Genomic DNA, 288358 nt, shown 5'->3' with positions numbered 1-288358 from the left:
CTTTTTTCAAAGAGGGCCAGATTGGATGAAGTGAACATGGTGGAGGGCCGAACATTTTTCCGAACATTCTTTGAACCATTACAATTAAATGCAAATAAATTATTTTATGCCAAGTTAATTGCAAACGACATACTTTTCATTTCATAACATTAAGATCAACTGACAGCTGAGTTTTCACAATGTATTGAAAATAAATTTAAAAAAAACTTACCTGCACTAATGTGAAGGGTGAAAAAGGTAGCTGGAGCTGAAGTCTCTGCTCGGCAGCCGGGAGGGGAAGAGAAACACACTTCACACTGGAAGCCCGGCCCTGACGTCACCGCCCTCTGTCTCTCCCAGCGCGGCGCAGTCACGCATGCGCACTGCTCTCAAGCAGAAGACTGTCTGCCACAGAAGGGAGGGCCGTGCGACAGCCGCATTTACACAGACCAGGGAGAACGTGCCACAGTCAGGCATGCGCACTGCCCTCTGCTCTCAAGCAGAAGACTGTCTGCCATAGAAGGGAGGGCCGTGGGAGGGCCACATTACACAGAGCAGGGAGGGCAGTTGGAGGGCCGCATTAAACCGACCCCCGGGCCGTAAACTTTGGACATGCCTGCTCTAAGGAGAGGGATGAAAAAAAAGTTTTCAAGGGTTACTCATTCTTTAACTCGTCAATGGGCAGTCCAGTTCAGTCCATGATCCATGAAAAGTGACAGGCCAATAGTAATTATGCAGGTCTGAGAGACCTATCCCTCCTTTCTGTTTGGGGAGGGTTAGTTGGCCATATCCAATTCTAGGCCACTTAGGGATCCATAAGAAGGTCATACAAAGTCATCTATCGGAGCTAAAGCATGTGGGAGGTAACTTTATCGGGATTTCCTGAAGAAGATAAAGGGGTATAATTTTTATCTTTAGAATGGCTGCTCAGCTAAACCAAGAGAAAATGTTTTTTTCCATCAATGGAGATCTTCCATCAAGGTGTGCAAGACAGGTAGGAAATTTTTTGAGTAAAGATCGGAGAGACAAGTGTTAGATAGAGTTAGATACCTAGGTAGGTGATAGCATCTGATTGCCAGATGAAGAGGAAGCTCTTTTGACATTGCATGACAACAGAAGTAGGCAAGGTAATGTTAAGGGCGTGTGATTTAAAAAAGTTAATTTTAAAATTGGAGAGGTGTTGGAAAGTTCACAGTCTTTCAGTAAATAAGGGAGCACAATATGGGGTTCTGTGAGGAATGCCGCTAGTTTGTATGGTCGATCTGCTACCGTTAGGCCTTTGATGCCACTATACACTTGGAGGTGGCGCAGGAAGTGTTCTAGTGTTATTACGAATAGCAAGGGTGATAGGGGACATCCTTGTCCCGTCCATTGTGAATGGAGAAGATGTTTGATAGATGGCCATTGACCTGTACTCGGGCTGTTGGAATAGCATATAGGGGCATAATGAAATTATATACGCGGTTTGGAATGCCTATTGAGTGTAAGACTGTTGTCATGTAGTTCCAGGCCAACCTATAAAAGGCCTTCTCCACATCTAAGGATAGGAAGAATCCTTGCTGCTTCAAGGTAAGGAACCAATTATGAAATTTGAGGGCTTTAATGGTGTTATCTCAGGCTTCTCTTCCATTTGATAAATCTCACCTGATCTTTGGCAATAAGAGTATGTAGCACTGGCAAACAGTTGGCCAGAAATTTTGCGAATATATTTCTGTCAACATTTAATAAGGAGATATCGATTTATTACAGACGCCAGATCTTTCTCAGGTTTCGGTATAACTGAAATGTGAGCTTCTAGGCCATACTTTGAAAGGGTAGTAGCAGTGACAGAATTGAATGCATGGAGGAAAGGACCTGCCAAATTATCTAAAAACGTCTCATAGTAAGCCACCGTGAAACCATCTGGCCACAGGCTTTTGCCTGTTTTGAGCTGTTTGGCAGCTAGTTTGAATTCTTCTAACCTGAACAGCCCATCTATCTTACGCAGAGTAGTTTAGTAACAGGTTTAGGGCAGTATACTTTTTATCTACAGTAACACTATTTATTTTTAAACTAACACTGGTTAAAATAAGAAAAGTTTTTTTTTAAGTTTTGTTAATTTCTTTGTCTAAGGATTGTGGGAAAAAATGATTTATGCAAGACAATATCACAAAAAAGAAAACCTTGTTTGTCCTTAAAAATACATGTACTACTTTGTTGTCCTAAAGTCTAAGTTTGCTTAAAAAAATAAAAAATCAGCCCACAGGATAATACATACCTTCAGTATGTTGTGTCCCTTGTGCTGCTTTGTCCTAGTTTAGCCCCCTCCATCACATTAAAGGTAAGTAATATCCCTTCTGCTGATTTATGTATTTATTTATTTATTTTTAAGTATACTTAGGCTTTAAGTAGTGACAATGTTACTGCAGAATAAACAGGTCCATAGCAGAAATTTAAAAACTGCTCTGGTGCATTGGAGGTGTACAGGTGTCACAGGGGAAGTGTTTAACCAATTCAATACCGTGCAATTTTACACCTTCCTGCCCAGGCCAGTTTTCAGGTCTCAGCGCTCTCACACTTTGAATGACAATTGCGCGGTCATACAACATTGTACCCAAACTAAAATTTTATCATTTTCTTCACACAACTAGAGATTTCTTTTGGTGGTATTTAATCACCACTGGGGTTTTTATTTTTTGCTAAATTAACAAAAAAAGACCAAAAATTTTGAAAAAAACACACGTTTTTCTTTGTTTCTGTTATAAAAGTTTGAAAATAAATAATTGTTCTTCATAAATTTAGGCCGAGATGTATTCTGCTACATGTCTTTGGTGAAAATAACCCAAATTAGGATGTAATTTTTAGTTTGTAGGAAAGTTATAGAGTTCAAAAACTATGGTATAGATCTGAATATTGATCAATCCTGAAGTACTGACGGCCAATCTAATTTCTTGAGGTCCAAGAATGTCAGAATAGTACAGATATCCCCCAAATGACCCCTTTTTGCAAAGTAAACAGTCCGACGTACTTCATAAGAGGCATGGCGAGTTTTTTGAAGTTGTATTTTTTTTGTCATAATTTTTCGGAAAATGAAAAAATTAAAAAAATTAGTTTCACTATTTTTTTTTTACATATTGTCGCCAGTGCAGTACAGCATCATCATATAACTGGCATGGCAGTGATCAGGGACACTGACTGGTGACAGTATGAAAAAAAAAAAAAAGTTTTTTATTTTTTTTATTATTTTTTATTTTTTATTAAATGTTTTTTCTTTTTTTAAGATTTGTTTTCATATTTCACTATGACCAAAGTAGTACAATGTTACCATAGTAATATTGTACTACTTTGGGGAAGTGATCAGTATTTTTTTTTTTTTTTTTACACAATTTGCTTATAGCAAAGAATTACTTTGCTATAAGCAAGCATTTACCTGAATGACATCGATTAATTCAGGGTTTTTTTTTTTTGTGCTTAGTTGTGATTTGGCCACAGCTAATCACCTGACATGTGCATGTGATTAGCTGTGACCATTCACAGCTAGACACTAGTATACAATGGATGGCATTAATGAAGCCATCCATTGTATACAACTGTCATTACTAGAGATGAGCAAAGTATTCAAAAATTCGATTCGGCTGATTCGGCGAATTCGAGGAATAAATTCGATTCGATGCGAATATATTCGCTGCGAATTTAACTTATAAAAAGGGTTTCTAGGCTTCAGAGAGCCTTTATATTAGTGCAGAACACTGTACCTTTAATTTAAATGCCCTTGGAGTCTGCTGGGGAAGAGAAATAATACTGTCAGTCAGTATGACATGCAGATGAGTGCCGTCGATCTTAGAATCACCGCACACTTCACTCATTTGGGCAGTCACGGGGCCAAAACCAGAGTGTGGAGCCACAGTGTGGCGGTGGAGGAAGCAGCAATGGGAGGCCATACAGCACCCTATGACAAAAATGGAACCCACCAGCAGTGTGAGGAGACCTGAAAGTGGCACATGGCAGAGTGTGGCGATGGAGACAGCAGCAATGGGAGGCCGTACAGGGACCCATGAGACACTCTGGACCTGGCAGTAGCATGAGGAGGCGGTACAGGGGCCCATGGCAGATTACGGGCCTGGCAGCAGCAATGGGAGGCCCGTAATCTGCCAGCACCCTATGACAAAATGGAACCCACCAGCAGTGTGAGGAGACCTGAAAGTGGCACATGGCAGAGTGTGGCGATGGAGACAGCAGCAATGGGAGGCCGTACAGGGACCCATGACACACTCTGGACCTGGCAGCAGCATGAGGAGGCGGTACGGGGGCCCATGGCAGATTACGGGCCTGGCAGCTGCAATGGGAGGCCCGTAATCTGCCAGCACCCTATGACAAAATGGAACCCACCAACAGTGTAAGGAGACCTGAAAGTGGCACATGGCAGAGTCTGGCGATGAAGTCAGCAGCAATGGGAGGCCGTACAGGGACCCATGACACACTCTGGACCTGGCAGCAGCAAGAGGAGGCGGTACAGGGGCCCATGGCAGAGTGGCGAAGCGTAAGCAGCTTAAATTGAAGGCCATACAGAGGCCTATGTTAAAAATAATAACATGTTTGGGGCATGATTCATGGCGGATTTAGTCAGTTGTGTCAGGAACTGGTGGTTTGAAATCCAGACTAATCCACGCCTGATTCATTTTCACAAACGTGAGTCTCTCCACACTTTGGGTGGACAGTCGTGTCCTCCGCGGAGTTACAATACCTCCTGCCGCACTAAACACGCGCTCCGATGCCACGCTACTGGCCGGGCATGACAGCCTTTCAAGGGCAAATTCAGCTAGTTGGGGCCAAAGGTCAAGTTTCGTTGCCCAGTAGTCAAGGGGATTGTCTACCTCGGTTGGCAGGGTGCTGTCCAAGTAGGCCCGAGCCTGTTGTTTGAGGTCCTGCTCCAGGTCCACCTGATGCTGCTGCTGCTGCGGCTGGTTAGTAGTTTCCTCACTGCGCTGGTGAAGAAAGCTACTCATCATCGACTGCAGACTGAGGCAGCCGCTGCTGGTGGAGCTGCCACTGCTCCTACCACCCCACCCCTCCCCTGCTGCCATGGCAGCGGAACGCGAGTGCACAGGGCCCACAGTGTCTGAGGATGGACGTTGGCGCAGAAAGGCAGAGACCAACTGACTACATAGGTGGTTTTTATAGTACGTTATTTTGGCCTCCCTCTCAGCAGGTGTGAAAAAGGCCACCATTTTTGAACGGTAGCGAGGGTCCAACAAGGTGGACAGCCAAAAGTCATCCCTCTGTCTGATGGTTATTATTCGGCTGTCGCTACGCAAGCAACCGAGCATGCTATGGGCCATTTGTGCCAAGGAATGCGAGGGACTCCCTGCCTCCATCTCCACAGCATACTGCCACGGTGCGTCTGGGTCCTCTGTCTCCTCCTCCTCCTCTACCAGATGCTCCTGCTCCTCCACTCCTGTCCGCTGAGTGGAAAAACCACCCATTTCACTCAATAATTCCTGAGCACCAATGTCCTCCTCTACCTCCTCCTCTTCTTCCTGTCCTGCCCCCACAGGGGTCATGTGGCGTTGAGATCTGTGCGCCACATCTACCGCACCCTGACCAGCCATTGTTAACAGCATTTGTTCCAGGACGTGCAACAGAGGAATGACGTCGTTCATCCCATAGTCCTGCCGACTCACGAATAGCGTGGCCTCCTCAAAGGGCCTGAGCAAGCGGCAGGTGTCACGCATGAGCTGCCAATGGATGACATCTAAGTTACACAGGGGAGTACCTTTATCCGATTGTAACATCAGGAAATCGGTGATGGCCTTTCGCTGTTCGTAAAGGCGGTTAACATACTGTATGTAGGGTTGAATTCCACCTTGTTGCAACGTCACAGCATGAGGAGTCGGTACGGGGGCCCATGGCAGATTACGGGCCTGGCAGCAGCAATGGGAGGCCCGTAATCTGCCAGCACCCTATGACAAAATGGAACACACCAGCAGTGTGAGGAGACCTGAAAGTGGCACATGGCAGAGTGTGGCGATGGAGACAGCAGCAATGGGAGGCCATACAGGGACCCATGAGAGACTCTGGACCTGGCAGCAGCATGAGGAGGCGGTACAGGGGCCCATGGCAGATTACGGGCCTGGCAGCAGCAATGGGAGGCCTGTAATCTGCCAGCACCCTATGACAAAATGGAACACACCAGCAGTGTGAGGAGACCTGAAAGTGGCACATGGCAGAGTGTGGCGATGGAGACAGCAGCAATGGGAGGCCGTACAGGGACCCATGAGAGACTCTGGACCTGGCAGCAGCATGAGGAGGCGGTACGGGGGCCCATGGCAGATTACGGGCCTGGCAGCAGCAATGGGAGGCCCGTAATCTGCCAGCACCCTATGACAAAATGGAACACACCAGCAGTGTGAGGAGACCTGAAAGTGGCACATGGCAGAGTGTGGCGATGGAGACAGCAGCAATGGGAGACCGTACAGGGACCCATGAGACACTCTGGACCTGGCAGCAGCATGAGGAGGCGGTACAGGGGCCCATGGCAGATTACGGGCCTGGCAGCAGCAATGGGAGGCCCGTAATCTGTCAGGACCCTATGACAAAATGGAACCCACCAGCAGTGTGAGGAGACCTGAAAGTGGCACATGGCAGAGTGTGGCGATGGAGACAGCAGCAATGGGAGGCCGTACAGGGACCCATTAGACACTCTGTACCTGGCAGCAGCATGAGGAGGCGGTACAGGGGCCCATGGCAGATTACAGGCCTGGCAGCAGCAATGGGAGGCCCGTAATCTGCCAGCATGCTATGACAAAATGGAACACACCAGCAGTGTGAGGAGACCTGAAAGTGGCACATGGCAGAGTGTGGCGATGGAGACAGCAGCAATGGGAGGCCGTAAAGGGACCCATTAGACACTCTGGACCTGGCAGCAGCATGAGGAGGCGGTACAGGGGCCCATGGCAGATTACAGGCCTGGCAGCAGCAATGGGAGGCCCGTAATCTGCCAGCACCCTATGACAAAATGGAACACACCAGCAGTGTGAGGAGACCTGAAAGTGGCACATGGCAGAGTGTGGCGATGGAGACAGCAGCAATGGGAGGCCGTACAGGGACCCATTAGACACTCTGGACCTGGCAGCAGCATGAGGAGGCGGTACAGGGGCCCATGGCAGATTACGGGCCTGGCAGCAGCAATGGGAGGCCCGTAATCTGCCAGCACCCTATGACAAAATGGAACACACCAGCAGTGTGAGGAGACCTGAAAGTGGCACATGGCAGAGTGTGGCGATGGAGACAGCAGCAATGGGAGGCCGTACAGGGACCCATTAGACACTCTGTACCTGGCAGCAGCATGAGGAGGCGGTACAGGGGCCCATGGCAGATTACAGGCCTGGCAGCAGCAATGGGAGGCCCGTAATCTGTCAGCACCCTATGACAAAATGGAACACACCAGCAGTGTGAGGAGACCTGAAAGTGGCACATGGCAGAGTGTGGCGATGGAGACAGCAGCAATGGGAGGCCGTACAGGGACCCATGAGAGACTCTGGACCTGGCAGCAGCATGAGGAGGCGGTACAGGGGCCCATGGCAGATTACAGGCCTGGCAGCAGCAATGGGAGGCCCGTAATCTGCCAGCACCCTATGACAAAATGGAACACACCAGCAGTGTGAGGAGACCTGAAAGTGGCACATGGCAGAGTGTGGCGATGGAGACAGCAGCAATGGGAGGCCGTACAGGGAGCCTTGAGACACTGTGGACCTGGCAGCAGCATGAGGAGGCGGTACAGGGGCCCATGGCAGATTACAGGCCTGGCAGCAGCAATGGGAGGCCCGTAATCTGCCAGCACCCTATGACAAAATGGAACAAACCAGCAGTGTGAGGAGACCTAAAAGTGGCACATGGCAGAGTGTGGCGATGGAGACAGCAGCAATGGGAGGCCGTACAGGGACCCATGAGAGATTCTGGACCTGGCAGCAGCATGAAGAGGCGGTACAGGGGCCCATGGCAGATTACAGGCCTGGCAGCAGCAATGGGAGGCCCGTAATCTGCCAGCACCCTATGACAAAATGGAACACACCAGCAGTGTGAGGAGACCTGAAAGTGGCACATGGCAGAGTGTGGCGATGGAGACAGCAGCAATGGGAGGCCGTACAGGGACCCTTGAGACACTGTGGACCTGGCAGCAGCATGAGGAGGCGGTACAGGGGCCCATGGCAGATTACAGGCCTGGCAGCAGCAATGGGAGGCCCGTAATCTGCCAGCACCCTATGACAAAATGGAACACACCAGCAGTGTGAGGAGACCTGAAAGTGGCACATGGCAGAGTGTGGCGATGGAGACAGCAGCAATGGGAGGCCGTACAGGGACCCTTGAGACACTGTGGACCTGGCAGCAGCATGAGGAGGCGGTACAGGGGCCCATGGCAGATTACAGGCCTGGCAGCAGCAATGGGAGGCCCGTAATCTGCCAGCACCCTATGACAAAATGGAACACACCAGCAGTGTGAGGAGACCTGAAAGTGGCACATGGCAGAGTGTGGCGATGGAGACAGCAGCAATGGGAGGCCGTACAGGGACCCATTAGACACTCTGTACCTGGCAGCAGCATGAGGAGGCGGTACAGGGTCCCATGGCAGATTACAGGCCTGGCAGCAGCAATGGGAGGCCCGTAATCTGCCAGCACCCTATGACAAAATGGAACACACCAGCAGTGTGAGGAGACCTGAAAGTGGCACATGGCAGAGTGTGGCGATGGAGACAGCAGCAATGGGAGGCCGTACAGGGACCCATTAGACACTCTGGACCTGGCAGCAGCATGAGGAGGCGGTACAGGGGCCCATGGCAGATTGCAGGCCTGGCAGCAGCAATGGGAGGCCCGTAATCTGCCAGCACCCTATGACAAAATGGAACACACCAGCAGTGTGAGGAGACCTGAAAGTGGCACATGGCAGAGTGTGGCGATGGAGACAGCAGCAATGGGAGGCCGTACAGGGACCCATGAGAGACTCTGGACCGTGCAGCAGCATGAGGAGGCGATACGGGGGCCCATGGCAGATTACAGGCCTGGCAGCAGCAATGGGAGGCCCGTAATCTGCCAGCACCCTATGACAAAATGGAACACACCAGCAGTGTGAGGAGACCTGAAAGTGGCACATGGCAGAGTGTGGCGATGGAGACAGCAGCAATGGGAGGCCGTACAGGGACCCTTGAGACACTGTGGACCTGGCAGCAGCATGAGGAGGCGGTACAGGGGCCCATGGCAGATTACAGGCCTGGCAGCAGCAATGGGAGGCCCGTAATCTGCCAGCACCCTATGACAAAATGGAACACACCAGCAGTGTGAGGAGACCTGAAAGTGGCACATGGCAGAGTGTGGCGATGGAGACAGCAGCAATGGGAGGCCGTACAGGGACCCTTGAGACACTGTGGACCTGGCAGCAGCATGAGGAGGCGGTACAGGGGCCCATGGCAGATTACAGGCCTGGCAGCAGCAATGGGAGGCCCGTAATCTGCCAGCACCCTATGACAAAATGGAACACACCAGCAGTGTGAGGAGACCTGAAAGTGGCACATGGCAGAGTGTGGCGATGGAGACAGCAGCAATGGGAGGCCGTACAGGGACCCATTAGACACTCTGTACCTGGCAGCAGCATGAGGAGGAGGTACAGGGTCCCATGGCAGATTACAGGCCTAGCAGCAGCAATGGGAGGCCCGTAATCTGCCAGCACCCTATGACAAAATGGAACACACCAGCAGTGTGAGGAGACCTGAAAGTGGCACATGGCAGAGTGTGGCGATGGAGACAGCAGCAATGGGAGGCCGTACAGGGACCCATGAGAGACTCTGGACCTGGCAGCAGCATGAGGAGGTGGTACAGGGGCCCATGGCAGATTACAGGCCTGGCAGCAGCAATGGGAGGCCCGTAATCTGCCAGCACCCTATGACAAAATGGAACACACCAGCAGTGTGAGGAGACCTGAAAGTGGCACATGGCAGAGTGTGGCGATGGAGACAGCAGCAATGGGAGGCCGTACAGGGACCCATGAGAGACTCTGGACCTGGCAGCAGCATGAGGAGGCGATACGGGGGCCCATGGCAGATTACGGGCCTGGCAGCAGCAATGGGAGGCCCGTAATCTGCCAGCACCCTATGACAAAATGGAACACACCAGCAGTGTGAGGAGACCTGAAAGTGGCACATGGCAGAGTGTGGCTGTCAGGGATCACGGCGCCGGAATCCTGCATCACGGCGCCGTCCCCCCGCGCATGCGCACTAGCGGCGAGCCGCGGCTGACAGGACGCCGCGCATGCGCAGTAGAGAGTCGAGGGCGCGCCTCAGGCGTCCAATGACAGCCGGGGGCGCGTCCCAGCCAGCCAATGACAGTGCAGGGCGCACTATTTAAAGATGCCCTGCACTGTCACCCATTGCCGCAAGGTCTTATGTGATCCTGGATACCTGCTCCTGTTCTGTGACCCTGTTTTCGACCCTGACTACGCTGCCTGCCCCTGTGTTTGACCCGGCTTGTCCTGACTACTCTGCCTGCTCCTGCGTTTTGACTCGGATATCCTGACTGTTCTACGGACTGATTTACCTGGCTGACCCTGCATGTGACCTGACTACTCCTTGCCCGCTGATTTGGTACCCCGCTTACCCCCCACGGAACCACTATCCGTGCCACCCTGCTGGGGCCGTCATCCGCCTCATATCTGGCTCTCCCGGTACCTACACGCATCCCCGGAGGCCTTCCCAGCCGCTGGTGGGCCCGCCCAGAGGTCGTGACCTGGCCCGGGACTGTTTCAAGTCCATCCCCACCATCAGGGGCCCTGGTGAAGGCACAGCCCGGGCTTAGACCCCACGCTCTGGGTTGGTCTATCAGTTGGCAGCCGGAAGGCTCCGCCTGGCGGATCATAACAGTACCTTGCGGCCATGACAGAGCCAGGAGGTGGACCGGCGTCCCTAGAGGATATTTGCCAGCACCTGGCAACTTTGACCCAGGCCTTCCAGAACTTCCACAGTCGCTGCGCCCGACTGGAAGACCGCATGGAGACATTAGCCCCCCAGACTCCCCCTGCTCAGAGTCCCCCATCTGGGGAACCTCCCGCTACCCCGACATCCGGAGCGGTTGCCACACCCTTAGCTCCTGAGCCCCGCGTTCCCCTGCCGGAACGGTTCCGTGGTGACCGGAGCCGCTTCCGAGCCTTCCGGAATGCTTGCACACTATATTTTGACTTGCAGCCCCGCACATTCTCCTCCGAGACCGTCAGGGTGGGGTTTATAGTCTCTCTCCTTCAGGATGAGCCCCAGGATTGGGCTCACCGTCTGATGGAGAGGCGTGACCCCCAGCTTGACTCCGTGACCAAGTTCTTTCAGGCCATGGCAGTATTGTATGACGACCCTCAGCGGGCTGCCTCCGCAGAGGCTACCCTATACTCTCTGCGGCAAGGCCGCCGGGCAGCCGAAGAATACGCGTCCGACTTTAGGCGATGCATGGGAGACACCAGATGGAACGATGCGGCCTTATGTCACCAGTTCCGCATCGGGCTGCCTGAGTCTCTCAAGGACGAACTAGCATGAGTAGGCCTACCAGACTCCCTGGAAAGACTGATTGAGTTGGCCATCCAGATTGACCGTAGGTTAAGGGAACGTCGGCTGGAAAGGAGCAGCCAGGGTCAAAGGGTGGCATGGATCCCACCGAGAGACACAGCTCCAACCCCAGGGAACCATCCCCGAGGCACGGAATCGGGGGACAACCCGGAACCCATGCAGCTGGGACTGGCCCGTTCCCACTTGTCGGTCGAGGAACGTCAAAGGAGACGATCGCTGAACCTATGCCTGTACTGCGGGGAAGCTGGTCACCAGGTGCGCTCCTGTCCTGCAAAGATGAGTAAGTCCGCTTCCTTTTCTTTTACCTTACCCGCAGGAAGGGATGATCAGTCCAATTACCTGGCCATACCTGTGTCTTTGCAGCTCCCGGGAAGAACACTATCGGTGACCGCAATCGTTGACTCTGGAGCTTGTAGTTGCTTTGTCGACCTGACTTTTGCCCACCGGCAAAAAATACCACTGCAGACCAAAGAAAGGGGGTTCAACATCTTCTTGGCAGACGGCTCCAGTATAAAATCAGGGGTGGTGGACCAGGAGACACCACCCATTTTTACCACAATAGCAGACCATCACCAGGAGTTCCTCCGTTTGGATTCCATCGCATCACCCCTATTTCCAGTCATTCTGGGGCTCCCTTGGCTGCGGGCCCATAACCCCCAGGTTGACTGGGAAAGGGGGACGATTCAATTTAGGTCACCCTACTGTTTGAATCACTGCCAGGTCACGGGATCCGTGGGTCCCCGGTTCCTCCTGTGCTTGGACGGTGATGCCAATCTATCCCAGACTATTCCCCCATCCTACCATGACTTCTTGGACGTTTTCAGTAAGCGAGGGGCTGACGTTCTTCCCCCACACCGTTCTTACGATTGTCCTATAGACCTCCTACCCGGATCTGAGATCTCGTTCGGCCGGATCTTTCCCTTGTCAGAAACGGAATCGGGTGTACTGAGGGAATATATTGACGAGAACCTGCGGAAGGGGTTTATTCGTCCTTCCACATCCCCAGCCGGGGCCGGGCTGTTCTTCGTAGAGAAGAAGGACAAATCGTTACGGCCCTGCATAGACTACCGTGATCTAAACAAGATAACGGTAAAGAACCGTTATCCCTTACCGTTAGTCCCCGAGCTCCTCCAGAGATTAAAATCGGCAATGATATTCACTAAACTAGACCTGCGGGGGGCCTATAACCTTGTCCGTATCAGGGAGGGGGATGAGTGGAAGACGGCCTTCCGTACGAGATTCGGTCACTACGAATATCTAGTGATGCCATTCGGGCTCTGTAATGCACCGGCAACCTTCCAGCATTTCATCAACGATGTTTTTCGTGATTTCCTCGATGTCTTTGTAGTAGTTTATTTGGATGACATCCTAATTTTCTCCCCTTCACTGGAGGTTCATCAAGGTCACGTAGTACGGGTATTAGAACGGTTGCGTCAACACGGGCTATACGCCAAGGCAGAAAAGTGCTGTTTCGAACAGCGCAAAATCACGTTCTTGGGACTGGTTCTCTCTTCTGCGGGGGTCGCGATGGATCCCCAGAAAGTCACGGCGATCTTAGATTGGCCAATACCCGCAGACAAAAAGGGGGTACGGCGTTTCATCGGCTTTTCCAATTTTTATAGAAAGTTTGTTAGGAACTTCTCCGGTCTGGTCTCCCCGATCACGCAACTGACGAAACAAGGGGTCCGTTTTAAGTGGACTTCCGAAGCCCAGACGGCATTCGAGAAGCTCAAAAAATTATTCACGTCTGCGCCCATCCTCTGCCATCCGGATACTTCCCTCCCATATGTCTTGGAAGTGGATGCCTCTGAGAACGCGGTAGGAGCGGTTCTGTCCCAAAGAAATGGAACCAAGGAACTACTGCACCCCGTGGCGTTCTTCTCCAGGAAGTTGACGCCGGCTGAACGTAACTATGACATTGGAGATCGGGAGCTCCTGGCCATCAAATCCGCTCTAGAAGAATGGAGGTACTTACTGGAAGGAGCCACACACCCAATCCTAGTCTTCACAGATCACAAGAACCTGGAATATTTAAGAACAGCGAAACGACTGAGACCTCGCCAGGCAAGATGGGCTCTTTTCTTCTCGCGATTCACTCTCCATATTACGTACCGACCCGGTACTAAGAACACAAAACCAGACGCTCTGTCCCGCATGTTTGAGGACCCCGATGACACAGTGGCACCTGACACCATCTTACCTTCCGGAAGTTTCCTTGCTCTACAAACAGAACTTCGTTCCAGACTCCTCGACGCTTCTACAGGACTACCAGTTCCGTCGGGGTCACCCCTCCTGAACCACGGCGGGCTGTTTTGGAAGGAAGACCGGATCATGGTCCCAGAAGAGGTGCAAACCCTGGTCCTAGGGCACTGCCACGACCATCGAATGGCAGGTCACTTCGGGGTTGCGAAAACTCTGGAACTACTACGGCGCTCGTTCTGGTGGCCGAACATGAATAAGGACTGCGAGCGTTACGTCCAGACCTGCTCCACCTGTCAAAGGAACAAGCCCTCCAGGAGCCGGGCATGGGGATTGTTACGTCCATTACCAATACCCAAGCGGGCCTGGCAAATGATTGCCATGGACTTTGTGGTCGAACTCCCACCATCCCAAGGCTACACAGCAATAATGGTGGTCGTGGACCGCTTCTCAAAGATGGCACATTTTATACCCCTGGAGAAAACCCCATCGGCACCTGAAACGGCACGGATCTTCATTAAGGAAGTAGTCAGGCTTCATGGGGTCCCCGAAGATATAGTGTCAGATCGGGGAGTCCAATTCACCTCCAGGTTCTGGAACTCCTTGTGTAAAGCACTAGGAATCAAGCTGTCGCTTTCATCCGCCTACCACCCACAGACCAACGGCCAAACCGAGAGGACCAACCAAACGCTGGAACAATACCTGCGATGTTACACGTCCTACCTTCAGGATGACTGGTTGACGTTGTTGCCGTCCGCAGAATTCGCGTACAACAACTCGAGTCACTCTGCAACGGGGCAATCCCCGTTCTTCGCCAATTACGGGTATCATCCCACATTTCTCCCTGACCTGATGCCTGAAAACCCGGTACCGGCATCTCAGGACGTCTTAAACTTCTTCTCTGTCAATAACAAGACAATTCAGGAAGCCATCGCCAAAGCCCAAGGGGACAGTAAGAGGGCGTTCGACAGGAAAAGAAGAGGAGAATTACTGCTTCAACCAGGGGATCGGGTATGGCTGTCAACGACCAACTTGAAGATGCTGCATCCTTCGAGGAAGCTGGGACCCAAGTACATTGGCCCATTTCCGGTAAAGCGTGTAGTCAACAAGGTGGCCTACGAGCTTGAGCTTCCGCAGACCTTCAGGGTACATCCTGTGTTCCATGTGTCTCTCCTGAAGCCATCCAGACCGGATCCTTTCCTGGACCGTGAGTCCAGACCTCCCGAGGCAATCTCCGTAGATGACCAGGAGGAATACAAAGTGGAGACTATCCTCAGTTGCCGACGGAGGGGGAACCAGACCCAGTTCCTGATAAAATGGAAGGGTTATGGCCCTGAGGAGAACTCATGGGAACCCGCCCAGAACATTCACGCTCCCCGGCTCATCCGGGAATTTTTTCGTGGACACCCGCGGTGGAGAGATCAGTGGGGCTCCCGGAGGGTGCCCATTGGGGGGGGGCAGTGTCAGGGATCACGGCGCCGGAATCCTGCATCACGGCGCCGTCCCCCCGCGCATGCGCACTGGCGGCGAGCCGCGGCTGACAGGACGCCGCGCATGCGCAGTAGAGAGTCGAGGGAGCGCCTCAGGCGTCCAATGACAGCCGGGGGCGCGTCCCAGCCAGCCAATGACAGTGCAGGGCGCACTATTTAAAGATGCCCTGCACTGTCACCCATTGCCGCAAGGTCTTATGTGATCCTGGATACCTGCTCCTGTTCTGTGACCCTGTTTTCGACCCTGACTACGCTGCCTGCCCCTGTGTTTGACCCGGCTTGTCCTGACTACTCTGCCTGCTCCTGCGTTTTGACTCGGATATCCTGACTATTCTACGGACTGATTTACCTGGCTGACCCTGCATGTGACCTGACTACTCCTTGCCCGCTGATTTGGTACCCCGCTTACCCCCCACGGAACCACTATCCGTGCCACCCTGCTGGGGCCGTCATCCGCCTCATATCTGGCTCTCCCGGTACCTACACGCATCCCCGGAGGCCTTCCCAGCCGCTGGTGGGCCCGCCCAGAGGTCGTGACCTGGCCCGGGACTGTTTCAAGTCCATCCCCACCATCAGGGGCCCTGGTGAAGGCACAGCCCGGGCTTAGACCCCACGCTCTGGGTTGGTCTATCAGTTGGCAGCCGGAAGGCTCCGCCTGGCGGATCATAACAGTGGCGATGGAGACAGCAGCAATGGGAGGCCGTACAGGGACCCATGAGAGACTCTGGACCTGGCAGCAGCATGAGGAGGCGGTACAGGGGCCCATGGCAGATTACAGGCCTGGCAGCAGCAATGGGAGGCCCGTAATCTGCCAGCACCCTATGACAAAATGGAACACACCAGCAGTGTGAGGAGACCTGAAAGTGGCACATGGCAGAGTGTGGCGATGGAGACAGCAGCAATGGGAGGCCGTACAGGGACCCATTAGACACTCTGGACCTGGCAGCAGCATGAGGAGGCAGTACAGGGGCCCATGGCAGATTACAGGCCTGGCAGCAGCAATGGGAGGCCCGTAATCTGCCAGCACCCTATGACAAAATGGAACACACCAGCAGTGTGAGGAGACCTGAAAGTGGCACATGGCAGAGTGTGGCGATGGAGACAGCAGCAATGGGAGGCCGTACAGGGACCCATGAGAGACTCTGGACCTGGAAGCAGCATGAGGAGGTGGTACAGAGGCCCATGGCAGATTACAGGCCTGGCAGCAGCAATGGGAGGCCCGTAATCTGCCAGCACCATATGACAAAATGGAACACACCAGCAGTGTGAGGAGACCTGAAAGTGGCACATGGCAGAGTGTGGCGATGGAGACAGCAGCAATGGGAGGCCGTACAGGGACCCATGAGACACTCTGGACCTGGCAGCAGCATGAGGAGGCAGGCAGAACCGCCGTATCTTTATCATGGTTTTCCCAGGCCACCAAATGGCGACGCTGCATATGCTGACGCAACGCTGTAGTCCCAACATGGGCCCCCTGGCCATGCTTGACTTTCTGGCCACATAGTCGACATACGGCTACGTTTACTTCCTCGGGCGGCTTGACGAAAAATTGCCACACCCCCGAGTAGGAAACTTTGCCCCCGATACTCCTCACTGGCTGACTGCTACTTCCTCCGTGCACACCGGCACCACTACTGGCCGTGGTGGTAGGCTGCAGTGGAGCTGGTGCTCTACTCCGTGGCCGTTTGCCTCCACTGACACTGCTGCGACCCTGCTGCCTCCTGGGCAACCCACCGACTGTTTTGCTCGCTGCCAAGCTGGCACCCTCTTCTCCTGATGATGTGGAAGCAATAGCCTGATGATGACGAGGCTGCCAAGTGCGATCAGCCTCATCATCATCAATTAGGGTCTCCGCCTCACTACTAGCCCCCTCGGCTGCGTGTGGGTCAGGAGACAGACCTGTCTCTAGACCGGCTACCGAGCCACTCTCCTCGCCAGTACTTCTTCGCCTGGCTGCTGAAGAGGCGGATGTCTCCCCCCGTTCCTGACCGCCCTCTGTTAGCTCTTCCTCACTGTACAGTGGGGCTGAGCCCACAGCATGCGATACTTCGCTTGGTGAGGGAACACCAAAGGACAGGGGCAGGTAGAGGACACGTAATTTCAGTGGGCTTGCTCCCGGGTCATGCCAACTAACGGTTGTGTCTGACGTACCCACCGACCGTTGGCTGTAGGTGTCAGTGGTGACCTGGGAAGAGGAAGACGACCGAGCCAACCAATCGATGACGGCAGGGTTGTCGGTGGAGACACGACCGCTGGATGACACCGGGAGCACTGGCCTCTGGCTGCGACTAGTGCTGCCTCGACCCCTTCCTCTGCTGCCACGTCTGCTCGCTCCTAAAACATTGCCTCCTCTGCCACTCCTCTGCATGTTGTCTGACATACTCTTTAATTCAATGATTCTGTGTCCCTGAGTAACAATTCTGTGTCCCTCAGTAACAATTCTGTGTCTGTCCTTGAGTAACAATTCTGTGTCCCTGAGTAACAATTCTGTGTCCCTGAGTAACAATTCTGTGTCCCTCAGTAACAATTCTGTGTCCCTGAGTAACAATTCTGTGTCCCTCAGTAACAATTCTGTGTCTGTCCTTGAGTAACAATTCTGTGTCCCTGAGTAACAATTCTGTGTCCCTGAGTAACAATTCTGTGTCCCTCAGTAACAATTCTGTGTCCCTGAGTAACAATTCTGTGTCCCTGAGTAACAATTGTGTGTCCCTCAGTAACAATTCTGTGTCCCTCAGTAACAATTCTGTGTCCCTCAGTAACAATTCTGTGTCTGTCCCTGAGTAACAATTCTGTGTCCCTCAGTAACAATTCTGTGTCTGTCCCTGAGTAACAATTCTGTGTCCCTGAGTAACAATTCTGTGTCCCTCAGTAACAATTCTGTGTCCCTCAGTAACAATTCTGTGTCCCTCAGTAACAATTCTGTGTCTGTCCCTGAGTAACAATTCTGTGTCCCTGAGTAACAATTCTGTGTCCCTCAGTAACAATTCTGTGTCCCTCAGTAACAATTCTGTGTCTGTCCCTGAGTAACAATTCTGTGTCCCTCAGTAACAATTCTGTGTCTGTCCCTGAGTAACAATTCTGTATCCCTGAGTAACAATTCTGTGTCCCTCAGTAACAATTCTGTGTCCCTCAGTAACAATTCTGTGTCCCTCAGTAACAATTATGTGTCTGTCCCTGAGTAACAATTCTGTTTCCCCGAGTAACAATTCTGTGTCCCTGAGTAACAATTCTGTGTCCCTCAGTAACAATTCTGTGTCTGTCCCTGAGTAACAATTCTGTGTCCCTCAGTAACAATTCTGTGTCCCTCAGTAACAATTCTGTGTCCCTCAGTAACAATTCTGTGTCTGTCCCTGAGTAACAATTCTGTGTCCCTGAGTAACAATTCTGTGTCCCTGAGTAACAATTCTGTGTCCCTCAGTAACAATTCTGTGTCCTTCAGTAACAATTCTGTGTCCCTCAGTAACAATTCTGTGTCCCTCAGTAACAATTCTGTGTCTGTCCCTGAGTAACAATTCTGTGTCCCTGAGTAACAATTCTGTGTCCCTCAGTACCAATTCTGTGTCCCTCAGTAACAATTCTGTGTCTGTCCCTGAGTAACAATTCTGTGTCCCTCAGTAACAATTCTGTGTCCCTCAGTAACAATTCTGTGTCCCTCAGTAACAATTCTGTGTCTGTCCCTGAGTAACAATTCTGTGTCCCTCAGTAACAATTCTGTGTCCCTCAGTAACAATTCTGTGTCCCTCATTAACAATTCTGTGTCTGTCCCTGAGTAACAATTCTGTGTCCCTCAGTAACAATTCTGTGTCCCTCAGTAACAATTCTGTGTCCCTCAGTAACAATTCTGTGTCCCTCAGTAACAATTCTGTGTCTGTCTCTGAGTAACAATTCTGTGTCCCTCAGTAACAATTCTGTGTCTGTCCCTGAGTAACAATTCTGTGTCCCTGAGTAACAATTCTGTGTCCCTCAGTAACAATTCTGTGTCCCTCAGTAACAATTCTGTGTCTGTCCCTGAGTAACAATTCTGTTTCCCCGAATAACAATTCTATGTCCCGAGTAACAATTCTGTGTCCCCGAGTAACAATTCTGTGTCCCTGAGTAACAATTCTGTGTCCCTCAGTAACAATTCTGTGTCCCTCAGTAACAATTCTGTGTCTGTCCCTGAGTAACAATTCTGTGTCCCTCAGTAACAATTCTGTGTCTGTCCCTGAGTAACAATTCTGTGTCCCTGAGTAACAATTCTGTGTCCCTGAGTAACAATTCTGTGTCCCTCAGTAACAATTCTGTGTCTGTCCCTGAGTAACAATTCTGTGTCCCTCAGTAACAATTCTGTGTCCCTCAGTAACAATTCTGTGTCTGTCCCTGATTAACAATTCTGTGTCCCTGAGTAACAATTCTGTGTCCCTGAGTAACAATTCTGTGTCCCTCAGTAACAATTCTGTGTCCCTCAGTAACAATTCTGTGTCTGTCCCTGAGTAACAATTCTGTGTCCCTCAGTAACAATTCTGTGTCTGTCCCTGAGTAACAATTCTGTGTCCCTGAGTAACAATTCTGTGTCCCTGAGTAACAATTCTGTGTCCCTGAGTAACAATTCTGTGTCCCTCAGTAACAATTCTGTGTCTGTCCCTCAGTAACAATTCTGTGTCCCTCAGTAACAATTCTGTGTCCCTCAGTAACAATTCTGTGTCTGTCCCTCAGTAACAATTCTGTGTCCCTCAGTAACAATTCTGTGTCTGTCCTTGAGTAACAATTCTGTGTCCCTGAGTAACAATTCTGTGTCCCTGAGTAACAATTCTGTGTCCCTCAGTAACAATTCTGTGTCCCTGAGTAACAATTCTGTGTCCCTGAGTAACAATTGTGTGTCCCTCAGTAACAATTCTGTGTCCCTCAGTAACAATTCTGTGTCCCTCAGTAACAATTCTGTGTCTGTCCCTGAGTAACAATTCTGTGTCCCTCAGTAACAATTCTGTGTCTGTCCCTGAGTAACAATTCTGTGTCCCTGAGTAACAATTCTGTGTCCCTCAGTAACAATTCTGTGTCCCTCAGTAACAATTCTGTGTCCCTCAGTAACAATTCTGTGTCTGTCCCTGAGTAACAATTCTGTGTCCCTGAGTAACAATTCTGTGTCCCTCAGTAACAATTCTGTGTCCCTCAGTAACAATTCTGTGTCTGTCCCTGAGTAACAATTCTGTGTCCCTCAGTAACAATTCTGTGTCTGTCCCTGAGTAACAATTCTGTATCCCTGAGTAACAATTCTGTGTCCCTCAGTAACAATTCTGTGTCCCTCAGTAACAATTCTGTGTCCCTCAGTAACAATTCTGTGTCTGTCCCTGAGTAACAATTCTGTTTCCCCGAGTAACAATTCTGTGTCCCTGAGTAACAATTCTGTGTCCCCAAGTAACAATTCTGTGTCCCTCAGTAACAATTCTGTGTCCCTCAGTAACAATTCTGTGTCTGTCCCTGAGTAACAATTCTGTGTCCCTCAGTAACAATTCTGTGTCCCTCAGTAACAATTCTGTGTCCCTCAGTAACAATTCTGTGTCTGTCCCTGAGTAACAATTCTGTGTCCCTGAGTAACAATTCTGTGTCCCTCAGTAACAATTCTGTGTCCCTCAGTAACAATTCTGTGTCCCTCAGTAACAATTCTGTGTCTTTCCCTGAGTAACAATTCTGTGTCCCTGAGTAACAATTCTGTGTCCCTCAGTAACAATTCTGTGTCCCTCAGTAACAATTCTGTGTCTGTCCCTGAGTAACAATTCTGTGTCCCTCAGTAACAATTCTGTGTCCCTCAGTAAAAATTCTGTGTCCTTCAGTAACAATTCTGTGTCCCTCAGTAACAATTCTGTGTCTGTCCCTGAGTAACAATTCTGTGTCCCTCAGTAACAATTCTGTGTCCCTCAGTAACAATTCTGTGTCCCTCAGTAACAATTCTGTGTCTGTCCCTGAGTAACAATTCTGTGTCCCTCAGTAACAATTCTGTGTCCCTCAGTAACAATTCTGTGTCCCTCAGTAACAATTCTGTGTCTGTCCCTGAGTAACAATTCTGTGTCCCTGAGTAACAATTCTGTGTCCCTCAGTAACAATTCTGTGTCCCTCAGTAACAATTCTGTGTCTGTCCCTGAGTAACAATTCTGTTTCCCCGAGTAACAATTCTATGTCCCGAGTAACAATTCTGTTTCCCCGAGTAACAATTCTGTGTCCCTGAGTAACAATTCTGTGTCCCTGAGTAACAATTCTGTGTCCCTGAGTAACAATTGTGTGTCCCTCAGTAACAATTCTGTGTCCCTCAGTAACAATTCTGTGTCCCTCAGTAACAATTCTGTGTCTGTCCCTGAGTAACAATTCTGTGTCCCTGAGTAACAATTGTGTGTCCCTCAGTAACAATTCTGTGTCCCTCAGTAACAATTCTGTGTCCCTCAGTAACAATTCTGTGTCTGTCCCTGAGTAACAATTCTGTGTCCCTCAGTAACAATTCTGTGTCTGTCCCTGAGTAACAATTCTGTGTCCCTGAGTAACAATTCTGTGTCCCTCAGTAACAATTCTGTGTCCCTCAGTAACAATTCTGTGTCCCTCAGTAACAATTCTGTGTCTGTCCCTGAGTAACAATTCTGTGTCCCTGAGTAACAATTCTGTGTCCCTCAGTAACAATTCTGTGTCCCTCAGTAACAATTCTGTGTCTGTCCCTGAGTAACAATTCTGTGTCCCTCAGTAACAATTCTGTGTCTGTCCCTGAGTAACAATTCTGTATCCCTGAGTAACAATTCTGTGTCCCTCAGTAACAATTCTGTGTCCCTCAGTAACAATTCTGTGTCCCTCAGTAACAATTCTGTGTCTGTCCCTGAGTAACAATTCTGTTTCCCCGAGTAACAATTCTGTGTCCCTGAGTAACAATTCTGTGTCCCCAAGTAACAATTCTGTGTCCCTCAGTAACAATTCTGTGTCCCTCAGTAACAATTCTGTGTCTGTCCCTGAGTAACAATTCTGTGTCCCTCAGTAACAATTCTGTGTCCCTCAGTAACAATTCTGTGTCCCTCAGTAACAATTCTGTGTCTGTCCCTGAGTAACAATTCTGTGTCCCTGAGTAACAATTCTGTGTCCCTCAGTAACAATTCTGTGTCCCTCAGTAACAATTCTGTGTCCCTCAGTAACAATTCTGTGTCTGTCCCTGAGTAACAATTCTGTGTCCCTGAGTAACAATTCTGTGTCCCTCAGTAACAATTCTGTGTCCCTCAGTAACAATTCTGTGTCTGTCCCTGAGTAACAATTCTGTGTCCCTCAGTAACAATTCTGTGTCCCTCAGTAAAAATTCTGTGTCCTTCAGTAACAATTCTGTGTCCCTCAGTAACAATTCTGTGTCTGTCCCTGAGTAACAATTCTGTGTCCCTCAGTAACAATTCTGTGTCCCTCAGTAACAATTCTGTGTCCCTCAGTAACAATTCTGTGTCTGTCCCTGAGTAACAATTCTGTGTCCCTCAGTAACAATTCTGTGTCCCTCAGTAACAATTCTGTGTCTGTCCCTGAGTAACAATTCTGTGTCCCTGAGTAACAATTCTGTGTCCCTCAGTAACAATTCTGTGTCTGTCCCTGAGTAACAATTCTGTTTCCCCGAGTAACAATTCTATGTCCCGAGTAACAATTCTGTTTCCCCGAGTAACAATTCTGTGTCCCTGAGTAACAATTCTGTGTCCCTCAGTAACAATTCTGTGTCCCTCAGTAACAATTCTGTGTCCCTGAGTAACAATTCTGTGTCCCTCAGTAACAATTCTGTTTCCCTCAGTAACAATTCTGTGTCCCTCAGTAACAATTCTGTGTCTGTCCCTGAGTAACAATTCTGTGTCCCTGAGTAACAATTCTGTGTCCCTGAGTAACAATTCTGTGTCCCTCAGTAACAATTCTGTGTCCCTCAGTAACAATTCTGTGTCTGTCCCTGAGTAACAATTCTGTGTCCCTCAGTAACAATTCTGTGTCCCTCAGTAAAAATTCTGTGTCCTTCAGTAACAATTCTGTGTCCCTCAGTAACAATTCTGTGTCTGTCCCTGAGTAACAATTCTGTGTCCCTCAGTAACAATTCTGTGTCCCTCAGTAACAATTCTGTGTCCCTCAGTAACAATTCTGTGTCTGTCCCTGAGTAACAATTCTGTGTCCCTCAGTAACAATTCTGTGTCCCTCAGTAACAATTCTGTGTCTGTCGCTGAGTAACAATTCTGTGTCCCTGAGTAACAATTCTGTGTCCCTCAGTAACAATTCTGTGTCCCTCAGTAACAATTCTGTGTCTGTCCCTGAGTAACAATTCTGTTTCCCCGAATAACAATTCTATGTCCCGAGTAACAATTCTGTGTCCCCGAGTAACAATTCTGTGTCCCTGAGTAACAATTCTGTGTCCCTCAGTAACAATTCTGTGTCCCTCAGTAACAATTCTGTGTCTGTCCCTGAGTAACAATTCTGTGTCCCTCAGTAACAATTCTGTTTCCCTCAGTAACAATTCTGTGTCCCTCAGTAACAATTCTGTGTCTGTCCCTGAGTAACAATTCTGTGTCCCTGAGTAACAATTCTGTGTCCCTCAGTAACAATTCTGTGTCCCTCAGTAACAATTCTGTGTCCCTCAGTAACAATTCTGTGTCTGTCCCTGAGTAACAATTCTGTGTCCCTGAGTAACAATTCTGTGTCCCTCAGTAACAATTCTGTGTCCCTCAGTAACAATTCTGTGTCTGTCCCTGAGTAACAATTCTGTGTCCCTCAGTAACAATTCTGTGTCCCTCAGTAACAATTCTGTGTCTGTCCCTGATTAACAATTCTGTGTCCCTGAGTAACAATTCTGTGTCCCTGAGTAACAATTCTGTGTCCCTCAGTAACAATTCTGTGTCCCTCAGTAACAATTCTGTGTCTGTCCCTGAGTAACAATTCTGTGTCCCTCAGTAACAATTCTGTGTCTGTCCCTGAGTAACAATTCTGTGTCCCTGAGTAACAATTCTGTGTCCCTGAGTAACAATTCTGTGTCCCTCAGTAACAATTCTGTGTCCCTCAGTAACAATTCTGTGTCTGTCCCTCAGTAACAATTCTGTGTCCCTCAGTAACAATTCTGTGTCCCTCAGTAACAATTCTGTGTCTGTCCCTCAGTAACAATTCTGTGTCCCTCAGTAACAATTCTGTGTCTGTCCTTGAGTAACAATTCTGTGTCCCTGAGTAACAATTCTGTGTCCCTGAGTAACAATTCTGTGTCCCTCAGTAACAATTCTGTGTCCCTGAGTAACAATTCTGTGTCCCTGAGTAACAATTGTGTGTCCCTCAGTAACAATTCTGTGTCCCTCAGTAACAATTCTGTGTCCCTCAGTAACAATTCTGTGTCTGTCCCTGAGTAACAATTCTGTGTCCCTCAGTAACAATTCTGTGTCTGTCCCTGAGTAACAATTCTGTGTCCCTGAGTAACAATTCTGTGTCCCTCAGTAACAATTCTGTGTCCCTCAGTAACAATTCTGTGTCCCTCAGTAACAATTCTGTGTCTGTCCCTGAGTAACAATTCTGTGTCCCTGAGTAACAATTCTGTGTCCCTCAGTAACAATTCTGTGTCCCTCAGTAACAATTCTGTGTCTGTCCCTGAGTAACAATTCTGTGTCCCTCAGTAACAATTCTGTGTCTGTCCCTGAGTAACAATTCTGTATCCCTGAGTAACAATTCTGTGTCCCTCAGTAACAATTCTGTGTCCCTCAGTAACAATTCTGTGTCCCTCAGTAACAATTCTGTGTCTGTCCCTGAGTAACAATTCTGTTTCCCCGAGTAACAATTCTGTGTCCCCGAGTAACAATTCTGTGTCCCCAAGTAACAATTCTGTGTCCCTCAGTAACAATTCTGTGTCCCTCAGTAACAATTCTGTGTCTGTCCCTGAGTAACAATTCTGTGTCCCTCAGTAACAATTCTGTGTCCCTCAGTAACAATTCTGTGTCCCTCAGTAACAATTCTGTGTCTGTCCCTGAGTAACAATTCTGTGTCCCTGAGTAACAATTCTGTGTCCCTCAGTAACAATTCTGTGTCCTTCAGTAACAATTCTGTGTCCCTCAGTAACAATTCTGTGTCCCTCAGTAACAATTCTGTGTCTGTCCCTGAGTAACAATTCTGTGTACCTGAGTAACAATTCTGTGTCCCTCAGTAACAATTCTGTGTCCCTCAGTAACAATTCTGTGTCTGTCCCTGAGTAACAATTCTGTGTCCCTCAGTAACAATTCTGTGTCCCTCAGTAAAAATTCTGTGTCCTTCAGTAACAATTCTGTGTCCCTCAGTAACAATTCTGTGTCTGTCCCTGAGTAACAATTCTGTGTCCCTCAGTAACAATTCTGTGTCCCTCAGTAACAATTCTGTGTCCCTCAGTAACAATTCTGTGTCTGTCCCTGAGTAACAATTCTGTGTCCCTCAGTAACAATTCTGTGTCCCTCAGTAACAATTCTGTGTCCCTCAGTAACAATTCTGTGTCTGTCCCTGAGTAACAATTCTGTGTCCCTGAGTAACAATTCTGTGTCCCTGAGTAACAATTCTGTGTCCCTCAGTAACAATTCTGTGTCTGTCCCTGAGTAACAATTCTGTTTCCCCGAGTAACAATTCTATGTCCCGAGTAACAATTCTGTTTCCCCGAGTAACAATTCTGTGTCCCTGAGTAACAATTCTGTGTCCCTCAGTAACAATTCTGTGTCCCTGAGTAACAATTCTGTGTCCCTCAGTAACAATTCTGTTTCCCTCAGTAACAATTCTGTGTCCCTCAGTAACAATTCTGTGTCTGTCCCTGAGTAACAATTCTGTGTCCCTGAGTAACAATTCTGTGTCCCTGAGTAACAATTCTGTGTCCCTCAGTAACAATTCTGTGTCCCTCAGTAACAATTCTGTGTCTGTCCCTGAGTAACAATTCTGTGTCCCTCAGTAACAATTCTGTGTCCCTCAGTAAAAATTCTGTGTCCTTCAGTAACAATTCTGTGTCCCTCAGTAACAATTCTGTGTCTGTCCCTGAGTAACAATTCTGTGTCCCTCAGTAACAATTCTGTGTCCCTCAGTAACAATTCTGTGTCCCTCAGTAACAATTCTGTGTCTGTCCCTGAGTAACAATTCTGTGTCCCTCAGTAACAATTCTGTGTCCCTCAGTAACAATTCTGTGTCTGTCGCTGAGTAACAATTCCGTGTCCCTGAGTAACAATTCTGTGTCCCTCAGTAACAATTCTGTGTCCCTCAGTAACAATTCTGTGTCTGTCCCTGAGTAACAATTCTGTTTCCCCGAGTAACAATTCTATGTCCCGAGTAACAATTCTGTGTCCCCGAGTAACAATTCTGTGTCCCTGAGTAACAATTCTGTGTCCCTCAGTAACAATTCTGTGTCCCTCAGTAACAATTCTGTGTCTGTCCCTGAGTAACAATTCTGTGTCCCTCAGTAACAATTCTGTTTCCCTCAGTAACAATTCTGTGTCCCTCAGTAACAATTCTGTGTCTGTCCCTGAGTAACAATTCTGTGTCCCTGAGTAACAATTCTGTGTCCCTGAGTAACAATTCTGTGTCCCTGAGTAACAATTCTGTGTCCCTCAGTAACAATTCTGTGTCTGTCCCTGAGTAACAATTCTGTGTCCCTGAGTAACAATTCTGTGTCCCTCAGTAACAATTCTGTGTCCCTCAGTAACAATTCTGTGTCTGTCCCTGAGTAACAATTCTGTGTCCCTCAGTAACAATTCTGTGTCCCTCAGTAACAATTCTGTGTCTGTCCCTGATTAACAATTCTGTGTCCCTGAGTAACAATTCTGTGTCCCTGAGTAACAATTCTGTGTCCCTCAGTAACAATTCTGTGTCCCTCAGTAACAATTCTGTGTCTGTCCCTGAGTAACAATTCTGTGTCCCTCAGTAACAATTCTGTGTCTGTCCCTGAGTAACAATTCTGTGTCCCTGAGTAACAATTCTGTGTCCCTGAGTAACAATTCTGTGTCCCTCAGTAACAATTCTGTGTCCCTCAGTAACAATTCTGTGTCTGTCCCTCAGTAACAATTCTGTGTCCCTCAGTAACAATTCTGTGTCCCTCAGTAACAATTCTGTGTCTGTCCCTCAGTAACAATTCTGTGTCCCTCAGTAACAATTCTGTGTCTGTCCTTGAGTAACAATTCTGTGTCCCTGAGTAACAATTCTGTGTCCCTGAGTAACAATTCTGTGTCCCTGAGTAACAATTCTGTGTCCCTCAGTAACAATTCTGTGTCCCTGAGTAACAATTCTGTGTCCCTGAGTAACAATTGTGTGTCCCTCAGTAACAATTCTGTGTCCCTCAGTAACAATTCTGTGTCCCTCAGTAACAATTCTGTGTCTGTCCCTGAGTAACAATTCTGTGTCCCTCAGTAACAATTCTGTGTCCCTGAGTAACAATTCTGTGTCCCTCAGTAACAATTCTGTGTCCCTCAGTAACAATTCTGTGTCCCTCAGTAACAATTCTGTGTCTGTCCCTGAGTAACAATTCTGTGTCCCTGAGTAACAATTCTGTGTCCCTCAGTAACAATTCTGTGTCCCTCAGTAACAATTCTGTGTCTGTCCCTGAGTAACAATTCTGTGTCCCTCAGTAACAATTCTGTGTCTGTCCCTGAGTAACAATTCTGTATCCCTGAGTAACAATTCTGTGTCCCTCAGTAACAATTCTGTGTCCCTCAGTAACAATTCTGTGTCCCTCAGTAACAATTCTGTGTCTGTCCCTGAGTAACAATTCTGTTTCCCCGAGTAACAATTCTGTGTCCCTGAGTAACAATTCTGTGTCCCCAAGTAACAATTCTGTGTCCCTCAGTAACAATTCTGTGTCCCTCAGTAACAATTCTGTGTCTGTCCCTGAGTAACAATTCTGTGTCCCTCAGTAACAATTCTGTGTCCCTCAGTAACAATTCTGTGTCCCTCAGTAACAATTCTGTGTCTGTCCCTGAGTAACAATTCTGTGTCCCTGAGTAACAATTCTGTGTCCCTCAGTAACAATTCTGTGTCCTTCAGTAACAATTCTGTGTCCCTCAGTAACAATTCTGTGTCCCTCAGTAACAATTCTGTGTCTGTCCCTGAGTAACAATTCTGTGTCCCTGAGTAACAATTCTGTGTCCCTCAGTAACAATTCTGTGTCCCTCAGTAACAATTCTGTGTCTGTCCCTGAGTAACAATTCTGTGTCCCTCAGTAACAATTCTGTGTCCCTCAGTAAAAATTCTGTGTCCTTCAGTAACAATTCTGTGTCCCTCAGTAACAATTCTGTGTCTGTCCCTGAGTAACAATTCTGTGTCCCTCAGTAACAATTCTGTGTCCCTCAGTAACAATTCTGTGTCCCTCAGTAACAATTCTGTGTCTGTCCCTGAGTAACAATTCTGTGTCCCTCAGTAACAATTCTGTGTCCCTCAGTAACAATTCTGTGTCTGTCCCTGAGTAACAATTCTGTGTCCCTGAGTAACAATTCTGTGTCCCTGAGTAACAATTCTGTGTCCCTCAGTAACAATTCTGTGTCTGTCCCTGAGTAACAATTCTGTTTCCCCGAGTAACAATTCTATGTCCCGAGTAACAATTCTGTTTCCCCGAGTAACAATTCTGTGTCCCTGAGTAACAATTCTGTGTCCCTCAGTAACAATTCTGTGTCCCTCAGTAACAATTCTGTGTCCCTGAGTAACAATTCTGTGTCCCTCAGTAACAATTCTGTTTCCCTCAGTAACAATTCTGTGTCCCTCAGTAACAATTCTGTGTCTGTCCCTGAGTAACAATTCTGTGTCCCTGAGTAACAATTCTGTGTCCCTGAGTAACAATTTTGTGTCCCTCAGTAACAATTCTGTGTCCCTCAGTAACAATTCTGTGTCTGTCCCTGAGTAACAATTCTGTGTCCCTCAGTAACAATTCTGTGTCCCTCAGTAAAAATTCTGTGTCCTTCAGTAACAATTCTGTGTCCCTCAGTAACAATTCTGTGTCTGTCCCTGAGTAACAATTCTGTGTCCCTCAGTAACAATTCTGTGTCCCTCAGTAACAATTCTGTGTCCCTCAGTAACAATTCTGTGTCTGTCCCTGAGTAACAATTCTGTGTCCCTCAGTAACAATTCTGTGTCCCTCAGTAACAATTCTGTGTCTGTCCCTGAGTAACAATTCTGTGTCCCTGAGTAACAATTCTGTGTCCCTCAGTAACAATTCTGTGTCCCTCAGTAACAATTCTGTGTCTGTCCCTGAGTAACAATTCTGTGTCCCTGAGTAACAATTCTGTGTCCCTCAGTAACAATTCTGTTTCCCTCAGTAACAATTCTGTGTCCCTCAGTAACAATTCTGTGTCTGTCCCTCAGTAACAATTCTGTGTCTGTCCCTGAGTAACAATTCTGTGTCCCTCAGTAACAATTCTGTGTCCCTCAGTAACAATTCTGTGTCTGTCCCTGATTAACAATTCTGTGTCCCTGAGTAACAATTCTGTGTCCCTGAGTAACAATTCTGTGTCCCTCAGTAACAATTCTGTGTCCCTCAGTAACAATTCTGTGTCTGTCCCTGAGTAACAATTCTGTGTCCCTCAGTAACAATTCTGTGTCTGTCCTTGAGTAACAATTCTGTGTTTCCCTGAGTAACAATTCTGTGGCCCTGAGTAACAATTCTGTGTCCCTGAGTAACAATTCTGTGTCCCTCAGTAACAATTCTGTGTCTGTCCCTCAGTAACAATTCTGTGTCCCTCAGTAACAATTCTGTGTCTGTCCCTGAGTAACAATTCTGTTTCCCCGAGTAACAATTCTATGTCCCGAGTAACAATTCTGTGTCCCCGAGTAACAATTCTGTGTCCCTGAGTAACAATTCTGTGTCCCTCAGTAACAATTCTGTGTCCCTCAGTAACAATTCTGTGTCTGTCCCTGAGTAACAATTCTGTGTCCCTCAGTAACAATTCTGTTTCCCTCAGTAACAATTCTGTGTCCCTCAGTAACAATTCTGTGTCTGTCCCTGAGTAACAATTCTGTGTCCCTGAGTAACAATTCTGTGTCCCTCAGTAACAATTCTGTGTCCCTCAGTAACAATTCTGTGTCCCTCAGTAACAATTCTGTGTCTGTCCCTGAGTAACAATTCTGTGTCCCTGAGTAACAATTCTGTGTCCCTCAGTAACAATTCTGTTTCCCTCAGTAACAATTCTGTGTCCCTCAGTAACAATTCTGTGTCTGTCCCTCAGTAACAATTCTGTGTCTGTCCCTGAGTAACAATTCTGTGTCCCTCAGTAACAATTCTGTGTCCCTCAGTAACAATTCTGTGTCTGTCCCTGATTAACAATTCTGTGTCCCTGAGTAACAATTCTGTGTCCCTGAGTAACAATTCTGTGTCCCTCAGTAACAATTCTGTGTCCCTCAGTAACAATTCTGTGTCTGTCCCTGAGTAACAATTCTGTGTCCCTCAGTAACAATTCTGTGTCTGTCCTTGAGTAACAATTCTGTGTTTCCCTGAGTAACAATTCTGTGGCCCTGAGTAACAATTCTGTGTCCCTGAGTAACAATTCTGTGTCCCTCAGTAACAATTCTGTGTCTGTCCCTCAGTAACAATTCTGTGTCCCTCAGTAACAATTCTGTGTCTGTCCCTCAGTAACAATTCTGTGTCCCTGAGTAACAATTCTGTGTCCCTCAGTAACAATTCTGTGTCCCTGAGTAACAATTATGTGTCCCTGAGTAACGATTCTGTGTCCCTCAGTAACAATTCTGTGTCTGTCCCTGAGTAACAATTCTGTGTCCCTCAGTAACAATTCTGTGTCCCTCAGTAACAATTCTGTGTCCCTCAGTAACAATTCTGTGTCTGTCCCTGAGTAACAATTCTGTGTCCCTCAGTAACAATTCTGTGTCCCTCAGTAACAATTCTGTGTCTGTCCCTGATTAACAATTCTGTGTCCCTGAGTAACAATTCTGTGTCCCTGAGTAACAATTCTGTGTCCCTCAGTAACAATTCTGTGTCCCTCAGTAACAATTCTGTGTCTGTCCCTGAGTAACAATTCTGTGTCCCTCAGTAACAATTCTGTGTCTGTCCCTGAGTAACAATTCTGTGTCCCTGAGTAACAATTCTGTGTCCCTGAGTAACAATTCTGTGTCCCTCAGTAACAATTCTGTGTCCCTCAGTAACAATTCTGTGTCTGTCCCTCAGTAACAATTCTGTGTCCCTCAGTAACAATTCTGTGTCCCTCAGTAACAATTCTGTGTCTGTCCCTCAGTAACAATTCTGTGTCCCTCAGTAACAATTCTGTGTCTGTCCTTGAGTAACAATTCTGTGTCCCTGAGTAACAATTCTGTGTCCCTGAGTAACAATTCTGTGTCCCTGAGTAACAATTCTGTGTCCCTGAGTAACAATTCTGTGTCCCTGAGTAACAATTGTGTGTCCCTCAGTAACAATTCTGTGTCCCTCAGTAACAATTCTGTGTCCCTCAGTAACAATTCTGTGTCTGTCCCTGAGTAACAATTCTGTGTCCCTCAGTAACAATTCTGTGTCCCTGAGTAACAATTCTGTGTCCCTCAGTAACAATTCTGTGTCCCTCAGTAACAATTCTGTGTCCCTCAGTAACAATTCTGTGTCTGTCCCTGAGTAACAATTCTGTGTCCCTGAGTAACAATTCTGTGTCCCTCAGTAACAATTCTGTGTCCCTCAGTAACAATTCTGTGTCTGTCCCTGAGTAACAATTCTGTGTCCCTCAGTAACAATTCTGTGTCTGTCCCTGAGTAACAATTCTGTATCCCTGAGTAACAATTCTGTGTCCCTCAGTAACAATTCTGTGTCCCTCAGTAACAATTCTGTGTCCCTCAGTAACAATTCTGTGTCTGTCCCTGAGTAACAATTCTGTTTCCCCGAGTAACAATTCTGTGTCCCTGAGTAACAATTCTGTGTCCCCAAGTAACAATTCTGTGTCCCTCAGTAACAATTCTGTGTCCCTCAGTAACAATTCTGTGTCTGTCCCTGAGTAACAATTCTGTGTCCCTCAGTAACAATTCTGTGTCCCTCAGTAACAATTCTGTGTCCCTCAGTAACAATTCTGTGTCTGTCCCTGAGTAACAATTCTGTGTCCCTGAGTAACAATTCTGTGTCCCTCAGTAACAATTCTGTGTCCTTCAGTAACAATTCTGTGTCCCTCAGTAACAATTCTGTGTCCCTCAGTAACAATTCTGTGTCTGTCCCTGAGTAACAATTCTGTGTCCCTGAGTAACAATTCTGTGTCCCTCAGTAACAATTCTGTGTCCCTCAGTAACAATTCTGTGTCTGTCCCTGAGTAACAATTCTGTGTCCCTCAGTAACAATTCTGTGTCCCTCAGTAAAAATTCTGTGTCCTTCAGTAACAATTCTGTGTCCCTCAGTAACAATTCTGTGTCTGTCCCTGAGTAACAATTCTGTGTCCCTCAGTAACAATTCTGTGTCCCTCAGTAACAATTCTGTGTCCCTCAGTAACAATTCTGTGTCTGTCCCTGAGTAACAATTCTGTGTCCCTCAGTAACAATTCTGTGTCCCTCAGTAACAATTCTGTGTCTGTCCCTGAGTAACAATTCTGTGTCCCTGAGTAACAATTCTGTGTCCCTCAGTAACAATTCTGTGTCCCTCAGTAACAATTCTGTGTCTGTCCCTGAGTAACAATTCTGTTTCCCCGAGTAACAATTCTATGTCCCGAGTAACAATTCTGTTTCCCCGAGTAACAATTCTGTGTCCCTGAGTAACAATTCTGTGTCCCTCAGTAACAATTCTGTGTCCCTCAGTAACAATTCTGTGTCCCTGAGTAACAATTCTGTGTCCCTCAGTAACAATTCTGTTTCCCTCAGTAACAATTCTGTGTCCCTCAGTAACAATTCTGTGTCTGTCCCTGAGTAACAATTCTGTGTCCCTGAGTAACAATTCTGTGTCCCTGAGTAACAATTCTGTGTCCCTCAGTAACAATTCTGTGTCCCTCAGTAACAATTCTGTGTCTGTCCCTGAGTAACAATTCTGTGTCCCTCAGTAACAATTCTGTGTCCCTCAGTAAAAATTCTGTGTCCTTCAGTAACAATTCTGTGTCCCTCAGTAACAATTCTGTGTCTGTCCCTGAGTAACAATTCTGTGTCCCTCAGTAACAATTCTGTGTCCCTCAGTAACAATTCTGTGTCCCTCAGTAACAATTCTGTGTCTGTCCCTGAGTAACAATTCTGTGTCCCTCAGTAACAATTCTGTGTCCCTCAGTAACAATTCTGTGTCTGTCCCTGAGTAACAATTCTGTGTCCCTGAGTAACAATTCTGTGTCCCTCAGTAACAATTCTGTGTCCCTCAGTAACAATTCTGTGTCTGTCCCTGAGTAACAATTCTGTGTCCCTGAGTAACAATTCTGTGTCCCTCAGTAACAATTCTGTTTCCCTCAGTAACAATTCTGTGTCCCTCAGTAACAATTCTGTGTCTGTCCCTCAGTAACAATTCTGTGTCTGTCCCTGAGTAACAATTCTGTGTCCCTCAGTAACAATTCTGTGTCCCTCAGTAACAATTCTGTGTCTGTCCCTGATTAACAATTCTGTGTCCCTGAGTAACAATTCTGTGTCCCTGAGTAACAATTCTGTGTCCCTCAGTAACAATTCTGTGTCCCTCAGTAACAATTCTGTGTCTGTCCCTGAGTAACAATTCTGTGTCCCTCAGTAACAATTCTGTGTCTGTCCTTGAGTAACAATTCTGTGTTTCCCTGAGTAACAATTCTGTGGCCCTGAGTAACAATTCTTTGTCCCTCAGTAACAATTCTGTGTCTGTCCCTCAGTAACAATTCTGTGTCCCTCAGTAACAATTCTGTGTCTGTCCCTGAGTAACAATTCTGTTTCCCCGAGTAACAATTCTATGTCCCGAGTAACAATTCTGTGTCCCCGAGTAACAATTCTGTGTCCCTGAGTAACAATTCTGTGTCCCTCAGTAACAATTCTGTGTCCCTCAGTAACAATTCTGTGTCTGTCCCTGAGTAACAATTCTGTGTCCCTCAGTAACAATTCTGTTTCCCTCAGTAACAATTCTGTGTCCCTCAGTAACAATTCTGTGTCTGTCCCTGAGTAACAATTCTGTGTCCCTGAGTAACAATTCTGTGTCCCTCAGTAACAATTCTGTGTCCCTCAGTAACAATTCTGTGTCCCTCAGTAACAATTCTGTGTCTGTCCCTGAGTAACAATTCTGTGTCCCTGAGTAACAATTCTGTGTCCCTCAGTAACAATTCTGTTTCCCTCAGTAACAATTCTGTGTCCCTCAGTAACAATTCTGTGTCTGTCCCTCAGTAACAATTCTGTGTCTGTCCCTGAGTAACAATTCTGTGTCCCTCAGTAACAATTCTGTGTCCCTCAGTAACAATTCTGTGTCTGTCCCTGATTAACAATTCTGTGTCCCTGAGTAACAATTCTGTGTCCCTGAGTAACAATTCTGTGTCCCTCAGTAACAATTCTGTGTCCCTCAGTAACAATTCTGTGTCTGTCCCTGAGTAACAATTCTGTGTCCCTCAGTAACAATTCTGTGTCTGTCCTTGAGTAACAATTCTGTGTTTCCCTGAGTAACAATTCTGTGGCCCTGAGTAACAATTCTGTGTCCCTGAGTAACAATTCTGTGTCCCTCAGTAACAATTCTGTGTCTGTCCCTCAGTAACAATTCTGTGTCCCTCAGTAACAATTCTGTGTCTGTCCCTCAGTAACAATTCTGTGTCCCTGAGTAACAATTCTGTGTCCCTCAGTAACAATTCTGTGTCCCTGAGTAACAATTATGTGTCCCTGAGTAACGATTCTGTGTCCCTCAGTAACAATTCTGTGTCTGTCCCTGAGTAACAATTCTGTGTCCCTCAGTAACAATTCTGTGTCCCTCAGTAACAATTCTGTGTCCCTCAGTAACAATTCTGTATCTGTCCCTGAGTAACAATTCTGTGTCCCTGAGTAACAATTCTGTGTCCCTCAGTAACAATTCTGTGTCCCTCAGTAACAATTCTGTGTCCCTCAGTAACAATTCTGTGTCTGTCCCTGAGTAACAATTCTGTGTCTGTCCCTGAGTAACAATTCTGTGTCCCTAAGTAACGGTTCTGTGTCCCTATGTAACGGTTCTGTGTCCCTAAGTAACGATTGTGTGTCCCTAAGTAACGGTTCTGTGTCCCTAAGTAACGGTTCTGTGTCCCTAAGTAACGATTCTGTGTCCCTAAGTAACGGTTCTGTGTCCCTAAGTAACGGTTCTGTGTCCCTAAGTAACGATTCTGTGTCCCTAATACAGAGAGATCTGTCTCTCTTGAATGACCAGAGGCAAATGGAGAATTGTAAGATGGCCGCAATTTATAGCTCCACCATTACACAGTGCTGGCTGGCTGGCTGGCTGCTGATTGGCTAATGCGATCACATGTCATGAATGAATGCATTATGGGTCAGCGCGCCTTGTCTGCGCGCCTTCCCAGAGATCCCTGCTCCGTCGCCGCACATGTCGCCGCCATTTTTGGAAAAATTTCGATTCGCGCATCCGAAGTCTGCTAACTTTCGGATTCGGCGCGAATTGAAATTTTTCTAATATTCGAAACGAATTCCACTTCGCCGAGTTCGATTCGCTCATCTCTAGTCATTACTAAAGATAAGAAGATAATACATGTGTTGTTTTTGTAAGGTCAAACACGGGTTTCTTATCAGGATTTTGTTTTCACAATCTGTAGACAATAAAATGCAACAAAACCAAACAAAATGCACTTTTTTTTAGCAGTGTTAGTTTAAAAATAAATAGTACTACTACACATAAAATGTACATATTTTATTCTGTAATGTGTCCTATTTTAAATGACACTAAAATTATGATTCTTGTACAAAGCATTGCAAAGTTATTTACAAATGAAATAAAGTGTTTGTTTCTTTTTCAATTTTGCGCTTTTGGAAATGGGAAATGTGTAAAATGTATGTTAAGTGTGTAATTAACATTAATATTAAAATATTAACAAACAAAACAAAAACAAGGAGAGCTTTAAATATTAATAGTTAATAAAATAGAAATGAACAAAAAAATCAGCCTGAAAATAATAGCTGAAGAGAGAAGGAGAGTTAGGCCTCTTGCACACTGCAGCTTGAAAAAGCTCAGTGAAGTGTTTATTTTTTTTACTGATCTAAAATATAGCATATTGTTTGCAATGTGCCTGTACACACAGGTGCATAAACAAAGGCTGTGTATTCTTGAGTAAAAAAAAATATATACAAAAATTTGCATTCCTGGTCAGTAATTTGTGGCAGTATGTACAAATGCATGCAAATATGCGCATATGAGCATAAATAATAATGGGTTTTGCCTAGGAATGTATTGTCCGTGCAAATGCACATAAGTGCAGTAGTACGCAAAAATACATGTGAATACGCACAAAACAAATGCCTGCAATTACGTCCAAAAATGTTGATGCTAAAATAATAGTGCTGTATGCAAGAGGCCTTAGGATCCATGCACACTGGCTTTAAAAAACACTAGTGCTCTTGGCAGAAAAATGCAAATTTTGATTGTTTTTTCGTGCTAGCATTAAGGCGCATTTAGATGTTTTTAGGCACATTTAACATTTTTTCTTTCAGAAAAGTGCTCTTGAAAACACAAAACCAAAGGTTTTTTTCTGCCTTTAAATGCTGAGCTTAAAGTGTTACTAAACCCACAACAGTAAAATCAGTCTGTATATGCAGTAAAGCATGCTTGTAATACTCACTGTGGAACCTAAGGGGTTAATCCTCTGTAATATGTAAAAAAGGCTGTTTGATCCTGTCTTCTCTGCTCCTCCTCTTGTTGAAATGACCACCTGATACAGACTGAATCCATAGTCACATGCACATGCTCAGTTTGGTGTGTATTGCTAGAGAGGTTTTTTTTTTTCTTGGGAGAGTGCATGTGATCAGCACAGGGCCAATCACCACTGTCAAGACAGAGGGTCAAGGGTTTCACATCCTCCTAAAGTAGAAAGAAAACTCCTCCTACAAGCTTTAACCAGTGCTCTGCTGAAGTCACAAGACTGCTCTAACTGCTGATGAGAAAAGGTATTTAGCAGTTTATATTTACTAAAATAATTGCATTTCCATGTGGTGTGTACTGTGGGAGACCAGACAGAGTGAATGCAGGGTCCTGGGTTTAGTGTCACTTTAAAATATGCCTCTAAACTTCGTAATGTGCATGGACACATAGGACAACATTAACTGTTTCTACAGCTTAAATGCTAAACTCCATTTTTTTAAGCCAGTGTTCATGGACCCTAAAGAGTAAAACAGAGCTGATTAGTGTACACTAAGGGTTAATAAGTGGGGAGACAAAACAATTTAATAAAAAAAATATATATTTTTTTTACTTGTCAGGTTGGGTTAAATGATATCATCTGCAGAGCCAAGTTCATCCCTCAGGGAAATGAATAAACAGAAAGATACAAATGTAACAATATGCCACATTGTATCTTTGTATGACAGTCTGAGCAGTGTTTTTTTATAAACTCTGATTCAAACTCCTTTTTTGACAGCTAGAGCTGCCAACTTCTTCACTGAGTTTACTGTAATGCCAGTTTTAATTAATCAAAATTTACAATTATGGTATACTGGGAGGGGGATCCCAGAAGCAGGGCAGAGAGACTGGACGTGGTACACAGGCTTTCTTTTAGCAATATGCAGGGTTTTACTCATGTCGTAGATGTTTTGTATTCTGCAGAACTAATATAGTGAGAACTAGTACGTTTCAATCTACTGTTGTTCCACTAAGAACAACAGTAGTGTTCTTGTAATTTGCAGTATGTAGGGAGGATCAAGAGAGCTTTACAGATTAGAATATGCAAACACCTTAAACATTCAAAAGGTTTTCAAAACCACAGCTTATCCAAATATTTTGCAATTAAACATCCCTGGTGATTTAAAATTGGTAGGCATAGAGATTTTCACACCACATTGGAAGGGTAGAAATAATGTCTGCAAGATCTCTATGTGAGAAACTCGCTGGATTTACAAGTTTAAGGCTTATAGCCCTTTGGGGCTCAATGTTGAATGGGATATCAACTCATTTATTCATAAAAGTTAAAACCATTTTTTTAGCCCCACTATTTTAGATAGTTTTTAGCAATTTGAACTATACAGATTCTCTTATTAAGTAATTAATTACATTTTTTTTGCTATTATTCTGTATTTACTAATTTGATTAGATGTTTTATCAATCTGTAGTTTAATCTCTAGGGGTCACTATTCTCATTTTATCATCAGCATTGATTCGTTTTTGGTGGTATTTTATATCAACCCATAGGTGACGTTGTGGTTTTTTTGCCGGTGGTTATTTGGTTGTTATTGAACCAAACTGGTTTATTTATTATTAATTTTTACAATAATGTTTTCTATTATTCTTTGTTATTTTTCATTATAACAATTATTTGTTCCCTTTATAATTTTCGTACGATCTGTGGTCTTCATCAGTTTGGCTGCTAGACCTTTTTCCCAAGTCTTTATGTGTTTGGATATTAGTATTATGGCCATTGGCCTTTGTCCTCAATTCTGATGACAATGAGAGGAAGCACGCAACTCTTTTAGGCTGTGTATGTCCTATCACCACTATACTCCATTGCCCCAGTGACAACGTCCTATTCGATGAAACACAATGGGCAGAGCTACAGTGTTGATGTCATCGCACCCCTTGTGGTGTTGGTCAGGACTGAGAGAGATTGTAATGCCGGTATATGTTCTACACTTGTGTGTAGCCTTTTTATTTGAATAAAATGTGATGGTTTTAAATACTACACTTTGAGAGACCTTGACAGCTACAGCGCGGTTGTCCAGTTCTGGGAGGGTGTCATAGTTGTGGTCTGAAGTGCCCTCATATGCCCCCCCCGGTGCACTTACCCAGCGATCTCCGTGATCAGCTGTGTCCTGTGGACACAGCTTATCACGTAATGTGGTAAAAGGACAATCACAGCGGCCTTTTACCACGTGATCAGCTATGTCCAATGACACAGGAGATCACCGGTAAATGCAGTTGCCAGTTATCGGCTGCACTTTCCTCACGCTGTCAGAGCGTGAGGAAAGTACTGCCGATAACCGACAATTGTCAGAGGTCGAATCGGCACTGATCAACAGGGTACTGATGATCAATGCCTTGATGATCACTGCCCAGCAGTGCCACCCAACACTGCCACCCAGCAGTGCTCAGCAGTGCTGCCAGTCAGTGCCCAGCAGTGCTCACCAGTGCTGCCAGTCAGTGTCCAGCAGTGCTGCCAGTCAGTGCTGTCAGTCAGTGCCACCTATTGTGCCCATCAGTTCCACCTTTCAGTGTCCATCATTGCTGCATATCAGTGCAGCATCATTAGTGCCAGCTCTATTTATGTGAAAAAAAAGATACAAATTTCATATGGGTACAGTGTTGCATGACCGCGCAATTGTCATTCAAAGTGCGACAGCGCTGAAAGCTGAAATTGGCCTGGGCAGGAAGGGGGTTTAAGTGCCCGGTAGGCAAGTGGTTAGTATAATGCAGAGCTGGGTGGTGTGGCCTGTCACAACATGTAAGTGGACACTCTCCCTAGCACTCCAGGCTATCCTCTGACAATCCTGCTCCATCCTGATTGCCCACACCTGCTATATGGCTTGTTTTGCCCCTGTCTTGTTGGGGAATATTGCTCTATTCTTGACTGACAGTCAGGTGGATGGGAAGATATCACAAACAGCTTCCAGCCAAAATGAACATCGTCACCTGCTCCTGCCAATATGGCCACCACTCCACCGCGCCGCACTCTTCCAGGAACAAAAGGCAGGCCTATGACCCAACTGTAATTCCACCCGCAGCAGAGAATGGTCTGAAACCGTTTGGGGAACATAAAAATTGAGAGAATCACAGGGCAGTACCGCAGGGGACACCAGAGTGTAATCCAACCTGGAAAAAGCATGATAAGATTTAGATTAACAAGAATACAGTGCATCCAGAAAGTATTCACAGCGCTTAACTTTTGCTACATTCTGTTTATTCCAAAATGGAGGTTTACGGAGGTGTCAGGCCTCCGGGTTGGTTGCGACAAGTCTTTAGCTTTTCCTACAGGCCCCATGGCTCCTATGATTTTTTATATACTTCTAATTAACAATTTTCCAATTTTGCTATCTAGGTATCCAAATTCTCTCTGATCTCACTGCTTTTGAGTCTCTCAATGTGACACCCCTTGTTACACACATGGAAACTAGACTCTGTACCTGGGCTTCTTTACCCCTTGATTTATTTGGAAGATTGAACATTTTCAAGATGATATACTTACCCATTTTTTTAATGTGTTTAGGGCCTCTCCAATTTTTCTACCTAGAAAACTATTTTAAAAAATGTACTCTGTTTTAACTTCTTTCCTTTGGAATGCCTGAAGCAAGGTCCTAGCCACCCGCAAGTGGCTAGGTCCTTGCTTCAGGCATCCAAAGTGGTTGGGAGCTTGCCGTGCCTTAACCTATGCAACTATTTTTTTGCCTCTGAACTTGCCTATCTGTATGATTGGTTTCATGACTCCTCTCCTACCTCCTCCACCATGCTCCTGTCTGCCCAGTATGGCTCTGGATTATCTCTTCGGGACACTCTTCATAGGTCTGTTGTCTCCCAGTGCTCCCACCACTCTCCGATAGATACTCAGTAGTTGGTTTAGTGGGAGGGGGGCAAAGTGTTATCCCCATCTCATGGGATATCCCCACAAACTCCCCTGTGAACCAACTCTGAGCTCCTGGGTCACCTTGGTGCAGTCATCTTGGTGTTACTCATAGCTTTCTATCTTTTGATGAGTTAAAGACCCAGTATAAAGTGGCTAGTAAATTTTTTAAATAAATTTTTGCTGCTACGTCATGCTATATGGGCACAATTTGGGACTCTGACCCTCAAGCTCACGAAATCATCCTTGGAAACATTGTCCGACCTGGATATTGTTAAGCTGGTCAATACTTTTTATTCCCTTCTCCAGGCAGCCGAGACTAACCCTTTTTATATTGCTCATTGTAAGTGGAAGGTGGTGCTCCCTGGGCTTCTTGAAGAGGGACGGGAGGAGGCTACGGAGGTTTGTTTCCAAGATCTCAGCAGCACTGCTGATAGGTTTACTCAATTAAGGTTTATCCACCAATTTCATTACACCCCGGCTAGGTTGGCCCCCATGGGCTTCAGATCTGTGGCCTCTTGTCCTCGTGCTCTTGTGGGCGTGGATCTGTTGCACATGTTTTGGGCCTGTCCGGCTCTTGCTTCGTATTGGTAGGATTTTGGTGTATTTTGATAATACTCTAAATTTGCCAGTTCCTCATACACTCGAAGTGGGTCTTTTGGGTATTTTGAATGACTTTATACCTCAAACTCATCCCAGAAAATTAATATGCATGTTTCTGTGTTATGTTAGAAAAGTTGTCTTGTTAAAGTGGAAAAATGCTAACCTGCCCTATATACAAAGATTCCATTGTGGTTAATCTTGATCTACCTAAATATAGGCTGATCTGCAAGGGTCGGACTTGCCCTAAAAAGCTTACAAATATATGGCAACCCTGGTTGGATATTTCAGACACTTTCTGGGGGGATATTTTACTGTCTCAGTCACTATTGCATGTGTCTACAAATTGAGGGTTTTTTGCAGTACTGCTATGGCGGCTATGGGCTCTTTATTTCTCCTGTTGTCTATGAGGAATAGGAGGCACACGTGTGTTTGTGTGTGTTTGGTTGTGTTTGTTTATGTGTGAGTGTATTTATTTGTTCTTGGTTTCTCTATTCACTATGGAATATTTCTATTTGCAACTGAAACAGTTTTCTCAGGTGTAGCCCCTGACAACAATCTGTGTATAGCTTTGGCCCTTTTTATGTAACCTTTACTCTGGTGTTCTCAAATGAAAAGAAATACCTTTAAAAAAAATATAATCCAGAGCAGGTTTCTTCCATTGGAGTACCGATATTGGTCTGATCCATCCATCCATTCATTTGGGGTTTGTCACTCAATGTGCAGCCAGACTTCCGTTCTCTGAGATCTGAAGATTTGGTAAGCAGGTTGTGATAGTCAGCACACACAAGTGGTGGAAAAAAATGGAAGAAAATGGAAAAACATACAATTACCTAAACACCAGGAACAGTCAAAGCAAATCTGCTAAGGTTTACTGTGTTCTCTTGGAAAGGCAACACATTCTAGCACCTGATGATGGCAAGATAGGGTGTGCTTTCATATTGCATAGCTTAGTTGTACTAGACAAATTGCCACAAATACACTATATTGCCAAAAGTATTGGGATGCCTGCCTTTACACGAACATGAACTTTAATGGCATCCCAGTCTTAGCCTGTAGGGTTCAATATTGAGTTGTCCCACCCTTTGCAGCTACAACAGCTTCAACTCTTCTGGGAAGGCTGTCCACAAGGTTTAGGAGTGTGTCTATGGGAATTTTTGGACATTCTTCCAGAAGTGCATTTGTGAGATCAGGCACTGATGTCGGACGAGAAGGCCTGGCTTGCAGTCTCTACTCTAGTTTATCCCAAAGGTGTTCTATCGGGTTGAGGTCAGGATTCTGTAATGGCCAGTCCAGTTCCTCCACTTCCTCATACATTTCATTATGGATATTGCTTTGTGCACTGGTGTGCAGTTATGTTGGAACAGGAAGGGACCGTCTCCAAACTGTTGCCACAAAGTTGAGAGCATGAAATTTTCCAAAATGTCTTGGTATGCTGATGCCTTAAGAGTTCCCTTCATTGGAACTAATGGGCCAAGCCCAACCCATGAACCCCCCCCCCCCCATCATAATTCCCCCTCCACCAAACTTTACACTTGGCACAATGCAGTCAGGCAAGTACAGTTCTCCTGGCAACCACCAAACCCAAACACATCCATCAGATTGCCAGAAAGAGAAGCATGATTTGTCACTCCAGAGAACACGCCTCCACTGCTCTCGAGTTCAGTGGCAGCGTGCTTTACACCACTTCATTCTATGCTTTGCACTTGGTGATGTAAGGCTTGGATGCAGCTGCTCGGCCATGGAAACCCATTCCATGAAGCTCTCTATGCACTGTTGCTGTGCTAATCTGAAGACCACACTAAGTTTGGAGGTCTTTAGCTATTGACTTTGCAGACAGTCGATGACCCCAGTCTATCATTTTACGTGGCCTACCACTTCATGGCTGAGTTGCTGCTGCTCCCAGTTGCTTCCACTTTGTTATAATACCACTAACAGATGACCGTGGAGTAGCAAGGACTTATTGGACAGGTGGCAACCTATCACAGTACAACACTTAGTGAAGGTACCAGTACCTTCACTAACCCATTCTTTCACAAATGTTTGTAGACGCAGTCTGCATGCCTTGGTGCTTGATTTTATACACCTGTGGCCATGGAGGTGATTGGAACACCCAAATCCAATCATTTGGAGGGCTGTCGTAATACTTTTGGCAATATAGTGTACTTTAGACATAGATGTTCATGGCAAATCAAAACCCTTGAGAAAATTATTCTGCAGATGTAGAAAGCTTATCTAAAGGTGCAGCAACATATTACAATTATAGACTATAGAAGGCATAGCTGACCACAGAACGTTCATTTTTGCATATGTAAAAAAAATATATCCTGGCATGAAATCACAGACTCTTCACATGTGGAAGCATAACAGATGGGATATTGCAAGAAGAGAGCAGTTGCTACAGTTGTTGGAGGAATATATGAATATGAATTACTAGGTTTTTACATTCAGAATTGTTCATACTCCTAACTGTCACCACCAACAGTTTCCCCTAAACATGCCTATTTATTCTAATCACTGACGAACCTAACATTGCATAGTGTGCAGAGTTGTAAATAGTATAATATCTTTATTTCACAGTCCAGGGTCAGGCTCAGACACTAGTAGCTATAGCAGTAGAGAGGCCATCAGGAAGAGTACATGGACATTTCAAACTGGTGACACGGGCTCATCCAAGGCATGGGACTCACCAGAGCTCCTGATGATGGAGATGGAATTGCTGCATGTTAGTACCAGGTAGCTGTCCTCAGGATTGCCCCACCATAAGGTGAGCAAGCCGGGGTCCAGTAGCAGATATAGCAGGTAGAGATCTAGTGGAGGAACAAGCTAAAGGTCAGTAACTAGTGGTAGTGAAAATATGGAAGGCTGCAGGAGAGACAAGAATGAGATATTGGCTGGAGAGAGCACAATAATATGGCTAACAGAAAGTGCAAAGGCATTTCTTTCATAGGAAGTTCATAGGAGGAGCAAGGTGTTAAAGGTTCAAGACAAGGTTGTCTTAAGAGATCAGGCAGGGCACTGTCTAGTATCTAAGGTGGCTCAGTAAGAAGAGAGGGTGCAGATTGAGACCCAGGTCCTGACACTTTTCAGGCATAATGTATGCTGACCAGGAGTGATCATGTTTCAACCAGTCCTTTTTGGTGAACTGTAATTTCATTTGTGAACCGGTTTTAGATTTTTCTTTTAGTGCACCTCAAACAGAATGGGTGAGGTGGAGAATGTGATGTCACTGCCCTGCCTATTCACCTTATCCAATCAGAGAAAGCTTTGCATTCTCTAAATGGCGCCAGTGCAGAGAGAATGACCTTCTGTGTTCAGAATGCATCAGGCCAGTCCCTCAGCACAGAATCAGGAGAAGTGATGTCTACTTCAGTGATTCCCAGCTTCCAGGGGCATCTGCCAGGTATGATATATGCATAGTTACATTGGCCCAAGCTGGACCAATGTAATCATGGCAAAATATACCATACCTGGAATTCCTCTTCAAAGGCACCCCAAGTCTTAAATGAACAAATAATCATGTTGAAATCATTACTTTTTATACCATTATTGGTAAATTTCTGCTGCTGTTTAGGGTGGTACAGCAGAACAACGCTGAGAAACTCTGATCGACAGATCTCTCAAATATCACTTGAAGTGCTTCTTTAAATGACATACTGTTATTAAATTCTTTCAGATGAGTTTTGTCAACATCTCATTCTTTTTTGGGTAAAAATCAGAGAGGCTGGGATCTCTAATTCACACATTACTTTCTGACTGACACTTTCAGAAACAGTAAACAATACTCTATATCACAATGATCTGGAAGCAACTTCACAATAAATCAGGTTGTGAATAAATAAATATGTTTGTCGACTTCAGTGCAACCATTAGAACTCTCAAATTATATTTCTGCAGACAAGAAATAAATCTTGTTCAGCAGACTTGTCAGAAACTTGGCATAGACACAAGCCTAGGAGAGTCACTGTAAACTTAATGCATAATAAATGTAGATCAATTGCTTTAGAGTGCATTTATGCCATCGCCTGGTACTTGAATTTCTACTCATAATATCATATGATGGCAGCTCCACTGCTGAAGTATTCATTTCATCTTTAGTATGTAATTATATGGCTGTCACCATTAACAGGTACTTCAGATTTTAAATGTATAAATAATATCTCAAAATGGACCATTCATTGCAATAAATATATTAAATTAGTATAAACTCTGGATGTACAATATAAAAGACATGTAAATTGCCATCAAAGATGTTGAGACATACATATTGTTCTCAGGACTCTTAGGTTATAACAGTTGTTGAAATGTGAATTTTAACTTGTCAAAGAATAAAATAAAATGAACCTATTCATAACAGTAACATCTAAAAAAAACGGTGAATTACTGTCACATCCCTATATATCAACACTAAAGAAAAATACCATTTGAGACTTTGGAGGCACATCATGGTACATAAAACATTTTTTTTTATTAATAACATTTATAAAACAGTATATATGTCATTGTAATGCACATAAATGTATAAAGTATCAAAATACCAGCTTTAAAATCAAGTACTGATCAAATAGTACATTCATATCATAAAGTGTTGATTCCATATGGCCCGATGCGTTTCATGGACATTAGCCACTTCTTCAGGAGCCAGTGATAAAATAGTACTATTCACAAAACCATCTAAACAAAAACCTAATAATAATAACTGTACAAATTATGCAAAATTCCAATATGTTCTAATTGAGGAATCATTCCAAGTGGATGGGGATAGAGAAAATAGTTCCAGGTGGCAACCAATAAGGGAGGGGCTTCGGATAACAACCAAAATCCAATCCAATACCCCCTCATCCTCACTATATCAAGATTAAGTGAAATATAAAATAAAGTATACAACCCAACTATAACTCTAGAAATAATCATAAAATTTATACAAACCTAATATGCTTTAATTTGTCAACTTTTACATACAAGGTTATATCAGGAAATTATCTCTAAAAAAGAAAAAAAAGGAAGCAAATGTACCTCAAAATAAACAACTCTTCTACAAACATTTCCCATACATGAGCTTACATATTTACCTTAAACATATGACCCAGATGGGGATGTAGAAGGGACTTCCTAATGATTCAGCAGTTGAACCCCACAGATAACCTCTGTTTCACAGGTACATAATTAGTAAACATATACTCCCCAATTAGCACATATAACGTCCTGTAATAGCAAAAAAAATATATATATAAAAACTCAGCGCTCCTAAAGCTCTTTATTTAATTAAACAAGCAGCTCAAAAATAAGTCCTGCCTCCATTATATCAAAGGCTGGAGTGGCATTGCTGTAGTAAGCCAAAATTAGATGCAGAATTGGTCCATGCAACAGATAAAAAGATTGTCATATATACTCACCCACAAGACCATATACTGGAAGCCCCTGAGACAAAAAAATTGAAGCTAAAATTAGTTCATCATTGCAAAACTAGAAGACACTCTAACATACAGTATACAGCCCTCTAGAGCTATGTAATATGCATACCTTATTTGTAACAAACATAACCAAAATCTCCAGGTGAAAACATGAAGCTTTAATGCTGAACCAGGTCTGACGCCTTAAAACCCCCATCTAATTGACCATAGGTGGCAATTAATTGCCTAGAATGGCGGCCAGCTTCCAGGCAATTTCAACATGGCCAATGGAGCATGTGATTGAGTATGCGCAGTTGCTTCCCTGAGGCAACGTCACCGTTCCAGGCGATCAATTGCCACCTGTGGCCAATTAGATGGGGGGTCAGCATTAATGCTTCCTGTTATCACCTGGACATTTCGATAATGTTTGTCAGCAAATAAGCTATGCATATTACATAGCTCTAGAGGGCTGTATATGTTAGTGTGTCTTCTGGTTTTTGTAGTGTTGAGCTAATTTTAGCTTGGATTTTGTAGTTTCAGGGTACTTATATGGTCATGTGGGCGAGTATACTGTATACAGCAATCTTTTTATCTGTTACAGGGACCAATTCTGCATCTACTTTTGGCTTACTACAGCATTGCCACTCCAGCCTTTGTGTCAGGGATGCGGGTGTGACCAGAAGTGTGTGGACTGACACAGGGAAACGCAAGCTTCAGATATGGGATAAATAAGACAATTTATTAAGACTAACAATACAAACATAAATGCAGTGCACCAAACCCCAAGCTAACACAAATACATACAACAAGGTGAAACAAACCCAAACCTAAACTGATACAGATACACAGGTACATACACATATAGAGCACAACGTAGTCAGGCAGGCCGGGTCGATAACTATCGGGCAGGTAGGTACAGGAGGAGCAGGCGGAGAGAATGGTCAGGGTCACAAGCCAGGGATCAAAACAGGAGAAGTCAGCAGAGGTCAGGATCAGGCAGGGTCGGCAACAAGTCAGGCAGAAACAGGAACAGGAACAGGAATGCAGGTTACAAGATACAGGGGCCCATGGAAAAACACACACCAAGGCACAGACTGCAGGTCTGGCCATCCCTTAAATACACCACCTGCCATCAGCCCCAGGTGATGGCTAATTGCCGAAGTGAACCTCTGGTTGTTGAGAGCACCCGCTGGCCAGCCCTGGTACTGAAGCCCACAAGGCAGGTGAGTCCCACCACTATTGGCAAGTCCATTCCTGACACTTTGATATAATGGAGGTAGGTCCTATTCATTAAATAAAGAGCTTTATGAGCTCTGAGTTTTTTTACATTTTTTTTTTGTTATTACAGGAAGTCATATGTGCTAATTGGGGAGTATACTTAGGAGTATACTCAGCTGTTGAATCATTAGGAAGTTCCATCTAGATCCCTTTTTGGGCCATATGTTTAAGTTAAATATGTAAGCTCATGCATAAGAAATGTTTGTACAAGAGTTGTTTATTTTGAGGTACATTTGCTTCCTTTTTTTAGAGATAATTTGCTGACATAACCTTGTATGTAAAAGCTGACTCTACTTTGGTGGTTCACAAATGAAAGCACATTAGGCTTGTATAAATTGTGTGAGTTATTGTTGGGCTGTATATTTTGTTTTATATTTTGCTTAATCTGGATATAGTCGGGGTAAGGCGGTATTGGATTGGATTTTGATCATTATCTGAGGCCACAACCCCTTATTGGTTGCCACCTGTAGTTGTTTTCTCTATCCCCATCCACTTGGAGTGATACCTCAATTGGAACATATTGCAATATTACATAATTTGTGCATTTGTTATTATTATTATCATCATGTTTTTGTTTAGATGGTTTTGTGGATAGTTCTATGTATCACTGACTCCTGAAGAAGTGGATAATGTCCATGAAAAGCGGTGGGCCATATGGAATCAATATTTTATGATATGAATGTACTATTTTATCAATACTTGATTTTAAAGCTGGCAGTTTGATATTGTATTAATATATTGTACATTACAATGAAATATATACAGTTTACTAAGTGTTCTTAATAAAAAAAAGAACATTTTATGTAACATGATGTCCCAAATGGTATTTTTTCTTTTGCTTAACCTATTGATAAGGTCAGTACCACAAGATTGCTTAGACAGCTCATGTGTTATCAAAGCTTCATTGGAATCTTTAGACTATTTTAGAGTTTCCCATTGATTATTTTATAAAAAAAGAACAATTATATATATACTGTATTGCCAAAAGTATTGAAGTGCCTGTCTTTACAGGCACGTGAACTTGTCTCAGTCTTAGTCCGTAGGGTTCAGTATTGAGTTGGCACACCATGTCCAGCAATAACAGCTTCAACTCTTCTGGGAAGGCTGTCCACAGGGTTTAGGAGTGTGTCTGTGGGAATGTTTGACCATTGTTCCAGAAGCGCACTTGTGAGGTCAGGCACTGATGTAGGATGAGAAGGCCTGGCTTGCAATTTCGGCTCTAATTCATCCCAAAGGTGTTTAATAGGGTTGAGATCAGGACTCTGTGCAGGCCAATTCAGTTCCTCCACCCCATATTTGCTCAAGCATGTCTTCATGGACCTTTCTTTGTGCACTGGTGCACAGTCATGTTGGAACAGGAAGGGGCCATCCCCAAACTGTTCCCACAAAGTTGGGAGCATGAAGTTGTCCAAAATGCCTTGACATGCTGACGCCTTAAGAGTTCCCTTCAATGGAACTAAGGAGCCAAGCCCAAGCCATGAAAAACAACCCCACACCATAATCCCCCCTACACCAAACTTTACACTTGGCACAATACAGTCAGGAACCTACCGTTCTCCTGGCAACCGCCAAACCCAGACACGCCCATCGGATTGCCAGACAGGGAAACATGATTTGTCACTCCAGAGAACATGCATCCATTGCTCTAGAGACCAGTGGTGGTATGCTTTACACCACTGCATCCAACGCTTTGAATTGCAGTTGGTTATGTAAGGCTTGGATGCAGCTGCTCAGCCATTGAAACCCATTCTATGAAGCTCTCTAAGCACTGTTGTTGTGCTAATCTGAAGACCACATGACGTTTGGAGGTCTTTAGTTTCTGACTTTGCAGACAGTTGGTGACTTCTGTGCACTGTGCGCTTCAGCATGTGCTGACACCACTATGGCATTTTATGTGGCCTACCACTTCGTGGCTAAGTTGCTGTTGTTCCCAATTGCTTCCACTTTGTTATAATACCACTAACAGTAGACTATGGAATATTTAGTAGTAAGGAAATTTCACGGATGTACTTATTGTACAGGTGATAGCCTATCACGGTACCATGTTTGAATTCACTGAGCTCCTGAGATTGACCCGTTCTTTCACAAATGTTTGTAGAAGTAGTCTGCATGCCTAGGTGCTTGATTTTATACACCTGTGGCCATGGAGGTGATTGGAACACCTGAATCCAATGATTTGGAGGGGGTGTCCCAATACTTTTGGCAATATAGTGTATATATATATATATATATATATATATATCACTCGGACCTTACACCTATGTAAGCTTGTTGGAAATCCCATTATAAAATCATGACCAATAATATACAGTTGCCCAATCTCTTCTTTTGCACCCATATCAGCCCCGACAACATTTTGGAGTATATACTGTGTAGCACTCTCCTAGTTTAGCTAGGGGGAGCTAGACCCTAATAGTTAGTGAGGAGCTGGTTAGCAGCTCAGGTGAGATAGCCAGAAGGGTCAAATTCTGGTCAGGACTGAGAGACTCTGCAGGCCAGCCCCTCTGGCATTTCCCCCTGCTCTGAGGCTTTCAGAGGAGGGACTTGGGGGCAGTGGGTGGATGTGAGGAGTGGCTGGCTGCACTCTTTAGGGACCTCAGCCAATCCCCAACAGGAGGTTTGGCAATGGGCTGGGGCTCCCTTAAGAGTGGAAGATTATTAGCAGGAGTGTGGTGAAGGGAGAGGAGTGAGAAGCTGGAAGATGTGAAGCTGGAGGAGGAATTTCTTGGAGGCCTAGTGGAATGGGATCTGCCTGCAAGCCTGGTGCTGGAAAAGAGTGAACCTCAGGACTCACTGGCCCCCTGAGAGAGGACCATCTGTATGGCAGGGAAGGAGCAGCCCAGCTGATAGGCCTGTTAGCAGCAGCCATTCCACAGAGAGATAGTTCAGGAAGTTGTCCTCAGATTTTGGTTACCTTAGGAACCTATACACCCCTTACCTTATCCAAGTTCTAATCTCTTCAATAAAATAACAAAACAAATGTTGAAGGACTGATTTCTGCCAATGGATGAGAGCTAGTGTGGAATATGCTAAATAACTGGCTGTGCAGGACTATAGGAGGACCCAAATTCATTGGCAATCCCTAAGGGGGTAGTGCTACAACTGTATACAGCAATTTGTCGGGTAGTGATATTGGAAAAGTAGACAAGGCTCTCAATCGGTGTTCCAGTTCCTTTCATAGGTGTTTAATAGGGTTGAGGTCAGGGCCCTGTGTGGGCCACTCATTTTGCACACATGTGCACAGTTATTGCCAAGACAGAAGAGGGCTTTCCCAAAGCTATTGCCTAAGGATTGGAAGTGCACAGTTGTTTACATTTTTTATATGCTGTAGAGTTGACAGTACCCTTCACACCTTCACAGGAAATATTTTAATTCAATAATTTGAAGAGGCTGGCGATTTAGTGTGAATGTGATGGTTAGGTGACCATAAACATTCACCATATATAGTATATAATCTTTAGCATCAGATATCTCAGATAACAACTAATGCAATTTGTAGATGGGTCTTGTGGTGCCATAAGCTGCTGTCACCTTCTTCTAAGATCTCTCCTTCTTTGTGGCCCTTTTGATGATTACAAGAAATGAGACTCGGTGACTGTTTGTTTCAATTTCTTGGAGGGAATGGTATAAATCAATTAAATTTTTAGCTGCTCGCTTAGTGGGGAGATTTTTATGTACCTAAAGCATACTTGTATGGGTTGTTGGGTAATCAAGAACCTGTTCACCTCTCCACACCCCTGTGATCACTGTTGACAAAATATTACTGGGTAATAGGAACCTTCCCTCCTCCCCTGGAGGATGGTGGGCAGGGCAGTTTGTCTGTGGATCCTCTCTGACCACCCCCCTGCAATCCTCCTAGCTGGGGATCTCCTTGTTTTGGAGAAGGTTGAGCAGGGGGTATGTGTGAGGGTCCCCTCTGATCACCTCCTTTCAATCCTCCTAGTTGGGGGTCTCCTTCTCTTAGAGGGGGGTAGCAGGGGGGTATGTGTAGGGTCTTTCAGTGGGAGCGGTAGTTGGGGAGGTGAGGGGTCCATCAGTGGGTGAAAGGGGGTGGTAATTGAGGGGTGGGGGTCTGTCAGTGGGGGAGGGGGCTGTAATTGGGGGTGGGGGTCTGTCAGTGGGGGGAGGGGGGCGGTAATTAGCAGGTGGGGTATTTCAGCGGGATATTGTAGAAGGACAAGGGATGGAAGAGATGGTACAGGAGGAAGACATGGGATGGAGGAGATGGAACTGGAGGAAGAGGACGTGGGATGGAGGAGATTGAACTGGGGGAGGAGGACGTGGGATGGAGGAGATGGAACTGAAGGAGGAGGACGTGGGATGGTGGAGATGAGAAAGGAAGTGGAGGACATGGGATGGGGGAGATGGTACTGGAGGAGGAGGAAGACATGGGATGGAGAAAGAGGAGGACAAGATGTTTACATTGCTTTATGTTAATATTTTTTAAAGTTTTTGTTAATATTTATTTTTGTAACTTTATTCTGCATAAAATATTTAACAGGATCATTTCATGGGATAATTTACGAGAGTGTGTTTAGGGTTGACATTATGGGAGGGGCAGGGTAGTGGTTGGGTGGGGCAACTGGTAGCGAGTAACTGTTAAGGCCTGGCTAGTAGCTCAAGACTTGAAATTTTGAGCCCTGCTTTAGCCCTATACTTAAGGGGGGGAAGAGAAAAACCGGAGAGTGCAAAATCTGTTTCTCTGCATAGAAATCAGCTTCCAGGTTTTTTTCTGTCAAAGCTTAATTAAACAAGCTGAAGTTAAAAGCTGATTGGCTACTATGCACAGCTGCATCAGATTTTGCACTCTCCAGTTTTAGTAAATACACCCCAAGGTGTCCTACTGCTGAAAGGAGCAAAGCTGGCAGAAACCCTAAGTTACGACCCTAATTGCTGATATCCTATATCTAAGGGAAGGAGAACTATTGTGCCCCTACCCTACATATGTACTTTGAAAGGATATGGGATTATTTGTCTTTCTACTCAGCAAATTCTTTGCTGTTGGTAATATTGAGAAAATTGATCTACTAGTCAAAACAATTATATGTAGCTAATAAATATTTCCATCTATTATGCCTCAGTCTAGCAATATTGCCACCTTTTCCGGATAACCAGTAAAGCAAATATACTCAAGGAATAGTGAAAATAACTATGTATTAATTCAGAGCTGCATGACCAAAATTAATCCACAATCATATTTCAAGTGTATATAGTGTCCCAATTATATATGCAAATAAAATAGAAAACTCCACATGTGATGTGTCATTAATTAAATTTCTTAGTGCTCCTAAAAGACTTCCTCAGTGCTTTCCACACTGTGCCACACCACCGCCCCCATTAGCAACTCACCTTATTACTTGACCTACAAACAACAGTTCATGTGTGCTTGTCCCTTTATATCCCAGGGGATCAAATTAAATGGATAATCATCTTTGGAAATCACTTAGGATAGTACATCACCAGATCATTCTGCATAGAAGCTCCAAAAAAGCCATAAAGAAACCATCATAGTGCTTTCCTAAAACAATGTATATTTAGTAAAAATCACAAAAGAAATACACTCACAATCAAAGTGCACAAAGTTGGTGCACCACAGATATCTCGCATATAAAAGACCACCACAGGGAATGTCATATAGAGGCTGCAGCTTGTGGCTGAAACTCAGATAATTGCGTAACCTTTTTAAACTGCTATATATGATAAAGTATGGCTCATGGACATTGGCGATCCTCTCTGCTCAAACTGTTCACAGACACATCAAAAAGGTAAAACGTCGGTTCACTGGCTCGGCTTCTTATGCGTTACGCTACAGGTGTGGCTTCCTCTGAGCTTCTATGTGGAATGATGTGGTGGTGTACATTCCTAAGTGGGTTGCAAAGAACATCATCTATTTAATTGGATCCACTGGGATATTTCCCTGAAAGGGACAAGTGCACATGACCTATTGTTTGTAGGTCGAGTAGGTGAACTGCTAATGGTAGTCATGATGTGACACAGTGTGGGAAGCATGGAAAAAGTCTTCCAGGAGCACTAAAAAGTTAAAGCACATCACCACTGAAGTTTCCTTTTTTATGTGTATATATGTTTGGGACATTATATGCACTTGAAATACGATTGTAGATTAAGTTTGGTTGTGCAGCGCTGAATTAATACATTATTTCTGTTTTGGCGTGTGGTACACTGGGTAAACTTAGCAGCATCACGGTATATATCAATTTTATACTTTATTTATGTTGTGTATTATCATAGAGTGATGTGCACAGCAGCAATTCTGTTTATTCAAAGAATAGTGAAATTAAAAAGGTGATACTGTATGCTAATTAGTGTACTATGTAGTTGCACTCAGTGTTAGAAAGAACGCCTGTTAATAATAGTAAATACTAGAACACACAACCCCTGGGATTCAATACAAATGTTACACAGACCTAAGTTATATCTTTAGCTTATGCATGTCCTGTGAGGAAGAGCATTTGCTATCATTAGTGGCTAGCAGGTTTTGTTATAGCATAGTCTGCTAACCACAACAAGCAAAGTTAAAGTGCACATTTACCCTCATTAGGGATTTTGTTGATAGGCAAATGCAGTTTGCTTTTGGATGAATTCAGCCTCCATTTGAGATCAGTTTGAGAAGCTACTGAGATAACTGATCTGCATCTGGACTACTTCTAAGGTGCATCAATCCAATTCAAGCAGTTTTGTTTTTCCCATTGACTTGTATTTGGACAGAAACAGTTCTGACTCAAACAAAAGCATGCATACACAGGCTCCCAGGCTGTCTGAGCTACCTGTGCAAGTTGAGATTTGCTGAAATAATTCAGGGCTATTGGGGTTCCCTCCTTTCCAGTATGATTGCATTACGGTATATGAGTGGCTTGGCTTCTTGGGCTGGGCCAAAACAATTGAATTAAGGTTGAGCTGGATAGATCAGTGTTTGTAGTACACTTATTAGAATTGAGTGTCTTTTTTAGGCACCTAAGCCTTTATTTGTTCATGCTTTGTAGGTTCTTAATAAGCATAAAATGTAAGATTAGTTCAAGCAAGTCTGACAAGGATTCAGTGCGTCCACCATCAAGAGATAAACACTGGAGTTCAGGTGAACCCTTTTCTTGACTTTGCATTACAGTTTTGACTCCTATGTGTTCTTTGAACCTTCTTTTTCTTTACAAGTAGAACTCATTAGTAATCAGCTACTAGAGCCATAAGCTCAAGATCTGGGAGCAATCTAGTACTGATGAACATATCATGTTCAAGGGGAATGAGGGTTGCTACGGCTGTAAACAGTTAGCATTACAGTATCCATTACCAACTTCATTTACTACAGTATAAGCCAAGTTAAAAATAAGTGTAGAAAAGAAAACATGGATGCACTCTTTCTGCATTGATTTAGACCCCCTTTAAATAGAAATAGTTTAACATTAGATGTTTAGATGTTGGGGTAAATACAAAGACAAACAAAAAAGATACAAGACATAGACACTAGATAAATAAAAAAATAGATAAATAAATAAACAGAAACACTTTTTAGTTTCCTAGTTTCTTATATCTGTTGGGACACTTAAGTGTCACCTTGTCACAGCTGGATACAACAATGATGTCAATATTTTAAATGACAGCTTAGCATTTTTTGCCAATCTCAAAAAAGGTTTGATAGGATTGAAAAAACATTTTGAGAATGAGGCTTAGTCCAATACATTTATAAAGAAAAAGGGGGATGTGTACATATAAGCTGGGCCATGATAGCGGATAGGGTTTGAGGGCGTATAGTGTTACTTACGGGAATAGTATGTCCTTTTTTCATGTAATACACCTCTATGGAAATGTTTAATTTTTCACACACGTTTTAAAGTCAGCATTTTTGTTAAAAATATTATATTAACAGGAAAAAATACACTAAAATAAATTTTAGCGCACACAAACAGAATTTAATCCCCAATTGGTTTGTACAAAATAAAAAAGGAGTTAGTGTCAAGTAAAACTGTATGCACCTGTGAAATGGTAAAAAGTAGGGTACTGAAAAATAACAATTAAATGCCTTTAGAGCTCATCAGTTTAGAGTTAACTGTAAAAGAGAGACGAAAAAATTGCTGCTCTGGCATGCTCCGTGTGTGACACAATCTGTGGCTGGGTATGTGCCCTCTAGGTCTGTGTTTGCAACTCTTTTAATTTTCTTTTTTGTTATTTTGTTTATTTTATTAAATGTATTTTTTTAACTTCTTTTTCTTTGCATTTAACTTTGCTGCTTTCACAAAGGAGGCTAACAAGTACCTATGTGATAGAATTGGACCGGTGACAGGATCTCTTTCTGAAGACATCAGAGATCAATTACATCCCTAATGTCACCCCTACCCTCTGCATCAGCTGATCAAGCATGGGCTGTGCATGATTTGCTGTGCATTTGGCTTTCTAGCTGGGATTTTGACAATTCTGAAACCTGAAATGCTCCAGGCACAAAAACTTTTATCAAAATGTATTCCTTAATAGTTACAAAAGGATATACATTCACTGCACCTTTGGAAACCCAATGAAATTACCTTTTAAATGTAGCAGTGACATCAACAATGTTCTGCATATAACTTCTCCAGAAAGCAAAGGTGTGGGGGAAATCCTGAAAGTCCTCATGCTACTGGCTGCCTATGGGAAATTACAGGGGAGTGGATACAGGACCCTTTACAGTGAGAAAAGCAGCAGTAACTGGTCTGTATTACTAGAATCTCCTTCATAGATACTGTACAAAATACAGGGTTTGTTTTATGCTAAATTGCTGCACAGGAATAGAAGAAATACACAAAGGGTACAAATGGGCAGCACAGTGATTAATTGGTTAACACTTCCACCTGGCAGTACTAGTGTTGTTGGTTCGAATCCCAACCACAGCACCACTTGCCTGGAGTTTGCATGTTCTCCCTGTGCCTGCGTGGGTTTCCTCTGGGTACTCCGGTTTCCTCCCACACTTCAAAGACATGCTGTTAGGTTCATTGGGTCCTGTCTAAATTGGCCCTAGTATGTGTATGTATGAATGTAAGATAGGGACTTTAGATTTTAAGCCCCTTGGGGGTTACGGGCCGATGTAAATATACATTGTATATGTAAAGCACTGCATAAATTGACAGCACTATATAAGTACCTGTAATAAATCGATAAATAATATAAAAGTTAAAATTTAATATCTTATGAGATACAGTTGCAAGAAAAAGTATGTGAACCCCTTGGGATTACGTGGAGTTTTGCATGAATTGGGCATAAAATGTGCTCTGAACATCATCTAAGTCACAACAATAGAAGAACACAGTCTGCTCAACATAATACTACACAAACATTAGATGTTGCCATGGTTTAATTGCACATAACATGTACACATTCACAGTGCAGGGAGGAAAAAGTATGTGAGGCCCTAGCTTAATGACTTCTCCCAGAGCTAATTGGAGCCAGGAGTGAGCCAACCTTGACTCCAATCAGTGTGATGATATTGGATGTGTTGCTGACAGCTGTCCTGCCCTTAAAAAACACACACCTGTTTTGGGTTTACTGGTTTCAAGAAGCACTGTCTGATGTGAACCATGCCTCAGAGAAAAGAGCTCTCAGAAGACCTACGATCAAGAATTGTTGACTTGCATGAAGCAGGAAAGGGTTACAAAAGTATCTCCAAAAGCCTTGATGTTCATGTGTCCACGATAAGACAGACTGTCTACAAATGGAGAAAGTTTAGCACTGTTGCTACTCTCCCTAGGCGTGGTCATCCTGTAAAAATGACTGCAAGAGCACAGCGCAGAATGCTGCATGAGGTAAAGAAGAATCCCAGAGTGTCAGCTAAAGACCTACAGAAATCTCTGGAACATGCTAACATTTTTGTTGACACATCTACAATAAGGAAAACATTAAACAAGAATGGAGTACATGGGAGGACACCACGGAGGAAGCCATTGCTGCCCAAAAAGAATATTGCAGCACGTTTGAAGTTTGCAAAAGAGCACCTGGATGTTCCACAGCACTACTGGCAAAATATACTGTGGACAGATGAAACCAAGATTGAGTTGTTTGGGAAGAACACACAACACTATGTGTGGAGAAAAAAAGGTACAGCACACCAACATCAAAACCTCATCCCCACTGTAAAACATGGCGGAGGGAGCATCATGGTTTGGGGCTGCTTTGCTGCCTCAGGGCCTGGACGGATTGTTGTCATTGATGGGAAAATGAATTCCAGAGTTTATCAAGACATTTTGCAGGAAAACGTACGACCATCTGTCCGCCAACTGAAGCTCGGCAGAGGATGGGTGATGCAGCAGGACAATGATCCAAAGCATACAAGTAATCCAACAAAACAATGGCTGCAACAGCACAGAATACGCCTTCTGGAGTGGCCCAGTCAGAGTCCTGACCTCAACCCGATTGAAATGCTGTGGCATGACCTTAAGAGAGCGATTCACACCAGACATCCCAAGAATATTGCTACACTGAAACAGTTTTGTGAAGAGGAGTGGTCCAAAATTACTCCAGATCGTTGTGCAGGTCTGATCTGCAACTACAGGAAACGTTTGGTTGAGGTTATTGCTGCCAAAGGAGGGTCAACCAGTTATTAAGTCCAAAGGTTCACATACTTTTTCCTCCCTGCACTGTGAATGTTTAGATGTTATGTGCAATTAAACCATGGCAACATCTAATGTTTGTGTAGTATTATGTTCAGCAGACCGTGTTCTTCTATTGTTGTGACTTAGATGACATTCAGAGCACATTTTATGCCCAATTCATGCAAAACTCCACGTAATCCCAAGGGGTTCACATACTTTTTCTTGCAACTGTCTTTACAGATGACTCATTCATGTCAGTATTTAATATAAATCAACAATAGTTTGGTTGATTTATTTTACCCATAAATGTACGTAAAGAAAAAAAAAAATATAAAATATCAAGACTATAAGGAAATGTCAATTTGCATAACCAGAAGATGAAAGTACACTCCCCAAGTATGTAATTATCATTACACAAAATGTTAATGATAGATTCTTTTTAATTGCATGACACTTCTATCAGGCAAAAGCTGCATTACGAATTACAAGTGTAGAATGTTTTTGTCAGTTGAGATTTGGCATAAGCTAAGATGTTTTCCTGATACTGTGCTCAGTAGTCCACATTATATGAGCAGATGAGCAGATGGCTTCCTGGAGTATGAGCTTGTTGTTGAACACCACAATATGTATTTAGCTGAATCTAGCAATGAGTAACAGCATTCCCAGTTCTGAAAAACAAAGATGGGAAACAGAGTAGTATGTAAATGAATGCAGTCTTATAAACCATTATTGACTCTCACCCTTAACCTTTCAGTTATTTTTATTGTACTAAAGATTAATTATACAAGTGAAAAAAAGAAGGTATGCCTGCTTAAAGTCTTAAAGTGTTACTAAACCCACAACAGTAAAATCAGTCTGTATATGCAGTAAAGCATGCTTGATATACTCACTGTGGAACCTAAGGGGTTATTCCTCTGCATTGTGTAAAAAGGCTGTTTCATCCTGACTTTTCTGATCCTCCCCTTCTTCCAGCGTCCCCCTCTTAGCTCCTGATAAGACATATCATGTGGAGTCACTCTGCACATGCTCAGTTTGGTGTCTATTGCTAGAGAGGTTTTTTTTTTGCTTGCAAGAGTGCATGTGACCAGCACAAGGCCAATCAGCACTGTCCACACAGAGGTCAGGAGTTCTGCATCCTCCTAGAGCAGAAAGAAAACTCCTCCTACAAGCTTTAACCAGTGTTCTGCTGAACACTGATAGAAGTCACAAGACTGCTACATACTACTGATGAGAAAAGGATTTAGCAGTTTATATTTACTAAAACAATTGCATTTCCATGTTCTGTGTACTGTGGGAGACCAGATAGAGTAAATGCAGGGTCCTGAGTTTAGTAACACTTTAAGCACAGAGATGCATGCCAGCAAAATCCAAAGAAAAAATGTGTCTATAAGCTGTAGCTGTCCATAAGCACATAACATTTGTGCTGATGTTGCATATTGTGTAAAAGGGTCCTATTGGCCACCATCACTACTCAGGACCAACATGTCAACATGACATGCAGTTTACGAACTATTGATGTTGACATGTCAGCTCTGAATGAGTGGTTCATGCAGTGGTGGAGCATGCACAGAATGACCTAAAGGCTGATGTATGAATGCCCAAAAAAGCAAACACAGGACAAAGGAATAGTCCCCAGTCCTGTCTGTATGCTTTCTGCATTTATATTTACCCCTTACAGACTAAAAAAATAAATAAATAAATAAAATTATATATATATATATATTGTGGGGCGGCACAGTGGCTTAGTGGTTAGCACGCCTGTCTTGCAGTAAATGGGTCATCAGTTCAATTCCCGACCATGGCGCCTCCTGCATGGAGTTTGCATGTTCTCCCTGTGCTTGTGTGGATTTCCTCCGGGTGCTCCTGTTTCCTCCCACACTCCAAAGACATGATGGTAGTTTAATTGGATCCTGTCTAAATTGGCCCTAATATGTGTATGTATGAATGTGAGTTAGGGACCTTAGATTGTACACCCCTTGAGGGTTAGGGATTGATGTGTATGCTCAATATATATGTATGTGTAAAGCGCTGCGTAAAATTGACAGCGCTATGTAAGTACCTGAAATAAATAAAATAAATACTCACTTAGATATATGCTGCATATGTCCACTGTTGGCTCTGCAGTGAGAACTGAGCAATCAGTCACCACTGATTGCTCAGTTCTCCCGTCTGCTGGCAGCCAACTGACCCCACTCCACTCATATAGGAGTGGAGCAGGGTCAGTTTTCAGCCATCTTGATGTCGGTAGTGGAGGTGGTGAGAGCTGCCTATGTTTGATATGCGCTATACATAGCACTGTGTGTGCACTGACTTGTGAGTGTCATTTTAGACAGTGAATAAATGTTTTTACTGTATGGAGAGCACTATCAGTTGTATTCTTCTTTTATGAATGATTTAATGCTTCTTTTGTGAGTGGAGGATCCATGGAACAGTGGGAGCCATCTGTGGTGGAGTGAATCTGGAGCCACCGTGTTTGCAGCCCATGAAGGGGGCACAAGCACCTGTGACCCTTGACTGGCCATCAGGGTCTAGTCTGCAGGTGAGCATATATTGTTCACTGGTATATGCATGAGTAGCACTGGTGATCAGTTATAGAAGATATTGGGGCACAGAGATATTTGGACACATGGATAATTTGGTGGTACATGTAGGTAATTTGTTGGAAGATCTTGCTACTTTTGGACTTTATTATCATTTTATAGTGAAGGTTTGTGGGTTGCGCAGCATCTTTTGCTGCATTATTTACTGAGGGGTGTAGTGAAACCACTTTATGGTGCACACAGCATCCTTATGTTTAATTATTGATTCATTTGCAATCTTATGTTTTTATGTTTGATGATTTTTGTGGGGTAATCACGTAGTGGCTGTGGTGATTGACAATTAAATTTTTTTTTATGCTAACAGGGCATTTTCTCTCCATTTGGAAGGATTTGTTTCTTACTTGCTGTTGTGTCTACGGAACAGAAAGTGACGAAAAATATCCCCAAAGGGGCATTGATGAAAAATAAAACCTGAGAAGGCTTTTCACTATTTCTTACTTCTTCCAAAATGATACGGAAAGTTTTGGTTTTAGGTATACGCTACCATTGTATTTCACACTATATTTCTGTATGAAGGAGGCCATTTTGGTAGAGTCAGGGTTTTTCACTCATATCAGAGATTCTCCAGTCCTGATTGGTGGGGGGATAGTCAAAAAGCAGCATGAGAGGTGGAATAGCACAGATCCACAGAATCAGTGAAGCAGAAGAAGGGAAATACTTGATCTACAACAGGGGTGCTCAACCTGTGGCCCGTGGGCCACATGTGGCTCTTAGAGCCCTCTGATGTGGCTCTCCATCTCAAATCAGGTGGGCTTTCATGAAAGTGCACCACACCCACAAGATATAATAGATGTCTATGGCAAAGAGCAGCTAACTCGCAGGAAAGTGCACCAGTGTGAAAGCAGCTTTATAGGGGGCTCAGGACAGTAAAAGCTAATTTACATTTACAGTTTGGGGTGTGTTTTTACCACACCTACCCAACCACAGGTGTAGTGTCAGGGGTCACAATGGTGACCCTGCTGCATGCTCCAGGGGGCCCATATGGCCTCCCTGTCACATTCTGTTTTACACTTGACCAGGAGGTGCGGCATATACAGGAACTGATCCACTCTATTTTCCTTCTGCAACCGCTGAAAGACGGCTTTTCCTCCTCTTCCTCCTGCCAGCATTCAATGGCTGCAGGAGGAAAATTTTCGTTATGCTATTTAAAATAAAAAATTCAAAATTCGGAATTCAAAATTTAATTGTGGCCCGCAACTGGTTACCAAAACACTTAAACCTTTAAAAGGTTGAGAATCCCTGCTCTACAGGTTCTCAACACAGATTGTTCTCCAGAAAGCATACCTACCAAAAATCTGAGATGAGAAAGAGGGACACCTTTTGGTACAAGGTATGTAGGCAAAAGACACACCCGCACTACCCCCAAGTGAAATGAACTTTAAGGAAATAATAAGTGCCTGGAGCACTTCTGTTTTCTGTTGGGAGGTTGAAGCACAACTTTTTGGGTTTAGTCCAATTTTGGACTTTTCGTTTGTTGTTTGTATATCACTATTAGATCCGTTTATGATCATTTGGGGCTCTACTGTTATTTGTTGGTCCCTATTTGGACCTGGTAGGTGGCACCTTGTTGCACGTGTATTGTGTGAGTGATATAGATACTCATGTGCATCACTTTTTATATATATTGTTTTGTTATTGCATATTGTTTTATGTATATTTATATATCTGCATATTTACACTCTTACACATTTATTTGATATTATTTATGTGCATATTGGTATATTTATTTCATTTTATGCCATTTGCGGTGGGGTTTATATGATATTAGCGCCACATTATTTTTCTTTGTTACTTGCTGTAGTCTAACACTTCATTAGAACATTTTTATGCTCTATAAATGATATAACTCCTCTTGTTGCACTTCTTTTAGGACTACAGAGTCATAAAAGAAGTGCAACAAGAGGAGTTATAACATTTATAGAGCCCTACTGCGATCCAGTTACCAGTCCATCATATCCAGAGAGGGAAGCACCTGTAAGCAGCCATCTGTACCCACCAATCCCTTAAAGGGACCTCTGGCCAGCTGGATCTATCTACACCTCTGAGGGCACATATCCTTACCATCTTGAGGGAGAATCACCCTGAGTTCCAGTCCGGACCTATACCTGTGAAGGAGATTCGTGTTGATTTACATATTGCATAATTGAATTATGCTTCTGGTGAGTGTGTAATTCTTAACTTACCACTGGGAGCACCGCCACTGGATTGAAGTTGTATACCACGATATCTTCACTATATAGACTGTCACTGATTTATGTCTTTAATATTGGGGACATTGCTCCATTTAATTTATTGATCAGCGCTGCGTACTTTATTTTTTACATGGTCATCATGTGGTTGTGCACCGTCCCCTTTGACGAAAAGCGTCGACCGGAGCTTGGCAGGCTGAAATCATTGCGCCTGCTTGATTTGGCTGTGAGTTCATACACTTTACTTCTCTATGTTTGTTAGTATCCTAATGCTTTAAGTCAATACATAGCATTGTTTTACTGGATTACAGTATGTTCCTTGTACCATTTTACCAATGGTCTATGTTTGGTATAATTATCAAGATTATTATCGACTGCTGAGTGTTCACTTCAGAATTTATCAATCTGATCCTCAGGGCTAATCTATATGCTCTCATGGCTTTATTATATAAGGGTCATGTGCTTCTAGTCAGAAACTTGATTTTATTTATTGATGGTGGAACACTGAAGTCAGATGTGGATTATCTTTTGCATTGGTCACATATTGAATGTATCCTGTGTATTTATCACAAATTGGATTTGGACCTTTGGGGTTTATGGTGGATGTATTTGATGTTTGAGGTTTATATAGGTTTTTTTCAACATAACATATAACATTGCATATTTTATGCTGTTTTTTGTAATTATATATTTAAAGTAGTAGCACAACAATTTTTAACACTGTTTTAATATTTTGTATTCAGATATTTTAACTGCAGCTCTTTTTTTTGCTATTTGGATATACAGCCTTATATTTATTTTCATATTGATTTAATTATATTTATACCTAGCACCAAATTTAACATATCTGACATAGTACCAAGCAAGTCTGATTTTTAGGCATGATAATAACCTTCGAAGATAGTCACTTAGTTTATGTAATTTATAAAGAAAAAAATCCACTGGTCAAACTATTTATTTAGAAACAGATAATTGCCACCCTCCTGATTTAATGAAAATAATGAGGAACTATTTGATTCAATCTCACCAAATGGAGGAGGTGAAATGCAAATAACAGGGATAACCCCATTCCAGGAAGCCCCTCCCTTAGGGGCCTTTTTGTTAACTTTCTAACTGCCATGGCATCTCTCTATCCCCCAATCCTGTATAGGAGGGATTCTTTGCCACAGACAATGCTGTGTAAAGGTTTATGGGAAGAGGTGCTGAGCTCAGAGCTGAGGTGGCAATAATAAACCCCCTTTAATCATGTCAGTGGCAACAGTATTAACCCTTTATTTAATGTAACCTTTTATTAGCTCCAACCACAAAGCTATACAATATAGAATAATATACAATAGTACAAAAAATTATATCTTACATTTGATGGGATTTTAAAGGCACAGGAGAAACCACTTTTTTTTATAAAAAAGAGCATCAACATTTTATTATTATTATTATTATTATTATTATTATTATACAGGACTTATATAGAGCCGACAGTTTTCTCAGGGCTTTACATTATGGAGGGAGACAGCACAGTAACAATACAGTTCAATACAAGAGGGATTAGAGGGCCCTGCTCCTTGGAGCTTACAATCTAGGAGGGAGGAGATAGTGGTACAAGAGGTAATTAGCTGTGGGGGATGGAGTGGTTGGGGGAGTAGGGGATTCCAATAGTTAGCCGGGGTCGGAATAGGCTTCCCTGAAGAGATGAGTTTTCAGAGTGTGCCTAAAAGTGAGCAGAGTAGGCGATAGCCTGATAGCTTGGGGTAGGGAGTTCCAGAGGATGGGTGAAGCCCGTGAGAAATCCTGGAGACAAGCATGGGAGGAGGAAACAAGGGAGTTAGAGAGGTCTTGCGAGGAGCGGAGAGTACGGTTTGGGTGGTATTTAGAGACAAGGTCGGTGATGTATTTAGGGGCAGTGTTATGAATGGCTTTATACATCAGTGTTAGTGTTTTGCATTGTATCCGCTGGGCAATTGGAAGCCAGTGGAGGGATTGGCAGAGAGGGGTGGCAGATACAGAATGGTTAGTAAGGTGAATGAGTCTGGCAGCAGCATTCATAATGGACTTAAGTGATGATAGCCTGCGATGAGGTAGGCCAGTGAGGAGGGAGTTACAGTAGTCAAGGCGTGATATAATAAGGGAGTGGATGAGTTGCTTAGTGGTTTCCAAGGTTATGAATGGTCGTATCTTGGAGATGTTGCGGAGGTGAAGTCTACATGAGTTTGTCAGTGATTGGACCTGGGGCTGAAAGGACAGATTGGAGTCTAGGATTACACCTAGTTCCCTGGTGTGAGGGGTGGGACTGATGGTAGTGTTGTTGATCTTGATAGAGAAGTCAGGGGAGGGGGCACGGGCTGGGGGGAATACTAGAAGCTCAGTTTTGGAAAGGTTGAGTTTGAGGAAGCGGAGTGACATCCAGTCCGATATGTCACTTATTTATACATGTCATTAAAAGTTTGTTTTGCTTATCAGCACATACAAAATGGTCATTGCATATTGCCAAATATATTGCACAGCAATTCAGACTACTCATTCACTTTACAAATTATGGTATGTTCCAATATAGGTGGTATGGGTGGTATCCCTCATAGCTGATTTCCATCTTACAACCTCAAAGTTTGACTGCAGATACATTCAGCCTGGGATCCAATGCATTTTGAATGCATTAACATATATTCTTCTTCAGGGATATGATACCACTCTATAAAAATAATTAATAGTCAATTTTAGTAAATATTGTCATAACTATTTAGTAGTTAACCAAATGGTATGAGGTAAACAACTTACATAACCACCATGGATATTCAAAGAGAAGTGTTTCACCATATCAGGAAATGAATCTCCTCCAAAAATGAAGCCATCATTTTGACGTGCAAAGACCACGGGTGCCACATGACAACCACTGCCATAATAAAACGTATATATAAATATAATGGAGTATGTAATTATAGATAATGAGGAACTAAAAATACAAGAGAACAGCATCAATATAACCAATGGTATGTGTAAATTGGTAGAAGTAAATTTCATAACATCCTCTTATTGGATATTGGTAGGGGCATCATATAAATATATATCGATCATAAAATGATCATATCAATATGTACACCCTTTTATTGAGTGTTCAAGAGGACAAACATTCCAATTAATTTTGTTGTCTCCCAATAATTAGTACTACATAAGAAAGCATCACAAACAATGAAATGTAAGGGCTCAGGTGTTGTACAATTAACTACTAAAGTGCAAAAAATAAGCATGAATATCAACATTCATTGCCCATGCCTTTTCCAACTCACCAGAAGTTGCAAGAAAATAGGATGACGTTCCTCCAAAAATCCAGCTAGATTCTAGTAGCCTTGCCTGGCTACTCAAATTATGGCCTTTTATAGGGTCAAAAATGGGTGTGATGTGTGTGTTTCCTCCCAAAAGTGGAACAAGTCCTCTAGAGAGGAAGATGATGCCCATTGTGTGGTCCCCAGAATTCTTCACAACTGCGGATGCACGACCGCGCTATGAGCATTGACATAACATCTGGCCTTGGAATGACGCACTTGCAGAGACCGTGCGGGAGCCATATTGGAGACCGTTACCGACACGGAACAATAAGGCCTGCACACAAGGTGCATGAGAACAAGGAGGAAGAACATAGGCCTCCCCAATTATTCTACAAAGCCAAAAACAGGTCCCTCACAGTGGAAACGGATATGAGAGACCCTTTTCGTGCTGGACAAGCTAATGAAGGACAGTCCCAGTAGGAAGCCAAACAAAAACCTCCTGCATAGGAGACATCTGTATAAACAAATTGCAAGAATATGACAATAGACTTATCATACAATCCGGACAGCACATGATATGATTTCAGTACAAATACAATTAAAAAGCAATCTTTGCAGTGTGATCAAAAGGGAAAAATCCCCCTATAGGGTGATAGGAGAAGGACATTAAACAGAAAAATGTCCATTGTTATGCACATTCTCAATCTGTTTTTCCAGCGGTAAAGCCCTCCAAAGAAGGTCTATAACTTTCAGATTCATCCAAGTGGCATCAAGGCATCTAATCCAGTGCATTTCTTGCTGGAGCAGTGCTTTGTTCCAGTTGCCACCCCTGGTGGGAATATGTATTCTTTCAAGAGCTGAAAAAGTCACCTTTGGCATCCTGTATTTGTGGAATTTGGCAACATGCCTTCCCAGAGGTAAATAAAGATTACCTATTCTCATAGCATGAACATGCTTAGAAATGCGTTTACAAAATTCTTGATGTGTTTTACCCACGTAAAAGGATCTACATTCACATAGCATAAGGTATACCACCCCTTTGGTCTGGCAATTATCAAAATGCTTAGAGATAAAATTTTCTTAATTTGGGGGAGTAAATTTTTTTTTATTGCTCAAAAAGTAACAATGTGCACGTTCTACACAGGGAAAGGTGGCAACATATTTGCAAGGATCACATCTCTGATCCCCCTTGTATTCACTGTGTACTAAAGAATCTTTTATAGACCCTGCCCTTTTGTAGGTGATGGAAGGATTGAAACCCACTAATTTACCAATGATTGGGTCTTCTGCCAAAACAGATGACTGGTTTCATAATATCTTTCTTATTTTGGCATGTTTATTGGAATATTTTAAAATGACCCTAACTTCATCCTGATTGTTCTTTTGATAGTCTTTAGATTTAAACAAAAGATCATGTCTTTCCACACTTTTTTACACGATTAAAAGTCTTTTGGATACCTGTATCCTCCTGCTAGTAGTCATTTGGTAAGCTCATCTGCTGTATGGAATAGATCTCTTCAAAAGTTCCGGATTTATAAAAATGTGGTTTTTCCTGTGTAACTTAAGGTTACCTTTAAAATCCCATCAAATATAAGATTTATTTATTAGTATAGGTACTTATATAGCGTTGTCAGTTAACGCAGCGCTTTACATATATATTGCACATTCACATCAGCCCCTAACCCTGAAGGGGCATACAATCTAAGGTACCTAACTTACATTCATACATACACATACTAGGGCCAATTTAGACAGGATCCAATTAACCTACCAGCCAGCATGTCTTTGGAGTGTGGGAGGAAACTGGAGTACCTGAAGGAAACCCATGCAGGCACAGGGAGAACATGCAAACTCCAAGCAGGTGGGGCAGTGGTTGGGATTTGAACAGTACTGCCAGGTGGATTTGGTAACCATTTAGCCATTGTGCTGCCCATATATTTATATATTTTTTTGTACTATGGAAATAGGGATGATGGCAACCACACCCTAAGCTACACTGAATTACTTTGTTTACAGAATAATATACATTAAGAATCAAGGGTCACATACATCCCAGATGCAAGGAATGATCAGCATAACAAAAATAAAAGTCCAAAGTACAGAAACATAACCAATAAACCAAACATAAAAGAAACATAAACCAAACAATAAGCTAGTCAGAGGACAATGTAATGCATCAAACATAACAATATCTTGGGAATATATAAACAGAATATTATTGTCCCTCAAGTACTGGTTGTGTGGGAAGACTCATGGTTTTATCTTTTTTATAAGCCAGCTTCTAAGAAAAGACAAGAAAAGAGGAAGAACTATAAAGAAAAGGGTAAATAGAGGGGAAGAGAAAGAGAGGAAAAAAAAAAAGAAAGAAAGGGGACGAAAAACGGTGTTAAGAAACATGACATCAAGGACAGTAGGGCACTCCAGGGCATCTCCCCAAATGGGGATCACAGACACCCAAAGATCTAATCCAGTAGGTATAGTAGGCTAGGAAATAAGAGAACACTGTCCAAAAGAACCACGTCTTCTGCTGAGTAGCAGCAATAATAATATTGCCTTCATTAGTTTAAATGACAGTGGCAGCAACAAAAAAACCCTGTTATTGTTATCAGTGTCAGCAATAATAACTCCCCATTCACTGGTGTAAGTGGCAGCAATGATACATCTCCTCTTCACTGGTGTCACTGATGGTGTCAACAATATTTATACCTCCTTTCAGTGGTTTCAGTGGCAACAATAATCCTTCCCCCTTTTCCTTGGTGGCAATAATAAGTGCCCTCCCTTTATTTGTGTTCAATTATAGAAAAAATAAAGCTTCATTCACCAGTATTGTTCTCTGGTAACTTAACTGAATGCAATCTGCTCCCATTTAAATCAAAACTTGACTCTGGAAGATGGAGGGGTACCAGATAATCCAACTCCACTTTTGATTTAAACAAACCATCTTATGCCCTGATGAAGGGGGCATGTTTGACTGGACATGTGAATTTATATTTGACTGGTTTAATGGAATAAATATTTATTGGACATTGACTTTCCTGTGTAGTGCTCCTTTTACCCTTTGCTCTTTTGGTTACATATGGCTAAATGACAATTATTCTAAAGTGGGTCACTTTTACAGCTTTGTTTATAATTATGATTCAACTTTTTTTATATGCTGTCTCTGTTTTTTTTATCCATGGAATAGAAGTCTCAATCTGTTTTTGTTATTTCTGCAACTCATTTTAAAATAACACAATGCTTTTAATAGACTGAACTGCTTCTTTAAAAGAGTCATACCAGTCTAATTTAACTTTACATAAACTTGCTTGTGAAATAAAGCAGGTAGGTATGTATTAAATACATTAGATAACGTTAAAGTAATTTACGGGGTTTTTTAGGTGGTTTTTTTTTTAGTTAATTTGTCCTATGGCTTACTGAAATCTTACATCTCTGTTTATGTTTAATCCCTAGAGCTGTGCTAGACAAGAGGTCTCCTGATAGATACAGACTACAGAACTGAAAAATGACATAGAACAATTTTCACTTGCTTGAGGCAAAGTTGTACTGACAGCAAATGGAGATCAATGTAGTGTAATGAACCATCAGCTACATGCGTCAACACAGCATCCTCCGCACCCTTTAACTGTTCTTCTTATAAGTGATGGCAGAACTTTTAAACTAAGGTACTCTTATTCATTTTGTCTCCAAAATCCAAACCTCTGGACTGTCTTAATGTTTTATATTTTCCAAAGTTTCATTAGGTTGCTCAGAAATATGTCTTTTGAATATATCTGTTTGAAGTTTTCGTTCATTAATGCATTAATGCATTTTGGTACCAAATCATAAAAGCTGAGAGCAATAAAAGTTTTAAATATACATTAGCCATTATTAATAATACATGTGTCAGCAGATAACAGAATCACAGATTGCTTTTGGAAATAAAGCAAAAATATATAATTCTCCTGGCTTTCAGTAAATTGAGTAATTAAGTGAATTTTGTCTGAAACAAATTGATAGGAGTTATAGAAAAACTGTACAAAGTGAAGTAAATAATCTGCTACATTTGACCACTTCCTCTGAAAAAAGACTGTGTAGCTGTCCTGTTGATAAATTTTCGCTTCAAAACTTTCCACCTTATTGACCTAGAACAAGTATATAATTAAGTCATTGACTTCAGTGGCTGCATACTGGTTCTAAAAACTCAGAAAGTTTTTAAATTCATCAGTGTGATGGTCGGACAATCGGTATTTTCATAAGAAGAGTAAAAATAGTAGCCCCTATAATATTTTCTTGTTCAAACAATTTTATTAACAATAAATGGGGATGACACAAACAAGGAGACATTGTTAATACATATTAGGCATTGATGTGACAGTAGGATACAATAAAATGAATGAGGGTCAAGGCATTAACGTCTATACATTGCTAACGGAAACAGGTAAATAGAAATCAATGACAGAATGCAAGATGGTATCAGTCAATCATGGTAATGTCTCCCAAGTGCATTAAAGAAATAGGGGGAATTCTGGAGGGGGTCAGACAGGGGCGGAAGGGGGGGGGAAGGGGAAGAAGAACAACAACTATGACTCCATGAATATTCATCAAGTTCACAACAGTCTCTACGCGCTACGCACGAGGGGTTATGTACCATATCCTTGTCGTACAGTACTGAACTCAAGGGAGAAGCAGTGACTTGTCAAAGTTAGACGGAAGGAAATGCTCTACCCAAGGGCTCCATATGCGCAGGAATTTAGGGATCGTGTCAAGAACTGTGGCTTCCACCTTTGCGTGTATCATGGCTTGAGTTATTCTGGTTTTGACAGCCGCGACAGTAAGAGTAGGGGATTTCCAAGACTTTGCTATAACCTGTTTAGCCGCTGTTGTGACTTGCATAAACAGCTTAAATTGCGAGTTGGAGATGCCAGAAGGGCATTGGTTGAGTAGGGCTGTCGTTGGGTCTGGCTGTATAGTGATAGTGCTAAATGTAGATATCATGGTAAAAATTTCATCCCAAAAGGTTCGGGCTACAGGACAGTCCCACCATATATGGTAATGTGTTCCCAGATCCACACAGCCTCTGAAACAGTTGGGCGAGTAATTAGGGGTAAATTTTGCGATTCTTGCTGGGACCAAGTACCAGCGGGTTAGAACTTTATAATTCGTTTCCAATGCTACAACGTTCTGCGAAGACGATTTTGTGTTGGCCCAAATGCGGTCCCAATCAGATGGATCGAATTTCTTACCTAGATCCACTTCCCATTTATGGGTATATAGAGGGGGGAACGTGGTGGTCGAAGTGGCGAAGAGTGAGTATAAGCAGGAGATAAGCCCACGTCTGTGAGGGTCTTTGCAACACGCTTGTTCAAAGAGAGACATGGTGTCTGGCCGATTGGTTATTGTAGCGTATGGTGCGTAAAAGTGTTGTAGCTGCAAGTATCTAAATATCTCAGAGGCCGGGAGGCTATGCGTTTCCCGCAGCGAGGCAAAGGATTTAAACTTATTCCTCTGTAGGAAGTGATGTGTACGGAGCAAAGTAGCGGAGGACCAGGTTTTGAATAAACGGGGTGTCTGCCACTCCGGGGGAAAAGCTGGGTTTTGTAGAAACGAGAGCATAGGATTATGTAGTGATTGGAGGAGGTAACGGGTTTTCAATTTATCCCATAAGGATAAAAAATGAGAAGTGATGGGGTTGGTTATAGAGCGGCGGTCTACCGGCCTCAACCAAAGTAGGTTAGCGGTGGATAGGGGATCGCATGCTATTGATTCAAGCGCAACCCATTGAGGGATTTCAAAGGTTGCATGATACTTAGGTAATTGGGCTAAATGCGCTGCTTGGTAATATTTGCTGATGTCGGGTAGGCCTAGACCTCCAGCAAGCTTATGGCGGTATAGGGTGGAGCGGGGTATACGAGGGCGAGTATTGCCCCATACATAGGAGAAGATGCGACGCTGCAGTGTGCGGAGGTAATGAGGGGGGACTGGGACTGGAAGGACTCTAAACAGATATAGAATTTTTGGTAGGATTGACATCTTGATAACTGCTATTCTGCCTAGCCATGCAAGGGGGAGGGAAGACCATTTGGACATAAGGGCAGAGAGATGGTTTAGCATTGGAAGATAGTTAGCTGCATAAAGGTCTGATAATCCAGGAGTCAGTTTGATTCCCAAGAAAGGGATATGACACTGTGACCAAGGGAATGGTAAAATCTGTTTCAGATGCGTCAACTCTTTAGGGGGGAGAGAAATGTTAAGTGCTGTAGATTTATTTGGGTTTATTATTAGACCAGAAAGCACGCCAAACGCCTCGAGAAGCCGGAGTAGGGAGGGTGAAGAAGTCAACGGTGACGTGAGAAAGAGCAAGACGTCATCCGCAAAGAGACATAGCTTATGGTGTGTGCCCCCAATTTCGAGTCCCCTGACATCCGGATTAGCTCTAATTAAGAGGGCTAGGGGCTCTATAGCCAGAGCAAAGAGCAAGGGGGACAGAGGGCAGCCCTGTCTCGTGCCTCTGGAGATCGGGAACTGAGATGACCTGTGCCCTAGATACCTAATTCTGGCCGAAGGTTCTCGATACAGCGAGAAGATCCAGGTTAAGAAATGTGGGCCAAAATCCCACCGATGCAAAATATAATCGAGGTATGGCCATGAGACTGTATCAAATGCTTTCCGGATATCTAGGGACAGGAAATATGCGGGAATATTACGGGATCTTGCTAAGTTTGCCAAAAGGGATGCACGTCTGATGTTGTCTCCCGCTTGTCTAGTCGGGATAAAGCCCACTTGGTCATTATGAATTAAAGAGCCAATATACAGGTTAAGACGTGAAGAAAGGACTTTTGCTAGCAGTTTGATGTCAATGTTGAGGAGAGAGATTGGCCTATAGTTGGACCACTGCGTGTCATCAGAATTCGGCTTTGGGATCATTGAAATGTTCGCTTGCACTGTTTCATGGTTGAAGGTTTGGCCAGATAGTAAAGCGTTAAAAGCATTAGTGAGGATAGGTGTAAGAAGATGAGCAAATTTTTTATAGTAAGTGGCTGAGAAGCCATCTGGCCCTGGGCGTTTACGTAGCTTTAGATTTTTAATAGCGTCTAAGGTTTCGGCTTGGGAGATGGGTCTTTCAAGTGCCGCTAACTGGCACTCTGAGAGTTTCGGGAAAGAAATGGAAGTTAAAAGGGTATCAGCCTGTGTGGGGTCGAAAGGTGTGGAAGAGGAGTAAAGTTGTGACAAGTGTTTATGGAACGTCTGTAGGATGTGTTCTGGGTTACTAGTGAGGTTACCAGAGGAGGTGCGTATCCTGATAGGTTTAATGAGCTGGTCGAGCCTGCGAAGTGAAAGAGCCAGGAATGTGTTGGGTTTATTTGCCCTAGTATAGTATTTGTGCCTAGATCTACGGAGTGAGAGTTCTGCTTGGTCTGTGAGAAAAAGATCTAGGGCTAATCTAGATCGCTCCAGGGTTTCACGATTGGCAGGCGTGGGAGCCGTCTGGAAGGCTTGATGAGAACGATCATAAGTCTGCTCCAGTAGAAGACGTTGCTGCCTTTTGGTTTTATTTAAGAAGGATGCTTTGCTAATGCAAAACCCTCGTAATACTGGTTTGTGTGCTTCCCATAACAAGAGAGGGGAAATATCAGGTGATTGATTGAGAGAGAAGTAGTCTTTAAGGGCTGTTTCTATTTCTAGACAGTGAGCTGGGTTTACAAGCAGGTTATCATTAATGATCCAAGAGGATTCAGCGGGGGATGAGGCCAACGAGGCCATAGATGTGAACACGGCGCAATGGTCAGACCAGGGAATGGGAATTATTTCAGAGGTCAAAAGCCGAGGGGAAGAGGCAGTGGTGACAAAAATATGATCTATCCTAGAGAATGACCGGTGGGGGTGAGAATAGAAGGTGTATTGGCGTTTGGTCGGGTTAAGTTCTCGCCATGAGTCTATCAAAGAATAACGTTGTAGTATGGATTGGAAGGTTTGTTTAGAAGCAGGGATAGGAGATAGTTGAGGAGATTTGTCGAGAAAGGGATATATTACATTGTTAGAGTCTCCGCTAACAATTAAAGTTCCGCGTTTATGATCGTCTATAACCGAGAGTATGTGTGAAAGGAATGGTAAAGGATCTTGGTTTGGGGCGTAGTATGCAACAATGGTGACATCTACATCGAGGAGTTGCCCTACTAACAGGAGGTAACGACCTTCTGGGTCTTTGATTTCGGTGCATGGCACGAAAGGTGTTGTTCGATGGAAGGCGATCAGTACCCCCCTTTGTTTGGCTGTGGCAGAGGCCGTGTAGACCTGAGGATATCGAGGACCAAAAAACTTAGGAGTGGAGTTGGAAGTGAAGTGTGTTTCCTGAAGACAGACCACGTGGGCTTTAAGTGTAGCAAAGGTTCGGAAAGCCTTATTACGTTTCTGCGGGATATTGAGGCCCTGAACATTCAGGGTAAGGACATTTAACGAGCCCATGGGGAAAGCGTATAGTGGATTGGATAGCATGGCACCACCGCCCAGGGTGAAGCCTGACGATTACTGCGGAGGATAGGATTGTTGCGGAGTATGTTAAGCAAAGTCATGGAGTCATGTTGGAGGGAGGGAAGAGGGGTACGGTAGGAGAGAGGTAACAGGAAAGAAAGGGTGTAAGAGGCCATTTAAGGCCTAAAAGGTGGGCTCCCAAGGACACCCTGAGTCAGGGTGGGCTAGGGAGCAATAGTAGCCCAAGTGTTATTAAATAACCAATAACACAGGGGCTAAGGTGGAGTGCCCAGGTACGCGGACCGTAAGGATGACAGCAATGTGATTACCAAATGGTGGCAAGGTCCCGGCAGAAAAAACAGGTATATTAAAAAGAGAAAAACATACAAATAAAATCAGGGAATCCCGGACTCAGACGGCACTAGTGGTGCTAGTGAAACCTCATGGGTGTAGGGGTATGGCATCGCATGCCGTCAAAGCCTAGGCTCCCAGATGTAAACTATTATAAAACCCAGGAGGGGGGGTTGCAGAACAGACCTCATGTTGTGAGGGAACCAGGATTTAACATGTAGAGGGAGAGAGAATACTAACGGTGCTAACCGTAGTGACAATCAAAAGAGTATATCGCATGGTGTGTGCGATAAAAAATAAGGGGGGGGAAAAAAAGGGATAAACATGGGACAGAGTTCAGTCCATGGTGTCTTGTGAGGTTAGGCCCGGAGACGAAAAACGCCCTCTCTTGTGGAAGTTGGATTGGCCGTCAGTTGCACGCGTGGGGAAGGACTTCCGTGGCGAGCTGGATGTGGACCTCCGCTTGGCGCTCTCTGAAGGCGTCGCTGGGGGATGTAGCTGCAGGGTCCGCAGGGTGTCTATAAGGTCCTCAGGCGTCTTGCAGGTGTAATCTCGGGACTGGTGTCGGAATCGCACTGCAAAAGGGAAACTCCACCTATATTGTACTGCATGTTGTTGAAGTACTTGTAGGTGAGGTTTCATAGCCCTGCGTTTGGCGATGGTTATGGGGCATAGATCCTGGAATAGTTGGTAGGTATGACCTTGGAACTGTAGAGATTCTGCGTTGCGGGCAGCTTGTAGAAGTTGCTCCTTGGTACGGAAAAAGTGAAGCTTGGCTATAATGTCACGTGGCGGACCGTCGTTGCGTCGTGGTGCTAACGCCCTGTGGACTCTGTCTAATTCCAATCTATCGATTGGGATAGCTGGGGCAAGCTCTTGGAACAGAGCTGTTATTGTCGATTCTACATCAACGATCGTTTCCGGAAGGCCCCGGACACGTAGATTTTAGCGCCGTGCTCGGTTTTCAAAGTCCTCTAGCCGTGTCAATAAAGTTGTGTTTTCGTCACGCAGGAGATCAAGGTCATCTGTATGTGTCTGAAGTGAGACGTCAAGACCATCCACCCTCTGTTCTAGGTCCGCAGTGCGCTGTCCCAGTTCACGGATTTCCCTAGATAGTGTGGCAGTGATGCGGTCTGAGGTTTGCTTCAAAGCCTTGTGTAGCATTTTTTCAAAGCGTGATAACAGGTCTAGGGGTATAAGGTCAGGCGTCAGGGCTTGTGTATGGACATCTGGTTCAGGGTCAGACTCACCCTCAGACGTGCAGGGATGGCTGGGCTGCGGATCCTGCAGGGCTGCATATGCTCCTGCTGCCTGCTTGCTTCCACGTGCTGGGGCGGTGGCCATCTTTGTGGAGGCCTTTGCCAGGGCCTCCTTAATAGTTTTGGTGGATGGGGGGACCTGGTGCCGGGGTGCCCCTTTGACCATAGTGCCGCTTATATTGGGGGGGGGGCTGTTATTCCAATCTCAGCCCCCCTGTTCTCTCTCTTCTCTCCCCTGGTTCTGTGTGAGAGGGTAGTGGTGGGCGGGCCTATGGACGGCTCGATGCAGGGACGGAGTCCTCTGTCGGATTCCTCCGACTCACTGCAGAGGAACCGTCGCTGCCGAGAGCGGATCGGACCCCGGAAGGATCACCATGGGGACCGGGTCCCCTCCTGGTATATTGCGGGCCGGGACCCGCTGCTTCAAGGCGCTGTCACCCGACGGGGAGACGGAGCCTCAGCGGGACATGTCTTTCCCGCCGGCCGCGCATGCGCACTCGCCCCTATAATACTTTCAGCACATAGTTCCTTTACAGCTTAAGTTTAGCTATTTTTTTTATCAGCACAAATACAGAAAGCACTGATTTATAATCATTTAGGGTATTGTAAGTAGCAAACTTTCAGACCACAGAATATTATATGTTAAATCTTAAGTTTAGTTATTTTTATCAGCACAATGGACAGTACATACTTTAAAGTGGTTCTAAAGGTTTAAGGTTTTTACCTTCCACCATTCTATGCATGAAGGTAAAAAAACCTTCTCTGTGCAGCATCCCCCCGCCCAGCCCTCCCTAATACTCACTTAAGCTCTCTCTTGATTCAGCGATGTGCACTGGAGTCTCAACTATCCCGGGACTCCCTCTCCTCATTGGCTGAGGCTGAAGCGGGAGTCATTGGCTCCCACTGCTGTCAATTGCAGACAGTGAGCCAATGAGAAGAGAGAGGGGGTGGGACTGAGCCACTGCTCCATGTGTGAATGGACACACCAAGCATCGGGTACCCCCATATCAAGCTGCTTGCTGTGGGGGCACCCAACAGGAGAGAGGCTGCTGTGTGCAAAACCACTGCACACAGCAGGTAAGCATAGACAAGTTTGTTATTTAAAAAAAAATAAGGCCTTTAGAACTACTGACTAACTAAGTGAGAAGTGTCTCTTGTGCTGGTGGCTGCTCTTTTTATTGAAATATGAAGTCCTCAGCCCCCCCCCCCCATAACCCCACAGCACTGGAACACATCAGTTTCTCTGAATGGAGCAGGGAGCCGGAAAGGGTGGGTAGTTTTGACAGGTGCTGTTGGCAGGCTCATTTGGCTCTTATTAACCCCTAGAGCATTGGTATGAGGGGAAAGGGGGACAGGGGACTACAGATTTTAACAAGCAGAGAAGTCACCAGAACAAAGGGCACTTCTCATTCAGAGTATGTTTGGACCCTTGTGCTGATGTAAAAATAATAACTAAACTTAAGCTGTAACATATAATTATCTGTAATAGGAACATTTGCTACTTAGAATGCCCTAAATGTTTAATACTTATTATAAATCAGTAGAATCTGAATTTAATTGTTGTTAAAAAAAGAGGACTCATTCTTGACCTTAAAAATTAAATTCTAAAATCATAATGTGCAAAGTGAATGTTCACCAGCTTTACACATTAGATCAAGAGCTTCCTTATTTGGTGTATATCAACTTCAGAATGGCTGTGTAAGGCTTTGTGCACTAAGGATCTCCTCACTTCTAATTTTTATAAATATAACTAACACTTGTGCTCTGTTTACACACCTCTTACCATTTGGCATTCAATGGTTCTGCTCTTTTGTGTACCCTGACAACTTACTATTGACCTTCATCATACACTGTCTGGGCTGACAATGACTTGAACCCTTGACCACAAGCCAGATCTGCCTACTTTGACTGTGTCCTCAACAACAAACCTATTCCATCTGTCTAAACTTCACTTGCAGCTTCAGCTACAAACCTTATGTTCTAGTTGTAAGCTTGACCTGTTTCCAACTTCATATGCATACTTTGCTTTGCTCAGTAAACACATATATAGTTGTTTATGTTGTTACTGCTCTCGCCATGACAGATGTCCACCAGATACTGTATAAGGCATTGAGTAGCTGACATTGACTTTTAGACGTAAAGTTTTATAAACCTTCTAAATGGCTGACAGTTTGTACTACTACATGCAGAATGGGCATTGCATTTTTTTCATATTTAACCACGTGCCTACCGGGCACTTTTATCCCCTTCCTGCCCAGGCCAGTTTTCACCTTTCAGTGCTGTGGCACTTTGAATGACAATTGCACGGTTATGCAACACTGTACCCATATGATCGTGCATTACCGTGGAGACCCACGTATTTATTAAATTAAATAAAATATACTCACAAACCAATGAGAATAAAAAACAGAAAAATGATCCGCAACAGCAGCGGATGCAATACTGTGCCCTTGGTGTGGATAAGCTGACGCGTTTCGGGAAACGGAATCCCTTCCACAGAGCTTGTTTTGTGAGTATGTTTTATTTCATTTAATAAATACGTGGGTCTCCACGGTAATGCACGATGAGAATGCTCCCTTGTCTGTTTTTGTTTACCAGCATTCAGATTTCCCAGTCTTTGAAGGGCAGCACTTCCTCGTTTTTGGCATTCTCAATTCCCTGGTCTGCATGAAGATTTGAGCACTGGTTTCATTTGTTTGTCTATTGGACTGTACCCATATGATATCAATTTTTTTCACACAAATAGAGATTTCTTTTGGTGGTATTTAACCACCACTGGGTTTTTTATTTTTTGCGCTATAAATGAAAAAAGACTGAAAATTTTGAACAAAAATGTGTTTTTCTTCATTTCTGTTATACAATTTTGCAAATAAATAATCTTTGTCAATATGGATTCTGCTACATTTCTTTGGTAAAAATAACCCAAATCAGTTACACAAAGAAAAAGGAGAGAAAATAACTCCCTCCAGGTTTAGGACTTGGTGTATAGGTGTAAGGTCATTCAACACTACACAAATTTCAAGATAAAACCACTAAATATTTTATTACATATATACAATTTAAATACAATATTAAATTGCTTAAAAACAATATGAAAAAAAGTTTCAATAAGTCTCATAGATGATAGTTCCAAACATAATTATTCTGTGTGATGAATCCCGACATGTTTCACCCATTGGGCTTCCTCATGGGATATAATTATATCACACTATAAAGTAACTAAAAAGAGATAATCAATACCTTATAAACAACAAATAATACAACATATATTGTACAGACCATTGTATAGGATAAGTGATCTAAATTCATATTTTGCTATAGCAACAATATCAAACCAATCAAAATATCAATATCACTGGGAGGTCATTGAGCATCTTACCGATATCTGGTCAGAAGAAAACTTGTCAGAATCAGAGAAAGGTGGTACAAAAATATCGCTAGATAATTCAACAGGTCCCCCCATGGGTAAAGGCAGAGGGCAGTATTTGGTGTGCTGCAGGAGGGGCACACAAGGCAAAAACCTATGTTAAAAAAAGCATCTGATGTATGTAAATGAATAAATTCTCTGGGAAGGTTCCCATTGAGCTCCACATCCTAAAGAAATAAGGCACCCAGCCACAAGAGTAGTTAAGGAGTCAATACCTGGTTATTATCCTATATTGGATTACTGGTTTCCAAAAGAACACAGTCTGTACATCATGAAAATAGGAATCAGCAAAGAAAAGGCTGAAAAATCACAAAAAACAACTCCGTAAATGAATATATAAATACATAGATATCCCTGATGTACTGTTTATTTACCAATAGTTTTTACAAATGCATGGCTCTTCATAAAGTCACCAATGTAAACTTTTTTTTAAGAAACCCAGCAATAGATTGGCAACAAATTGCACCAACACAGAGTATCCCACTAAGTTCTGCCTTATATGTGTGTGTACTTCTCCCGCCCCACCCAACACAGAAATGTCATGGCGGGACGCGGACGCAAAAATTGGCGCCATTCCGCCCATCTCCCTCCTCCCAGTCTGTGGATGCCAATCCGCTCTGTTGAGCTTAGTGATGTCATGACGTGAAGCGCATCATGATGCAACAATGTACCACTGTGCATGTTCAGTGCACAACTAAGTCCTCCTCTCAGTAACAACAAACAGGTGGTTTGCAGATATCTCCGGCGGCAACCAAACTCCTCAAACCAAGATGTCTTGATTTAAATTCTGTATATGAAATAAAATATTTAGTGGTTTTATCTTGAAATTTGTGTAGTGTTGAATAACCTTATACCTACGGTATAAAGTCCTAAACCTGAGGGAATGATTCTCTCTCCTTTTTCTTTGTATATGTATAAATATGGACATGGTGCTGCAGTTCCCCCTTTGACTTTAATATTTTTGGAACCCAAATCAGTGTTTATTATTTAGTGTGTAAGAAAGTTAAAGACTCCACAAACTATGGTACATATCTAAAACATTGATAAATCCTGATGTACTGACGGCCTATCTCATTTCTTGAGGCCCAGAAATGCCATGATAGTACAAATACCCCCCAAATGACTGCTTTTTGGAAAGTAGACAGTCAGTTGTCATTTTTTTGACATAATTTTGTGGAAAATGAAAACAAATGAAAAAAAAATTCACATACTGTCACCAATGCAATACAGCATGATTATATAACTGGTGCAGCGATGATCAGGGACACTGGCTGGTGACAGTATGTAAAAAAGAAAAAAACATTTTTTTACATTTTAGGGTTTTTGTATGATTTTTTTTTCTACTCCTGTGACCAGACCAATACAATATTACCATAGTAACATTGTACTACTCTGGGAAAGTGGTCAGGATTTTTTCTTTTTACACATTATGATTGCTTATACAAATGAATTTCATTGATATAAGCAAGCATTATTACTGAATGAAACTGATTTAATCAGTAGTTTTTGTTGTGATCAGCTGTGATTGGCTACAGCTGGTCACATGCTACAGCTGGGCTGTGATTGGCCCAGTCAGTACATGTGACCACTGTGACTAATCACAGCTAGCAGTACAGTGGTAAGCATTGTTCACAATGTCATGTGATCTGCTGGGATTGGTAACAGTGATCACATGACACTGGCAGCGGGTCAGTGTAGTGATCTGTCATGGGCCATGTCTGGTAGACACAGCCGGTGATAGATCATGCTGGAGCACAGACTGTGGGGCTCAATCCTGGGGGGATAATAGGTATCTCACTCAGTCATCATCTTACAATAGGCTGGGTGGAAAGGAGTTAATGAACAACACAACTATCAAAATAAAATAATAAAACGTGTATTCCACTGATTTACTGCATTCTCAAAGTGTTAGTGGCCATTTGGGACCTTTGAGAATACTTACTGCATCCAGAAATGAAATATTAGAGCTTTCCAAATAGCTGCCACTATATAGGTGATGTCTTAAAAAAGTATGCTAAAACAAAATTATTAACATAAAAGCTACATTTATAAGCCATATATTTTTATATTTATTTTTAGAAATAATTTAATAAAAATACATTCTGTAATTAAGATATTTTTTTCTGAATGGACTGTCTGCAAAGAGCATTGTTTGTATAATATTTTATTTCTGATGTTGGTATATTATTATCTGATTTCTAAATGCACTTTCGGTTTATACATGAGGTTGATAATAAAGATGGAACACTTTCAGAGCTGCTGCTTATGCTGACAAAAGATGGGCAGGACATGCAGGTAGTTTTTAAAACATCAAACTAAGGAAATAGTTAAAGTGTATCTAAACCCAATAACAACAATGAAAATATTGCAGCTTTCCTTAGATAATGTGCCTGTATGGATTTTTTTATTCTTTACATTTTCACCTGTTAATCCTGTGAATCACACACTTTGGGATTGATTTACTAAAACTGGAGAGTGCAAAATATGATGAAGCTCTGCATAGAAACCATTTAGCTTCCAGTTTTTTTTTGTGAACATGCTAAAGTTAGAAGCTGATTGGCTACCATTAACAACTGCACCAGATTTTTCAGTCTCCAGTTTTAGTAAGTTAACCCCTTTATGTACTTGAATTTTGGAATGGAACCACTTGCTCACTCCATTGTATCTATGGAATGAAAAATGGTTGTCACCCAGGCTGGACTTCATCATCTCCATTACACTTTTGTTCTTGGGTTTACTTGTCCTTTAATAGCACTTATCCAAAGTTCTTATGATACAAAATATCAGTGTGTCACATGCATTAATGCCATATATTTCATGTAGTTGCTGGTTTGGTGGCACATTTTTTCTGTATTTTGTTTATCTCAGGACTTAAAGGATAAATATTTTTAATATAATTGTATACAGTATAATCAAGTAAATATCAATTAAATATGAATTGCATCGCTTTAATGCAGTCTTCTATTCAGTCAGCAGATGGAGCCCTCATCTCTTTTTCAGATATTTAGCTATTTCATCTTTCAGCTGTGCTGAAAGGTGGTGGTTGTTTACAGGACACAAATGGGTCACCAGAGCAGTTACTCATCCTTTTTTAAATAGATCATTGTGAGGCTCAACCCCATGCCTAGGTCATGAACTATGGCTCATAAGTGTCTCTTCTGCTTTCAGCAGCCACTGTTTCCTTGAAGTGGAACTAAACCCACAACAGTAAAATCAGTCTGTATATGCAGTAAAGCATGCTTGTTATACTCACTGTGGAACCTAAGGTGTTACTCCTCTGCATTGTGTAATAAGGCTGTTTGATCCTTTCTTCTCTGTTCCTCCCCTTTTACAAGAGACCACCACTTATCTACAGTCTGAACCATAGGCATGCACATGCTCAGTTTGGTGTGTATTGCTAGAGAGGTTTTTTTTTTTCTTGGAAGAGTGCATGTGATCAGTACAGGGCCAATCGACACAGAGGTCAGGAGATTTGTTTCCTCCTAGAGCATAAAGAAAACTCCTCCTACAAGCTTTACATAGTGCTGGGCTGGACACTGATAGAAATCACAAGACTGCTCTAACTGCTGATGGGAAAAGGTATGTAGCAGTTTATATTTACTAAAATAATTGCATTTCCATGTTCTGTGTACTGTGGGATACCAGATATAGTGAATGCAGGGTGCTGGGTTTAGTAACACTTTAAGTAAAAAAGCAATATCTGGCAAACAGGCAGAATTTTAATGCATAAGAGGCATACTATGTCTCTCCTGCATTAAAGTTCCATTACCTGCCTGTATGCACACACAGCTCAGTGTGTAAAATGTGGCAATGCCAGGATGAATGAACTCCAGCACATGCACAGGAGTGGCATTATCATGGCCAGAACCAATGAAAATGGCCAGTGGTCTGTATCAGGAAGCCGATCCGGCCAACTATGACAGTGGCTGGCAGGGAGCTCCGGGAGACTGCTGTGCTGGAATGAAGGTGTGTATACTTCCACTTTAAGGCAAGCAGATCAACAGGTACTTGGTTGTCCCCTGGTCCTAGAACACAATGCAATAGTTTTTTGTCTAATAAATAATAAATACATTTAGGCTGGTCAGATGTGAAACGGTAGCTGGCAACAAAATCCAAGGGCAGTCCAAGGTCAGGGCAGGCAGGAACCAAGCATAATCCAGTAAATGGTTCCAAGGTCAGGGCAGGTAGTGATCTAGTGTAATCCAGGAAACAGTTCCAAGGTCCGGGCAAGTAGTGTGCAAAAGTAATCCAGTAAATAATCCATGGTCAAATCAGGCGGCAATCAAAAAGAGTAGTCAAGGTACAAGGCAGGGGTCTTCATTAAGGAATCCAGTAACAGGTAACACAGCAGGCAAGACACAACAGGTAGTGAGCTAGGTAGCTGGGTTGTCTATGGTCAAATAGAGTGTCACAGCACCACAGCCAGTAAGGCTAGAGGGGCAGGAACAGGCAATGCAAAAGCAATGAATTAATTTTTATATACCTGCACTACGTAATCTGTGAAAAAAATAATAAATGTATAAACAAATAATAAAAAAATAATACATGTGATGAAAGCATGCAATATAAATAGCAATCAATCCCCAGAGCGGCTGCTGTTATAAAGGATGAATACCTTTCAAATAATAATACACATATTAACAGCGCTACCCTCTGCTAAATGTGTCACACTAAATAACATGAAATAAAAAGTCCATGTGCACAACAGTCCAATCTTATCCAAATAAATTAGGTGAATAATTAGTGCAATCTTCAGTGCAATCATAAAGACTGCACTAATTCTTCACCTAATTTATTTGGATACGATTAGACTGTTGTACACATGGACTTATTAGAATATGTTATCTTGTGTGACAAATTTAGCACAGGGCAATGCAAAAGCATTGCCTAACAACTGGGATGTTGGGCGGTGCAGTACCACTGGTCAATGGGAGGAAGGGAACTACCTCCAATGAATAGATGGAGAGGGGGCAGCATCTCTAGAAACACAGGCCAGGCCCAGTTGGTGGGGAACTTAGTAGATGTATACACCTGATTTACACTCAAAGCCCAATTTACACAACTAAGATTGCATATATTTAATTAAAAAAGGTTTAGAAATAACATGTTATAAAAATGATTGAAAAAACAACCACAATTAGCATGAAATTAAAACTATTATTATTATTTCAGTTTAAAACAGGACAACATTGTCCATACCTATCAATCCTAACTCTATCAGAAAAAAACAGAAATAGCACTGAATGTCCAGACCCAAGCACTCTTGGGTGACAGTAAACACATTACTCATTCATAAGAATTCCTAGTCAAATGTCATAGAAATCAATGCTACTGAGCTATATGCTAATAAAATCTCCACTCACACTTTGTAAACTCATTCTGAGCAGTGCGGATATTTCACAGATATTTCACAGATATTCCAGTTTCACTCTTCATTATAGCCTGTAGCAAATGCTTGGTGCTACTCAAATGAGCATATCATCAGCATATACCATTATTTTTTACATCGAAACTAGCCTGACAAAAGCCAGCAAAGCATTATTGCCCTTGTTTCATGGCAGCCAGATGCTCAATGGCCAATACAAACAAGAGGAGTGACAGGCAAGATATCTCTTTGGAACCTGTACGAAATGTAAAGCTTTGAAAAAGTGAGCCCCCCTCCTGGCTTGTGAATGACAGTAGAACAGCAGCACCTGGTATTAAAAGATTTCCCAAACTCAAAGCGTTGCAGCATCTCCGGGAGATAAAGCCACTCTACACTGTCAAAGGCTTTGATGTGTCCACCGGCAGCAAAATCTGCCTACCCAGATTGTCCAGGGGGAGTTGCATCTTTATATACAGCCTTTTGCTAAAATCTTAATATTCCATTAGTATTATAGTAGCCTCTGTCAGCGATCATGGAAGAATGACCCTAAGATACACCTGATTAAAGACCTCTATTGAAGGGTTTGCAGCAAAAAGAAGGCCTTTCCATTTTTTTAAACGTTTTTGTTTATATATATCCTATCATGTTCAGAGAAGTCTGCTGTTTTAATTGCGCAAAAATGTGGCAACTTTGAGTGTTAGTTCTCATTTTTCCCAACAAAAACTGCCTGTTAGGATGCTGGACAAAAGAATGAGACAGCTGCACAATTTAAAAATGTACTTAGCTTTATGAAAAATATATTTTTGTATGATAACAGTCCTAAATTATTTTAAACAGTTTTTTATTCTGCCAAAAATTAAAAAGCAAAAAGGAAAACTGGAGCTGTCTCCTTATTGCTGCAAGCCCTTCAACTGCAGAACTGAAGAATCAGCATATCTTTTAAATATGTCAATAGTCCATCATTATAAAAGTATACCAGTACTATATCAATACTAAATATCCGTGCTATAACTCTTTGAAACAATATATAAACCCAAATATACCAAGTTAAAAAACCTAAACCCAAAACAATCAATCATGAAATTACAATGACTAAAGTGTGATAATATTTAAAAAAAAAATCAGTGGTTAAATGTCCTTAAAAAGAAGAAACAGTTCCACTTCACAAAATTCCATATGAACTTTTTATTTGTTTAAAGAGGACAGTACTCTGTCTCTTTAAATAAATAAAAAGCTTATCAGATTACCATGACTCCTTATATAGTTTCATGTTTTTTTCAGAATTTTTCCTCTCCACCAAGGCTTTCCACGCGCAATGTAAGCAGGACCAAGCACAACCTCCAGCTCCTCTCTTCTACTCTTCTGGCTGTGACCCAAATCCACCCCTTATGCTCTTCTGCTCAGGACGGACATTAATGCACAGGCCATTAACTCTTCCCAATTCCAGGAGGAGAATTTAATCCCATTAATCTCTTTAACCGCTTTCCCACCTCCCTATAGCAGAAATACTGCTGCAGGGCAGCAGGGGTGCGAAAAATCACACATATATATGTGATTTTGCACCTCTGGGTAGGGGGCGCACGTGAGCCCTACCCGCGCCACCATTGGCAACCTCGGCTGTCAATCACCGGGTCCCGGTTGGTGATTCCCCGCTGGCACCCGGCAATCACCCTGTATTACCGATGGGGGAGAGACCTGTATGTAAACAATACAGATCTCTCCCCTGTCAGCTCCTGCACACTGCTTTGTAATACAAAGCAATACAAAGCAATGTGCTTACACAGTAAAGCACACAAACAGCACATACAGTAAAACACACACAGCATACAGTTAATCCTTTGCTCATCCCAGATGTTAACCCCTTCCTGTCCAGTGTCATTAGTACAGTGTCAATGCTTTTTATTAGCACTGATCACTGTATTGGTGTCACTGGGGATGTCAATGACAGTTAGTCAGTTCCCCCCCGGCATGTCAAAATGCCCACCGCAGTCCAGCAGTCTCTCTATAAGTTGCTGATCACCACCATTACTAGTGTATGAAAAAAAAAAATTCCAGTATATATACCGCTGTTTGTAGATGCTATTTCTTTCACGTAAACCATTTAATTTACATGTATCGCTTCTCGGCCTTTTGGCTAAGATCAAGTGTAGTATCTGTTCTTATCAGTGTCCAGTGGGGGTGCTACCGACCATTCTAGTTTACGGGGATGGTTGTTGTACAGTACCCTCACTGGTATGATGGGGGTCCGGAAGGCTAGTACCGGAGGGACAGAAACCAGGGAGCGCCATGATTCGTTCTGGGGCCTTGGGAGTAATTCCTCTGGGGAGACCGGAAAGACCCAGTTCCTCCTGGTTTGAGCATGCTACCTTGGTCTGGCCTGGGGTCGGGGACGCAAAAAGTCCGCAAACTCAGTGCCCCCTGGGGAAGACGCTCTCAGGGGTGTCACTAGTAACACTTGGGTGTGGGACCCCACGGTGTGAAGATGACACATGGCCACTGTTTTTCACCTCTTTTTGCACAGCGCCCTAAGGACCAGGTCTTTTGGCTAAGTCCAGGGCAATTTTTGCTACAGGCCTCAGGGCCTGGTCTGTGCACTATTAGGCACGGTACCACTTTTTTATTTTATTCTATTTATTTAAACCACTCCCACGTTTTGTCACTTTTTGCTTTCTTATGTGTGTGTTTTTCACGGATGGAGGGTGTGGGTCCTCGGGCCTTACCTGAAGTCTAGGGGGAGGATGTGTGGCCATACGGTTCCTTCCTCCCCTGATCCCTAGGGGGTTTTCTCTTCGGGAGAACCCCCTTGCCTAGTACTGGATGTCCGGCTTCGGCTGGGCATAAGGAACGGTGGTCCACCAGGCCTTTTGGCCAGGAGGACCAAATGGGAACCTTGTCCCTGTCAGGAGCTTCGTGCCCCGGGGGATCGGGTGAACGGTCCAACCCTTTCGGGGGTAGGACAAACACACCCCTAAGTGCACGTTTTTCGTGTGTGTGTTTCTGCACTTGCACTTTTTTGCGGACACTTACGGGTTTTTACGTTATAGTTCCACGTTTGCGGACTTAAAAAAAAAAAAAAAAAAAAAAAAAAAAAAATTTAATTTACAAGTATTGGAATTTCTGGCAGTAAAGACATGTAGCAGAATACATTTTGGCCCAAAATTTATGACGAAATTAGATTTTTTTAATTTTTGTACTGGATATGTTTTATAGCAAAAAGTCAAAAATATTGTTTTTTTCTCAAAATTGGTGGTCTTTTTTTTTTATAGCGCAAAAAATAAAAAATGCAGAGGCGATTAAATACCACCGAAAGAAAGCTCTATTTGTGGGAAACAAAGAACATAAATTTTATTTGAGTGCAGCATTGCATGACTGCACAATTGTCAATCAAAGTAACGCAGCGCCGTATCGCAAAAAATGGCCTAGTCAGGAAGGGGGGTAAATCCTCTGGAGGGCAAGTGGTTAATAGGCAGTCCTCTCAAAAATGCCTTGTATGTGTCCCATACATTTTCTCTGTGGATTAATGAAAAAAATTCTGCATTTTGATTTTTAAGTGTGTTTTGATAACCAGTAGAGAACTTCCTGGGTAGTCACTAGTACACAGTTGGGGGCCAGACTTAGGGATACTAGTAGAGGGGAGTGGTCCAAGATCCCCCAGGGCACATAAGTGATTCAGCCAATACATGGGACCATGAAACGATTGCCCAGTCATATGTCTATTCTCCAAATAAAAAAATAAAACACACCAGGATTCCCAAAGCTCAGGGGCAGAAATTACCGAATAAAGATAGTGACCCAATTATGAATAATGCTGACTCACATATATATATGTGGTATCCTCGGGACCCTAATCATAAATGGGAAAATAAAGAAAAAAGACCAGAGGGTAAAGGACCCAGAGGCCAAAAAGGGGGTCCAAATGAGGACAAACTGCAGCCTTGAAAACCAAATAATAAACAAAAATAATTTAATTTGCAGTACAAAAAGTACAAATATCACAAAGACATATATGGCATGATAAGCTAAATATACAAAAAATTACCTCACCACCACCCAGGGGGAAAGGAAGTCAAAAGCAGAATGGCAAGATCAACCTGGACAACACTAGACATGCAAAAAGTCCCATAAAGATGTGATGAATAGTAGACCTGTGATGAATAGTATAGTCTCAAAATTTGAACAAGACAGTGAAGATGACAAGCAGGTGATGATATAGATAGCTCAAGAAGGTATGGTGAGTACCAAGGACAGGATTCATGTATAAATCACATAACCATATAAACATACACGAGAAGTGCTTAATAATCAATCTAGATAAACATGATCCTTGATGCAACCATCAAAAATAATTGATATAATCCCTAGTATCAGGGTAAAGAGCTGAAGGTCATTCCTCAGGTATCAGGTAAAGTATGAAAGTATTACAGATCTCTCATCAAAAATATGCGGTTAGGCTTGTGGTGCAAAATTATGTAGAATACATCTCCTCAATATTGCAAGAGTGGTTTGATGATGGAAGGGAAATGGCAATATATGACATAAAATGCCCAGTTTCCCAAAGGTCATTTAGACAGTCAATGATTATAATGTAGACATGTACTGTATCATACAGATGGCATAATAGCTTGGTGGAGCCCATAATATGCATAATATATAGATGCCTTGGATACTTGAAGCACGAGGGGTTGTCAGGTGAAGACCCAGTACAGTAAAAGTCCACAAAAAATGCAGATATGGTAAAGTGGAAAGCTTGTATCAAACCTGTAACAGCTAATAGTCATCAACCGACCTGTAGCCCATGCGGGGATAGTTGCTGAGGTCAGTGGAGTTGAATCATGTGTGTTAACAGGTGTAGATTCTCCCAATATAGGGAAAGCTATCAGCCACTGTTGGGTCAGATTCCTGTTGCCAGCCCCAAAAGTGCCGTGATAATAGGCTTGTAATGCAGAGTTATGTAGAAGACATCTCTATAATATATCAAGAGTGGTTAGATGATGGCAAGAAAAATGGCAATATATGGCATAATATGCCCAATATCCCAGGGATCTTCTGGCCAGTCAATGATTGTCATGTAAACATGTATCATGCAGATGGCATAATTGTTTGGTAGTATGCATTATATATAAATGCCTTGAATAATGGAGCACAAGATATTATCAGATAGAGACCCAGTTCAATAAAAGTCCTCAAATAATACAGGTATAATAAAGTGGAAAGCTTGTGGCAAACCTGTAGCAGCTGATAATCATCCTCAGACCTATAGCCCATGTAGAGATAGTTGCTGAGGTCAGTGAAGTTGAATCCTGTGTGTTAGCAAGTGAGGATCCTCCCAATGTAGGGAAAGCTTATCAGCCACTGCTGGGTCAAACTCCTGTTGATAGTCCAAAACGTGCCATGATGATAGGCAAGGATTGATATATGACATACCGCATAAAGCGGTGCAATATAGTGGCTAAGGATGGCAGCCGTACATGCCATAAGGAAAGCTGTGGCTCCACAGAGAAAATGTATGGATGTCAGGTCCTGTAGTCTGACTGAGCTGCTCCGCAGGACTGCGCATGTGCCAGTGTGTCCAGGAGGTGACGACGTGTTTCGCCCACTACGTCACATGGGCTTCTTCAGATGTAGTGGGCAAAACGTGTCAACGTCACCTCCTGGACACGCTGGCACATGCACAGCCCTGCGGAGTGGCTCAGTCAGACTGGGAAATTGGGCATATTATGTCATATATTGCCATTTCCCTTCCATATGTCTATTCTCCTCAGGACCATGAGAGTTTTTGAGAAGCAGGAAAATTATAATTTTATATTATACAATCTTCTCCATAAATGTCTGGAGTTTTGGCAGCCATTGAACCACCTGCCCAAATCTTTTTAAGGGAGATCCTGAATGCACTGGTGCCACGCATGAAAGACTATGAGTATCTAACTCATGACTTACAGTAAGTAAAGTCACTTAAAACCAGGAGGGGCACAATTGATTTACCCATCCGATACTCCAGTAGAACTTCCCTGTAAAGGTGTGTGGTATATTGATTTTTGCCAAAACATACATAAGTGCCTTGGAGGCACACGATGAAGTGATCTCTGTGGGAAAGGCGCTATAGCATTGAATGTCAGGATCATTTACAGTTAATTACAGGAGTGTGGTTCAAGATAAATCTTTACATTATCAATTGCACAGCTGGAGTAGTGCCCCTAAAAGCAGTAATTTAGAATTATAGTGGCTGACATTTACTCATCCACCGGCTAATGTAGCCCTATCAAGGCTATAAACAGACTGGTTATCTCCTCTGGTTACTTTTTTGCAATATTAATATAGGTTTAGTGGAAAGTTATTGTTTTTGACTAGTATGTAACCCTCTACACCCGGTGGCCAACTTTTCTCGCAAAGCTTTGCCTGTCTGCTCATGATGCTACAGCTGTTTTAGGTTTATTGTTTTATCTAATCCAGCACCCAAGAAGTGGCTTTCTGTGAAATATGTTAAGCTACAAATTGAAGAATTAATAAGAAACATTCAATATGTTGGAAGTCTTAGGACTTGAGATGGAAACAATATCTAATACTTTATGAGGGTGCTTTTTATTATGTTTGATAGAAATCGGGATCAATATTTTTATTAACTATGTATCAATAAAGTTGTTATGATTTTTGCATATTTCTAAGTCCATGTGTTTTTTCCTCAATTTTCATATGCTGCTTTAAGGACATGGCACTGTTTATAGTTATATTTCCCATAGTACCACGATCTTCCTTTTTTGAATTAACTCCTAAACAGTAAGAAAATTGTAGCCATATGATCAAGGCCAGAAGGGTCTGTGCATAAGAAGAAGACTGTCAGTGTGTGAGGCATAAAGTACAACACAAAATGGGAAGGAAACCATTTCTAACTTTGAACCCAAACCATCTCACTCAATAGTTCCATGGTCCATCAATAGAAGATTGAGTGGGCACATTGTCCAGATGCCCAAAAGTACCCAGTAGAAAGCAAAACTAGGTAAATGAAAAAGGCCTTACTAACTGCAAGAAGAGAAAGTGCACCTCTGGGGGACCTAATGGGGTCTTGTATAGGAATTAATGTAGAGAAACTGACTGTATATTCCAACTCCTTAGAGGCTTTAGGAAGGTTAGTGCCCCTTGCAGTTTCACTTCCACTGCAAATATAATCAGTGGCACCATCAATGACAAATAGTGAAACACACTCTTTCCATCTGGAGACTGATGGCATATGTGATAGCACATCCCACATCTGTTGGTTCCAGCAATCACCAGCAGTAAGTTGCTACACACTGCTCTGGCTGTGGTGCTGTCTTAAATGAACTTGTGAATAGGTGGGAGAGGAGACCAAAGTCTTTGCTTCTTTTTGTAATGATAACCAATTTTCTAGTATTGCCATAAGGTTTGCTTCAAGCTAAATAGGGTTGGCCATTATCAGAACAGTTGAGCAGAACAATTGAATAACTCTCAGCTGGTGAATAACTGAATCCTAAAAGTATGAACCCAGTGTGTCACACTCCTCTGGTTATATTGCTTTGGCAGGATATTACAGAATTAATATAAAGCTTGTTTCTCATTTTATGTTAGACCAGGCTATAAAATTGTATTATGGTGCCTTGCTAGATACAAGATATTCATTAGGATTATTTTAGTTTATGAAGCCACTCTGCCATATGCAGCAGTCAGGGCCATCTTTAATATTGATTGGACCCTGGGCAAAAATTTTCTTGCCTCCCCTTACATGTAATTTTGCTCTCCATCTGATCTGAGACATATGATAAATAGCAGCTGGACCCATTGGTTGATGGGGCTGGGGGGGGGGGTAGAGTGTGATCATTGGCAATGGTGGTGGTGGTGGTGGTGGGGGGATAAATGGGATGAGTGGCAGTGTTGGGGGTGAGGGGTGATCAGTGACAGTGCTGGGGGTGTTGATGGAATCAGTGGCAGTGCTGGGGGGAATGGCATTGGTGGCAGTGCTTGGGGGATGGGATGAGTGGCAGTGCTGGTGGGGGATGTGATCAGTGGCGATGCTTGCGGAAGATGGTATCAGTGGCAGTGCTTAAGGGGGAAAAGATCAGTGACAGTGCTTGGGGGAGATGGGATCAGCGACACTCACTTGCTGTTATGTGCCAGTTAGTGTCCACTCAGTTCCCCCTGCTTTTATTGGAGGGGGAGAAAGAGAGAGAGAGGAATGAGAGAGAGCGAGGGGGTGAGGGAAAGAGAGAGGGGTGAGAAGGAAGGATGAGAGAAAGGGGGTATTAGAGAAAGGGGATGAGAGGGGGAGTAAGGGACAGAAGGTGGTGAGAGATACAGAAGGGGGGGAGAGAAAGTTGGGGGGTGAGAAAGGGGGAGGATAAGGGGGGGGGGTGAAAGAGAGAGGTGGTAAGACAGAGCAGGGGGTGAGAAAGAGAGAGGGGAGTGAGAAAGAGAGATATTGGGTGAGAGAGGTAGAAGGGGGTGAAAGAGAGAGAGAGGATGATAGGGGGAGAGAAAGGGGGTGAGGGGGGAGAGGGATAAAGGTAAGAGAGGGGAGGAAATAAATAGAGGGGGCAGAGAAGGGGTGAGAGAGATGGGGTGAGAGAGAGCGAGAGAGGAGGTGAGAGAGAGAGGGAGGGTGAGAGAGGTGAGGAGTGAGAGATGGTGGTGAGAGAGAGGAGGGGGTGAGCAAGAGAGGGGGGTGAAAGAGAGGGGGGGTGTGAGAGAGAGGGCGTGAGGAGGTGAGGTGAGAGAGACAGAAGGGGGTGAGCGAGAGAGGGGGGTAAGAGAGGTGGGGGTGAGAGAAAGACGGGGGGAGAAAGGGGGGAGAGATTGGTGTGAGAGAGGGGGAGGATGAGAGAGAGGCCCCTAGCCCTGTCTGCAGTTCCTCCTGTGCCTCCCTGTCCCAGTCCCCTTCTACAGGTAGGTGTGTTTAATGCCTGGTACCTGGCATGACAGCAGCGGGCAAGGTCCGTTCCCCCATTCTGGAGCAAAGGAGCGATGTGCTCCTTACTCTGATCTGCAGTCCCTGGCTGTCTGTACTCCCACCTGTCCTTTTTCCTCCGGTCCCCTGGTCAGCCTATCCTCCAGGCAACCATTACTGTTGTTAGAACTACAAACCTGGAGGTTGGAGGAGTCGATGCTCTGGGAGGCACCGCCACCAGGAATGTTGCGCCTGCTGCTGCTCACCTCTCTGGGTGTCAATGGAGGTCTTCTCGCTCACAAGTTCTCACTCCTAGCGGCCCTTGAAGCTCACCTTTCCCTTGCTCCCACCGCCACCGGGACCCTAGAAGGCAAGGGGCTTAAGGGGCAGCTGCTTTGGGCCCCACAACAATGACTGGGCCGGGGCAGCTGCCCCTTTTGCCTCGCGTTAAAGATGGCCGTGGCAGCAGTGACTAGTGAATTTAGCTCTGCCGGGTTAATTTATAGTTTTTCACCTGACTAGACAAGGGAGCTGAAACAATTTTGAGTTATAAATCTTCATGTCCTTCCCTGCCAACCACTAGTAGGTTTATGGCCTGTGGTGCATGCCGGGGGAGGGTATAAATATCAGAAGAGTGGCCTGGTGAGTTCTCTTTTTCCCCACGCTGCTGTCTGGGGAAGCGTGTACTGACTAAGACAGAATACTGTTTTGGGTCTAGCAAATTTGCTCAAGCTGCCCTGTCTAGCTGAGTAGGGTACAACACCCAAGGTGGAGAGGGAAGGAAGTCCTGCTGGAGGGGGATGGACTATGCCCTCAGAGGATCCTGGTTCCCTCTTGGCTAGAGAAATGTGGTGGAATCTGGAATCCTTGCTGCTGTTGGTATCTGAAGCCTTAACCTGTAAGCTGTAAACTGGAGCAATATAAACTTGGAAATGACTAAAAAAACTGGCACTCTTCATTGTTGTGACACTCCCTCTTTGGCCATGGATCCACCCTGGAGAAATGTCAGCCTGCCCCTGGGCTGGAGGTATTCCCTTTCTCCAGGCCAGGGGGGTTGCTACATTTACAAATGTCTTCTAAAATTTCTAGTCTTGTTTAATATGGATTGTAGAATACAGGATAAAGGACCTTTTGTACAAGAATAACTATTCAGCTGAGCTTAATGGCAGGTGCTAGTAGACACATGTGGCTGCACCAGAAAAATATCTACAGTATACATTACACAAAGTCATGTAATGAATTACAAATGTACTGATTTAAACACTACTGTGTTGTTCTTGCTCTATAGATCCATGCTTAGTGCAAGCACAATAAATGTCGTATATGAGTATTTTTGAATGACTATAGCACACTGTTTGACAATATCCCATTTTCTATTAGTTGAGCGTTATATAAAAATTATTTTAACTACAGGTAAGTTGAGATAAACATTTTGGAGAAAAAGCCAACATAGTAGTTAGTGGCAGTTGTAGCAGATGCAGAATATAATGCGTGTTTGTTCAAATCATGATTTACCCAAAAACATTACTTGCCTTAATCCACGGTATTGCAGTCTTTCTCCTTACTAATTTGAGTTCCCAAAAGCCTCTCTACTGTTGACATCTTCACATGTAATACAGGAGTAGTAGGCTACTGCTAATCTTGCATTGTACATAATGATGTAGAAGACATGGGCCTGCTTACTTTCAGGTGCTGGAGAGATGATGGTGGCAGTGCCACCTGTCATGAGATTGTGGGTAAGGTATATAGTAGATCCTATCTATACAAAATGAGCATCATATTCTACACATGCTGGTGGGAATGGGAACATATTTAACTTTGGGCAATCCCAAAGTTTTATTACATGATAAAACAATATGAGCAAGCTTCTTTCCAGATTTTATAGACAGCACTTTTAGTTTTCTATATCTTTACATTTTATACATCACCCATACTATATATTGTACCATTTTTTCATTTTACAGAATACTATATAGTAGGGATAGAAGTGCTTTAAATTTCAACTGGGTACCATACAAAGCCTTAATTGTATTGCATTTGTTGCATTTTTTAAGGAAGGATTACAAATTGCCGATTATATTTCAATAATTCTTTTCCCAAAAAACACCATTGAAGGCGATCAATAAGAGCTAAGTCTACTGAGGCAGATAATGGATGCTTAGTGATACAGGCAGCTAATGTAGTACTAGAGTTCTTGGAAAAGAAAAAAAAGACATTTACTAATTTAACAGGCGAAGGATGTTCCATAAAAAAAAGCTTTCAGGAAACATACTTGCTTTATAAAAATTATACTAATATCTTAATCAATTTAGAAAAATAAAAATGCATCATAATACCTATTTTCATAAATCTTGCAAAATAATTGACTCAGCTAGTTCAGTGCTTTATTCTCTGTAAGTGCATTAGCCAGTTTTTATGTCCTGATATGGCCTGTCATGTTACCTAGTAATCAGTTTTTTTTTTCTCTTAGGAGTTTGCTTATGTGTCAGTTTTCTTCAACATCCTACCCACTGGCCAAACTCATGGTCACTTTGTTTTCTTATACAGGCAGTGGTAAGGGGAGTCATTAGACTATAAATTGTTGCTGCATTGATAAATGGTCGTGTCATTGTTTTATCCAGCTATCATTGTATGTTCTCAAATGCATTTGTATCACAAGAAAGTAGAATAGGCATTATTTATTGACCATCTGTGCCAGAAGCCTCTTACAAAATAGAGAGAAGCAATGAAAGACAACAGAGAGGCTCAACAACCAGCAACCAAGGACATCCTGACAGCTTCAGCATTGTAACGTATTATGGATCAGCAGAGACAAAAGATGATAGGTAATAAAGATGCAAAGAACAGAAAAGTCAAGGTACAAGTTGAGATCAAGCACACCAGAGATGAAATTCAAATATGAATAAGCTGGGACAAACACAAAAATGTGAGAAAAGTGGATCAGCAGTGGTAAATACTATGGCTTGGATTTCCTAAAGGCAAACAGACTGTGCACTTTGGAAGTACAAAGCTCTGGAGTAACTGTACTTCCAAAGTGCTCATTCTATTTGCCTTTAGCAAACCCACCCCAATGATTAGTTTCAGCTTCTACCATCAGGCACAGTAGACTTGTGTTTGTAGATGCCATAGACAAACAGCTGTCTTTCCTTTGTATAGCTATTGGCACATTTTTTCCCCAACTGCAATAAGAAAAAAATACAATCACTTCTTATAGACTTATTTAACCACTTGAGCTCCAGAAGATTTACCCCCCTTAATGACCAGGCCTCTTTTTGCTACTCGGCGCTGCACTAATTCAACTGATAATTGCGCGGTCATGCAATGCTGCACCCAAACAAAATTTACGTCCTTTTTTTCACACAAATAGAGATTTCTTTCGGTGGTATTTGATCATCTGTGCGCTTTTTATTTTTCACGCTATAAACAAAAAAAGGCCAAAAATTTTGAAGAAAAACTATATTTTTTACTTTCAGCTATAAAAAATATATAGTAAACTCAAAGTTGGTTATAAATTTAGGCCAAAATGTATTCTGCTACATGTTTTTGGTAAAAAAAAATCCCAATAAGTGTATATTGATTGCTTTGTGTGGAAGTTATAGCGTCTACAAACTATGGTATAAGTACTGCAATTTACGCCATTTTTCTGCTATACAGCGCTGCACTAGTTTAACGGACAATTGCGCGGTCATGCAATACGGTACATAAATGAAATTTACATCCTTTTTTTCCCCACAAATTGAGCTTTCTTTTGGTGGTATTTGATTGCCTGTGTGGTTTTTATTTTTTGCACTATAAAAAAAAAGCTGACAATTTTGAGGAAAAAAAAACAATATTTTGGACTTTTTGCTATAAAACATGTCCAGTAAAAAAAAAAATGCAAAAATCAAATTTAGTCATAAATTTCTGCCAAAATGCATTCTGCGACATGTCTTTGCTAAAAAAAAAAATACATGTAAATTAATTGGTTTACGTGAAAGTTATAGCGTTTACAAATGGCGGGAAAGATACTGGGATACTTAGTTTTTTTTTTATACTAATAATGGCGGCGATCAGCGAATTATGGCGGCGATCAGTGACTTATGGCAGCGACCAGCGACTTATGGCGGGACTGCGGCGGACATTCTGACATTGGGGGGTACTGACTTGGGGTCACTGACATCCCCAAAAACACTAATACAGTGATCAGTGCAAAAAAAAAAAAACACTGACACTGTACTATTGGCACTGGGGAGGAAGGTGTTAACTTTAATTTGCAGGAAAGGGTTATCTGTGTGAGGGGGAGTGTTTTACTAGGGGGCGGGGTTTTGTGCTGCACGGGACACCGCTGATCGAGAGAGAGAAACTCTTCTTTCTCGATCAGCTCGTCCTCGAGCTGTCAGGGAAGTGACAGACAGCACAGCTACTGCAGCTGTGCTCTCTGTCACTGTTTGCCGCCGATCGCCGGGAAACAGCCGGTAAGGACCGGCTGTGACCCGGCGACTCACATCTGCGGCGGTGATCGGCGGGACAGATAGGGCGGCGGCGCGCCTCATGCGCGCCCCCTATCTGTTTACAAAACACACGGTTTAAAACGTGGTTTTGCCTGCCCGTGCCGCCCTGCCACCGTATTTCTACAGTGGCAGGGCGGCAAGTGGTTAAACATTAAAAAAAAATTCTAAGCTGGGGAAATAGTAAAGTGATCATATTACCCCTATCCCAGAGCCCTTGCACTGGCTACCCATCAGGTTTCGCAAAAAATTTACGATCCTCTTGCTCACTTATAAGAGTCTTCATGGCTTGGCTCCCCATTATGTATCTGAACTTTTATCAAATTACCCCCCCCCCCTTGTAACCTCTTCTCCTCAAATTCTGGTCCTTTGTATGTGTCCCCCTACTACCCTACATTTGATGGGAGACAGAGCATTCTCCTGCTATGCCCCAATACTCTGGAATTCACTTCCAAAGAACATCAGATAGTCATCTTCTCTAAACTCATTCAAATCTAAAAACCTTTTCTTTAGATAAGCGTTCACATAAATGTCCCTTCTTTCCTTTGCTTTACGCTGTGTATTTCTTGTATTTTTGTTTCTCTTCCTTTGTAAAAAGATTTGAGAAGCTACCTTTAAATGTAAAATAAAGATATTATTATTATTAAAACAAGAAAGCATCCTGTGTAAAAAGGGGATTCTAGAAGGAGACTGTCAGTGGCTGTGTACCTATTGCCTCCACTGGTATATAGTACAGTATATCTGGCCCTAACGATTATACTGACACCCTGAAAACATATCTAAACCGAAAAACTAGTTATAGTGGCTGAATCAGTTTTTTTGGTCTTTTCTTTCACTTTCCCCTGGTTATACTTGCAATAACATACTTTATGTAGTAGAGTGATAATGCTAAATGAGTTGCATGGCCCTGCAAGTTTTTGAGGATGTATGCATTTCTGCAGACATGACTGTTAGTTAACTCCTCTTCTACTCTAGATCATTCTTCCATGACAGCCAAGAAAAATGCTAGATTGGTTGGCAGACTAATGTTTTGAAAATAAAGGGGTGGATTTGCTAAATACTGTAAGTAAGTTCACTTTACCCAGTGAAGCTGTGTTCACTTGATGTACCCAATCCTGTGCTGGTAAAAAAAGGATTTGCACAAAACTGAAGTGAAGAGAGTCTCTCTGGACTACTCCACTCTCCGCTCTTCCTAACACTCCATCCCCCACAGCTTTACCTCCCGTACCACTATCCCCTCCCTCCTAGATTGTAAGCTCCAAGGAGCAGGGCCCTCGAACCCCTCGTGTATCGCATTGTATTGTTATTGCACTGTCTCATGTATTGTCTCCCATTGTAATGTACAGCGCTGAACAAACTGTTGGAGCTATATAAATACTGTATAATAATAATAATAATAATAATATTTGAACATTCTAGTAAATCAATCCTTTAGGGCATATTTATACAGCAATGAATATGACATTCACAAAACATTCATTGACGGCAAACTTCCCTGGTGTATGTGTTTTAAATAACAGTGATTGATGTACCACCAATGAGAACCCATTCACTCTTAAGCTGTCCACTATGGTGAAGTAACACACGTTATAGCATATTGTGGCAGGCATTGTGTGAAAGCATCCCATTCATTATGAAAGCGTGCCAGTGTACATTATGATACACTGTAGTATGCAGTGCCGGGACAAGGTCAACCTGCACCCTGGGCAAAGATAGGAAACTGCATCACCCCAACTTGGGTTAGGAAGGGGACAGGACCAATATTGGCGAGTGGCAAAATATTTGTTATGATTGTGGCATGCAATCAAATAGTTCCACTGCAAAGTTTAAAATAAGTGCACAAACACGTGGCAAAAGAAAAATGTCCCTGGATCGGTGGTATAACTGAAATTCTCCCCATTACACAAAGCTCCACCTTCCTCCTACCCCCCAGTACATAGAGCACCCCACTCCCTAAGTATAGTACTCCCCCAACCCTTAGGTCCCTCGTTCTCCCACTGCCCACTATAGAGCTCCCCCACCCTAGTCCCCCAATTACACAGAGCTCCTCCTTCCCCCCAGCCCCCCGTACATAAAAATCCCCCCTTTTCCCACCACCAGTGCAAAGCTCTCCCCAGCCCCCCAGAACAGAGATTCCACACCTTTTATCCCTCATGAAAAAAGAGTTTTCTCTCCTCCCACCCCCAGGACACAGAATTCCCCCCTCATCCCACCCCACAGTACACTCAGCTCCTTCCACTTCCCCCCCATACACTCAGCTCTTCCCATACACCAGTACACTCAGCTCCCTATTCATCCCCAGTACACTCAGTTCCTCCCATTCTGCCCCAGTAAACTCAGCTCCTCTCACTCCCCCCAGTACATTCAGCTTCTTCCACTCCCCCCAGTACACTCAGCTGCCCCCTTCATCCCCAGTACACTCAGCTCCTCCCACTCCCCCCAGTACACTCAGCTGCCCCCTTCATCCCCAGTACACTCAGCTACTCCCACTCCCCCAAGTACACATAGCTACTCCCACTCCCCCAAGTACACTTAGCAACTCCCACTCCTCCTAGTACACTCAGCTTCTCCCACTCCTCCCAGCGCACTCAGCTCCTCTCAGTGTATCAAGTATCTGCTGCTGCAAAGTTCATGCTCGCTCATTTGTAGGTTTCGGCGCCACTCTCCATTCCTGTCCCAGTCTCTGAATAATGTCATGTCAGAGGCCAGGACTAGAAGTCATCTGTCTGATGCAGATCATTCCACCTGACAGAGAATGTAATGTACCTATTTTAGACTAGTGCCGGATGCAGGAGAGCATTTGGCATCCCGCTGGAGCTTTGCTGGAGCTTTGCAAGTGAACTGTGTCTGTGCGTCTTCAGCTGGGAAACTTTAGCCAGTGCTGCCAGCACATACTTTCTGCTCACTGTGATTCACCTGCATTCTCTCCCCACCTCCAGTAAGAATCTGGTGCACCTGTGCATGGTAGCCAATCAGCTTCTAACCTCAGCTTGTTAAATTAAGCAGGCCATAGATGGTTCGAACATCAGCCGATTTAAAAAAAAATAAAAAATGAAAAATCGGTTGTTCAATCGGCCGACGTTTCCACCCACGTTAAAAAAATCGGCCGATTTTCGTCCCGTCTACGGCCGGCATTAACCCCATAACTTTTGTCCCTTGCAGAGACAGGGGAGCACACCATACAATGTGACAGCAATACATAAGAATAAGAAGAATAATAATTAGAATGAGAAGAAAAATTCCAGTCCGCTATTATATTTTATATGAAAAAGTCTTGCGGTTGCAAAAATGTATCCATTTGTATCCAAATAAAAACATCTGTATCCAAATAAAAACATTCTAATACATTATTTGGATTACAGTTTTTTTATTTGGATACAGATGTTGTTATTTGGATACAAATATCCAAATATCATTTGTTGCAACCGCAAGACTTTTTCATATAAAATTAGCGGACTGTAATTCTTCTTCTTCTTCTTCTTTTTCTTCTTATTCTTTTTCTTCTTCTTGCAGGTCACGGCTCATGCGCAGATTTTGTATCGGTAAAACGATCGGCCGATTTGCCCATCATTGCCGGGAAAATTGGCCGATAGTCAAAATCGGACGCAAATTTTCCAACATACCCCATAAAAAAATGTGCAAAAACCCCCAAAAATGGCCGATCAATTAACCCACTAATGGTATGAAAATCGGCCGAAAAATCGGCCGATTTTTGGCCCACCTATGGCCGGCATTAAGCTTTGGCAATAAAACCTGGAAGCTGATTGGTTTCTATGCAGAAGTGCACCAATTTCTGAGTGAATCAGCTTTAGTTAATAAACCCCATAGAGTAGTTGCAGGATTTGAGCATTGACGTAATGCACAAGTGTGAATGAACCCTCAATGTCTAACAATAGTCACATTCATTACTTTATAAATTTGCTTTTATGTGTTAATTTCTTGGTATTCAGCAGTGAAAAAGTTCTTGCTTAGCAAAGCGAAAAAGAATTTGTGAATGTTGCACACTGCAATGATGCTAAATCAAATGCTAAAATTAAAATAGAATTAAAAATATAATTTAGCGTAGACTTTTGCTTAGTTTTTGTACTGTATGCTCACAACTGCTGCCGTAGCATTTCCCACAACAATGCCCTGAAATGAATAGAGAATGTATTGCTATATAAAAAGCCTGGTGGAAGTAAATATTAGTAATTAATGAGTCACTCTATTTGTCATAGTCTTTGGTTCTGCTTATTCAACACAATGGGTGTTATTTGTCTTAGAATCTCAATGTGCAGCATGTGAATTGCTACAAATATAAGATTTGCAGCAGCTGTGTGGTTTCTATGAAGTCTTTTTTTCTCTGGAACTAAATTTAAAAGCATATCAGCTGCAGTACAGTTTTGAGATATTGATGACTTACACCATTCTGAAACAAGAGAAGCACAACAGCTGGAAGGATAGGAAAGAGGCAGGGTGAAACCAGGATAGCATGTTATACATTAAAGGAGAGCACTCTTATGGTGCTATGATAAAAAAAAAAATCACACAGTCAATAACTGGGTGCAAGAAATAAGTAATGTGATATTCTACAAATTGCAACATGTTAAAAATTAAGTTAACTTCTAAACTTCTTCTAATAAAAAAAAATTGTAGGTAATAAAATGTAGAATTATTGGCTAAAGTGAACAATCTAATTGCTTGCTTTTATTTATTTACTAATTTATTCATTTATTTATTTCTTGATTATTTCTTGATTTACAGTATATCTTGATTTTTATTCTTGTTTTATTCTATTATAGTTTTAATAATTAGTTCCCTTTGCATTTCGAACAGCAGTTCCGTTTTACAGGCATTTGTTACAAGAACCAATATTGATCTGTATCTGGATCAATTAGACATTTTTAAAACATTTCTAAAGTAAATTTCCAAGACTAAATATTGTCCATTTTTACTGTGGGTTCCCTCCTAACCTTCCTACCAGACCTAAAGGGGGGACCTCGACTGTTTTTTTAAATACAAATGTAATTTAAAAGAAAAAATGTCAGTCCTGCTGCAGCAGGTTCTATACATTGTACAGATGTGCAACTTTGCAGGTAGTTTAAGGGGACCCCACCAGGCATGATATTTAAAGGATTTTTTCTTTTTTTTTTACTTTAAGCAATGAAATAATGATTGCCCCTTTAAAACTGGTACTTTTTAATTTTTTTTTCCCACTGATTCATGTCCCTCTGGGCAGTACCCAAGTCCACATACCCCTTTTATGGCCAACTTGCATTTAAGCCTTCAAAATGGGCACTTTTGAATTTACAAGTTCGAGTCTTGCATTATGTTTGATGTTCGCGGTTGAACTTTCGTTAGGTTTGAATATTTGACCATGAACCAAACAGGGGGGTGGCCTATCACTATTCACAAACATTCTCTAGTGGAGACCCATCATGGTCTATGTATTTTAAAAGGGAGTGACTGATTCTCAACCAGCGGATGTTTGTGAAAGTCACATTTTCTGCTTTATAAATAGACCATTTAGACATTGCTTAGCATGGTGCACTTAACATGAAAAATAGATATGATATTATGATCCACATTGGCAGGGCAATTAAAGAAGCTCACAAAAACACTACAAGCATCTTTTGATAACCCACTTACACTGTTCATGGAGTAGTATTTAGACTTACGTCTTGATAATGGTACAGATAGTGGGGTTGATTTACTAAAGACAAATACATGACTGTCACAGACAATATACATATTTCTTGTAGTTGGTAGATTGGGACTCTTAGGCCTGGGAATATGTTGTTGCACTTTGCAAGGGAATTTGTTCTAGAGCTTAGTAAATGATGTTAAGCTCTGATGACTGATCACCCAATCACGTTCAAGCAAACATGCTGTTTTTTTGTTTTTGCACATGATTGGGTATTCTTTGCAAAGTTAAACTTCCCCGCATTCACTAAAATCTTGCAAAGTGCAACTTTCCTTACAAAGTTAATAGCATATTTGTATTTAGAAAATCAACCCCACTGTCCCTGCATTGTGGTTTCCTATTAGGCAAGCAATTAAATCAGCCATGAGGACAGAGAAAAAGGGTATAAATATGGGAGATACATATTTTTTCGAAAATCTGTTTTATTGATTTTAACAAATAAATACACAAACAAATGTGCAATAGTTGCCCATGCAGGGACAGGGTCTGTTGACCCGATATATAGAAAAGCAAATAAAAAAGAAAACAAATACAATCATGAACTATAACCCCAATACAGAGGGGGCTTAAGTAGTTTCAAATCTAAAAAAGGAGGATAGGGGACCATTTGGAACCAGTAATTGACATAGTAAATGAAATACATAGACCTCTAAGTATCACCATCCTCCACCATTGAGGCAGTGAAAGTGTTGTCTAACGAGCAAGACCATATTTACTGAAACCTGTGAGGACACTTCCTATTAGCATAAGTAGCTTGATACATAGATAAGTTGGAGTTCACCAAATGCACTCAGAAATGAACCGTAGGAGGAGAGGCTTGTTTTCAACACATTGTGAATGCTTTATGGATATAAAATAACAAAAGGTTCAGAAGAATTTGCTTAGCCACTGTGTGGGCCAATAGTTCCACCAGACCCACTAAAAATATTGCAGCTCAAGGGGTCTGTGCAGTGTTTCCATTAATTTGTAGCACGGCCTGCCAATATAGTACTATAGCAGGGCAGGACCAAAAATGTGGAAAAATTCCCCTGGCTGATGCGATCAGCGCCAACAGGCTGGGGGGATTGAGGAACTAACTTATGAAGCCTGTATGGGGTATAATAAAGCCAATGTAGCATTTTATATTCAAATAATTTTTATTGAAAGATTTTTTAACAAACAAAATAAGGTACATTGAAAAGGTTCACAGTAGGTTTTAGCATTAGGTGTGCATAACATAGGTCCCCACCAATTGGCTGGGGATGTTGTAGACGTAAGTCGCTATTACCTGAGAGGTATACTCGGTTTGATGTGAACCGTATTTGGGTAGACGTGAGGTATATAGTGGATAAGGGATGGGGGGGGAGGCACCAGTCAAGTACGTAGGTCGTAGTGTGGTATGTTTATATATTCATCATTTTATGGAACAATTAGGGTTTTGTAACCATCGAGACCATTGGGCTTTGAATTTGTGATAAGAGGAATTATGGAAGGCTGTTCTCTTTTCCATCTCACATTGGAAGTTAAGGTCAGATATAAGAGCTGAGAAAGAGGGAGTTTTGGTGGATTTCCACAATTTAGTAATGTTGATTTTAGCAGCTGCTAATGTGTGGATTATGAAGGTGCGCAATTCCGTAGGGAATTTGTCAATTCCTATGTGTAGGAGTGCGAGGGCAGGGTTTGGCGACACTGGGGGGTTTATTTACTAAAGCTGGTTGACTCAGAATTTCGTGCACCTGTGCATGGTAGCCAATCAGCTTCTAACTTCAGCTTGTTCAGTTAAGCTTTAGCAATAAAACCTGGAAGCTGATTGGTTTCCATGCAGAAGTGCACAAGATTCTGAGTCAACCAGCTTTGGTAAATAAACCCCTGGGAGTCCAGTGACTGATGAGATCAGTTGAAAAAACTTTGTTCCAGTATGATTTGAGGGATTTATATGTCCAGAGTATATGAAGAGTTGTTCCTGTTTCTCCGCATTGTCTCCAACATGCGGGTGAGTGTTGAGAGTAATATAGGGAGAGTTTAACAGGTGTTAAGTACCACTGGTGTAGAATTTTCATGTGTGTTTCCCAGTGGGAACTACATTTAGAGGCTTTGTGAGTGATGGTAAAGGTTCTTTCCCAAGTGTGTGGTCGTATAGGTTGAAGGAGGATTTTCTCCCAGTTGGTTAGGGAGCTAGTTTGTAGGGTAAACTGTGCTTTGGTTATAGAATAGGATAGCAATAAAAGTGGGTGCTCTATGGGGTAAGCTGCTAGACACTCAAGGAAACCAAATAAAGCCCTGTGAAGAATACATAAAAAATAGTGCCGTGCTATAAAAAATGGTGCAAATTATAATGCAAAATATAATCCAAATGACTAAACGGACAATACAGCAGTCAATATGTAAAGGATTGTAAAGTATTAATAAACAAATTTTCCGTATTGTCACTAAAGGCTTAAAGGCTAATGAATAGTCTATATAATGCTATCCTTAAAATCCGTGGTGGTGTTCCAAGCAATGTAGAGAGATTGTGCACTCACCAGATGCACAATGTAAATGTACATTAAATAAAATCCACAGAAGCCTCCTTTAGGGTCTGGTCTGGGATAGAAGATGTCCTCCCTCTGGGTGGTTGGTCTGGTCAGGAACACACGGAGATAATCCTCCCTCTGAGTGGGTGGTGGTAGTGGAAGCACACAGGATGATATGAAGATCCAGCTGGCCAGAGGTCCCCTTAAGGGATAGGTGGGTGCAGGTTGCCTGGGTACAGGATCTCCTTTCTCTGGAATCCTTAATGTTGCTGGATCAGGCAGGTGCTATGAATAAATAACTCCACCAGGGGAAGTATAGGAAGTACTCAGTGTAGTAATTAATGGATGTAACATTTATTAAAAAGTAACCATGGTAAAAACAAATATAATTCACTTAGAATAAAAGCAGAGTAAAGCAGCAGTATGCAGCACAATGAACATTGCAGAGTATGACACCGGTATGTATTTGACAGCAGTGTGAATTCAGCCTCTGCCTCTGAAGAAGTGCGTGCGCACGAAACACGTCAGGAGGGGCCAAGATGCCGTGACGTTAAGCCGCCGGAGCCACGTGGAGGCCCGGTGGCCATCTTGCTTTCTGGATGGTTAGTCCGTTGCACACCACTGTCATACTCTGCAATGTTAATTGTGCTGCATACTGCTGCTTTACTCTGCTTTTATTCTAAGTGAATTATATTTGTTTTTACCATGGTTACTTTTTAATAAATGTTACATCAATTAATTACTACACTATGAGTACTTCCTATACTCCCCCTGGTGGAGTTATTTATTCATAGCACCTGCCTGATCCAGCAACATTAAGGATTCCAGAGAAGGGAGATCCTGTACCCAGGCAACCTGCACCCACCTATCCCTTAGGGGAACTCTGGCCAGCTGGATCTTCATATCATCCTGTGTGCTTCCACTACCACCACCCACTCAGAGGGAGGATTATCTCCGTGTGTCCCTGACCAGTCCAATCACCCAGAGGGAGGACATCTTCTCCTATCCCAGACCAGACCCTTAAGGAGGCTTCTGTGGATTTTATTTAATGCACATTTACATTGTGCATCTGGTGAGTGCACAATCTCTCTACATTGCTTGGAACACCACCACAGATTTTAAGGAGATCATTACATAGACTATTCATTAGCCTTTAGTGACAATTCGGAACATTTGTTTATTAATACTTTATAATCCTTTACATATTGACTGCTGTATTGTCCGTTTAGTCATTTGGATTATATTTTGCATTATAATTTGCACCATTTTTTATAGCGCTGCACTATTTTTTATGTGTGCTTTGGTTATAAGTGTATAGAATGTCGAGATTCCTTTCTTTGGATATTGTGTTTTATGAAAGAAATGGTGTGCAGTAGTAGGAATTGTCAGCTCATGTGGGATGTCTATTTTTTGTAGGGAGTGAGCTATTTGCATGTAGGTGAAGGTTTCACTGTCAGGGAGGTGGTATTTCTCCTGGAGAGTTGAGAAGGAGTCTAATTTGTGTTTTTTATATATGTCTTGAATATGAGATATGCTTCGATTCTCCCATTGTAGTAGATTTAGAGAGGGAGTGATGAAGTGGAATGTGGAAATTGGGGTAGGAATTAGTGTAGTATCTATGTCTGTCTGGTTGGAAGTTAAAAGATCATACCAGACATGTAAGGAGGCTTGTATACAAGGATGTTTGGGTAGATGTTGGGATTGAAATGTTTGTGGTAGGAACAGCATTTTATCGAGTGCGTGCGGAGGATATGGACGTTTCCATGGTGGTCCATATTTTCTCATTGGCAGGGTGCCACCAGAAAAAGAGCTGGTCTAGAAGCGTGGCATTGTAGTATGATTTTAAATGCTGGAGGCCTGCTCCTCCTCTACAAAATGGACGAATTAGGAGATTTGTGGTACATCTGGGTTTTTTTGAGTTCCAGATGAATTTGGTAAGTAGTGTTTGGGAAAAAAGGTATTGGGAACGGAGATGGGGAGTGTGCGGAATTTATAAAGTATTTTTGGTAATATGCACATTTTTAAAGTTGCTACTCTTCCCATTGTCGAGAGAGTTGATGTGCATAGATTTTTAAGTTCTTGTGGGATGGATTCGAGTAGTAGTTTATGGTTGGCAGCATATAGTTGGTCAGTTGTAATGGTGAGTTTGATCCCCAAATAAGGGATGCTGTGGTGTTCCCAGGAGAAAGGGAAATGTTTGATCAACATATTCTGGATCTTGGCGGGTGTATAGAGATTTAGGATAGAGGATTTGGGCTCATTGAGTTTATAATATGAAACTTCTGAGTATTTATGGAGATGTGTGCTTATCGATTGGAGCGATTTATAGGGGTTGGTAATCATTAGAATGATATCGTCTGCGAAAAGGCTAATTTTGTGTTCTTTTTTAAAGTGAGTAATTCCCGTGAATGCTGGGTCATCTCTAAGTTTAGAGGCTAAGGGTTCGATGAGTAAGGTAAAGATTATGGGGGATAGGGGGCAGCCCTGTCTAGTGCCGTTAGATATGTGGAAGGGTTGCGAGAGTGTACCGTTAGTTAGAAGGGTTGGAATAAAGGGAGAGAATTGCCAATAACATCCAATCTGTAATTCCAAATTGTTGAAGTGTGAGTTTCATGATTTGCCAATGTATTCGATCAAATGCTTTTTCAGCGTCTAGAGATAAGAGTAAGGAGGGTTGTCTAGTGGATTCAAGTTTGTATAGGAGGGATATAATTCTTCTGGTTGCATCTGGTGCTTGTCGACCGGGGATAAATCCCACTTGGTCTGGGTGGATTAGTGTAGGTAGGTGAGGGAGCAATCTTTGGGTAATTATTTTGGCGTATAGTTTTATGTCTGTGTTCAATAGTGAGATTGGTCTGTAGTTCTGAACCGATTGGGGATCTTTACCCAGTTTTGGGATAGTTGTGATTATTGATTGTAGCATTTCGTTAGGAAATTCACCTGTAGAGGCAGCATGGTTGAATAGAACAGATAAATGCGGTGTGAGATTGGGTGCAAATGTTTTATAGAATTTGTTCTGATTTATTAAGAGGTAAGGTTTTTATAGTTTTTTCTACTTCTGCGGGAGAGATCAGGATGGATATAGATGTGAGTTGAGATGGTGTGAGTCGAGGAAGATTGGTGGTAGCTAGGAAGTTTTGTATGGATGCGGTTGTCGGTTGGGTTTTGCTCGGGTCATCTTTAATATTATATAGTTTTTGGTAATAAGTACCGAAAGCGTTGGCTATGTCTTGCGGGTTTGTGAGCAAAGTGCGTGTGGTTGGTTGTTGAATTGTAGAGATTTTTGATTTGAGCCGTCTTTGTTTGATTATTTTCGTTAAGAGTGAGCTTGCTTTATTACCTAGTGAGTAGAATTGTGATTTCATTTTTTTAAGGTTGAGGTCATATTTGTGGAGTAGGATAGTTCGGAGTTTGTTTCTGTCTGAGGTCAGGGATGCAGATGTGGAGGGATTTCGTTTTTTTTGTTGATTTCTTCATTTAGTTTTATGGAGGTTAGAAGTTGGTCAATTTGTTGGGATCGTTGCTTATTGATACAGGAGTTTAGTTGTATGAGGATACCTCTCACGTAAGCTTTGTAAGCGGGCCACATTGTGGTTATAGAAATGTCAGGTATAGCATTAAATTCTAAGAATAGATTATGAGCTTCTAACAGGTCTTTCTGGTTCTCTGGGGTCTTCAAAATTGTAGAGTTCAGTCTCCAGATGGGAGGGATTGCAGAGCGTTGATTGTCGTCTAGGGTTATGTTGATTGGAGCATGGTCTGACTAGGTTATGGTACCAATTTTGGATGATATTACGTGTTGTAGTGTCCATTTGTTCGTGATGAAAAAATCAGTTCTGGAATAGGATAGGTGGAAAGGGGAATAGTAGGTGTAGTCTCTCTCATTGCTGTGTTGGCATCTCCAGATGTCTGTCAGGGCAGGAGCTGAGGAACGGACAGGCAGGCCTAACAATGTAACGCACTGGCTGACGACAACCACCACCCACAGACCGAAGTCCCTCAGGGCGCGGAGTCTAAGTCCCAGGCTGCCCTTCACCAGGGCCTCTGATGGTGGGGATGGACTTGACGCAGCCAGGAACCAGGTCGCGGCCCCCGAGACACCTCAGCTGCGGTAATGGCCGCTGCCAATGGCGTGTAGCTGGTGGAAGAGACAAAAGAGTAGTCAGACAAGCCGGGGTCAACAACAACAGGACAAAACAGTACAGGACAGCAGACGAGAATCACAGGTCACGAGCCGGGTTCAGCAACAGAGGGTCAGATCAAAGGAGAATACAAAGAATAGTCAAGTCACAAGCCGAATCAGATACCAGGAGAGTCACGAGAGTCAGAACAGAGTAATAGCAACACAAAGACACAAGACACAAGTGCAAAGAGCATGTGCGGACCACAGGCTTATATGTCATCAGCCACACCCCTCTGGGGGATGGACCACAGAAACCTGAAGGCATAAAAGGATTCCCATCATGCACAGCAGAATCCAAGATGGACGCCAGCACATGGAGTAACATAACCTCAGGGAAAAGGTAGGACCTTGACAGTACCTCCTCCTCAAGGGCCCCTCCCCCTCCGCGGCTCAACAAAAGGTTTCTGAGGAAAGCGGGTATGAAAAGCGCGGAGGAGGGCAGGAGCATGGACATCCGCGGAAGGAACCCAGGAACGCTCCTCGGGACCATAACCGCGCCAATGAACCAGGAACTGTAATCGACCGCGCACCAATCGAGAGTCCAGGATCCGGCTCACCTCATACTCCTCATGACCGTCAACCCGGACAGGACGGGGCCGAGGAAGAGAGGTAGTGAAGCGATTGCAGATCAGAGGTTTCAACAGGGAAACATGAAAGACATTGGAGATCCGCATCCCAGACGGAAGGGCAAGGGCATAGGCCACCGGATTCACTTTGCGGAGAATGCGGAAAGGACCGACAAAACGGGGAGCTAGTTTGGGTGTGGGCACCCGAAGATTGAGGTTGCGAGTAGACAACCACACCCGATCGCCGACCTGGTATGAAGGAGCGGGCAACCGTCTGCGATCAGCCTGGAACTTCTGGCGCTGAGCTGAGTCCTTCAAGGCCCTCTGGATCTGCCCCCATGAAGAACGCAGGGCAGCAAGATGGTTCTCCACAGCCGGAATGTCCTGTGGTGAGAACCTCTCAGGTAATACCGCGGGTTGGAACCCATAGTTGGCCATGAAGGGAGACATCCCGGAGGAGGAGTTGACCGCCGAGTTCCTGGCAAACTCTGCCCACGGCAGGAGATCGGCCCAATCGTCCTGATGGTCTGAAACATAACACCGAAGGAATTGTTCTAAGGCCTGATTGGAACGCTCCGCAGCCCCATTGGACTGCGGGTGGTAGGCTGAAGAAAAGGAGAGACTAATACCCAACTGGGAGCAGAAGGCGCGCCAGAATCTGGACACGAACTGACTCCCGCGGTCTGAGACAATCACCTTAGGTAACCCATGCAGGCGAAAAATCTCCCTGGAAAAGACCGTGGCCAGTTCTTGCGCTGTGGGTAATTTCCTGAGTGGAATGCAATGGCACATCTTGGAAAACCGATCGACGATCATGAGGATGACCGTATGACCCCGAGACACCGGGAGGTCTACAATAAAGTCCATCCCTAGATGTGACCAAGGACGCTCCCCATTGGGAATGGGTTGCAGAAGACCCAAAGGGAGATGCCGTGGAGACTTATTCTGGGCACAGATCGAACATGCCACTACATAAGAGGCAATGTCGGCACGGAGGGTTGGCCACCAGAATAAGCGAGAGACGACCCAACACAGCTGGTTCTTCCCCGGATGCCCGGCAGTTTTGGCGTTATGGTAGGTACGCAGCAGGCGGGTGCGCAATCCCTCGGGTACGAAACATCTACCCTCCGGCTTCCCGGGAGGAGCATCAGTTTGAGCCGCCAAAATCTGCTCCCCAAGGGGAGAGGTCAGACTGGTGCGAATGGCAGCCAGGATCTGATCTGGAGGTATAAGTGAGATTGGCTCAGAGTCCTCCCTGGACAACTCAGAGTATTGCCGTGATAACGCATCAGCCCTGACATTCTTGGAACCAGGCAAATATGAAACCACATAGTTGAAGCGTGACAAGAACAGAGCCCATCTGGCCTGGCGGGGTGTCAATCTCTTGGCCTCCGAAAGATAAGTCAGGTTCTTGTGATCGGTAAGAATGAGGACCGGAACCGCGGAACCCTCGAGCAGGTACCTCCATTCCTTGAGAGCCAGAATGATGACCAACAACTCCCAATCTCCAATCTGGTAGTTGCACTCAGCCGAGGAAAGCTTCCTGGAGTAGAACCCACAGGGAAGTAGGGGTCCATCGGGCGACCGACGCTGAGACAGGAGAGCCCCTACTCCCGTCTCGGAAGCATCAACTTCGAGGACGAAGGGCAACCCAGGATTGGGATGCGAAAGAATCGGAGCCGAAGCAAAGGCAGCTTTCAGAGCCTCGAAAGCTATGATGGCCTCGGATGGCCACTCGTGAGGGTTACTCCCCTTCTTGGTTAGGTCAGAGAGAGGCTTTGCCAATGTGGAGAAGTTCCTGATGAACTTCCAATAGTAGTTGGCAAAACCCAGAAAGCGCTGAATGGGCCGAAGACCATTGGGACGGGGCCACTGCAGAACCGCCGCAACCTTCTGAGGGTCCATGGAAAATCCCTCCGCGGAAATTATGTAGCCCAAAAAGGCAACCTGGGATCGATGGAACTCGCACTTCTCGAGTTTACAAAAGAGTCCGTTCTCGCGCAATCGTTGCAGCACCTGCTTGACATCCTGGACATGGGACTCCATGGAGGTAGAGTAAACCAAGATGTCATCCAGGTAAACCACTAAGCACTGCTGCAACAAATCACGAAGGACATCGTTTATGAATTCCTGAAAAACCGCGGGCGCGTTACACAATCCGAAGGGCATCACCAGGTATTCGTAGTGCCCAGTTCTGGTGTTAAACGCGGTCTTCCACTCATCCCCCTGTCTGATCCGTACGAGGTTGTACGCCGCCCTAAGGTCGAGTTTGGTAAAGACTGTTGCTCCCTTAAGGCGGTCGAACAACTCAGAAATCAAAGGAATTGGATATGCATTTTTAATGGTAATCCGATTGAGACCCCTATAATCGATGCAGGGCCTCAACTCCCCACCTTTCTTCTTTACAAAAAAAAAACCCGCTCCTGCTGGGGAAGTAGACTTACGAATGTGCCCCCGGGAAAGCGCATCCACAACGTACTCCTCCATGGCCTTATTCTCTGCAACCGAGAGAGGGTACACCCTGCCACGTGGAGGAGTGGCCCCGGGTTGCAAGGATATGGCGCAGTCGTAAGGACGATGCGGTGGTAAGGTACCAGCGCGTACCTTATCAAACACGTCCCGGTACTCCCCATAGTCGGTGGGCAACGCAGAGTCTGAGGAGGCACACAATACCTTAACCGGCCCCCGGATGCACCCGGCCCCACACTGTGGAGACCATGAGAGAATCTCGGCTGTTTGCCAATTGAAGGTTGGATTGTGCCTCTGGAGCCAGGGATACCCCAAAACCACCGAATAGTGTGGGGAAGAAATCACCTGAAAACAGGCCAACTCCCTGTGAACAGCCCCAATGGCTACCTCTATTGGCAGAGTCTCGTGGGTAACCTGCGGCGGTTGCAGGGGCCTGCCATCTATTGCTTCGAGAACCAATGGGGCAGCACGAGCCTGCAGGGGAATGGAGTGCTGTGCAGCAAACGAGCTGTCCAAGAACAACCCACCGGCCCCAGAGTCTACCAACGCCTGGGCCGTCACCGAGCCCCCCGTCCAAGAAAGGACCACGGTGATCAGTGGCTTATCCTTGCGGAACGCCGGGGACGAGGAAACTCCACCCAAGATCTGTCCCCGACATGATCTCAGGTGCGAGCGTTTCCCGGACGGACCGGACAAGACTGCCGAAAGTGCCCACCGAGGCCACAGTACAGGCAGCGACCCTCCCGACGCCGAGTGGCCCGCTCCCCCTCGGAAAGGCGAGCAAACCCCAGCTGCATGGGTTCCCCACCAGACAATCTATCCCCAGGAGGCGTGGGAGGAGAGGGAGGAACGGGTGGGACAGAAAACGCAGGTGCCAGTCGATTGGAAGGCCTCCGCAGGCGTTCCTTGAGTGAAGGCCTCTCCCTGAGCCTGGTGTCAATCAGGATCAGGAAGGAGATGAGCTCCTCCAACACCACAGGCAGTTCCTTAGCTGCAATCTCATCCTTCAATGTGTCAGAAAGACCATGGGAAAACGCAGCCACCAGAGCCTCATTGTTCCAACCGACCTCTGCCGCCAGGGTACGAAACTCTATAGCGTACTCGGCCACGGTCCGTGAACCCTGATGCATGGTCATGAGCAGCTTGGCCGCCGAGGCGGAACGAGCCGGTACGTCGAATACCCTACGGAAGGCATCGACAAAACCGGAAAAATCTTGAATCACCGGGTCGTTCCTCTCCCATAAGGGATTTGCCCAGGCCAAGGCCTTGTCTGAGAGTAGTGAAATTAGGAACCCCACCTTTGACCTCTCAGACGGAAAGGCGTGGGGTATTAATTCAAAATAAATACCCACCTGGTTGAGGAACCCACGACACTGACTCGGCTCACCCCCAAAGCGCTGTGGAAGAGGGGCAGAACCAGTCATACCTCTGGGCGCCGCTGATGCAGCCGTCGAGGTGGTAGACGCAATAGGCGGAGAAGCAGCAGGAGAGAACACCGGAGCGACTACCGACCTAATAGCACCAGGAGCAAGGTGTGCAGTGCATGCAAGCAGAGTTTGCAACGCCTGAGCGAACTGATCCAACAGGTGATCCTGTTGATCGAGTCTGGCGACTAGCATTGGGAGCGAAGGCGTGCCTGCACCGTCAGGGTTCATGGCACTTGTGTAATGTCAGGGCAGGAGCTGAGGAACGGACAGGCAGGCCTAACAATGTAACGCACTGGCTGACGACAACCACCATCCACAGACCGAAGTCCCTCAGGGCGTGGAGTCTAAGTCCCAGGCTGCCCTTCACCAGGGCCCCTGATGGTGGGGATGGACTTGACGCAGCCAGGAACCAGGTCGCGGCCCCCGAGACACCTCAGCTGTGGTAATGGCCGCCGCCAATGGCGTGTAGCTGGTGGAAGAGACAAAAGAGTAGTCAGACAAGCCGGGGTCAACAACAACAGGACAAAACAGTACAGGACAGCAGACGAGAATCACAGGTCACGAGCCGGGTTCAGCAACAGAGGGTCAGATCAAAGGAGAATACAAAGAATAGTCAAGTCACAAGCCGAATCAGATACCAGGAGAGTCACGAGAGTCAGAACAGAGTAATAGCAACACAAAGACACAAGACACAAGTGCAAAGAGCATGTGAGGGCCACAGGCTTATATGTCATCAGCCACACCCCTCTGGGGGATGGACCACAGAAACCTGAAGGCATAAAAGGATTCCCATCATGCACAGCAGAATCCAAGATGGACGCCAGCACATGGAGTAACATAACCTCAGGGAAAAGGTAGGACCTTGACAATGTCATAGAGGTCTTGGTTGTGCAGAAAGTGGTTGAAATTTTGTTTAGGAGATTTTTTTTTGGAGGACGAGTCTAGAAGAAGGTTGCCGATGACGGTAAACTCTCCGACAATGAGGAGCCTGCCTTGTTTTTGAGCAGAGATGATGGTGCAAAGTTTGTGGTAGAATTGCATCTGGTTGTTGTTGGGTCCATAGACATTTACTAGAGTGTAGGGGATATCGTTTACTTGGTAAATTAGAATATGATAGCGACCTTGAGGGTTAGCTATTTCTGAGATGTATCGGAACTGAACAGAGTCCTTTATAGCTGTAATGACGCCATTTTTTCTCTTGGAGTTAGTGGCCATATAAATGTGGAAGAATCTATTCAATTGTAGTTTGGGGGTCTTGCTTGTTGCGAAGTGTGTTTCCTGTAGGAAAAGTATGTCGGCCTGAAACGTTCGAGTTTCCATTTGAAGCATCAATCTTTTGAAGGGAGAGTTTAAGCCACGAACATTAAGAGATGTAATATTAATCATAATGTGGATCTGTTGAAAGGTTACCAGGATAGGTGAGTTGATGTTTGAAAAAAACGAGGTTGGGTGGATGTTGCTGTGAGAGGAAGAGTTCCATCGATTTTGCGGTGTAGTCTTGGCTCGATCGGTGATTCAGGATGAGTATTCCATGATATTTCATTGGTTTCAGAGGAACATGTAGTAAAGGTGGTCAATTGATGGTGCCGGGGGGAGCAGAGAGAGAGGTAGGTAAAAAGGGTTAACAAAGACTTGCGTATAATGCAAGTAACCAGAGTAGCTCGACGTGTTACTTCAGAACTGGGGGATTTGAACAGGCTTTGACCATAAAGGAGGTCATGCCAAACAGTTTCTTGTAAAGAGAGCATTTTCTGTACAGGGCCGATCGCCAGAGATTAGTGGAGCGGGATATAATATCAGAGATGAAGTATTGGTGGTATATAGACGGTGTGTTAGAGTTATTCTGCCTCCATATTTTGGAGATTGGTAGGGGTGGATTGCTGCGTGTCCACAGGTAATATATTCCATGTTTTAAGTAAATCTAGGCCGCTTCGAGGTTTTTGATTGTGTAGACTCTACCATGTTGCTTCACGGTAAGTTTTGTAGGAAAGCCCCATTGATAGCCTATTCCGTGGTTTCGTAAGGCTTTGGTAATAGTAATCATCTTTTTACAGTTAAGGAGCATGGCCTTTGACAGATCTGCGAACAATCGGATATTTGCGTGTGATGGCGGGAGAGAAGGAGGGTTTCTAGCTGCCGACATAATTTTTTTTATCTTTTGTGTGGTAGAAGTGGATATGAGCCAGAACATCTCTTGGGATAGATGCTGACAGAAATGAGGGTTTAGGTAGTCGGTGGGCTCGATCAATGGCAAGCTCTAGATCTGAGAGAGATGGAATGAGGTGTTTTATATATTGTTGTATATAGGGTAGTAATGCCTCATTGGTGATGCTTTCAGGGATACCTCTGAACTTGATGTTATTGCGGCGTGATCGATCTTCTAGATCAGCTAGTTTCAAATTTATTTGTTCAATGTCAGATGTATGGTCCACGTGTGCGTCAATCAGGTCGTTATGCGCTATAATTATTTCTCCCATTCTGGATTCAATATGGTGTAATCTATGTTCCTGTTGCTGAACCACGGTAGTAATCTGGGTTAGTGACAATGTTAAATCGCTGTGCAGGGTTTGTTTGAGCGATAATAACATGTTTTTCATGCATATTTCGGTAATTGGCTGGTCTGTCGCCGGGAACGCTTCTATCACTGGTAGGTCAGTGTTGAGGTGCTGTGATGGATGGCTTAGGGCCTGGTAGGCAGGTGTATGATCTGGGTCTAGACGTGGTCTGGACTTGTCTGGGCTGCTTGTGGTGGGGGACAGAGGGGGAGGTGACTCACCAGGGTCCCCAGGGTACAGCGAGTATCGCAGCCTGGCGTCTGCTTGCTGGGCTGTGTGGTCCCTCTCATGGCTGCTGTTCCCCTCAGCGCTGCCGCCGGCGCCATCTTGGATCCCTGCTGTGACAGCAGGGAAGAATTGAGTCAATTTCCCTGGCTGTCCAGGAGTTTTTCGTCTGTGTGGCATCGCTGGAGGGGGTTGCACACCTCTACTGAGTCGCACTGTGGTGTCTAAATCCCTCGGAGCCGGTGTGAGCCGCGATTGCTCTAGCGGGTGGACGGAGCGGTGTCTAAAGCGCGTCCATCCAGGAGCCAACCACGCATGCGCCCCCAATGCAGCATTTTAAATTGTCTCTGGTGGAAACTAAGTGAGAAAAGTGGAAATTCCAAAACTCCGACCAGTCTTCATCATTTAAACCAGGGATATCCAAGTGCCATTTCTGTTGTAGGGAAGATTACTTGGGGCTAGCCGCCACAAGAAGGTATCGATACAGTGCAGAAGTTGGTTTCTTCAGATTAGGCACAAGAAGGATAGCCTCCAACTCGAGAGGGATACTCGTTGACCTGAAAACTGACAACTGAAGGCAGGTTCTAGAGCCCTGGTTCAGATGAGAAGCATGTATGTTGGAAAACAACCAAAGAATGCTAATGGCTGTGGATCTGCCAGGCATAAAACCTGTCTGATCAGCGATGTTATAACTTTGTTCAGTCTGGTTGCCAAAGGTTTAGTGAGTATTTTTAAATTGCAAACACTCCTTATACAAAGATGACAATATAGGGGCCAAAAGCTCCACATGAGACTTATAGAATTCTATTGTCAGGCCATCCGGCTCAGGGGCCTTGCCATTAGGAAAGGAGATTATAGCCAAGGTAACTTCCTCTGGGGTAAAACACCAACAGGGCATGTTCAGAGTCTGAAAGCCAGCCCAAGGCTTGGGGATCCAACAGTGAAGCCACATCAGAGGGGCTAAAATCAAGTTGCAGAGAGGACGTATAAATGGTAGTGTAATAGTGTGTAAATTCCTCTAAAATTGCTTCCTGTGAACTCACCACTGTACCATCTGCAGTACAAATTTCAAGGATGATGGAAAGGGGCCTGTCATGCTGAGCAATCATCAATAGTCTACTGTTTTTGTCCCCATACTCAAAATATTTCTACTTACTGGTGTGAATATTTAGCCTAGTGGTTTCAGGTAATGCAAATGTAACGCTCAGCGAGCCGAGGAGAGGAATCTAAATTTTCAGTGGTGGGGCAACAGGAGTATTGATTAGTAGCATCTGTCACTTTAGATTGTAAAGTGCAGGTAAGTAAAGATTGTTCAGACTTGGCAGATATGATAGATATATATACTCCTGTACTATTAGCCTTAAAAGCATCCCAAACCATCTCCGGAGAAGCCGACACAGCATTGATATCTCAATAGTCCTAAAACTGGAAGGGATGTGTTCCTGGGAGACTGTGAGATGAATCCATTTGGGCTGTAACCTCCAAAGAAATATTTTGCGGGGCCACAGTACACGTAATGTCAGTTTAAGGGGACTATGAGCAGACAGTCCTGCGGGTAGGTAACAAGCCTCCTGTACATCACTCAGTAGAGCAGGATTTTCAAATTCCAAATCTACAGTACTTGAGAGGAGGTCTTAAAGGTCAGAGAGAAGCAGGAATAGGCCTTGGCATGGGGATGGAGCCAACCCCATATCTTGGAAAGAGTGGCAGCTTGTGCCCATGTGACTAACTCAAAGTAAAAAATGGCAGGGGGTACCAGCCTATCCAGGGATTGTGATAGAATGGCATCAAAGTCTTCCATAAACAGAATTTTGGCAGGGTTATGCAGAGTCAGCTTCTCCAGCAATAAATACAAGGATCCATTTGGCTGGGTGGTGGTAGGTAGGCATTAACTATAATATATTTCTGACTCCAAAGAAGTACAACCAACATAATATACTTCCCATTAGGGTCTGTGATAACTTCAACAATACAAAGAACATTCTTACTAATTAGAATGGAGACTCCACATAAATACGTAGAGTATGTGGTCTGAAATACCTTCTGTACCCCTGTCTTTTTAGAGCCATAATTTTGCTGTCCATGAGGTGGGTTTCCTGTAATAAAACTATGTGGGGGTTGTGCAATTTTAGATACTGAAATAGTAAAAAGCGTTTTTATTTAGAATTCAGTCGTCTGACATTCCAGGAAAGAATGGAAAGGCATTCTCTTTGTATAGAGGCCATAGTACTGCTTTACAGAGGGTATGACAACCATGATACCAGGATATGTCCCTATGGGCAGCAAAACTTGTTCAAGCATTTGCACTGACAAAATAGTACATCCATTAAGCAAGAAAAACATTCCTAAGATAAGTATTTCCCCCAGTCCTAAAAAACCCAAGTCCCTACCCTTGCATTACAAAAACCAAACAGAAAAATAGAACCGGTGCAGGGCCTTTACCCAAAACTTCAAACAGATAGTGGACTCCAATTGTTCATCAAAAAGTCCACCCGGGAGATCATCTGAGAACAAGAATCCAAGTCATAAATGCAAGGTGCAAGCATAACACTGTCCAAAAAAAAGGTAAAAACAGTGAAAAAACTACAAAAAATGAGGGAGGAGGGAACGCAGAAAACAAATACTCGGTAGCAGTTGAAGAAATCCCCTCCTATAACCATTATAGCGGCATATCAGGGTAACATGAGATTGTTAAGGATATGTGGTCCCCAGTCACCAGGAGGAGAAGGACAACAGGAGTCAGACATAGAGGGATGTGAAAGAACAACCAGCGGTAATCCAGTATCAGGAGTATATAGGATGACACAAAAGGGAGTGCCCCCCCCCAAAAAAAAAAGGCACAGCAGCACTTACAAAGCCAATGTGGAACAGACGCTTTAGCGGTTCTTCAGCCAGGTGTCCATCATGGTGGGTGTATCAAAATAGCACGCTGTGCCGTCATCCAGGATCTGAAGCCTGCTTGGGTACAAAAGGCTAAATTTTAGTGCCTACGCTGCTGGACCTCAGGGGGATAATCAGAGCACAGGGAGATCTTGGCATTTTCATAAACCAACTCTAGGGAATTCCTTGCCACCGACAGCATATCCCAATCCTTGTAGTTAAAGAGCTTGATCAAGAAGGGCCTTTGAGGAACACCAGGAATTGGTGGAGTAAGGGGAACCCACAAATGTAGGTGGAAGATCATGGAGGCCTAGTAGCGTGGCAAGGGATTTTTCAGCAAACTCTGCAGGTTTGGTGCCTTCAGCCTGTTCAGGAAAGCTGACCACCCACAGGTTGTTCCGACAGAACCTGTTTTCCATGTCTACAGTTTTGTCCTGGAGTGCCTTCACCTGCTTCTGTATATCCCTAGAATCTGTCTGAACCATATCCTCCACCTGGGAAATGTGGGATTCAGCTTCGGACAGTTGGGAGCTGTATTTCTCCATATCATGTCTGGTGAGGCCAATTTCGTTGGACAAAGAGTCAATCTTGAAGGTCAGCGCTTCTTTGCAGGAGGTGATGGCCGCTGAGGATGGTTCTGCTTCCTCCATGGCTGCAGGGGACGTTTGAGTGCCTGCCAACACTGCAGTAGGAGCTGATCTTGCAGCCAAGATGGAAAGGAACCAAAAGCTGGCCCAGTATCAGCTTGCTAGGCGAAAGTTAGCGGCATGCACACCAAGCTTACCAAAGGCAGAGTAAGGTCCTCAGGTGTAGAAAAAAATAAATCCGCTGTGACAGGATAACATAGGGGATTAGTCAGGAGTGAAATTTGGCTGCAGCACATCCTGCTCTGTTCATACCCCCCTCACCAGGAGCCACTTATTTTAAAGATGAATTCCAGGTATATATATTTTATTTGTAGATATATTGATCTAGCTTTGGCCAATGTAACTATGTATACATAATTCCAGGCTGATGCCCATGGAAGCTGGAGATCACTGAAGTAGACATCACTACTCTAGTGATCACCATTTGCTTCCTGGCCTGGTGCCAAACAGCCGCACCACTGCATTCTGAACACATGAGGTTAATTGCTTGGTATAGGTGCCATTCAGAGACTGCTGAGCATTTTCTGAATGAATGCAACCATGCTTTACAATGGAGAAGTTGGAGGTCTACTTCAGTGTTATCCAGCTTACAGGGATATTGGCCAGGTATGGTATATGCATTAGTCCAAACTGGATGTAATATAAATATAAAAATGTATAAAATTTCCATACCTGGAATTCTTCTTTAAATTGACTTATTGCTGTGGAATGTAGGAATACCAGTAAAATGTTGTCTAACTATATAACTATTTATATTTTTTAATAAAATGTGGTCTTATAATAGGCAAAATAAGAATGGAGAATTCAAGTTATCGCTGTATATTACTTTGATGGTTCCAGTTTTTGAGGTACCAAGCAGATGCTTAGCTCACAAGCATCATGGAACAATATAAAACATATGTGCTCATTGACTTTCATTGTTCACCAGCAGTGCTTTAATACAACATGGTGAGTAGGTCACTCTAACAAATACAGAGCTAGAGTAGTTATCAGACTAATCATGGAATGAATGCTTCAACCGAAAAGAAATTTCAGTCATTAGCCTGGGGTGAAATCTGCTTTTTCTTTCTAAAAACGATAGAGCACTTATAAGACATGCCTGGGAGAAATACGAGCCAGAGAAGAAAACATGTTCTATATTCTTCTTGTCTTCTTGTGATTACTAAATTAGGCAAACCACATTGTGTATACTCATTTTAGCTTAGAAGCCAGTCAAGAAGAACTAAAAAAAAATGTAATCTAATCTAAATTAAGTTTTTCACCCCTTTTGAGGCTATAGAGTCTTATTCAATCACACATTAACAAACCTATTTCAAAAGTCATTCCACATTTGTGGAGATTACGATTCAATCCGTTAATCCACTCTCCTCTTAAAAGGATTGAGAGCCCATAAAGGTATTAACAGCTGACAAGCAATTGCACTGTACTAACAAAATAAAGATGCATCAGTTTATGTGTAACCCATGGTCATGCTACACATGGTGAAATGTAATAGATTATGCTGATGTTAGACATATAACTAAATTCCGAGCACAATGCTAAAAATAAAGCAAATTGTGGTGAAACAAGCAGATTTGTAAATTCAAGAGAAAAATACCCCTCCCCTTCCATTTCTATTTCAACACTGTGTTTTCCTGGTAACAATACTGGAATAGGTGCATCCATTGGCATTGGTATTAGTTATGCTACTTTCACACTAGCCTACATGGTAGAAAGCGGAATTGATTTATTTTTTCCTTTTTGTTTTTACTTCATTTAGGGGTCACACAGTAACAATTGTTCTCTATGTGCCCCATTCACAGTACAATGCTGAATCACACGAATGAAGTGTCACCTGCATTTTTCTGCATTGGATAAATTCGGGTCATCTTAAGAACTCCTAGAAAACAATTGTTTTTATGTACCCTAATGATGACCTGAATTTATCCAGTGCACAAAACTCAGGCCAGAATGTCAGAAGTATCTGTGCAAGCTAAATGTAATGTCCTGTACTTTTCCTTAGTGGCCAAAATGCGGTATATTTTTTCACATTAAGTACTGATAATCCCAGTCTGATGCTCAGTTGTTCACATGCAAAAAAATTAAAAACAGTAGTGCAGCTTTCACTGCGCCAGGATATTTGTAGCCGTCCCTTAGTTGTCTGAGCAAAGACTATGGACAGTCTTAAAAAAGGAAAACGTGAACTTGCCCTAGTGCAATAAAACTTTTTATTGGATCAAATTTAATGAATTATGCACTCACATGCTCCACATATAACATCATGGCCATCAAACAGAATCTTGAGTGATATAATATAAGATTCGCCTTCAATGGTCCCCTGTTCCATCCACACTTTGTGGTGTCACTTGGCATTATCTTGCCTTTATACTGTGAGGGAGGAGAATGGAAAGCCGGCTTCTCTTTCCTCATGTATAAAACAAAAGTCTAAGGGCAACAAGGAGACCAGCGGCCAGTCTATGCAGCTAGAGTGCAACTAGAGAATCTGTGTGGGTTGCCATGGATATGTTGTGGATATGATGTGTTTCAGGGGTGTCGCCTCCTTTTTCAAGCATCATGTATTTGTTACATACACCTCAGGAGCATCTGGCTCCTTATTCCTCTTCCTGACAGTAAACTGGCAAGATAATTCGGAGTGACACAACCAAGTGTGGATGAAATTGGGGACCATCGGTGATGGATCTTATTATATATCACTCAAGATTTTGTTTGATGGACATGTTTTGATGGACCACTAGCCTACCTGGGCACTTTTACACTGCTGGGCGGCATTGCTGGGCACAGCTGGGCACCACTGCTGGGCACAGCTGGGCAGCACTGATAATCAGTGCCCTGATTGTTAGTGCAGATCTCCCCTATCACATTTGCTGGTTATTGGCACTACTTTCCTTACGCTGTGACAGAGTGAGAAAAGTGCAGCCGATAACCAGCAACTGTATTTACATTGTGATCTGCTGTGTCATTGGACACAGCTGATCACATGATAAAAGGCGCTGTGATTGGCCTTTTACCTCATCACATGATCAGCTGTGTCCATATGACACAACGATCACAGACAGCGCCGGATACGCACCGTTGGGGGTGCTTTCAGGGAGGATGCCCATGGACAACTGCGCTGTAGCCATCTTTCTGGGAAGCGGTTAATCTGCTAATTTAATCATTGGTTAAATCAGTGTATATTATTTAGTCTGCATGAAAGTTATGGAGTCTACAAGCTACAGTACATATTTTTAAAAACTGATCAGTCCTAAAGTACTTACTGCTTATCTAATTTCTTGAGGCCCTAAAATGCCAGGACAGTACAAATACCCCCCAAATAACTCCTTTTTGGGAAGTGACTCCTCAAGGTTTTTAGTAAGAGGCAAGGTTTTGAACTTGTAAATTTTTCCCACGGTCCTTTGGAAAAGGTATTTCTAAAGTTATTTCTAACAATTGCAATTACACCCCAAAACACATTCTACTACCCCTCCCAAATAAGGGGTTCCAGCATAACCATGTGAACTATGTGAATACCACAGGACTTTTAGACTTGCCCTACCTTATGACCTGGCTTTGGGAGTCCCTGTTGTTCTTTGAACACACAAGCTATGAGTACTACTTCTGTGATAACGATAACGTCACCATGCTGCGATATTTGTAGCTACACCATTTGTCTTTGATCCCCATATTGAAGATTTGTCTGATTGATAATTGTCTTTTGGTTACTTCTGTGTGTTACTATCTAGAAGGCAGTGGTCCCATCTTGACCCCTTTCTTTGGATCCATCCTTTTGGGAGACATGCACATGTTGCAAGTTCCAGTTAACTATATCCCTTGATACTCTTGAAATGATCCAGATTGGATTCTAATATATGGATTCCTTCACATGCGCTCCTGAAGAAGGATTTCCGAAATGCGTTAAGCTTCCATGTGAATTATGCTTGGAATCTATACATGTTGTGAAGCTCTATGTGGAGAGTATTTTTAATATGTTTTTGTATGTTTTAAATGAAATTGAAATGAAATTTAATAAAATTGTTTTGATGACACTCAGTCCTCTTTTTATATATGTATGCTTAAAGTCCTATGACCACATATGTTCGTATAGTGTATATATTTAGGGATGTGGACATATAGCACACACAGTCTGGGTTCTCAACTTTATACTGTAAGAATCACTGTATAACAGACTCTCTGATCCTGCACAGATCGGCTTTCCTTCTCTCACATGCCATCTCTGTGGGAGAGCCGGTAACCGACAAAGGAATTTTGTTTGTTTACATTGTGACGGCTGTGATTGGACACAGCTGATCACATTGTAAAGGGCCACTGTGAATGGCCCTTTACCCCAATATGTGATCAAATAGAGTTCCCAATGTGCTCCGCAGCGGGCACACACATGGGAGGATGTCCAGGGATGCCGTCTCAGAAATAGTGAGCTAGTGACTATACGCCAAGCAGCAAGTGGTTACATTTATCCGGATAACCCTTATGTTGGTAAATTATTCATTCCAGTTAAGTGTATCCACCATATTCTTTAGCCATTCTGCATCAGTGGGTGGGTCTACAGATTTCCAGTGAATAAGGATAAGTTTGCGTGCTTGAAATAGAGCCCTTGCAATAACCTCTCAGGTGAAAGTTTGCAATTGTAGGGTATCTAGAATGCTCAATACACATTTTTTAGGGTCTAAATGGATTGATTCATGAAACACCATATTAAAGGTGTGTACAATTCCCACCCAATAGATATGTAGTTTGGGGCATTGCCACAACAGATGAATTAAATCACCATGGTCCCTCCAGCATTTACTGCATAGGAGATCCTCTATAATACCCAATTTAAAAAATGTTTTTGGGGTATAGTGAGCAGAAAAGAATATAGAGTAGCATAAGTTTCTGAAATACATTAAGCGAGCACAGCTGGACTGCCTGGAGAGCTTCTTCCCATTGATCCTCCTCAAAAGTACCAATATCTAGTTCCCAATGGCCTATCACCTTGAGGGGATAATCTTCCAGGAAGGTAACCAATAGCATAGCATAGCATAGCATCTAGAAATAAACCTCTTAGCATTCACAGTGTTTTGCATGAGATTGAATAGTGAGTTAATGAGGGAGAGATTGTCACCTTATAAGGTTATTGGCTTGTGCTTTTACTGCATGTTGTAGTAGTAAAAATACATAGCAAAGATACATAGATTGTTGGAGGCAAAATCTAGTCTACAAAAATGTGGTACAAGTGGGTCACTCCAAACTCTCTCCACCTACGCCCCTGCTGAAGTTTGGCTAATTCAGGGTGAGTATCATTGCACCTTATGGGACTGTCTGAGACCTTCTGGAACTGTTTAGCCTTGTTCTAATTTTTTTTTATGTTTGTGAATAGGTAGAGAAAGGTTTATTGAATTTTATAAATACTAATACCTCTATGCCCAATGGAGCATCTGCCACTCCAGTGGCATGTAGAATGATTGAAAATGTAGGGTCCAATTTAGGATAATCTTTCCGTGGGCTGTGGTATGTAACCCACTATGTGCTGCATTTGTGCAACTACACAGTACAGCCAGGGGTTTGGCAGGGCTAGGCCCCCATATCTTTATGTTGCTGTAAATGTTTCAGCCTCACCCCCGAGGCCTTATGATGCCACAGCAATGCATTGGAAAATAGAATTGATAATCCTAAAATATTTTAAAGGTATAACCATGGTGGTATTATGAAGGACATATAGGAGTTTGGGAATAAGAATTATTTTTATTAAACTAATTTTGCCTACTAAGGATAACCATACGCTGTTCCAAATCTTAATTTTATCTCTGAAACATACAAGTAGAGAAGAAACTTTAAGTTGACAGAATTCGGTAAGTTTTGGAGTAACCATTTTCTCTAGATATTTGAGGGATATTATAATGGATGAGGGACGCAATGGGGTAAGGGACTGGGAGGTGTTGCCAACACAATTTAATGACTTCTGATTTCTCTCAATCCTGTTTGGTGAAATTTGTGTCACCTGGACAATTTGGAGCTTTTCCTACTCTAAAAAAGTTTCACATAAGGAACAGCATTTTCCTTATGATGGAAATAAATACTTTTTGCTTAAAATAGTTGTTTAATTGGTATTGTTGATATGTTCCTATTAATTTAGGTGAAGTTTCAAAATAATGAGAGGTGAACTTTAATAGTGAATTTTAACATTTTATTGATGTAACCCTAGTCCTCAACACTCCATAGACTACTCTGAACAGACTAAGCTGTCACCACTACCTCCACACTGCAAATGTCAAACCCTCCCTCCAGCCATAAGTGAAGTGTGTGAAGTGTGTGAAGCTGCTTCACAGCCAGACAGGAGGAGAGGGGACACTGGCACTGTTACAGAGGCTGGAGGAGAGCCCCCCACCCACCAGGATACAGGGGACCCTGTGATTGACTGCAGGGCAGCCTGAGGAATGACCACACCCCTCTTGCCTGAGGACTGCTGGGAGGAGCAAAGACCTATATGGGAGGAAGTTCCCAGAGAGACTGAATTAGTTTTGTAGATCTGTGTGGGGCTACAAGCCTAGAAGCTGTGTGCTGGAAAAGGAGGAAAAGGAAGAAGAAGACAGGGCTGGGGGGGGAAGGTGGGAGGTGACAATCAGATTTGGCTGCTGTGTTGGAGAGCTGCCTTCTGTAGTGTTAGAGAGAGAGACTGGGCTGCCACATCTACAAGGAGGGCACAACTGCCAGAGAAAACCACCATTTTTATTAGAGAGTGTCATTGCTGGGTCATGAGTTGCCACTGACATCACCGGTTCTGCATACTAGAGAATGGGAGGAAGTTTACTCACAGATTGCTTGGTGGTGAGAGTCTGCTGGCTACAACTTCCTTACCCACCTCTTAAATGAACAGTGTCACTTTACCTTAGGATAAAATGTCAGTTCCTATACCCTTTATTATGGGATCCATTCAAATCTGAGTACTCCAACTCCAGAACTTTGGCCCCCAGTGTTTGAACTACATTAGCAAGTGGAGGGGTTTGGAAAGATGGAAGAACCTTTAGCTTCCAGCATTAACCCCTTAGTTAGGGCCTCCCTAGTTTCAGGGTTCAGGTGCAGAGACACATGGTTCTCCTATTATTTGTAGTGTTGCCTTGTTGGGACTATTTATTGGGATCAAGGGACCCGTGTATTACAGGATCCTTCTCTGGCAATCAATGCATTGACATGGTTTTTAGATTAATACTAGATAACCCATTGCTAAGTAATCTCAGCCACTGAATGTTTTTTGCCACTATAAATATCAACTGACTTTATGCATGTTTTCAGAAGATGGTTATATTGTAGAATAATGAACTCTTACAGAAGAGATGTGTTTTTCAGATTAACTCTTGCTCGGAAGTTACCATAAGAAAATATATGAGATACTATCATTTTTCACTTTTTCAAAAGCAAAAAACAAACACAATTCACCACTCTCCCTTAAAAATGTCAGCCAGTCAAAACAGGCCTATTGGGAATTATCCATTTAGCAACCATGTCCTTTAGCATGAAATGGGTGCTTCAAGAAGGTAGGCCTGCTTTCCAAACACCAACCCTGCACTGATGATACCTTACTTTTCCACACGTCATAGGCATGGAGGAGGTTTTGAAACTTGTGTTTTTGAGTAAAAAAATTATCAAAGAAATTGTAAGCAAACATTAGAAGGATACCTGTCATTTAGTGGCAGTGGGGAGGGAGGCCTTAAAACAGGTATCCTCTCTTTCTGTTCAATTCCTATTGGTCCATAACTATGATGGCCTCCTTCATTGGTCAGTAGGAATGCGTGGGAGGAAGTAAGAGACAGGAAGCTTTGCCTCTCAGAACATCTCAGTCTTCTATTGTATAATTAAACTTAAATGCTTGCTTGAGGTTTGTCATCCACCTCTAGATTCACTTCAAATAATTATTAGTTCACCTTGAATTTCCATTATCCAAAAATTCTCCTATGCCTTCTATGGTTCCCAGCACATTACATACCACTGCTCCCCTGTTCACTAGTTGCTTCTGTCCCCCTCCATACATATAGGCCATGGACAGTCTGTCTGAAAAAAACTCCTTAGCAACTGAACCCCATCCACTCTATCTTAACAGCAGGATGGGTCAGATGTTAGAAGTGCAGTTGGTTAGAGATTAGAAGTGTGGTTGCTAACTCACTGAAACTCCATGCATGCACAGTGTGCTTCCTCTCCACCACTGCTGCTACAGAACAAACTCATTGTGTGAAGAAGCCAGAGAGGGCACTGGGGTGGGGGTGCACTTTTAATAGGCAAGATGAAGGAGATTCAGCAAAGAAGACATTTTTTGGAAAAGGTGCACATGGCCTGCATGTATGCAGGGGGACAGGAACAACTATTTGAACAACAGAGGAGTGATATGTAGTATGCTGGGGATGCTAGAATGCTCAGGGGATTTTTGGATATTGGCTACTGAAATTGAACTAGCACTTTAAAGCGTATTTCCAATTTGCAGTCAAATTTTAGAAACCCACTGTTAGTTTTGTATTCCCATTCACACAGCATGCCTAAAAGAAAAGTTCTAAAAATTATTTCTTACCTTACAGATGTTTCTAAGGAGAAGGTGTCATGACTGATTCAAAGAATCCTGATCCTGCTAACACTGCATTTTGGGAACACTGTTCTACAGGGGACACTAATATAGTCCTAAACATGACCAGATTACTGATCCAGAGAGACATATACTAGTAATGGTGGTGATCAGTGAATTATTATGTGATAGTGTGGCGGGCAATCAGGGACTGACGCTGACATTGGCTGGGAGGGACTCGGACGTTCCAATCGGGTCTGCTTGCCTGTTTTTCAGGCAGACCCGATCAGAACCTCCATTCTCCTCTATGGAGTGGTGGGAGTAAACGGATATGTGTCCGTTTACACCCTCTGACAACTGAACCGATCAGCCAAAAAGGGACGGATGGGGATTCCGCCTAAGTCCATCAGATTGGGTTGGATGGAAATGGACCACCCATTGAGGAGAGCAAGCAGCTCTGTGTGTCATTCGCTTGCTCAGCGGGGATCAGCGGAGAGATGTTTAAGCGGATCCGTTAACAGGTCCGCCCCGTGCAAAAGGACCCTAACTTACACTACCTGACATTGCTTGTGACACTAACACAGTGCTCAATGATAATACTGTACACCTTCACTGTACTAATGACAGTGCCTAGATGACAGGGGTGATCAGGAGGGAAATCAAAGGGTTAACTGTGTGCTTAACAGGTATATGTGTGCTGATTTTACTCCCAAACTGGCTGGATTTGCTTCCTGTTCTCAGGAACGATAAGTGATATCAGGAGGCAGATTTAGCCAGATCTGGGTTGTGTATTTACTAACACATTGATCTCTGTGCTGTGGTTGGCTGCAGCTGTACCTGATCAGGAGATGATCAATAGTTACTGTACAAAAGGATGTTTAGGTATAAATATATTATGTAATTTATATATTTCTATACATTAGTAGCTCCATTATGTACAAGTAGCACGGTGTCATACAGAGTATAGGATTACACAGCAGATTTGTATATTTAGTAGGAGAATGTCACCAACATCATAAACAAATATTTGGCAGGGAGCGATGCTAATTGTGCGAGCTGCACTGGGATCCCGGGAGAATGTTAGGGAAAAAGTTCACTAGCTGTTTCTGTCACATGACAGCTGCCGCATTGTCCCTTGTTGTTATAAGCGTCACCAGAGAATTAATTATTTTACATGGGTAGAGACCTGCTCTTGAAACTAGCTTATATTGTGCAGGAGTAAATGTAGTTACAGAACATGTCATGCTGAAGTGCACAGGCCATTCCTATGTTTCTGGAACTATCTATATGTGTTCAGTGAATGCGCTCTATGTGATAGAACAGGAATATGGTCAGATTTACTTTTCAGCACTAAAGTATCACAAAAAATGTTCTACAACTTTCTTTTCATTTGTTAGAATATCTGCAGTTTGCTTCGATTGAACTGGGAATTTTTTTGTACTTACAAATTTATAATTGCCCTGTAAGATCATTTGATCTAAATGTTTTTTTAAGCAAAGCTCCAGGCAAACAGCTAAATACACAGATGAAATACATATATGACACCTGTTTTACCTGTCAAAAGGATTTTTTATTTATTCTTTCCATTCCTGAGATATGCACAGCTATGCCACAAAGCATGGTCTTACCTGGCAGATGAGGGAACCTAGTCTCTGCTGCAGTTTCACTTTCAATTATAGGTCTCCTTCCCACCCCACTCCTGTGACTGGACAGTGAACAGAGAAGCAGCGTACTGATGAGCTCCACTTTCTGCCACTTTGCTTTCTTCTCCTATCAGCATGTTGCTTTCACTGCTGCATACATGATTGGCTTCATGTACTGCTCTCTAAACTCTGTTGTACAGGGGCTGATACCAAGTAATCACACTGGTTTCAATACAAGTATGCAGATAAGGGCTTTCATGATCTGTAAATGAGTTGCAATAAAACCATACGGTTAGTATAACAAACCAACAAGCATTTTCAGTAGGGTTTCAAAAAAGCTACCCTTATGTTTTCTCATGACAGGTTCACTTAAATATACTGTGGCACATATAGGCAGTAGGGCACTATTTCAAATACTTATTATTATTTGTAGCACTCGACCCTCAGTGCATTCGTTATAGCAAAAAACTGAACTTTTATTTAGAACTAAACATGTGAACAGGGCCGTCTTTAATAATGACTGGGCCTGAGCAAACATTTTCTTGGGCCCCTCCATGCAAGTTTGCTCTTCACCTGCTCTGAGACATACAATAAATAGCAGCTAGACTCAAAATCAGTTTACTAGAGCAGATCAGGCAGTGGTTGGTTGCCAGAGGTTACAGCATATTATTACCGCTCACTTACTGGTTGCTAGAGGTTATAGCACACACCACGGCTCACTGATTAGATGCTAGAGGTTACAGCACATCATTTCTGATTTGCTTGCTGATTGGTTGCTAGAGGTTACTGCACATCATTACCGCTTACCCATTGGTTGCTAGGGGGAAATTGTGATCAGTGGCTGTGGTGGTGGGGGGGGGGGATGGGATGAGTGGCAGCTGGGGGAAGAAGATGAGATGAGCGGAAATGCTGGTGGGGGGATATCAGTGGCAGTGCTTGGGTTGGAGAGGATCAGTGGCAGTGCTTGGGGTGGATGGGATCAGTGGCATCAAAGTTCAGAGCTCTAGAAGCCTGCCTGAAAAACTCCCATAGCCAGCATTTCCTCATCCTGTTGCTAGAACGTTGCTATAGCACTCCAGCCATTGATGCTTGCCTCCACCATCACAAGAATGCATTAGAATTTATGCCACACATGCACAGTGCACCATCTACCGAGTTGCCATGGCATTGAGCTCAACACCATGGCATCAGGGGAGAGAAAGTGCAGTATTTGAATCTGAGAGAGTGCGCTCTTGCGATGGCAGATGAGGGCATCAATGGCTGGAGTGCCATAGTAACAGCCTAGTAACAGGATGAGGGAACACCTTTTATGGGAATTTTTAGGGCAAGCTGCTGGAGCTTCAAAAACTGGTGCTCACCTCTGCTTTTACAAGAGTGCGCTCTCTCTGATTCAAACACCATTACTACATTCTCTCCGGTTTCTATGGTGCCCAAATCAATGCTATGACAATAGGGTAACGTTCGAATCCAAGAGAGATGTTGATGTGGCGCTCTAGCCACTGATATCCACCAAAAGCTCTTGGAATCAAATGCCGCACAAGTGCTGTGTACCATCTACCCTGTTGCAATGATGCTGTGCTCATTATCATGGATTATCAGTGCATATGCAGTGTTCAAATCTGAGGGAGTGGACATTGTGTGCTGGCGGAGGCAAGCAACAACGGTTAGTGCTCCATAGCAATGTCCTAGCAACAGGGCAGGCCAGGGAACTCAGTATTGTTCATAGGAGTACAGTTTGTTTTTATCTACAGGGGCAGATATTTTTTGAAAAGTGGACTGACCCTTGTAGTAAACAGAACACTCTGCCCCTAGGAGTCCTGGAGTCTTCATGGTGAGGTGAGGAGAATTGGCTTGGCAGAACACCCACAGCCAGTGAACCAAGCATACACACAAGGAATATAAATCACTTACTGTATGTATATTTAGCTGTCTGCCTGGAGCTTGCTCTTTAAGGACTTACACACAATAAAATAATACAGCAAAGTAAATCATCTAACTTCCCTTCCCCCTGACCCATCCCGCTCTCCAGCCGACACCTGCAGCGCTCTCTTCCCCACAGTCTTCACATACCAGGGACCAGTGACAGGCCACCTGTAACATCACCTCGCCATGTTGCACAGCATTTCCTGAGGGAGGGCTTGTCCCCGGCGGGAGTGGCAAATTTAGGCAGTGATGGTGCGGGTGGAATTGGTTAGAATTCCTGAGGGAGAGATGCAGCGTGCTGTGGTGTCCACCCACTCCTCTGTACTCTATTCCTTAAGGGATCCAGAAGTGTGCTGAGCGTGGCTCTATACCCGCCATCAGAGGCACACCTCTTAATGTCTTGCTGATAGTCCTGCACTGGGCAGGCTCAAATAGCAGCTTTTTTGGGCCACACAACCAGGGCAGATGCCCTTTTTGCCCGTGTTAAAGACGGCCCTGCATGTGAACACTATACACTATATTACCAGAAGTATTAAGACATCCCTCCAAATCACTGGATTCAGGTGTTTCAATCACCTCCATGGCCACAGGTGTATACAATCAAGTACCTAGGCATGCAGACTGCTTCTATAAACATTTGTGAAAGGATGGGTCACTCTGAGGAGCTCAGTGAATTCAAGTGTGGTCCCGTGATACGTTGCCACCTGTGCAATAAGTCCATCCCTGAAATTTCCTTGCTACTAAATATTCCACGGTCAACTGTTAGCAGTTTTATAACAAAGTGGAAGGAACTTGGAACAACAGCAACTCTGTCACAAAGTGGTAGGCCACATAAAATGACAGAGTGGGGTTAGCCCATGTTGAAGCTCACAGCGCGCAGAAGTCGCCAACTGTCGTCAATAGCTAAAGATCTCCAAACTTCATGTGGCCTTCAGATTAGTAGAGAGCTTCATAGAATGGGTTTCCATGGCCGAGCAACTGCATCCAAGCCTTATATCACCAAGTGCAATGCAAAGTGTTGGATGCAGTAGTGTAAAGCATGTGGAGACGTGTTCTCTGCAGTGAATCACACTTGTCTGGCAATCCGATGGATGTGTCTGTGTTTGGTGGTTGCCAAGAGAATGGTACTTGCCTGACTGCATTGTGCCAAGTGTAAACTTTGATGGAGGGGTAATTATGATGGGGGGGGGTGTTTTTTGGGGGGTTGGGCTTGGCTCCTTAGTTCCAGTGAAGGAAACTCTTAAGGCGTCAGCATATCAAGACATTTTGGACAATGTCATGCTCCCAACTTTGTGGGAACAGTTTGGGGATGGCTCCTTCCTGTTCCAACATGACTGCGCACCAGTGCACAAAGCAAAGTCCGTAAAGACATGGATGAGCGAGTTTGGGGTGGAGAAACTTGACTGGCCTGTAGAGAGTCCTGACCTCAACCCGATAGAATACCTTTGGGATGAATTAGAGTAGAGACTGTGAGCCAGGCCTTCTCATCCAACATCAGTGCCTGACCTCACAAATGCGCTTCTGGAAGAATGGTCAAACATTCCCATAGACACACTCCTAAACCTTGTGGACAGCCTAACGAGAAGAGTTGAAGCTGTTATAGCTGCAAAGGATGGGCCAACTCAATATTCAACCCTATGGACTAAGACTGGGATGCCAGAAAAAGTTCATGTAAAGGCAGACGTCCCAATATTTTTGGCAATATAGTGTTTTTCCTAATCTGTTTTTTTCCCAATACTTGAAAAAACATATAATGTGAGTTTACATAATCATACTAACATCAAGTTAAAAAAAAAAGTAACAAAACGCTGTCTTCACCAATTTATTATGAATAAATGTAAAATGATGCAAATAATGTGACATAAGCAGCGCCCCTGTTCTCTTTAGCAGCATGTTACGGACCTATGCTCTGCTACACTTTTTATTGCTCTTGAGTGCCATCTTCTGTTTAAAATTGATTACATCTGTAAAATGGTGACTCTTTTATTTTGTCAAGCAGCTAATTTGTGTCCACTCTTCTCATGTAGAAATTTCATGCAAATGCTTGCGAATTAATTCTAAGCTAAAATAAATTCCCCACTATAATTTTTTGAAGTGCATTCAGGAACAGAGTTAAAGTGCGAATAGGGACAATCATCCAGCTTAGATAACATCACAGCTATGAGCAAGTATTCTTAAATCAAAGCACTCAAGTTTCTCTCCATACTAACAAATGTATTGAATTTTAAAATGAAACTAACAGCAAAAAAGAAACACTTGTGAGCAGGCAGGCACTTTATTACAGAAGCGACATGCAATGTCTCTTCTGTAATTAAACTTACCTGCCTTTTTGCCATCTTCATGTGCAGCTCCATGTACGTTTCTGGCACAGTGCCGGTATGCCGTAAATAATGACTTCATCCTGCAGCGGCCAATTAAGATGTCTGAAGAGTGACATCCAAAAAAAGCCATGGAGAAAATGCTGGCAATGACAAGGGACCTTACAAGGATCTGTTGAAGCATAGGTGAGTATACTTGCCTTTCGTTCTGCCTGAAGGGCTCATGCACATGAATAGTTTTGCCCATCAGTGTCAATTCTCTGCATTCTTGGGCTCCTGTAAGGTATTGTAAGGTACTGAATGGTACCTACATTTAAGGCTGTATATGTTCAGAGATATATGCCCTAAACACAAGAATTTAGCATTGCCATGCATTTCAGCCTTTCATATGTTTTGACATGCTGCTGACAGTGGGACTGGATGCTTCACCTGTGCCGACTGCATGAAAAAAAATTCTGAGATTTGATGCTGATGGGCCAAACCAGTCATGTGGATGCCCTTACAGATTTATTCAATAACTGTTTTACCAATAGAAACAGTTTTCAACTGGTATATGACCCCTGATCGTATAGCTCAGATTGTCCCTAACACTTCCCCAATGTGCTATCAGGGCACATTGCTCCACACCTGGTGGACTTGCCTTAAGTCGATCTGTTTTTGGACCCAATTATATACATTGATCAGAATGGTACTGAATGTATCTCTGGCACATAAGCCAAAGAAGGCTTTGCAACATAACCCTACTATGACTCTATTTAAACATCAGTGGAAGTGGGTGGGCTTTGTCTTCCTGGTGGCCCGCCAGACACTAGCCAGGGCCTGGCGCGAGCAGTTTCTTCATCTAACCAAGATTACACATTGCCTTATGGGAACCATGGTCCACAAGAAGCTTACTTCTATTGTGAATGCCATGCATAATCGATTCCTGAAGGTGTGGGAACCATGGGTGGCCTATAATGACAATTTGGACATTGACCACTCCTTTCTCTTGACTTGATGACACTGATTTGACTCTCCACCATATGGTTGTATTCCATGGGATTCCCCTCCCTCACTACCCCCTTCTTTTTTATTTGTATTCCCCTCTCTTCTGTTCTCTTTTTTTACCAGGCCTTTTTTTGGTCTTGGACCTTCACAGCTTATCCCCTTAGGGCATGGGTGGCTCCAATCATGCATGATTTGCAGATACTGCATACTCAAGGACCTTCTAGTGCTATTGCACATTTATATCCTGGTTGCAATGGTTACACTGTTGTCTGCCTTTGTAATTGTAGGCCCATCTGCCCATTTCCTTTTATCTTTATCCCTTATTGTGTCATTGGCACCTGTAACTTTTGATAGCATTCTCTTTTGATGTCTGCAACCTTATATCTTTGAAAATGTCAATAAACACTTTGTAAAAGAAACAGTTTTCAAGAAACACTGCGCAGACATCCTAGATAGGATAGGTGATGCATATAGTTTTAGTTTCCTCCATTTAGTCTCATGCAAACTGCAGGTGTAAAATGACAACGCAGCAAAAGCTCTGGCACTGCTCTATGAAAAGTACAAACAACTTCTGAAGTTGTTTAAATTCTCTCTGCATGTTAATTAAACCAGCCTCTAAAACTTCTAAAAAAAATTGCACAGATGGCCATATGGATATTTATGATATTATTAGGTTTTGAATAGAGTGGGAAAATACCTGCTTTTTTAATTGCTGTCTGTGTCCACACGAGTAAGATTTTCATTTTCTTTTTGTCCTGGTGACTTCTGTTATTGAGACACAAAGTGTTGTCACTGAAACAGGAATAGAGAGGAAACCTTTTGATAGGAACACCTGTTCTAGTATAATTGTATAACATTGGATTTTCCCCTCAATTTGAAGAATTTGTTTGTGTTTTCTGGTACAAAAAGTAGTCTCCCAAACAGGAGACAGACAGAAAAAAAACAACTTTGCAAATATTACTTTTTACCTCTACCTTTTCTTTTTGCATCACAGGCCCTGGTCAGAGTAAATATTTCTCTATTTATATTCAGCTACAACTATATTCAAGGACTGACTGCAAAGAAAGCATTTGCTTACTTTCTTCCAAGCATTTTTTCAGTTAGCTACATTCACTCCCGATGCCTCTTTCACACAGGCTAAGGCTGGCCATACATTATACAATTATCTGCAGATTTTCTGCCCAATTTCCTTTAGATTTACCTTCAACTATGTAGTGCAAGGGCCTGCCTAATTGGATACAACTGAAAGTGTTGTTTAGGTTTGTCCTCCTATTATATGGTTTTTGGTAAATCTAAACCAAAAATCTGCAGATAATTGTATAATGTATGGCCAGCCTTAGGCCGGCCATGCATGGGTTGATTTTTGAAAGATTTTTCATTCAAAAATCGGACCTAAGAATAATCAGCTGAATTTCGCTCTGTTAGTGGGGAAATGGCACTGGCCGATTTTTGTGGTTCCTCCCCATTTCGTTTATCGGGCATGCTGGAAAATTCATGAAAAACTACCGATATTCTAAATCATTGGTGGCACAATTGGATTAAAGAATGAACAATGTTTTTGATTTTCTATCAAAAAAATAGTTCAGAATTCAACCCATGTATGGCCTGCTTTAATTGCTGATTCACAATCCATCTTTGATTGCATTGTCAGCAACAGCTGACTCCAGTAAATGGTTGATCGGGAAGGAAGATTTCTCACAGCACTGCAACCACGCCCATCGGATGCAGTTGTACCATAGTTCTGGCATGTCTGCATTTACATCTCTGGGGCGTGGTTGCAGACAGTAGTGCCTGCTGAACCCAACAGGCCCTATTACCCTAGTACCACAAAGCACATCTTTGCAGCTGCAGCAATATGTATGGGGCTGTCCAGTAGCCATTAGTTGCTTGCCAAGCAACTGAGGTAGGTTATAAACATGCCTCGGCCACCTGGTTTTGTCACTTGACTGTTCCCGTGTCTAAGGGGCTTAAGTGCCTATGCATTTTCTAATCCACTTGACTACTCTTGAACTGCTTGTTTAGCCTTTGTCCTCTTCCAGACAAAGGTTCTGGGATGATGGTGATCAAAAACCAACCACTGTGGACATTTTGGGGGGGGAATTACTAAGGTTGGAGCACTCAGAATCTGGTGCAGCTGTGGACGGTAGCCACTCAGCTTCTTACTTCAGCTTATTCAATTAGCCCTGGTTCACACCGATGCGGTTTGTCATCGGATTTGACAGTGCCAAATTGCATGACATGTTGCACCTTATGATCGGCAATGGAACCATCCTAACCATCAGTTTCTGCAGTACCTTTCTCCATTTCTGGTGCGACTTGCATTGATATCTGTACATGAAATCACACAAATGCCTTCCACGTCACACCTGAAGTTGCTCTCACATCTCACTTTGAAATAGTGCAAATTTAAGTGAAGTTGAAAACTTCGATTGAAAACCAGGAAGCTGACTAATTTCTATGCAGAGCTGCACCAAATTTTGCACTCTTCAGTATTAGTAAATAACCCCCTTTGGATTGATGAGAGGCTTCCCTTAGTGTTCAAAAGCTCCATTCATGAGAATGGCTTCCAAGCTGCTGATAGAGTGATGAGGCATCATTATTACTGTTGCCTTGTATGTAGAATAAATCTCATTAATATAGGGCAGTGGTCTCCCTGTGGCCTGGGGGTTGGATGTGGCCCTATGTTTGCTTTTTTCTGGCCCTTGGGGGCACTATTTCATCCACTGATATCAACAACGGAGCCTAATTCCCACCACTGACACTAATGAAGGGGGCATCATTCCTCCCAATGACACCATCAATTGGGCATAATTCCTCCCAATGACACCAACAATGGGGCCCAATGACATCAACGATAGGGCACAGTACCTTCCACTGACACCAATAATGAGGTGCAATTACTACCACTGAAAAAAACAATGAGGCAATATTTTTTCCCACTGACTTCAGGACCTTTTCTACTGGCCACAGTCCAGCCCTCCTAAAAAAAAACTGGCCCTGGTGTAGGGTAAAGCCATAGCCACATATATTTCACTCACCGATAACAATGTGTATTTTTTACAGATGAAGTCCACATATGACTGTAGCCCACTTGTGGTCCGCATACTACAGTTTGAGCAATGCTGGTATAGAGGCTATATGGCTGTTACAAAGTTTTAAACCATTCCTGCAGTGTTCACACAAATCCTTTGTACAAAAATGAACATAAAAGAAACAGTGTTGTCAATTTATGCAGCACTTTACATATATATTGTACATTCACAACAATAAAACAAGACACTCTATGTTACCAGCTGCATGCTGCTTCTGAGCTGTGTTGCTTCAATGTTGCTAATACAGACATGCATTAGCAACATTGAAGCAACACAGCTCAGAAGCAGCATGCAGCTGGTAACATAGAGTGAGTGCCTTGTTTTATTGTGATACATGTAATTTATCTCTTTTATGTTCATTTTTTGCACAAAGGGTTTGTGTGTGAGTGCTGCAGGAATTGTTTATAGTGTTTGATTTGTGCTGCTTTTGGAGGATTTAGGCTATCTTCTAGTTGGCTGCCCCACAGATCTTTTTAATCACTTATTGCTCTCCTATTTGCGCTTGAGACATTTCTTGTCTGTTATACAGTTTTGGAATTTCTACTAGTAGCAGGTAAAAATGTAATTTCAGACATGCACATCATTGTTTATATCTCCCATTAATGACCTCTAATAATCCTAAAACCACAATGAAGAAAATGGCGATATAGTTAGCAGGGGCGGACTGACAACTCATGGGGCCCCCGGGCAATAGGGGATCATGGGGCCCCTGTGTCCTTGCCCAAACCCAAAAAAGCCTATGAAAAAGGTACCAGGGGCTTCTCATGGGGCCCCCTACTGACCCCAGGCCCTTGGGCAGAGCCCGAGTTTCCAAATGGTCAGTCCGCCCCTGATAGTTAGGCATTAGGTTTCATTACTACTAACCAATTGGTTTGACATGAAATGAAGACAGGGCCAGGATAAGAGGTGGGCAGGAGGGACAGCTGCCCTGGGCGCAATGGTTTGCTCTAGGGATGGAGGTGCCTTCCTTCTGTTACAAAACTGACAGGAGGGTGCAGTATGGCATCTTTGCCTTGGGCGCTGGATGACCTTTTCCCGACACTAACTAACATATAAAAGAAAGACTTTACATTTCTTCTTCCCCAATGGTCTTATTCACACAGGTGTTCTGACTCTTGGCAATTGCAGGACATCATTGAGAGTGATTTAAGGACAACTATCACAAATATTAGAGATTCTCTTTTCCGAGCATTAACCTTACATTAAAATAAATAAATAAATGAAAAAAATAAATAAATAAAAAAAAAACTAAAAAAAAAAAAATATATATATGGCTTAAAATTTCAAGTCTAGACCTACTAGCCAAGCAAAAACCTTACTCTCCACCAGTTGCCACACCAAACCTTTCCCAGGTCCGCCTCCAACCCCACCCCAACCCTGCCCCCAGCCCTGTCCCCAACCACACCCCCTTAGCCTCCCTGGCGGTATTCCTGAGTGTAGCTCGGAGTAAAGTTTCAGTACCACAAGCAGTAACCCCGAGCTACACTCGGGCTTACCATGCGGTGTTGCTCCGGGATCTCTTCTTCTCTTACCTTGTCCTGCGCTCCTGCGATGTCCCTCCTGCAGCGCCCCCTGCCATGTCCTCCGGCCGATGCCGGCATCTGTTTCCGGGTTCTGTTCCCTGCGATGTCGGGACGTACTGGGACAGAACGGCGGGAAATTTGAAAATGACAAAAAGTGACATTCACTAAATTCACTAAAATAACATAGTAAAACATTACTGTATCAAACCATTTCACATACATTTTGTCCCTAGTGCTTTGTCCTGTGCCCTGCCTGCATTTTTACTGTTCTTTCTACCTAGAAACTGAGAAACGTCCATGGCGTCCAAAAAGCGTCCCTTTAGGTCAAAAGCAATTTTAGACCAGCTAGAGAACAGCGACAGTAAATTAGAACCACTTGCAGAATTGAGTGATAATGATTCGTGATGAAATTCATCATCAGACACTGAAAACGGTTTTGCGACTTTGCTCAGTGATGTGCGAACTTGGCGCTATATTTCAAATTTCAGTGTTTTTAGTTTGCTTATATTATTGAATAAAATTTATTATTATTATTATTTTTTATGATTATTTATTAAATTATAATTTATGATTTTGTGTTTCAAATTTTATCATACCGGGATGTTTACTAGACTCTTGTTCGGACAGATTTCAGTGAGTTATTCCTAAAAATTACAGGCCTACAATAAAAAAAATACATATTTCCATGCAAAAAATGTACCGCTTTGAGCACAGAAATATGGACATAATCAGACCGCTAGGGAGGTTAGAGCTTATGAAATTACATTTTTCTTTAGAATAAAGAGTCCAAAATATAAAAAACAGCAATTATAAAATAGCTTTATTATGTCAATTTAAACATAACAACAATAGCTTAATAGGGTCTAGAGGGCAAGTGGTTAACATAAAATAATGTAAACATAAAATGAAAACAAGTGTCCCCATCAGAGTCCTCCTTTACATCAGGTGTCCCCCTTTACATCAGGTGTCCCCATCAGAGTCCCCCTTTATATAAGGTTTTCCTATCAGAGTCCCCCTTTATATAAGGTGTTCCCATCAGAGTCCCCCTTTATATAAGGTGTTCCCATCAGAGTCCCCTTTATATAAGGTGTTCCCATCAGAGTCCCCCTTTACACCAGGTGTCCCCATCAGAGTCCCCCTTTATATAAGGTGTTCACATCAGAGTCCCCCTTTACATCAGGTGTCCCCATCAGAGTCCCCCTTTATATAAGGTGTTCCCATCAGAGTCCCCCTTTTTATAAGGTGTTCCCATCAGAGCCCCCCATTACATCAGGTGTCCCCATAAGTGTAACCTCACCCTTCCCCCTTGTACTCACAGATCTTCTTGTGAATGCAGCTTCTCCTTCTTTCCCTCCTTCGGTCATGTGATAAGTCACATGACAAGAGGAGAGAGGAAGGACACTCTGCCTTCACTCCTTAGTGCCTTCTGTCTATTGCCCCCTGCAGGCAGGAGGGAGGAGAAAGCCTAGTCCTCCCTCCAACAAGTGTCAGCAGCTGCTCCCTGTGACAGGAGTGAAACTGTGATCACTCAGGTCACTAAGGAGCAGCACCAGCAGTGCGCCCCCCTTCAACACAGTGCTCGGGGCGGGTTGGTGCTGCTGCTAGCACTCGCCCCCCACCCTCCGATGCGGCGCCTGGGACACACTCGCCCCCATGTTATTTTCACTAGCAAAATGCGAGCAGGCGAGTGGAAATTTCAAGCCCTGTATATATACTGTATATATATATATATATATATATATATATATAGAGAGAGAGAGAGTTAATAAGTACATTTCTATGCATCATCCAATGCGGAGAAAGTGGCAGCATACTATTTAGACATGGCAGTTCTATTTCTCTAGCTATCCTATAATATATACTTGCTTCCTGAATTTGTTTGCCAATCTTTTTTGTGTGGAAGCCCTCTCATGCAGCTCACACGGCTGGGGAACACCAACCCTTTATTACATTCTCCTTCGTTAAATGAAAGGTGATATAAAAGATAAACTGCACATCCTTTCACTAAGCCTGCACATGTGCAGTGCCTTGAATCCTGGAAGTCAATAGCCAATGATGTGACGAAGTCTCCAGGGCTGTTTGCATCTATAAATACTGTATATATCAATCTATACTCAGTACCTTTGAGTATAATAATAGCATGCCATGAAAGCAACATAAACAAATTGAATAGGAATTAACAATCATTCTTGGGGGAGGAGGGGGGAGGAATAGCAATGAAAGAATGTTAAGATCATGTTTCTTTTTTTTTTTTGCAAGGAATTACATAAATAGGTATGTTATTTAGCATAATATTTTCCTTATTCACTATATACGTATGAAGGATGATTATGTCTATGAAAGATAGATAGTATAAAGATAGATAGATAGATAGATAGATAGATAGATAGATAGATAGATAGATAGATATTATATAGATAGATAGGTAGATAGATAGATAGATAGATAGATAGATAGATAGATAGATAGATAGATAGTATATAGATAGATAGATAGTAGATAGATAGATAGATAGATAGTAGATAGATAGATAGATAGATAGATAGTATATATATAGATAGATAGATAGTATAAAGATAGATAGATAGATAGATAGATAGATAGATAGATAGATAGATAGATAGATAGATAGATAGATAGATAGATAGATTAATCATGCAAGTGCTTATTTTGAATATATATTTTGTGTGTTTTTAGATGACCAAATTATATTCACAGAAGAAGATGAAATCACTAAAAACAAAACTATCTGTTACCAAATTTGCTCAGTAAAGGAATGCATTCACTACTTATATTTTAATGACAGATCATTTCAATATGTTCTAGTGAAAAGAACAGGATGATGTTACATTTTCCTAACAGCCAGTTTGTGATACATTCTTTATATTCAAAACTAGTATTATGAATGTTTATATCCAGCTAGCAAGTAAAACTTTAAATTCAATTCTGCTTGTTTTCCCTGTTCACTTTATTCATATAATATACAATCTGTTGCTTCAAGCTGAAATGCACATACACAACGAATCAATCTAAATAAGGGTTTCTCAACCAGGGTTCTCTAAGTTTGCTAGGCGTTTCTTGAGAAATGAGCAATTTTTGCCTCTCAGTTAAGTTCCCACCAGGGGCGGACTGACAACTCATGGGGCCCCCGGGCAATAGGGGACCATGGGGCCCCTGTGTCCTAGCCCAAACTCAAAAAAGCCTATGAAAAAGGTACCAGGGGCATCTCATAGGGCCCCCTACTGACCCCGGGCCCTCGGGCAGTGCCCGAGTTTCCAAATGGTCAGTCCGCCCCTGGTTCCCACTGATATAATGGATCTTTTAGCTATCTATATAATACTATAATATTCTATATAACTCTTTCCAGTGACCACAAGTGTAAGGGGCATTTTTCTCTCTGACCACACACTAATGTATCATGAATTGTAGATATAGTAATTCTCAGCAGGGGTTCCCAGAGACTGGAAAGTCCTTTCAAGGGTTCCTCCTTATTGAAAGGTTGAGAAAAGCTGGTCTAAATGGTATTACTTGTGTCATCTCACGCCCTACCCCCCTTATAAGTTTGTCAGAGACAGAAGAGGGACTGGTGAGGGAGGGGTGCATATACAAATTTCCAATTTCCTGTATAAAAAATAGAAAGGCTTCCTTAAAAGTAGAACCAAAGGCAGTGTTTTTCATTTTGTGGAGAGTAAAAGGAGGAGGTTATATCCACTTTATTTATTCATGTATTTTTTGCCATCTGTGTCCCATTGAGGAGATTTCCTTTCACTTCCTGTCCCATGGCCAAATCCGAAAGTGAGAGGAAATCCATCCAAAATGAGAGATCTCTGGTTATCACCAGGGTTAACTGAACTAGTGTCCATTGGACGAATTCCCCTTTATTCCTGTTTTGGTGACCACTCACAATTTGATATTTGCTTTCGCTTTAACTCCAAGTAATAATGGTAAACAGGACAAATACTGTAGAGAGGATGAATCTCTCCAACATGAATACAGACAGCAATACAAACCTGACAGAGGTTTTAATCCCTCTCCACTCTGCCCAAAACTAAATAGAAACAGTTTTGCCTTTCGTTGTACTTTAATAGCCCATTCACAGCATTGCACGGCACTAACACACAGTAACATATGTTATGCAGGTTACTATGATGCGGTGCCAATTATTTTGAATGACGTGTCAACAAACCTTGCTGCCACTGCAAAACACAAAGCGGAGTGTTCCAAGAATGTTATGTGCTACTTTTTTGGTGTGTTGGGCTGCTTAACCACTTCCCTACAGGGCACTTATACCCCCTTCCTGCCCAGGCCAATTTTCAGCTTTCAGCACTGTCGAACTTTGAGTGACAAATGCGCGGCCATGCAACACTGTACCCATATGAAGTTTTTATAATTTTTTTAACACAAATAGAGCTTTTGTTTGGTGGTATGTACTCGCCGCTGGGTGTTTTATTTTAAAAAAAAGTTTTTCTTTGTTTCTATTATAAAATTTTGCAAACAGGTAATTTTTCTCCTTCTGATGGGCACTGATAGGCAGTGCTGATGGGCAGTGATAGGCGGCACTGATGAGGTGGCACTGATGGTCAACATTGATGAGCTGGTACTGATATGCAACAATGATGGGCACTGATAGGCAACACTGATAGGCTACACTGATGAGCTGGCATTGATATGCAACAATGATGGGCACTGACAGGCGGCACTGGTGGTCACTGATAGACGGCACTGACTGACGGCACTGACTGGCAGCACTGCTAGGCACTGATGGGTGGCACTGCTGGGCAGCACTGATGGGCAGCACTGCTGGGCACTGGTGGGTGGCACTGCTTGGCATAGGTGGGTAGCACTGATGGACACAGGTGGGCGGCACTGATGGGCACAGGTGGGTGGCACTGATGGGCACATGTGGGCGGTACTGCTGGGCACAGCTCATCAATGCCCTGATGATCGGTGCCGATCTGTCCTCTGACAATTTCCAGTTATCGGCAGTACTTTCTTCATGCTGCGACAGCGTGAGGAAAGTGCAGCCGATAACCGGCAACTGCATTTACCGGTAATCTGCTGCGTCATTGGATACAGCTGATCACGTGGTAAAAAACCACTGTGATTGGCCTTTTACCACATCACGTCATCAGCTGTGTCCATTGGACACAGTATTCGCGGAGATCGCTGGGTGTGCCCGTCATATGATGCCCTCCCAAAACTGGCCAGCCGCTGTGAAGCCGTCATTCTGCTATCTGCAGTTGGCAAGTGGTTAAAGCGGAACATTACCCAAAAGGGGAAGGTCCACTTGTTTGCATCCCCCCCCCTCCGCTGCCACATTATGGGGGGGAAACGTGAACCTGGTATTGTCCAGTAGCTGCTCCCACTTCCGGTAAGATTTGCCACGGTGATCTGAGCCAGACGTTCATCCCCCCCACCCCTCCTTCCCCTACAGCCTTCAGGGACACCTCACAGGTCCCAGAAGACTGCGGCCCATTCACAAAGGGAAGCGCACTTCACGCATGCGCAGTAGGAAACTGGCTGTGAAGCCATAAGGCTTCACTGCCGGTTTCACTTACTTAAGATGCTGGCCCCAGCACCCGAAGCTGATTGAAGAATCAGCTCAGGTGAGGACATTGCTGGATTCCTGGACAGTTAAATGTCCTTATATTAAATGCCAGCAGGTACAGGTTTTGTATTTTTGGGGGGAGCCTGGAGCTCCGCTTCAAGTCAACGGGGTTGATTTACTAACTGGAGAGTGCAAGATCTGGTGCAGCTCTGCATAGAAACCAGTCAGCTTACAGTTTTTCTTTTGGTCAAATCTTAAATCAAGAAGCTGAAGTTAGAAGCTGATTGGTTACCATGCGCGCAAGCACCAGATTTCGCACTCTCCAGCTTTAGTAAATCGACCCCAATGTACAGTAATGCACTTGTGTGACGGCCCTAAAATTTATCATCCGCCCTTCCCTGCTTAGCATGGCCACTTCTAAATGCTAGGAATCCAAAAACAAACATCAATTGTAACAGTAGATCTCAAAACATGCACCCAAAAAACTGATTGAAAAATAAGGGAAAATGGGTTTTGATAGAAGAGACATACAAAGTTTTTTTCTATCACAAAAAATATACCCCCTAGCAATTTCTTTTCCATAAAATTCTGCTTCAATGTAGTTAAAGTGGATCTCCGCCTCTCCAAGGCTGTTTTCCCCTGCTTTAGGCTATGTTCACACCTATGCAGGTTGCGTTTGAGCCATTTCTGCCATTTTGCATTTTGCCTTTTTTTTTGCCATGTTTTTGATGCATTTTTGAATTTAAAAAAAAAATGTTCATGTTGCTAGGCAGGTTTTAAATGCAAAAGGCATCAAAAACACATCAAAACCATGGCAAAAATGCATCAAAAGTGTAGCAAAAATGCAATACATGCTTTTCTACAGCATTTCTATTGAAGTCTATAGAAACAAAAATGCAACTTTTTGCGTTCAAAAATGTCCCTGACCCTTTCCAAAAAATGCACCAGGTGAAAACACACAGATGTGAACATGTCCCATAGGAAATCATGTTAAATCGACTGTACTGCATTTCTGCAGTTTCTGCGTTTCTTTAGGCTCAAAGTTTCTAGGTAATGCTCAGTAAAATACTTACATATAGGTGCCTTTAAATGAATAAAAACACATAAAGATGCGTATGCATACATAACCTATTTTTATGATAATTTTATTTTTGTCTTTTGTTTTGACTTATAATTATAACTAGAAAAGCTACAATTTCTGGGGAAATTGTGTGAAGTGTTCTTGCCTCCACCAGTAGTCTACAACTGGAGTGGGCGGAGTAACTGGGTGGAGTGGTTTGAGTAACTGTTGTGTGTTTGGATTGGCTGCAGTAACTGTGAAAAGGTTGGACTGGGCAGAGTAACTTTATGGAGTGGGCAGAGTAACTGGGTGGAGTGGCTTGAGTAACTGTTGTGTGGTTGGAGTGGCTGGAGTAACTGTGAAAAGGTTGGACTGGGCAGAGTAACTTTATGGAGTGGGCAGAGTAACTGTGTGGAGTGTTTGGAGTGAGTAAAGATAGTAAACATTACACTAACCAATTGATTGGTCAAATTTAAAAAGTGCACATGGCAAGCTTGATAGAGTGAGAAATGCATTTCAACTTTTAATTATTGATATAGCACATTTAATTGCAATGTTGTTGCCCAAAGTGCTTCACAGTTACATTAAAACATACATTTATAAAAACATTAGCAGCATTATCACCTCAAATACTCTCTACTGTAGAAAACTTATTTCCAAACCTTTAACCAGAAGCCGGCCAAACTGTCACAAATTCAAAATTAGATTTCAAATAGAAGAGCGGTTAAAAACAAACTGCTCCAAATTGCTCACTTCACTGGCGTCTTCAAATGGTCGTAGTTTTAAAAACTATAAATCCTACAGCGAAGAGCTTTATATTGTGAGAATCACAAGACCCAGACGTACATTTTGATGCATAGTATGTCTCTGAAATATTAATAATGAAGGCACAGTCGCAGTTTAGAAATTGCCCTTCAAATTTGAGGTGGCTAGAGTGGAGTTTCAATGAATGTCAATAGGCGGCGTGAGTTGCAAACAAATGGTCATATTGTGAAAACTATCAGGACTATGGCTTAGCTGTGGCAGCAGGGATAGCTGAAAGTTTTGATATAAGATTTGTGTAGGTGGGCTTGAAAATGAGGGAGTGATGGCAGTTTAGAAATCATGTCCTGATTTTTCAGCTCACACTCTAGCTTTTGTCATCTCCCACTCTAGTTTTGAACATTTCTCCATTCATTCCTATGGGACCAATTTCACCACAAAAACGCCGATATTTCGTGAAACATTCAGCAAAACGTTCCACAAAGTAATAGCACACCAATCGGGAACAATCCGCACGTTTCGGTATATTACTGTCTATGTAGTGTAAAAACTGTGGGAGGAGTTAGGGTGGTAAATTTGTCTATAATAATAAGAATATATATGTGAGATAACAGTAAGTGGTCTTGCCATGCAAGAACACTTAATTAACTTTATAAATTGTAAATCTATTTTATTATCCTAGTGCCCAGGTATTTTTTGGCTGCGTTCTCAAATGTGTGACGCAGATCAGCCCCCTCGCTGCAGCCTCTCATCTTATGACTTGCTTAAAGTATAAATAAAGGCAAAATGTTTTTTTTAGTTTTGGACAAAGTGGAGAGGGAATAGAACACCTGTCAGTTTCATTACTGTCAGTGTCCCCATTAGGGAGATTCACCCTCTCTGTTTGTTCTGTTTACCATTATTATCAAGAGAAAATGCCAAATTTTGGGTTGACACAAGAACACTAATAAAGGGGAAATCTTCCAATGAGAACACTAGTGCTGGTGACCCTGGTGACACCTTGGGATTTCCTCCCTCTGGAGGGATCTCCTTACACTTCCTGTTTTGGCTATGGGACAGGAAGTGAAGAGAAATCTCCCCTATGGGATACAGATGGCAGAAAAAATAAAAATTTTTGCCTTTAACCACTTGCCCTCCAGAGGATTTACCCCTCTTCCTAACCAGGCTATTTTTTGTGATACAGTGCTGCTTTAATTTAACTGACCATTGCACGGTCATGCAACGCTGCACCCAAATGAAATTTACGTACTGTTTTTCCCACAAATAGAGCTTTCTTTTGGTGGTATTTGATTGCCTGTGCTTTTGTTATTTTTTGCACTAAAAACAAAAAATGACCAACAATTCTGAGAAAAAAACTATATTTTTGACTTTTTGCTATTAAACATTTAGTAAAAAAATTTAAAAAATCAAATTTCATCATACATTTAGACCAAAATGTATTCTGCGACATGTCTTTGCTAAAAAAAATCCCAATATGTGTAAATTAATTGGTTTACGTGTAAGTTATAGCATTTAGAAATGGTGGTATATACTAGAATTAACCCCCCCCTTTTTTTTATTAGTAATGACAGTGATCAGCAACTTATAGTGGGACTGGGGGACTGCAGCGGGCATTCTGACACTGGGGGCAACTGACTAGGTGTCACTGACATCCCCAGTGACACCAATACAGTGAACAGTGCTAATAAAAAGCACTGACACTGTACTAATGACACTGGCCAGGAAGGTTAACATGTGGGGCGATCAAAGGGTTAACTGTGTACTGTTTCACTGTGTACTGTGTGTGTGCTTTACACTGTAAGCACACTGCTTTGTATGGATATGCTATGCAGAGCCATACAAAGCAGTGTGCAGGAGCTGCCAGGGGAGAGATCTGTGTTGTTTAAACACAGGTCTCTCCCCCATCGGTAATACTCGGTGAGCACCGGGTGATGGTGAGGAGGACCTGGTGATTGACAGCCGAGGCAGCGAATGAAGCCCCTACCCGGAATTGCAAAATCACGTATATATATGTGATTTTGAAAACCCGTGCTGCCCTGTAGCAGTATTTTTTCTATAGGGCGGTGCGGGAACGGTTAATTACAGTATTAAACACAAACATAAACATTTATTATATTGCAGCTTAACAATTCTTAGATGTAATGGCTGCATTCATTTTCTTTTTTAGATCTGGTGATCCAGCCAGCAGGTCTGTGTTTAAAAAGCTTACATGCAGAATGTATCAGTTTACATGGAAGAGACAAATTATTAAAAAGATCAGCTTTACGTTTTATTTTATTTATATATGTATTTATTTATTCATGTAAAACCTTCATCCCAAAAGAAAAAAAAATCTGTTCATTGTAACTGATTAAATATAAAGCTAGAGTTTGGCTTCAATTAGTTAGTACATTTAAAACCGCTAATACAGTTAACACCCCTCCCTCCCCCCCAACTGGCAATGCTGCTGTCTCCTGTGCTTCCTGTGCTTATTCATCCAGAGTGGTGTCTCCCTAATACAGGAGATGTGTTACTGGCCACATCACCAGATGAAAAGAGAGGAGGAAGAAGCCAAAGAAAAGAAAACTGATGCAGCTAACATATCGAATGTTTGGTAAGATGCACTATGATACATTTTTGGTTTATTACCGCTTTAAAATCACGATGTTGCAGTCTAATCACTGTGGGATGAATGTGTCCTCCTGTCTGCAGAGAACCAATGACATTGGGGGAGATTTACAGATGCACACAGAATCTGGTGCAGTTCTGCATAGTAACCAATCAGCTTCTAACTTCAGCTTGTTTAAGTAAGCTTTGCCCATAAAACCTGGAAGCTGATTGGCTACCATGCACAGATTCTGTGTGCAACACTTTTAGTAAATCTCCCCCATTATGTCGCCAAATCAAAGTCACCTGACTGGAGAGAGGACTGTTTTTTTACGAATCTGTACAGCTTCTCTATATTGTGGTGGAAAATATTTATTTTTGCAGAATTGTAAAGCTACTGAGAGGTCCACCTTAACTTGTAAGGCTTCAGTAATAATGTTTATTAATCGACTTTTAGGTAACAATTGTGATCCTGGTAACACTCCCCTCCCTCTTAGATTGTAAGCTCCCAGGATCAGGCCCTCCTAACCCTCTTGTATTGAACTGTATTGTTGCTGTATTGTCTCCCGTTATATTGTAAAGCAACTGTTGGTGCTATATAAATCCTGTATAATAATAATAATAACACATTTATTATATAACATTTCACAACAATTCACCAAATGTCTTCAGGTTTACACTGTATAGTGCAACTAGTGGACTACTTTGTACCTCTAGAGGGCAGCAAAAGCATTCAAATAGCATATGCTTTTTCCCCCCTAACTCTTCATTATGAAGTTTTTCTATTGCCTATTTTTCTTTATGACCTACAGAGAATCCTCGGTGTGCAATTCTTATTTTGAAACTTGCCGGACAATTTTTTTTTCTTTGTGCTAAAAATAGCACTCGAGATGGCTTTTTAATTACCAGCTTTCTTAGCTTGGCTAAGTTGCATGCTTAATTTTCTTATGACAATGACACATGCTAGGCATAAAGTTTGCTAATTAAATATCATCACAACTGAATACAAGAAAGAGAACATTCTGAAATAGTAATTCATATTCTGGATAGGAATTTTTAATATCTCTCTGTAAAAGCACACGAACATTGCTCTGAAGATCTGGCTGTCATTTGGAATGTTAGACACAGTTACTGTAGTTATTTATATACAGGTACAAGGCAGTCATGGTCATGATTTACAAACCTGCAATATGTCATCGGCAGCACAAACACTGTGCCTTTGTCTGATGATGTTGGAATTTAAAAACACCTGACATGCTATACGTAATGCTACAGTATATAGAAGGAATGAAGGGTAGATAGACAATAAAGCAATGAACTTAACTAATTAACCACTTGCCCTCTAGAGAATTTACCCCCAATCCTGATCAGGCGATTTTTTACGTTACGGCGCTGCACCCAAATTAAATTTACGTCCTTTATTCCCCAAGTATAGAGCTTTCGGTGGTATTTGCCTGTGCATTTTTAATTATTTGCGCTGTAAAAAAAAAAGTGACAATTTTGAGAAAAAAAAATATTTTTTACTTTTTGCTATTAAACATGTCTAGTAAAAAATTGAAAAAAAATCTAATTTCATTATAAATGTAGACCAAAATGTATTCTGCTATATGTCTTTGCTTAAAAAAAAAATCCCAATACGTGTAAATAATTGGTTTACCTGAAAGTTATAGCGTTTACAAATGGCAGTATAAACACAGGGATTTTTTTTGTATTTTTTTATTTTTACTAGTAAGGGCGGCAATCAGCGACTTATAGCGGGACTGTGGGGCTGCAGCGGGCATTCTGACAGTGATCAGTGCTAATAAAAAGCACTGAAACTGTACTAATGGCACTGGACATGAAGGGGTTAACATGAGGGGCGATCAAAGGGTTAACTGTGTGCTGTTTTACTTTGTGCTGTGTGTGTGGGCTTCACTGTAAGCACACTGCTTTGCAAGGCTCTGCTATGCAAAGACATGAATAGCAGTGTGCAGGAGCTGACAGGGAAGAGAACTGTATTCAGGGCCATGGATAAGGGGGTATCACTAGTCCTCCTGTACGGGGCCCAGGACAGCAGGGGGGCCCAGGCAGCTGGGTGAATTGGATGTGGACAAGAAGGGTGATCGACATGGTGTGGTGGGGGGGAAATTACTAAAACCGATCCCCTGTATGGCTCTTCCTGCAGCAGCTGAAAGCTGGCTTTCATCTCCTCTCCCTCCCACTGGCTTTCAGCTGCTGCAGAGAGAGCCATACAGGGGATCAGTTCCACTAATTGCCCCCACTGCACCTAAAACCCTCTCTGTGAACTATACGTTCCCCCTGCTGCCCAGGACCCCCTGTGTGTCCCCATCCCCACAGTGCTGTCGGCTTCCCTCTTTTCCTTCCCACCAACAATAGGATCCTTCAGGACTGAAAAAAAAAATGCACTTTTCTTTGTTTCTGTTATAAAATTTTGCAAATAAATAACCTTTCTTCATAAATTTAGATGAAAATGTATTCTGCTACATTTCTTTGGTGAAAATAATAATAATAATGGAATTTGTATTTTTTTCAAATGTTTCTATTTTTTTTATTTTTTTAATAATTTTTTTCTTTTTTTTAATATTTTATTTTTCAGCACACTGTGACCAAAGCAATAAAATGTTACCATAGTAACATTGAACTACTCTGGGAAAGTGATCAGGATTTTTTTTTACACATTATGATTGCTAATACCAATGTATTTCATTGATACTTGCAATCATTGTTACTAAATGAAACTGATTAATTTAGTCAATATATAGATAAAATATATCTCCTGCGCCAATATATACAGATAGGTAGTTTAAGCAGCCAGTATTGAGAGTGCCACAGCCACGGCACCAAGACAATAAACTAAAATCTAAAGCAAACAATACGGCGCTAAGTTACAAATAAATATGTAATCATACAAGCCACTCAATATTGTGTGGCCCAGATGTACAAGAAAACATGTGCACAAATATATATATCATCGGTGTGAGGTGAAGCAAACAAATATAAGGATCTCATGCATTAAGGTGACACAGATATAACTTTGTGAATAGTGTCCTTGTGTATCAAACAAATTCCATGCAGATGTGAACTGCAATGTGCCAATTCTCTATAGCTGGGGTGCCCCCTCACCTCCCTGCCCAGGCCCCTAAGGACCAATGAGCCTTGGGTAATGTGTTGAGTGTCCCTCCGGATAAAAGATGGATCCCTCCGACAGTAATGGTGGAACTCCCTCCTCTTGGCTATATCATGAATGGTAGATGGTACCGGTAGTGACTCTCCAGTATATGGCTCTCCAACACGGTCACCAGTAAGGCAAGAGAGACTCATATAGTGTAAAACCTTTTTATTAAATTCCAGATAAAACCAAAAACCTACTTACACAAAGCTGCAAGCAAACAGGCCTTCACACCACTCAAAGGGTGTACTGTATGTCGGGAAACGGATAAGTTTGCCTTTTGACCAAAAATAATAAATGCACATTTTGTTGCAGGTAAAAAAATTTACATTTATTATTTTTGGTTGCAGGAGCCTGTAAAGTATTGCACCAGTGATCAGCAGTTTGCTGGTGCCATGCAGGTCTCCTGCAGACCTGCCAGTATATCTGCTTGCCTGTACGGGATGTACGGGCAAGCAGGTATATGAACAAGAAGATTCAATGAACTACCACGGTGCTCCACAGCGCCACGGTAGTTCATTGAAAACTACAAACCGACAACCGCTAAGCTTGTCGGGACTTGTAGCTCATGTGATTTTCAGCCATTTGCATGTGATTTGCATGCCATGCGACATGCAAATCGCATGGCAAGTTGCACACTATTGTCCGCAACAGTGGTCATATCGGTGCAGTTCCGACTTGATCACAGCTGCACTGATTTCTAATGAATGACATGTCTGTGTGGGCGGAGCCACACATGGCCGCGCTGTTTTTAACAAGTGACAGCTATAGTATGGTCGGTGATCTTCTCCCTGTACCTCTGTCATGGGGGTGGGTAGCAGGCAGCATGTTACATGTTCCACCCTAAAAATGGGTGGAACATGTTTCCAAAGATGAACTTATCCTTTAAGTCAATACCATAATTATTTGCCCTATTCCAAACCCACAGCTTAGTATCTCAAATGAAAGTTAAGCTATGTGAAGTACTAGCAGAGATCACATTAGTTAATATCACATTCAGAAACATATTCAGCAAGATCATCTGAGCGTCTGTATACTTCTTATTACACCTCCTTTAGCTGACAATATCTTGGCCCCCATGCTATTAAAGTGGTTGTAAACCTCAGACCTGATATATGAACAAAGCATATCCCTCTATAGTGTGTAATTTCTGTCTGCTGCATCATTCCTCTGCTAACTGTATGATTCACTTCTAATGACTTTTCCTGACACCAAGAGAAAAATGGTGACAGGGAGAAATCTCCAGCAGATTGACAGCCTCAGCTCTGTTACTGTGAGCTGTGTGAAGGGGGTGCATCTCTTCCCTCCAATCAGCTCTCAGAGCTCTCCCTGAGCTCTGCAGAGTGTAATTTCAGCTTCCCACTCCCTTTTTGTTCTGAACTCTCATACCAGCTTTATAAATTCTGGATTTATGTACAGTATGTAGAGAAGAGAAGACTGGAGATAGACAGGTACAATGTATGTAGGAGGATTTGTTTCATCTCTGTGTATCACTGTGCCAATCACTGCACTGGGTATATGTAAGGGTTTACAACCACTTTAAATATTTAAAAATGTATAGGTACACATGCATCCTTATTGGAACCACTACCTGGGACGTGTAGCTCCACAGAGGTTCTGTAAGTGTAAGATTTAAATGCATAAATAAGCCTTAGTGACGTGTTAAAGGCAAAGTGCTTGATTTATTGTGTTCCCCAGCTGAAGAATGAGGATTCGGCAACAATTAATACAGTAACTGATGTTTAAATTATAATCTTCCATTAGGCTCACCCTAAGGTAACACACAGTAGTGCCACATATTCCCATCAGCAGAGTCTGAATGTTTCTTCTTGAACCTTAGGCCAACTGTCTTCTGCCTCCCTCATTGACTGGAAAGTCTTAGGGGTTAATGCACTAAAGACAAATAGACTGTGAACTTTGCTAGTGCATTGCTCCAGAGCTTAGTGAATGAGGTAAAGCTTCACTTTGTAAAAAATAGCCAATAACATGCAAAGAAAATAAAAAAACAAACATTTTTGCTTTCACATGATCGGCTGATATAAGTCAGCAGAGCTTCTGCTCATTTACTAAGCTCAGCAGCAACAGCTCATACAGAATGCAACTGCACGCTGCAAAATGCACAGTTTATTTGCCTTTAGTAAATCAACCCCTTACTATCACACTAACAAGATCAAATATCATAACCCCAAGACTCTACTAGGCTTGGGAGAGGAGAGATGCTCACTCTTTGTTGGAATGGAGCCTTGCCTACCAACAATCAAGCAATATAGTGCAGCTTACCTACCACCAATAGGCCAGCTTTGCCATGGTTCTCTTTTACCCAAATGGAATTAATCAAATCTTGTAGGTCCATAATGCAGGCCTTTATGGATCTTGTAGGTTTGGCGTAAAGGATACATGTCAGATTTAAGTGAGTCCATGACACCTGACTATTTTACGTAGTGTGCAAACTGCAAATAGTAGGGAGAGAGAACTGAACTTTGTTGAATACCATAGAAAACTTTTACTGCACTATAATTGTGGCTTCCTAGTCAAACTTCTGACCTGCCAGACAAGAAAGATTAGAACCGAGACCTGTGCCTTAAAAAAAAAAGCAGGTTCTTCTAGTCTCTCCATTAATTTTCCCTGGTCCATATCATATGCTACTGAAAGATCCTTGTCTTCTCCCATTAGCAGGTAACTTAGTGTACCAGCAAGTTTCAGTACTAACTGGGAAATGTTGCATGTATGATTTTTGGGGAACCTAACTGCCATATGGTTAGCTATTATTAGATAAATTACTTTTTAAAAAAAAATGGTAATTTAAAGAATATTTAAACCCAACAACAATTATAATATTTCTAACTAATCCTTATATGTGAGGCTGCATTAGTTAGTCTGTGTTTAACAGTTGCTATGTCTTTGTAGTCACTGTTTTTTCATTGCAACTGCCTTCTGGTATTCCTTGGTATGTTGGTTCAGTAGATGGTTATGCTACAAGTACATGATTTACAATTCTATTTTTCCAGTCTGTATCCTTCATTCTAGCTTCTTATTAGTGGTGTCATGCCTTTTAACATGCTGGTGTAGGGAATCTGTTTTGGTATGCCATGGAGTAGCAACATAAAATCTTTTAAACACACATTATTGTTATACAACCAAACTATTGTATTTAGGTCCATTGGGGTTTTTTGTATCAGCTACTTAAAGTCTAGCTTTGATTAGCTTCTCATGTTATAGAGCTCTTAATAAACAACATTTAATTATATCATTTTGATTCTGCTTTTTGACTGACATTTTAATTCTGCTCTTTTACTGACAGGCAAACAAAATAGAAAACTAAATTTAGTGTGTGCTCTCCTTTATAAGTGGCCCATTTGTTTTCATTTTATGTGGTCACAACCTGAGAGTCACCTTAAGGTGAACTAAAAAAATACAAATGTAACAACATACAAACATTAACTTACACACCCCATTTAAAACAATAAAATAAACCACAATGACCTTATTGGCTTATTGTATTTTTATCTGTTACACTGGATAACAAAAAATGTTGCTACCTTTCAGTAATTATGATAGGCCTTTTCAAACTGAATACAAATGCAGTTTCAGAATGTCCCAATATTACTACAATTGGCACTCTCTCTCTCTCTCTCTCTCTCTCTCTCTCTCTCTCAGTGAAAGCTCAAGGTTAATAGTTTCAGATCTCAACCCATGCAATCCTTCAATTGACCAGTAACTCAATCTGACAATAATAAATCAATATACATATATTAAAAAACATATAATAAATATCCTCTGTATAAAACATATGTTACAGTTAGAACATATAGCACCACGCATTGACCAATCTCCAAATCAGTTCAATGATCCTTGTGGGGAGCAAGCTTGTATTGAAAGGTATCTTTTGTGATCAGCTTTCAGGTTTTTTTTGTCAAAGCTTAATTGAAGAAGCTGAAGTTGGAAGTTTATTGGCTACCATATACAGCTGCACTAGATTCTGAGTGCTCCAGGTTTAGTAAATCAACCCCAACAGCATGATCCAGAGAGAAATAAAAGTCACATAAGAAGGAAAAAGAAAAGAGAAGAGGAAAAAGTGAGAAAACTTGCTCATACATGTCCAAATCCCCCAGTAATCCATCAACAACATTACGACGAAGGTTGAAAATACTGCACCCAGGTAGACCCAGGTGGACCCAGGTAGACCAGACCTTCTTAAAGTGTTGTTGTCTGTCCTGGATAACACTAACAATTTTCTCGTTAAGCATTATCCAGGTACATTTACTTTTGGCTACAGAGATGTCCACCATTGAGCTCTTCCAAGCCATGTCTATTGCAATTTTTGCCACTAAGAAAATATAGGAGATTAAAAATTGTATATGTTTAGGGACCTTATTTTTAGGCTCATTCAAAAGTGCCATTCATGCAGTCGCAGGGCTATTGATCATAGTGTCAGCATAAATCAGTGAATGAATCTCTGCCCAAAAGCATTTGACTTTAGGGCAAGTTCACTATGTATGGAACATGGTTCCCATTTGACAACATCATCTAAAACACAGTGAAGAAGAATCAGAGTGCATCATATTTATCAAGAACCAAGTACCAGTGCGATAAAACTTTGAAGTTCACATCCACAAGTGTAACTTTCCCAGGCATGCCTGTAAGACAATTTGACAGAAGAGGCTACAAGTGATTTATATAGAACTGGGATACCACCTTTCTGAAATGAATCCTGACGAGTTCTCACTGTAATGTCACCTGAAACTTTTTGGAGTGAAGATATGTAAGATTTGGTGCAGACAGAACTATTAAGACTGCGGTATCCCTAACTGCTAAGTAAAGTAAGTCACCGTACAAATACCCCTGTGATCAATAAAATGTCCAATGCGGTTTAAACAGTTATCAAGCCACCACCTGAATTGACAAGGATGCAAGCCAGGTGGGGAAGCTGGATTATTTGAATAATGGGGCCACAGGCATGTGCAAAGATCAAAGTGAGGCCAATTTACAGGAAGAGTCCCAGATATGCAGAGAGTGGGATAGCAGAGAACACAAAACCATTGCACATCTTTTAGGAGGTGACCACACCATAAGGTCTATGGGGAGAGCTTCTCTGGCTTGTGTCTCCAGTGAGACCCAGCTACGTCTATATGAAGAAGAGTATATTTGGGTTAGTTGACTGGGTTGGGCTAGCAAATAATATTTTCTGAAATTGGGAATGCCCTGATCTCCTGAGTCTTTGCAGGGATATAGTATGCGCCTCACAAGTCTTCATTCTTTTTCACCCCATATAAATTTCATCACTCAAGATTGAAATCTATTTAGGTCTGCAATTGAGATAGCAATCAGAAGCATTCTGAAATAATATAATAATTTAGGCAAAATTGTCATTTTTACAGAAGCAATCCTACCAATCCATGACAGGGAAAGGGAAGACCACATATCTGCTCCACCAATTTGGTGTATACAGTTGAGCAGTTTTCTTTATAAAGCATTGCTGCATTCAAGGTTAGTTTAACCTCTATTTAAGGTAATGTGTAGGATTGTCAGACAAATGAAAATTCAGATTTAATGCTCTCATAGGTCCCGTTATCCAGGTTAATGTTCATAGCCTCTAGTTTTCCCAGGTTTAGTTGGGCCAGAAATATGTTTAAATTGTGTTAAAAGCTTGAACAAATTTGGGAGGGTGGTATGAGGCAACGTAATGAAGAAGAGTAAGTCATCCATAAACAGTGCTCATTTGTTGTTCTTATCTCCACTCTCTATTCTCAATATATTGGGATCAGATCGATAGCTAAGGTTTTGATGGCAGTTATAAAAAGGAGCGGGGATAGGGGTCAACATCATCTTGTACAAGACTTAATGGCTATGAACTCTGATTTATAACCTTTCATCATAATTTGGGCTGAAGGAAGTGCTGTACAAAGCTTGCAGAAAAGACAGAAATTTGGGGTCAAAATTCCATTTAGATACAGTTTGAAAAAGGTATGTCCAGGATACTGCACTGAAGTCCTTTTGTAGGTCAAGGGACAATGTGAACATTTCTTTTTAATGTAATGCATCTCTTTTGTGTGGCTCTCTCATTTGCATACTGTATGTAACAACATTACCTGGCATATCCAAGCTGCATCCCAAGCAACAGAGCCACTATTTTTAGATCTCCACAGATATTCTAATTGTTCTTGGTGTACTGATTGTACTCTCATGTGTGTAGCATAGCCAACAGGTATGGAAGGGTGTACTTTGTCTTTGTGCGATAAGACAGCCTGAAGGCTTAAAACTGCTGAATCACTAAAGATTCAATAAAACTGGGAACAAGCTATCAATACCAGCACTGAAAATTAAGAAATTTTTTTAATCGTCTTGAAGGAAATTTTCATACCTGTTGATAGCAAGCACCCTCCTTGCAGTCTTGAACCAAGCAGTTCTGCTTTTGATTTTGACAAACCTACATCCCTGTCTAGTGCATTTAATTCTGACTTTGTTATGAGATGATGCTTACTAGACATACACTGCTAAAAATCCTATTCATTGTCACTGTCTGTGCCTGGTTGATGCATTGCAACATCTTGATCTGTTTCATGGATGCTCCATTTCTTTGGTGGCTTCAGTACTGGCAAATTGTTGTCATGTGGCATTGGTCTCATGGCTGAAGGGAGATTGGGGTATTCAATTTCTCTCTTTATTTCTTTTTATAGCAGGAAAAAACAATGACATTAGTCAGACAGAAGTAACAGTCTATCATGTGACAATTCTATTGTCGCCATATCATCAGGAGAGTAAACAGCATTGACTTCCAAGTTCCTCTGAGCCAAGCTCTAAGATTGACAGCACATCTTGCACAACAAATGTGAGGAGTTCAGGCTTTGTCTTGACCATCAATCTTACAACCAAGTACAGTTCATCATACACTTTCTCATCAAATCCATTTATGGTGTGTCTTTGAGGCTTGAGTGTGTAGTCTCCACAAATATAGCAGAACTTTATACAGATGTTCTGACATTGGCAATATATTTATGCTGTCACCAATTGTCCTATAACAAGTCTATAACTCCCTTACTTGCTATGTAAATTACATGTACATAGACAATGTTATGAAACAATCGCATCAAAATACATAGAAATTGATATCAACAAAATGAGTAGCATTTGTGTATACAAACAGTTTTATAGCCTTTTCAGGCAGCACCCATCCAGCCTAAGCATCCCTAGGTATTCCCAAACTGTACCAGTTCCACAAATGTTATGCAATAATCCCTGAGCACTTGCACAAGGACTACAGAAGGCATTTTATAACATAAGCAATAATTAGTAAAAGTCAATTATATATAAGAAAAAATGGCAAAAAAACTGAAAAGTTCTATAAAACTGTACATGATAGGTTACTTTACAGATTATTTTCATGATTAGCAGCCAAAAATCTGTAAGAAAACTCAAAAGTGTTCAGAAAGCAAAAACGTTGTGGTTCGGTGTTATATCTGACCCAGCCCACTTTCTTATTGGGGTGAGGCATTGCCATATTTATTAAACTGACCTTTACTTATAAACTGTCTATTTTTTGTGTCTGCACACTAGGTAAGAGGGATGTAGTTCCTATGAAAGCTTGTGTGTGTTTATGCTATGATACTGATCCTACAAGGTACATTCTCTGTGAATCATAAGAAGTGCTCTGTTATTTCCTCAATAATTCATTGCTGTTTGCTAGTGGATTGGCAGTAGTGCAGTCTACATCCTCTTTCTGTCTGAATCATTTAAGCAACTACTCCTAGAATATTTATCTACGAGATTCAGGCAAACAGGTTTTCTATATGTCAATGATTTTCTGGCATTGTAAAGGGAATACTGGCAAACATGCCCAGTTACATGCCGAAGGAATACTCGTACACCTCAAATAAGAACATTCAGTAAATTTGCAATGGTGTGTACAAATATTGTCTCATTGTTGCTGCTCCAGCATACCTCTGTCTAATCCTTTTCTGCAATTTGACACCATTTATTTTTAGTGCTTTTAGAGTTGTTAAGTAAGTCATTGCCTTAGCCCTCTAAAAAGTCCTTGCAAAGTACGCTAGTATCAGAGTCAATGTACCAAACACACTGTGACATTTGTTTCATCCTCTCAACATCTGTTGTATCATCAGAAATGACTGAATAACAAGTTGCGCAATTTACTTTTTTTCACAATGCACTTTTTGATTATGCCCCTGCAGACACTGTAGAGTTCATTTTGTAATGTTGGGCTGACATACTGAGCATTTAAAGGACTTTCTTGTGAATGTTTTATAAGTAGATCACCACTTGACTTGGCACAAAATCTCAGCAAAGCCAGACACACACTATCAATTGTCTTTTGCTCATGTCAAAAAGCTGACCTGAATCAGTTTTACTTTGCAATGGTAAACCTTGATGTCCACAGAATATAATTACTTCTGCTACAGAAGACAGTTCAGCTCAATTGTCCTTGGTTTTCTAAGCACATTCAGTTGCTATTATTTCGAGATGGTTTTAAGTTTACTGTTAAATAGGAACTTGCACCAATACCAGTTATTAAGAATTAAAAGAATTATAATAAAAGTTATAATACAAATGGTAAAATAAAATTAATATTATTACGGGTACCTATACAGCTCTGTCAATTTAGGCAGCACTTTACATGTAAATAAATTGTACATTCACATCAGTCCCTAACCCTCAAGGGGTGTACAATCTAAGGTCCCTAACTCACATTCATACATACACATACTAGGGCCAATTTAGACAGGAGCCAATTCACCTAGCAGCATGTCTTTTGGAGTGTGGGAGGAAACTGGAGTATGCAGAGGAAACCCACACAGGCACAAGGAGAAAATGTGAACTCCAGGCAGGTGGTGCCATGGTTGGGACTCGAACCAACGACCCTAGTACTGGCAGGTGGAAGTGCTAACCATTTAGCCACTGTGCTGCCCGTATCCATTTTCTTATTGTGTATATACACACATAGGGATAAGATTTGGATTCTACACAATGTTGTGTTCAAGGCAAACCCAGTCTGTTCGCAGTTCGTGGACCCTGCAAAGGAATGCAGAAATTTGCCCATCACAATACATTTTAATGATAATGGACTGCTTTGGAATGTGGTCAGCTGACTAAGAAGGGCCAATAATGTGAACTTTATTATGTGCCCACCCCTTCACTATAAAAGGTGGCACATGGAGCAGCCATAGAGTCAGTTTATCAGAAACTGTTGCAGGAAATGGATAGGGAAAGCTGTCAAACTGCATTGAGAGAGATTAGGGTCAGTTAGGAAACAGTACTGATGGCTAGCTCTTTTGGCAATCAATCCCTTTGTTGCCTTTTTCCCTGTTTTTCTGGTGTATTTGAGGTCAGTAATCACTTTTTTCTACTAGACTTCCTTTTAAAAAATGTGAACTTTTCAAATGTGAAATCCTCTTTCGTCCATGCCACCCACCCCTCCACTGTAATATTCTGGTGCAGCGTGGGTTAATAGAACTAATAGGCTGTCACAGGCACTCATCAAGCTCACCCTTTCTTCCCAGCTGTTCCATTTATGAAATCTATGAATAGAGGACAAAAGGATGATTCATGGGTCCGTCCCCTCCATTTATAGATGTTATGTCCTATGTGATGATTTTTCTGTTATTTACTTTGCCTTTAAAAAAGGGCTTTTGTTTTAGGGGGTTATTGCTTTGAGGGTTTCATTTGTTTTGGGGATATATTGGTTTTAAAAGTGATTGTAAAGAATTAAATAGTTTTTTTTAAATAACAAACATTTTAAACTTACATTCTCTGCTGGTTTTGCACAGAGCAGCCCCAATCCTCCTCTTCTGGAGTTCCCTGCTGGCACTCCTGGCTCCTCCCCCCACCAAGTGTCAACCATAGCATGCCACTTGCTATGGGGCCACTCATGCAGGCTAGCTACTGAGCTGGCTCTGTGTGGCTTGGCCCCACCCCCTGCTCACTCCTCACTGCCTGTGATTGACAGCTGCTGTCTCTGAACCAATGAGGAGGGAGAGAGCAAGGAGAGTCCTTACTCTTGTGCACACCGCATCAAGGTCAGGCTCATGTAAGTACGGGGGGGGGGGGGCTTTTGCCTTTAAAACCACTTTAATATCTGTTGATATCTTTTTGACACTAACTTTTTTTTAAATAACAAGCTCCTCTTCTTGGTATGCCACAATAGGAAGCCACTTCCTGCAGTGGCACACCTGCGTGCTTGATGCCAAACTCTACTGCCTGTGTCCCACCCCTGCTCCTTTGTCACAGGATTTGACTGATTGAGCCATTGGCTCCCACTGCCTCAGCAAAGCCTGTGAGTGGGAAGTGAGAGAGAGATCCACTGTAGATGGGCACAGTGCTGGATCAAGTGAAGACTCACGTAAGTATGAGGGTGAGGGGCTGATTTCTCTTAATGCACGAAATGTGTTAAAGTAAAAAATATTTAGTATTTAGAACCACTTTAACCACTTCCCGTTCAGCCCATGTATATAAATGGCCGGATGGGAGCAGTGCAGGGGCGGGTGGCCATTTATAAATGTCCTCCCTGCATCCCTGCTTGTGTGCGCAGAACATCGATCGTTGTACGGGACCTCTGCGTGAGGTCCTGATCATGTGATCACTAATTGGGTGTAAAAGCAATCAGTGTAAAAAAAAAAAAATCTTCATCACCCCCCACAAGTAGTTCAGTGTCACTATGGTGACACTGTACTGCTAGGGTGACGATATGTATAAAAAAAACCATAAATAATAATATATAAAATTAAATAAAAATGTAAAAAATTTTTTGAAAAATTATACTTTTTGGTTATAAACTAATTTGGGTTATTTTTTTTTTACTAAAAAGATATCTGAATACCTTTTGGCCAAGATTTATGAAGAAAGATTATTTATTTACAACATTTTATAAGAAAAACACTTTTTTTAAAAAAATTTTGGACTTTTTCATTTATATAGCAAACAAATAAAAATCCCAGTGGTGAATAAATACCACCAAAATAAAGTTTTATCTGTCTCAAAAAAATGCAAAAAAATTAATATGAGTACAGTGTTGCATGACCGCGCAATTGTCATTCAAAGTGTGATAGCACTGAAAGCTGAAAATTGGCCTGGACAGGAAGGGGGTAAAAGTGTCCGGACTTGAAGTGGTTAAACAGTTTTTTTCCTGCAAGGCCTTCCTTTAAAAAGAGGGCTTTTGTATCAGGGATAGTATTTTGGTATTTTGTTTCTTTCTTTTTATTTTATGCTAATAGGGCCTTTTTAATTTTGTGGTGCTTAAAATACAGAACACATCCCTGAACATCTGTTCTTAGAACTGCCTTTTGCTCGCAGCACGGAGCTGCATTGCTTGAAAGACATATAAAACTGGAATAACAGTATGCATCTAAAACAAATCACATTACATCACTCACATTTAATACACCCCACTATCTCCATAGATCAAATTAAATTTAGCCATGCATGTCTATTATCCCTAATTAAAGCTGCCCTGTTGCGGCACAATTTTGTACACTGTATCTTACTGTGCAGTATCTTTATTTAGGCAAAGAAATCCCTATCTGTGCTCTTATTTGTAGTAAATGTGGGTCTAAAACTGCAGCGGCCATACGCATATATGCCGCTTCTCGGCAAGTGGGCCTTAATGACGAGAGGCTGCATTTATGAGTACCTAAAGATAAGCAGAACTGTACTGCACCAAGAACACGCACTGTGCGCACTCTCTGCACAGTTACCGGCGACTAACAGATCATGTGACTGCTGTGACTGCCAATCACGGCGGTCATATGATCATAAACCCCGCCTCCCAGCATCTGAAATCCCTTAAAGGGTCCGGAGGAACCTGCACCAAGGGGTTACATATGTTCTGCTGCTGGCCTATATTCTCTGTGGTTTCCTAATTCTTTCTGAAAGTTTTAAGAAACGTATCCCCATATTTGGTCAGTGATGTCACCTGCAATCCCTGGTGCTGTTTCTACATTACCAAAGTGCCAAGTATAGATTATTTAGATATGGGCGTGTCAAGATCATTGGGCAACGGGTCATGAAGGTTGACATGGATTGAAATTGCTGGATGCTATAATTGACGAGGATTACATTACTGTATGACATGATGTATGTAGACTAACACAGGGGGACAGTAATACATTTTTTGGGGGGGTTTTGTTTTTATTTAAGTTAATGGACATTTATTAGGTGTGTGCTTGTGTGTGTTTACTTATATTTCACTCTTTGTGGGAATGGCTATGGGAATGGGACCTCGGTAGGGTCAAATATCTTTATTATTAACTGATTGCCGCCCAGCCACGGTGTTTTTACTGCGGCAAGGTGGCACCTCTGCGCAGAGCGCCGTTCTTTAACGTCGCTCTGCAAAACAGGTAGGGGGCGCGCGTGAGGCGCATGCCCCCCCTACCCGTCCTGCCGATCGCGGCAGTGGGTGTCCATCACCAGGTCCCAGCGAATACCGGTAATCACTGACAGAGAGCACGGCTGCAGTGTTTACACTGCAAGCCTGCTCTCTGTCAGTTCCAAGCACGCTGAACCTGAGAGAACAGTTTATCTCTCGGGATCAGCGTGTTCCTGTGAAGTACACACCCCCGCCCCCTAGTAAAACACTCTCCTCATACAGTTAACCCTTTCATTACCTAAAAAATGTTAACCCCTTCCCCCCCAGTGCCATTAGTACAGTGTCAGTGTTTTTGTTTTGCACTGATCACTGTATTGGTGTCACTGGGGATGTCAGTGAGTGACCCCAAGTCAGTTCCCCCCCAGTGTCAAAATGTCCGCCGCAGTCCCGCAGTCCCGCCATAAGTCGCTGATCACTGTCATAAATCGCTGATCACCGCCATAAGTCGCTGATCACCGCCATGATTAGTATAATAAAAAAAAAATCCCAGTATCTTTCCCGCCATTTGTAGACGCTATAACTTTCACGTAAACCAATTAATTTACACGTATTGGGATTTTTTTTTTAGCAAAGACATGTCGCAGAATGCATTTTGGCAGAAATTTATGACTAAATGTGATTTTAAAATTTTATTACTGGACATGTTTTATAGCAAAAAGTCTAAAATATTGTTTTTTTTTCCAAAATTGTCAGCCTTTTTTTTTTTATAGCATAAAAAACGCACAGGCGATCAAATACCACCGAAACGAAAAAAGAATGTAAATTTAATTTGGGTTGCATGTTGCAATTTTCAGTTAAAGTAACGCAGCGACGTAACACAAACTGCTTCTGTAACCGCTTCCTGACCGCCCTATAGCAGAAATACTGCTACAGGGCAGCACGGGTGCGCAAAATCACATATATATATATATATATATATATACATGATTCACACTCCCCTGGATTTCACGCCCCTCCCAGATAGCATCAGATTGCCTGTCAGTACACCAGTCATCACATTTAACCCCTTGATTGCCAGGAGCACGCTCATGCACAATAAACCTACATTGCTAGTATAGTGTCTGAACGGGTCAATATCTTTGATCAGATCAGCACTATATCAGCATTCACATTAGTATAGTGTCCAAAAAAAACGCAGCGTTAGTGGGATCAGCCCCGGCACCTGCCAGCACCTGCGTTTAGCCCCTATGCTTACCCCCCCTTCTCCCCCAGCAAGTGCAGTGTCAGTAGGTCACTGTCACTTGATACATTGCACACAAAATCGCAGTGTTCGCAGAATCAGGCCTGATCTCTGCTAGCACTTGCCGGTAAATTTTGATGACTCTCATATGTAGCTGAGTGCCAGTACTAGTGCCGATCTACACTTACTGGGATTTTTTTTTAACCAAAAACATGAAGCAGAATACATTTTGGCTTAAATTTATGACAAAATTTTATTTTTTTGGATATTTTTTTATGACCGAAATGAGAAAATATTGTTTTTTTCAAAAAATTTTTTTTTTCTTCAAAACTTTTTCTGGTTATAGCGGCCAAATAAAAAGTGCACAGGTGATCAAATACCACCAAAAGAAAGCTCTATTTGTGTGAAAAAAAGGACATAAATTTCATTTATGTACCATATTGCATGACCGCGCAATTGTCAGTTAAACTAGCGCAGCGTTGTATAGCAAAAAAATGGCGTAAATTGCAGTATCTATAGCATAGTTTGTAGACGCTATAACTTTCACACATAGCAATCAATATATACTTATTGGGATTTTTTTTTGGGATGTAGCAGAATACATTTTGGCCTAAATTGATAACTAACTTTGAGTTTACTATATATTTTTTATAGCTGAAAGTAAAAAATATTGTTTTTCTTCAAAATGTTTGGTCTTTTTTTGTTTATAGCGTGAAAAATAAAATAAATAAAAATACCACCGAAAGAAAGCTCTATTTGTGTGAAAAAAGGACATAATTTTGTTTGGGTGCAGCATTGCATGACTGCGCAGTTATCAGTTGAATTAGTGCAGCGCCAAGTAGCAAAAAGAGGCCTGGTCAGAAAGGGGGTAAATCTTCAGGAGGACAAGTAGTTAAGTAAGTCCCCTCATATAACTCACACCTCCTTCTTGGGGCCTGAACATTCAGTTCTTTAATTATTTTCTTTGCCTCTGTAGCCTTGTACATGTGCAAATTGAAGATTTTTAGATTGTGACTGAAACAGGCTTTTTTTTGTTAAACCCTTGCTTTTCTTCATTTTTTCTCAACTGTCCCACGTCTCTTTGTCATTGCTACTCTCGTCTTCATATTTTATCACTGTCCTGTTCCAACCTCTGTAACTGGGCTGTTCTGCTTCATGTCTGTTTTCCACTGCTGTTGCACCCTCCTAGTTTAGCTAAGGGGAGCTAGACCCCAATTGTTTAGACAGGAGCTGGTTAGCAGCTCAGGTTTAATAGCCAAGAGGGGTCAAATTGTGGTCAGGGATGAGAGGCTCTGCAGGTCAGTCCCTCTGGGATTTACCCATGCCCTGTGGCTTTCGGAGGAGGGCCTTGGAGGCAGTGGTTGGATCTTAGGAGTGGCTGGCTGCACTCATGAGGGATCTAAGTCAATCCCCAACAGAAGACTTGGCAAGGAGTTGGACTCCCTTAAAATGTGTTAGAGCCTGCTCAGTGGCAGGAGTGTGTGGTTTGTGTGTGTACAGAATTGGAGGAAGATGTGAGGCTGGAGAACAGAGGCTGCCAGGAGGCCTAGTGAGATGGGGCATGCCTGCGAGCCTGGAGCTGGAAAGGAGGAAAACTCTGGACTCACTGGCCCCTTGAGTGAGGACCACCTGTATGGCAGGGAAGGAGCAACCCAGCTGATAGGCCTGGTAGCAGCAGCCAACCCACATGCGGTGCAGGAGAGAATCAGAGAGTGAGTACACCTGCACCACCTGGGCAGATAGGGGAAGGAGCAGTCTGGTGGGAAACCAGATTCGCTCCCTACTAGTGACTGTTCACCTATTCAAAGGGACAGGAACCAGATCCCCATGCTCAGGAAACGTCTCTAGATTGCTGGGTGAAGAGGAATTCATCTAGGATCTGGGTCGGTAAATCAAGGAGACACTGGGTACAGAAGAGAAGCTTGTGAATAGCTCCAAGGAAGTTTGTCCTCAGTTATCTGTTGCCTTGGGCATACTATACCCCCCTTACCCTACCCCAGTTCAAATCCCCTCAATAAATTACAAAAGCTCAAGGACTGGTTTCTGACTTTGATGCAAGCTTGTGTGGAAAATGCTGAATGCCTGGCTGTGCAGGACTATAGCAAATTCATCAGCAACCCCTAAGGGGGTAGTGCTACATTGCATTGTTCCATCTTCCAAAACTGCTCCCTTTGCTCTGTGTCCTACTACTAATCTATTAAATCTTATGTTCCTATCCCATTCTCTTCTATGCCTGTTATCACTGCATTTCTCTATCTTCCATAATTCATCCACTCATATATTTGTTTCTTTTCATATCCATTTAATGTTTAACATCACTGTCGTGCTCTGTATATCTTTTCTGGGCCCCATCCTACTTAACACCCTTGCCGCACTCTGCTACATTCCTTTTAACACTGCCCTACTCCATCTTTTATCACCATTTCCTATCACCGTTGGGTGGTAAAAATATCCCCCAAATGACCCCCTTTTGGAAAGTAGACAGTCCAATGTATTTAATAAGTGGCATAGCAAGTTTATTTGAACTTGTAATTTTTTTGTCACAATTTTTGGGGAAATTAAATAAAATTAGTTTTTTTTCCATAATTTGTTTACATACTATCACCAGTGCAGTACATCATCATCATATGAATGGTGTGGCAGTGATTAGGGATACTGGGCTCCATTCACAAAGCAGTATCTTCCTCCATTCACAAAAATGCACTAATAAAATACCGCATTTTTCACTATGAAAACATGGAACCCAAGTAACCTGCTGCGAGCATCCATAGGCTTCCATAGGCTTTAAATGTCTTTAAATGCTCTTACATGTACTATGCGACTAGTTTGCGGCAAATATATACCTAGTGTTCATTGAAGGAATTTCAAATAGAAATAAGCATTTGCATTTTCTTTCCTTTGTAGACACCCAAACGATTCATCACAGAAAAGAGCAAAGGAATAAACACTTCATAATGGATAATTTCAAAAGTAGGTGCCATACTGCATTTTTGTGAAGATATTTACATCTGTCCAACCAAACATATTTCACGCTTCTCCATCTAACTTTGCATAACTTTCTGACTCTATTGTAGTTGAAGGATGCATTTACCCCCCCCCCCAAAAAAAAAGAGCAGAAAGCATGGGATTGTGAAAACTGGCAAAGTTTATGGTAAACCATAGTTGCTATCTTTACATATAAATGTAAAGTGAATTTTTCTGCAACTAATATGTACCTTTGTATTTTTCATAGTGCCCCAAAGACAAAGTTGTCACGGAAACAAGCAAATCTGGAATCCACAGGTCACCCAACAACTCTTGCTTATCTGGGAGAAACAAATTCAAGGTTAGCATAAACCTCTGAGAATGCTAAAGTTAAACAAGTAAACTCTATACCTAATGTCCTATAAATCTCTCAGCAGATCTGTCATTCACAAGTTTCCACCATCTTGGCAAGTGACGAAGAAGATGAGTCCCAAAGGTCCACTAATCAAGAGAGAAGAAACCGTTGTTTAACTCTGAATCAAATTAACTACACAGATAGCAGCACAGAAATGGATGATGAGGGTGCAGGCCAAAATGTACATGCCCTATGTGGAAGAACCCTCAACTGACAGCAGTGATGCTTGCCCGAAGACCGCTCTCTCAAGATCCCAGAAAAGCAGAAAAGCATTGTGAAAGTTCCAGTGACAGCAATGTCAAGCAAATAGCCAATACCCCGAACAAGCGGAAATTGTCAGAAGGGCGACAACAAAATCTCAACTTCACGTATGCAGAGAATGTGGCATTGGTTGAGAATCTGGTTAGTGAGTACAAATTGCTGGGTCCCCACATACTTAAGAGTGACCAACCTTGGAAAAAAAAGCAGTGTCTTGAATTTGTCTTTTCTAATGTACTGTACATCTTAGATATCTAACCTGTTTGCTTCATTGCTTATCTCTTTTCATCTAGGCAAAAAACTGGAGGTGGATTACAAGCTTCTGTGGAGATGTTAAACTACAAAAAAAAACACTGCAGCCCTTCATCCATGAAGAGACAATTACAGGGCTGGCCAAAGGTTTTTATGTCTTGAACAATAAGTGAGGTAAGTGCATAGTATTCACAAATATTCTAGATGTGAACTAAGCATGTTCAAAGCTGATGCTGGGTTCCCCCTTACAGTCCTATTGTATGCTGTCAAGAACAACTCCCCCCTCCTTAAGAATACAATACTCTTTTAGCAAACATTCCCAAGAGGTGACCATGGATCATCTTTGCCCTGTGCTGAATTTATCCTGGACTTGGATGAGTTTGCAAGAAGGGGATCACATGGATCAACTTTGACTTAATCAGTATCTGTTCTCTTTTGCAGAGTACCCCATGGAGGAAGCAAACATCCTAACCTTTTCTGAGGCAGCAGATGTTCAAGATCCAGGCTTCTCTGCATCTGACAAGAATGATGACATCAACCAGTCTCAAAAAAAGTAGCCTACTGTCAGTGTTGAGGTAGTCAATTTTCGCCTACCATCTCCAAGTTTACAGAACAAAAAAAACACGTTCAGCCAAAGTTCCACTGATGTTAACGCCAATTTGTGTTTACCAATCAAAATACGCCAAGGGCGTACTACACCCTGCTCCAAATTATTATGCAAATGATATTTTTCTCATTTACCTAAATAATTGATGTAAATAACAGTCAGCATAATTCTCATGTTATCAACTATTAAGAGTACAATTCAAATTTTATTGAACAAACCTCCTAATGATAACGGTATTTTCTTTAAACATAAAAAACGTACAATGCACTGTTGCAAATTATTACTCACAGTAAGTTTCAAAACACTTTATAGGTTGTAAAGAACTGAAAATTGTCATTTGTTGTGTTTGCAGCGTATTTACTGAAATCAAAAGCTATTTTAATCAAACTTTTAACAACATTTTAACTTTTTAAACATTTTAACATTTCACGTTACATTTTAACATAGGACCCCTTATTTGATAGCAGCTTCACAAGTCTTGCATTCATTGAACTTGTGAGTTTTTGGACAGTTTCTGCTTGAATTTGTTTGCAAGATGTCAGAATAGCCTCCCAGAGCTGCTGTTTGGATGTAAACTGCCTCCCACCCTCATATATCTTTTGCTTGAGGATGCCCTAAAGGTTCTCAATAGGATTGAGGTCAGGGGAGGATGGAGGCGACACCATGACTTTCTCTCCTTTTATCCCCATAGCAGCCATTGATGCAGAGGTATTCTTTGCAGCATGAGATGGTGCATTGTCATGCATGAAGATTATTTTATTACGGAAAGAATAGTTCTTCCTTCTGTACCAGGGAAGAAAGTGGTCAGTCATAAACTCCACATACTTTGCAGACATCATCTTTACACCTTCGGGGACCCTAAAGGGGCCGACCAGCTCTGTTCCCATGATTCCGGCCCAAAACATGACTCCACCACCGCCTTGCTGATGTCGCAGCCTTGTTGGAACAGGGTGGCCGTCCACCAACCATCCACTACTCCATCCATCTGGAAATTCCAGGGTTGCACGGCACTCATCAGTGAACAGGACTGTTTGAACATTAGTCTTCATGTATTTTTCTGCCCAATGCAGCTGTTTCTGCTTGTGAGCATTGGTTAGTGGTGGCAGAATAGAAGGTTTATGCACAGTTGCAAGACTCTGGAGGACTCTACACCTTGGTGTCTGTGGGACTCTAGAGGCACCAGCAGCTTCAAATATTTGTTTGCTGCTATGTAATGGTATTTTAGCAGCTGCTCTCTTGATCCGATGCATGGATCTGGCAGAAATCTTCTTCAATGTGCCTTTATCTGCACAAACCCGTCTGTGCTCTGAATCAGCCGCAAATCTCTTAATAGTACGATGATCACGCTTAAGTTTTCATGAAATATTTAATGTTTTCATACCTCGTCCAAGGCATTGAACTATTTCACTCTTTTCTTTCTTTTAATGAAGTTTTTTGCATAAAAACGTACAAGAAAGCTTTTGTGTGGTGAAGATCTTTGTGCATAATGGATGGGCTTAAAGCTTCAATAGAAGCTGCTAAAATTATCAGCTTGTGTTAAAGTGAGAGGGTTACAGACAACCTGATATGGGGCCACTTTCCTGTGTTCCTTTGTACCAACCACAGCCTTTGCACCAAAAACAGAGTAAACTACATGGTAAGATTTACAGAGAAAGAGCTCATTGAATACCTTACAAAATAGCTTTGTATGAAGTGCTGTTGGACTTGATAGCCACTCTCATCATGATATGATTCAGGAATTGGCTGAATAGGATCTTCATCAGTGTCTTGAACCTCAATATCCAGGAGCAATCCTGCACGATGAAGAATGCGGCAGACCAAAAGCATGTCACCAACATTTTCAGGGCTATAACGCAAAAAACCACAAGATAGCAAGATACAGCGGAACCTGTTTTTAAGAACTCCAAAGGTCCGCTCAATGATTTGTCTTGACTTAGTAATTGCTGCGTTTGTAGTGAGATTCTGCAGATGTTGAGCACCACAAGAGTGGTGTTAGCAGCCAGGGTAGACAAGGATAGCCAGAATCACCTACCACACCGTTTGAAAATGCCATTTTTGGAACAACAATAGTGTATTATGATGAGAGTGTCATAACAGGAACATTTGTTCCCTACCTTTTGATTTTCATTGCTGAACATGATTGTAATGTGAAGGCCTTAGGCCATATGTTAAGTGGCCTAGATGGAAATGGTTACATCAGGATGAGGATCTGGTTTAGCCATTTCTTTAACAGGTAAGATTAACAATCTGCTGGGTATATTTTGTGTGCAAGATGGGAGGAGTGAACACAGGAGTGTAACATATGAACATATACATTCATGTATGATGTACTGTATGTGGCATGCATTGAGACATATTTAATAGCAAAAAGTGTCTTACCAAGAAGCAAGATTAGACTAGCCACATGCTAATTAGATTGTGATTTGGCACCATTTTTCAAACATTTTCATGCCCTTCACATTTAGATGTGATGATCAAAGTCATCACTTTCATCATTACTGCATGTCTGGACCACTACTTAATTACCGTACGCATTTATTTAATTATTTCCATTTGTGAATTGAGTTTAATGTCTTTTCATGCAGTATTTAGGGAGTGTTTCAAGTGTTTTGCTGTACATTCCACAAAATGGTATAGTGAATAGATAGTTTCAAGATCACATGCAATATTCAGGGAAAATGTTACATTTCCTAAATGTTTTTTTTCTTTTTTATGATTTTTTTTCTGTAGTGACACTGTACTACTCTAGGGGGGGGGGGGGGGGTGATCAGGGATTTTTATTTTTTTACACTGTGATTGCTTATAACAGTGGTGATCACAGTGGTTCCACATGATAGCTGTGAGCCAATTACAGAATCACAATAGTAAGCAATCTATCATGAATAAAAGTAATTAATGACAGTTTTGCTTACATGTTATCATGTGATCGCTATGATTGGTCATAGCGATCACATGACACCCTGGCCTCTCACAGCAGCTGGGTACCAAGCACTGTGATCTGCTGTGTCCACCAGACACAGAAGTCACAGGATTGCGCTGCTGCACAACCAGGAGGAGCATGCCAGTGCGCATGAGAATCACAACATACAGGTACATTGACGTGTCCGGGGATGCCGTCCACCAGCAGTACATTTACAAGTGGTAAAACACTATTCAAAAGAAAGCCTAATTTGTCCACTCAATAAACAAAGCATCTTTTGCATTAATTCTGTAATGAGTCTCAAAGTTATAGCAGTTGAATCTATTGCATGATAGAAAAATTAGTACGGGTCATTAAATGGTTAAATTGTCATACAACAATTTATTGCAAAGTGCTAAGTCCTATGATTCCCTCTCTGCTGAAAATGACCTTAGTGTATTAGCAAGTTGCAGAAGCAACTTCTTCTAGAAACTGAGCATAAATGGATGTTTATAAATATCTTGAGCTCTGTCACAATAAATCTATGGTTGAATTTGTTATAAAATTCTCAAAGAAGCAAATTTCATCTTAGCCATAGTTTTCCTTAATTGACAGGGACAGTTGTCTCCAAAAATTCCCCCATGGCAAATCCTCCATTATCTGTATCTCACACAAGTCAAATAGACACTCAGAGCATTTCTATATTATGATCTGAGATATTACATTATAAGCGCACAATAAATGAAAGTCCACAAAAAATACTATGTTTTCCCACACTAAGACTAATCTCTTCAACAACAGCTATGGCTCTCTAGAGTGCTAATTTATTCAGTAATGCTACAGCAGCCAAAAGATGTTGCCAGGGCAACAAAATAATGCCTGTAAAGCAAATTGTCATACATACACTGCTTTCTCTTTCCTATATACTGGTATACTTTTCTAGGAAATATAGACTATATCATATCACCCATATATAACAAGAAGAGCAAGCCCTGTATATTAAAGCAGATAAACTGACTGTTTTAAGATTTTTTTTTAAATAGAATGCATTGTCCCAATAATATTTTTAATTATTTACATGTAAAAGAGATAGGGTCGATGAAAATAATCATACTATTGTGCTAATGTTTTCATGTAAACCCTGTTTGCATGTATAATTTGTAATTATGTACAAGTACAGTAGGTGCACAGATGCATCTATATTTGCTCATTACATAGGCATGTTCTGCTTTCCGCTTTCCTGTCCTACACAATGGTTGTGCTTTATGGCTTCTTCTCACAATGATTGCCTATCGGTTGACTAACCCACTGAGGAAAATGAAACATTGACATTGAAGACAATGGACATTGCCACTGGTAGTTTTGGGAAAGTGATGTCCTGCCATAAGACCTACTGTACCTTACATTAACCTTCCTGTAACCATCGTACTAATCCTTGTAGTTTCCCCCTGACACCCAAAGGCATGGTGGTACCCCCAGAGACGGAGAGGGCTAGCATTTCACCTAAGAACTGGATCCTTGCTGAGTATTGGGGGTTCTGTAAAGAATTGTTTGCCAGTCACGTTCTTGAAATAAAATGTAGAATTATGTCTTACGCATCACAGGATAGAGGGAAAGGGTTTTGGACTCCAGAATGTTTGCAGAACTCCACATGCTGCTATACAGGAAAGGCCTTTAAGTTGGGACTGTCTTCTAGCACATTCCAGCAGACATTATGGGAGCTATAGTCTTTTTCTTCAAGAGAGTCAACCAACTCTATCCTGTGACCGGTCTTCTCCAGGAGAGTCAACCAGCCCCTCTGGGATTCTATCCTGTATCTGGACAGGGACAGCTACAGACCTAAGCTCCAGGCTCAATCACATAAAGGCATTTTCAGACAGGCAGTCCTAAAGAGACAGCCCAACATCACATAGACCTCCCTAGGCTGCAGCCCAGGGGAAAAAAAAGCTTACTCTAGCTCAGACCAAATATTTATACCCTTTCCAATGATTAAAAATCTAAAAAAAAGGGAGTAACATGCAGGCTTTAACCTCCCTGGTGGTCTGATTATGTCAATATTTTTGAATGTCAAAGCGGTATATCGTTTTGCATGGGAAATTTGTTGTTTTATATTGTAGGCCTGTAATTCTTAGGAATAACTCACTTAAATCTGTTTAAAAAAGAGTCAAGTAAGCATGATAAAGTTTGAAACACAAAATCATAAATTATAATATAATAAATAATTGTAAAAAATAATAATATAATAATAATAATAATAAATTAAAGTCAATTTGATTCAATAATGTAATCAAACAAAAAACACTGAAATTTGTCCAAACAATTGTGCAATATTACTAGACACTGCATATTAGTTTAGTAAACATCCCGGGTATGAAAAATTTTGAAACATGGGACTGCACAAAGTCCGACGCTAGAATCAGGCGCTGCCTGATCCGTACTACAGTCAATAGAGCACCGAGTTGGTACATCACTGAGCTCAGTCGCAGAATCGTCACTGTCGTCACTTTCAGTGTCTGATGACAAATTTCCCCACTAATCACTATCGCTCAATTCTACAAGTGATTCTAATCTATTGTTTTCCAGCTGGTCTAAAACTGCTTTTGACCTAAAGGGATGCTTTTTGGATGCCATGAACGTTCTCAAGTGTCCAGGCAGAAAGAACAGTAAAAGTGCAGGCAGGGCACTGGACAAAGCACTTGGGACAAAACTGAGGTGAAATGGTTTGATACAGTAATGTAATCCAGATTACAATGTATTGTGTGTATGTCATGTTTTGTTTACTTTTTGAATCTCCTGCCAGTTCCGCCCCCCACGTGTTGCAGCGCTTTGAGGGAAGGGAACCTGGATGCCGGCATCGGCTGTGTCAGGAGCCGACTGGTGGTAGCCTCTAGCGGCCCACAGGCCGGAATTCCCCAGGGCGCGGAGTCTAAGCCTCAGTCTGCTGGTTCACCAGAGCCCCTGATGGTGGGGATGGGCTTGAAGCAGGCTGAGACCAGGTCACGACCCCCGAGTACAACCAGCTGTGGTAGAGGTAGCCACCAATGGCAAGTGGCAGGTGAGAGCCAGATGTTAAGAGGTAGTAGCGTAGTTAGACAGGCCGGATCGGTAACAGCTGAGGCAGACGGTACAGAGCGGCAGGCGAAAGGATAAACGGGTCACAGGCCAGGTTCAGCAACAGGAGGTCAGACAATCAGGATCAGGCAGAGAATAGTCAGGACGAGCCAAAGGTCAGAGCAGGAGATGAGCAACAGGATCAGGGTCAGTCTGGGTCAGCAACAAGGCAATCACTGGACAGAAACGAGCAGGAACACAGGAACAAGACCATATGGCAATTTGGAGATGCACAGGGCTGGTTTAAATAGTGCGCCTTGTGCTCTCATTGGTGCTAGGTGTGCGTCTGCGATCGCGAGTGCACATGCGCGGCCGCCGCTGTTGCCACGGATGCCAATGCCCAAGTGCCCGCTGGCTAGTGCGCATTGGTGTTCTGCGCATGTTCTCTCTCTGAATGTAGGAAGAGATACATTGTATCTCTCTCTCCTTTTCAGGGAGAAAGAAGTAAGTAAATAAATAAAACTGTTTAAAAAAAAAATTAAAGAAAAATTTAAGAAAAAATAGCTAGTTCACCATTTGATCTAGGTCAGTACCAGCGTTAATGTTTGGGTGAAGTAAGGGTCAAAAGTCAAGGTCAAAGGTCATGGTCAATATATTTTGGGTAGGATTTTTTAAAAATTAGTTTCAGTGTCAGTTAGTGTCAGTGTGTTTTAGGTAGGTTAAAAAAAGTAAAATGAGCACTTCAGTTTCTGGGCTGTACTACGGGTACAAACAACAACAAGCATACACATATGTGGTATATCTGTGATTGTTAGGAGCAGGAGAATTAATTTGGGTTGTTTTTTGGTGGTAGGTTATGGTAGTAGCAAGAAATATACAGTTAAATTTTAAAAAAATTATATTTTTTACTATTTTGGGCCAATTTTCCTTCGATAGCAATAAAAAAATCAGGAGATATTCATTACCATTTACTACCAAAAGAAAGTGCAATTTGTTTTGAAAAAAAACAAGGTATAATCCACCTGGATACACAAAATAGTGGCAATCATATGTACGGTTTTACTAACACAAGTCAAAGTTGCAAAATTGTGTTCAGGCATTAACATTTGTTTTACCTTTAGTCACTAAGGGGTTAACCACTTCCCATCCGGCCCATGTATATAAATGACCGGACGGGAGCAGTGCAGTGGTGGGTGGCCATTTACAAACGTCCTCCCGCTCCCTGCTTGTGCGCACTCCCTATGGTGACACTGTACTGCTAGGGTGACAGTATGTTAAAAAAAAAAAAAGAAAACAAATAATAATATAAAAGAATAAAATAAACATGTAAAAAACATTTTTGAAAAATTATAATTTTTGGTTATAAACTAATTTGGGTTATTTTTTTTTTACTAAAAAGATAACTGAATACATTTTGGCCAAGATTTATGAAGAAAGATTATTTATTTGCAAAAAAACACTTTTTTTTTAAAATTTTTTGGACTTTTTCATTTATATAGCAAAAAAAATAAAAATCCCAGTGGTGAATAAATACCACCAAAATAAAGTTGTATCTGTCTCAAAAGAATGCTAAAATAAATCATATGGGTACAGTGTTGCATGACCGCACAACTGTCATTCAAAGTGTGACAGAGCAGAAAGCTGAAAATTTGCATGGACAGGAAAGGGTTAAAAGTGTCCGAACTTGAAGTGGTTAATATGCATATTAAAAAAAAAGAAAGAACTTGGCCTTCATTAAACTCAATTTAATCCTAGCAAGAAATAATTTGGCCTCATCTGGAATGGTTATGTCATACTTCCGGTTGTTAGAATATCTTATGCAAAAAACTATAAGGGTAGGCTAATTTACAATTGTAGATGCATGATCCTATTTAATAAAGATGTGCACAATGAAAACATTTTTTTTGTTTAATTTGTTAAGTTAATAATTGTGTTATATTACGTTAGAATGATTCGCTTTTGGACTTAGTTTCGGATTTATTTTGTATATTCATTATTTTTAAATCAAGTCAAAATTTAAATTCAAAATTCTAATGTATTCTAAATATAAATTTTGGCAGACAGCTATATTTGTTCTATTTTATTTTATTCTAATCTATTCTATTTTTCTATTTGAAATTTGAATTTATTTTAAATTCTAATTTAGTAAGATGGCTATTTTCATTCTAAATTCATTCTCTTCTCTGCTATATTTTTCTAATCTATTCTTTTTTTTCTATTCTATTCTTTTCTATTCTATTCTTTTATTTTATATTCTATTCTGTTTTCTACAATTCTATTCTCTTGAGTTCTATTCTATTTTTTTCTATTCTATTTGTTTATTTTCTGTTCTCTTCTATTCTGTTTTGTTTTATTCTATTCTGTTCTGCTTCATTTTATTCTATTCTGTAAAGCAGTCTAAGTAGGAATCATCATCTTATTTAACTTTTACACTTTTCTGTATTTATTGCAACATATTTCCATTTTGAATTTGAATTAGTTGTCAAATTCAGGTACTTTATTTTGTTATAATTTATTTTGAATTCGTCAAAATTTGTTACTATTGTGATTTGGAAATTCAGATACACCCGAATTTCCAAATATATATTTATCAAGTGCTGGGGGTAGGAAAAGCCCAAGATTTCAGTCTTTCCTGGAAACAGGTTCCACTTCTTAAGGAGGCAGGATGGGTTGCACAAAGTTAAAATAAAAACACATAAGGTATGTATGGACAATACATGACATATGTTATCATGAAAAACCACCACTAGACAGTGATTAAATTGTAGGAAGGGGTCTTAATTCCTCACTCATATCTGTTTCTCTAGTTGTAGTAGACTGAGGAGAAATTAAGTTTTTCCCGTAATGTTTAACTGCCAATTAAATTCCTAGTGGTTAGCTGGAAAAAAATATGAATATACTTAGTTCAAGCCCACGGTGAATCAACACACTAATGCCAGAGGTAACAGTGACATCCACTTTCAGAAGGGAGAACTGACAGCCAGACTGAACCTAAAGCAGAGTTCCAGTCTCCTCAGCACTTTTCTACAAAAAGCACCTGCATTATTCTCTTCAGTTGCAGTATATAATTAGGACAGTGTTCCAAGCGTATGTGGTTTGCCTACTTGTGATCAAGCTCCAGCAGGCAGGCAGCGGCCATTACTAGTGTGGGCATCTGAAGCAAGCTCATACTTTGTTCTGGATTCGGTGCAGCTGGCTACCCAGCATGCACCTCCTGACCTTGCGCTTGCGTTGTAACGACACGGCCCAGCACACTGTGTTGTTTGTAGGTTGCCATAACAATGGCGGCAGCAGCGGCGGCAAAAGATCCCATCCCATTGTTATGGCAACCTGTCAATCATTCCTCCCGATAACGTCACTTCCGGTCAAGAAATACTACGAGACTTCAGCATTAGGCTTCCCAAAGACACCTGGGAAAACCAATACCGATATCCCAAGAGTCCTAGGGAATCGCCTAAAGACAAAATCGCCTAGGCGGCCAGACCGGAAGTGCAGGATACTGACAGCAAAAAAAGGTATTTAGAAATCAATAAATACAAAAAAAATCCCATAACAGACTGTTCTGCAGGTGGGCATTGTGTAGCAAGGATCATGAAAAAAAGGGTGGAACTCCGCTTTAAGTTGCTTCCTATCATGGCACAGGTGTAGGTTTTGCTGCAGAACCAGGATTGTTCCCGCGTCCCTCCTCATTGGATTTAACTAACAGCGGCAAGAGCCAATAGCTCTTGCTGCTCTCAGCCAAGCTTTGGAGAGAGTGGAGAGAGGAGAGAAGACCTGGTTGATCTTCGGCTTCCCAATTGCTCTTGTTCCTGTGTTTCCTGTGCTGTTTGGACTTCTCGTTACTGTCCCAGCTTGCTTCTGGACCCGTCTTTTGCTTGATTTCTGGTTCTGACTTTGGTTTACTTTTATGGACTGTGCCTCCTTTTAACACCCTTTTATGGCCCTGGCCTTCCCGTCTGACCACTCTTATTCTCATGTCTGGCTCCTGTGCATGACCTCAGCTCTCGTTCACCAGAGTGCACCACTTCAGTTATGCTCTGCCATCCTGACCTGCTACCAGCCATGGGTACTACCTACCTCCTGCAGCTGTTCTTGGCCTGCCTCACTACTTAGGGTTTCAGTACTACAGCTGTTTATCTAGACACCCTGTCATGCAACTTTAAAGCCAAAGGTCACCACAAGCAGTCTCCAGCAGGAGACCCTGCTTCTTTGAGCCCTGCATTCTCTGTCCTCACCTCCAGGGGTGCTCAGAGCTGAGCCACAAGTGAAAACCTATCGTCACTTTGGTTTCCAACCAGGTATGTGACAAAGATGGAACACAGCACCAGTTTTACCCTTATTGTTTCATAAATGTCAGCTACCCCTGTAGTGACTTTCTTACTTTTGTGAGATGGGTATTGCTCTCACTGTATTAACATGACAGCTGTCCTTGTACTGACATGTTTTCTTCTGTGCTATTGTTATGGCTCTCAATTTTATTGCACCACCTTTGCTGTATTTACCTGCTGCCATTTTATTTGCATGCTTCCTTTTGTGTGACTGACATGGCTCAGACCCTAAATATGCCACCTCTGTTACAGTATGCATGCTGATTACCCCTAAACTGGCATGTTTTCTTCTCTGTGACTGGCTTGGCTCTCAACCTCACTGTGCTACTTCTGCTATGTATGACAGATGCTCTTATATTGACATGCATGCTCCTGGATTAGTGGCATGGCTTTCACCCTCACTCTACTCTCTTGCTTTATCATATTTAGATGATACTTTCAGTTTGAACTTGAGTTCCCACCTACAGAAGGTCCAGGCAGTTTTATATTCCATTTGTAAGGCTGGGAGAAGGCCAGTATTTGGACTACAACATTGGGTGTTGTATGACAAAGCCTCTAATGGACAAGACTGCAGTACTTAAAAGTTGGCCCCAGCCAGTGTAAACAAACCAAGAAGAGCCTTTCTAGGGATTGTAGGATACTACATGAGGTTTGTTCCTAACTTTGCAAGGATAACAGCTCCACTAACTGACATGACCAAAGAAAGCAACTCCACTATGGTAAGGTGTAATAAGAAGGCAGACAGAGCTTTCCAGGGATAAAGGCAATATTGTGTAAGGGACCAGTAACAACCACTGCTAACATCAGCCAAGAATGTCTTGTACACACAGATGCTGGGAATCATTCTTGTCCCAGGAAATTAGTAGGGAAGATAGGGGTGGATTGACAACTCATGGGGCCCCCGGGCAATAGGGGATCATGGGGCCCCTGTGTCCTTGCCCAAACTCAAAAAAGCCTATGAAAAAGGTACCAGGGGCATCTCATGGGGCCCCTTACTGACCCCGGGCCCTCGGGCAGTGCCCGAGTTTCCAAATGGTCAGTCCGCCCCTGAGTGAAGAACATCCATTAACATCCCTGATCTGGAAATCAACCCCTGCAGAGGGGACCTATTCATGAATGTCTGGTCATAAAGCGAACACTATAGTAACTAAGTTACTTTTGGACATACAGTTCTGATCACAATATGGTTTCTGCCTCTGTAGGACTTTAAACTTTAGGACTTCAAACAGAACACAGTAAAAGATTGCTGTTGGGCTTGCATGTGTCCACTGTATGTTGGAGAAATGTGCTCTTTCCCTAATTTCTGAGCAGAAGGGAAGGTAATTTGAGGCACTGGCTGACAGGATTGTGGATGGTGCATATGTGTCACCTAGATTTCATACCTAGACATGGGGAGGGACTCCTTAATATATGTCTGATATAGAGAAAATAGTAATTTTGTTTTTTCAGAATCCTAATAAATCCTGTACTGGGTCCTGGAGCCCAGAGGCTTTGTAAAGCTTTGGGTAAGGGAACCCCCGATTCCTAGGTCAACATCTTATCAGGTAGCCAGAGCTCATTAATAAGTCCCAACTGTCCACAGGCCTTTTTATATGTGAGAAGACTGAAGCATAGGATGCTATGGACTTGCTGTACAAATCTTTCCTAGATTTGAACTGTGTTTGCTGCTTTGCTTAAAACAAATGTGCAGGACTGTTCAGTCTGGTCCTAGGTGTCCCTGTCTCATGCAGGGTTTATTGTTGCCAATACCAATTGTGCCTGTGCCCTTCACAAAAAGTAAAGCATAATTGACCCAATCATTTTCCCTTTTTGTCCAAATACCAGAGCAGGTAAACATCTTGAATGAAAAAAAAAGCCAAAAACGTTTCCTTTAAAAAAAGGATTGATTTCCAAAAAGTTGAGTAATGAAAAATGTTTGTATAACCCCCACCAACCAATCAGATGTTGGTGGTGGAATATTTTTTCCTATTCTTATGAAATTAGTAACAGTGTATTGTAATATACTGTACACTATATTGCCAAAAGTATTGGGACACCCCTTCAAATCATTGGAATCAGGTGTTCCGATCACCTCCTTGGCCACAGCTGTATAAAATCAAGCACCTAGCCATGCAGACTGCTTCTACAAACATTTTTGAAAGAATAGGTCTCTCTCAGGAGCTCAGTTCAAGCGTGGTACCGTAATAGGTTGCCACCTGTGCAATAAGTCTATCTTTGAAATTTCCTTGCTGCGAAATATTCCACGTTCAACTGTTAGTGATATTATAACAAAGTGGAAGCAACTGGGAGCAACACCAACTTAAAGTGGTAGGCCACGTAAACTGACAGAGCACGGTCGGCACATGCTGAAGCACACATCGCGCAGAAGTTGCCAACTGTCTGCAGAGTCGTTAGCTAAAGACCTCCAAATTTTGTGTGGCCTTCAGATTAGCATAACAACAGTGTGTAGAGAGTTTCATGGAATTGGTTTCTATGGCTGAGCAGCTGCATCCAAGCCTTATATCACCAAGTGCAATGCAAAGTGTCTAATGCAGTGGCGAAAAAAGCATGCCGCCACTGGACTCTAGAGCAGTGGAGATGTGTTCTCTGGAGTGACGAATCACGCTTCTCTCTCTGGCAATCCGATGGATGTGTCTGGGTTTGGTGGTTGCCAGGAGAATGGTACTTGCCTGACTGCATTGTGCCATGTGTAAAGTTTGGGGGGTGGGGGGGGATTATGGTGTGGGGTTGTTTTGCAGGGGTTGGGCTTGGCCCCTTAGTTCCAGTAAAGTGAAGTGAACACTTAAGACGTCAGCATACCAAGACATTTTGGACAATTTCATGCTCCCAACGTTTGTGGGAACAGTTTGGGGATGGTCTCTTCCTGTTCCAACATGACCAGTGCATAAGCAAGGTCCACAAAGACATGGATGAGTGAGTTTACGGTGGAGGACCTTACCTGGCCTGTACAGAGTCCTGACCTCAACCTGATAGAACACCTTTGGGATGAATTAGAGCGGAGACTGGGAGCCAGGCCTTCTCGTCCAATATCAGTGCCTGACCTCAGAAATGCGCTCCTGGAAGAATGGTCAAACATTCCCATAGACACACTTCTGGACTTGTGGACAGCCTTCCCAGAAGAGTTGAAGTTGTTCTAGCTGCAAAAGGTGGGCCAGCTCAGTAATAAACCCTGCAGACTAAGACCGGAATGCCAATAAAGTTCATGTGCATGCAAAGGCAGGCGTCCCAATACTTTTGCAATATAGTGTATATATATATATATATATATATAAATATATAAACATCTAGTATGAAAACATATTACTTGGTTAACTGTGTACAAATGTTTACTAAGCTTGGGAGGTTTTTTTGCTGGCTTAAGTGACTACAATAACTAGGGAGTTTTTAAGAACAGTGGTTACAAATTGCCTTATGCGTGCGAAATTGGCACAGATTTGGAAACCTCAACAGCATGTTAATTGGAGATGTTTGTTTCTAGCAAAGGCAACAACTCATACTTAGCTTAGTGAGTCATTTTTATGCAAGGTATCCCTGAGTAGTGCAAATACAATAAACATTCACTAAGCACTAACCATGTTTATTGAATTGCTTAAGTGAATTCTGCCTTAAAATTGCTAAATTTGTACAACTCTGATGTGAGAGGGAATATTGGTCCTCTCAGCAGTGTCTTTCTGCTGATATTGTCAGGTTTACTCCAATTAGAGAAAATTAGTATTGATGCTTTGTTTTTGTTTTAATGTGTCCATAAGACCCCTACAGGTGTGGAACTTCAAGCATCCTTGCAGCTGCATCTACTGTTTACTGAGTTCTTATTTATGTCTAATGGCAATATGCCTATAAAGGTAAATAAACTCACAAGGTGCTCCTGGTGCACTGGCATTATTATTCTTGGCTCTCTGTATTGCTACCTTATGTATTCCTAGTATAACCTTTTATATTCTACAAAATACAGGAGGACCATCTACAAGGCAGTAGAAGGAGGAGTAAATTAAATTCATAAAATGACACAGCGCAAATAATAAAAGATGTGAGAAAAAAAATATAAGTCCAACAAACAAAATCCCAAATTAATGTCCAGTGTCCCAAAAATTTGTGACAAAAAATATAACTCTAACATAACCTTCATAAAGTTTCCAGCGTGCTCACATCATCAGTGAAAAATCATTTGCTTCACTCTCGCCAAATACTGTGAATTCTCAAGCTGATATACTGTAGCTTTGAGAAACAAACAAAACAGGCTTGAAGGTGGAGTGTATTATTATTATTATTATAATACAGGATTTATATAGTGCCAACAATTTGCTCAGCGCTTTACAATATAAAGGGAGACAATACAGCAACAATACAGTTCAATACAAGAGGGATAGGAGGGCCCTGCTCCTTGGAGCTTACAATCTAGGAGAGTATCCTCAGATGTTGTTTCTTCTTTTAACGATTTCTTACTGACTTTCCTTCCAGGGTGATTCCACATAGAGCGATATAAAATGTAAAAGAAAATGCCAATAATATAATACTGTATGAGGGTCAAAGAAAAATTTCTTAAAAGACCTTCCTTACACTCACATTAGGTGGCTTTAAAACCAACTTCCATGAATTGACATGCCTTCCAAACCACCGATAGTGATCTCTCCTTAACTTCCTCCAAGGTCTCACTCATGGATGGATGGATAAGGGTGATTCGATAAATTTGTGACCAGCTTATGTGGATAAAGAAACTCCCAAGCTGCCGCTAATGATTCCTCCTTGATTTCCCCTGAACTCTCGCTCATGGATGAATGGATGAAAAATGCAAAAGAAAGGATACCAAATAACGTAACACTGTATAAAAAACTTTTAATAATCAAGTGATGCTTCAAATGCACTCACATTTTAATTCTGAGTTTAAAAAAAAGGCTTGCTACTCAGTTTTAAAATATTATACTATTGGCATTTTCTTTTACATTTTATATCTCCCTATATGGAATCACCCTGGAAGGAAAGTCAGTAAGAAATCGTTAAAGGAAGAAACAACATCTGAGGATACTACACTCCACCTCCAAACCTGTTTTTTTGTTTCTCAAAGCTATATCAGCTTGAGAGTTCACAGTATTTGGTGAGTGTGGAGCAAATGATTTTTCACTGAAGATGTGAGCACGCTGGAAAATTTATGAAGGTTGTGTTAGAGTTACATTTTTTGTCACAAATTTTTGGGACACTGGACTTTAATTTGGGACTTTGTTTGTTGGACTTATATTTATTTTCTCACATCTTTTATTATTTGCGCTGTGTCACTTTATGAGTTTATTTTGATGTTTAGTAATTTTTTTGAACAGCATTTATTTTGATTTATTGTTTGTTTCTTTGGCGCAAGGTTTCTATTTATAGTTAGTAAATTCAATTGGATGAATCCATTATCAGGAGTTAGAATTTGGGATCAGAGGGATCAAGCATAGAGGCCGATAAAGGAAAGACTATGATATGTAAATACACTTTGTTGATTGCTTTACTTTGGATAGTTGTTTTTCTTGACCAGCCTTGTTCGCCAGAAAAAAAATAATTAAAACTTTTTCCCTACATTTCAGTAGTAACAGTGGTCTGCTTATGTTTGCATAAATATGTTAAAGCCACATGCTAATATTAGCATGAACAGTTTACTTTTCTGATCTATAGGAGTGTTCTGTTTTTAATGTCAATTTATGCATACCTCCCTAGTTCTGTATGTGGAATTTTATTCTTTGTTGCTGCTGTATTATCCTTCTGCAGTGTGGGCAGGGTTACACTGAATGTTCATTATTGCAGAAAGCAGCAGCCACCTTCTTTAAGGTGACCACTTTGTAATGCTATTCTATGGAGTGTCTTCAGTGCAGGAGACAGCCATCTTGATTGGGTCTAGGGGATCGACCACGCAAGAAAGCAAGGGGAGAGTGAACTGGGCTGCTGGAGAAAGGAATCCCTGTTGTGCCACCAGCCTGCAGAATGCTGGGATGAAGTCACCATGGGTGCCATGTGTTGCTGCAACCATTTTCCTGTGCTGAGCAGCTGAAAGAGAGCACTACAAGGTCGCAGTGAAGGGGGAACAGACATGTGTGGCAAGAGTTTGCTGAAACTGATGCTGTGCTGCCCAGCAGAAAAGGGCTGCTCAGAGACTGCTTCTGCCTTCATACTCTGTGCAATACCACATGTGAGGGGATGTGCTGGAAGCAAGCAGGTGTGTGGGAAAGAGATTGAGTTTCTGCTGCATCTGCTGGATAAATGGATCCCTGTCATAGCTGACCAAAATGAAAACTCAGAGAAGCAAAGAGACTGAAAACCTTGTCCCTCGGAGGGTGTGATCTCCCACGTCTTGTCTTAGGAAGATTTTTTTCATCAATTGTTGGCTAGTGGAATTAAACTGGGGCTGTTATAGCAAGTTAGGACTTTCTTTACAACTGTTGCTAGGTAAATGCAGTTCAGTTTTGTTTAATTATTGTTTGTTGGAATACTGCAAGTGTTTGACTATATATTTGAGTAATGTTGTTGTCTTATTGATTGCCTGTATAGATACACTTGCTAAAACTCTTTTCTTTTAGGCTATGCTTGTCTAATAAATTCTTTGAAATACCTCAAGGTGTGTCAGTAAGTGCTGGGTGAGCGAGGTGTGTCATCTTCAGGTGTGCAGAATAATCACAAAACCTTTCAGTGGCTGCATATTCATCCTTGCGTGTACCGCCCACTACCCCCCCACCTGTCACTGGTTGGTAGGTCGCTGTTGCTTACATATCACCACTGGTTGCTGGGCTGCACAGTACCACTGGTTGCTATGATGATGTCAGCTGCACATTGCCTGTACTAACTAGAAGCAAAATAGGAGGGGATAACAGAGTAATATTCCAAAGTTATAATAACTAGTCATGAGCCAGGCTTACCTGGGTTTGGTTTGGGGTGAGTCTGAGTGCTAAAAAACTGTAATGGACATTTTATAGGGTAATAAGCAAGGGATTCTCAAGCAAATGGCATTGTCTGGGCACTGCCCTGCAGAACATGTAACATAGCCAAAGAAATGGTAAAAAAATCCAGTTTGGCAGGGAACAACAATATTAATAATGCCTAAAGGTCAACAAAAAGATGCCACATTCCTATAAATAACATGCCTGAGGGATGCCTTTAATTTGTCTGTGAAATGAAAAAAATAAAGTCTGGAATTTGCTGCACTCCTCGATGGCTTTATTGTAGTATCAAAATGACATCACCAGGGGCGGACTGACAACTCATGGGGCCCCAGGGCAATAGGGGATCATGGGGCCCCTGTGTCCTTGCCTACACTCAAAGCACACTCAAAAAAGTCTATAAAAAGGTACCAGGGGCATTTCATGGGGCCCCCTACTGACCCCGGGTCCTCGGGCGGTGCCCGAGTGCTCGAATGGTCAGTCTGCCCCTGGACATCACAGACATAGAAGTAATAGTAGAGGGTAACTTATTTTGTGCTAAAAGAAGCACTTATTCAAACCTCCTGTATCAAACGCAAACCAGACTATATATATGCAGGTGGCACAAATTAAGATACTTAACAAATTAGATAAGCACGGCCTCCCACTACTCCTAGTGCAGGGGTCTGCAACCTTTAAGACATAAAGAGCCACTTGGACCCGTTTCCGAGAGGGAAAAAAAAGACTGGGAGCCGCAAAACCATTGCAACATTTAAAACAAATCCGACACTGCATATATTGCAAAAAGCGCTCTGGTCATGAAGGGGGTTTAACGGCCCAGTAAGCAAAGGGTTAATCAGGGCCACAGTGTATCGTCATAATCACAATCATAGCCTTAGGTCAGTGGTGGGCAACCTTTTTTTTCAACTGAGCCAAATCTCGCCAAAACCACGATTGAAATGTATTTTGAGAGCCACATTTTTAAAACTGAAAATACATCCCCCATATAGTAATTCATCCCCCATAGTAATTCATCCCCCATAGTAATTCATCCCCCATATAGTAATTCATCCCCCATAGTAATTTATCCCCCATATAGTAATTCATCCCCCATATAGTAATTAATCCCCCATATAGTAATTCATCCCCCATATAGTAATTCATCCCCCATAGTAATTCATCCCCCCTATAGTAATTCATCCCCCATAGTAATTCATCCCCCACATAGTAATTCATCCCCCATAGTAATTAATCCCCCCTATAGTAATTCATCCCCCATAGTAATTCATCCCCCATATAGTAATTCATCCCCCCTATAGTAATTCATCCCCCATAGTAATTCATCCCCCATATAGTAATTCATCCCCCATATAGTAATTCATCCCCCATATAGTAACTCATCCCCCATAGTAATTCATCCCCCATATAGTAATTCATCCCCCATAGTAATTCATCCCCCATATAGTAATTCATCCCCCCTATAGTAATTCATTCCCCATATTGTCTCAATTCACTTACCTTTGCTCCGCGCGTTCCTCTCGCCGTGTTCCCGCGCCGTTCCGGTCTTCAGGGCGGACTGTGAGAGGAGAGGAGTTCGTCACGCTGCCCCGCCTACATCCTGACAGCCAATGTTTGCCACGCTCCGCAGGCCAGATTAAAAGGTCCGCCGGGCCGTAGTTTGCCCATTGCTGGGCTAGCTGCAGAGTCCTGACTTTTGGGGCGGCCGCCCGAGAGGAGGGAGGGGAGCGGGCGCCCGGCACACAGAAGACCCTATTGCCTGTCACCTGGTGGGCAGTGTGCCCGGAGTCGCAGCAAAGGTGAAAAAGAGCCGCATGCGGCTCTGGAGCCGCGGGTTGCCGACACCCGTCCTAGTGGAAATCCAATCCTACCCATAACTGAAGATCTCATGTGTTACACCATACATGATACATCCATTACAGTCTCCCATCCAACCTTCCATTTATATCACACAATTTAACTTCACCCACTTTTTTTTATTATATATCGTTGCAGATGTAAGCAAAGGTCAATTATGCAATCCTGCCCACATATATAATAAGTGGGGAGGTAAACCATGAGATCTAGCAGAACAAAACAAGATTCCAACACGCTGTGAAAGCCAATAATGGCTTATCACACATGTCAAAAATAGACATTACAATGTAACAAATTCTATAAGACCAAAAACAAACAAATAACATAAAATACAGTATCAAAATGTTGGACTCTCAATACATACTCCAACAAAAACTATTTCAAAATCATTGCCAGGATATGTGTAAACTGATTACCACATAAATGGCATTGTGGGGGAAGAAAAAAACATGATGCAAATGTTCAATCCCATAAACAACTCAAATAATATGAATACAATTATTTTCTTTATTATATATATATATATATATATATATATATTCTATTCTAAAAAACATACTGTACTTCTATGTCTTCCCAACACAAAAATTATGATAATCTAATACCACCACACACAAATATATCACTATAGAAAACCAGAGGCATCCCATGACTAGGGCACTTATTCATAAAAGTGTGTAGGATGCCACTCAAAATTTAGACCCCCCTGGAATTCTGGTGTGTAGGTAGAATATCCAGTATACCTCATGTCTGCATAGTAACCTAAATGTGTCACCACCTCTTTTTGGAGTAACTACCTTCTCTATTGCAAATTGACATTGTATTCCCCCATGGAGCTCATTAAAATGGTGTGCTATAATGGTATCATGATTTTTTATGGTATCATATATGTGGTCTTGAAAGGTGGTCTCTTAGCCACCTTGTTGTCCTTCGCACATATTGCACATTACATTCAGCACAAGTGACAAGGTAAATCAAATTTCTTGTATTACAGTTAATGAATGATTTTATATTATATTATTTGCCACTTGTGCTGGACTGGAATTTGTCATGCTCATTGATCCTCAGACAGCAAGGACACTCTCCTTTACCACATTTAAAATTGCCCTTGATGCTAAACCAATTGGAACCACTTGATTTGACAGTTGAAAAATAAATGGGAGATAAATATTACTGCAAAGACAGAGCTCATTGTGAAACCGCCTTAATCCCATTTTTCAAGATTTTTGCATATGTCTCATCCTTATAAAGGACTGGGATGTAACATTCTATAATTTTTCTTACTTTATAGAACTCCATGCAATAAGCAGTGGAGAACACAGATGAATTTTGGTTTCCCTTCCTCCTTCTTTTCTCCCTCAATAGGTGGTTCCTGGAGGTGGCTCCAGTAATATCAAGGGCGATATTTAAATCTGACCTGGAGTACCCCTGTTTGACAAAATGACAACACATCTCTTTAGATTTTTGTATATACTCCCTCTCATCAGAACAAATCCGATGGATTCTTAATAATTATTCATGACAGATGAGAGAGAAGTGAAGTCATCACTGACAGAATCAGGCTCAGAATACGAACCTGTAGAGAGCAGTGGCAGCCCAGCAGGTAGCTCAGTCGATGGAGAAGAGATCCCTGCTAAGGTCAGGTGTGATGATTCTTATATGCAGCAGATTGCCAGTACTAGTGCTGCACTACCTTTTGGTGAGCTGGGAAGCACCAGTGGTCTAGTACATCCTGGTCTTTTACATACCAGCACTGCAGTATCACTTGGTGCAGTGACGAGCCCCATAAGTGCAGTCTCAGCTGGTGAAGTGGGTAGCACTAAAAGGCGTCACGCAGCCACCAAGAATTTGATGTGCTAGCAAATCCTAATTGGCAGCACACAGATTCAGCAGCACACGTTTTCACCCCATTCACAGCCCAACATGCAATTCAGGTGGAAACAGCAAATGTAACAACTTGATTTTTTTTATCTTTGTATAAATTGATTGTGAGCCAAAGCAATTTATATGCTGACCAGTACATCTCCACCAACCCAAAATAGTACCTTGCTAGACAATTCAAATGGAAACATATCATGGTTTCCAAGTTTGAAATCTTCTTTTGGTCTAATCCTTAACATGGGCATTGCAAAAAAGAATGAATTGTGGTCCACAGACCCAATTCATCATATTCCCATGTTCTCTGCTGCCATGGCCAGGTGTAGATATGAGAATATAATGTGTTTCATGCATTTCAAGGACAATACATTCTGTCATCCTTGGGGTGGCCCTGAATATAATCGGCTCCACAAAATTCGGCTACTTGTAAATCACCTTTCCGGGAAATTTGCAGATGTGTATACACCCCAAAAAAAAACATCTGAGTCCCTTATTATTTTTCACTCAAACAGTATCTCCCCAGCAAGTGTGTCAGATCTGGGGTCATAATGTATAAGCTCTGTGAGAGGTCGATAGGCTATACATGTTCTTTTAGGATTTATGAGGGAAAAATGTGGGAGCAGTGGCAACATAGTATGGGATTTGGTGTCACCTTTATTCTGGAAGGGGTACTACTATAATGCAAGCGTATCACTTTTTAGAGACTTATTTGATTATGGAATTAGCTCATGTGCTACTGTATCACCTAATCATAGCAGCTTCCCCCAACAACTTGTAAACACCTGACTTAGAAAGGGGGATAAAGCTTGCAAGCAGGATGATGAATTGCTTGCAGTAAAGTGGAAAGACAAATGGGATGTTTTCGTCCTGTCTTCCATTCACACAGACATGGTCCAAATTTTCATGGCATCTGGTGTTGTTGAGAAGCCCCTCTGTGTCCACAAATATATAACCTTAATATGGGAGGGGTGGACTTCAGTGACCAGATGATAAAGTCGTAGTTAGTTTACCATAAGGCCAGAAGTTGGTCCAAAAAAAGTATCTGTATATTTATTTCAATTGGCTCTGCACAGCAGTTTTGTACTTTATAAAGCAACTGGAAGAAGTGGATTCTTCCTAAAATTTCAGGAAGAGATCATCACCACGACCCTTATATATTCAGAAGGTGTTGTGGTCCAAACTCCAAATCTAGATGCAGTGAGCCATCTGCATGAGAGGTGTTTTTCTGATGTCCTCTCTGGTATCCAGACCCAAAAGTCACCCCAAAAAAGATGTACCTGTGGCAGATGCGGAAGTAGGTGTGACACCTGCTTTTTTTGTCCCTCCTTTCTTGGCCAACATGGTTCCTGCTTCAAAGACTGATTCCGTCGCTACCACTCTCTAGTGGAGTGATAGTTTAGGGTACAGCATGGCACAGTCTAGGGTACACAATTTACACACAAGGGTCTTGAAAGATGAAGTCAGGAAACTGTCTATTGCATTTTGATAGAACCTAAAATCACAGGCTGGAAAGTTTATTGTTAAGTTACAAAAAAAGTTACAAAATAAAAAAAATAAAAATATTGAAACGTAAGAAAAAAAAACTTCACTTCTGGTCTTGCCAGGTGTAAACAGTGCCATTTTCAAATTGGGAAAGCATTTGATCACACAATCTTGGTGTGATCAGATTCTCTTAAGAGCAGAGGAGAGATCTGGGTCTAGACCCCAGATTTCTCCGTAAGAGTACTTGTCACTGCCTATTGCTATCACAGGGGATATTTACATTCCAAATACATTATCAAATTTCTTGGGGTCTTTACTTTCCAAAATGGGGTCATATGGGGGGGGGGGATTGTACTGTCCTGGCATATCAGGGCCTCCAAAACTGATAGGTAGTGAGGAAGTGAAATGAGGAAAGTGTGAAGGTGGTCATTGGTTTTTGGCCCCTGTATTAGGCTAGGCTCCCCGAAAAGTCTCACACATATGGTATCCCCCTACTCATATCTCATTAAAATGACTACTTTGTGTAAAAAAACCCAAAAAAACAAAAAAGAAAATCTTCCATGAACTCAACATGCCTCTCAGCAAATACCTCAAATACCTTGGGGTGTCTACTTTGCAAAATGGGGCAATTTGGGGAGGGGAGGGACTTCTACTATCCTGGCATTTCAGGGCCTTCAAAACTGTGATAGCTAGTGACGAAGTGAAATGAGGAAATTACACGCTTTGAAAGCCTGAAGGTGGTTGTTGGTTTTCATCTCTTGTATGCGGCTAGGCTCCCAAAATGTCTCACACTCAGTTTCACACTAAGAGATATCTTGTTAAAGTGAAAAAAAAATGTCAGTTTCCAAAAACTAGTATTTCATGACTGTTAAAGTAACTTGGTGCCGAACAGCAAAAAATGTCTACGTCAGGAAGGTGGTAAATCCTTTAGGAGGTCAAGTGGTTGAAGAAGAACTTTATTAAAACCAAATATCTCTTTACGAGAATACCTGCAGTCCACTGGCCCTCTCCTCAAATCTTGTTACCAGTTTTCCTTATCTCCTAAACTCTGTAGCAGCATCTGATTATAACAAGACCCTGCTTTTCCCCAGGTACATTCTTGTCCTCTGCAGCACAGTGCTGGCCACCAGGGGATGATCAGGCAGGCAACAAATTAGCAGAGGGAAAAGAAATTGTGCGTGTACGTAGTATACGCACAGATAGTTTAGCTTAGAGTACAGGGTACAAGGACAAAGGAAGGGGAAATGATTAAAGTACAATTACTGAATACTTCCCAAGTCTGCCAGGACACTTTTTATCTGGTGCAAAACGAGTCCAAGGTGCTGGGACTTCAATGCCTGTTAATCTAGAGTAGAAAGAAATAGATAGCTCTTTAAAAAAGTTCACTGTCTCTGATTAGGTGGCTCACATGCAATCGAGCCTACCCTCCAATGAATAATCAGAAGTGACACTTAGAATTTAAACCACAGAAGGAAGTGCCAGACCAAATCCATAAAGGGTCCTGGACAGCTTTAATGATTTACAAAATGGCTAATGCATTTTTGGGAGCAAAACATGTCCCCTCCCCCCCATCAAGGTTCAGTTATGCTTACAAGTGTAAATGGACTCAGAGAGGCAGATGCCAGAGAAATCTTAAAATCATAAAGAAAGAAAAGGTGAAGCAACTTAGAAATACACCCCCGGTCCCTGCTGCACTTAACTGATCCCATGTCACTCTCCTGCTTCCCCTACCAGTTGCTATAATGGGCAACACACTCAGAATCTTCACTGCAATGCCAGACCTAGTGGCTGTATAGCATCATAATGCATGCAATGGTGAATGGCCACATAACTGCACAGACCAATGAGAATCTCCATTAAGCCTTCATTCTTCCAGGACCTGGTCCCTGAGGAAAGAAAAGGTTCTCACTGCTCAGCACGGTCATGTGGCTGCACTGACCAATCATTGCCAAACCAGGGATGTCTGGTCACCCTACCCTTAACCCTTTTCATTACCAGGAAATAGTGATGCCTACATGTCCACGTCAAATTTAGCAGCATGAGAATGTGTTAGTTGTAGTAACTTGACAATAACTCTAAATATTTTTTATATTTTTAAAAATATATAAAGCTGAACATATTAGGCTGACAAATGTGCAGAAATGTAAAACAAGATTAAACCTTAGTTTGTATATTTTTTAAATACTGTAGTCTAAATGACTGTAATCTAATTAAATACTGTAATCTAAATGTAGTCAGAAATGTAAAACAAGATTAAACAATAATTTGTATATTTTTTAAATACTGTAATCTAAATATACTGTTGTATTTGACAATTACCTTATTAAACAAAAAGAACTGCAGATGCTACTGCAGCTTCAGCCTAAAGGTGGCAGTGTTCATCTGCAGGTGGAAAGGTTTTATTTTTGTGCAGGACTGAGATTGAACTCTGCAGTCACTTTTGCAGCAGTTGTTTTCTTATTCTGGGTCACAATCCTGAGCAATGTCCTTTTGTCTCTTCGGTAAGTTGACCATGTTGACCTCGCTTATGCTTATCAGATAACATTTTCCAGGAAATTGTATACACCATCATAACCTTTGATACTGTACCTCGCAACCAGGGGCGGACTGACCATTTGGAAACTCGGGCACTGCCCGAGGGCCCGGGGTCAGTAGGGGGCCCAATGAGATGCACCTTGTACCTTTTTCATAGGCTTTTTTGAGTTTGGGCAAGGACACAGGGGCCCCATGATCTCCTATTGCCGGGGGCCCCATGAGTTGTCAGTCCGCCCCTGCTCGCAACATGGCAAATAAATTGGCATCTTCAGTCACAGATGCACCAGCTAAGCAGGCACCAAATATTTGCCCTCTTTGAAGCTCAGTAAGCTCTGACATGACTCCATATTACTAGCATTGCATACAGTGAATGACGAAAGTGAGGCTTCCCACCTGTTAGCTAGGTGTCTTATCACACAGCAGAAGCAAAAGAATGTTACATCACTTCCGTTTTCAAAGCAAAACATGTCTGTACTTTCACACCTTCAAATCATGTAGTATTTCCATTTTTTTTGTCTAACCCCTGTATATATTTCTTTTTTCTTCACATCTTTGGTATGACATTTCCACCTTATCCACCTTTCTACAAATATTTGATGAAGACATTTTTAGGAAATGGTTCTGAAAGGACTGAATATTTTTTTAAAACATTTACAGTATTTATGAATGGCTACCAATTTGTCATCTTAAATAAAACCATGAATTTACATGAAATAGTATGCTCAGTAGGAAATAGATGGAGACTGATTTGTACTAAAGGTTCTGTAGCATTTCCACACAGCTTTTATTACATTATAAGTGTACCCTGCTGACATGTTTTAAGCATGCAATTAATGTTGATTCTCTGTAGAATAGAAGCGTTCTTTGACATTATAAATATTTTAGGGTAATTTGACAGCACAGTTTTTGTTGACATGTAACATTATTTCATATTAATTAAGAATGTTTCTGTGGTTTACTGCTGGGAGCCACTGTAGTTTATACATTCGCTGGGGAGCAATTCTTGACATGAATAGTTCTGTTAGCAACTATAATTTATGTCATTAAACAGCACATATTTCATTTGATTTTACCACACTGTGTGATTTATTAATATCTCTTGGCAGGGAGTAGAAATGAGTGCTGGAAATTTACAACAAATGAAACTTTAGTTTGCTAAAATGTCCTGTTTTACCAGAATAGATTGACAAGGATGTTGAGAATAACAAATATCAGCACTAATTTAACCTAGTAAGAATAGAAACAAAACTACATTTCGATTGAAAATGTTTTTGTTCCCTACATACCAAATACAACTAAAGCCAGGCTGCCACAACTGGACACCTCTGAAAAGTTTAGCCCTTAATTAGCAGTGGAAATATGTCTATACCTAAGGGCAAAAATGTTATATATTAGAGATAAATAATCCTTAGATGTGGTGGCTGCATTTTTTTTGTTTTTTTTTCCTTTTTTAGGCTTTTTTTCCCTTTGTTTTTAGGTGATCCTGAAAGTAACATACGTTCTGCCCTAGGGTGACAATGAATAAATATGTGAATGAATGAGCTTGTCAAGCCTAGACAAACTACAGCACTCAGGAGTGGTTTGATAAACCAGACATACTGTAACCTGGATGGTAATTTTAATAAATCTACCAAATGGATGGATCATACAAAGTGGATAAAAAAAATTAAAAAAAAGTACCAAATAAAGGAAATAAGGGATGAAAATTGTGGAAAATAATGATTGGAGAGTGACAATACTGATATTTACTGACAGTATTAAAGTGGCCGTAAACCCCTCTTATTAACCCTTACCTACAGGTAAGCTTATAATAAAGCTTACCTGTAGGTAAAATTATTATCTCCTAAACGGTGCACCATTTAGGAGATATTCAGGTTTATTATTAGCTGGTGCATACGCTCTGAAGGAATGACATACTCGTGCCATTCCTTCTGAAAACTGTGCTGTGACTCCCATGAGCATGAGTGGGAGTGACGTCATCACGGTTCAGCTACTCAGATGGATGGAGCCTGCGAACCTGGAAAGAAGATGGAAGATGGTGAAGATGGAAGCCTTTACAGCGGTGACAGCACGCCACTGGAGGTCATATTTTTAAGGTAAGTTTTACATAATCAACCCGAGACTGGAACCTCCAACAGTAAATGTGTCTACAGTGTCTACAAAAGCCAGTGGGTCAGCATAATAGCCAGGCAGCTAGCATTTTAAGAAGGAGATCGGAAATAGCAGGCCTACAGTACTGTCATGACTGCTGTATTTTAACCGCCTCCCGCATATAAGAAAATGATGGGCGGGTGGCTGTTCTCTTGTTCTGGGAGAATGTTATATGATGTCCTTCTATTCTAACTGCGCATGCACACCCTCAGGGGCACACGGCACGACGATCGGTGGTGCGCTGTGTCCTTGGGGCACAGCAAATCTCTGTTCGCTGTAAAGAACCGATGACATCAGCTCTGTCATGTGATCAGCTGTGTCCAAACACAGCTGATCACATGTAAATAAGAAATATCAGTTATCGGCAGTCCTCTCCTCACTCTGACAGCTCGTGAGGAGAGGAGAACAGGTAATCGGCGTTCCTCAGAGGAAACATCTACACTGATCATCAGGGCACTGATGATCAGTTTAGCCTCATCAGTGCCACCTGTCAGTGCCCATCAATGCTATCTGTAAGTGCCCAATAATGCCACATACCAGTGTCCATCAGTGCACATCAATGCCACATATCAGTGCCTACCAGTGCACATCAATGCCACATATCAGTGAACCATCAGAGCTGCCTTTCAGTGCCGCTTATTAGTGCCAGTCAGTGCCGCCTATAAATGCCAGTCAGTGTCTCCTATCAGTGCCAGCCAATCAATGCCACCTCTCAGTGCCACCTCTCAGTGCCCATCAGTGCCACCTAAAAGTTCCAATCAGTGCCGCCTATCAGTGCCAATCAGTGCCACCTATCATTGCCAGCCAGTACCAACTACCAGTGCCTATCAGTGCCACCTAACAGTTCCAATCAGTGCCACCTATCAGTGCCAATCAGTGCTGCCTATCAGTGCCACCTATCAGTGTCCATCAGTGCCACCTATTATTATTACTATACAGTATTTATATTTCGCTAAAAGGTTTGCTCAGTGATGTACATTATAGTGGGGGACAGAACATGAGACAATACAGTAGCAAAACAAAACACAAGGGGTTCAAGGGCCCTGCTCTTTCTAGCTTACAATCTATTAGTACCACATACGAGTGCTGCCATTCAATGCCCACAGGTGATGCCTATCAATGTCCATCACTGCCACCTATCAGTGCCCATCAGTGCAGCCTCATTAGTACACATCAGTGAAGGAGAAAAATTACTTATTTACAAAATTTTATAACAGAAACTAAGAGAAAACCTTGTTTTTCTACATTTTCAGTCTTTTTTAGTTTGTTTATGAAAAAAACAGTGGTGATTAAATACCACCAGAGGAAAGCTCTATCTGTCTAAAAAAAATGCTAAAAATTTTGTTTGGGTATAGTGTTGCATGTACTTTGTCATTCAAAGTGCAACAGCGCTGAAGACTGAAAATTGGCCTGGGCAGGAAGGGGATAAAAGTGCCTATAGGCAAGTGGTTAAAGGCCCAGTGATTTATTGAAGCTGCTTGCAATTGTTGAAATGTGCATATTAGATGTTTCCAAGATATGGGACTCCTGAGTGCTCGTGGAGTGACCTCTTGTTTTTGTACTTGTCCTATACCAAGTTTAGGAAATTGTAGTGCTGAGGTGTGTATTTAAGTTTACCTACGACTGTACTGTGTAGGCATTAAAGTGTAAGGAATACCAAGTGCAAGTATCCAGCAGCAGGGATAACCAGTTAAAGAGGAGTTCCACTTAAAAGGGGAAGTTCCGCTTTAAAGATTGGTCCCCCGCTCCCCATTAAGGATTGGCACCTTTGGGGAGCGGGGGGGATGGGTACCTGAATTTGACAGGTACCCACTCCCACTTCTCCTGCGATCGCCTAGGTGATCGGAAACAAAAGTTGTCCTCCTGCCCTCCCCGAGGTCTTGTGGGACACGTGACAGGTCCCAGAAGATGATGGGGCCATTCAGGAAGCACAGTGCTACTCACACATGCACAGTGGGCACCTGGCTGTGAAGCGCAAGCTGTCATAGCCCACACTGAAGATGCCGGCCTCCTGGAATATAGGACAGCCGGTGAAACGGGCTGCGGCGGGGGCAATGGGGAATCATGGGACAGGTAAGTGGCTGTTTTTGTAGCTGCTGGCTTTTATTTTTTTACAGAGTGAGTGGAACTCTGCTTTAATTGTAGCTGGACTTAGGATTAGTCTAAGATTGAAAAAATGTTTATTAATGCACACAACATCAAGCCAACATCAACAGACCATAAGTAAGTGAAAAATAAATGTGGCAGTGAAAAAAAACCAAATCAACAACCTAACTATAATCCACTCTGTAGAAATGGAGGGAGGCTGACATAATAGGGCATAACCATAACTGGGACCAAGAACAAGGGGAGAAGCGATGGGGTAATACAGGGCTTAAAACTTTGAGTCTAGACCTACTAGCCAGGCACAAACCTTACTCTCCACTAGTTGCCCCACCCAACCTTGCCCAGGTCCGCCTCCAACCCCACCCCCGTCCCGCTCCAACCCCGTCCCCAGCCCTGCCCCCAACCACGCCCCCTTAAAGCTTATGAAATTACATTTTTCTTTAGAATAAAGAGTACAAAATATAAAACTGTATACAGTAGTGTATATCCCAGCTCCCCTGTACTCCATTATAGTGATATGACATGTATACAGTAATCATTACTGTATACCTGTCATATCACTATAATGGAGTACAGGGCAGCTAGGATATACAAATTATGTATACATGTTATATCACTATAATGGAGTACAGGGGAGCTGGGATATACATTACTGTATGCGTGTCATATCACTATAATGGAGTACAGGGGAGCTAGGATATACATTACTGTATACGTGTCATATCACTATAATGGAGTACAGGGGAGCTGGGATATACATACTGTATGCGTGTCATATCACTATAATGGAGTACAGGGGAGCTAGGATATACATTACTGTATACATGTCATATCACTATAATGGAGTACAGGGGAGCTGGGATATACATTACTGTATACATGTCATATCACTATAATGGAGTACAGGGGAGCTGGGATATACATACTGTATGCGTGTCATATTACTATATTGGAGTACAGGGGAGCTGGGATATACATACTGTATGCATGTCATATCACTATAATGGAGTACAGGGGAGCTGGGATATACATTACTGCAGGGGTGTCCAAACTTTTTTGGAAGAGTGCCAGATTTGATGAAGTGAACATGTGCGAGGGCCGACCATTTTGCCCGACATTCTGATGAACCATTAAAATTAAATGCAAATGAACTATTTTATGCAAAAGTTTATTGAAAACGGCATACTTTTCATTTTGTGACTTGGATGACAAATCTAAACAGGTGTTAAATCACTCTGCCAGCACAGGGAGAAGGAAAGCCCAAATCTCGCGAGATCTCGGAGGTCGCGAGATTTGGGCTTTGTTTCTCCTTGCACTGTCTGATGACGTCAAGCGATCCTGAGCACCAATCCATTATAGCCCAAATTGATACCGTATTTTTCGCTCCATAAGACACACCTGACCATAAGACACACCTAGGTTTTAGAGGCGAAAAACAGGAAAAAAAAAATTCTGAACCAATGGACTGCAGACACAGTACAGGAGATGACCAGAGACTGTGGACACAGTACAGGAGATGACCAGAGACTGCGGACACAGTACAGGAGATGACCAGAGACTGCGGACACAGTACAGGAGATGACCAGAGACTGCGGACACAGTACAGGAGATGACCAGAGACTGCGGACACAGTACAGGGGATGACCAGAGACTGCGGACACAGTACAGGAGATGGCCAGAGACTGCGGACACAGTACAGGAGATGGCCAGAGACTGCGGACACAGTACAGGAGATGAGCAGAGACTGGGGACACAGTACAGGAGATGACCAGAGACTGAGGACACAGTACAGGAGATGACCAGAGACTGCTGACACAGTACAGGAGATGACCAGAGACTGCTGACACAGTACAGATGACCAGAGACTGCGATGACCATTCACAAAGCGCAGCACATGCGCAGTTGGCACCCGGCTGTCACAGAAGCCAGCGCGGGAAGACTGTGCAGCGCTGGAGCGAGGAACAGGTAAGGCCCTGCAGGAGACAACAGCTGAGCGGCCGGCCCAGTATTCTGACATGGTGGCAGCAGAAATACCGGACCGGCCGCTTTATATTCGCTCCATAAGACGCACTGACATTTTCCCCCCTTTTTTTGGGGGAAAAAAGTGCGTCTTATGGAGCGAAAAATACGATAAATGGTAGCCCCAGTAGTAATTCCCTGCGCACCACCTGGGATCCCTCGGCCCACGTTCCGGACCCCACAGATGAGCTGCCCAATATATAACTTACAGCCCTCCACTAGTGATTCTGCGAACGCCACTGAGGACTCCAGGGATCTGTCGAGCAGGAATTGACGTCATCAGCCGGCACACAGAGAAGGAAAGCCCAAATCTCACGAGATCTCGGATGTCACGAGATTTGGGCTCTCCTTCCTGCACCAGCTGATGATGTCAAGAGATCGCTGGAGTCCTCAGTAGCTTTCAGGGAATCACTACCGGGGGCCGTAAGTTATATATTTGGGTAGCTCACCTGTAGGGCTGTTTCAGTCTGGAACGCGGGCTGCAATTGGCCCGCGGGCCGGACTTTGGACATGCCTGCATTACTGTATACATGTCATATCACTATAATGGAGTACAGGGGAGCTGAGATATACATTACTGTATACATGTCATATCACTATAATGGAGTACAGGGGAGCTGGGATATACATTACTGTATGCATGTCATATCACTATAATGGAGTACAGGGGAACTGGGATATACATTACTGTATACATGTCATATCACTATAATGGAGTACAGGGGAGCTGGGATAAACATGCTATATACATGTCATATCACTGTAATGGAGTACAGGGGAGCTGGGATATACATTACTTAGTAATGTATATCCCAGCTCCCCTGTACTCCATTATAGTGATATGACATGTATACAATAATGATTACTGTATACATGTCATATCACTATAATGGAGTACAGGGGAACTGGGATGTACATTACTGTATACGTGTCATATCACAAAAATTGAAGTACAGGGGAGCTGGGATGTACATTACTGTATACGTGTCATATCACTATAATGGAGTACAGGGGAGCTGGGATGTACATTACTGTATACGTGTCATATCACTATAATGGAGTACAGGGGAGCTGGGATGTACATTACTGTATACGTGTCATATCACTATAATGGAGTACAGGGGAGCTGGGATATACATGCTGTATACGTGTCATATCACTATAATGGAGTACAGGGGAGCTGGGATGTACATTACTGTATACGTGTCATATCACTATAATGGAGTACAGGGGAGCTGGGATATACATTACTGTATATGTGTCCTATCACTATAATGGAGTACAGGGGAGCTGGGATATACATTACTGTATACATGTCATATCACTATAATGGAGTACAGGGGAGCTGGGATGTATATTACAGTATACATGTCATATCACTATAATGGAGTACAGGGGAGCTGGGATATACATACTGTATACATGTCATATCACTATAATGGAGTACAGGGGAGCTGGGATATACATACTGTATACATGTCATATCACTATAATGGAGTACAGGGGAGCTGGGATATACATACTGTATACATGTCATATCACTATAACGGTGATATGACATGTATACAGTACTTACTCCTTGAGTTCCCCGCGGCGGTGGAGAGGGTGTCTCCTCTCAGCGGAGGAGAACAGACCTCTCCTGCACTTGTCCCCTCAGCAGCAGTGCCGAAGAAGCCGGAAACCGGAACTCGGCTTCACAATGAGGCTTGGAGTGCAGCCGTTCCAACATCTGTGCTCGCTGCTAGAGAATTTCTCCTCGCATTTGGTGAGCGAGAGAACAGCTTTTTCAAGCCCTGGGGTGATAGGATACAGGGAACTAGATGCAAAGTACAAGATAAGGACGTGATCAGGGTAATCAGAGAGCAGGTATATCATCAACAGGCAAAACACTGAAGTACTGATGCAAATCAAGGGAAGGGTTATACTTTCTCAGCATAAGGTGAAGCATAATTACAGGGATATGCTGGGAGACTCCAACAGGTGGTCAGTCACAACAAGGATAATACCTGCACTACACCCCAGACAATACAATATGTGAATAAATGTGTGGAAAAAAATATTCTGAAACAATAGTGAAACAATTAGTGAACTGCTGCTACTCTTTCACTGAACACCAGAAAACAAAAAACATAAAAAATGAGTGCACTGTACACTAAATAGTCTTAAACAATAATTAGAGATGAGCGAATTATTCAAAAATTCGATTCGGCTGATTCGCCGAATTTGAGGAAGAAATTCGATTCGATGCGAATTAATTCGCTACGAATTTAACTTATTAAAAGGGTTTCTAGGCTTCAGAGAGCCTTTAAATTAGTGCAGAACACTGTACCTTTAATTTAAATGCCCTTGGAGATGAGGAAGGAGAAGGAGAAGGATGAGAAGAAGGAGAAGGATGAGAAGAAGGAGAAGGAGAAGGATGAGAAGAAGGAGAAGGAGAAGGATGAGAAGAAGGAGAAGGAGAAGGATGAGAAGAAGGAGAAGGATGAGAAGAAGGAGAAGGATGAGAAGAAGGAGAAGGAGAAGGATGAGAAGAAGGAGAAGGATGAGAAGATGGAGAAGGAGAAGGATGAGAAGAAGGAGAAGGATGAGAAGAAGGAGAAGGATGAGAAGAAGGAGAAGGAGAAGGATGAGAAGAAGGAGAAGGAGAAGGATGAGAAGAAGGAGAAGGATGAGAAGAAGGAGAAGGAGAAGGATGAGAAGAAGGAGAAGGAGAAGGATGAGAAGAAGGAGAAGGATGAGAAGAAGGATGAGAAGAATGAGAAGAAGGAGAAGGATGAGAAGAAGGAGAAGGATGAGAAGAAGAAGGATGAGAAGAAGAAGAAGGATGAGAAGAAGGAGAAGGATGAGAAGAAGGATGAGAAGAAGGAGAAGGATGAGAAGAAGGAGAAGGATGAGAAGAAGGAGAAGGATGAGAAGAAGGAGAAGGAGAAGGATGAGAAGATGGAGAAGGATGAGAAGAAGGAGAAGGAGAAGGATGAGAAGAAGGAGAAGGAGAAGGATGAGAAGAAGGAGAAGGAGAAGGATGAGAAGAAGGAGAAGGAGAAGGATGAGAAGAAGGAGAAGGATGAGAAGAAGGAGAAGGATGAGAAGAAGGAGAAGGAGAAGGATGAGAAGAAGGAGAAGGATGAGAAGAAGGAGAAGGATGAGAAGAAGGATGAGAAGTAGGAGAAGGATGAGAAGAAGGAGAAGGAGAAGGATGAGAAGAAGGAGAAGGAAACAAATAGATACAATGTTTCAACCGCTGTATGGAGGGAATGTCACAGAACTGTCAGAAATAGCGGAGCTCTGCAGATACACTTAGCGGAGCTCTGCAGATACACTTTTTGCCGGCTTGGAATTCTTCTTATTTTCATCCTACTTCTTCTTCTTCTTATTCTTCATCCTCATCCTCTTCTTCTTCTTCTGAGGATGAGGATGAAGAAGAAGAAGAAGAAGAATGAGGATGAAAATAAGAAGAATTCCAAGCCGGCAAAAGGTGTATCTGCAGAGCTCCTCTAAGTGTATCTGCAGAATAGAGGAGCTCTGCAGATACACTTTTTGCCGGCTTGGAATTCTTCTTATTTTCATCCTACTTCTTCTTCTTCTTCTTCTTCATCCTCATCCTCAGAAGAAGAAGAAGAGGATGAGGATGATGACGAAGAGGAAGAAGAAGTAGGATGAAAATAAGAAGAATTCCAAGCCGGCAAAAAGTGTATCTGCAGAGCTCCTCTATTCTGCAGATACACTTAGAGGAGCTCTGCAGATACACTTTTTGCCGGCTTGGAATTCTTCTTATTTTCATCCTACTTCTTCTTCTTCATCCTCATCCTCAGAAGAAGAAGAAGAGGATGAGGATGAGGATGAAGAGGAAGAAGAAGAAGAAGAAGAAGTAGGATGAAAATAAGAAGAATTCCAAGCCGGCAAAAAGTGTATCTGCAGAGCTCCTCTATTCTGCAGATACACTTAGAGGAGCTCTGCAGATACACTTTTTGCCGGCTTGGAATTCTTCTTATTTTCATCCTACTTCTTCTTCTTCTTCTTCTTCATCCTCATCCTCTTCTTCTTCTTCTGAGGATGAGGATGAGGATGAAGAAGAAGAAGAAGAAGTAGGATGAAAATAAGAAGAATTCCAAGCCGGCAAAAAGTGTATCTGCAGAGCTCCTCTAAGTGTATCTGCAGAATAGAGAAGCTCTGCAGATACACTTTTTGCCGGCTTGGAATTCTTCTTATTTTCATCCTACTTCTTCTTCTTCTTCTTCTTCATCCTCATCCTCAGAAGAAGAAGAAGAAGAGGATGAGGATGAGGATGAAGAGGAAGAAGAAGAAGAAGTAGGATGAAAATAAGAAGAATTCCAAGCCGGCAAAAAGTGTATCTGCAGAGCTCCTCTATTCTGCAGATACACTTAGAGGAGCTCTGCAGATACACTTTTTGCCGGCTTGGAATTCTTCTTATTTTCATCCTACTTCTTCTTCTTCTTCTTCTTCTTCATCCTCATCCTCAGAAGAAGAGGATGAGGATGAAGAGGAAGAAGAAGAAGAAGTAGGATGAAAATAAGAAGAATTCCAAGCCGGCAAAAAGTGTATCTGCAGAGCTCCTCTATTCTGCAGATACACTTAGAGGAGCTCTGCAGATACACTTTTTGCCGGCTTGGAATTCTTCTTATTTTCATCCTACTTCTTCTTCTTCTTCTTCATCCTCATCCTCATCCTCTTCTTCTTCTTCTGAGGATGAGGATGAAGAAGAAGAAGAAGAAGAAGTAGGATGAAAATAAGAAGAATTCCAAACCGGCAAAAAGTGTATCTGCAGAGTTCCTCTATTTCTGACAGTTCTCTGACTTTCACATTTACAGCGGGTGAAACATTGTATCTGTTTCCGAATAAAAACATCTGTATCCTAAATGGAAACAAATAGATACAATGTTTCAACCGCTGTACATGTGAAGGAACTGTTAGAGAACTGTCAGAAATAGCGGAGCTCTCTGCAGGGACACTTTTGCCGGCTGATCGGGAAAAATCCGATTCGCACACCCGAAGTAGGCTAATATTCGGATTCGACGCGAATCGAATTTTTCCTGAAATTCGAATCGAATTCCACTTCGCCTGGTTCGATTCGCTCATCTCTAACAATAATCAATAAAATAAATGCTGCTACATAAAAATGTGCATAAATTAATTGAAATGATACAAGTCCACATTTATATATTAAATAATTAAAAGTCCCAAAATCCAATAACACAATGCTGTGTGCTAAATAATTTCTACAACGGAAAGTGCATAGGTGTCCACAAATGCTTGATACAAAAGAAGAAATCAGCCTCTTACCAGACACTTTGATCTCCAATCAAGAGATCAAATGAGCAGATGGTGTTCAGATCCCACACTGACACCCTAGTTAGCCACATCAAAGAGATGAATAGGAGATGAATGAACAACTGCAGGTTCACTTGAACGAATCCATCACATCAAACAGCTCTCTGCATCATGCAAGGAAGGGTTTAAAACAGAAAGAAAACTTCATAGTGCGACCCGATAAACCAGCAAATAATTTATTATAGTATTGCACTTGCAAAGATAAGGAGCATAAAGGCAGTGTAAACATTTAAAATTCCCGTGGTGTCAGACCACCGGCCAGAACGAGGTGACATCACAGAAAGCTCCGCCCAATGAATGTTTCTCCAAAAATGGCATCTTCTGGGATTGGAGAACAGTGTTTCTCCAAACGACGTCGTTCGACCGACTGCTGTCCCTGCTGCTGCTGTCAGCTCAGCAAGGAGATAAGCTTCTTGTTACTTTACCATACCTGAGATGCTTACTAGACTCTTGTTTGGACAGATTTAACCCCCCCTAAGGTGAATCTTTATTACTCTGCAATTACCTTCACAAATGGTTCCCCCTGCTGGATGGAGAGTGTGTTCCTGGAGCCTGGAGATGTATGCAGTGTGTTACCTGTTCTGTTGATGCTTGCCAGATGACCCCCAGTGTTCTATTTCCTAGATCAAGTTGACCAGGAGTTGGTTTTGATTTACTCAAATGCGCATTAGATTGCGCTCTCTGGTTAGTGCAATCTATACTCATTTTACAGCCACTGGAGTCATGGAGTTTCACCTTTATATTGTTATTGAACTTGAAATCATTTGATTTTATTATAATGGAGTTACCTGTGAGCCACTAGGAGTTAAAATATGAAATGAGAATAAGTTCGCAGGCTCCTCTTTACATCCTCATATATATGTATAATAGTAATAAATAAATTATAACAATGGTGCCGCGCCATTTAAATGAATGTGTATCTATATATAAAAGATTGCTTGTAGCAATTCATTACATTGCTTAGTAGTGAAAAAATATAATATCAAACAATATAAACCAACATTGATAGCAAGATAAGGATTAGAAAATAATATATAGAAATGTCCAATTCATAAGTGAATATGATCAAATGTGAATCCCATCATACTTGCGGCTTGCTCAATATGCTGTAACAAACTGCTCATACAATCCAGATAGTCTGTTTTAAGGGACTACTGGGCCATAAAGCGTGGATTTACTCTGATGTGTTCCTTTATAGAAAGCAAACTGGGTGGTTCACCTCCTTACTCCTGGTAATGCTGTTATGGATAAATCCAGGATATGGGTCCTCCCTTCAAAAGGCTCTATATATTTTCTCCCTATTACTCCAGGTATACTCCGGGAAGAAAAGAGAGAGAGAGATAGTGCCTTATCTTTGGTATAAAAGTGAATATTTATTTGTGCCAATATTGCACTCAAAAAGTTAAAAATCATTCAGCGCTTTTAAAGTGTATCCAGCCTGTACTCTCCGTTCCAAGGAGTCGGGTGCGTGGTGACATCAGTGCCCCTCCCCAACGCGTTGTGCCACAGAGTCACGTGGCTTCGTCCGGGGGATGTAGATAGTATAGTATTTTCACTTTCTCCAGATGAAAGAAAAACACACCCATGAAGACTCCTGGGATCCCATGAAGTCCTAACGTTTAAACTCCTACAGAGGCAGAAATCATATTGTGATCAGAACTGTATGTCCAAAAGTAACTTAGTTAATATAGTGTTCATTTTATGACCAGACATTCATGAATAGGTCCCCTCTGCAGGGGTTGATTTCCAGATCAGGGATGTTAATGGATGTGCTTCACTCAGGGGCGGACTGAACATTTGGAAACTCGGGCACTGCCCGGGGTCAGTAGGGGCCCCATGAGATGCCCCTGGTACCTTTTTCATAGGTGTTTTTGAGTTTGGGCAAGAACACAGGGGTCCCATGATCCCCTATTGCCCGGGGGCCCCATGAGTTGTCAGTCTGCCCCTGGTTGGGGAATATTTCACAGAGGATTTCACAGAATTATTGTTTGAACTGAAGTTCTGATTGTGAAGCGACTCCCTCTTGCTACAACCAGCAAAACTAAACACAGGAACACAGGAGTCACACTGTCACAACACTGCTGTCTCAAACAATTTGTATTACAATACATGTTTGTTTTACTCTGGTTTATCTACAAATATTATAAGGTTGTTTTCCCTGTATCTAAAATTTTAGTGTCAAACTCTAATAAAAAAATAATTCCAAATCCCCAGTTCTGCATATGACCTATACTGTTGGGTAGTATAAATACAGAAATTAAAGTTAACCTTAGCTAGTTGTTGTTGGCGTTTAATGTTTGAAATGTGAAAGCAACTATAAGAGCAGAATTCATTTTGTGAACAAAGTTAACTGTTTTCAGAGAATATAAGAACAGAACATGTCTATAACAAAGAAACTTTAAGAATATAGAGGAGAAAAAGGGGAAAATAGGCGGAAAAGAAGTGCCGGATTGTTAACACCTCTTTTACTGTTGCCTAGCAACTTTTAAAACACCCAAGTATATAAAGAAGGGCTGAAAAGAAATAGCAATTTTTTTTCTTTGTATCTTTAATAGTAGACACCGCACTGAAATTTTTATATTCTGTGTAAGATCATGAGGTCTGTTATGAGGGACTCAAAATATTGGTCCCATACAGTGCTGATTTTATCTAGAGTTTTCCTTGTGCCATACAAGTCCATTGATTTTGTTCTTATTTTGCTGACTGTGAACCAGGAGAAATGCAGATCAGTTTATCTAAATTCATTCTTATAGTAATCTACATGAAAGTGTGGCAATCTCATTTTGGATACCTGCAGAACCAATTTTTCTGTAATAGAGTTAGATACCTTAGGTAATACTGGGTAAGTGACTGCAGTTTTGTGGGTGCTGTAATACTCTGTAGAAACCTATGAACTGAAATTTCGGACAAGGCTCTCTTATTACATACCTTGCCTTTCATATATTGTCAAAAAAAGTCACATTTGCAAAAACCTCTCTACAGGGCATGTTCTGCATGTGTAAGAAGTGTTAAGTCTGGGACACACAGTAAGTTTTTTTTTGTTCAGCCCAACAAACTTTGCAGCTTGCAAGGAGGTCTCTGCACTTATGATGCAATGTTAGTTCAGCAATCTCCAAGCTGAGCTATTGTGTTTTAACAGGGGACCCCCCCCAGCACCAGAGCACACTGGTTAGCGCTCACGCTGCAAGTGCTGATTGGATTCTGATTGACTGCTGGTTTTCCAGTAAGCTTACTCAACAGAAGCAAGCCATGTGATCAGCTTCTGTTAAACAAGGACCCGACTCATGGTCGGCTGATATCTACTGTACTGGCTGATTTTGGCCAATATTTTGCCTGTGTTTACGGGGCTTTGCAGTCTGGGAGTAGCTATGAGTATATGTGCTGGTCCTTTATATCAACAAGGGCCAGCTTGTGTTGTTTCAGCATTCCCCTGAATGCTTTACTGCGGGATGTACCAGACACCTAGATCACAGAGGTGGGATTATTGCATATCTTACATACACTATATTACGAAAAGTATTGGGACAACCCTTTAAATCATTGAATTCAGGTGTTCCAATCACCTCCATGGCCACAGGTGTATAAAATCCATGGCCACAGGTGTATAAAATCAAGCAGCTAGGCATGCAGACTGCTTCTACAAACATTTGTGAAAGAATGGGTCGCTAAGGAGCTCAGACAATTCGAGCATGGTACCATGATAGGTTGCCACCTGTGCAATAAGTCCATCCATTAAATTTCCTTGCTACTGAATGTTCTACGGTCAACTGTTAGTAGTATTAAAACAAAGTGGAAGCAACTGGGAACAATATCAACTCAGACATGAAGTGGTAGGCCACGTAACATGACAGAGCAGGGCCTAAGCATGCTGAAGTACACAGTGCACAGAAGTCACCAACTGTCAACAGAGTCAATAGCTAAAGACCTCCAAACTTGGTGTGGCCTTCAGATTAGCACAACAACAGTGTGTAGAACTTCATGGAATAGGTTTCCATGACAGAGCAGCTGCATCCAAGCCTTATATCAACAAAGTGTAAAGCATGCCACCACTGGACTCTAGAGCAGTGGAGATCCAATGGACGTGTCTGGGTTTGGCGGTTGCCTGGAGAATGGTACTGGTTTGGCGGTTCCCTGGAGAATGGCCTGACTGCATTGTGCCAAGTTTAATGTTTGGTGGAGGGGGGGTTATGGTGTGGGGTTGTCTTTCAGAGGTTGGCTTGGCCCCTTAGTTCCAGTGAAGGAAACTCTTAAGGTGTCAGCATACCAAAACATTTTGGACAATTTCATGCTCCCAACTTTGTTGGAACAGTTTAGGGATGGTCCCTTCCTTTTCCAACAGGACTGCACACCAGTGCACAAAGCAAGGTCCATCAAGGCATGGTTGAGTGAGTTTGGGGTGGAGGAAGTTGACTGGCCTGCACAGAGTCCTGACCTCAACCCCACAGAAAACCTTTGGGATGAATTAGAGCAGAGACTGCGAGCCAGGCCTTCTCGTCCGACATCAGTGCCTGACCTCACAAATGCGCATCTGGAAGAATGGTCAAACGTTCCCTTACACATACTCCTAAATCTTGTGGACAGCCTTCCCAGAAGAGTTGAAGCTGTTATAGCTGCAAAGGGTGGGCCAACTCAATATTGAACCCTATGGACTAAGACTGGGATGTCATTTAAAGTTCATGTGCGTTTAAAGACACACTCCCAATACTTTTGGCAATATAGTGTACCTTGGGAACACCTTGATACTACCCATGAAATGCTCCAGTGTATAGCAAAGAGAAGTCTGGATTGATCTTTTCAACTATTTTTATTCAACTCTTTCTATCTTAAAATGTATTTTAATGAAAATAGCTAAAAAATAAATTGATGTACTATAATTAGTAAAACAGATTTTCAGCTTAACCCCATAAGCAACCAAATATGAAATGATTAGATAAAATGAAAGGAATATTTCACATACAATTTATGACATGCAGTCTCTTGCTCTAACAAACCGAATGAATGAATTGGAATGTGGATAAACAATACTGTATATATTGATCTGCTGAACATTTACATTATCCGCCTAGTACTTTGCATATTTAAAACCCATGTTTGATAGTTTACTGAAAATGTGAAGGACAAATCTTAGTAGTTGAATTAAATAAAAAAAACTGACTTTAAAACTGTATCTTTTTTTAAGCTCTTTAGGAGAAACTTAAAAATACATTGTATTATTACGTTTTTCCCCATGCCATTAAAGAAGACATTGCGGTAAGGTGTTTTCAGAATGTGGCTGCTTTAATGTGTGCTTTTTTCAGCACATTCACCTCATCTCTTATCTTCCAAAGTTTTTCAGATTCCTGTCACACGAGTGATTTTGCAGCAGCTAAAGATGAGTAGCTCTATGTCTGACATAACTGCCCTGATAAGGAAATAATTCCTTATTATAATATTTCCTATAAAAAAGTATAAAACTGCCTTGTTAGTCCACTTATATAACATGCTCATCCCATGAAGTCTTAAAAACGGGATCTCTATTCAAAGTGTATCTAAACCTAACACCAAAAATGTAATCTGATGCAAGTCTTGGTGTGGTGGCTGCATTCAGTTTCCCTTTTCCAGGCTTCTTTTCCTTTCTTTCCACCTGGTAATCCTGAGAAAAACACACTTTCTGTTCCTGGGTTGCTACATCACTCCTTCACTGTAGCTATGAAGGGAGCCATGGCTGTCACCCTAGAGAACAAACAAGTCTGTATCTCTTCATCTTTGTTGCATGGGGAACAGAGCAATCAGTATTTTACAGAAGATAGTTAGGAAGGAAGATAGTCGTGAGTGCATCTCACAGGAAGTGGCAAGGACACTGAATTTCTAACAAGATCAATAAGCATTTCCTGCATTTACTGAAAAAAAAGACATTGAATGCATTCGTCACATATAAATAAGTGCTTATTTGTTTTTGGGTTTAATTATCCTTTAATCAACCAGTGGGATGGAAACCTGTGCACCTTAGAGAGGGGCTTCATGTTTAGGCTGTTTGCAAAAAGAAACCAGCTCTTATATCCAACTCAAACCACTGGCCCTGGACTTTCACATATACAGAGCACAGTAACACGTGATTGTCACGGCATGGTCAGCAGTGCCTTTTTATGTGTGTGCCATGATTAAAAACCTTTCTTTACCTTTCCGATGCTGTGTGAGAGGCAAGATTACACAGATCTTGGGGGACAGACTGGAGCAGAGTGCTTGCTAACTGAAACTGGTGGATTTTTATACGTCAAATAGGTCATATGTAGCAGTAATTTCAGTAGACATTGGTAAAGGAAAGGGTAATTTTTTCACTAAGGTAAAAAAAAGGTTTACTAGTAGCACATCCCCTAGCTGCCTCCCTCCCATTTCCAAACACTTACTTGAGCCTGATCATGATCTAGCACTGTGCACATCTGCAGCAGCTATTCTCCCCTTTTCCATGTCTTATAGAATTGGTGGGAGCTGCTGTCAGTGAAAAGCTGTGAGCAGAGCATGTGTGTGTGTGTGTGCAGGGGTGTATTTACCACAAGGCAAACAAGGCATTTTCCTAGGGCGGCATTTTTCGGGGGGGGGGGGGGCAGCACTGCCCCTTGGAAGTAGGGACAGATGAAAGGACACATGTGGTATGGGGACCTGGTGGGTTCCGAGAGAGGCTGTGGGTTTTATGATGGTGTATGCAGAGCCCGACTCTTGTTCCCGGGGGATGTGCAGAGCTGGGAAGGTGAGTGTCTTTTTCTGTCTTGCTGTGGCGGATGGTGGCTGGTGTATGGGGGCAGTGGTAGTGGAAGGCTCTCTCTGCAGGAGGGGGGGACGCTGATTTTTGTGTTGCCTAGGTCAGCACAACACCAAAATACAACACTGTGTGTGTGTGACTGTATAGAAGCAAACATCCTGGCTGGGGATCTAGGACAAAAAGGAGCTTCCTATGTGGGTACTTAGAAGGGGGGATAAGATAGGGCAGAGGACCCTAGAAGAGGAGGATCAGGGATACTCTGTACAAAACCATTGCACAGAGCAGATAAGTATAACATATTCGTTATTTAAAAAAAAGAAAGCTTTACGATCATTAACCCCTTTGCTGCCAGTGTTATTTTTTTCCACATATGTTAAAATGTACATTTCAGGCCTAACAATTACCTAAACCCCCCCAAATATTAAATGTTTTCTGAAAGCGGAGACCACGTACTATACACATATTTGCAATTGCAGATTGCCATGGCCACGTGATAACTGTGCTACTAGTTATCAAACCTATATTTTCAGTAAAAAATTCACTTTTTAAAATTATTTTAATGAACACAATAACAAAATAATACCCATGTTTTTGGTAAACTAATAGATGGGGTTGCCTCTAGTAACTAAACAAATATATCAAGCCCCAAATTGTGCACCCCTGTGAAATAGTGAGAAGCTACCCAAAATTGTCTATAGGCACAGCTTATCAATTTACAGTTAAGAGTGAATGATGGCACTTGGTGTGTGTGGCAATACCTTGAATGTGTGGCACCCCTTTTCATTCACATGGATGGACTGGCATCTGGGAGCATTTTATTGCTAAAGGGTACTTCCAGCTTTTAATAAGCGCTCAGCCCACAGACCCCTGCAACCATTAGGCTAGGGCTGTGGGGAAAAGGCCCTTGTCCTCATCAACATCAGCTTTCCCCCCATGTTAAGGGCATGTCGCATGGTATAGTTATGGAGGGGGACACTCATTCATCCCACTTTTCCTAGCCAGGCAGGCAGCATGTTCAAATAAGGGTCTGGTGTTGGCTTTTGAAGGTAACCCTTTTTTATGGGGTTCCTCTTTAAAATCCATACCAGACCTGCTGGTTCTGGTACAAAATTTGTGTGTGTGTGTTGGGGGGTGGGGGGCATTCTATTTTTTTTGGGTTTGCCATGTGGCCCTCCTTAATTTATCTACGGTCGCTTGTTTAAATGGCCTGGGATTCCTGGCCAACAAGTGAATGTTGCCAGGCTCATCTTTGATAGTGGAAGAAGGAATCTGTCATATATAGTAACAGGAGATAAATGTGAAGTTCAGCTCCTGCTGAATGGGTTAAAATGCCTAAACATACAAAACTCAGGGAGCTCATCCCTATTAAACAGTGAAGATCCTCTTTTGGCTGGATACGTGTACAGGAATTCCTATACGGCAACTGGCACATAGAAATGCGCAGTCACGCAATAGTGCACATAGAAATGAGCACGGGTGCATTGCTAGCAGAAATGAGCATAGGCTCGCGCATCCACACAAGAATGCGTGCACACAGGAACACGCACACGGGAGCATGCCCATAGTTTCTGGCACCAGACGGACTATTTAAAGAAGGAGGCTTTTGCTCCCTGTCAGTGCTGACTGGTCTTCAGCTAATTCCCTGTGTCCTGCTGTATCCTGTGTGTTATACGTTACTAACCCGGCTTGCCATTGACCTGCTCTTGGCTTCTGTTTATGCTTCTGCTCATCGGTTTCTGATCCTGGCTTCCTCCTGACCTTGTCCCTGTCTGATGTTCTGGTACCTCATTGCCTGCTTGTTGCTGACCTTGGCTATTACTCTGACTACTCTTCCTGCCCCAGTTTGTCTCTACAGTCCTGCTGAGTGCTTGTCCTGGCTATCCATTATAACAGCTCCGGTTTTCATGGTGTGCTCCGGCCTCACGCTTATCAGAAGTTCCGGCAAGCCACGTACCTAGATCTTGCAGTTCCAGTGGAGTGTCTCCTTAACCTCATCTGGCCGCTCCGCCATCTCCACTGTTCTTGACTGGTTGCCCTGCTTGATTCACGGAGGCTACACCACCAGCCTCAAGTTCTACAATCAATACCCACAGGCACTCGTGTTTCTCCTGTTCCTCAGCACCATCTGTTCCACCTTCAGTGGGGCCTGGGTTGGAGATACAAGAGAGGCTGACCTCGTCAATTCAGACTTCTATCGGGTACTTGACAATATGTGGTTTATTTACTAAAGCTGGAGAGTGCAAAATCAGACTCCCTTCTGCATAGAAACCAATCAGCTTCCAGGTTTCATTGCCAAAGCTTCATTGAACAAGCTGAGGTTAGAAGCTGATTGGTTTCTATGCAGAAGGGAGTCTGATTTTGGACTCTCCAGCTTTAGTAAATAAACCCCTATGTGTCAATAATGATTATGCTCAATTTGGACTCAGTACTGGTCCTCTGGTGTTCTGTGTATGTTTTTAGAATGATGGAGGAAACATTAAGGAGGTTCAAGCAAACATGGGAAGAACTTACAAATTCCATACAGAAGGACATAAGGGGGTTTATAATGAAAATAGTTATACATATAACTAGAGATGAGCGAATCGAAGTAGGCGAAGTGGAATTCGTTTCGAATATTGGAAATCCGAAAAATAGCCTACTTCGGACGCGCGAATCAAAATTTTTCCTAAAATGGCGGCGGACATGTGCGGCGACGGAGCGGGGATGTCTGGGAAGGCACGCAGACAAGGCGCGCTGACCCATAATGCATTCCTTAATGACATGTGATCGCATTAGCCAATCAGCAGCCAGCCAGCCAGCACTGTGTAATGGTCGAGCTATAAATGGCGGCCATTTTAGAATTCTTCATTTGCCTCCAGTCATTCAAGAGAGGCAGACCGCTCTGTATTAGGGACAGAGTTAGGGCCACAGAAACGTTACTTGGGGACAGAGAAACGTTACTTAGGGACAGAGAAACATTACTCAGGGACACAGAATTGTTAGTGAGGGCCACAGAATCGTTACTTAGGGCCACAGAAACGCTAGTTAGGGCCACAGAATTGTTACTCAGGGACAGACAGAATTGTTACTGAGGGCCACAGAATTGTTACTTAGGGCCACAGAAACGTTACTCAGGGCCACAGAATTGTTACTGAGGGCCACAGAACTGTTACTTAGGGCCACAGAAACGTTAGTTAGGGCCACAGAATTGTTACTCAGGGACAGACACAGAATTGTTACTGAGGGCCACAGAATTGTTACTTAGGGCCACAGAAACGTTACTCAGGGACACAGAATTGTTACTGAGGGCCACAGAACTGTTACATAGGGCCACAGAAACGTTAGTTAGGGCCACAGAATTGTTACTCAGGGACAGACACAGAATTGTTACTGAGGGACACAGAATTGTTACTGAGGGCCACAGAACTGTTACTTAGGGCCACAGAATTGTTACTCAGGGACACAGAATTGTTACTGAGGGACACAGAACCGTTACTTAGGGCCACAAAATTGTTACTCAGGGACAGACACAGAATTGTTACTCAGGGACAGACACAGAATTGTTACTGAGGGCCACAGAACCGTTACTTAGGGCCTCAGAATTGTTACTCAGGGACACAGAATTGTTACTGAGGGCCACAGAACCGTTACTTAGGGCCACAGAATTGTTACTCAGGGACAGACACAGAATTGTTACTCAGGGACACAGAATTGTTACTGAGGGCCACAGAACCGTTACTTAGGGCCACAGAATTGTTACTCAGGGACAGACACAGAATTGTTACTCAGGGACACAGAATTGTTACTGAGGGCCACAGAACCGTTACTTAGGGCCACAGAATTGTTACTCAGGGACACAGAATTGTTACTGAGGGCCACAGAACCGTTACTTAGGGCCACAGAATTGTTACTCAGGGACAGACACAGAATTGTTACTCAGGGACAGACACAGAATTGTTACTGAGGGACACAGAATTGTTACTGAGGGCCACAGAACTGTTACTTAGGGCCACAGAATTGTTACTCAGGGACACAGAATTGTTACTGAGGGCCACAGAACCGTTACTGAGGGCCACAGAATTGTTACTCAGGGACAGACACAGAATTGTTACTCAGGGACACAGAATTGTTACTGAGGGCCACAGAACCGTTACTTAGGGCCACAGAATTGTTACTGAGGGACACAGAATTGTTACTGAGGGCCACAGAACCGTTACTTAGGGCCACAGAATTGTTACTCAGGGACAGACACAGAATTGTTACTCAGGGACACAGAATTGTTACTTAGGGCCACAGAAACGTTACTCAGGGACACAGAATTGTTACTGAGGGCCACAGAACCGTTACTTAGGGCCACAGAATTGTTACTCAGGGACAGAAACAGAATTGTTACTGAGGGCCACAGAATTGTTACTTAGGGCCACAGAAACGTTACTCAGGGACACAGAATTGTTACTGAGGGCCACAGAACCGTTACTTAGGGCCACAGAATTGTTACTCAGGGACAGACACAGAATTGTTACTGAGGGACACAGAATTGTTACTGAGGGCCACAGAACCGTTACTTAGGGCCACAGAACCGTTACTTAAGGCCACAGAAACGTTACTCAGGGACACAGAATTGTTACTGAGGGCCACAGAATTTTTTTAGAATTCTTCATTTGCCACCAGTCATTCAAGAGAGGCAGACCGCTCTGTATTAGGGACAGAGTTAGGGCCACAGAAACGTTACTTGGGGACAGAGAAACGTTACTTAGGGACAGAGAAACATTACTCAGGGACACAGAATTGTTAGTGAGGGCCACAGAATCGTTACTTAGGGCCACAGAAACGCTAGTTAGGGCCACAGAATTGTTACTCAGGGACAGACAGAATTGTTACTGAGGGCCACAGAATTGTTACTTAGGGCCACAGAAACGTTACTCAGGGCCACAGAATTGTTACTGAGGGCCACAGAACTGTTACTTAGGGCCACAGAAACGTTAGTTAGGGCCACAGAATTGTTACTCAGGGGCAGACACAGAATTGTTACTGAGGGCCACAGAATTGTTACTTAGGGCCACAGAAACGTTACTCAGGGACACAGAATTGTTACTGAGGGCCACAGAACTGTTACATAGGGCCACAGAAACGTTAGTTAGGGCCACAGAATTGTTACTCAGGGACAGACACAGAATTGTTACTGAGGGACACAGAATTGTTACTGAGGGCCACAGAACTGTTACTTAGGGCCACAGAATTGTTACTCAGGGACACAGAATTGTTACTGAGGGACACAGAACCGTTACTTAGGGCCACAGAATTGTTACTCAGGGACAGACACAGAATTGTTACTCAGGGACAGACACAGAATTGTTACTGAGGGCCACAGAACCGTTACTTAGGGCCTCAGAATTGTTACTCAGGGACACAGAATTGTTACTGAGGGCCACAGAACCGTTACTTAGGGCCACAGAATTGTTACTCAGGGACAGACACAGAATTGTTACTCAGGGACACAGAATTGTTACTGAGGGCCACAGAACCGTTACTTAGGGCCACAGAATTGTTACTCAGGGACAGACACAGAATTGTTACTCAGGGACACAGAATTGTTACTGATGGCCACAGAACCGTTACTTAGGGCCACAGAATTGTTACTCAGGGACACAGAATTGTTACTGAGGGCCACAGAACCGTTACTTAGGGCCACAGAATTGTTACTCAGGGACAGACACAGAATTGTTACTCAGGGACACAGAATTGTTACTGAGGGCCACAGAACCGTTACTTAGGGCCACAGAATTGTTACTCAGGGACAGACGCAGAATTGTTACTCAGGGACAGACACAGAATTGTTACTGAGGGACACAGAATTGTTACTGAGGGCCACAGAACTGTTACTTAGGGCCACAGAATTGTTACTCAGGGACACAGAATTGTTACTGAGGGCCACAGAACCGTTACTGAGGGCCACAGAATTGTTACTCAGGGACAGACACAGAATTGTTACTCAGGGACACAGAATTGTTACTGAGGGCCACAGAACCGTTACTTAGGGCCACAGAATTGTTACTGAGGGACACAGAATTGTTACTGAGGGCCACAGAACCGTTACTTAGGGCCACAGAATTGTTACTCAGGGACAGACACAGAATTGTTACTCAGGGACACAGAATTGTTACTTAGGGCCACAGAAACGTTACTCAGGGACACAGAATTGTTACTGAGGGCCACAGAACCGTTACTTAGGGCCACAGAATTGTTACTCAGGGACAGACACAGAATTGTTACTGAGGGCCACAGAATTGTTACTTAGGGCCACAGAAACGTTACTCAGGGACACAGAATTGTTACTGAGGGCCACAGAACCGTTACTTAGGGCCACAGAATTGTTACTCAGGGACAGACACAGAATTGTTACTGAGGGCCACAGAATTGTTACTTAGGGCCACAGAAACGTTACTCAGGGACACAGAATTGTTACTGAGGGCCACAGAACCGTTACTTAGGGCCACAGAATTGTTACTCAGGGACAGACACAGAATTGTTACTGAGGGACACAGAATTGTTACTGAGGGCCACAGAACCGTTACTTAGGGCCACAGAATTGTTACTCAGGGACAGACACAGAATTGTTACTCAGGGACACAGAATTGTTACTGAGGGCCACAGAACCGTTACTTAGGGCCACAGAAACGTTACTCAGGGACACAGAATTGTTACTGAGGGCCACAGAACCGTTACTTAGGGCCACAGAATTGTTACTGAGGGACAGACACAGAATTGTTACTCAGGGACACAGAATTGTTACTGAGGGCCACAGAACCGTTACTTAGGGTCACAGAATTGTTACTCAGGGACAGACACAGAATTGTTACTCAGGGACACAGAATTGTTACTGATGGGCCACAGAACCGTTACTTAGGGCCACAGAAACGTTACTCAGGGACACAGAATTGTTACTGAGGGCCACAGAACCGTTACTTAGGGCCACAGAATTGTTACTCAGGGACAGACACAGAATTGTTACTGAGGGACACAGAATTGTTACTGAGGGCCACAGAACCATTACTTAGGGCCACAGAATTGTTACTCAGGGACACAGAATTGTTACTGAGGGCCACAGAACCGTTACTTAGGGCCACAGAATTGTTACTCAGGGACAGACACAGAATTGTTACTCAGGGACACAGAATTGTTACTGAGGGCCACAGAACCGTTACTTAGGGCCACAGAATTGTTACTCAGGGACAGACACAGAATTGTTACTCAGGGACACAGAATTGTTACTGAGGGCCACAGAACCGTTTCTTAGGGCCACAGAAACGTTACTCAGGGACACAGAATTGTTACTGAGGGCCACAGAACCGTTACTTAGGGCCACAGAATTGTTACTCAGGGACAGACACAGAATTGTTACTCAGGGACACAGAATTGTTACTCAGGGACACAGAATCGTTGAATTAAAGAGTATGTCAGACAACATGCAGAGGAGTGGCAGAGGAGGCAATGTTTTAGGAGCGAGCAGACGTGGCAGCAGAGGAAGGGGTCGAGGCAGCACTATTCGCAGCCAGAGGCCAGTGCTCCCGGTGTCATCCAGCGGTCGTGTCTCCACCGACAACCCTGCCGTCATCGATTGGTTGGCTCGGTCGTCTTCCTCTTCCCAGGTCACCTCTGACACCTACAGCCAACGGTCGGTGGGTACGTCAGACACAACCGTTAGTTGGCATGGCCCGGGATCAAGCCCACTGAAATCACGTGTCCTCTACCTGCCCCTGTCCTTTGGTGTTCCCTCACCAAGCGAAGTATCGCATGCTGTGGGCTCAGCCCCACTGTACAGTGAGGAAGAGCTAAGAGAGGGCGGTCAGGAACGGGGGGAGACATCCGCCTTTTCAGCAGCCAGGCGAAGAAGTACTGGCGAGGAGAGTGGCTCGGTAGCCGGTCTAGAGACAGGTCTGTCTCCTGACCCACACGCAGCCGAGGGGGCTAGTAGTGAGGCGGAGACCCTACTTGATGATGAGGAGGTTGATCGCACTTGGCAGCCTCGTCGTCATCAGGCAATTTCTTCCGCATCATCAGGAGAAGAGGGTGGCAGCTTGGCAGCGAGCGAAACAGTCGGTGGGTTGCCCAGGAGGCAGCAGGGTCGCAGCAGTGTCAGTGGAGCCAAACGGCCACGGAGTAGAGCACCAGCTCCACTGCAGCCTACCACCACGGCCAGTAGTGGTGCCGGTGTGCACGGAGGAAGCAGCAGTCAGCCAGTGAGGAGTATCAGGGGCAAAGTTTCCTACTCGGCGGTGTGGCAATTTTTCGTCAAGCCGCCTGAGGAAGTAAACGTAGCCGTATGTCGACTATGTGGCCAGAAAGTCAAGCGTGGCCAGGGGGCCCATGTTGGGACTACAGCGTTGCGGCAGCATATGCAGCGTCGCCATTTGGTGGCCTGGGAAAACCGTGATAAAGATACGGCGGTTCTGCCCGCCCCAGCCCCCGCTCCATCACCGGCTCCGTTACTTGCTCCGTCACCCGACGTCAATCGCCCTCCATCAGCCAGTCAAGGCTCCAACACCTCTGCTGAGGGGAGTTGTCGCTCGTTGGCATCTTCCGCTCGTTCAGATGCTCCTTCTCCTGCTACTCCTCTTCACGGATTCCGTCAGCAGTCTTTCTTGGAATCCGTTTCCAAGAGACAACAGTTTGCGAGCACGCACCCGACGATGCAAAAGCTGAACGTCCTCCTGTCCAAGTTGCTGGTGCTGCAGTCCCTCCCTTTCCAAGTGGTGGACTCAGCACCTTTCCGAGAAATGATGGCTTGTGCCGCGCCGCGGTGGAGAGTGCCAAGCCGTCATTTCTTCGCCAAAAAGGCAGTGCCAGCCCTGCATTCACATGTAGAAGAGATGGTGAGCCAGTCTTTGAGCATGTCGGTCTCTGCCAAAGTGCACGGCAGCGCCGACGTGTGGAGCTGTAACTACGGTCAGGGACAGTACATGTCATTTACGGCCCACTGGGTGAACGTGGTGCCGTCACAGCCGCACCAGCAACTAGGACAGGTCACGCCGCTTTTGCCTCCACGTTTGCACGTCCTTGGTCCACAAAAGATGTCCGCCTCTACCACCTCTTCTTCCGCCGTGTCCTCAGCCGCCACCCCCGTGCCAAGTCCCATTACCCGACCGGCATATCACATGTGCAGGGCGCAACGGTGTCACGCTGTGCTGCACCTGGTATGCCTTGGCGAACGTAGTCACACAGGGGAGGAACTTCTCAGTGTAATGAACAGAGAAATCGACAGATGGCTGTCTCCGCGCAAACTGAAAATCGGAACCATGTTGACCGACAACGGAAAGAACATGGTGTCTGCTCTGCGTCAAGGAAGGTTGTGCCATGCGCCATGCATGGCTCACGTGTTCAATCTGGTTGTCAAGCGGTTCCTAAAATCCACCATCCCACTGCAAGACATCCTTAAAATGTCACGTAAACTTTGCATGCATTTCAGCCATTCCTACACCGCAAAGCACACCCTCCTTGAGCTGCAGCGACAGAACGGAATTGCACAGCATCGCCTGATCTGCGACGTTGCAACAAGGTGGAATTCAACCCTACACATGTTAGACCGCCTTTACGAACAGCGAAAGGCCATCACCGATTTCCTGATGTTACAAGCGGATAAAGGTACTCCCCTGTGTAACTTTGATGTCAGCCATTGGCAGCTCATGCGTGACACCTGCCGCTTGCTCAGGCCCTTTGAGGAGGCCACGCTATTCGTGAGTCGGCAGGACTATGGGATGAACGACGTTATTCCTCTGTTGCACGTCCTGGAACAAATGCTGTTAACAATGGCTGGTCAGGGTGCGGTAGACGTGGCGCACAGATCTCAACGCCACATGACCCCTGTGGGGGCAGGACAGGAAGAAGAGGAGGAGGTAGAGGAGGACATTTGTGCTCAGGAATTATTGAGTGAAATGGGTGGTTTTTCCACTCAGCGGACAGGAGTGGAGGAGCAGGAGCATGTGGTAGAGGAGGAGGAGGAAGAGACAGAGGACCCAGACGCACCGTGGCAGTATGCTGTGGAGATGGAGGCAGGGAGTCCCTCGCATTCCTTGGCACAAATGGCCCATAGCATGCTCGCTTGCTTGCGTAGCGACAGCCGAATAATAACCATCAGACAGAGGGATGACTTTTGGCTGTCCACCTTGTTGGACCCTCGCTACCGTTCAAAAATGGTGGCCTTTTTCACACCTGCTGAGAGGGAGGCCAAAATAACGTACTATAAAAACCACCTATGTAGTCAGTTGGTCTCTGCCTTTGTGCGTCAACGTCCATCCTCAGACACTGTGGGCCCTGTGCGCTCGCGTTCCGCTGCCATGGCAGCAGGGGAGGGGTGGGGTGGTAGGAGCAGTGGCAGCTCCACCAGCAGCGGCTGCCTCAGTCTGCAGTCGATGATGAGTAGCTTTCTTCACCAGCGCAGTGAGGAAACTACTAACCAGCCGCAGCAGCAGCAGCAGCAGCAGCATCAGGTGGACCTGGAGCAGGAGCTCAAACAACAGGCTTGGGCCTACTTGGACAGCACCCTGCCAACCGAGGTAGACAATCCCCTTGACTACTGGGCAACGAAACTTGACCTTTGGCCCCAACTAGCTGAATTTGCCCTTGAAAGGCTGTCATGCCCGGCCAGTAGCGTGGCATCGGAGCGCGTGTTTAGTGCGGCAGGAGGTATTGCAACTCCGCGGAGGACACAACTGTCCACCCAAAGTGTGGAGAGACTCACGTTTGTGAAAATGAATCAGGCGTGGATTAGTCTGGATTTCAAACCACCAGTTCCTGACACAACTGACTAAATCCGCCATGAATCATGCCCCAAACATGTGCCACTTTCAGGTCTCCTCACACTGCTGGTGTGTTGAATTTTTTGAAATAGGGTGCTGGTAGATTACGGGCCTCCCATAGCTGCTGCCAGGCCCCTAATCTGCCATGGGCCCCTATATACCGCCTCCTCATGCTGCTGCCAAGTCCAGAGTGTCTCATGGGTCCCCGTACGGCCTCCCATTGCTGCTGTCTCCATCGCCACACTCTGCCATGTGCCACTTTCAGGTCTCCTCACACACTGCTGGTGTGTTGAATTTTTTGACATAGGGTGCTGGCAGATTACGGGCCTCCCATAGCTGCTGCCAGGCCCCTAATCTGCCATGGGCCCCTATATACCGCCTCCTCATGCTGCTGCCAAGTCCAGAGTCTCTCATGGGTCCCTGTACGGCCTCCCATTGCTGCTGTCTCCATCGCCACACTCTGCCATGTGCCACTTTCAGGTCTCCTCACACTGCTGGTGTGTTGAATTTTTTGACATAGGGTGCTGGCAGATTACGGGCCTCCTATAGCTGCTGCCAGGCCCCTAATCTGCCATGGGCCCCTATACCGCCTCCTCATGCTGCTGCCAGGTCCACAGTCTCTCATGCCATGTGCCACTTTCAGGTCTCCTCACACACTGCTGGTGTGTTGAATTTTTTGACATAGGGTGCTGGCAGATTACGGGCCTCCCATAGCTGCTGCCAGGCCCCTAATCTGCCATGGGCCCCTATATACCACCTCCTCATGCTGCTTCCAGGTCCAGAGTCTCTCATGGGTCCCTGTACGGCCTCCCATTGCTGCTGTCTCCATCGCCACACTCTGCCATGTGCCACTTTCAGGTCTCCTCACACTGCTGGTGTGTTGAATTTTTTGACATAGGGTGCTGGCAGATTACGGGCCTCCTATAGCTGCTGCCAGGCCCCTAATCTGCCATGGGCCCCTATACCGCCTCCTCATGCTGCTGCCAGGTCCACAGTGTCTCATGCCATGTGCCACTTTCAGGTCTCCTCACACTGCTGGTGTGTTGAATTTTTTGACATAGGGTGCTGGCAGATTACGGGCCTCCCATAGCTGCTGCCAGGCCCCTAATCTGCCATGGGCCCCTATATACCGCCTCCTCATGCTGCTGCCAGGTCCAGAGTCTCTCATGGGTCCCTGTACGGCCTCCCATTGCTGCTGTCTCCATCGCCACACTCTGCCATGTGCCACTTTCAGGTCTCCTCACACACTGCTGGTGTGTTGAATTTTTTGACATAGGGTGCTGGCAGATTACGGGCCTCCCATTGCTGCTGCCAGGCCCGTAATCTGCCATGGGCCACCGTACCGACTCCTCATGCTGTGACGTTGCAACAAGGTGGAATTCAACCCTACATATGTTAGACCGCCTTTACGAACAGCAAAAGGCCATCACAGATTTCCTGATGTTAAAAGCGGATAAAGGTACTCCCTGTGTAACTTAGATGTCAGCCATTGGCAGCTCATGCGTGACACCTGCGCTTGCTCAGGCCCTTTGAGGAGGCCACGCTATTCGTGAGTCGGCAGGACTATGGGATGAACGACGTCATTCCTCTGTTGCACGTCCTGGAACAAATGCTGTTAATAATGGCTGGTCAGGGTGCGGTAGACGTGGCGCACAGATCTCAACGCCACATGACCCCTGTGGGGGCAGGACAGGAAGAAGAGGAGGAGGTAGAGGAGGACATTGGTGCTCAGGAATTATTGAGTGAAATGGGTGGTTTTTCCACTCAGCGGACAGGAGTGGAGGAGCAGGAGCATCTGGTAGAGGAGGAGGAAGAGGAGACAGAGGACCCAGACGCACCGTGGCAGTATGCTGTGGAGATGGAGGCAGGGAGTCCCTCGCATTCCTTGGCACAAATGGCCCATAGCATGCTCGCTTGCTTGCGTAGCGACAGCCGAATAATAACCATCAGACAGAGGGATGACTTTTGGCTGTCCACCTTGTTGGACCCTCGCTACCGTTCCAAAATGGTGGCCTTTTTCACACCTGCTGAGAGGGAGGCCAAAATAACGTACTATAAAAACCACCTATGTAGTCAGCTGGTCTCTGCCTGTCTGTGCCAACGTCCATCCTCAGACACTGTGGGCCCTGTGCGCTCGCGTTCCGCTGCCATGGCAGCAGGGGAGGGGTGGGGTGGTAGGAGCAGTGGAAGCTCCACCAGCAGCAGCTGCCTCAGTCTGCAGTCGATGATGAGTAGCTTTCTTCACCAGCGCAGTGAGGAAACTAATAACCAGCCGCAGCAGCAGCAGCATCAGGTGGACCTGGAGCAGGACCTCAAACAACAGGCTTAGGCCTACTTGGACAGCACCCTGCCAACCGAGGTAGACAATCCCCTTGAGTACTGGGCAACGAAACTTGACCTTTGGCCCCAACTAGCTGAATTTGCCCTTGAAAGGCTGTCATGCCCGGCCAGTAGCGTGGCATCGGAGCGCGTGTTTAGTGCGGCAGGAGGTATTGCAACTCCGCGGAGGACACGACTGTCCACCCAAAGTGTGGAGAGACTCACGTTTGTGAAAATGAATCAGGCGTGGATTAGTCTGGATTTCAAACCACCAGTTCCTGACACAACTGACTAAATCCGCCATGAATCATGCCCCAAACATGTGCCACTTTCAGGTCTCCTCACACTGCTGGTGTGTTCCATTTTTTGTCATAGGGTGCTGGCAGATTACGGGCCTCCCATAGCTGCTGCCAGGCCCCTAATCTGCCATGGGCCCCTATACCGCCTCCTCATGCTGCTGCCAAGTCCAGAGTCTCTCATGGGTCCCTGTACGGCCTCCCATTGCTGCTGTCTCCATCGCCACACTCTGCCATGTGCCACTTTCAGGTCTCCTCACACTGCTGGTGTGTTCAATTTTTTGACATAGGGTGCTGGCAGATTACGGGCCTCCCATAGCTGCTGCCAGGCCCCTAATCTTCCATGGGCCCCTATACCGCCTCCTCATGCTGCTGCCAAGTCCAGAGTCTCTCATGGGTCCCTGTACGGCCTCCCATTGCTGCTGTCTCCATCGCCACACTCTGCCATGTGCCACTTTCAGGTCTCCTCACACACTGCTGGTGTGTTCCATTTTTTGTCATAGGGTGCTGGCAGATTACGGGCCTCCCATTGCTGCTGCCAGGCCTGTAATCTGCCATGGGCCCCCGTACCGCCTGGTCACGCTGCTGCTGGGTCCACAGTGTGACATGGGTCCCTGTACCGCCTCCCATTGCTCCCACTCTGCCATGTGCCACTTTCAGGTCTCCTCACACTCCTGCTGGTTTCCATTTTGTCATAGGTTGCTGGCAGATTACAGGCCTCCCATAGGTGCTGCCAGGCCCCAAATCTGCCATGGGCCCCCGTACCGCCTGGTCACGCTGCTGCTGGGTCCACAGTGTGACATGGGTCCCTGTACGGCCTCCCATTGCTCCCACTCTGCCATGTGCCACTTTGAGGTCTCCTCACACTCCTGCTGGTTTCCATTTTGTCATAGGTTGCTGTATGGCCTCCCATTGCTGCTGCCTCCACCGCCACACTGTGGCTTCAAACACTGGTTTTGGCCCCGTGACTGGCCAAATGAGTGAAGTGTGCGGTGATTCTAAGATCGACGGCACTCATCTGCATGTCATACTGACTGACAGTATTATTTCTCTTCCCCAGCAGACTCCAAGGGCATTTAAATTAAAGGTACAGTGTTCTGCACTAATATTAAGTCTCTCTGAAGCCTAGAAACACCCTTTTTTAAGTTAAATTCACAGCGAATATATTCGACTCAAATCGAATATTGTCCACGAATTCGCCGAATCAGTCGAATCGAATTTTTGAATACTTCGCTCATCTCTACATATAACCAGGGGCGGACTGACCATTGGGGAACTCGGGCACTGCCCAAGGGCCCGGGGTCAGTAGGGGGCCCCATGAGATGTCCCTGGTACCTTTCATAGGCTTTTTTGGGTGTGGTTTGAGTGTGGGCGAGGACACAGGGGCCCCATGATCCCCTATTGCCCGGGGGGCCCCATGAGTTGTCAGTCCACCCCTGCATATAACAACCATTGGTTTCACAAGCTGCTGTTAGTATCTATTCAGCTTTAAACCCCTGTTGTATATTATTTTCTCACACTTCGGAAAGTTCTCCTAACGAAGATTATGTCAGTACATGTAAAAATGCCCTTCCATAATGTATTTTGACACTTCTTAGAGGGGAACTTCAAAATTAAGCCACCCAGGTAACCTTTTTTCACCGATAAGGTAGCTTTTGGCTTTGTGCTGCAGTCAGTGATTAGATTATATAATTTCACAAGTTCATGCCTTAAAGAGATGTGAAGGTTTAAGGCCAATTATGACAAAGTGCTAAAAGTCTTTTACTTGGTAATTTGCACAGCAATTAACACAGTTGTAGATTTATTTTTAGACACTGAAATGCATTTGCTTCAAGTTCAGAGGTTTGAGGTCAAGTAGCACAAAGGACAGCAATGTTTTATAGTCATAATGTAATAATGTATGAAAAAGCCAAGCTATTTCTGTACATTAAAATAATGGTACTGCATATCCAATGCAAAGAAAAAAACCTACAAAGTATTAATCAATTTGACTCTGCATAATATTTATGTTGCTTAATGGCTAGGCTCCTAATGTGTGCTGATTGCTAAATTCATTATACCCGATTTGTATGCCAGGGCAGACAATATACTAATTTATTAATGTTAGTGCTTGCCAATTCTTTCCTGGTTTACCCATTTTCCTGCCACTTCAAAATCATATTCTTTGTTCATTTTGCTTTCCTCTTACTTACCTTTTTATTAATTTCTTATATTTCTTATATTTCCATTAACACTCATACAACAGTTTATTCAGAATTAGCATTCTTCCAAATATATATTTCAAGATCATATCCAGAATTTCTTTGGGGGCGTAAAAACCTATAAACCTATAAGCTTTAAAAAGAACTAGTCATCTTTCAGCCTATGCAGGAATTTTAATATGCAGAGGTCATAGGCTTTCCACACCTCTCTCACAGTATTCCAGTTGATAGTAACAATCAATAAAAGTAACCCTGGTTCACAGGACCAACAGAGGGCGGCCACATGGAACTGGTTGTTGATGTCTCTGTACCGCTCACATTTAGACTCCAGCACAGCATCTCTCTCCATACTCAGCTGCCAATGAGGAGAGGAGTGACCACAGGAGGAGAGATAGAACACAGTACACTTTTTTATTGCAATTGGAATAACAATGACTGTATGCATTAAGAACATTTGAACTATACTCGAGAATAGGTAACCACCACCCTTTTCCTAATAAGAATTTAAAAGCTTCCTGCCAATATGCATTTTCAGTTATTGACAATGCTGATCCAGAAGCATAGATTGTTCTTGCAAGAGCTTGATCAATGTTCTGATTTTCAGGTGTAATTTTTTAAATAAATAAAGGTATTGTGTATTTTTGTGAGGCAGTGGTTTGTAACACTTCCTTTCTTGAAGATTGTTTTGTATCGGTGCGGTGCTGCAATACACCTCCCTCCTTGACTCTCAAAATCAATGTATACACTATTAGTGCAAATATCAATGTGCAAATATAGTCAAAATGTTTGTGTGCAAAGAACAATGTGCAAATATAAAGATTATCACTACAGTGCTACAATACACCTCCCTCTTGGCACTCTGATATGTGCAATATGGTGCAAATGGCAATGTGCAAATGCGATCAAAGAAATTATGTAAGTAGCAATGTACAAATAAAATCTAAAACTATATATTATTATTATTATTATTATTATTATTATTATACAGGATTTATATAGCGCCAACAGTTTGCTCAGCACTTTACAATATAACGGGAGACAATACAGCAACAATACAGTTCAATACAAAAGGGAAAGGAGCTCCTTGGAGCTTACAATCTAGGAGGGAGGGGCTAGTGGTACAAAAGGTAGTAACTGTGGGGGATGGACTGGTAGGAAGAGTAGAAGATTCCATTATTAGCTGAGGGCAGGATAGGCTTCACTGAAGAGATAGATTTTCAGAGATCTCCTAAAAGTGAGCAGAGTAGGCGATAGTCTGATAAATTGGGGTAGAGAGTTCCAGAGCATGGGGGAAGCTCTGGAAAAGTCCTGGAGACGAGCATGGGAGGAGGAGACAAGGGAGGTAGAGAGCAGGAGGTCTTGCGAGGAGTGGAGAGTACGGTTTGGGTGATATTTAGAGACAAGATCGTTGATGTAATTTGGGGCAGTTATAAATGGCCTTATACATTATTGGTAATGTTTTGAATTTTATCCGTTGGGCAATGGGAAGCCAGTGGAGAGATTGGCAGAGAGGGGTGGCAGATATAGAACAGTTAGTAAGGTGGATAAGTCTGGCAGCAGCATTCATGATAGACTGAAGAGGGGATAGCCTGCGATTCGGTAGGCCAATGAGGAGGGATTTGCAATAGTCAAGGCAAGATATAACAAGGGAGTGAATAAGTATTTTAAAAACTACACACTATAATACACCTCCCTCCATAATTCTCAAAACTAATGTGTACAATGTGTGCAATTAGCAATGTGCAAATATGCAAAATTCATCAGAAGCGGCCTTCCTTCCTTGAGGATGCTGCTGGTGAAGAAACACTTTGTGATGATCCAGAAGCAGCAGAAAGAGTGTTTCTAGAATGAGAACTCTGGAGGGAAAAGTTACTTATACTTTTATTATTGACCTAATCATTGAATTCCATAAAGTATTTTTTAATGGCATGCAAAGATATGTTTTTCATCCTTGTAGCATTTGGGAAAGAATATTTCTTCTCACAATATTTGCAATTTGCAGCTTTGCTCTCAGCAGAAATTGCACTGTGGAAATGTTTCCAAACTCTAGTTGTTGGTCTCACCATTTTACTGAGAGGAAGAAAAGAAAAAAAATGTACTAACCAGACTATAGGTACACATTATGCTGTGATAGTGGAAAACAGTAATTTGAATAATTTAAAGGTTATAAGGGTAAACTGATTTATCAGACAAATCTTGCCTGTCAATTAAGGCCTGAGAGGAGGACAGAAACTATCATTTACTGTATCCCAACAATCACTCAACAGTAGAAGGTACAAGATGAAGCCCACAAGCAAACTAAACTAGACCCTTTATCCTGAAGTGCCCTCTAGTTGTAGAAATGAATATTTCTCTTGTTTGAGAATTTGCAATACTTTAAGACTACATAAATTCTCAGTTATCTTTCAGTAAGGTCTTCATGTTGTATAGTTTGAATACCATGTCATAGATATAATATTTATCATTGTAAAAGAACATATTCCACACTTTTTTCTTTCAAAAAGGAAGAGAAAATGTAAGCATTGTATCAAATTGATGACAGAGCAAATGTTGGGGAAGGTCACCCAATGCACCACAATGTTGGTAAGCTAACACGTTTCAGGGGATGCACCCCCTTCCTCGGAGCTAAACCCAACACAAACACACATGCTCATATATAGGCACACTAATGATCTACCCCAGATAAAAGGAGGGAGTGTTGTCATAGCAACAGACGAGGTCAGAGATCACATCCATTGAAGTGAAATGGCTCATCTTTAAATTCAACATTAAAGACATAAATAAATGCCAATGTAATTTACATGTATACATACAATGCCAAAGGAATACATAGTATCCATCCAGCACAATATGTGTATGGGTATGGGTATGTGTCAACTTCTGCTTTATTCATCATAACAACAGAACCCCTTTCCAGCTGAAGAATTTCCATTGACTCTCACTGTCTGCAAATTTTGGGTCCTCTGAATGCTGGGGGTACCTGTTTGTTTTCTAGAAAAGTCATAGTCTCATTATAGCAAAATACAAATCCAGAATTACCTTGGTGATGCTCCACAAGAAGACTGAAGCCAAACTTTCAGATACAATGACTTTTTCAATGATCTGGCAACCCTGGGCAGATTGGTTTCTACCTCCTGATTTTAATACACAGTTGCTCCGTCAATAATGAGGCAGTGGCCTGCAGATTTTGTGGGTCATTTTTCCCCCTTTTTTCCACAGTGCATCACTTGCTTTCCTATTTCCATCAAATAATCTTCCTCCCCCTACCTCTCCCAGTTTGATCAATGCCAGATCTCCCTCTCCTCTCCCTTTGTAAAATGTGAAAATTTTTGAACCACTGTAATCATTATGACACTGTCAATTATGTGACTACTTTTTCAAATACCTATAAAAGACATTGAATGAGTAAAAATGGTAATGGTCACCTTCTAGGGAATGTTGTGCAAGGGATTGTAAAATAAATGGCAATAGGGACTGGGCACAGTCCTTACTTGAAAATTATGTTGTGCAGGGAGCAGTGATTTTAATAATACTTAAAAGGCATCATTAAAAATGCAAAATTCCTTTAAATAAAATGCCTAGAGGATGGCTTGAGTGCCGGTTCAAAAATACGGATTGGATGCTGTTTGAACAGTATTAAAAATGCTGTGTTCTGTAGATTGGGGGTCCCTTATTATTGAGTAAAAGGGTAACGGGATGGGGGAATTCCTGTTAGAAGCAAGCACAATGGAACAAACTAGCTAGTTTGGGACAATAGTGAGGTGATTGTAGATGTTGGGAATTTGAAGTGCTTGACTTCATGGGAGCACTTTCAATGGTCTGGGAGATACAGTTTTCTCAATGAGTATTTATTGTTTTGTAGCTGTGTGCCAGCACCAATCCAACTCCCTGGTGACGAGTGTTAATTTGATAGAGTTGGATATCAGGCAGCATTCGCCCCTCTGTTTTAGGTCTACGTACAGAGAATAGTGTGTTTGATATGACATTGCATCTCTCCTCTCTTTACAAAGTAAATTAAAAAACAAAATAATTTTTTTTCTTGTAAGGCCATACCTTTTCCCAAGAGGAGCAATCAAATATGCAGGGATGGCAATGAAAACTACTAGGACGTCCTAGGTCTAAAGCCCACTTATGGTAAAATAAAAAGTGGGTTTCTTACACAATAAGAATGCCAGCTTAGACACTGGCCTCAGAGAAGTGGTGGCTATAGGGAGGTCTCTTGGTAATATTTTAAAATGGTTCTCTGTAAAGAGCTTTTCGATTTGGCCTCAGCCACATCCTTGGTCATTCTGACAATGTGGAGGAAGGGTGTTGATAGCAAAAAGGAAAAGGTGGACACTGAGGTTTCAAAGCTGAGAGTCTGACTCAAGAAACCCAATGAAAGAGAACCAAAAATAATCATTAATACATACAACAGAGTTGTAAAGCAGATCAGTGAATAGATTTGTCTTTTTGAAGTCAAATCAACATACTTATCCAGTGTGCAGTGTACCAATAAAAATGCAAATGTGGATTTAATGGCAGCCAGTCAGGAAGACATTTATAACACTGGAAGGTCAGCTGAGGTAGAAACTACTAAAAATCAGTAATATGGATGAGTCAGATGAATACAATGAAACTCTCTACAATAAAAAAAACAAAACAAAACAACTGACACTTTACTAGTTGACATGAAAGCATTGGCAACAAGGAATACCATCATGTAGGTGAGAGTAGAGAGAAGAATGTGTCTATTTAAAGGAGTGAGGCTGATGGTCTTTAATACAAGATAGAAAGGGCAGACATCTGAGCTTTGATAGTGCTGAAAGCTAAATGTTGGTCATGACTCAGCCAGCTATTAAATGCAACTGAACTGAAATTCTTACAAACCATCATATCTCCTAAATCAATGGTAACCTTTTTCTGCTACTACAGATGTGTATAACTATGAAAATATCTTGCTATGTCTCGGCATTGGTAACAAAGATATCCTAGGAAAACCAAATAGAACTCCTGATCTAACACAGATTGATGTGGATGCCAAAGCAAAAGATCTTCTATTGAGCTTGCCTTTGTTGTGGTGATTGCATGGGGGCTAAGCAGATCAAAGCTCATGAATATTTTCTGATTGCCAAGACAGACATCACTCCCTTGCCTAACAAAGATTAAGAATCTGATTAAATGGCACTAGCTTTCTTTGCTTAAATCCAATGCTTGTGGCAGCATCACCTTTTTGTGAGGGAAAAGAAAGAAAATAATACTTTATCTGTTTATGCAGTTCATTTTGTAAGGCCACTTTTGTAAGAGTGTTTAGGCATAGCATACTGTTTTGTGAGCTGTTTAAAAATGAATAATAAATTATATAATTTTGCATCCAGCTCTGTTAAGTTATATTGACCATTTTAATTTACCTATTAGTAAGGACATTACACATTTCTTTTTTTTTTTTTTTTAATTATTATAAATATTTATTTATTTTCAAGTCTTATACATGTCATTTCAACATTTCTATCATAATTATCAAAACAATAATTTATATACTTTATTTCACCATATATATAACTTCCTTTTCTTATCATCCCCCTCCCAAACTCCCCCTCCCCTCCCCACCATCCCTCTCCCACCCATGCTCCACTTTCCTTTTTCTCTCATTAACTCCAATTCTTTCTGTTATTCCTAAACCCTGTTCTAATTCCACTTCCAGGAATGTTATCTCATCATATATTTCCCCTTTACTTTATATTCTTCCCAGACTTTCCATTTTTTATTATACAACTCCACATTGTCCTCGTACGTATAATACAATCTTTCTGTCCCGGATAGCTGATTTACTCTACTTATCCAATCCTCCTCAGTTGGCACCTCTCTTTTCTTCCAGAACCTGGGGATCAGACTCTTTGCTGCGGTCAAATAATGCCATATCCCGGAACTCTTGTATACTTTCGTAGATTGCTCCGAGACATGGAGGAGGCATAGTTCTGGATCCAATCCTATATTGATTTTAGTAATTTTCCCTATTAAATAAATAATCTTCCGCCAAAACACCTGTATTTCTGAACACTCCCACCACATGTGATACCACGTGCCAACCTCACCACATCCTCTCCAGCACATCCGTGACAACTCTGTATTCATCTTGTGCTCTACATTAGGGGTAATGTGCCATCTATTCAAACACTTATAATTTATTTCTACTTCCTTCATACTAATATTTTCATGAATTAATGTGAACATTTTCCTCTTCTCCTCCTCCTCTATTTTTCTTCCTATGTCTCTTTCCCATTTCTCTATGTGCATTAATTTTGTGTCAGTGTCAATCTCCAATAATATCTTGTGTATTTTTGCCATTCCGTGTCTACCATTTCCCCGTGACTCAAATAATCTCTCAAATGGGTTCCAATCTTTTCTAGTTCTTATGGGCTTTGGGAGACTCTCAAAAAAGTACTTCAGTTGGTAATATCTTAATCTATCCATCTTGTTAAAAACTGCTCCCGTTCTGTCTTCCATATCCTTATATGACCCAATTTCCTCCCCTACCATTATATCTCGAGGACATTACACATTTCTAATAAAAAAAAAAATGAAGACACTACAGGTGTTACAGCAGTGTAAAATTGGCCAGCAGCAGGATTGTTAATCATTAATAATAGACCTTAGGGGAGGGGTGTGGATTGCTGTGAGGGGTTCCATTGCTCCTTTCCATTCTTTCTTCTCTCTCTCAAGCTGATTTCAATTGTTCTGTATGGTTCACTGTCCCTTAGAGCTTCTGCTGTTTTATTATTATTTCTCTAGTCTTTCTTATCTGTACCCTTGGGGGGGGGGGCTTGATATTTCTTGTACAACAAGACTATTTGCACATTACCCTTGGGTCTGCAATTAGAGCCACTTAGTGCCAGACTGTTATTGTTTATTATTGCCTCATGTTCTCTCGCCTACCCATATTCTCCTCCCCTTCCTTTGTCCGTCCTTAGTCCCTTTTTGTTGTATTCCCTACCATTGTATTGTTTCTATGCCAGTTTGATTTTTTGTATAGTTCCTGAAAAGTTTTAATAAACTGAGATTGATCATAAATAATAGACCTTATCAAAGTATTCTAAATTTTTATATTATTTACAGGAAGGGGGATCAGTTAATGTGAGTGATGTATTGTGATCTGCAGTACATTCAGGTATATGTAGATGCCTTCTATAGTGTCATACAAGTAGTTAATATAGGTTAACATTAACATGCATGTGTTAGCGACATTAAACTTTTCTCAGAGTGGATACCGCAAAGTGATTGCTATTCCATTTGTTAGCCAGAGAAATCTTTTAAGTGTGCGCTTCTTATCTGTTACCATCTTGTTACTAAGTACTTACCAAACCTTAGGGCGGCTAAGTAAACCCTTTCCAACGAGTATACACCTATAGACAGCTGAGGTTGCTCTGGGTATAGGGTTTGCTTTTTTTCCAAGAAAGATATGTCCTTAGTAACACATGATGCAGAAATCAAAGTCTGGTTCTTCTTAAAAAAAACTATGTGAAACCTCATATCCCTTGATTCCCATCCCTGAGGTTGAAGAAGTCATATAAAAATCCAGATGACAAAGAATTGGCTGAAAATAAAAATATATTCATGTAAAATGTGACTATTTTTACTTCCTTATTAAAGTAGTTGTAAAGGCTTAAGTTTCTTTTTACCTTTACGCATTCTATGCATGAAGGAAAAAACCTTCTGTGTGCAGCAGCCCCCCTAATATTTACCTGAGCTCCATCACGATCCAGCCTTGTCTCTCCGGGGACTCTCCCTCCTCATTGGCTGAGCCATTGCCACCTGCTGCTGTCAATTACAGCCAGTGAGCCAATGAGAAGAGGCAGAGGGGGTGGGGCTGAGCTGCAGCTGTGTACGTGAATGGACACACAGAGCAGCAGCTCAGACGTGAGTCTGCTTGGGTGCCCCCATAAAAAGCTGCTTGCTCTGGGGGTACTTGGCAAGAGGGAGGGGCCAGGAGTGCTGGTGGGGGGACCCAAGCAGAGGAGGAACACGCCTGCTCTGTGCAAAATCATTACACAGAGCAGGTAAGCATGGCAGGTAAGTATGCTTGTTATTTTTTTTTACATGCTCCTTCTATTGGCCTCAGAAGGAGCTAGAGGCTCCGAGCACATAGCTTGATGGTGTCTGTGCATCTCTGGGCCCTCTTCTACTGACATCATGTCCACTTGCATTCCACGTTGGTTCAGCGTGAACTTCCTGGATAGTGCAAGGCGCTTCTGCCTCTCCTACACCAGAGACATCCGGGTCTGCTCAAGCGGTCCCTGAAGAAGGAAGATGAGCGGCCCAGGACTTTAAACACAGATGATCCTTTATAGATCATTATATTGTAAGTCTTTTTAGTATTGTGTGAATAAATACTCTCATATTAATATTACACTTAGGTGGCACCTCCTCTCTCTTCTTAATAGCGTCACATTCAACAACCGTGAAAGACGGTGGTAAGGTAAGCATAAATGTAACTTTTTTGTGCTTACTAACATTAGATTAGATTTCATTTGTAGGAGGGCCAAGGCAATTTGAGCAGAACTTGCATCTTCCTGCAAGGACTTCTTTAAGTCCTGACACTGCCTCTTTGAGTCCAGCCTCCAACATGATCATGGCCTTGGTATGCTTTCAAGCTAAGATTACAAAAGTTGACTAAACTTACTGGCATTCACAAAAAATGTACTGTGCTTTTAAGATGAACCAATGCTTGCATATGAGTTGCATACTGGGTGGACCTTTTTCAAAGGTTGATATCAGTGTGCCCCCTTTTTCCCAGTTTTCTTGATACTTAAATATAAATTCAGTATGAAACATAGCATATCCTCTACTAAAACCTTTGTAGAACATGAACTTGTTTGTCAGATTGTATAAGAAAAATGTATTTTTTTTTTTGCAAGCTTAAAATTACATTTAGAGTTACTATTAAATCCATTCATATATGAACAGAACATAATTCTAAATATGCTGTTGTAAAGTTCTTTGTACTTGGTTTGACTGAGAATGTGGTCTAAGAATCTGAGGCTCCTGGGGCCAAGCATTGAGTCAGTCCTACAAAGATTTTAAATAATGTAATAAACAATACATTATTAAATGTATTTTACACTACACTGAACATTTTGCTGCTTGTTTTCTTCATGTGTAGTTATAAATTCTTAGTAGAAGCAAATGAATAAAGTTGGTGTGTCTCAGATATCACACATGGCTACATCCAACTTCATTTAACTTTAAAGTGGACAAATCTGAGTATAACATGGATTTCAACAGCAAGAGGTATCTCTTAGGATTTGCTAGGTTACTGACATGATCAATCTTGTATAAAAGTAACTCTGTTTAAACAGAATCTCTTTCATGGAGTTAGTGGACCCCTTATGTTGCCAGTCAAATGCAGTCCTAGGTGCAGGGTCTAAGTATTTGTCCAGTGTTAAACAGAGCACTCTGCAAGGGATGATAGGCTTTGCTTTGGATGGCTTCAAGGTTTCCCTCTACTGCATGAATTTGTAAATGCATGTAAATATATTATTTATGCACTACCTGTCCTGGAGGTGGTAACAGACAGTCTCAGAAACATATCCTGACTAATTGTAGCTGCTAATTCTATATCTAAAATCTTGTGACAGAGTATATCTGCCAAGTCCTTTTAGTGCCAGATAGATAGGTCTGTGCTACTGTATGTGTTGTGGTCATCTTCCGGTATATTGGTCGGTGAACCTGTTTATTGCAATAAAGTTTATATACAGCTACTGTTCCTTCTGGTCTGGGATCCTATAGCTATTTTAGCTTAGGGCTTCTTGATTACCAGTATAGGCTAGAGCTAGGTTAGACATCAGGTGGCCACTTCAGGATCATTAGCTTAGAGGTACGGTTGCATGTCAGATTAGGAACTATTAGGGCAGGACTAAAGCACACAGTAGATAGGATGACTCAGTTCCAGTGCCATCCCACAGTTTCTGAGGGTGAGAAGCTTCACTCCAGACTGGTTGGACAACAGTTTGAGTATTCCACATGACTGCAGATCTTGTCCTCAGTCCTCCAACACAAAGACACATCATCCTTAGGGGCCAATGCAACTGGACTTTGCGGCCACATTCATTTGGAGGTATTTCTACAAATAACTAATATTTATGGTTGTTATCAGATTTTGTTTTGAAGTTTTTATAACAAAGAAAAAAAACATTTGATTCATCACCATCTAATTTTCCAGAGGTATTTATAGATGTTCTACAATAATCAGAAACATTAAAAAATATTCAGAAAATATTCCAGAACATGTATCATATAGAGATTTCTCTGAGACAAGCCATCCTACTCTACTAACAACTAAAAACATGCCCAGCCTTTAATAGAATACAGAATTAAAATTAGAATTGGAAATAAATCTCAAGCCCTAAATATTTCCTTGCCACAAGACATGCTTCGTCAAGCAAAACTTAATTTTCCCTTTACCTGGCAGACCGTAGCCATCAAGTATCTAAGAATTCAACTACCTGCCCATCTTGCAGATCTTTATGTCCAGAACTTCTTACTCATACTCCGCAGCATCACTAAAGACCTGCAGACCTGGGATAAACTGCTCTTCTCTTGGTTCGGCAGAGCAGCGATTATTAAGATGAATGTGCTTCCTAGAATACTGTACCTACTGCAAACAATTCCAATTAAACTGCCCAATTCCTTCTTTAAGTGTTATAAAACTTTATGCACCTCGTTCTTATGGTGTAACAAACGCTCAAGAATTAGTTTCAACCAACTCACTATGCCCAAATCCAGTGGAGGTATTGGGCTACCGGACATTGCCCGCTACTATAGAGCATGCCAAATGGTCAGAATAGTAGATTGGTCTACGAATTATAGTCGAAAAGGGTTAACTTGGAGGCTGCTTTCTTGAAGACCCCACTTTCCTCGTCTCCTTGGCTGAAAAGTGCACACCTATTGAATTTACAGGACACCCTCTTATAGGCCCTACTTTTGCCTGTTACCATCAGATAATTAAGAAATTGGACTTCTCTTCTACCCCGGGCCCACTCTCGTCCATTACTATGAACCCGGACTTCCCTCCGGGTTTGTCACATGCATATCTTGCAGGATCCAGCCACCCAAATAATCTGAGTATGCACCAACTCTTTAAAGATGGGACATTTCTATCTAGAGACATCATTTTAAACAAGTGGCCACTCCTGACCTTAACGCCATGGATGTATAGACAATTACACCATTTCGTTCATAGTTCCTCCCACATAAACAAATTTACCAGACCTCTTACCCCATTCAAAAAACTCTGTTCTACGGATTCCCCCAAGAGGCATGTTATATCCCAGCTTTACTCTTGCCTTGAAAACACTATTGAGATTCAGTCTAGGAAAGCCTGTATAGCCTGGAGCTCTGACCTACAACTCCAGCTATCGCCGGAAGACTGGGATCACATCTACGCACTTATTCACAAGGGCTCCATATGTGTCTCTACACAGGAAAGCAACTTCAAATTATACTCCATATGGTACAGGGTTCCAGCCCTACTCCACCAGTTTGATCCCACTATCTCGGACTCTTGTTGGAGATGTCACCTGGCTAAGGGTACGGTCAGGCACATTTGGTGGGATTGCCCACTGCTGCAGCCTTTTTGGGGGAGAGTTCAATCCACATGCACGAGTGACCACGTATAGCCTGGAGCTCACCCCTGCACAATTTCTACTGCATCACTCCTCACTCCTATTCCAGACATATCGTAAATCACTCGCCATGCATATGGTTAACGGTTAACGCCGCAAAACAGTGTGTCCCAGTCCACTGGTGCTCGACACACACTCCCACCATTCATGAATGGTTTGCGAGGATCAGTAGAACTGAGGAAATGGAGGAACTGATCTCTGTTGCCAAGGAACATCCCGAGAGATTCAGGGGAACTTGCGCCTGTTGGAGGCACTTTAAAACCACCCCTACCTACCACCTACTAATGCAGCAATAATTGATTGGACATGTCCTGATATTGTGGAGTGTCCTCTTTTATGGGATACCTCTTGATGTATGCCCGGATATACCGTAGCCTCTTGCCAAGGATTACTCCTTTGGAGCCGGTATCCGCATTTTACCCGGTAAACTGTTTTGATACGCACCACGTCCTGAGCGATAAGTAGGTATTTTTAATGTGGCTCATTTCACAGGTTGAGAGACACTTATCCACAGACATTCACTCCTCCTTTCCGTTTTACCTTACCCTATGCCACCCCCTTTTTTTTAATATATTTTATTTTTTTTATACTTACCTGTATCACCTTATTATTCTACTTACTAACTAACCTTCTCTCTACCTGATCTCTAGCTCCCACCTATAACCTACTCCTATCTTTGTTTGTGTACCATAATCGATACAGAACGCTGTCCTTCAAACAGACGTACTACGCCCCATATCACTCACATATCCAATTCTGAGACTCGTGAAGCAGATCCAAAACTTGAGCATATGCTGTTCATATTCTCTATCATACTCTTCACACTCCCATGACAGCAAATGCTGCTCAAAGGTCATAAGACAATATATCTTTTTGCGCATTTCATATCTGAATGCTTTCTTCTAATAAAAAATTTTTTGGAAAAGAAAAAAGATTAGAATTGGAATGTGATGCATATATCCATTTACTTATGGTTACTGTTGGTTAATGTAATGTATGGATAAAGTTATATGCTGGTTGCAGTAGTTCTTCTTCTTACTTTGTTTAGCTTTCTGGTTAATTCCTAGGAAGGGAAAGGCCCTCTTTCTAATACCCCCCCAGTGATTTTACTATTGTGATCTGTGATTGGCCCACAGCTATCACAAGGAACAGGGTGCTGTGATTGGCCCAGGTACCATGTGATAGCTAATCACAGCTTACTAGAGGAAACAGAGCTGTTCTGAATGAAATACATTCATTACAGCTTTGTTGGCATTGTGATCATGTGATCGCTATGTGGTCACGATTCCCCGGCTCATCAAAGCAGTCGGGTTCTGGCAGCCGCAATCTGCTGTGTACTATGTGCATGTGCTAAGTGACTTACGGGTATGTCACTTATCCCACAGCTGCTTCCCACCCACAGTATATGTACTGTGGGCAGTTGTCAACTGGTAAAGCACAGGGTATGCAACCAAGCATTACAAATGCCTGGCACAGCATGAGAGGCAGCACATGGAGGTTTATTTACTAAAGCTGGAGAGTGCAAAATCAGGTGCACTTCTGCATAGAAACCAATCAGCTTCCAGGTTTTATTGTCAAAGCTTAATTAAACAAACTGAGGTTAAATTCTGATTGGTTACCATGAACAGGTGCACCAGATGCCGAGTGAACCAGCTTTAGTAAATCCCCCCCATAATATAATCTACTTTATTAGAAACTCCAAATATAGCCTACTTACATTTTTATTTGTTCAAGAGATTCTGTCACTTTGACCCACTTTCTCCATGCTCCCTCACCATTCTTCTCCTCTGTAAGCCCCCCAACCCTGTGAAAGCTCCATGTCAGATGCTTACACAGAATTGATGAAACAATCTCCTTCCTTACCTGACAGTGATCAGCCCTGGCAATGGCCTGCTCAGATCTGAGCCCTGAATCATGGACGGAGGTCACATTATCCCCCATACCTAGAAACACAGGGTATTTTATGGTGGCTTTGATGGAGCAAGAGAGCAGTGTGGAAGTGTGGCAAATGTGAGTATAAATGGGTCAGAGGATGAGCTTTAACCACCTGCCTACTGGGTACTTCCACCCCCTTCCTGCCCAGATCAATTTTCAGCTTTCAGCGCTTACACTTTGAATGACTATTGTGCGGTCATGCAAAATTGTACACAAACACAATTTTTCTAATTTTTTTTAACACAGAGCTTTATTTTGGTGGTATTTAATCACCACTGAATTTTTTTATTTCTTGCTAAAACAATGGAAATAGACTGAAAATTTAAAAAAAAATGTGTTTCTTAGTTTCTGTTATAAAATTTTGTAAATAAAGAATTTTTCTCCTTCACTGATGTGCACTAATGAGGCTGCACTGATAAGCAGTGGCACTGAAAGGTGGCACTGATAGATGGCACTGATGAGCAGCTCTGATGAGAAGACACTGATAGGAGACACTGATGGGTATTGACAAGCATCACTCATGGGCATTGAAAGGCAGTGCAATGATAAGTGGCACTGATGGGCACTGATAGGCAGCACTGATTTGCACTGATAGGTGGCACTGTTGGGTACTGACAAACTGCACTGATGAGGAGGCACTGATGGGAATTGACAGGCATCACTAAAGGGCACTGAAAGGCAGACCTGATGGGCACTGATATGTGGCATTGATGGGCGCTGATACTGTATGTGGCACTGATAGATGGAAATGATGGGCATTGATGGGGCTGCACTGATAATCAGGGCAGATTACTATGCTCAGTTATCAATAGATATAGGAGCAATAAGTAGTGATCGCTCACTGTATCAGGGGCGGACTGACCATTTGGAAACTCGAGCACTACCCGAGGGCCCGGGGTCAGTAGGGGGCCCCATGAGATGCCCCTGGTACCTTTTTCATAGGCTTTTTTGATTTTGGGCAAGGACACAGAGGCCCCATGATCCTCTATTGCCCGGGGGCCCCATGAGTTGTCAGTCCGCCCCTGCACTGTATCCACTGAAGGAAAGGGAGAGGGCTGGTAAAGACATGTTTACCAAGCCCCCTCCCCCCCTTTCTCCATTCTGACAGCTTGGAGCTTGAAAAGGTACATAGCCATACATATGGGGCTTTTTTTTGTACAATCATGTCAAGTCTATTTCCATTGACCTTGATCTAATTTAATTGGTCTGTCTTTAATATTATTGCCAAATCCCCTAATCTTTTTTGTCTGGATTTCTGCTCTACTTGTTTCATTTATCCCTTCTGACTTTGAGTCACCCCATTACTCTCATAGCCAGTAGTGTCTTTAAACCCTGGCAGAAAGCAAAGAGTAATGGCCACAGCAAATCTTTCAAAGGACATGAACCATAGCATAACCTATTGTGCTAATTGAAAGCAGTTTTTAAACAGTATATAAAAATAACAAAAATGATCATTGTAATTTTGTGGCTTTTCAAATGCATTTATTAACACAAATGTTCAGCACTATTATTAAACTCTAGTCTGTAGACCAGCCTTTCATAACAGTTTTACCATGAAGGAACCCTTGATGCTTTCAAGTCTTGGGGGAACCTGACGAATCCAGCTCACAGAACATTAGTGATTTAAAATAAAATAATAAAAAATGGGGTTTAATTCACAGTAATTTTTATATGACAAAATTATATTTAGTAATAATCATGAAATTTAATGAAATAATAATAAGCAGAACAGAAACACAGACACTGAAAATTGTATTACCCCCTTAAGTTTGTGCTTAGAATAAACAGAAAATTAACTTGCTGCTTCTCTTCCCTAGCAACTTCTGGATGAACCCTAGGGTTCCAAAGAGTCCTCACTGAAAAAGGCTGCGGTAGACAGTAGAATGATTGGAAAAAACTATATTTTATATATCATGATGTAACAAAACAAAAAAATAGTAAAATTAAGAAAACAGTAAACAATTTTATTTTAGCATTGGGAAGAATATTTTTTTATAAATGTATGGATGCTGCATCAGTGAAGTACCCAAAATATGAAATATAGGTTTTAAAGTCATGTCTCAGCTCATGTAATTACCTGACTAAGGGGCTAAATGACTACCATTTGTTTCACCCTAAATTGTTGATCACAGTAGTCTTTAACCTTGGATTGTTGACAATGTTTGCTTGAAACCAAGTGGAAGGTCAGGCTTCTACTTTTTTTCAAAGGCTCAGAACTCCAAGTCACCCAGCCTATGAGTTGAAAATATATCACATACTTTTACCTTTTCCTAGGACAGGACAGACAACAGGCACCCAACCCCTTGATATACAGGCAGACAGAAGCAGCTCTTTAATTAGGCAAATTCATTCAGCTAATAATATCAGCTTCACAGACTGTCAGCTGTGGATTATTTACTTTGCTTTGTACGATGGAGAGTTGACAATGATTTGCACTGCTGGCATATAGAAACGGTCATCTGTCCTGTACCATGTAAAGTGCCCTGTCCCTTGTAATGTGCTCTGTCCCATGTAACATGTCTTGTCCCATGTAATGTGCTCTGTCCCATGTAACATGCTCTGTGCCCTGTCCCATGCAATAAGCCCTCTCCCATGTAATGTGTTTTGTTCCATGTAACATACCTTGTCCCATGTAATGTGCCCTGTGGCCTGTCCCATGTAACATGCCCTGTGCCTTGTTCATTTAATGTGCTCTATCCCATGTAAAGTGTCCTGTCCCATGTAACGTACCCTGTTCCCTGTCCCATGTAATATGCCCTGTCCCATGTAATGTGCCCTGTGGCCTGTCCTATGTAACATGGCCCGTCCCATGTAACGTGCCCTGGGGCCTCTCCCATTTAATGTACCCTGTCTCATGCAAAGTGCCCTGCCCCATGTAAAGTGCCCTGTATCATGTAATGTGCCCTGTCTCATGTAAAGTGTCCTTCCCTATGTAAAGTTCCTGGTCCCTTTTAATGCACCCTGTCCCATGTAACATGCCCTGTCCCATGTAACATGCCCTGTCTCATGTAATGTGCCCTGTCCCATGTAACATGCTATATCCCATGTAACATGCCTTGTCCCATGTAACATACCCTGTTCCATGTAATGTGCCCATGTGTCCCATGTTTCCTGTCCCATGCAATATGCCCTCTCCCATGTAATTTGCTATGTTCCATGTAACATACCTTGTCCCATGTAATGTGTCCTGTAGCCTGTCCCATGTAACATGCCCTGTGCCCTGTCCATGTAATGTATTCTGTCCCATGTAAAGTATCCTGTCCCATGTAACATACCCTGTCCCATGTAATGTGCCCTGTCCCATGTAATGTTCCCTGTGGCCTGTCCCATGTAACATGGCCCGTCTCATGTAACATGCCCTGGGACCTGTCTCATGTAAAGTGCCCTGTCCCATGTAAAGTGCCCTGTGCCCTGTCTCATGTGATTTGCCCTGTCCCATGTAATGTGCCCTGTCTCATGTAAAGTGCCCTGCCCTATGTAAAGTTTCTGGTCCCATTTAATGCGCCCTGTCCCATGTAACGTGCCCTGTCCAATGTAACATGCCCTGTCCCATGTAACATGCTCTATCCCATGTAACATGCCTTGTCCCATGTAACGTGCCCTGCCCCATGTAACGTGCTCTGTCCAATGTAAAGTGCCCTGTCCCATGTAACGGACCATGTACCCTGTCCCATGTAACCTGCCCTGTGGCCTCTCCCCTGTAACGTGCCCTATAACCTGTCCCATGTAATGTTCTCTGCACCATGTAAAGTGCCCTGTCCTATGTAATATGCCCAGTCCCATGTAATGTGCCCTGTCCCATGAAACATGTCCTGTCTCATGTAAGGTGCTCTGTATCATGAAATGTGCCCTGTCCCATGTAAAGTGCCCGTCCCATGTAATGTGCTCTGTCCCACGTTACAAGTCTTGTCCCATGTAACGTGCCCTGTCCCATGTAACATTCCTTGTCCCATATATCATGCCCTGTGCCCTGTCCCATGTAATGTGCTCTGTTGCATGTAAAGTGCTCAGCCTTTGCAACATGCCCTATCCCATGTAACGTGCCCTGTGGCCTGTCTAATGTAATGTGCCCTGTCCCAGGTAATGTGCTTTGTCTCATGTAATGTGTCCTGTCCAATGTAACGTGCTCTGTCTCATGTAATGTGCCCTGTCCCATGTAAAGTACCCTGCCCCATGTAAAGTGTCCTGTCCCATGTAAAGTGCCCTGTCCCACGTAATGTGCCCTGTCCCATGTAACATGCCCTGTCTCATGTAACATGCCCTGTTCCATGTAACGTGCCCTGTCCCATGTAACGTGCCCTGTCCCATATAACATGCTCTGTGCCCTGTCCCATGTAATGTGCTCTGTCCCATGTAAACTGTTCTGTCCTATGCAACATGCCCTGTCCCATGTAACGTGCCCTGTGGCCTGTCCCATGTAATCTGCCCTGTCCCATGTAACGTGTTTTGTCTCATGTAACGTGCTCTGTCTCATGTAACATGCCCTGTGCCATGTAAAGTAGCCTGCCCCATGTAAAGTGCCCTGTCTCATGTGAAGTGCCCTGTCCCATGTAACATGCCATGTTCCATATAACGTGCCGTATTCCACGCAAAGTGCCCTGTCCCATGTAACATGCCCTGTCCCATATAACATGCCCCGTGCCCTGTCCCATGTAATGTGCTCTGTTGCATGTAACGTGCTCTGTCCTATGCAACATGCCCTCTCCCATGTAACTTGCCCTGTCCCATGTAACGTGCCCTGTGGCCTGTCCCATATAATGTGCCCTGTCCCATGTAACGTGCTTTGTCTCATGTAATGTGTCCTGTCCAATGTAACCTGCTCTGTCTCATGTAACATGCCCTGTCCCCTGTAAAGTGCCCTGCCCCATGTAAAGTGCCCTGTCCCACGTAACATGCCCTGTCCCATTTAACGTGCCCTGTCCCATGTAACATGCCCTGTTCCATGCAAAGTGCCCTGTCCCATCTAACGTGCCCTGTCCCATATAACATGCCCTGTCCCATATAACATGCCCTGTGCCCTGTCCCATGTAATGTGCTCTGTCGCATGTAAAGTGCTCTGTCCTATGCAACATGCCCTGTCTCATGTAACTTGCCCTGTCCCTTGTAACGTGCCCTGTGGCCTGTTCCATGTAATGTGCCGTGTCCCATGTAACGTGCTTTGTCTCATGTAATGTGTCTTGTCCAATGTAACGTGCTCTGTCTCATGTAACATGCCCTGTCTCATGTAAAGTAGCCTGTCCCATCAAATGTGCTCTGTCCCATGTAAAGTGCCCGTCCCATGTAATGTGCTCTGTCCCACATTACAAGTCTTGTGCCTTGTCCCATGTAACATGCCCTGTCCCATGTAATGTGCCCTGTCCCATGTAACATGCCCTGTCCCATGCAATGTGCCTTGTTCCATGCAAAGTGCCCTGTCCCATGTAGCATGCCCTGTCTAATATAACGTGTCCTGTCCGATGTAATGTGCTCTGTCCCAATAACATTCCCTGTCCTATGTAACGAGCACTGTCCCATGTGAAGTGCTCTGTCCCATGTGAAGTGCCCTGTCCCATGTAAAGTACCCTGTCCCATGTAAAGTGCCCTGTCCCATGTAACATGCCCTGTCCCATGTAACATGCCCTGTCCCATGTAATGTGCCCTGTCCCATGTAAAGTGCCCTGTGTTCTGACCCATGTAACGTGTCCTGTGTTCTGTCCCATTTAATGTGCCCTGTGGTTTGTCCCATGTAATGAGCCCACTTTCCACATAATGTGCCTTGCCCTCATGTAATATGCCCTGATTTTGTATAATTTGCCCTGTTCTCACATAATTTGCCCTGCTCCCACATAATGTGCCTTACCCCCCCCCTCCCCCCCCGTAATGTTCCCTGCCTGCATGTAATGTGCCCTGTTCGCACATAATGTCCCTTGCCCCTCTGTAATGTGCCCTGCTCTTGTGTAATGTGCCCTCTTCCCACATAATGTGCCCTGCTTCCTCCTCATGTAGTGTTTCCTCCTGAGCCACTGTACCCTGCCCTGCTGTCCCCCAGACACTCACACGCACACACGCACACTGTTTATCCCCAAGTTGGACCCAGAATGGAGCTTCTCTGTAGAAAAAAACCCACAAGTTTCACATTAAATAGGTAAGGTTTATTTTTTTTATTCTTTTTTATAATGCTATTTCTAAAAATACTTGTTATTATCAACAGCTTGCTGATCAAACCGATACCGATCATGTTTCATGAGCTGCAGATGTGAACATTATTTCAGGGATTACCGAAGATCTCAAATTTTTTGACAGGGGCTCCTCGAAGATAAAATGGTTGAGAAACATTGGCCCAACACATTACCCCAGTTTTGAGAGACAGGAGACCTTAATGCTGCTGAGCTCAGGCAATGTTAAGAGCCCTGTCACACTCACCTTTTGCGTAACCCTTCAGGAGCTCCACCCGTCAGCCAATGAAGAGTGACATTGCGTCCTTGCCATCCTTCCATCTACAGGACAGTATTATCAGTGCTGGGTCTACAAGGAGGGGCAGCATTATGAGTGAGGCAGAAGAGGGGTTAGTGGCGGTTGGCATCTCATGTCTCGGCCTGTGGTTGGTATGTACTGTATTTTCTCTGTCAGCTGTGAGATACTGGAAACCTCTATTTTACTTTTTTTTACCCACCCAATGGTTGCCTTACCTATCCCCCAGTTAATTCTTATTGTTTGAATTGGGCGTGAGTGGGGCCTCGTGTCTAAGTGACCTTTAAGAAATGACAAATTGCTAGCTCTGAAGTGGAAGCATAAGAGAAACTTTACATCCTGCCCACCATCCACAATGACACCTTGGTAGAAATGACACCTGGTACATGTTCCTGCTTGATGTCTGGACAAATACTTTGGCTGTGCTGACCATATCTCTGCCTGCTGCCTGTAATGACCCAGGAAATTTTATGGACCATGTTCCTGCCTGATGCCTGGACAAATACTTTGGCTGTGCTGACCATATCTCTGTCTGCTGTCTTTAATGACCCACCCAGGACATTTTATGGACCATGTTCCTGCCTGCTGCCTTAACCAATACTTTGGCTGTGATGAACATATCTCTGCCTGCTGCCTGTACTGACCCAGGACGTTTTATGCACTTTGCTCCTGCCTGCTGCCTGGATGTCAGCCTGCTGCCTGTACTGACCTGCACCAATGCTCTCCTCAAACCTCAATGTTGGGCACATAATCTGTTCAGACATTGAAAAGGTTGTACATATGTGGTATCCCTGTTTCCCCATAATCAGCAGGAATAGCAAAATGTATTTTGAGGTATAATTATTGGTATGTCCTTGCTGTTAGAAATATCTTATAGATTGACAATTTTGTGTTAAAAATATACATTTTCATTTTCTTTTCCATTTTCTGAAAACTTGTGGAAAAAATGAAACGTTAAGAAGACTTATTATGTCTTTTAGAAAATACATTGTGGTGTTTGCTTTCCAAAATGGGGTAATTTTGTTGGTGTTTCCACATTCCTGGTGCTTCAGGTCCTTCCAAATTGTGATAGGTTGTCAGGAAATTAGATGACCTAGGACATTTTATGGACCATGTTCCTGCCTGCTGCCTTAACCAATACTTTGCTGGGCTGCCCATATCTCTGCCTGATGCCTGTACTGACCCAGGATTTTTATGGACCTTGTTTCTGCCTGCTGCCTGGATGTCAGCCTGCTGCCCGTACTGACCTGAACCAATGCTTTCCTCAAACCACAGGTAATCTTTTGTTTAATTGTTTTCTATACAGTGTTTGTTGATTTTTGTGTTTCACTTGTTGCAATGTTGGGCACATAATCTGTGCACACATTGAAAAAGTCTTACATATGTGGTATTTCCACACTCAGGAGGAGTAGCAGAATGTATTTTGGAGTGTAATTTTCCTCTCTCACAAATTATAGCTGCCTGGATTTCTCTGAATTACAAATTTTAAAGAATAACTTCAGAACAAGTGTCCCTAAAAAAGGCAGGTAGAGGACAAACGACCAATCAGCAGTATTGCCTGCTATATCTCTGTAGTCAACCTTTTCCCTATTACTGACTAATGCTAAGCACACAGGGAGTTTTTTTTTCTGAGAGGTCGCAGTACTAACTAATTGATGTTAGTGCAGCAATCTCTCCCGCTGAGCTATTGTGTTCTGAAAAGGGGACTGCCCTCCACCAGAACACACTGATCAAACTCTGACTTGGGAAAAGCATGCAGATCCAGAAAACTAGAGGATAGCCCAACTTCAAATCTGTATAATCATTTTGAATCAGTAATTAAGAAAGAACTAAAACCACTAGATCACCATCACAGCCATGGAACACAGTGTTTTCAGATGGAGAGGTTAGTATTAGCAGTTTGTTTTCTTTCTCAATACAGGCATCCTTTAAGAACTTGGGTCGTAGAGTTCAAAGTCACAACTCTTTTTGAACAATATGTTTATAATCCTAGCTCTGCACCAATTAAGTTTCTTGAAGCATGGAGTAGTTCATTAAATGAGCACCAAATCGCATTATTCTGTTAATTTGTAAATGCTTTTTGTCCTATTTTATTGATGACTCAGTATATTATACTCTGTGATCATTCAGGTTCTTTAATTACCTTAGAAAAAAAATGTGATTTTTTTTTTTCTGTGATCGTACAACACATTTTGTAGAATTGTTTCATTCCACTTCCTCAAGATGTTTTTAATTTTGGCTGCATGTCAATTAAACAAAGCAATATAATGTTTTGATTAAAAGAAGACGTTGAAGCCGACAATTTAAACCTCTCATTACTAAGCTCTTAGGAGAACATATTGTTACAATGAAGGGGCCACCAACAGGGAAGAGGTTCCCTCCAAATTAGCTCAGTTATTGAATACACAATATTGGTGGCTTATGAGTGCTTTCATTTTTTTAAATGTTGAAATCTTAAATCTACTTGTATTCCCTAAAAATAACTTTTAATTGAGCATCTAGAAAGTAAACTGTAAAGAAATAAAATATTACTTTTTCTAAGGTTAGGGTTAGTAATTATTTGATATTCTTAATACCAACTGTCCCTCCAGTATCCTACCATTTCTTTGGAAAACACTCTACTTCCATCTACTGGTAATGCAGTTTTTAATTTCCCCCGGCTATTGGGACTTAATATATTCTGAATCACGAAAATGATTTCTCTCGGGCATATATGCTGTATATTATTTTTCTTAGAAATAGTCTTGAATATATTTTAATAGTTATCAGTTCTGATCAAGTTAGCCTATTACTTTGTCCAGTTGATGGCTGGTAAATTATTTTAATTTCTGAATTGAAATGGTAAATATAAAAAAAAAATTGTATACAACTGTACTTGAAACAAGTGTATGTATATTGACTTAGACTTATTGCTTAGGGGGCATGCATGGAAATTAAAGCATGATTTATTTTATTTTAGTTGAATCAGTATTGATGTGTATAGGTCTCTGTAAAAGTGCAACATCTTCAATGAAGTGCATTCACAGCATGGATAATTTTCTTGTCCCATCCAATATTGGCTGGTGTCTTTGTCAGTCTCTTATCTATATAATGAGCTATGGGAACTCTCTCCATCAAGTAATTTAAGAAATGCTTTAATATCAATGGTTTCTTAGAAAAAAGAAATCAGTATAACAGACACACAAAATAGAAAAAGAGAAAAGCTAGTACTTTAAAGTTAAAGTGATTGTAAAGATTTTTATCTTAATAACAAATATGTTATACTTGCCAGCTCTGTTCAATGATTTTGCATAATGTGCCCCGATCCTCTGGAGTCACCCAGTCGTGCTCTAGGCTCCTCTTCTTCTTTGTGTGCCAACATAGGAAGTTGCTTCCTATGATGGCACGTGTGCAGGCTTGATCCCTGTTGACACACGGGTTTATTTGCTAAAGCTCATTCACTCAGAATCTTGTGCACCTGTGCATGGTAGCCAATAAGTTTCTAATCTCAGTTTGCTCAAGTAAGCGTTAGCAATCAAACCTGTAAGCCAATTGGTTTCTATGCAGAAGTGCACAAGATTCTGAGTGAACCTGCTTTAGTAAATAAACCCCACAATGCAGCTTGGCCCAGCCCCACCACGTCCCACCCTCCCATCCACACAGAACTTGATCAAGATTGGAAAGCTTCACATAAAAGGTTTTTTACCTTAATGCAGAGAAAGCATTAAAGTTAAAAAAAAACCTGAAGCCTTTACAACCACTTTGACAACCTGAACTAAAAATATTTAAAGTCTTAGTCTACTGTGGGCAGTCTTCAGAACCCAGTTCTGAAGCAAAGTAGAATCTTAACTCTCAGCCATCCAGCTGTTACATGACCACAATTAATCCGTTTATTGCTATATTTATTTTTTTTTTTTTAGAAAAGCCCTATTAGTAGGCTTAGTACCCCTAATGGGTAAAAAGTATACTATATTGGATAGAAATAAGTGAGCGCTAAAGATGAAAAAGCTGCTGAACACAAAAGGTACCAAAAAACAACCTCCAGGATTTATACATAAACAAGAGTGCAGCGCTATGAGAAAAACCAATAAAACATTTAAAATCTGTAGCACATAAAATGACAAATCAAGGTGCACACATATAGGGCTAAATGCAAGCAAGATATAGTTCTTATGATGTCACTACTGGCGTGACTTGATATGGTGGAAGTGCTCAGTTCACAATCTCCCAGTAGGTGGAGTGAAGTGGAGGATCAGTCAGATCCCTGTTGAAACATAGTGATAACCAAAAACGATATGTGGCAATATCCAAAAACGATATAAGATTGTGCACTCACCATATGCACAATCAATATGCGCATGTAAGAGATAACCCCTCTTAAGGTATGACTCCAGGACTCATCTGAAGCAAGGTCTGGTCTGTTCCTGTATTGTGGACCCTCAGCTGTCAAGCATGGCTCTGTTCCCCTTTTTTGGACTTGGCTCTGTGGGTGGTTGGAAGCTCACCGAAGAGCCCCAGGGAAAAAAAGGAGGCCACAATAGCGTGATACTGCTTGAAAATGTGTATATTTATTCCATCCAGCAAAAGGGTATGAAAACAAAATACTGACCAGACAAATCAAGTTGGCCGTCGGGACCCCAGTGGTGCCGGCGGCAATAAGACGTCACTGTACCGCAGTTCCTCCCTGTGACGTCTTATTGCCGCCGGCACCACTGGGGTCCCGGCGGCCAACTTGCCCAAACATACCGCCCGGGCAACGAAGGAGTGGCTTCGTAAGAAGCATTTCAAGGTCCTGGAGTAGCCTAGCCAGTCTCCAGATCTCAACCCCATAGAAAACCTTTGGAGGGAGTTGAAAGTCTGTGTTGCCCAGCGACAGCCCCAACACATCACTGCTCTAGAGGAGATCTGCATGGAGGAATGGGCCAACATACCAGCAACAGTGTGTGCCAACCCTGTGAAGACATACAGTAAATGTTTGATCTCTGTCATTGCCAACAAGGGATATATAACAAAGTATTGAGATGAGCTTTTGATGTTGCCCAAATACTTATTTTCCATTATAATTTGCAAATAAATTCTTTCCAAATCAGCCAATGTGATTGTCTGGATTTTTTTTTCTCATTTTGTCTCTCATAGTTGAGTTCTATCTATGATGCCAATTACAGGCCTCTCTCATCTTTTTAAGTGGGAGAACTTGCACAATTGGTGGCTGACTAAATACTTTTTTGCCCCATTGTATTGAAAGGAATGTAAAGGGACAATTTCACACCGCATCAAGCAGCAGAAAAGTGTTTAAAAGCCCTTAGGAAAGAAAAGTAGTGCATTTTCTACAGTTTATCAATAGCTCATTTACAGATTCAGTTTTGCTGTGGCAAGTACTCAGACAACAGCATACGTATTGTGAGGGATTAGCCCAGTAGCGGGTTGTGCTTGACCCCCTGGATGAGTCAGAGCACGGTGAAAGAGGCTCAGCACGACAGCAGGATCTTGGTGAAGAAATTTGTGCTTTATTTACAAGACTAGTAAAGGTGCATATGTTCAAAATGGCAAAAAAAAAAAAAAATACAAACAGAAAATAAAGCCTTGCTACACTGGGCATCTAACTGCACACACAGGTTCCTATCTACCTGTCTGGATACAGCCTATCGCTGCTCAGACACAGGGTGTTCACACAGAGCGTCTCCAAGTGCAAAATCACACAGATTTAGGCTGGCCATACATTATACAATTTTCTTTAGAAAATTGCTTTAAATTTACCAAAAACCATATAATATGAGGTCAAACCTAAACAACACTCAATTGTATCCAATTAGGCAGGACCTTGCACTACATAGTTGAAGGTAAATCTAAAGGAAATTGGACAGAAAATTGTATAGTGTATGGCCAGCCTTACTCTCACTGCAGTATTGTTTGGTTGCTCCCCAGTCTGTTCTGCACAGCAAACTGGTTCCAGGTTGGAGCATTCTCTCTAAGCAGGCTGGGAGGTTTATAGAGCCCAGAGCCCTTAACTCACTACAGCTGAACTCATTAATTAAATTATCAGTGAGCCAAACAGGTTCACTACACAACACAAAAGGAGAAACAGCCAGTGTAGAGCATGAACCTGGGACAAATATACCTCTCATTCTAGACACGTCCCTTAGTTCTTCCTGGCTTCCTGTCACTGTATATATATGATTTATAACATGACAATTTGAAATACACAGTTTTACACTGTCTACTATATAAGAATTACATTTATAAAAAAAAACACTCTATATGCACGTGCACAGAAATCCTCATGGTAATTATTGTTCACACACACACACACATGTGACTTTTCAGACTTACTGTATATTTAATGGTTTCCAAAATTTCAAACCTGAATGCCTTTGCTTATATCCACTGGTAGGATATTTTTGTATGTACACTGAGGGGAGCAGTCAATAATAGCTCAGCCCCCAGACGTATAATACATGTGCACATGTTAAAGAAAATAAAATCTAAAACTTTATGTAAAAAACACTATTACACAGTGTTAATGTTTGGCTAGAAATAAAAGGTATTACTATTCCTGAGTAAAAGTACTGAATGCACCATCTAATAGTATAATCAGTTCAGTTTAGAATTATACTAAACCCCTTCACCTAAAGGAGCATGGATACCTTATCTCACATCTGGACACTAAATAAAAGCGTGTTAAGGTTAAAAAAATGTGGAATGTACAGTATATACTATATATGAACATTTTTTAAGCAAATTGATAAACCTACTGCAATTTCATATACCGGTAATTAGAACCTAATAAAGTAGTAGCTTGGTAGCTGGTGGGTGGAACCACAGCATTCAGAGGGTCCCCAAGAAGTGTGTTGTGTGTTAAAGATTCTTCAGCAAGCATAGCTCCCTAAAAGAGCGACGATTTAAGGCACAGAAAGTGGGACATGTAAGTATTATACCTCATATTAAACAAGTTTGACCGCTTCTTGGCAGCTGGCACACATCAATTGCCAGGGAGGTTAAAAGCACCTTTTCCCTTGTTTAGGAAATTATTCTGATCCTGGAATGGCGGGGAAAAAAACTCCAAGATAGCATCTTCCCAGGGTCTCAAGGAAATCTGACACACTCCACTCAACTTTTGTGGATCCAAAGGAATTTTCATTAATATGTTTTACTTCACAAAAATCTTCAACAAATGAGGGCTTTGCTTTCTAGATCTCATCCTGCTACAATGCCATACTGATTCTCTATTTATCAGGAACAAGGCATCCTCAAGCTCAAGCATTCATTGCCCCAACCCAGTCATGGAAATTTCTGTCTTGTCTATGCCTTCCCTCCCTTTTCATCGATCCTCAAAGTCCTCTTGCAGATATAAAAATAAAGGGTAGTGGCAATGGCTGTTATACCCATGTGACCTAGGAGACCTTGGTTTTCCCATCTATGGAGTCTCTGCATCAAGGACCATTGGCTTGGACAGATCTATCAGGACCTGCTGAATCAAGAAAGTCATACAAAAAAAACGCATTAAAGTTTTGATAATTCTCGAACAAAGAATCCTCTTGATTCACCATTGCCTTTAGTCCTAAAGATCCTTCAATCAGGAGTTGATCTAGGACTTTCCTATAATCCTATTCATATTTCCTAAAGCCCTTCTTAAAATCAGACTTTTGAAGAAGAGTACTTTTGCAAACCTGAATTCTCTTGTTTTTTCAAGCACTTTCAAGATACCTTTGAACCTCTGAATTATACTCATCTTTGTATTTTAACTTTGAAAACAGCTCTGCTCTCAGTGATTTTGTATTTGTCCTGAGAAGGTGGTTCTTGGACATTCTTCAGAATCCCTTACAGTGCAAGACACCTGGACATGGAATGGACTATCTGTTTTTTTCTACAATCCAGGTTCATAGGAGAAAAAAGGGTGGAATAACATATACAGTAAATGGTATGATTTCCACCTCAGGAATTTCCACCTGCGCCAATTTGCCTCTTTTCATTCTACATTTTGGTCAGAAAAAGGTCAAATGGCTTCTTCTGTAACTATATTGGTGATAGGTCAAACAGAGTGTCCAATTAAAAATTCATATGAGTCCAAAGTCATTCTTGTTTAACTTGTTACAATAAGCAGCCAAAATACAGTCAGTGTGTTTTGAGTGCAACAACAGCCCCCTTCATCAGGGCTGGGTGAAATGGCAGAATGTTAAAAGGACTCAAAATACTCCTAAGTAGACTGATATTCAGGCAGAGGATATTATAAACAACAGTCAGTGCTGGTGTTCATAGTGAAAGTGGCAAGAATTATTGAAACTGAACTTCAGAAAAAGTTTAAAATTACTCTTGCAGTGGGGCTCCCCCTATGTTGTGCTTATTTTGTCTAGAGGCTGAACAGAATAATCAGATACTCTTTCCTTATTCCTCATTCCCAAAGCATCCAACTCTCTTCAACACTTCTGGCATATGGATGGTTCCGACCAGTACATCTCTAGCCTAACCATATCTTTATTTTTGGATAGATAATACTCAGGAAAGAGCATAGAAAATGCAGGAAGCAACTATGTCTAGAATCCCCCCCCCCCCAAAAAAAGAAGTGTTGGTTCCTTTTGCTCTTTCCTGAGTTATAGTGATCTAAATTACACATTCACACACACCACACACAGTCAATCTTTTCATCCAGCAGCAGGCTTCCACAACATAGAGAGTGAGAGAGAGAGAGAGTCCTGTGCATCAATCAGCATGCAAATATAAAGGCCTGTGTACAGCTTAGGTCAATAATGAGGTCCTGGTAAGATATGGACCTAGAAACGTTCCCCACTTGAATCTATTAAGCTTCTGAGCTCAAGAACCAAGAACAGAAATTAAAATTCTGAGAAAAGAAAAAGTATGTTTTTATCAGTCCCAAATCCTGTAGCCCCTCAACATGCTTAAGTGAAAAACCTAGGTGACACATATCTACAGTCCACAATCCTGTCAGCCAGTGCCTCAAGATGAATATAATAATCACCAAGTAGGTGCCTGCTTAATTATGTACTTCTTATATCCATTGTGACAACTTGGGGGTTGTTTAGCTCACAGGTAGCTCTCACCAGTGAGTTTAGTCTACAACAGATATGCCTTCTCAAGGCTTGTAGACCCACTTTTATCTAAAACAGAAAGAAAACATTCACAGCAATCATCTTTCCCCACAGAAGGCTTCCATTATTAATATAAAATTAACAATGTTCAGCCTTCTGGCTCTGTTTGGCAGAGAGCCTGCTGCTCAGGCCTTGTGCCTTGGTCCTCCTGACCATCTAACACAACATCCCAGTGCTCGTGCACAAATCCTGTACCTCTGTCAGCTCTCTGTCTCTTTCCTGCATCTCCCTGTTTTTCCGTCTCTCAGGCTCGGGTCTTTCTCTGTCCTGTCCCAAACAGCATTGTGCAGACATGCATACCTCTCTGGCCGCTCCTCTGATACTACACACAGACTTCTTGGGAGGGTGGTGCACTGAACTATGGTCAGGTCCTGGATTATAAGGGCTATAAACACCTGCACACTCAGTCCTAGAAAAAACTCAGACCCTGGGTTAGAGACCCTTTGTTTTTTGTCCTTCGCCCCTTCCCTGTGCTCCTTGCTGCAAAGGCCAGTTATAGGTTGGGATAGTTGCTGTTTGTACTGTTTGTATATTGGTGAGGGGATGCACTGGACACCTTTGCTGCCATTGTGCAATATTCTGGGTGTCCAGTGTGCTCTGTGCCTTTAAGGAGGAGTGGGCTCCCTCCTGGCCCTCAATCTATCCATTATTATACTTGTGCTTTTACTATGGAGGCTCTCCCAATTTATAGAGTTAGGACTGCAGAATATTGGGGTGCTGTGAAGAGGCTCTGCAGCTTACACATGTATTTGCAAATGTGTGCAAACTAAACCCTCGTTTTTAATGTGAATTGTTAGACAGGACAATTTGATTGGTTGCAGGCTGGTTGGTAAGTTGAGCTGGGAATCTGTCTTCGTTGTTGATTGACCCTTGTCCTTTTCACCTACATTTTCAGCATGCCAGGGCTTCACACTGCCCCACCATACAGGAAAAGTAGATGTAGAACCATATAAACAGTCCTTCTTTATTTCATGTTTATTGCAACTTGCAGCAATCTACCATGTGTTCGGAGCAACACCTTCAGACCCATCATCAAATTCAGTAGTAAATTTGGTAAAGGGCTGGTTGACTGAAAACTGTTGCCCTGAATGCATGAAAGATTGCTGTGAGTGGCAATAAACATACAGCATTAAATAAAAGTTTATGCTGTGCCAAAAGTATAATGGTCAGTTGTAAATAAGATTTCCTAGCTATTTCTCTAAAATGATTTTGGTGATGGGGCACCCAAAGATTTCAATGCTCCCAGGATATGCATGTTGATGTGCATAACAATTGGGACTGCTAAGTGATAAGTAATCATATTTTGTCTAATTTCTGAATGTCATGCTTTTCTGTTTTTGTATGCTGCTACAGGAAATGCAAGAAAAAAAAACATATTGATGGATTACCTAGAACTCATGTTCTCAACCTTTTCAACACAGAGGAACTCTTGAAATTACTCAGGGAACCCCCTACTAAAAATTTGTATATTTACAACTCCTGATGCATAGGTGTAATGGCCAATTGGAAGAGTGCTCCTGACACGTGTGGTCATTGGGAAGGAATACCCCCTTACAGATAGCTAAAACTATAATTAGTGTCAGTGGGAACCTATCTAAGAGGTAAAAACTGGTCATTGATCAAGGAACCTCTGGCATCCTTTGGAGGAACCTTAGGCTTCCACTGAACCCTGGTTGGGAAACCCTAAACCTAGAGACTGGTTAGCTGGGCATGCTATAGTTAGGAGTCCAGTATAATGCCCAGTTTTCCTTTACTCTGCTCCTAATGCAGCTCAAGTAAGCCTTCAATATTGCTTTTTACAGGTTTTCTTGAATCCTAAGAGGCAGCACTGCTCCTGTGTAAGTTGGATACAAGTCAATACATGGAACACTTTTTTTTTTGGCCCCAGTATCTCTTCTCTGTACCATCATGGTGAAAAATGTCCTGGTACTGAGGACATACAAATGGATTTTCAACTGAAAAATCCTATTAATAGTTGCCCCTGCATATTCCTAACACATACCCAAATCCAAAATTTAGCCAACCTTTAACATTACACAAACCCCTACCTGTGAGTAGTTACTCACCTCCTGTGCTGGTATTCTGTCTATACCGGGTGTCGGCAACCCGCGGCTCCAGAGCCGCATGCGGCTCTTTTTCACCTTTGCTGCGGCTCCGGAGCACACTGCCCACCAGGTGACAGGCAATAGGGTTGCCGTAGCTCAGTGGTCGGCAAGCCGCGGCTATTTACACATTTTAATGCGGCTCTTCTGTGTGCCGGGCGCCCGCTCCCCTCCCTCCTCTCGGGCGGCCGCCCCAAAAGTCAGGACTCTGCAGCTAGCCCAGCAATGGGCAAACTACGGCCCGGCGGACCTTTTAATCTGGCCCGCGGAGCGTGGCAAACATTGGCTGTCAGGATGTAGGCGGGGCAGCGTGACGAACTCCTCTCCTCTCACAGTCCGCCCTGAAGACCGGAACGGCGCGGAAACACGGCGAGAGGAACGCGCGGAGCAAAGGTAAGTGAATTGACACAATATGGGGAATGAATTACTATAGGGGGGATGAATTACTATATGGGGGATGAATTACTATGGGGGATGAATTACTATATGGGGGATTAATTACTATGGGGGATGAATTACTATGGGGGATGAATTACTATATGGGGGATGAATTACTATGGGGGATGAATTACTATATGGGGGATGAATTACTATATGGGGGATGAATTACTATATGGGGGATTAATTACTATGGGGGATGAATTACTATGGGGGATGAATTACTATATGGGGGATGAATTACTATGGGGGATGAATTACTATATGGGGGATGAATTACTATATGGGGGATGAATTACTATGGGGGATGAATTACTATATGGGGGATTAATTACTATGATGGATGAATTACTATGTGGGGGATGAATTACTATGGGGGATGAATTACTATATGGGGGATGAATTACTATGGGGGATGAATTACTATATGGGGGATGAATTACTATATGGGGGATGAATTACTATGGGGGATGAATTACTATATGGGGGATGAATTACTATGGGGGATGAATTACTATATGGGGGATGAATTACTATGGGGGATGAATTACTATGGGGGATGAATTACTATATGGGGGATGTATTTTCAGTTTTAAAAATGTGGCTCTCAAAATAAATTTCAATCGTGGTTTTGGCGAGATTTGGCTCAGTTGAAAAAAAAGGTTGCCCACCACTGACCTAAGGCTATGATTGTGATTATGACGATACACTGTGGCCCTGATTAACCCTTTGCTTACTGGGCCCTTAAACCCCCTTCATGACCAGAGCGCTTTTTGCAATATATGCAGTGTCGGATTTGTTTTAAATGTTGCAATGGTTTTGCGGCTCCCAGTCTTTTTTTCCCTCTCGGAAACGGGTCCAAGTGGCTCTTTATGTCTTAAAGGTTGCAGACCCCTGGTCTATACAATTAGATTACATAACAGCTGCACCAAGATAATTTGGGGTTGATACACTGCTATGGCCAATAGGATAGGTGCTATTTAGTCATCCATATTTATTTTACAGTTGTCACTACAAATCGTGTGAACTTTGTAAGAGGCTTTAGTGTACATGACAATTGAAAAAGTAGCTGTAACATAGTTTTTTTTTTAATACTAACTTGTAGCAAAGTTAAACATTTAATTAAAAATCTATTATTTTGATCCTTACAAACCCTTAAAAGACATTTAACTGACATTAATTTCTGTCACAAAATATTCACTAGAGGGAAGTGTTGCTCTATTCAGCTATTTATTTGGCAGCTTTACATTTTCTCATGCAGATAAAGGGAAAATAAATGTAAAATGAAAATACGATACGAGGAGACTTGATGAAAATGTCTTGTACTGCATGGTTCTGGCAAAGCAAAGCAGAAAGTGCTATGCTCCAGATGGAGCATCTTTATAAATGCAGGTGACATAGAGCCAACCCATATTCCAAATACATTTCACAACGCTTTGCTTTCATAAATACAACACTATTTCTTCTGACACCAACAGGTTTAACTGCATAAGCTCAGATATCAAAACAGGGCACAGTACACAAAATGTTTACTGAAGAGTTTGTGCCACTAGCATGCATCAAAATAAGAATCAGGAAAGTAAAAGGCTCTAATAAAAGGACAAAAGTAAAAATATTTTTATAAAGGTAGTCATAAATATTTTTATGCATTAGTCTAAATAATACCAATTTTAGTTATGTATTTATAGTAGATTCAGTGCAAATAGCCAAGATGATGTGTAGTCATGACAATGAGTTCTCTGGATGGTAACGTACAAGTAAAAAATTCTTTATCTGTTTATGCAGGGGATTGGGTGAAGCCTAAGTAAGTAAATTACAAGTTAATTTTTACAGTTGATATAAACCCAGGGTTTTTTTTACTGGGAACATGGGGAACTGCAGATCCGACACGTCCAGCACCGAATGTATGTAATGGCAATGGGTACTGAAGTGTGCTGCAGGCAGGGGCGGACTAACCATTTGGAAACTCGGGCACTGCCCGAGGGCCCGGGGTCAGTAGGGGGCCCCATGAGATGCCCTTGGTACCTTTTTCATAGGCTTTTTTGAGTTTGGGCAAGGACACAGGGGCCCCATGATCCTCTATTGCCCGGGGGTCCCATGTGTTGTCAGTCCGCCCCTGGATACAACCGTATGGTGGAGAGTCAAATCCCATGAGTTGTCAGTCTGTCCCTGGCTGCAGGGTCCACTGATGCTGGCTGCAAGGGAATCTATTGTGGCAGAGGGGATCTATTGCTGTGGGGGGGGTCTATTGTTGCTGCTAGGGGTCTTTTGTTATTGTGGGTGGGTCTTATTTTGCTGGGGGTCAATTGTTGATGGGAGGGAATCTACTGTTGAGGAAGGGTCTACTGTTGAGGAAGGTCTATTACTGCTTTCTGCTGCAGGATCCATTGATTCTGGCTGCAGGGAGATCTGCTCCCGCTAGGGGGGTATTTTGATTTGGGTGGTCCATTGTTGCCGGGAGGTCTATTGTTGCGGCTGGGGATCTAGATTACTGCTTTTCTTGTCATTATTAACAAATTCCATACAATTTACTTAGCATCACAAATTGATACTTGGTTCTGTATTCTTTTAAAAGGGACCGTACTGGGATGTCAGCAGGGGGCGGAACCAAGGAATGGTGCTTAGAGGTGGGTGGAGGCAGAAACAAGGAGTGACTTGGAAAGAGGGAGTTCCTGCACCTATTCTCTGATTAAAAAAGCCCTGTATAAACCCAACGCTAAAATGTCATATAAGCTTTAACAGCTAGTGATACTGAAATAATGGTGTATGTTTGGTCATTTTATGCTATTGGGTGACCACACTCGACCCCATCTCCCGCAAAATGCACACATGCAGCCAGTTAGCAGTGAAATGCATGTGGACAGCTAAACACTGAAAATATGCCCTTAAAACACATAATCAGTTTGTTATAACTGTTGACAGCCAGTGGTATACCTAAGGGGCTGTGGTCCACACCGGGTACTGTCTCTTAGGGGGTGCTGTTGCAGTCGCACCTAAACACGTATTCTGCAGGGCCCATACAGATTGATATACTGCAGACTGCATGTCAGTTGGACTGATTTACTGAGCACGTCATTCTGGTTGTCAGCGATTTGCTCTTGTCTATGCAGGTCATATCAGGTGGAATGAATATCCAGTCCAATACTGCTTCTAAAGTTCTGGCCCTGACATCATTCTGTAAGACTCCAATGAAGAAAAAAATCTTCCAAGAGGCGTTGGGACTTTGGGATGTAAGTTCATACAAAGCAGTGAGAGGACAAAAACATTCTGCTCTCTGGCTCAGGTTAGGCAGCTCACAACTGATCAGTCTACCCTTCAGTGGGTACCTCAGCAGCTTACAAAAAAACATGCACTAATGGAAGGAGTACCAGACTAAAGGATAAGAGTTCAAATGCATTCATTAGTTTGTAATACTAAACTAAACTAATTAATACATGTTTACCCTTTGGTCTGACACTCCTTTTGTTAGTGCATATCATTCCACATCATTGACCACTAGAGAAAGAGGGACAATAACCACTGACCACCAATGTAATATGGAGCACACATTGACCACCATAAAGAGAGAAAATTGAGCACCATGGAGGAAGCCTTTCCCTGTCAAAGCACACAGCTATTATCCTTATGTTTCACAATGGTCTGTTACTTTTAATCCCTTTACTGTTATTTTATAGCACACAGCTATTATCTGCCTGGGCCACCATGGTACACTAGATGCACCACTATTAAATTCTTAAACTTATGTGTTTGTTTTTTTTTAGCACCCTGCTATTGTCTGCCTGTTGTGTTGCAGTGCACACATTTTGTATTATTTTGTTCTGACCATTATCAATAGTTTGTTTTATAAATTTTGTGTTTATTACTGAAAATAATTTTGATGACAGGCATGTGTGTTTGCTAAAACATAATCCACTCCCAGGTGTAACATAAGCAAGGTGAACCACTGACATCAGCACTTAGCAACATAAAGATGTAAAAATCCTTCCTGCCCCGTGTGATGGACTTGGTGTCAGACCACTGTCCTCTTCACCAACTTGTGACTTGTCACACCACACTGTTACTGATACACGACAATGACACTCTCAGTCTCAACCTGCAACTTAAAATAAACATCTGTAGCACACACACTGTAACCACCCACAAGTATACCCAAAGATTTCCACTATAGTAGCAGTCTTTAAGAGACGTGGATTCTTTAAGTTCAGTGTTAGTGCATTAGAGACAATGTGAAGGATTGTAATATATTGTTTAATAAAAAAAAAGACAGTTAAAAGAAAAAGTTGGAGCAAACCAAATATTTACAGAATAAAAGTATTACAAAGAAAAAAGAGACAATATTCAACAGAAAAACAAAAAGGGTTGAAGAATGAAAAGTACTTATCAATACCTTGTTCAGCATAGTCCAGTCAACAAGCAAGATGGTACAGTGGCTCTCAAAAGTCTTGACAAGTGTTCCTTTCTTTTTTATGGTAAAGGAGAGCTGTCCACTGCATTGCCTGTGAGGAGGGTGTTGCCAGAAATTATCTGACCAATGAAAAAACTGAGGAGTGGCCAAGGGGATACTACAGTGGCCACTTGCTACAATACAGTTTTATACAGATATTAGTATGCCTCACATAATATATCTTTAAATATGTACAGGTTGCACTCTGGAAACATGAGTCTTATTGTCCAGTATGAAATTACCTTTTAAATTAATCCAAACATGGTGGATATAGGATGGCTATTTCATGTAGGTGAGATAATGTGCGTAGTTTACTTCCAGGACCTTCTAATACAGTGGCATTTGGGCTTAAAATACTGCTAATTAACTAATATACGTTGATAAATACTGTATGCCATTATTCTGGCTTTACTGTTATCATCTTAGGAGTTATGAAATACATTTGTAGTTTGGGGTCTCTTCAGGATGAGGTAGATATAAATGTTTATTTGCTAATTACTAAACTATTTACGATGGGGATTGTTTGAGAGAATATTTGCTTACATTTACAATATTACTTAGCCCTGGTAAGATATTTAATTGCAGCCATGTATTCCTAGTGGGTTTAACCACTTGCCTGCCAGGCACTTTTACTCCCTTCCTGCCCAGGCCAATTTTCAGCTTTCAGTGCTGTCTCATTTTGAATGACAGTTGCTCGGTCATGCAACACCGTACCCAAACAAAATTTTTATAATTTTTTTGAGACAAATAGAGCTTTCTTTTGCTGGTATTTAATCACCACTGGGTTTTTTTTATTTTTTGCTAAACAAACTAAAAAAGCCTGAAAATTTTGAAAAACAAAAAGTTTTTTTCTTAGTTTCTATTATAAAATTTGTAAATATGTAATTTTTCTCCTTCACTGATGTGCGCTAATGAGGCTGCAGTGATGAGCACTGATAGGCGGCACTGATGAGGAGGCACTGATGGGCTTTGACAGGCATCACTTGTGGGCATTGACAGGTATTACTGATGGGCACTGAAAGGCAGCACTCATATATGGCACTGATAGGACGTACTGATAGGCAGCACTGACTGGCACTGATAGGCAGCACTGATTGGAACTGTTAGGCGGCACTGATTGGATCTGTTAGGCAGCACTGATGAGAGCTGATAGGTGGCACTGATGGGTACTGATAGGCGGCACTGACTGGCACTAACAGGTGCCACTAATTGGCGGCACTGACTGGCACTGATAATCGGCACTGAAAGACAGCTCTGGTGGGCACTGATATGCGGCATTGATGTGCACTGACGGGCACTGGTATGTTGTATTGATGGGCACTCACTGGAGGCATTGTTGGGCACCGACAGGTGGCACTGATGGGGCTACACTGATCATCAGGACACTGATTATCAATGCCCTGATGATAAGTGTAGATGTCCCCTCTGAGGAATGCCGATTACCGGCTCTCCTCTCCTCCTGCTGTCAGCGTGAGGAGAGGACTTCTGATAACCTGCATTTCCTTATTTACATGCGATCAGCTGTGATTGGACACAGCTGATCACATGACAGAGCCGACGTCATTTGCTCTTTAGTCTGATGGGTGATCCGCTGTGTCCCAGGGACACAGCGCACCACCAATCGCCGCACACCTCCCTGGGGGTGCATGCACAGTTAGAATGGGAGGACGTCATATTATGTCCTCCCAGAATGAGAGAACAGCCACCCGTCCATCATTTCCTTACAGTATATGGCAGGCAGGAGGCAGGTAATTATCCTGAAAACCATGCGTGACAGCACTGAAAGATTGTGTTACTGTTTTACAATGGAGTCAATCCCAATTCCCTCAGAGATGGTGATAACCTTGCCAGATGTTTATTGTTAGCAGATATTGAGGTGATAAGCGAGCCCTGACTAAGTGCAGTGTTCTTTCAGATATTTTGTATATTAGTTACCTACCACGTAATGGCCTGCAGAATGGTTTATGGCTGGTCCTAAGTTTTTTGAAGTGTCCAGACCCATAGCCTCTTGTTTTCTCTAGCTGAATGCCTATGGAGATGCACTCTTGGAATTATACCTATGTTCTGGAAAAAGCGTCAGAGCTGCTCTGTCTTTTGTTAAAACAAGAAAAAAAAATGTCATGGCTCACTTTTTGGAGTGCTGATCAACATGGTTGCCTGTTTGTGGTGCCTACTCCACATTATCATTACACACCCTCAAGTTTCCCAAGATACACAGCTCTTTGCTACCCAAAGAACATTCATTAAAGGATTTACATCTACACTGGGAGACCATGCTTACACCTGTCCCCATGCACATTGTTTGTAGCACTTCCCAAGTTTTCTCTATCACACCTAAGTACATTGTCATTGTTACTGCTCAAAACTCTGCCTCTTTATAGTGAGCGGCTAGCACATAACAAGGCCCCCACATGTGTCCTTCATGGCTGTAATGTTCCTCTTTCGATCTGTTGACTCTTGGGGGTTTATTTACTAAAGCTGGAGAGTGCAAAATCAGACTCACTTCTGCATAGAAACCAATCAGCTTCCAGGTTTCATTGCCAAAGCTTCATTGAACAAGCTGAGGTTAGAAGCTGATTGGTTTCTATGCAGAAGGGAGTCTGATTTTGGACTCTCCAGCTTTAGTAAATAAACCCCTTGATGTCATCTCTGGCTAGGGCAACACCATCTACAGAAGATTTCGACTGCCTGCACAACCATTTTGCTGACCATAAATAAATTCTCATTTATTTTATATAGTACTCTGTTGGGACCCTCGCCCCACTTTTTTCTTTGTTTTTTTCTCTGGTTGTCATGATTAACAATAGCTCTACATTGCTTGACCATGTGATCGATAATGAATTTACATTGTGATGCATTGTTTACAATTTTATATGGTAACTTTTAATAAAGTATTTTTCAACTGTTTTTTTAGGGGAAATGAGTAATAAGGGGCACTAATGTATCCTGTTTATTCCCCGTGTTGGTAAAATATGTGAGGGTCTCCTTATTATAAAAGGTGCTTTTAGATTCTTACCCACATACCTTTTGGGTGACAAGATGTGAAATAAAGACTTTTGTCCATCAACATCGGGATAAGATGCCTTTCAAGGAAAAAGGCTTGCCCCCCACCACACACACAAACCCCTTGCAAGACACATGGAAAAACAGCATTCCTCGAAAGCATGCAATGCTTAGGATATGCAATTCAGCCACATTTGGTGTTACAGAACTGTATGATTTTCACAGACAGTCTATGCTGACATCACATTTTAACTATCCTGAAATTGACTGGAGTAATGGCACTGCAGGAACAGTTAAAGGGCAAACGTTTATAAACTTATTAAGACAATTTTATGGTTCAGTTCAGAGGACCAGACTAGAAATGATGCTCTGTGGACCTGGTAATCTTAAACCATGCAGAGCTTTTTACTAATGTTCATATAAAAGAATATCTGGGTAGCAGGGACCATAACATGATCTCATTTAATGTTAACTGTAAACAACAAGCACATGCTGGAAAGATAAAAACATTTAACTTTAAAAGAGCTAATTTCCCAAGGATGAAGGCTGCTCTGCAAGACTTAGACTGAGAGGGAATATTGGCATCTATGAACACAGAACAGAAATGGGAATTCTTCAAAACCACTGTATGCGAACACACTGTAAAATATATTCCCATGGGCAATAAACTTAAAAGGCTAAAAATAAAACCTATGTGGCTCACAGCCAAAGTTAAAAAGCTATAAATGATAAGAAAAGAGCTTTAAAAAAAAAGAAAAATGAAGAAACACTGCGATCATTCAAATGTTACAAGGAATATAACAGAGTATGTCAAAAGGCAATCAAGGCCACAAGAAATTCAAAACAACATTCTTCAAACATATCAGTAAAAAGGTCAGGTCCAAGCATGTAGGCCCTCTGCAAAATAATCTGTAGTGGGTGACTGAGGAGAAAGAGAAGGCAAATGTACTATATACCTTCTTCAGCTCTGTGTATACAAAGGAGCATTAGGAGCTCATGTCCATAATGGGGATTATATTGAATCAGCCCCAATTGATTCACAATGGCTCAAAATTTATAAGGTCCAGAAATATTCAGACAGAATAAAGGTGAATAAAGCACCTAGACCAGATGATTTACACCCATGGGTTCTAAAAGAATTGAGCTCTGTCATTTCAAAGCCATTGTTTCTAATTTTAGGGACTCTTTAATGACTGGTACAGCACCACTGGCCTGGCATAAGGCCAACGTGCCTATATTTAAAAAGGAGTAAAAGTAACTATACACCTGTTAGTTTTACTTCTATAGTTGTGAATATACTGGAGAGCTTATTAAAAGACCACATAGCTGAGTTTTTGCTAGAAAAAAAACAGCTAAAGTCATCATAGATTTATGAAAGACAGCAGATGTCAAACAAATCTGATTTCTTTTTATGAGGAAGTAAGCAAAACCTTAGACAAAGGAGTGGCTGTGTACATAGTATACTTGGATTTATCAAAAACGTTTGACACAGTTCCCCACACATGGCTAATGTGTAAGGTAAAGTCTACAGGCTTGGAAAAATCATCTTGTAAATGGATAGAAAACTGGCTAAAAGACCATAATCAGAGAGTAGTGGTTAATGATTCATACTCTGAATGGTCTAAGGTTATTGGTGGTCTACCCCGAGGTTCAGTGTTGGGACCCTTATTTTTTAATATATTTATAAATGGTATAGGGTCTGAGATTGCAGATGACACCAAGCTATGCTGTGGAATAACATCCTTACAGGATATCTCCAACTTACAAGCCAACCTCAAAGCACTGTTTGATTGGGCAACTGTGTGGCAAATGAGGTTTAATGTTGATAAATATAAACTTATGCACTTGGGGGCTAAAAATATGCATGCATCATACATACTAGGAGGAGTACAACTGGGGGAGTCAATGGTGGAGAAGGATCTGGGCGATCTGTGGTTTCCAAAGGAAGCAAAATCCTTTCTTATATTAAAAGAGGTATGAACTGTAGAGAGAGAGAGAAAGACATACTTTTGCCCCTGTACAAATCATTAGTAAGACCTCATCCAGTTTGGGGCACCAGTTCACAAAAAGGATGGCGGGGAACTAGAGAGTGTACAGAGAAAAGTAAAAAAACTGAGGCATGCAGCTTAGCTATGAGGAAAGATTACCTGAACTGAATGTATTCTCTCTTGAGAAGAGTAGATTAATGGGGGATATGATCAACATGAATAAATACATAAGTGGTCCATATAGTGAACTTAGTGTTGAGTTTTTCACCTTTAGGTCATCTCAGAGGACAGAGGGTCACTATTTATGTCTGGAGGATATTTAACCTCCAAATATGGAAAGGCTTCTTTACAGTAAGGTCCCATTCACAGAAGAAAGTTTTGAATTGCGGGCAGAATCTCCCTGATTCTGCACACAATTTGTAAACATTCTGCTAAAATGACAAATCGCGTAACTTCATGTCCAGGTGCCATTAATTTTAATGGCACCTGAAAATTTGGTGTGGTTCTGCCATGATTTTTGAACGATAAATTGCACTGCATCGTATGGTGTGTGTCGCCCAAAAGAAGTTCCTGAACGAATGATCTCATGACAATCATAGCAGAACCACACTGCAATTTTAAGTGCTATTAAAATGAATGGCACCTGAACACACAGCTCAGCGATTTGTCATTTTAGCTGAGCGTTTTGGAATCTCAGGCAGAATTGCTGCAATTCTGCTCATGATTCAAAGTGCCCTAATGTGAATGGGGCCTAAGAGCTGTGAAAATGTGGAATAGACTCCCTCAAGAGCTAGTTCTGGCCAGCTCAGTAGATTGTTTTAAAAAAGGCCTGGATTCTTATCTAGATACACATAATATAAATGGATACTAATATTTATAAGTAAAATTGACCCAGGAAATATCCGATTGCCGCTTGGAGGATCAGGAAGGAATTTATTTTCCCCTGCTGGAGTAAAATTGGATCATGCATTACTGTTTTTTTTCCTTCCTCTGTATCAACTGTGGGTATAGGATAGTGTATATGGAGGTTTTCTATTTGTGTGTGTGTGTGGGGGTGTTTTTTTAATCTTTTTTTTCTTCATTGGTTGAATTGGATGGACTTTCTTTTTTTCAACCAGATTACCTATGTAACTATAACTAATTTATCTTGCAATAAAACGTAGAGTGAATTATTGGAGTGACAATAGCCACAAATATTGTTCAGTGGCTGGACAGTGTGTAAGCAACTTGGTTAGGCTGCAATATATTAGAGAGAGATAAGACAGATTTTATCTTAAAATAGAAATGTAAGTGTATTATTTGAGAGGCAATAGTCACATACATTGTCAATTCGCTGTAAAGTGTATAAGCAGCTTGTTTAGGATGCATTGTAAGAGGGAAAGACAAGGCAAGTTTTATACTAAAATTAGAGTGTATCATCTTAGAGAAAATAACCACAAATATTTTGAGTGCCAGAGCACTGCAATAGGTTGAAATCTTTGAGAAACAAAGAAAGGTTTATCCAGCATCATTGGCAGAGGTTTTCTGGTCATTGGTAATCCACAACCGATTTATTTTAAGTTAGAAAGTTAGAATAAGTGTTCCTGCTGTACTGAAGACCCCCTCAAAAAGCATACTGGCTACAGAGTAAGCAAAAAGCTCCAGTGCATACTGTACAAGCTCTGACCAGTGATTCAGCCTGGACACCTAATAGGCCATGTGATCCTTACTTTGCTGGGTCAGGCACAGGAAATTAACACTGTTAAAAAATATTATATAATGTCCATGGATATAACCAAGTTTTTTTTTTAAATTCTCTGGGACACTAAGTGTAAAATAGCGTAAAATAGCGGCAGCTGTCCTATAGAGCAAAGCCAACTATGCATGCAAAGACAGGAAAGAAGAAAACAGGAGGTGCCAGTCTAAGTGCAGTAGTAAATGCTGTATTTAATAATATAGGATTAAAAACACTCACAAGATGCATTAGATAAACCTGCTCATCTGTGCAGGGAGATATGACCGCTCCTCTCCGTCCTGCAGGTACCACCATGCCATGGATGTAGGCTAAGATGGTATGGAGCCGTTAGTGCAGTAGGGGAGATCTCCCTGATGTGCTGGAGTACAGTAGAGCCAGTCCGATGACGTCTAAACTAGAAAGAGTCTGCGCTAACCAGTGTAGAACGCACCGGCGGAAATGACGTCACCGGAACAGGCGGAGGGTCAGATGTGGAGTATACCAAGCACACAGACAGAGGAAACAGGCTACAAGCTTGGAGCCTCTAGCTCCATCTGCAGGCCTGATGGTACTTGTGACTTGTGGTACGTGAAACTTAAATAGAGACATGCTGTCATTGTGGGACAATAATACCCAGAAAAGATTAAAGGGACAGTGAAATAGTAATACTAAGTGAAAACTCATCTATTAAGATAATACATAAAAGGAACAACAGAAGGATAAATACATATCTAAAAAAGGAGTATATAAAAGAGAAGATAAATATAATGAATAATACATAAATACATTAACTACTCATGTATATGGAAACATAAAAAATTAATATAATAATAAAATATATAATATAATATAGATTAAGAGAATGGGACCCAAAATAAATAACGATAAGGGTCAGGTACCATAAACGTCCATATGAAAAATGTACAATATGGATAGGATAACAACACAGGATGAATTATAGCAAGGGCTACCTAATTATAACGGGAAAATGGATAAAACAAAGATCTCAGACACTGTAAATGTATACAGAAAAGAACCAAGACACTATGAATGTATAAGTACGTTGGTGTGTGTATCTACACATGCTCTGTACATAGTGCGTTAGCTAAGATAGATAAAAGGATATATGGTGTATGTAGATGAGCTGAATAAGATTAAAATAAAGTACTGTATTTATTTCAATCTCTTCATTAAACCCTCTGGAACTAGGGTGCCCAACTTGTAAATCCAATAGGTTTTGCGCTGACATATACAATCTATCATCCACTATATGATTACCTTCTCCCAGGGGCGGACTGACCATTTGGAAACTTGGGCATGGCCCGAGGGCCCGGGGTCAGTAGGGGGCCCCATGAGATGCCCCTGGTACCTTTTTCATAGGCTTTTTTGAGTTTGGGCAAGGATACAGGGGCCCCATGAGCCTCTATTGCCCAGGGGCCCCATGAGTTGTCAGTCCACCCCTGCCTCCTCCTGTGCAAATCTAAAAAGAAATTCAAAACTTTTGACAAGTATACACTTACAGTATCTAGCATCACCACTTCAAAATAAAATCAAAACAAAACCAAAATAAGAAAAAAAAGTCCTTCAAATATCACTGTGCACGTCCATTTATCTTCCAGTGTGTGCTGAAAAAAATTTATTTGTGGAAGTGCTAATGCAAATGATCAATATATATAATGACAAAACAATATGAATAAACATCCTCCATGCATATTTTGCATTCACTTGTGCTAAGAATTGCTGTATCCTTATTTATGACTACATTAATCCAACTCTTAACATGCATATCCCATCACCAGTGTGCCAATACTCTCACCTTCTAGTTAGACCCAATAATCATCAGGTCTAATGTGCTATCATTTTAAATCAGGTATGATATACAAGGAATGAAGCTCTCCTTCACTCCATATGAGTCTCTGTTAATCCATTTTCACCCTCCAAAATCCCCCAGTAGAAACGTACGGAAATCTCAAAAAAGCATGAAGTGTATAGTGCTATGATATGATATTTTAATAGAACTATAGCCCAAGTATTAAAACGCAACCTTTAAATTGCACTGGTAGGGGGCGCATGCACGGCCGGCACGGGATGGACGCGCTTTAGACTCAGCTCCGTCCACCCGCCAGCAGAGAAGCGGCACACTACGGCCCCAGGGAAAACAAACGTAAACAATCACTTACCGGAAGGTCCCTGCAGTCCACTAGACATGCCCCGCAGGAAAAAAAGCCCGGGGCAACCAGGGAAACTTACAAACTTCTTCCCGGCCGTTGTGCCGGGAATCCAAGATGGCGGCCGCCATGCAGGCATACAGGGGGAAAGCAGAGGCCAGGAGGAGGACTACAGGTCCCAGCCTGTGGATCCCAGGCTGCAGCATCAGCTCTATCCAGGGGACCCTGGTGAGTTTTCACCCCCACTCTCACCCACGACCTGCAGCCCAGTTAAATCGAGGCCACGCTTAGATAGTGACCCTGATGACACCTGCCAGGCCCTACATTTTTCACCTCAGCCATCACATGCCACCTTGACCGGTATTGACGCTTTTCCAGCCTCTGACCAACCACTGACGGAAATCTGCATGAAGAACATGCTAACATCACTGCGCCAAACTTTGCATAACGATATATCGGCGCCACTAACCCAAATTACTACCCTGGTGCAAAAACAGGAACGCAGAATCCGTCATATTGAAAACAACATAGCAGACATAGTAGAAGCGCATAATGATTTGATTGATGCTCATACAGACCACGCATCAGATATCGAACAACTCAACCTAAAATTGGCCGACATGGAGGATCGTTCGCGCCGCAATAATATTAAATTTAGGGGGATCCCAGAAACGGTCTCCAATGACGCATTAGTGCCGTATTTGCATCATTTCCTCAAACTTCTAATCCCAACACTCTCTGAAGTAGAGGCCATAATCGATCGAGCCCACCGACTCCCCAAGCCTTCATTTCTAGCAGCATCCGTCCCTAGAGACGTGCTCGTTCGAATACACTTCTATCATATTAAAGAGAAAATTATGTTGGCGGCTAGAAATCCACCTCCACTTCCATCCTCACACGCGAATCTCCGTCTCTACGCCGATTTATCCAAGGCAACACTTTCCAATCGGAAAAAAATGATACCAATCACGAAAGCGCTCAGAAATCACAACATGGCCTATCAATGGGGATTCCCCACGAAATTAATAGTACGACACCAAGGCAGGGTCTATACTATTAAAAACCTGGAGGCCGGCTTGGACTTCCTTAAGGCCTGGAGTATTTTGCCTGCAGACCCACAGAAGAACAACCCTGGATCCGTCCAAAACATGGAAGCAACTTGAAGGGCTGCGCGGCCTACGCTGCGTTTACACTACTTAATTGTTTTCCCTGATGGCGTTCTCTGACCACCCCTATCCCTGGCGATCGGCCTACACCCAAGGACTATCACTTTTACAGTTTTGTGCAGGTGTGACCCTCTCAGAGGTCACAACCGGTTTGACTCCCCCATTTTTGAAGTAGCATTCCTGGCTACATTGCTTACTTGCATTATGAGCAAGTGTTTTTTTAATGTTTTTGCTTCCCGTTACACCTGTTCTTTCCCCTGGCACCATCAAATATATATTCCTGGCACAAGACCTCAACCTCGTGACCCTGACTACCACCAACAAAACTTCCCACATATGTTTCTACTCAGAAAACCGGCCTACAAATGATTACCATCACTTCTCTTAATGTGCGAGGCCTCAATTCACCTTTCAAGAGATCGATGCTTTCAAAAGAAATTAGAAAGACTCAAACAGATCTAATCTTCATACAGGAATCTCACTTTACCACAGAAAAGACCCCTAAACTTTATCTGCACAGATTCTCACAGCTATTCTTGGCAACAAACACGAAAAAGAAAAACGGGGTAATTATTGCCGTTAATGACGCTCTCTCTTTCCAACCTACTTCCACTGTAATCGACCCACAAGGTCGATACATTATCTTGATATGCCAAATTAATGAGATCACTTACACTTTGGTGAACGTTTATGGTCCAAACAGCAAGCAAATAAGATTCTATCATAAACTCTACACCCTTATCTCCCGACACAAACAAGGCAGACTTATCATTGGCGGAGACTTCAATGTTCTCAGCGATTCACTCTTAGATTCCTCTTCTAAAAAGAAATCCACTACTCTTGACCTCAATCGCTTCCTACACGACCATGATCTATATGACATCTGGAGATGTCAACATGGAACAGAAAGAGACTACACCTACTTTTCACCTCCACATCTCTCGTACTCTAGAATTGACATGTTTCTCACCGACAAATGGACGTTGCAACACGTCTTATCATCCAACATTGGCACTATAACATGGTCTGACCATGCACCGATCACCATATCCTTGGACGATAACCGACGATCAGCGATTCCACCTATCTGGAGACTGAATTCTACACTTTTGAATCATCCGGAAAACCAGAAATTTATTCTGGATGCCCATCACCTCTTTTTTGAAACCAACACCACCCCGGACATTTCTATTACTACACTTTGGTTAACATATAAAGCTTATATGAGAGGTATCCTCATTCAATTAAATTCTCGCCTTAAAAAACAACGATCCCAGCAAAATGATCGACTCTTAACTTCCATACGCCAGAACGCAGATTCTAATAAACAAAACCCGAACCCCACTACAAACGCGGCTTTAAACCGAGATAGGAATACACTACGCTCCATTCTATTACACGCTTATGATATGAACCTCCAAAAAACGAAATCTCAATTCTATGCGCTAGGTAACAAAACAAACTCTCTCCTTGCCAAAACCATTAAACAAAAACGGCTTAAAAACAAAATTGCAAAGGTTCAACACCCAATTTCAAGTGTTCCATTATCCAATCCACAAGATATTGCTAACGCATTTGCGTGCTACTACCAATCTCTATATAATATTAAGGATGACGCAAACACGACCCAGCCAACAAACAAGTCGATCGAACATTTCCTACGTCATACCGATCTCCCCCATCTTACGCCTTCCCAATTAGCCTCTATCTCTGTGCCAATTTCTCCCACAGAGATCGAGAACGCCATTAAGAAACTTCCCATGAATAAATCACCGGGTAACGATGGCTTTACCAATGAATTTTATAAAACGTTCACGTCCAACCTCAAAACACACCTATCTGATCTCTATAATTATGTCGCTTCTAAAGGGGAATTTCCCCCTGACATGCTACAATCCATAATCTCCACTATCCCTAAACCGGGCAAAGACCCTCAATTAGTTCAGAACTATAGACCAATTTCACTGCTAAACACAGACCTAAAAATTTATGCCAAGATAATAGCTCAACGACTGCTCCCATACCTCCCCACGCTAATCCATTCTGACCAAGTAGGATTCATACCGGGTAGACAAGCTCCTGATGCGACTCGACGAATTATATCACTATTACACCATCTTGAATCAAACAACCAACCCTCACTCCTCCTTTCACTAGACGCAGAAAAAGCATTTGACCGCATTCATTGGCAATTCATGACACTAACTCTCCAAAAATTCGGAATCACGAACTGGATGCTGTCAGCAATTTTATCCTTATACTCCAAACCCTCTGCTAGAGTCCTCACCAATGGCACGCTCTCGCAACCATTCCAAATCTCTAACGGCACTAGACAAGGTTGCCCTCTTTCCCCCATAATCTTTGCTTTACTCATCGAACCACTAGCATCCAACCTTAGGAATGACCCCAATTTCTCGGGAATTAAATTTCTCAAACATGAATACAAAATCAGTCTTTTTGCAGACGACATTATATTAATGATTGCAAACCCCTATAAATCGCTTATTTCAATACGCTCACACATACATGCCTATGCAGAAGTTTCATATTATAAACTTAACGAACCCAAGTCCTCTATCTTAAACCTTTACACGCCTGCTCCGACCCAAACCCTGCTTACAAAACGATTCCCATTTAAATGGGAACCACATAATATACCCTATCTGGGAATTAAACTAACGCCTAAAACCAACCAACTCTACGCAGCCAATTTTAAACCGCTACTTGACACAATTCCGCAGGAGATTAAGAGCTTACGTACAACCACTTTATCAATGTTAGGCAGAATAGCTACTATCAAAATGTGCATATTACCTAAAATATTGTATATCTTCCGTACACTACCTATTCCTATACCATCCTCCTTCTTCTCTACACTGCAAAAAACTCTAAATAAATTCCTATGGAACTCCAAACGGGCTAGATGCTCCACAAACCTACTGATCCGTCCTCCTTCAAGAGGAGGAGCCGGCCTCCCACATTTAAAATCCTATTACCAAGCGGTCTTATTGGACCAGCTCTTCTACTGGTGGCACCCTACCCATGACAAAACGTGGACAGTCATGGAAGCTTCCTTATACCCGTTAGGTGCCCTGTCAGATCTATTATTTACGCCACGTACAATGCAAACTGGACCTCTACACACACACCCTTGTATCCAGGCCTCACTAATAGCTTGGCATGATTTCCTAACACATACTCATTCACACAAGTCTAACATACGAATACCTACCCCAATATCTTCTCTGCAGCTCCTATCCCCCCATTTGAACCTCACATCTTGGAGAGCGTTTGGCATACAATATATCCAAGATATCTACAACATTCATACACCAGATTCTTTCCAAACTCTTCAGAAGAAATTTCATCTTCCTGATACAGAACTATTTACTTTTATGAGAATATCCCATTTACTCCATAGAATAAACATGCCACTTGAAATTGACCTCCCTGCTACTGCGCACCATTTCTTCCACAAGACTATTTACCCAAAGAAAGGAATTTCTACCTTCTATACATTACTAATCGAAGCACTTTTTATTACCCATACATCTTCCTTGACTAACTGGGAGAAGACTCTGATCCTCCCAACGACTCCGCAATCTTGGCAAACAACCTTTACCATCACATACAAAGCCTCGAAATGTAGTTCCCACTGGGAATCATATTTGAAAATTCTCCACCAATGCTATTTAACCCCTACCAAATTATCTTTATACTATCCACATCAACCACAAACCTGTTGGAGACATTGTGGCGAAAGTGGCTCGCTCTTTCATCTGCTCTGGTCATGCAAATCCCTCAAGTCATATTGGAATAAAGTGTTCCAAATAATCTCGTCGGTCTCAAGTTTACCAACATCCCCAAATCCAGCTTTAGCCCTCCTTCATTTAACCATAGAAAAATTTCCCGTACGTTCACGCATCATTATAATACACATCCTAGTAGCAGCAAAGACCAACATTACAAAATTATGGCGATCCACGTCACCTCCTCTACTATCCCGTCTAATTGCTGATCTCAATTTACAATGTGAGATGGAACACAGAACGGCCCTCAGAAACTCTTCCTACCATAAATTCATACTAAACTGGTCTCGATGGTTAAAACACCCCAGTTGCTCAATTACCTGATTACTAACCATAACTCTTATAGGATACTATAATTGTAGCTCATCGGTGCCCTCTTATCCCCCTCTCCTTCTTTCCTTTTTCCCTCTCTCTATCACTACCTAGTCCCTTATGTTTCAAGGTTTTTTTTTAGTACGGTTCACAAACCAACGAGCATACCTCTCATGTAAACATGATTACGGAAAATCGAGCTCCCAACCAAACGTAGGAGGTCGGTTACATCTTTTTGTACTACATATGCTGTTAATCTCCTATTGTGAACCTTGTACTCGACTCTTTCTATACAATGTTATGTTTGTCATGATATTTGGAAAATTTCAATAAAAATTATTTGAACATAAATTGCACTGGTACCCAGAAAATGTCAGCCTGTGAACATTCAGTATATGGCAGTGATGTCATAGGCTCCTCCCAATGTGTTACATCACAGAGTCACATGATTTCCTCAGGTTATCCCCTGAGGAAGTCACGTGACTCTGTGACGCAATGCTTTGGCATTGCTGTAGACCAAAAGTTCATGGGCCGCCATTTTCTTTGAGCCATTCCTATACACTTGCTTATACACTGTAATGCACCAGTACCAGTGTATTTTAAAAGTTGTTTTAATATTTGGGCTACAATTTTAATAAAAATATCATAAAATATACAGAGAGCACTATATATGTTATGGTTTTTTTTTTAGCTTTCCATACATTTCCAAATTTTGGAGGATGGAAATTGATTAAAGAAGACCAGAAATCTAGTAATGAGTATTCAGGGTTTACTTGTGCAGGTAGGACTGGATAACCATATGGTCCAGGATTTGTAAAATTGTAGGGTGGTTAAGTTCTTGATAGCCAATATTCTTTCCATGCTACAATGGTTATTTAAAGTTGTCAACATATCCCTAATAGTAGAAGAGTTCAAAGCCTAGTAACATTATGTTTAGCATCCAAGAGCAAGTGGATAAGTACTACCCTAACATTTAAAAGAAAACATTAAATTCCTTAGTGGAATAGGACAAGTGATGGGTCAGGTTCTATTTCAGTGCCTGTGCTGTCAGAGACCAAAGTAAAAATCTTATTTCAATAAGACTGGATCAATCCAGTTTCCCCTCAGAGCCTCTAGCATGTGTGTGGAGTGTAACCGGTACATTTTAGGGAGTCTGAAGGGGGTAAGATACTTTTGGAATGATTTCCAGTGATTAGTACAGTGGGAGGCTTTATAAGTGGTGTAGAATGCTTTAAACCGTAATTGGGGCTTGGTCTAACCAGGAGATTGTGCAGATTGTAAAACTAGACATTTTTTGTAAAGTTTGCTTGTCAAAAAATAGGATATCCTAGAGTAGGAAGTATGCAGAGGTGAGAAAAAAGTACAGTCCTTTTCTGATCTGTGGTGACACAGATATCACATATCATAGAGATCATATTTGCATAGCAATTCAGTAAATAACCGGGAGACATTCCTTTTAGGGGAGGAAGTGTCCAGGATAAAATCACTAATCAGAGTGAAGTCTCCTCCAGTGGTAAGTGTCCCTTGTGTAGTTTCAGATAACTTGAAAAGTGGTGTCAGAAAATTACATTGGTTAGAGTTGTTGGCATATACATTCAAAAGAGTGTACGGGGAGTGGTTAAGCTCTCAAATGAGAATAAGATATCTTCTGTGTGGGTCAGATAGTTCTTTCAAGCATTTAAAGGTAATAGAGTCTTTGATCGCAATAAAGACTATGCAGGTCTTTTTGGTCCGTTTGCTAGATAAATGTGAGTATGGTTTGAAATGTAGGTGGGGGCATTAAGAAGAAGCAAAATGAGACTCTTTTTGTTTGCACACTTTTTTATTAGTGGAAAATCACGTGGTACAAAATTACAAAGACATCCAATGTCAGATATTACAAACAGCTGAGCCAAATATAGTATAGCATAAAAGATACATTTTACAATAGCAAGGTTTGCAGGTGACTACAACATATGAAAAGGTAGAACTGTTCATGGGAGTTGCTGATAAAACAGTACATCTCAATTAAAGCAAGATGAAAGATATCATAAGATAGTAAAATGACAAATAGATCATACTAAGTGTCAAATGTTGATAATTCAAAGATATTACATTTATCAAACCAAGGGTTCCATTTTTTTCATAAAAAGGTATAGTATTGTACAGAGTCTGAAATATTTTCTCGACCCTATTAATATAATCCACTCTCAGTTTAACCTTGGAAAAGGGAACTGAGGATGTTTTCCAGTATAATGCAACTACCCAATGGATTATGACACAAATAGTGTGAATAAGTCTCATCAATATAGTGGAAACCTCTAAAATAGTGGTACATAGTAGGCAATGGGTGGGAGTGAAAGATATCGGAATATCTGCTAGAGAGGAGGCAAAAGTGTTTAATTTTCTCCATATCATGGAGATATGGTCACATTTCCAAAATAATTGGAGAAAGGTACCTGTGGCCTGGCAACCTCTGAAGCACTGTGCAGATACTGTAGGGAATGAAGAGTGTAACTTGACTGGAGGTAAATACCATCTTGTAAAAGGTTTAATAGCTGTTTTAGCAGCCTAATGCATTTCTTTAGGTTCTCTACACATTCATCCCACTCCACATTAGTAAAGTCAAGGGAAAACTTGGATTCCCATTTAGACATACAGTCATGGCCGAAATTGTTGGCACCCTTGATATTTCTCCAGGAAATCATGTATTTCTCACGAAACGTATTGCATTAACACATGTTTTGCTATACACATGTTTATTCCCTTTGTGTGTATTGGGACAAAACAAAAAAAGGGAGGAAAGAAAGCAAATTCGACATAATGTCACACAAACCTCCAAAAATGGGCTGGACAAAAGTATTGGCACCCTTTCACAACTGCGGATAAATAAGAATGTTACAAGCATGTGATGCTCCTGTAAACTCACCTGGGGCAAGTAACAGGTGTGGGCAATATAGAAATCACACCTGAAAGCAGATAAAAAGGAGAGACGTTCACTTAACCTTTGCATTGTGTGTCTGTCTGTGCCACACTAAGCATGGACAACAGAAAGAGGAGACGAGAACTGTCTGAGGACCTGAGAACCAAAATTGTGGCAAAATATCAACAATCTCAAGGTTACAAGTCCATCTCCAGAGAACTAGATTTGCCTTTGTCCACAGTGCGCAACATTATCAAGAAGTTTGCAACCCATGGCACTGTAGCTAATCTCCCTGGTCGTGGACGGATGAGGAAAATTGATGAAAGATTGCAACGCAGAATAGTCCGGATGGTGGATAAGCAGCCCCAAACATGTTCCAAAGACATTCAAGCTGTCCTGCAGGCTCAGGGAGCATCAGTGTCAGCGCGAACTATCCGTCGACATTTAAATGAAATGAAACGCTATGGCAGGAGACCCAGGAGGACCCCACTGCTGACACAGAGACATAAAAAAGCAAGACTACAGTTTGCCAAAATGTACTTGAGTAAGCCAAAAGCCTTCTGGGAAAACGTCTTGTGGACAGATGAGACCAAGATAGAGCTTTTCGGTAAAGCACATCATTCTACTGTTTACCGAAAACGGAATGAGGCCTACAAAGAACAAAACACAGTACCTACGGTAAAATATGGTGGAGGTTCAATGATGTTTTGGGGTTGTTTTGCTGCCTCTGGCACTGGGTGCCTTGACTGTGTGCAAGGCATCATGAAATCTGAGGATTACCAAAGGATTTTGGGTCGCACTGTAGGGCCCAGTGTCAGAAAGCTGGGTTTGCGTCCAAGATCCTGGGTCTTCCAGCAGGACAATGACCCCAAACATACGTCAAAAAGCACTCAGAAATGGATGGCAAAGAAGCGCTGGAGAGTTCTGAAGTGGCCAGCAATGAGCCCAGATCTAAATCCCATTGAACACCTGTGGAGAGATCTTAAAATTGCTGTTGGGAAAAGGTGTCCTTCCAATAAGAGAGACCTGGAGCTGTTTGCAAAGGAAGAGTGGTCCAAAATTCCGGGTGAGAGGTGTCAGAAGCTTATTGATGGTTATAGGAAGCGACTGATTTCAGTTATGTTTTCCAAAGGGTGTGCAACCAAATATTAAGTTAAGGGTGCCAATACTTTTGTCCAGCCCATTTTTGGGGTTTTGTGTGACATTATGTCATATTTGCTTTTCTGCCTCTGTTTTATATTTGTTCCAATACATACAAAGGGAATAAACATGTGTATAGCAAAACATGTGTTAATGCAATACCTTTTTTGTGTGAAATACTTGATTTTCAGGAAAAATATCAAGGGTGCCAACAATTTCGGCCATGACTGTATATAGGAGTTTATCTTGGGAATTAAGAGTACAGAGATGTGCATATATCTCCAAGATGAGACCTTTGCCTTTAAGGGATGTAAAACATATTTATTCATATAGGGTTGGGTGGGAAATATCCTCCACCTTATAGCGAGAGCAGTAAAAATGTTTAATTTGAAGATAATGAAATATCTCATTGGTTGGAATTCTATAGGTGTTTTGAAGAGACTGGAATGGGAGCATTCCAGTAGTTTGTTGAGGAAGAGCAAACCAGAGTCAGCCCACCAAACAAAACTATGCGCATTGGAAAAACCTGGGGGGAATGCAGGGTCCCCCAGAAAGCAAAATGAGACTCTTGTACAAAGATGACCTCACCATTGAAAGATTGCTTCTCTCCCAGGGAGACATGTTTGTACTGGCTGTTAAGTCCCTTGGTGTTGAGATAAAGTGCAGGTTTGTAATTGTTTTGTGATCAAGTTGCCTATCATACTGTAAGTAATGATGCAAAAAAGAGAGGATACCTTCAGAGGTAGGGTCCACGCAGAGGCAAGGGTAAATCCATCTAGTTGACAGTCCATCCTCGGTGCCAGAGAGAAAGGAAGTGTACATTTTTAGGGCAATGTACAGAGAGTGGTGTAAGCATGGGGCTGGTAAACTGGAAGTGTAGCATGTAGAAAGAAGTGGGGCTGAGACAGAGAAAATAACAGCAAGAAAGAAGAACTGAACCAAAAGCATAATTAAGAACAGCTTGAAAAATATGCAAGCACAACAGGCAGCCAGTGCTGCTAGGTAACATGGGGGTGCAACAGATTGGTAAACAAAGGCAACAAGAATAGTGTAGATGAGTTTTCCATGGCGAGGTTATTAAAATAACACTTGCATGAAGAGAGGCAATGTAACATTACATAGGAAAGGATCATTATGCAGGAGCAGACCATTCAGTTTCTAAGTGTCCCAGATCTGAGGAAAGAAGTGATTGGGTGTCTGTTAGTAAAAGCTTCAACTATTTAAAGAATTGGAGGACTTTTTCCAGACTGTTTATGGGGATGAGTTTGCCCTTCCACATCACCAGGAGCTTTGTTTGGAAACCTCATTTGTAAAGGATTTTATTATTTCTCAAAAGCTTAGTTAATAGGGCATATTTATTTTCAGTTAAGGACAGTTAATTGTGAAATATCAACATACAAGGAAATATTTGAAAATTTGTCTTGACCAGGTTTCACTTGGCAGCCACCATTGTACACTCTTTGATGTTATAAAAAAGAATGCAGGCCAGTAAATCTCTGTGTGCTATGTCCAGCAAGAACTGGGTTTGGTGAATCTGTGGGCTCTATCGATACAGAACTCCAGTTCACTCAGTGATGGTATGAGCACCTTGATGAATTGTTGAATGAATGGTGTAAGGTCATAGTGGGATACAGATTCAGGAATACTTTGAAACGTGATATTGTTCCACCTTGAGCGATATTACATATAAGCAAGTTTGGTTTGCAAGTGTTGGATTTCAGTGTCATGTTCAGTGTAGGCATCCACAAGCTCATTATGTGCAGTGAATAGGCCTCCCATTTTGGCTTCAATATGTTGGAACGTTTAAGAATGAGCTTGTACTGTATATATACTATTAAGATTAGAAAATATGGCAGAGAAATCATGTAAAGTATGCCTCAAAAAGAGAAGCATGTTTTTCATGGTGTGCTCTGATACTGGGGAAAGCA

At 42.5% G+C, this 288358-nt stretch overlaps 1 long non-coding RNA gene and 1 pseudogene across 1 annotated transcript; one reads left to right on the top strand and one right to left on the bottom strand.

Moving 5' to 3' along the window:
- Positions 1-59058: 59058 nt before the first annotated feature.
- On the bottom strand, positions 59059-275343 carry LOC149457293 (uncharacterized). Its single transcript, XR_016313645.1, has 2 exons — positions 275174-275343; positions 59059-59304 (listed from the first exon to the last, which is right to left on the bottom strand). It is a non-coding gene; the product is annotated as an uncharacterized LOC149457293 (long non-coding RNA).
- On the top strand, positions 87650-87764 carry LOC149457294 (U2 spliceosomal RNA; annotated as a pseudogene).
- Positions 275344-288358: the final 13015 nt, after the last annotated feature.

This window comes from Staurois parvus, unplaced genomic scaffold, assembly GCF_062004578.1.
Source record: "Staurois parvus isolate SC_StPar_1 unplaced genomic scaffold, SC_StPar_1.0 ptg000327l, whole genome shotgun sequence".
Lineage (NCBI taxonomy): Eukaryota > Metazoa > Chordata > Amphibia > Anura > Ranidae > Staurois > Staurois parvus.
The sequence above is the reverse complement of the archived record's forward strand: the minus strand, read 5'-3'. Positions and strand labels throughout refer to the sequence as shown.